Here is a 288,358-nt window from a genome sequence, read left to right as displayed (position 1 = left end):
TGTCAGAATCACCAAATTCTGCACAAAAAATAAATTTTTTTAAAGATTCAAATTGGATCACCTTATTAATGTGACACGTTTCTATGAACATACAGTACTATTTATTTTTCTTATTTTCATCTTCTTTTGTTGAATTTTCAACGTAATGTTGGCCCACTCCTGATTGGTTGAGAGCCTATTTTCTCTCTCTTCTAAAATGCCCCAAAATGAGCTTCCTTTTTTCCTAATGTATTGTATTTAGTTGTAAAGACAGAGAAATCACTGTAGGAATGTACCAACATGTTACTTCAAGTATTTGCAGGAAAACGTGAGAGTGAGCTATTAGGAATTTCAAACTGTCAAAATCGCGTTTTGTTGCAAATTTATAAATGTTGCATCATCCACCCCTATCATTGCCTTTTTGTATCATTCCATGTTCTCCATGGCTGTAATCTCTTTCCATTGCTTTGTGTGCAGCTTGTCAGAGTGATGGCTAGAACCAAGTCAATTGCAAGGAGTGCTGGCAAGGGGCTAGGGCTTGCAGCAGCAGCAGCAGCTGGGGTAGGTATCAAGGAATTTAGTGTGCCTCCAAAGGGAAGAGTTGCACATGGCAGGAAAGGGGAAGCCAATGAGCCTGCTCCAGCAAAAGGTCAAGAGATTGAAACATGGTGCAGGTGTGCTACAGGAGATCAGGAAGCAATAGAAAGCTATAGGCTTTGCAATCCCCAAGGCACCTTTTTAGAGACTAGTGAAAGACATATGTGATAGTTGGCACTTTGGTTTCAGGTGGAACAGGACTGCCATTCTTTCCTTACAGGAAATGGCAGAGGATTACTTGGAGAAATATTTTGAAGATGCAATGTATGGCAGGACATCAAGATGAGAGACACAATGTATGGCAGGACATCAAGATGAGAGACATATTAATTCCACCTACAAGAAAGTTGAAGGTAGATGAGGTTAAGGTTGTTGAAGTAACCCACTCAAATAGAGGGAAAGCTACTTATGAGGAGTCACTGTCAACTGAAGCAGCAAATAAAAGAATCCAAATCTATTATAGATGTGGAGACTGTACAGAGGGAGCTGCAGATACAGAGAAGGTTGCAGGAGCTGGGGCCCTAACATAGCTGTACATATTGAGGATGAAACTTCAGTGAATAATTTTGACTTGACAAAACCATGCTTGGCAGCATTGGCTCATAAGAATGAGTATTGCTCAGATATTATCATTCTTGCAATGCTCTAGTAAGTGTCTTTTATTTTACATTTGTTTGCAAAACAATCCTTCTTGTACCTCCTTTACACCCTACCCTAATTATTGTTTGGTTCAATGCAGCATGATGAGAAGCTGGCTTAACCACGCTGTACAACATACAGTTCATATTATTGATCCTGCCATTTCCTCCAAGTTAAGAGATGCAAAGGAAACTCCCATGGATATTTTCAATTGGTTCAGACACTGCAATTTTGATGTTATCGATGTTTTTCTACTTCCATACCATAACAGGTATGTGGGTGACTGCTTCTTTTGGGATTCTTCTTTAAGATTGAGAACTCTTGTAGCCTTTGATTTCTTAATGCTTTTTTCCTTACACAGTGACCACTGGAGCTTTGCTTCTATTGATATCCAACAGAAGTAATGCTTTATATTCAACTCTCTTAAAAACACACACAGAGAGCTGAAATTATAAGTGGTGTGTGTGCTATTTTTAACTTTAAACTTTATTATTTTGTTTTAATGCACACTAACTGAATTATATGTATTACAGTTGTATTAGAAGGTTTCTAGATGCATTGGATCACTGTCCTCCTAATGTCAATCTTTTGGATTCAATAGAGTCAATAAATTTAGAGGTAGAAAGTCGTTTCCCCTACTGATGTCTATTTCATGCTATGCCTTTGAACCTATTGAATAATTTTGTTTTGTTCAGATGTTAACAGTTTCTAACATATCTTTCCAACTATACAGACACCACAACAAGATGATTCAAGTAGCTGCTGCGGGGCTGCTGGAGAGTGCTGATCAGTGCCAAATATATACTTTCAAGCTATTTTGAGATAGGACAGCCAGACCTTGTAAGAAAAAATAATTTTCATTTAGCTTCAAAATAATTGATATTGGTACAAAGTGTTCTAAATCATCATATGCCATTGTAGATGAGAGGATAGCTTCAGCTCGAACTATATATATAGTTTTAGAGCTGATATAATTTGGAAGTTTTTGAAGTATGCCTCTCCCAAACCTATTGTACCAGCTACTGTCGAGTTGGGTGAGAGATCTAAAGTCCGAGAAGGTGTCATACACCTTGATGACATAGATGATGTTGATGCGGTGCCACAGGAACAAGGACCTAGTGATGATGAGGAGAAGCCACGGGAACAAGGACCTGCTGTCTGCTGATGTTATTGAGGAGAAGATGGAGTAGCACAGCAAACAGATTCTCCAGGGGTAGTAGAGGAGATAATGGAGCAGCACCAAGAGATTGTACAGGACAGGATGGAGTAGCAGAAAACAGATTCTCCAAAAAAAGATGATACTACGGAGAGCTTGGACCATGTAGAGCAACCTCTGGATCAGGCTGTAGATAAATAGAAAATGGTTGTCAAGAATATGTTCTACATATACAATTAAACACTTCTGTACAAAATTTTACTTTATTGAATATAATACCTTTGTTTATGGAGTCTGTGTTATCTCAATTTTTAATTTTTCAATGTCTTTGCATTTTATTGAACTCTCTCTTCTTTTGAGCACCTGCAAAAAAGCAATATGAATCAATAGGGTAAAGTAAACTAATAGCAGTGCTTAATGAGACTAGGATAAGTCAGATGATCTTGTTTTCTTAACACACCATGTGTGTTAGCATTGTAAAAATGATCAGTAAAAAATATACCCGATTGAGCTAGCTCTGTTGCACATCGACCTTGGTATTGTTGTTCTCCTATCGATCCATGCAAAACATCTATAAATCCCAGAATACAATCGATGTTTTGCCATGTCTCATACGATGAAGGGTATAAATCTGAAATAAAATAACACAAGAATGTCAATAAGCAAACAAAGAAAGCTTCATCTTAAAAATCCATACACCTCATAAAGAACAAAACCACAATAGAAAAATATACAATTAGGCCTGTGTTGCGGAAGATCATTTGGATAGTCTCGCAAGACAAGTTCTTTATGCATGTACACATGCTTAATCAAAACTTCTTTCACCGATATCTTCCCTCTGGTGATTTTAAAATCTCGTACTCTTCCCTTCCATGACGCCAAGAAAATGTTTTTTGTTTGGGGTCTCTTTCTTTTGCTAGGTTGCATGAGCACCCATGCTCCTTTCGAAACACTAAACCTTTCCCAAGTTCCTTCCGTTTTGACTGTACTTGAATTCTCTACCGAAGAAATAGAAGAAGCAGGTCGACGGGGTAATGATGTGTGGTATAATTCTGCCGTCATAGCATTATCATCCACAGAGCGTCTTCCACAAGAACGGCCATAGTTTTTATTCACCATGGAGACCTTGTGAATCTGTAACAACAGCAAAGTAATGTAAACAAGATAACAAAGTGAAGTTTCAAGAAAGAGAAAGTGGGCAGACATATAGTTGACAAGAAACATCTTACTCTAAGCCAAACAGGATCAAGGGAGCAGTTTTGGAAAAGAAGAGGCTGTTGCACAATGAGGCAGTGGTGTAGAATGGTAGACCTTTCGAAGGAAAGGCAGCACAACATTTCAAAGTTCAAAGGAAGGTGGAAGCAGGAAGGCCCTTGTCAGAGAAAATGTCAGACTAGATTCTATCTTCATGTCCAAAGATCTTGTGAGAATAAAAAACCAATCTCCACATTAATGTAGCACGCTTGTACCTACATAAAGTATTGTTTCTTTTATCTATTTTCTCTTATTTTTGTGAATTTCCAACGTTACGTTAGCCCTCTGTTGATTGGTTGAGAGCTTATTTTTCCAAACCGTAAAAGGCCCCAAAATGAGCTCCCTTTTTTCCTAATGACACTGGGGAATAGCCCCATGCATAGGCATTGTGCATTTTTGAATGTGTATGGTTAATTTTTGTTATGTTTCTATTTTTTATTTTTTTCAAGAATGAAAGAAATGAGAAAGGGAAAAAGGAAAAGGTTCACGGGCAATATATATATATATTTTTGGAAAAGCATGTACACAAGTTGACCCAAAACATGTTTTGGGGCGTTACGATCATTCTGACACAACTTGTGTAACACCCCAAAAATTGTGTTTTCCCATAGTTAAGGAGCTTAACTATGGGAGCCAGCACACCTGTAGTGTGCTTGACTGACCCAAAAAAGTACAATATTTTTTTTTGTTAGATAAACACCAAAAACATGTTTTGGAAAACTTTGGATAATTTAAAAAAATAAAAATAAAAAATTCTCAAACTTGTCCGGGGCATCTGTGGGACAACCAAACACCCCATACTCACATGCACCTATAATCTGGGGGGTTTTAGAGGCTAGTTTAGAGAAAAGTGGGTCCATAGAGCTAGGGAGTTACCAGCCCACACTCGACTCTATGCCTTTGATTGGAACCCAATTTAGCATAGTGCAAGGACCCAAGATTGCTGCAAGTGACTCGTCGTCAGAGTACGGTGCAATGGAGGGATTTCAGGACTTAGGGAGAGAACTCCCCACCTCATGTGTTGGGTTTGCTATACAGGTGGGAAAAGGCTACTAAAGTTAGAGGTTAACTCTAAATTAGTGGTTTTTAACTAATTTAGAGGCACTCTAACTTAACTAACACCTATCCAGATGCCCTTGGGGCAACTGTTACACAATTCACCCACCTTATGGACAGATGTAAAAGAATGGGTTGAGGGAGGACTAAGGCTAGCTGATAATATTGATGAGGTTCTGCCACCCTTGGTAGAAAGACCCTTGAAGCATACAAAGGAAACGTGAGTTGTTAAAATACCAGTTAACCAACTGGGTGCTGTTGAGATATCAAGCTCATCTAGTGAGGCGATGGACACTGATGACCTGCCTGGGGGATAGGCCCCACACTTACACCACTGGCATGGTTGGCGAGATCATGGGTGATATGCAGCCAGTGGGATGACAAGCTCTGTGACAGCCATTCTAGAGACTGGCATAGTTATAGCGCCAGCTCATTTAGTTGGGTTCACACTATAGAGAACCCTAGTATGTATTTGGTTGAGTACCTTTTCATATGTGTGTACTCAAGCTCTTTGTATATGGTGTTTTGAGTGTTGAGTGAAGAAGAAGAAGATTTTCAGCCTCTCACCTTATGTGTTCTCTTTTAGGGTTTTGTGAGTGTGTGTGTGCTTGCAAGAGCTCAAGCTCTCTTCTCCCCTACATCTTTTCATGGTATCAGAGCCTGGTTCATGCTAAGGGCTGAGCTGCAAGCAAGAGAAGCATAGGAAGCGGTATGAGGGTAAGAGCTTCATCTACTCTTCCCTATTTCTGTTGGAGACTACACCCTTGTCGGGAGCTCTACGGGAGGCACCAACAAACGATCTCTGATTGAGGATCTTTCTTTGCGGGAGTAAAGCTATAGGGCAACTATCGATCAGAATTTTTCGAGCCGAAAATGCGTTTCAAGCGCGTTAGGACCTCCGTTTTTCATAAAGCAGGCAATTTTGAGCACTGCTGGGTAAGTCATCGATTCTCTACAGAACTCTGTTTTAAGAACTACAGGAAGACAGATTGGTTGTGCAGACATTGTGTGTGCTACAAGGAGGTCAACAGTTGCCATTGGGTGTATGTATGCACATTGAGGACACTGGGTTGTGACATTTGAGTGTAGTACAGTACCGCTACACAGAAAATTCAGCAATTTGTGCAAGAACAAACCAAGAACAAACCAGAGTGCTGTTTCTAGTAAATTTGTGTGTCTGGCAAGATGTCAAATGATGGCATAAACCAGATTGTTTGCTGAGAAGCTTGAAAAGAACAAATTCCATGCTTGGAGGTTTAGGTTGACAAACTTCCTGCTGATGGGAAAGGGTTACTACCTACTAGGACTACATAGAAGGTGAGCGCATGAAGGGGCACCGGAGATACCGGAGATCAATCCAACTGCTTTGCAGATGTGAAAGAGTTCAAGGATTGGAACCAAGGAGCTAGAAAAGTTATGTATTGGCTCTCTATCAATATACAATAGGACACCATGATTGGGCACATATACAGGATGCCAAGTCCCCCAAGGAGGCATGGGACACCTTGGTAAAATTCTATGAAACGAATACCAAGGCACGAAAGATACAGTTAAAGAATGAACTTCATACTGTGGAGAAAAAGAGTATGTCTGTGAATGACTATGCATTGAAGATCAAGGGTATTGTGGAATCCTACTATTGGTATTTCAATAGATGATGATGATAAGGTGGAAGTCTGTCTACATGGTCTTGGGCCACAATACAAGGCGTTCAAGATGTCTATTCAAACTCGGGAAAACATTCCCAATTTCACAGATTTGGTGTCTATTTGATTATAGAAGAGAAGAGCTTGGGTGAAGACCAACAGCCTTCACAAAACAAAAACAATTCAGAGCAACATGCCTTCTACACAAGTTCAATAAAAGGACGAGGTAGAGGAGGCCGTGGACACGGCCAAGGAGGTGGCCAAACAAGTAATCAAAATTATGGCCAATAGCAACAACAACAACAATCTCTCTCAGAATTCACAACAACAACAACATGCAGGTGGAAGAGGCCAATTCAGAGGCAGGGGGAGTCAAAGAGGTCGTGGAAATTGGCAAAGGCAGTATAAGGATACACTTGGATGTTTTTATTGTGGTAAGCCTGGACATGTGCAGGCAGATTGTTTTATAAGAAGCAAGCTGACATGCAAAATGGGAAATTGTAGCAAAACAACTATGCATCCTCGAGCAGAAACAATGAGGATAATGAAAGGTTGTTTGTTATGCAGCATGTCGTTAATGCCATGTCTGAAAATATTGAAGCAGCACATAAAGATGATATATGGTACGTTAATTCAGGTGCTTCTTCGAACCACATGACAAGTCATGGGGGAGTGGTTCAAGGAGGTGAAAAACCTTGAAAGACCAGGTTTTGTGGAAACAAGGGATGACACTGCTCATCCAATTGCCCATGTTGGAGATGTGCCATTCTCTATGCAGGATGGCAACGTGAAGTACCTTGTAGATGTACTTCATGTTCCAAACATAACAAAGAACTACTTTCAATTGGCCAGATGATTGAGCAGGGTTTGCAGGTTCGGTTTAACCCTGATGGTTGTTATGTTGAAGACTTTAAAGACAAGTGCAGGTTGGTTGCAAAAGACAACATAGTGGGCATAATGTTTACATTGAATGTAAACATGCCTGAAGTGAGTGATGTGATGTTTGCAAATGGTTCAGGAATTGTTGCAGACACAGATATTTGGCATAAAAGAATTGGACATGTGAATGTGCAGAGAATGAAGTCTATGCAAAAACTAAAGGAATTGTGACAGGGCTGCCAAAGTTTAAAGTTGAAGGTATGCAGAAAATATGTGAAGCATGCCAATTTGGAAAGCAAACAAAGCATGTATTTTCACGTAACAAAAATGTGAGCAGAAATGCACTAGATGTTGTGCATTCAGATGTATGGGGTCCTACGAAGACCATGTCTATGGGAGGCTGCAGGTATTATGTGACATTTATTGATGACCACACAAGGAAAGTGTGGGTATACTTCATCATAAAGGAGAAGAGTGAGGTGTTCACTCATTTTCAGAATTTCAGAGTTATGGTTAAAAAGCAAACAGGGAAATATGTAAAGTGCCTAAGGTTAGATGGAGGGGGAGAGTGCCTAAGGTTAGATGGAGGGGGAGAGTACTTCTCCAATGAGTTCTCTGAATTTTTGAAGAAGAATGGTATTCGAAGAAAGTTTACATGCAGATACACTCCGCAGCAAAATGGACATTGCAGAGATTGTGCGAGCATTGATGGGAGAGAAGAATATGTCGCATAGCTATTGGGCTGAGGCTGTTTCTATAGCAGTTTTACATCATGACAGGACTCCAACTACAGCCATACATATGTAACTCCAGAGGAGAGGTTTACTAGAAGAAAACCTGATTTGTCTCATCTAAAAGTCTTTGGATGCATTGCATATGTGCATGTGCCAGAGCTGAGAACTAAGCTGGATCCAAAAGCTGAAAAATGTGTGTTTACTGGGTATTCCCTCGAGCGAAAGGGATACAGGTGTTATAACCCTGCTACACGTGAGTTGAGGGTAAGCAGGGATGTTGTTTTTTATGAGACGAGCAGCTGGTATGCTGCTGAAAAAGAAGGTGTAGGAGCTGATGTGAGTGGAAATGTGGTTGCACAGAATGCAAGTCAGCAATCACAGTCTTTGAGTGGACCAGGAGAGTCCTCATCTAGTGGTTTAGTTGATAGACCATGGAGTGGCAGGCTGCGTCATAATACCAGTCCTGCAAATGTGATTAGTACATCACATAAAGGCAAAGAGAAAGAGATTAAGCCCCTTAGTATGCCTGACATTTTTGTAGGGCATTCTCATGTTGATGGAGAGTCTAGTGGCTAAGAGATGAGCCTTGATGAGGATCTTGGGATATCAGCTATGAGAACACCTAGTGTAAAGAAGGCTATGAAATCCATGAATGCAAAGCTGCGAAGATCTGGGAGAGTGAAGAATCCTGTGCAGAGGTTTACCTATGATGATTACGTGGCACATCACTATGCATGCATCACTATGATGGTTATGTGGCACATCACTATGAATACATGGCAAAAGTTGTACAGGTTGTAGAGCCCACATGCATTAATGAGGCTGTTGGAAATGTGTGTTGGGAGAAAGCTATGGATGAGGAGATGGATGTACTATATGGAAATGAAACTTGGGATTTAGTGCAATTACCTAAAGGCACAAGAAAGCCATTGGATGCAAGTGGGTGTACAAAGTAAAACATAACAGTGATGGAAGCATAAGTAGGTACAAGGCTAGATTGGTAGCCAAAGGATATGCAAGACATATGGCATTGATTATGAGGAAACTTTCAGCCTAGTCACACTGTTGCCAAAATGGCAACAGTGAGAGTTGTGATAGCAGTGGCTGCGTCAAAGCAATGGTCTTTACATCAGATGGATGTAAAGAATGCATTCTTGCATGGGGATTTGCAGGAAGAGGTGTATATGTTGCAGCCACTTGGTTATGAGGATGTGAGTCACCCCTCGAGCATGTTTGTAGGTTGAAGAAGGCCTTGTATGGCTTAAACAAGCACCAAGAGCATGGTCTGACAAGATTTCTGAATATCTTGTTACTATTGGCTTTCATGTAGCCAATGCAAATTTCTTGCTGTATGTGAGACGACACAGTGTGATAGAGGGGTTATGCTTGTTGTCATCTATGTAGATGACCTGATCAGCAGGGGACCATGATGCAGAGATCTTTGATGTAAAGATCTTGCTTTTAGACAGAAGTTTGAGAGATGAAGGATCTAGGGGAGCTCAGATATTTCTTGGGCATTGAGGTGATTAGGTCACCACATGGTATTGGATTACTGCAGAGACAGTATGGCTTGGACATGTTGTCCAAGTATGGTATGACAAGCTGTAAGCCTATCTCAGTGCCATTGGATCAAAATGGCAAGCTGAGTGCAGATTCACGAGAGATTTTGGGGAGGATCCTACTATGTATAGGCGTATAGTAGGAAGCTTGATCTACATGATAATCACCAAGCCAGATTTGAGCTATGCTGTTGGGTTGGTGAGTCAGTTTATGCAGGTTCCTCGGAAGCCGCATTTGGATGCATTGAGATGCATACTGAGGTATGTGAGGTCTACTTTGCACCATGGACTATTTTATGAAACTGGGAGACAGAGATATGTGTACATGGATACATAGATGCTGATTGGGCTGGTAGTATTTGAGATAGAAGATCTACTAGCGACTTCATGTTTTCTTTGGGGAGTGCTGCTGTGACTTGGAGCAGCAAAAGAAGCAGCCTACGGTTGCTCTATCCAGTACTACAGAGGCCGAGTACAGAGGTGCTACTATGGCAGCATGTGAGGTAGCTTGGTTGAGAAAGCTACTTGTAGATTTGGGTCTATCAGTGAATAGACAAGTTGTCATTTTCTGTGACAACATTAGCAGTATTATATAGTTGGCCAGGAATCCAATTTTTCATGCTCGTACGAAGCATATAGAGGTCCACTACCATTTTGTCAGCAGAGAGAAGGTTTTGGCAGGAGACGTTGACCTTGTTTATGTCAGCACACAGGATCAGGTAGCTAACATCTTCACCAAAGCATTGGGTACAGAGAAGCTTCATAGATTCAGGGCTTTGCTTGGTGTACATGAGATGGAGTTGAGCTCGAGGGAGAGTGTTGAGATATCGAGCTCATCTAGTGAGGTGGTGGACACTGATGATCCACCTGGGGGGGGGATAGGCCCCACACTTACACCACTGGCATGGTTGGTGAGATCATGGGTGATATGCGGCCAATGGGATGACAGGCTGTGTGACAGCCATTCTAGAGACTGGCATAGTTATAGCGCCAGCTCATTTAGTTGGGTTCACACTATAGAGAACCCTAGTATGTATTTGGTTGAGTACCTTTTCATATGTGTGTACTCTTATCTTTGTATATGGTGTGTTGCGTGTTGAGTGAAGAAGAAGAAAATTTTACAGCCTCTCACCTTGTGTGTTCTCTTTTAGGGTTTTGTGAGTGTGTGTGTGCTTGCGAGAGCTCAAGCTCTCTTCTCCCCTCCTGCCTGCATCTTTTCAGGTGCTACTATGAGAGTGACGCCACGAATGCTACCATCCTGATTCATCATAAATGGATACCAAGCATTGGCTATACTGGATGGTGGGGCAGGTGTCAGCATCATTACCAAACGTTGCTGGAAAAACTAGGGGAAACTTGATTTAAAAAGAGCATATCTAATCGTTAAGATGGCTGATGGAACATCTTTGAGACCCATTAGGCTCTTGGAAAGTGTTAAGTTCAGACTTTTTACGTTTTGCTATTGTCATACATTTATGGTCATGGACTTCCTATGCCAACCTGATACATATGACATAATATTGGGATGACCCTTCATGAGAGAATCCAAATTGGTGCATGATTGGGCCTTGGACCATGTATATGTACGCACAGACTCACAAATCTTGAAGATTGATCTAAGAGCATGGAAAGCACACCCCATGGAAGGGCAATTGTTTGGTAATCACTCGGTCACAACGGAGTGAACCACATCCTTATTACAAATATGCCAACCTATAGATGACAAGACCAAGGATGAGGAGGAAACGAGAATGTATGCATCATTACCTCCCCTGATTTCAGCAAAAATTGGATGCATGTGTTGGCTACCATTGATGTAATGCAACCCAAGGGAACCCAGTATTTGGAATCTGGAATTGTCCCCATGACTTCTATCTGCATGGTTAATTTGCAAACCATGGATGAGGAATTAGGAGGGGAGACATCAAGTACAGAAGATACCATGGCATGAAGCCATACCAGTGCTTAACGCTTCAGATGATGGGCGGAGACAGAAACGATACTTAGCCCGACGAAATGCCCTGCTGCAAAGACCTACGGATCCCAATGGTTGAGATACCTTGAGGCTACAATGGTACATGATGAATTCTCAAAGGATTGGGGTGAAGAGTTGAGCAAAATATCAAAGGGAGGCACCAAGAGAAAATCACCCTTCAAGAAACTGATACACCCAAACTTACAAAAGTGGGATGCCGAAAACGCAACAAAGCCTTGGCAGAGGCAGAGCGTGAGGCCAAGAAAATCATGGCAAAGGCCAAAAAGGACAATGAGGATAAAACAGATGGGCTTTCAGTGCCCGACCATTTCAAGAACTTTACAATAGATGATCGGAGAGTGGCCTGGGTATAACAGCCACTAGGGTAAAAGAGGAAGGGCTATCGACATCATACGATGGCCCGACAGAAGTCAAGGAGGTTAATATTGCGGGACTAGGGGAAGAAGCAAGGCCCGTATACATTGCTAAAGATTTGACTTCTGCAGAGGAAGAAGAGCTCATTGCTCTCCTCAAGGAATATAAGGACTATTTTGCATGGAATTGCAAGGAAATGAAAGGGGTACCACTAGAGGTGGTACAACATACGATTCCAATTATGGAAGACTCACGGCTTGCCAGGCAAAAACCATACTAGATGAATCCTAATAAGTATGCAGCAATTGTAAAGGAGGAAATTGATAAGCTCATTGGTGCTACTAACTTTATCTATGAGATCGAACATATGGAGTGGTTTGTCACCTATTGTGATAGTACCTAAAAAGAATGGGATACTGAGAGTATGTGTCGATCTTTAAAAAAGTAAATGTGGCCACTCAAAAGGACCATTACCACCATTACCGTATACCAAACATGTCTTGGAAAGAGTGGCTGGGAGCGAAGCGTACAACTTCTTAGATGGGTTTCCCAGGTACAATTAGGTGTCCATAGCACTAGAAGACCAACTGCACCCATTTTGTGACCCCCCAATTGGGATCTCATACTGCACGTACACATCGATGCATCAAATTTTGCTATTGGTTGCATGCTAGCCCAACCTGGTGAGTTCAAATTGGACTTTCCAGTTTGCTTTGCTAGTCATCAGTTGAATGATGCTGCAGAGGTGAACTATACCACTACAGAAAGAGAAGGATTGCTACACAGTCAAGAAATATCGACGTTATCTCTTGGCAAACAAATTCACATTTTTTGTAGACCATCAAGCCTTGCTATATCTAGTGAATAAGCCTTGCACCACGGGAAGAATCACACGTTGGCTACTATTGTTATTGGAATTTGTCTTTACTTTCATGGTACGGAAGGGAACACAGCATGTGTTGGCCGACCACCTGTCCAGAGTTCCAAATGGAGAACCAACAAACTGGTGTCGATGATGACCTTTCTGATGCTTGTCTATTCAAATTGGATATGGTACCTGAGTGGAGCAAAGAGATCTCAGAGTATTTGGCTTATGGCTTTTCGTAGGATGTACCCTTGAACAAGGATAAGATGCGGAGGCTTATCAAGCTTGTGGCACCATATCAATTGATTGCCAGAGAATTGTATAGATTGAGCAAGGACAATGTGCTTAGACAGTGCATAAGAGAGGATGAATTTGTGACCATACTGGAAGAATCTCATTTGGGAATATCAGGCGGGCATTTTGCTGGAGAAATTATAGCTCGAAAAGTGCTCCAAGCTGGACTTTGGTGGCCTACATTATTCGGAGACACCATAGAGTTTGTCAAAAGATGCGAGGAATGCCAACGTTTCGTTGTTCCTCAATAGAAAGACAAAATGCCACTAACCCCCATCATCGTAAGGTAACCATTTGAAAACTGGGGGATAGATTTTGTGGGGCCAATCAGTCCAGCGGCACATCCATCCCAAGCCTGCTACATAATCGTAGGCACGGACTATTTCACGAAGTGGGCGAAAGCTAGACCTTCAAAGAAAGCAGATGCACGAACAACTGCAAAATTTGTACATGAGCAAATCATATCAAGATTCGGCTGCCCCCCTTAGAATTGGTGAGTGATTGCGACTCACATTTCATCAATGAGGTGATCCATCATTTGCTTGCAGGATTCTTGGGGTAATCCATTGGCGGAAATCATTACCTTACTACCCACAAGCCAATGGTCAAGCAAAAAGTACCAATAAGATTTTGTGTACCATCCTAACAAAAACATTGGGAAGCAAATCGAACAGATTGGGAGCATAAGCTGACAGCAGCTCTTTGGGCCATATAAGATAGTGACATGATATACTCCTTTTCGTATAGCTTTTCGTATAGCTTATGGTGTTGAAGCGGTTATGCCCATGGAATACCTAGTCCCAAGATTAAGGATTGATGTACAAGAGCGTTTGATTGAGAATGCATTAGCGGGGAAAGGCTAATAGACTTGGAAAAACTGGATGAGATCCGATTGATAGCATCATGTGGGCTCATGGTCGAAAAGTTACGCAAGGAACACTGGTTTGATAGAAGCCTCAAACAAAAAGAATTAAAAGCAGGAATGTATGGTGTGGGAAATGCCAGGAAAAAGAAACTTAAATACCGAGGTCTGGGACCATTTTGAGTATCGAAAATCACACCTCAAGGGTCTGTCCGAATAGAGACAATTGACGGCATCCAAATGGAAGGCTATGTTAATGGAAGTAAATTGAAAAAATATTTGAGAACAAACACCAAAGGACCATGCCTTGGAAGAACCAGTAATCAAAGAAGCACCAGTGGGCAACACAAGAATTGGAGGATCCAACAGAATCTAGTAAGTGCCCACACTCCCCAGATACTTCCAGTCCAAGCAAACGAAGAAGGTTGGATGATAATAAGCCACTGCTCAACTTGGATCTTTCAAGGATGTGGATTCTTAGCAATTCATCCAGGATACATTGAAAGGCTTACACTCACTACTCCATGATCCCCTTATAGAAATAGGAGCTGCCACTAGTACTAACTGTGAACATGAACAAAAGGTGTCGTTTTGCCATTTCTTGACAACACACATGCTACATGACAGGAACACCAACCTATGGAAGCAGCTGGAAGAGGCCAATGCATGAATACAAAGCGTAAAAGAAAAGAAGTAATCACGAAGAGTTTAAAGGTTATAGAAGAATAGGAAAATAGATATAGTGCCTTGGAAAGCAATAATTTAGTTTTAAGTCAAACCATTGTACAAAAAAATCAACGAAAATGCTGACTTGAATGCAAGAGCAAACAAAGGAGCAGCTACAAAAAGAGATAGCACAAACATAGGGCCTCACAACTAGGCATGCTAGGGAAATGCAGGAGTACCAAGATGGCGCAAAGCATAATGAGGATATGCTTCGACAACAAATAGAGCTCCTCACAGCCCACCTCAAGGAAGAACAAGAAAGAGTGCAAGGACCGCAATAGGAAAGAGAGCAAGCTAACAAAGTACATGCAAAAAAAATCAAGGCTCTCAATGAGACAATCGTCACCAAGCAGAGGCGCAAAGAAGACAAGAAACAATATCACAACTGGAAGCACAATTACATGATACACAAAGACTGGCATCGCAACAATTAAATCAAATTACTGAGGCCCATCAAAGAGAAGCTACTGCCATAAGAGCACAGGAGGTGGCAAACAAGAAGATTTGAGGAACTGGGATGTTGAGAGGATGGTCAAGGAGACAACCATTTCCAACCAGCTTAGCAACAATTGAAAGATCCCTGCCCCCTCCAGACAACCATTTCCAACCAGCTTAGCAACGAATTCGGGGGTGCTAGCAGTGGAAGCCTGCACTTCTTGTGCGGGGTAGGGTCCCTCACTCGGGCCCTCGCCCATGGATATCCGGACAAGAGACTAATCCCTCACTTCTTCCAAAACCGAACCCGGAAAAACTTTCATCGCCCGGAAAGCACGGGCGATTCCTCCAGGATATTTTTACTCTAACATAGTCAAGGTCATCACTAACCAAACTGATCCGACTAAACCTGTAAAGACACTCGATCACAACAAGGAAGAAACTTGCACTTGGATCATAGAGACCAATGCTTTTTTCCTCATTGAGAGGCACAGTCGTCGATTCTTTTCCATAGAACAAATTTTATCCGGGATTTACTTCATCTATCGTATCATAACAGAATTGAGTCTCATTTTAGGGATCCATCAGTCTAGCCTAACCCCATCCACAGTCCCATGGGTTAGCCAACCGCCCAACCACCGTAGTGATGGGATCCAATTAGGAATTTGGTTAGGTTTTGTCCCGGGTACCAGGGGAAAAGAGTTCCCAGGCCCCCTAGTCGGATATTCATGCAAACTTAAAACTAGTCACACCACTTACACACCCAATATGAAAATGCATTTTTCACAGATTCAACTGTCTTTAAAACAATCATTTAATGAAAACATAGTGTCACTGATCATAATCCTCCAAAATATCCGGTTGAATCCTAATTTCCAATCCTTCCTTTATCGGTGTACCTATGGCATCATTGGCAACAACCAGAACGCTCACCACCAGTCCACTTAGGGGCCTTTTTGATAGTTCCTAGCTCATAGTATCTGGCAATATATTCACTTATAAAAATCATAATGGAATCTCCATTGAAGATCAGTAAGATCAACCAATAGATCATAATGGAATATCCATTGAAGATCAGCAAGATCAACCAATAGATCCATATAAAAGAGTCATGGACTCATCCGTTGAGGACCAACAAGGTCAATCAACGAGATCCATGCCCGGTTTCAGAAAACAACTCTTACTCCTTGTTCCAATATCTTCCACGATGCACGTGTGGGTATCTTCGGGGACCCAGAGCCCGAGCACCATATGGTCAGCACCCTCTAGGATCCTTCACAGGTTACCTAGTGCTTCACTCATAGGCCGCTTCCTTGGTCCCTCATCCACAGTACCGGAAGCTCACCATTTAAATCGAACCGAGGCTGGTCAAGACCTCGGCCAACCTTGCTACGCGAGACGTCCTTCAGTTGTTGCAACTTTATCAGTTAGGTCTCCACGACCTCATTCACAAGACGGTCAAAATGCTTCCCCAGCATTCTTGACATAAAACAGTCATTTATACAGTTTCTATAACGAACTCTCGTCTTTCCACATCAATCCACATTACTTAATTCACATTCATCTCATATGTATTTCCATTCTCATCACATCTTTCTTCATTTATCCTCATCAGATCTCATCCACTTGTATCTATCCATATCCACATCTCATCACATCATATTCATTCACATCACATATCATCCATTCACATCTATCCCAATTTACATCACATTCATTTCACATCACATCTCATTCATTCACATCTATCCTGATTCACATCCCATCACATCTCATCCATTCACATCACATATAATCCATTCACATCTATCCCAATTTACATCACATCTCATCACATCCATTTCACATCACATATCATCCATTCACATCTATCCCGATTCACATCCCATCACATCTCATCCATTCACACACATCTATCCTGTTTTATATCACATCACATCACATTAATTCAAATCACATATCATCCATTCACATCTATCCCAATTTACATCACATCTCATCACATCCATTTCACATCACATCTCATTCATTCACATCCCGATTCACATCACATCACATCTCATCCATTCATATCCCATATCATTCATTCACATCCTGATTCACATGACATCACATCTCATTCATTCACATCCCGATTCACATCACATCTCATTCATTCACATCCCGATTCACATCACATCTCATTCACATCCCGATTCACATATCCATTTCACATCACATCACCTCCATCCGTTCACAGCCATCACATCACATTCATTTATATCCATCACATTCATTCTCATCACCATCCCATCACATACACTCTATCCACATTACATCACATCACATTCTTTCACACATACACATCCACATCCATTCTTTCACATACATCCACATCCATTCTTTCACATATACATCCATATCCATTCTTTCACATACACATACACATCCATTCTTTCACATACACATCCACATCCATTCTTCACATACACATCCACATTCATTCTTCACATACACATCCACATCCATTTACTTCCCATCTCATCCTTTCACATATCCTCTCTTCTCATTATCATCTCATCATTCACTTCCACATCCATTTACTTTACATCTCATCCACATTCATTTTCATTACACCACATCCTATCACATCCCATTTACATCTTATCACATCCATTCACATCCTATCGCATCCCGTTTACATTTTATCACATCCATTCCACATCCTATTCCCATTTAGTAGCTTTTTCTACTTTGATACCAATAATGGGACTTTTTCTAAATTTCTGCCAATTGCTTAGCTTAGATAAAGATTCTTTTTCTCGATGACTACTGTCATAACTCTTCTCCATCAATTCATTTGGAAGCTTAATCTACCTTTGAATAACCTCATCAAGAATGTAAAATCATCCTCTATTTCAGAAGCCATAATTATAGCTACAGACTATGATAAAGTTTTTTTTTTATAGAAATTGTCGAGGACATGAGTCCTTCCATGTTAATCGAGAAGAGGTCCCCTAATTCAAGAGGAATGTCAAGCCCACCCTTGGCTACAAGGAATCATGAGCTAGAGCAAAAATTAGGTCAAGAAATAGGGATAGCAGGGTTAAAGATAATCGAATTCAACAAGTATTTCTATTAGTAAATAGAAGATGATTGGTGCAAGATTCATGTGAAGTAATGTGCATGATGAATAGAGGTATTCTACAAGACGGTACTAAGATTATGAAATTGCTATCATACGTTACGTAAAGGATTGATTCCCTTACATTTTTCCATGATAATTTGTTAAGTACCATATTATATGTTGGTATAGAATAAGGAATTCTAAGGTTCATATCATATGAGAGGTATATGGATGTGTGAACTTAGGATAATAAGGCCAATTATCTTTAGAATAATAAAACTTTTGGAGGCACAACAAAACAAGCCAAACACATGAAATAAGGAACTCGAAATAATGTTTAGATAAAAGAAGATTTCTACCTAGTGGTGGGGACACCACTTTGAAAGAGACAGGAGGATTTACTTAGATACTACCCCAGCTCGCGAGATGAGGATATCTCGAATCTTTTAAGTGGGGGAGATTGTAAGGTCCCTCCCAAGCCATGTATGTATGTGTCTCTTTTAATATAGATTTCAATAAGGAAAGAGAGTGTACTTAGAGAAGAGTGAGACAATAAAGCTAGAAACATTAGGAAAGTGTTAGAATAAAAATATTAGCTCCAAAAATCCTAAAAGAAATAAGAAGACAAGAATAGTTCTATTAAGAGATAAGTATCTCAAAAAATAGAAATTCGAATTTAGGTGATAAGAGGGCATATTTAGAGTCCAGGCCCGAAGTTGGCCCATGGTATCCCTCATACCATTGGGAGAATGAGGTTCGCCAATTGAGGCGAGTGATTGTGATGCTGCCTAGTTCTGAGGGCCCAGGCTAGTGCGGTGAATTAGCCCACCCTAGTGCGCAGACATCCCTCTGAGGGGCAGGAGGATTGAGCGATGGAGCTTGAGAGGGCGACAGGCCGGCTTGAGTCCTCGCCAACGGCCAACGATGAGGTGTATGGTCCCGTAGGGTTTTGCCTAGCATGTAGAGGCTGGAAAGCCGAATTCTAGATCATCGGCGGTATAAAGAAAAAGAATAAGAGCCGGTTTGGCTTGTATGAAATTGATTCATGTATAATCTTTTTTTCATAAATCTTGTCTTTGGCATTATTGTACTGTGAAAAAAGGCTATTTTAAAGGACCTTAATTAAGGAACATGTTTGTTTATGTCAAACACTGTGGTAGGATTAATTAGAAAACAAATTGACGCGTGAGTAGGGTGGAAAGTGGGAGGATTAATTAGAAAACAAATTGACGCGTGAGTAGCGTGGAAAGTGGGAGGATGGAATGCCCCGACGGCACCATCCTACGGACGGGTGGACCCAATTAGTTGGATAGCTTTCCAACATATTAAGTGAAAGCCCTATGCTAGATAAATAGGTTCTCCGAAAATTCTATTCTAGAAGACTAGGCCAGCGGCTGTGCCTTGCATGGATGAGGAAAAAAGCGTTGTCTCTAGGAATCAAGACTAGTAGTTGCCCAAATTATGATCAATTACCCTATGGGTGATTTGATTTTTAGAAGACCATGCTCCCCTTTTGCGGGATAGAACTAGGTCTTACCTATGAATCGTATCCTTGAATCTCTGCATGGTCAAGGTGTCGATGAGTAGGAAATTTTCTCCAAGATAAGACTTAGTGGACTATCTTAAGTGTTTCCCCTATTTTGGAAGGGGGGAAACCTTACATCGTGGAGACCTAATTTGATAAAGTTACAACAACCGACGAAGGGTCAGTGGAGGACGTCTCGCATAGCAAGGTTGGCCCGAGGTCTTGACCAGCCTCGATTCGATTAAAATGGTGAGCTTTCGGTATAGTGGATGAGGGACCAAGGAAGCGGCCTATGAGTGAAGTGCTAGGTCACCTGCGAAGGATCCTAGAGGGTGCTGACCGTACGGATCGCCAAGACGATACCCACGCATACATCGGGGAAGATATTAGAACAAGGAGTAAGAGTTGTTTTTTGAATTCGGGCATGGATCTAGTTGATTGACCTTGCTGGTCCTCAACGGATGAGTCCATGGCTCTTTTATATGGATCCGTTGGTTGATCTTACTGATCTTCAACGGAGATTCCATTTTTGATATGTGAATATATTGCCAGTTACTATGAGCTAGGAACTATCAAAAAGGCCCGTGAGTGGACAGTTGCCATAGGTACACCGATGAAGGAATGATTGGAAATAAGGATTCAACCGAAGATTTTGAGGATTATGATCAGTGTGACATAATGGTTTCATTAAATGATTGTTTTAAAAGATAGCTGATTCTGTGAAAAAGGCAATTTTATATTGGGTGTGTAAGTGGTGTGACTAGTTTTAAGTTTGCATGAATATCCGACTAGGGTGCCTGGGAACTCTTTTCCCTGGTACCCGGGACAAAACCTAACCAAATTCTTAATTGGATCCCATCACTATAGTGGTTGGGCGGTTGGCTAACCCACGGGACTAGATGGGGCCCTAAATTGAGACTCAATTCTGTTATGGTACGATAGATGAAGTAAATCCCGGACAAAAATTATTCTATGGAAAAGAATTAATGGCTGTGCCTCTCAATGAGAAAAAAAGTGTTGGTCTTTATGATCCAAGTGCAATCTTTTCCCCCCCCTGATCTGACTATGGGACTTAAAGGTTTAAGGCTTTTGACTACGTTAGAGAAAACTTATCTTGGAGGAATCGCCCGTGCTTTCCGAGCAAGGGAAGTTTTTTCCGGCTCGTTGGTTTTGGAAGAACCAATGGATTAGTCTCTTGTCTCCGGATATTCGTGGTGGGGGCGAGGCCCCAAGTGAGGGACCCTGTCCCACATGCAAGAAGTGCTACTTCCACTGCTAGCACCCCTTGAATTTGTTACGCAGTGGGGACAAGGATCTCACAGCTGGTATCAGAGCAAATTGGCTAAAGTAGATCAACTGAGAAGCCAAAAATGTCAAATTGATGAAGTAGCAGTAAAAGGTTGAAATTGTGTGATAAAATTCATATAAATTGTTATTCATACTGAAATTCATAAATTGGTAATTGGGTCTTCAGATGGAAGTACTGCAATTATATGGAATCCCTGACTTGCTTGAGGCCTAGACATGATGGTATTTACCTTATAATTCCAAGGACCTGACTACCCGTATATACCGAGGGTATAACTGCAACTCTTTACTAGCAGTATATACGAGTAAATCTAAGACCTTGAAATTATAAGCATAAGATGATGAATTCGAATGTGGTTGATATGATTTTAAAATTCTGGTTGAGAACTGATGAGTTGATTTGGATTTTGATTGAAAAATGATGATTCTTGAATTTTGGTTGAAAAGCGATAAGCTAAGCAAAAACCACAATGAGGATGAATGGGATGAGTTCTTGTGATAATGTTCGTAACTGGAATGACATTAATGACTTCAGCAAATCACTATGAGATTAGTGGATTGTGCTGACAAATTGCTACTGTTAACACTTGACCCAGTGGATCAATTTAAGGGATGATAAATTAAAAATCTATATAATTGAAATTCCCATGGAGGACTGTTCAGATAAAAATTTTGGTCTAATGGACCATTATTGTGTTAAAGATATGAATGAGATGTTGTGAATGAATTGTTATATGATAATGAGTTCTATATGAATATCTTTATCCCATGATTCTATGAGGAACTGACCAATCTAAAGAACCCCAGAATCAGTTGAATCTAAAATCGGATTTGAATCATAAATAAAGGGACTTAACAAGAATTTTCGTATTGATAGGAGTATGGATCGAGGTCGACGTGGTAGAAATGATAACCCCCAACTCGATGAGGAAGAGCTTGACTTGGATGTTCATAAAACTCTTCATAGATCGCAGCCTGGACCTTTCAAGGGTGAAGGGAAAAACTTGGGTGAGGCTGTGGAAAAGTGGATCGAAGTAATGGAAGAGTACTTCAATGTCACTAAGTACAATAAGAAGAGCAAAATGGCTCTTGCAAGACTGAAGATAGTAGAAACAGCCAGAGTGGCATGGAGAAACCACTGCAAGACAAACCGTCTAGATCGGAATACCCAGACATGGAATGATCTCAAAATTTACCTAAGGACGAGGTTCTGTCCTCCTTGCTTTTTGGAAACAAAGATGAACGAATTCTTAGAGTTAACCCATGGGAGCAGAACTATTGAATTATATCACCAAGCGTTCGCTCTCCTCCTGAAATTCTCGCCACCGTTGGATGAAGAACAGCTGATGGACAGGTTCATTCGGGGATTGAACAAACCTTTGAATATCCTGGTGAAGAATGCCAAGCCAGTTTCCATGGCTGAAGCAATGCGGATGGCGAAGGATTTCACCAAGGCCTTTGATGTCAAAGTCCTGCTAAAGCCAGCACTATCACCTTTTAAAAGGTTTTTAATTCCAGAAGGTGATTCCAACCTTCCGTCGCCTAAAAGATATCAGGGTCAACAAGCCTAGGATATGGGAAGTTCCAGAATGGAAGAAATGTCCTTTTCCCGAAACTCAATCCCCTAGAATTCAACTTCAGAAGTTCCACCCTTGAACAAGGGAGTGAAATGCTATAACTGTCAAGGATTTGGACATCACAGTATGGATTGCCCAACTCCTTTTGGATCAAGGTTTTCGGGGCAAGGAAATCAGGCATCAAGATTCCAAACTCCAGCTCCTTCCTTCCAGAGTAATCAAGTTTCTTTCCACCAAAATCAAGGAAATCAAGGAAATCAAGTTTCTTTCCACCAAAATCAAGGAAATCCCAGAGGTAGACCCTCTAACCAATCCAAAGTAATGCAAGACCTCCGCCTCAGAATAGGGGAAGGCAAAGAGAGATATTTTCAAATCGGTCGTCCACTTCCAAGGCAGTAACGCTAGAAGTAATTGAAGAAGAAGAAGAAGATGAAAGAGATCAATACTCCATGTGCGAGATGAGGACATCTCACGTTTTTCAAGTGGGAGAGAATGTAAGATTCCTCCCCAGACCCTCAAGATGAGGACATCTCGCATTTTTCAAGTGGGAGAGAATGTAAGATTCCTCCCCAGCCCCTCAAGATGTAAGATTCCTCCCCATTCCCTCAAGATGTCCAGTTTCTTCCCCTGTAATCAATTCCCTTTTCAGAATAATAAAAGATCTTGTTTTTGCCTGTTTTGGCCTGGAGAGAGAAAAATGTTCTAGAGAGAGGTAACTCAGTTTTTTGATATCTTTAGATGGAAAAATATCCTTTCTTATTAAAATAAATTTTTCCAAAACAAAAGTTTAAAAAGAATTTCCTAAGGTGCATTAGAAATAAATTATAATCTGCTCAAAAGACCTTAGCCTAAGGGTCCAGATTTTTTAAAAATTTTGGATTAAGGTTTTGAGAGACCAATAAGATTAATCCAAATGTAAGGAGGAGATAAATTGAAGAAATAAAGAAAAATCCCTCAAAAATGAGTAAATACTCACCAAAGGAAACATTAAAAAAAATAAATTTTTGACACCTCAGAGTGGGGATTCCCCCTCATCAAGGAGGCGCCTATTTCACATGTGTGGAGGAGTTTTAAACTCATAAATATTGAGATATTTTTATCTCTCCTCTCTCTTATTTCAAACTAGATCCAAAAAGTAACTAAACTGACCAAAAAATGGTCAAAATTTGACCAAACTGATCTGGAAAATTCTAGAATCAGTTTGCTTGGTTAGAGTCTCATATTTCCTATCAATAGAAGCCTCCCCCTTTGTAAAAGGTTAATAGTGTTTATGCACTGTTACTCTACTCCTTCCCAGAGAGCCAAATACATTGATAATTCAATTATTTTTTACTAAATCCTCTCCAAAAGAATTGGTAGCCACTCTTGATCCAAACAAGAGTAGAACCCTCAATCCCCCAAGCCAAAGGAAAGCTCACAAAACTCCATGTAAGCTAAAAAATCTACTTTTTAAATTCTAATCTATGGTTTTCTGATTTTTTACTTTTTTAGTTGATTAAAGTGAATCTTGATGTTATGCCTTGATGAAAAGGCCAACCCCTTCTCTTCCTTAAGAATTCAGCCTTTCTTTATCCTAAACTGAGCAACAAATAAATTGATTTAAACTCTTCTTATTGTTTACTCACTTGAAAGTGAAAATTGAGTAGATTAGAGTGCTTTACTTCAACTTGGGATTAATTTTAAAGTGATATTAGAATATAAAAATTGAGAAATGGTCAGCCATACAAAGGAGGTTATGGCAAACTTTTCTTAAATTTTGTGAAAAAAAAGTATATCTTTATGTTATTCTAAAAGAGTAATCCCCACCGTTTGTGTATTCTAAAAGAAATATTTTTATTCATTCCATGTATATATTCACCTATGAATATGCATGGATATCATTGATATTAATTATTGAAATTAATTTCTATGCATATAGAAAGATGAATATTGAAAATCTTTTTATTATAAAAGTGTTGTTTTCATTGAATTTAAAGTCTATGCATAGAAAGATGTATATTCGAAATCTTTTTATTATAAAAGTGTTATTTTTATTGAATTTAATTTATATGCATAGAAAGATGCATAATGGAAAATTTTTTTATAAAAGTATTGTTTTCATTAAAATTGATTTATGTCTAGAAAAATGCATAAAAGATTTATTTCTATTTCAAAAGTGTTATTTTCATTAAAATTGATTTTATGCATAGAAAGATGCATAAAGGATTTATTTTTATTTCAAAAGTGTTATTCTCATTAAAATTGATTTTATGCCTAGAAATATGCATAAAAGATTTATTTTTATTTCAAAAGTGTTATTCTCATTAAAATTGATTTTATGCATAAAAAGATGCATAAAGGATTTATTTTTATTTCAAAAGTGTTATTTTCATTAAAATTGATTTTATGCCTAGAAAGATGCATAAAAGATTTATTTTTATTTCAAAAGTGTTATTCTCATTAAAATTGATTTTATGCATAGAAATATGCATAAAGGATTTATTTTTATTTTAAAAGTTTTATTTTTATTAAAATTAATTTTATGCCTAAAAAGATGCATAAAAGATTTATTTTTATTTCAAAAGTTTTATTCTCATTAAAATTGATTTTATGCATAGAAAGATGCATAAAGATTTTATTTTTATTTCAAAAGTGTTATTCTCATTAAAATTGAATTTATGCATAGAAAGATGCATAAAAGATTTATTTTTATTTCAAAAGTGTTATTCTCATTAAAATTGAATTTATGCATAGAAAGATGCATAAAGGATTTATTTTTATTTCAAAAGTGTTATTCTCATTCAATTTGAATTATGCATAAATAGATGCGTAAAGAATCTTTATATCAAAAATTAGAATTCTCTTAAATTCTATGAATAAATTGAATTTATGCATAGAAAGATGCATAAAAGATTTATTTTTATTTCAAACGTGTTATTCTCATTAAAATTGAATTTATGCATATAAAGATGCATAAAGGATTTATTTTTATTTCAAAAGTGTTATTCTCATTAAATTTGAATTATGCATAAATAGATGCGTAAAGAATCTTTATATCAAAAATTAGAATTCTCTTAAATTCTATGAATAGATGTAACGAGATGTGATGAGAATCAGATAGATGTGAATGGATGGGTGGTTGTGATGTGAATAGAGGTGAATAGATGTGAATAGAGGTGAATAGATGTGATGAGATGATGTGATGTGAATCAGATGTGATGCGAATAGATGTGAATAGATGTGAATAGATGTGATGAGATGATGTGATGTGAATCAGATAGATGCGAATGGATGGATGGATGTGATGTGAATAGAGGTGATGAAATGTGAGGTGAATAGATGTGATGAGATGTGATGTGAATCAGATAGATGTGAATGGATGGATGGATGTGATATGAATAGAGGTGACGAGATGTGAGGTGAATAGATGTGATGAGATGTGATGTGAATAGATGTGATGAGATGTGATGTGAATCAGATAGGTGTGAATGAATGGATGGGTGGTTGTGATGTGAATAGAGGTGATGAGATGTGAGGTGAGTAGATGTGATAAGATGTGATGTGAATCAGATAGATGTGAATGTATATGTGAAAGAATTGATGTGAATGAGAATGTGAAAGAATGAATATAGATGTGTATGTGAAAAGAATGTGATGTGATGGAAAGAAATGTGATGTGTCATAAATATATATGGATGTGAATGTGATGGATATAAATGAATGTGAATGTGATGGATATGAACGAATGTGATGAATGTGAATATGATGGATATGAATGAATGTGAATATGATGGATATGAATGAATGTGATGTGATGGGATATGAATATGATGGATATGAATGAATGTGATGTGATGGGATGTGAATCGGGATAGATGTGAATGAATGAGATGTGAGGTAAAATGAATGAGATGTGATGTGAGTGAATGTGATGTGATGGGAATCGGGATAGATGTGAATGAATGAGATGTGAGGTAAAATGAATGAGATGTGATGTGATTGAGTGAATGTGATGTGGTCTGAGTGGATGAGATGTGAGTGAATGTGATGTGGTCTGAGTGGATGAGATGTGAGTGAATGTGATGTGGTCTAAATGGATGAGATGTGAATGAATGTGATGTGATGAGATGTGGATATGGGTAGATGCGAGTGGATGAGATCTGATGAGGATAAATTGAGGAAAGATGTGATGAGATGAAAATGATGTGATTGGATGAGAATAGGAATACTTATGAAATGGTTGTGGAATTAAATATTCTGGGTTGATGTGGAGCAATGGGGAAAGAGGAGAGTTTGTTATAGAAACTATATTTTTGAACTGTTTTTAAATGACTATTTTATGTCAAGAATGCTGGAGAAGCATTTTGACTGTCTTGTGAATGAGGTCGTGGAGACCTAATCTGATAAAGTTGCAACAGCTGACGGAGAGTCAATGGAGGACGTCTCGCGTAGCAAGGTCGGTCGAGGTCTTGACCAGCCTCGGTTTGATTAAAATGGTGAGCTTTCGGTACGGTGGATGAGAGACCAAGGAAGAGGCCTATGAGGAGTGAAGCACTAGGTCACCTGCGAAGGATCCTAGAGGGTACTGACCATACAGTGCTCGGGCTCTGGGTCTCCGATGATACCCACACGTGCATCGGGGAAGATATTGGAACAAGGAGTAAGAGTTATTTTCTGAATTTGGGCATGGATCTGGTTGATTGACCTTGCTGGTCCTCCTCAACGGATGAGTCCATGGCTCTTTTATATGGATCCGTTGGTTGATCTTGCTGATCTTCAACGGAGATTCCATTTTTAATATGTGAATATATTGTCGGTTATCGAAAAGCCCCCTGAGTGGACAGGTGGTGAGCGTTCTAGTTGCCAATGATGCCATAGGTACATCGATGAAGGAATGATTGGAAATAAGGATTCAACCGGAGATTTTGAGGATTATGATCAGTGACACAATGGTTTCATTAAATGATTGTTTTAAAAGATAGCTGATTCTGTGAAAAAGGCAATTTTATATTGGGTGTGTAAGTGGTGTGACTAGTTTTAAGTTTGCATGAATATCCGGCTAGGGGACCTGGGAACTCTTTTCCCTAGTACCCGAGATAAAACCTAACCAAATTCTTAATTGGATCCCATCACTATAGTGGTTGGGCGGTTGGCTGACCCACCACGGGGCTGGATGGGGTTAGTAGGCTGGACTGATGGATCCCTAAATTGAGACTCAATTCTGTTATGGTACGATAGATGAAGTAAATCCCGGACAAAATTTGTTCTATGGAAAAGAATCAACATCTATGCCTCTCAATGAGGAAAAAAGTGTTGGTCTCTATGATCCAAGTACAATCTTTTCCCTGATCTGACTATGGGACTTACGGGTTCGGTTAGATCAGTTCAGTTAGTTAAGGCTTTTGACTACGTTAGAGAAAAATTATCCTGGAGGAATCGCCCGTGCTTTCCGGGTAAGGAAAGTTTTTCCGGCTCGATTTTGGAAGAACCGATGGATTAGTCTCTTGTTCGGATATCCATGGGCGAGGCCCGAGTAAGGGACCCTGTCCCATGCAAGAAGTGCTACTTCCGCTACTAGCACCCTTGAATTCGTTGCGTGGTGGGGACAGGGATCTCACAAATAGAGTATGAGGAGTGTAGAAGTCTTCATCGGATGTAGGAGACACAAGTAGGTGCTTAAACCTTGCTCTTGAGATTCATGCAATTTTTGGTTTTGTTCAACATTTGTCAAGTTTTACACAATTAGATTAATCCTATAATTAATCTTAGGTAATTAAGTTTTCTTAGGCATTCTAGGCATTATTGGGTAGCTAGAGACTAGCTCTAGCCTCTCACAAAAAGAAAAACACAAAAAAACATAAAGGAAGAGCTCAAATCATCATAAATCAGAGGAGGAGGAGAAGTAAATTTTTCACTCTGGATTGTTTTTTTAGAAGCGTACAACCATACCCTTCTCAGTGCCATGGCCGTGTCCTCTTTGCCACGCCTGCATCTTTCCCCAAAGCAAATCTTCCAGAATCTACTGCATTAAATTGAGCAGAAGGCAGTTAAAAGGAATAAACTTCTTTAACTAGGCATAAAGGGTGACAATCAACATTAACATTTAGCTTTACACTTTAGCTTATAAACCCATTTCTTATTACCGATGGCTTTTTTATCCACATAAGGCAAATCTGCTAAATACCAAGTGTGAGGATTGAGTTGTACTCATCCTGCATGGCCTACATCAAATGATCATTTTCATGTTCTTCCTCAAAGGAAATATGTTCCTCTTCATTTCATATATTGGCAATGGAGCATGATCCACAAAAGAATAAGATGCATGATGAGAACTTGCATGTGTCTTGCTAGGTAAAGAAGTAGCTAATTTGCTGACTCGCAATGTTTGCACCAGCCATTTTGTCATATTCTTGGATGCTTTTATGGCTACCCTTTCCCCATCTACTGCATCATCCATAATTATATCATCAATAGGCCGATCTATGGGTTGCAATTTAAGCTAATTTTTAGCTAGTATGGGCTGATTTGTAGCACCTTTTTAAGCATTCATTTGTTCCACATATGGCTTCCCGGTATTGTATAAAGGTAGGAGTGTATCAAAGATGTCTTGTGAGCATACATTTTGCTAATTTTTTACATAAAAGCATGGTATGAATTGAGTTCTCAACAAACTCTACTCACCAAAATCTGCTTTATGGCCACATGGTAGAGTCTTACTAACTTCTTTTACTAGATACGAGGGGTTGTTAATGTTCCTCCTTGAGGAGAAAACTTAAGTGAGGAAAAATAAATCACCTTCTTGAGAAGTAATGTGTTTGATAGCACCACTATCAAAGTACCAAACATGTTGATCTATCATTGAAATGCATATATCATGGATAAAGGATCATAAATGCAATGCATAATGAATTCATAATCATCCAATACACATTTCACTGACTCTTTCTTTTCAGCACTTGGTGCTAATGCATCAACCATACTTGACTTTTTCTTCTTTAGCACTTGGTGCTAATGCATCAACCATACTTGACTTTTTCTTCTTTAGCACTTGTTGGTGCTCATGCATCAACCATCTGACTCTTTCTTCTTTAGCACTTGGTGCTGATGCATCAACCATGCCATGCCTAATCATCTAATGCATAGTTCGCATTGACTCTTTCTTTTCAACACTTGGTGATGATGTATCAACCATGCCTGAATCTTTCTTTTTCTCCTTCTCCAACCTTTTTTTTTGCATTTATTGATGTAATGGTCTGCTCCAACCAATATTCCAGAAATGATGCCTATGAAGAAGGGGGGTAATAGCTACATTTGCCTTTCTTCATAGGCTTATTACCCCCCTTCTTGGCATCATTTCTAGAATATTGGTTTGTTCTTGCTTTGGCTTATAGCCACCCTAAGAAAAGACTTTGCCTTTACCTTTTTGTTGTAGTAAATGTCTGATCTCCCACATGCATACTAGTTTGGTTTTCTTGAGATAGCTCTTCTTGCAGCACTACAATTAACTCATCAAAAGTAAGGGCATTAAGATTACCCTTCATATGAGCCAAAGTGAGGATGTAAAACCCTAGTATGAATTTGATAGAGTTGTGAGAACAAAGAATTGTCTGGATTTCTCTCTAAGATCTTTAATCCTTGTGAGAAACCCATCCATTAAATCTCCCTTATTCATATACTTGGACTCTAAGTGCTTGCACAAGTAGGCCACTTGTGTCTCGTTACATACTTGGTAAAGCACAACAAGCATATCCCAAGCATGCTTTGTAGTTTTACATGAGCTAATATGAGAAATAATGCTCTTTTTCATTGAAAGTCCCACTAATGCATGTTCCTATGTATCCCTGCCATCCCACCTAGCTTTTTCTTCTATGGGAAGTGCGGAGGCAAATGCTATAGTTATATCATAACTTGTATCATAATGTAGTATATCATTATGCTAGTAAGATAGGACATGCCTTAATGCCAACAATAACATTCTAAAGCCCTTTGGTGACCAATATTTAGAACATAATATAGGAGCACAACAGGTAGTTGGTCCTATCAAGCTTATCCTCAGTGGTGGTAAATACATTTCTACCTACCATTTTGCCTATAAATAATTAATCAATGACACATAATGAAAATATCCTAACTACCTGCAAGTACTCTCAATGCCCACTAAATGCAATTGAAATGGCTTGCCAGTACATCACTAAGATGATGATGGAAACCTACAAAGTCTATGAAAAATTATAGAGCATAGAGTGTGGAAATGATACTTAGCAAGAACACAAAAATTGATAGTAATGTTGATGATACGTTTGAAGATGAACTCGAAGATGATGACGGCCTTGTCTGCACCATGTGGTGGAGCTAGAATTGCATTTGAGGTCTAGCTCTACCATGTGGTAGAGCTATATTCTACCTAGACCACATCGTAGAGCTAGAATGCTTTGAGGTCCAGCTCTACCATGTGGTGGAGCTAGAATTGCATTTGAGGTCTAGCTCTACCATGTGGTAGAGCTGTATTCTATCTCGTAGAGCTAGAATGCTTTGTGGTCCAGCTCTACCATGTGGTGGAGCTAGAATGCATTCTTCTAGCTCTACCATGTGGTAGAGCTAGACTTCAATGAATGTAACCGACTGAGGTTGAATGTAACTATGGTAGAGCTATATTCTACCTACACCACATCGTAGAGCTAGAATGCATTTGAGGTCCAGCTCTACCATGTGGTGGAGCTAGAATTGCATTTGAGGTCTAGCTCTACCATGTGATAGAGCAAGAATGCATCGATCTAGCTGTGTTTCATACACATCAACAAAACCAATTACTCCAAGAAGAGACCTACTTCACATGACAAGAACCAAGGAACTAGAATTGCATTTGATCTAGCTCTACCACGTGGTAGAGCTGCATTCTACCTAGACCGCATCGTAGAGCTAGAATGCTTTGAGGTCCAGCTCTACCATGTGGTGGAGCTAGAATTGCATTTGAGGTCTAGCTCTACCATGTGGTAGAGCTGTATTCTATCTCGTAGAGCTAGAATGCTTTGTGGCCCAGCTCTACCATGTGGTGGAGCTAGAATGCATTCTTCTAGCTCTACCATGTGGTAGAGCTAGACTGCAATGAATGTAACCGGCTGAGGTTGAATGTAACTGTGGTAGAGCTGTATTCTACCTACACCACATCGTAGAGCTAGAATGCATTTGAGGTCCAGCTCTACCATGTGGTGGAGCTAGAATTGCATTTGAGGTCTAGCTCTACCATATGGTAGAGCAAGAATGCATCGATCTAGCTATGTTCTATACACATCAACAAAACCAATTACTCCAAGAAGAGACCTACTTCACATGACAAGAACCAAGGAGCTAGAATTGTATTTAATCTAGCTCTACCATGTGGTAGAGCTGTATTCTACCTAGACCACATCGTGGAGCTAGAATGCTTTGAGGTCTATCTCTACCATGTGGTGGAGCTAGAATTGCATTTGAGGTCTAGCTCTACCATGTGGTAGAGCTGTATTCTATCTCGTAGAGCTAGAATGCTTTGTGGCCCAGCTCTACCATGTGGTGGAGCTAGAATGCATTCTTCTAGCTCTACCATGTGGTAGAGCTAGACTTCAATGAATGTAACCGGCTGAGGTTGAATGTAACTGTGGTAGAGCTGTATTCTACCTACACCACATCGTAGAGCTAGAATGCATTTGAGGTCTAGCTCTACCATGTGGTGGAGCTAGAATTGCATTTGAGGTCTAGCTCTACCATATGGTAGAGCAAGAATGCATCGATCTAGCTATGTTCTATACACATCAACAAAACCAATTACTCCAAGAAGAGACCTACTTCACATGACAAGAACCAAGGAGCTAGAATTGTATTTAATCTAGCTCTACCATGTGGTAGAGCTGTATTCTACCTAGACCACATCGTGGAGCTAGAATGCTTTGAGGTCTATCTCTACCATGTGGTGGAGCTAGAATTGCATTTGAGGTCTAGCTCTACCATGTGGTAGAGCTGTATTCTATCTAGACCACATCGTAGAGCTAGAATGCTTTGAGGTCCAGCTCTACCATGTGGTGGAGCTAGAATGCATTCTTCAAGCTCTACCATGTGGTAGAGCTAGACTTCAATGAATGCAACCGACTGAGGTTGAATGTAACTGTGGTAGAGCTATATTCTACCTAAACCACATTGTAGAGATAGAATGCTTTGAGGTCTAGCTCTACCATGTGGTGGAGCTAGAATTGCATTTGAGGTTTAGCTCTACCATGTGGTAGAGAAAGAATGCATCGATCTAACTGTGTTCCATACACATCAACAAAACCAATTACTCCAAGAAGAGACCTACTTCACATGACAAGAACCAAGGAGCTAGAATTGCATTTGATCTAGCTCTACCACGTGGTAGAGCTGTATTCTACCTAGACCACATCATGGAGCTAGAATGCTTTGAGGTCCAGCTCTACCATGTGGTGGACCTAGAATTGCATTTGAGGTCTAACTCTACCATGTGGTAGAGTTGTATTCTATCTAGACCACATCGTAGAGCTAGAATGCTTTGAGGTCTAGCTCTACCATGTGGTGGAGCTAGAATGCATTCTCCTAGCTCTACCATGTGGTAGAGCTAGACTTCAATGAATGTAACCGAATGTAACTGTGGTAGAGCTGTATTCTACCTAAACCACATTGTAGAGCTAGAATGCTTTGAGGTCCAGCTCTACCATGTGGTGGAGCTGGGAATTGCATTTAAGGTCTAGCTCTACCATGTGGTAGAGCTGTATTCTATCTAGACCACATCGTAGAGCTAGAATGCTTTGAGGTCCAGCTCTACCATGTGGTGGAGCTAGAATGCATTCTTCAAGCTCTACCATGTGGTAGAGCTAGACTTCAATGAATGCAACTGGCTGAGGTTGAATGTAACTGTGGTAGAGCTGTATTCTACCTAAACCACATTGTAGAGATAGAATGCTTTGAGGTCTAGCTCTACCATGTGGTGGAGCTAGAATTGCATTTGAGGTCTAGCTCTACCATGCGGTAGAGCAAGAATGCATCGATCTAACTGTGTTCCATACACATCAACAAAACCAATTACTCCAAGAAGAGACCTACTTCACATGACAAGAACCAAGGAGCTAGAATTGCATTTGATCTAGCTCTACCACGTGGTAGACCTGTATTCTACCTAGCTCTACCACGTGGTAGACCTGTATTCTACCTAGACCACATCGTGGAGCTAGAATGCTTTGAGGTCTAGCTCTACCATGTGGTGGAGCTAGAATTGCATTTGAGGTCTAGCTCTACCATGTGGTAGAGTTGTATTCTATCTAGACCACATCGTAGAGCTAGAATGCTTTGAGGTCCAGCTCTACCATGTGGTGGAGCTAGAATGCATTCTTCTAGCTCTACCATGTGGTAGAGCTAGACTTCAATGAATGTAACCGGCTGAGGTTGAATGTAACTGTGGTAGAGCTGTATTCTACCTAAACCACATTGTAGAGATAGAATGCTTTGAGGTCTCTTTTAGGTCTAGCTCTACCATGTGGTGGTGGAGCTAGAACTGCATTTGAGGTCTAGCTCTACCCATGTGGTAGAGCAAAGAATGCATCGATCTAGCTGTGTTCCATACACATCAACAATAAATTTGAACAAAAAATGGTTCAAATTGACACTCCTTGGGATGCCTACGAAAACCTTATAGCATGCGAACTAGCCCTGAAACATTTCTAAAATGCTCTGGAAATGCAAAAAAACTTTGGTAACATAGTTAACATCACACTATAAGGTATACCTTCTCACCTAAGAGGTTAGCTCAATCTAAGACAACCAAAAGGGTAACTCCAGGAGAAGATGACAAGGGGGTAAGAGCGAAGAGAACCTACTCTGATACCAATTATTAGAGTGGAGATCAATGTAGCAACACACACATAGATGCAACACAAGCAAAGAGAGATGGATGGAAGCACAACACTCAAAGTAGATTGATGAGAATAAATGAAGCACAAGTGAAGTGACATGATAAGATCACTTACACACTCATGAAAGTGTATACATATGCTTGAGGGAAAAGACCTCCTAAAGAGGGAAAAAGTGCTCTAGCCCATTAGCCTAATCCACATGTCACTACCATATGGATGCTACAATCTTTGGAGCTAAAGGTAATGTGAAGAGTCAGCGACATCAGGTAGGATTGAGAGAAGAGGTTTGTGAGGAGGATAAACTAGTATGTATACAACAGCTATCAATGTCAAGGGAGGGAGGTGGTACTATAGTGATTTGTGTTTATTAGTAGTGTTATTGCTGGTGTCTTATAAAAACTCCTATATGTGCAACCTCAAGAGGAAGAATTTGTGATCAGAGAGGCCTATTGCTAGTGTGAGTGCTTGAAAAGCCTATTGGTGGACACATTGTGAAGGCCATCCCTCTACAAAATCAAGAGTTTAAAGGTTTTGAGATTAAAGAGCTTCAATCGATGGAAGAGCATAAATGGGGCCACTAGCAAGGGGGTCTTCAACTATCAACCAAGGAAAGCCACCCAGCAACATGGAGAAAATGTTGTCATATTGCTAATTGCATGGATTTTTCCAGTGTTCTTATGACACAAGAGCCACTATCGGCGGGTGGGCAAGCGATGGGTAGAGCTCAAACGGAGGCACATCATGACCATATACATAAGTTCTAGAGATGATTGGAAAAAAACTTCTTGAAGGAAGGGCGACTAGTTGTAGTATAGAAGAGGTTTAAAGGGAAAGGGATGAATCTATGATAAACTACAAGGACTTGAAGATCAAAGAGAAGCACACTAAAGAATGCAAGAACAAACTACCTAAAGTAAGTCAAAGAAGGTGAACTATACTTGAAATGGTAACTCTAATGCTATATATATTTAATTATGGAATGAACTTCACTATCTTTATCTATTATTACATAATAGTTTCTTCTGTGTATATTTATTACATAATAGTTTCTTTTGTGTATATTTATGAAGGACTCTTTTACAAATTCCCATAGAGTGCAGTTCTTTTATGAGTCAAATATGAGCTTATCTTCATCAATATATTCTCATGATCATTGTATATATACTTCAATTTATGTGTGAAAGATTGGAGAAGTGAGAGTGAGTATATGCATAGCATGCCTCCTTCAAGGAAACTAAGAATGAGGGTAGTTTGAAATACAAAGAGGATCGAAGTTTACAATTCAAAAATGATCTACTACAAAACCTTAAATTAATCTAATACTACTCATTCTAAACCTATATACACCTCCAAAGAGGTAATCCCACTTTCTTCTTAGAAAAGTACTTAGGTGTCAATGCAAAAGTGAGAGGGTTTTTTGAGGATCGAGCAATCTGGAATGTTCTTTTTTCAATAAACAATGAGTTTAGTTTGATTTCTTTTGACGGTTCACTTAATAGAAATATTTGTTTGATATTACACTTCTTACATAACACAATGCTTGGACAAGACAATCAAGAGGGTTCAATGCCCCTTTTTTTTAATGGATGCAATGCTCTTCAAATAGTACACAAATTAATTATCTTCAAATGCTTGGACAAGAAAATCAAGGGGATTCAATGCCCCCTTTTTTTAAATAGATGCAATACTCTTCAAATTAATCCACACATCCATTTTTGGTGGAGATGCACAGTAAGTGCTGTCTTATATAGTCAACATGGCTTGTTCATTGTTTTCAAGATTTGAAACAAAGACTATATGTGACTTTCTGAAGCAGTTCAAGAGAGCTTATGCTAGAGATAAGAAGGAATGGGATGAGATATTGCCTCTCTATCTTGATGGTCCAGCCACTACATGGTTTGAAGCTCTTGTTTAAGAATTGAAAGAAGATTGGACTCTAATCAAGAGGGTTCTCTTAGACAAGTATGAGATACAAGAATCTATGGGGGGTTTGGCTTCAATGGGTGAAGGCTTGTAGTAAAGACCCAAAGTAGAAAATGGTTACCTTTTTGTACAAAGTTTGATACAATTTGGGCTAATTATGTGAAGGCGTGTTCAAGGAGGACTTGGGGAGGTCAAGAAGGAGCACAAGGTCCGAAGGAATCTATTAAGCATTTAAAGTTTTCAAGGTTTTTGCATTCCTTCGATCCTAATCTTTAAGTTATAGTGAAATCAAGGGATCCAGTTCCTATAAGTGTGCTATGGCTTTGGAAGAGGCTAAGCAAGAATAAGATTTTATTGGAAGCTTCAATGGGGATTGCTTCAAAGACTCTTTTAGAAGTCAGTAGGCCTCAAGCTTCTACATCTCAATATTATTTCTTAAACTTAGTAATGTCCGTATCTGACCATGACAGACCTTATAATATGCCAATGGCATATGCCAAGCATTCCCACCACTCAGCCTTTAGTGAACCTCAAGTGAGTTGTAGGTTTAGAAATAATTACTAAAAAAGAAAAAGAATAAAAAAAGGGGGAGCAGCAAGAAGATAGCTATCGCTATGTAGGATCATGGTCGGCGGACTCTTGGGTACTCCTGGTGGTACATTGAGGGGGGTGATGCCTTGATAGGACCTTGTGTCGCTAACAACTAATAAAAAGAAAAGTATATGCCATCACCGTAATCAAGAGATTCATGGTGATCCTTTGATACTCTTGCCGAAGTTCTCTGATCCTTGCTAATAAGTTTGTGCGTGGAGTGCACTATGGTTTTCACTACTATCTGTGCAGCCATATAAATTGATGTGAGTACTAAGATACACACACACACACACACACACACACACACACATATATATATATAAAAGTCTAATCACCTTCACGCTTACCCACTAAGAACACAAATGAAGGAGATAAGGCAAAGACTCTTAAGAGGGAGGGAAGGAGAGAGAGATTGCAATGTTGACGATGCCTCTCATAAAGGGAGAGGGAGAGGGTCTGTAAGAGGGGCATGGTGTGCACTCGTAAACTGAGAGAGAGGGGGGGTGGTAGCCTAGTAAACTGACTCTTTATTAAAATATACTAATTTGAAGAGGGCACATAAAGGTTTCAAATTTTAAATGCTATCACTATATAACAGTACATGTCCACAACAACTATTTAAGCCACCTTACATATGCTTTCACCCTAGGAGGGCACACTCTGAAAAACATATGGTTTTGGAGTCTTAGATATGTTTAGATTGTTGTTTTTTATTTTGATTTAAAAGTTACTTGCATTACGGCATTCTAGTTTCATCTCTTGGCTAGTTGAGCTTGGTATCTCAACACTCCCCCTTGAGCTCAACTCCATACCCTACACCCCAACTATGCTCTGAGTTTCTCTGTACCCAATGCCTTTGTGAAGATGTCAGATGCCTGATGCTCTATGTTGACATATACAAAATCCACATCACCTCGAACCTTCTCCCTCACAAAATGATAGTACACCTTAATGTGCTCCATCGTAGAATGCACCGTAGCATGATACACTGGGTTACTAGCCAAATGTGTATGCTACTCATGTTGTAATAATAAATGATAACATCCCTATCTATGGGCTTAGCCATATTTGCAAGTAGCTTATGTAACCAAGCGTTATTTACCTGAGTATCATCATAGTGTGGCTTCCTCAAGGCCTCTATAAATTGACTCAGCAATCCAACAACATAGCTGAAATATAGCCTAGTGATAGTCATGTAGATCAAACTCACTACAATGTGCATGTATATAGTAGGGTCCTCCAAAACATCACCTATATGTGTAGCCAATTTTGTGTTATGCTCCAATGGCACTAAGGTTGGCTTTATCATTCCATACTTGGACATGTCCAAAGTATAGTGCCTCTACAAAATCCAAATCCCTTCACGTAATCTAATCACCTCTATACCTAGGAAGTATCACAACTCACCCAAATTTTTCATTTCAAACTTCTTCTTAAGGAGAATCTTTCACCTCATGAATGTCAACGTCACTGTCCCCCCTATGATAATCAAATCGTCAACATAGTTACCTACTAGAACAATGCCCCTATCAGGCTTTTTCACATATATAGGGAAACATTTGTCATAGATTTATGAAATCCAATAGTGACAAGATACTCTCCTATCTTGTTTGACCATGCTCTAGGTGCCCGTTTTAAGCATTAGAATCATATTGATGACCATGATTTTTATTTCCAAAATGACTTGCACCTTGGCCTATAGATAAGCCTTTACCTCTACCTGTGTCCATGTAGAAGGCCTGCTCTTGAACAATTCTGGAAGATGATTTACTCCCAAAATTCATCTCCTCAATGATTAAAAAAGTTTTAAGGTCCTCAAAGTTTGGAAAGTCTTCCCGAGTTTGGATAGATGTCTAAAAAATTGATCATAACTGTCTTTACCAAGCCCATTCAATACCATCTTATTTATTTGCACATTATATAACTCTTGCTTTAAATGCATCTTTCTTGCATGCTATAGCACTTACTTCAAATGTCTCTCTCTTGCCTTAGTACTTGTGCTATATAGCTTAACCAAGGTATTCTATGCATCCATAGTAGGTGTCGCTACATCTTATATATGACTAACCAAGGTATTTCATGTATCCATAGGTGTCACTACATCTTATATATGACCAATCATAGCATCCAACACACTAAGAATAGACAACCAGTACATCACTTTACTGGCTTTCTCATGCCAAGCCTTAAAGGCATGTTTCTAGTGACATTTTCTTTTGGAAGGTTTGGCTCCTCCAAAATCCCAATACCCTTTTTCCATGAGGAAGTTTCTAATCTTGAAATTCCATACTTGGAAGTTTTTTCTTGTCCAGCTTTTCACTAACACATACACATCAGACATAATTACCTACAATGACTAACCAAAAAGTGCTTGCAAAAAACTTCTATACTTACAGCAAACCTGCAATCTCCAACATAAACACCTCATGCTATAGTGTAAACCTTATAAGAGGATACAACATGTGGTGTATACAAAAAAGCGCTTAAAAGAAGCAAGATTATTTTCACATCACAAAACTTTAAAACTCAAGTTATATAATATCAAAGGTAGAGAAGAATATTATATTACTTAAGTGATACATTAGATGACAAATCCGCACCACACCCATGTGCTGATCTAGACCTACTAAGATAGAGGTTGTATGCTAGTAGAAGGAAGTAAATTCATAGTGATAATTGATGAACTATGTGGAGAAGAGGTTGGTTGTGTATCTTTATAGGCTTGTATATGCAAGATGGCCACCATGACATGATTGTTGAAATATACAAGTGAATAGGGTGTGTGTGGGAACAAGCTCTTGGATAGAGGCTGTAAAAGAGGAGATGTAATTGTGAAAGAACCTGTAAAAAGGTGAGAAGAATCTACTGGGAGAGAATAATGGGTAGCATGAGAGAATTTAGGAGTGTGGAGATATTCTGGGAGATATTCTGGGAAAAGAGAAGAGGTGGAGAGAATCAGGCAAAAGGTGGAGATATTCTGGGAGTGAATCATGGAGAAATCAATGGGATTTGATGCTTGATGTAAACTCTATAAATTGAGGCATAGCCCTAATGAGAATTTGCTGGTTTTTGAGTATCCATGCCTACATTAATCTATTTGGTAATTATTCACTAATTATTTCTTAATTATTTCTTAATCACTTTGTTAATCATGTTGATTCTAGTGTTTGATCCACCATAGCTCATCATTTTGCTTAAATTTCAACATGGTATCAGAGCCATGCCTAGAATCACAACCAGATTTATGAGCCCATTAGTGAATTAATTAGGATTAGTAGGTAATTAGCAAAAAAATCAATTTTTAGTGAGTTTTTCATCTTCCCCTTCACCCCCAGCCAGTGGAGGGTCTCTAGCACCTTGCACACATAAAATTAGGGCACAAGATTTATACACAAGCTAGCTAACATCATTGGCTTCAAGCCCATCCAAAGGGAGCAGCAAACCGTCGGGGCGGATGCAGCCAATTTTTGCTAATTAGCAGCAGGCGCCGTTTTTCTGGAGGGAACTGCAGATCTTGAGCTCATCAGTTCAAATCTTTCTAATTCCTCCTAGACCAAGGTGTAATCAAGCATGCTCTACAAGCTGGTGAAGACAGAAATCAATTTCATCAAGTCTACATTGAGATCAAAGCTCTTCATCAAATCTGCAGGTGACTTTGGTAAAACAGAGATTAAGCTTTCATTATTTGGTCAAATCTTATGTTTCTTGGCTTAATCCTCTACTAGACTCATTGCTATTGATGCCTTTGAAAGCATTTGAGCTCATTTGAAGTGGAAGGCACCAGATCTGGGCTCCCCGCATACTCTGTTTTCTGCACACAAACCAGAGCATTAAAATGTAATTTCTGGGAAAATTGTGCTGATAAAATTGTGAAAATCATCATTTTGCATTTAACCTTTGGTTAATGCCTGTAAATCTCACTCAAATACAAGATTATTCATAGCCAGAGTTGCATTTGGAATGTGCATGAGAATGAATGCTATACGCATTATGTATTGGGCACATTGCATCAGTGTAAAATGGGAACAGACACTGCCCTTGTCCAGAATAAGGCAAGAGGTAAGACCTCCCGCATAAATTTGGGTTTGCATTGCATAATGATAAAAGATAAACATAAAAAGCCCAAAGGAACTGTCAGCAAAACATTGAAACATGTTGCTCACATAGAGCAAAATGACCTGACGGACGAGCTCATGGCCCCAGCCATGGAAGAAGAAGAATATCTCTTCCCAAGAAGAGGATCCACACCAAGAAGATCTGAAGGAAGACATGGACACGAGAAGAGAAGCTGCCCCGAGAAGACTGAAAGAAAAGATGGACGCGTGGAGAGAAGCTACTGACAAGAAGACTGAAGACAAGAGAAGATGTGAGGCTCCAAAGAGTGAGAAGCCATGTGAAAATCTCTGAGAGAGAGAAAGAGAGAGACCCCACAACCCAATGTAACCTGCCCCAATAAAGTAAAACCACCTCTGAGCCACCGCCGATGATGTAGGCCAAGTGGTAGATGTATGTGTGAGCACTTTAGTCAAGGTCGCGGGCACTTATAGTAGCCTTGGACACATAGAGAGAGAGAGTGTCAAGGACTATGGAGTTTAGGGACTTGAGGCACTGGTCGCGGGACTGTCAAGTAAGAAAGAAACTTGATACAGGGTCCAGGTGTGTTGAGATAACTTGAGGGGAGGAGTAGACACTGGTCGCGGACTTCCAAGTAAGGGGAGGCAAACTTGGTATAGGGTCTAGGTGTACTAGGATTATTCACTTGAGGGGAGGTGTTGAAATATACAAGTGAATAGGGTGTGTGTGGGAACAAGCTCTTGGATAGAGGCTGTAAAAGAGGAGATGTAATTGTGAAAGAACCTGTGAAAAGGTGAGAAGAATCTACTGGGAGAGAATAATGGGTAGCATGAGGGAATTTAGGAGTGTGGAGATATTCTGGGAGATATTCAGGGAAAAGAGAAGAGGTGGAGAGAATCAGGCAAAAGGTGGAGATATTCTGGGAGTGAATCATGGAGAAATCAATGGGATTTGATGCTTGATGTAAACTCTATAAATTGAGGCATAGCCCTAATGAGAATTTGCTGGTTTTTGAGTATCCATGCCTACATTAATCTATTTGGTAATTATTCACTAATTACGTCTTAATTATTTCTTAATCACTTTGTTAATCATGTTGATTCTAGTGTTTGATCCACCATAGCTCATCATTTTGCTTAAATTTCAACAATGATTGTGTAGGTTTGTGGTCATAGTGAGTGCCATCGTCTATGGGTGTACACTCGACCCATAAAGATGTTCTAGTAGCTACATAGTAGTTACCCCACCTCCCATGGCCATCTGGGCTCATCTTAGGCCATATTTGTGTCCCATGTTGAAAAGTGTGTACACCTACTAGCATGTTTGGCATTAGCTTGGGTGTGAACACCCCCTAGCATTAGCTTAGGCTAATGAGTTGTGGGATTTGGTTATTACAAGATGTCATATCAAGAAGTGGTTATACAAGAGGTCTAGTGTGGGGAGTTAGGATCTTGTGGAGGTTATGAGAGCCCAATAGTCACATGGGTAGCCCAAGAGTCATATAGTTGGATGGCTGTATAAAGCCACTCTTGTATGCAAATTGGACATGATATGATATGACATGACTATTGTATGGACATGATTATTGTACATGATTCTTGTACACACAATATGTGTACACGGATATGGAATACACTATGATGTTATGTTGTTATGCTTGTAAGTTTATCTTATATCTTTTATCTTATTCTTGATCCATGCCTCCTACTCCATGCTCATGTGTACATGTGTACTCCATGGCTATGTATGTAGGAGCATGTGTTTCCCCATGTTAGCAAAGGTGATGCTAACACTTGGCCATCATGATAGGATGAGAAGATTCAATCTTCTCCTTGCCCATAAGCTCTTGATTAAAAGTCTAATGCCTTAAGAATTTCTTACCGAAAGATAGATTAGTAGCGTGCATGATTCTTTTCTTGATTTTCTTGATTATAGATTACCCATAATGTTTAATTTTTCTCTCAAAACCCCATGGGAAGGGAGATTAGTATGATTATTGGTGATTTTTTAGATTATATTATAAATCATTGTGATTTTTGAGATTATATTATAAATCATTGTGATTTTTATTCGTAGTTAACTAAAAGCATTTACAAAGTGTGTTGATGAAATGTTGATGTTTGGCTTGAAGCTTAGTCGGGTGGGGCAAGATTTTCATAAGATTTTGACAATACCTTACCTTTACAGATTCGCCATAGCCATAGAAGCTCCTTGCACAGACACGAGATTCTCCATAGCCACAGAAGCTCTATGCCGCACAGCACCACGCTTCTGTTCATGTCGCAGTAGGCTTCAAAGGTTCACTCCCACATGAAGCAATCATGTCAGATGCCACAATGTTTCAAACATTTGGTGTCGATCTTGAGTTAATTTTGTCCCAAGCCAACCATGACCAGCAAAAGGAGCCCAACAACCGTGGGGCAACAAATAAAACATGTCTATTTTTCTATACCATCAAGGATAAGTGTTCCACAATACACCCAACAACAAGTGTACACAACATAAGTGTTCCACAATACACCCAACAACAAGTGTACACAACATAAGTATTCCACAATACACCCAATAGTAAAGCGCACACAGCATAAGAAGTAGGAGCCCACTATAGAAGTGTCTTTACCAACAGAACCAAGTTCTAATTCTTCTTTGTTTGGATAAGGAACAGGGGACATGGGGAGAGGTAAGGAGCCATTGTCAAGGATGTTAACCAAAACATACTACCTTGCACAAGAGAGGGGGAGAAGAAGAGAATGAGAACATGCAAGGGTCGATTCGGAGACTTGCATTTAGCCAACCCTAATGAGGGTTAACTCCCCAATGTGAGGCTGCTAGGGGCTCACTCCACCTCCACTTGTGTCACTAAAATAGAGATCCACAAGCTAGGTAGTGAGCAAGGAAGAAGGGAGCTATGGAAAGCTCTACCTTCACTCAATGCCAATGTGCATGCAAGAGGGATCTTGAGAGGGAGACTAGAGAAGGGAGAAGAGAAGACAAGATTAGACTAGCACCATCTACTCCATGCATACACCACAATCAAGCAAGCAAGCATTCAACACAAGCTTACAACCATAAACATAGCAGAGTGAGAGAGGGAGAGAAGACAAGACTCAATTGTGATAAATGGGATTGCGTCTTTTCATATTTCATAAATCACTTATATACATGAGCTCACTTTTTACAATGGCCGGCCGCCCATTTATAATTGGGGGCCCAAAATTGGCTTCTTAGCTCTATGTACATCTAGGCTCATTCCTACGACACCGACATTACACAAGTCGTAAGCTCGGTCATCCCATATGTCTTTTCTCATTAAGTGCTTAGCGTACGGTTACATAATGATGGATTACAAGAAGCGTAACCATGCTTGAAAAATGATGTTAACTAGTGTGGTTAACATACCCCCCTCCCTAATTCAGATCCATCCTTGGAGCTGGCAACAAGGGATCTAGTAGTATTAGATCGAATAGGTGCGGATGAAGTCTTGCCACCGCCGTGATGTGGGATGTGGGTTGGCTCGATGGAAGACTTTGTAACTTGTCCAAAAGGTGATCTCTATCATGTCTTCAAACATTTGTAAGCACCAAGAAGGCATCCATTGGATGCGCTCGTAGTAGCCCCAAAAAGCTACTACGAGCTAGCAAGGGATCTAGTAGTATTAGATCGAATAGGTGCGGATGAAGTCTTGCCACCGCCGTGATGTGGGATGTGGGTTGGCTCGATGGAAGACTTTGTAACTTGTCCAAAAGGTGATCTCTATCATGTCTTCAAACGTTTGTAAGCACTAAGAAGGCATCCATTGGATGCGCTCGTAGTAGCCAAAAAGCTACTTTAGAGTGGGGCCTTTGTTGAGGTCAATGTCCATGCCTTGACTGCCCTCGTGGTAGTGGTGCCAGTCTGGGAATGTTTCCAAGAGGGTGATAATGAGGTTAAAAAACCGGATGGTGGCCACCACTACAGGATGTGGCACTTGCTCGTACCTATCGATGAAGGCGTGTATTCGCTTGAGCATAATGTCCTCACTGCAAGGTTTCTTGGTCATTGGAGCAACAAACCAAGGGAAGTTGTAGTGAAGCTTAGGGTTCTTTTCTTGCTCCTGATGAAAAAGGTCCTAGGCCCAGCATGGCGACGCGGCAGGCAGATGGGAAAATAGGCTAGATCGATGCGTAGTTGGCGTGGCACTTTGCAGTACTTTTCCCAAATGAAGGGTTTGAGGAGGAAGGGCTCTGATGCCAGCAGGCCGGTTGCTCTCCCATGAGTTCGAACGTGATGGGGCAAGCAGCCAGCGAGGGAGCCTGTGGTGGCAGCCTCCGCATTGATGAGGGGGGTGCTCGCACTTCCACCTGCGATGTTTGGCATCGAGGTATGGCCGCAGGACATGGATGTCCATGCAATCGATCACCATAGCTATGGGGGCTTCCTGGAGTTGTCGAGACCGAGTAGGATGTTTATTGCCCGCTCGAACTCTGTGCGATATAATGGATCGCATGCCAATTGAGGGGGTTCAGGGGGGATCCACCTCATCTTGCTCTCTTACGGTGGGAGTGGCTGGGGGGATTTCTCCTTCCTCCAAAGGTGTGGGGGAAGGGATGTCAGGGGATGGATATGATGAAGGCAAAGGGGTGGCCGATGATGACAAGGCAAGCGTGGTGAGGGTTGCACTAAATCGAGGGGGAGGCCTTGTTGATATGTTGAGGGTGTGTCTTTGAGGGGTATGGGAACGCCTAAATGGAGATTTAAAAAGGGGGGTGAGGGAGGAGTTGGTGATGGAGGCAGAGTGGGGAGGTGAGGGGGTGTAGAGGATTATGAGGGGAATAGAGAAAGTGTGGTGGTGTTGGGTGGGGGTTGGTGGGTGCTTGTGCTCAAGTGAGATGGGCTGGGAGGAGGAGGTTGATGCAGGGGAGATGAGGGTGGGGGTTGCTGATGGGGGTGGTTGCCTGGGGCTCCTCCGCCGTGCCCGGCCATTGTCATCATTGTCATTGTCATCGTCTTTGGAGGAGGTGTTGTCGAGGCTTTTGGAGTGGAAGAAGGTATGGGCATCGGCACCTCTTGGGGGGGGAACTCCGTTGGGAAGGCCACGTGGGAGTCATCGAATTGCATGGTCCCTGTGGCCTGTATGATCTCCAGCTAAAGATGGCACCATTTAGTAAAGAATAAGGAGACCCTCAGCTGTATATGGTAAAAGCTCGTAGTAGCAGCGGAGGGATTTGTATGCAGTGTATACAATATCCCAGCCAGTTGTGCGATGGTGGGAGTTGGTGGGTGCTTGTGCTGGGTGAGATGGGCTGGGAGGAGGGGGTTATTAGGGGGAGATTAGAGTGGGGTTTGTTGATGGGGTTGGTTGCTCGAGGCTCCTCCGCCAGCCGCTGTCGTCATTGTCATTTTCATCATCTCTAGAGGAGGTGTTGTCGGGGCTTTTGTAGTGGAAGAAGGTGCTGGTGTCAGCGGTTTCTTGGGGGGTGAACTCCATTGGGAACGCCACATGGGACTCATTGAACTGCATGATCCTCGTGGCCTGTATGATCTCCAACTGAAGATGGCACTATTGGTAAAGAATAAGGATACCCTCGGCTATATATGGCAGAAACTCATAGTAGTAGTGGAGGGATTTGTATGCAGCATATACATAATCCCAGCCGGTGTGGTGGAGGTAGAAAAGGGCATGAGTGGTGTGGGAGAGGAGTATGGATAAGGGCATAGGCCATCTAGAACTGCAAGGTCGATGAGGTCAGTTTGCTCTATTGGGTTTCCCGAAAAGCGAAGGAGATGGGCCCAGCTCATGAGATCTGCTTGGAGGGGATGCTAGGTTCTCGGGAGGAATGGCGAGGATTGGGAGTTCGGTGGCGGTGTCCATCAGTGCATCGACCTTTCTTTCAACGGCACTGGGGATAGGGCCAAATGGGGTGGGGGTTGGGTGGCCCGAGCTTCTACGACTTTGAGTTGAGAGGCTTTGTGGTGGAGGGCTTCCTCGACGACCTTGCAGTACTGTTGGAAGGCAAGGGTGGTGGTGGTGGTGAGGTTCTCTTCAGCTTGTTTTGCTCTTTGTCAGAGGTCCTGGGCTTCAAGCTTGGGCAAGAGAGAGGGTGTGTAGTGCACGTTGTTCTACTTCTTGGGCCACCTAGAGCTGTCATTGAAGCTTTGAGAGCGAGGAGAGGGTGTTTGCAATTGTTTTCTCTGCCCGTTGGAGGTTAATGTTGGCGACGGTGGCATCATAAAGGGCTTCATGGCTCTATTGCTCCTGGGATTTTGCTAGCAACATTTGTTGTTGCACCACAGACACTTGCTCTTACTGCCTGTACGTGCAGTCTGTCATTCGGGTAATGAGATCGCGGACCAAGTTTGAGAAGCCTTGGGCAAAAGCTGGCACTATGCCATGTGTGGTGGGTATGCCCTCTAAGTAAGCCTCCTAGGATCTAAAATTACATGCGCGCACCCATTAGAGGGTTTCTAGGGTGTTTTGTTGGGAGGAGGTGGGGGAAGAGGGGCCAGCTTCTAAGAAGTGAAGAGGGAATGGAGAGGAGCCCGAGGGTGGTGGCATCTCGTCGTTCTGATCAAAGAATGCTTTGTGCTACGCCTCCTCCTCCCCGTGGCCTTGCGGCGGCGGGCTTCAACATCCTGTGCCTCAATATGTGGGCGAGGGCTGGAGTGGGGGGAGCATGCTCTTGTGGGGCTGAGGGTCGGGTTGGCGGCGCTTGGGGGGTGGAGAAGTGGGAGAGGAGCAAGGGGGAGGGAGAGAAGCTAGAACCGCACTGTGGCCCTCCAACTAGATGGCTTTGGGGATTTCATCCCACCCTGCAGCATGATATAGCACTTTTATGAGCAGTGATGTGATCGCGAGCTTTCCCTGTGGATTTGCACATACAGAGTGCAACTCCTTGTGGAGGTACTCCGCCCAGTTGACAGGTGCACTTTGGTTGATTTGATCAAGTGTAGACAGGCTACACTGACTAAAATGATCAGCCCATCTGGTGGACTAAAACGATCAGTCCATCTAGTGAGGAGAAATGACAAGACCCTAGCCAGCATCATGAGATCCTACTTGGTGATGTTGGACCACTCCACCCCATGGCTGGTCTGTCCTTGGGAGATGCAAGGCTTTGCGGACAACATCGAGACTAAATGGACGGTCTAGGCTTGGCCTGTATTATCCAACACCTGTCATGTGGTAGCATTGGCATTGTACATCTTGGTAAAATAGAGGCATCTGAAAAAATCTAGGCCCCATGGTTCCAGTGTGGGCAGACCGCTGAGCCCAATCTACTCCAGGCGGGAGACACTGGTCGGGTTTGTGAAGACGGCTCTGTAACAAGGCCGTGTATGGTATAGGAGCTTGTGCTCCACCTTAAAAATTGTTTTTCATAAGGCTATGGACCGGGTGTGTCCACTGATTTGGCACATCAAGGTCTCCCCAAGGGGGATACCTGGGTGGAGTGCTTTGCATATTCCTCAAAGTCGCCCCCTGCTACCAGGGACGCTTCTTCTTTTGTGGGGTATGGGTGAGGACCTCAAGGGAGGAGTCTAATGCATGGCCATTGTGTGGAGGATAGGATGCAGGAAGGGGAGAGCTTAAGAAAAATAATTGGCAAGAGTTTGGCTAGATAGAAGGCAAAGAGTGAAGAAAATGAAGTGGTGGGCCCCTTTTTATAGATTTGCAGGAAGGAAACGGGCGTGGCACAGAAAGGTATGGCCATGGGGCAACCAGAAAGGTACGAGCATGTCTTCTCTAGGGTACGGCCATGGCTTGTGGTTGGAACGGCCATGTGGCAGGTTGGTATGACCGTGGCTTATAGTTAGAATGACCGTGCAGTAGGTTGGAACGGCCGTGGCTTATGGTTGGTATGTCCGTGGGGCTTGAGCTATTGAGAAGGGTACAACCATGTCATCCTCACAAATGTACGACCGTGGCTTATGGTTGGTACTACCCTAGCTTGAGCTATTGTTAATCCAATTCTAGGATTAACAAGAGCTACTGCCATTATCTTACATCAAGGAGTCACGGTAGATACACCAAAGGGTTATACATTCAAGATATGAAGCAATAGTGTCCAAAGCTACAACTTGGACGGGCGCCCGTAATGGTGTAACGGAGTATTCATGGTAATTTTCACTTCAAGAGCATGTGGTAGCAAGTTAGGATGAAGTCCTAAGTGATGTACTGCATGGATATATTATGAGAGTAGTCAAAATAGCATTAGGCCTCGTATGAACCTAAAGTGCCTGACCAACCATAGTTTAAGTGAGTGTGAACACTTATGGCCATGTATATAAGTGAATTTCTCTTATAATACAACATACTCTCCCATTGTGCAATTGAGTCTTACTCTTGCTAATCTCTCTCCCTAATGCATGCTAGTGAGTGTGTGTGAGTGAAGTGAGATGAGAGGAGGGACGAGGACCCATGGTACAACGTGGCGGTGTGACAATGCTCAGAGACGCGGTGGAATTGCTTCTCAAGGAGTTGTAGAGCTTGGAGACCTCAAGGGTTACGAGCTCGGCCATTGGAAAGATCCTCTCACGATAGTTGCGGTTCACTAAGTAATCTCTTTTTGGATGTGTTTCAAAAGGAGAGTTAGGGTGAGCCATTACATTTTTAGTGCCGCTGTTGGGGAGCCATCTCTTGGCTTTTTCCATCGTTTTACCTCTAATCTACGCATAACCCATTTCCCATTGTCTTGATTAATGGTTTCCCATGAAAAAGATGTGGAATTGATGATGATTTGTGTGAGATTGGGTGTAGAATAGCTCTCTTTTTTGTTTTTGAAAAGAATGCTTTTTGCTTAAATTTTAGATTAATTTGTTGTTTTTGTTGTTATTTTTGTGGGTTTTCATGTTCTTAGGGCTTGCACATAGTTTTTATTAGGCTTAGTTTGCATCCATTTCATCAAGAATGCAAGAGAATGCAATTCTTAGTGAATGTTAGCTCTCTTTAGTTTAAACATAGATCTAAGATCATTAATTCTAGTTTAGTTGTGTGTTTTTTGTTGAAATTTTTTGGATTAGAGTGTTAGCAAGCATTAGGAGTAGCTTAATCTTTTAAAAAATTTCCTTAAAACCATCAAAAAACCCTTGAATTTGACTAATTTCTCTTAATGGACTAGTTTTTGTCATTGAGGATGATTAATCTCGTTCAAGAGGCTAAAAATTTAGAAAATTGTTAATTGGGGTCTAAATTGATCATATGGGTAGTCAAAATTGAGGTTTTTGAATGTTTTGAGAGCATATAGATGCATCAAAACACCTAATCACATCAATTTCTTGATCAATTGGAGAAATTTGACTCTCTTTGCTTAATTTTACCTTAAAAAGGAGACTATAATTAAGAGTCTAATTAATCTCCTAATTTAGATTAATTTACACAATTGTTGATGCACAAAGGTTAGTTTTTTCTTGCTCTATCCAATGATGTGCTCAATTGTGTGAATTAATTAGGGATTAGTGATTAATTAGAGTCCTTGATTAGTATAAAAGAGGAAAAGATTAATCTTGGATTAATTTTTAATCACTATTTTACATAACTCATTAAGGTTACTCAGCATTCAATGAGTAGATACTCATGAGTTGTCAATTTGTCCATTTTGGGAGTCATTTATGAAGGGTGTAAGGGGTGTCATTAAAAGGTTGACTTTTTTTATTCCCACTTACATTTTTGAAAAAATGCCCATATCCCTTTCATTTTAAATTCAAAAAATATTCCCCCCCCCAAAAGGGAAATTCGTATTTCCCACTAGACTACAAAAAAAAACGTGAAACTGTAGCAAAAAATGGTTTCACACTGTGAAAAGTTCCGACCGTGAAAGTGCAGGCCGTGGAAAAAACAAACTGCAAAAAATGGTTTTACGCCATGAAAAGGTTCAGTCTTGAAAGTGCAGGCCGTGGAAAAAAAACGTGAAATTGTAAAAAATGGTTTCAGGTCGTGAAACGGTCTGCCATGAAACTGCAAAAAATGGTTTCATGCCGTGAAAAGGTCCGCCGACCGTGAAAGTGCAGGCCGTAAAAAAAAATGTGAAACTGCAAAAAATGGTTTCACGTCGTGAAAAGGTCCAGCCGTGAAAGTGCAAGCAATGGAAAAAATTCCGTCTGTAAAATGGAAATCCGGGCCGCGAACGAAAAAAAGTCCGAGCCGGCCATGAAACGGTCCGTCCATGAAATGGCATCCATGAAACGGTCCGTCCTCGTGAAAGTGCACGCCGTGAAAAACGGCAAAAAATGGTTTCACGCAGTGCAAATGTCCGGCCATGAAAGTGCAGTCGTGAAAGTGCAAGCCGTGAAAAAAAAAACTTTGGAAACCACCTCTGTTTGGAGGCTCGTAACTCCTACGTAGTCGTCCAAAGTCAAAATCGGCCATTTTGGCCTCCAACCAGCAGCCTTAAAATTCAACCCGAAAATTGAGGCAAAAAACAGCCCAAACATCACAAAAAATTAGCCCGAAAACGACGACGAGCCATAATCGGGCAACTTTTAGAGGGTCTAAATGACAAAATCACGGATGACTCAGGGAAACAAAGTTGTAGTACTCCAAAAATACTACAACTCCCCATACATAATTTTTCAAAATTCCTTTTGGAACACCCTCAAAAACGTGCTGCGAAACAGGACAAAAATTCTCAAAAAAAAATTCGTCTTGAGACAGTGATGGAAAATAGGTTTTAGGACCTCCTCATCCATCTGGGAATTTCCTAGCATACGCTTTTCCAGAAAAATATCTCGATCGTTCACGTGCGTATAGCACCTAAACTAATTAGAGCAAACGGACACCCGTTTGATCCAACGAAGAGTACGCCAAGCCTCTTGAGGCTGTAATGGGCTATGGGAAAGTTTTTAAAAAAATAAAAAATAAAATACAAAAATAAAATTATAAAAAATAAAAATACCAAAAAATGTAATTGCTCATTAAGAAGCATTTAGGCACTCCGACATGGCCACGATAGAGGGAGTGCCAGGGATCACACAACGACTAAACCCAATGGCTGTCATCTTCGAGCCATTGAGATCTATGCCGCCAATTCACCTCCCCATGCCATTGGCCATGCCTATAACAAGCGTGTCATCGGGTTTTACACCCCCTATGACTTTTATACCCACCGGCAGGCTTTGGTCCCTTGCCTAACATTCCTGCCGCCGCAAGTCCTATAAGTACCAACCCTTTCCTGGATGCCCACACCTTGGACATACTGACTAGTCTAGGAAGGGGGGTGACCCAAGGACTCACTGAGTCTCTTCACTCACATACGGCCTCAGTGATTCATACAAAAATACGGCCATACAAATTTTCAAAATTATGGGCAAATATGACGGAACAATAGACTATGTTCAATTCATTCAAATGTTTGAACAAAGATGTGAAGCCTTTGGAAATCCCAACTGTCCCACTAAGGTACATGCATTGAACTTATGCTTACAGGAAAAAGCTAGTCGATGGTTCATCACATTGATACCGGTGATCAAGACCAACTTCAAAACCTTGAAATCAGCCTTTATATGTGGCTTTTCCAGACAAGGTGATCGGTGGAGTGCAACAACACAACTCTATTCAATTGAGCGTCAACCAATGAATCCATTAGAGATTTTATCCTTCAAATAAAACTCTTAGACTCATGTTGTGAGTCATGGGAAAAATTAAACGATGTTCAATTAAGGAGATGTTTCATGATGGGCTTGAAAAATAGCAGCTTACACAACTTGATCATTGCATCCAATCCGGAAACATTCGATCAATGTTGCAAAGAAGCAATACGTTTAGATGACAACATGCTAGAAGATGATCATGCTACGAGGTGTTCCTCATCTAAACCAAGTGAAGCAATGGCAAAAGAAAGATCGATCTCGGAATTAACATTCCCTGAATTTTTATGCAGCCTGCTTAAAACATTACAGCAAACATCTATAAGATAGGGTGAAAACCTTCAAAACACCAGACATCCTTAATGCCTCTAAAAGTGAGAAGCGAAATGCTTTGTGTTGAATACAATCACTATGACCATCCCAATCCTCATTGTGCATACAAGGCACCTGTTCTTCTATACTGCATATATTGTAAAACCTTTGATCATGATACTAAAAAATGTCCCGCTTCATCCACAAAATGTACTCAAAACCTCCATCTCCCATGCACCAAACAGAAACAATCCAAAGGGTAGAAACTGCTCAGTAAGTAATTAATTGAACACTTCAATGTTTCTATTATTGTGGACCTCACAAGGTGGTAGACTGCACAGTTTGGAATACTTCCATGCCCATAGTCATTGACACCTTGTGAGACCAATGTGTGAACAATGTGGCATTGATCACATGTTCCAAGATTGCCCAAGACGAGTTGCTTCAATCAACTTGTCTCACAAAATACAACTTTTAACATCTTAAGTGTACAAAACGGGTAATTGTCCACAGTGCCCTTGAATGTGCTTACATGGCTTACAAGCTAAGGCACGAGAAACAGTCAAAAGGAACACAAAAGACAATATCTCAACATGGGTAGAAGAACATGCTTTAAAATAGAACTCAAAAGAGAAAACAAAACCTTCTAAACCCAAGAAAAATAAAAGACAATAAACTGTCAGAACCAAGGTCGAGTTAAAAGATGGAGAAAAGGAGCCTGTAGAGGACATAAACCCAAACAGGGACAAACACGAAAGAGCCAAAAGCTATACATGATGCAGAAGCATCCACCTCAAAGACCACCACGCAAACAACAACACCCATACGTGCGACACCGAATACAAAGACCTAAAAGAAAATTCGATCTCGTTGCATGGGTACACATAATGAAAAACTAACAAACCAAAAAACGTCAGAGAATGAAACAAGTTCTAGTACATCACTAAGTGAGGATGAAAGAAGTTCTTACTCTTCGTTCAGTGCACCACATAGACCAATCAAGAAACTAGAACCCGCCCAACCACCCCAAATAGATAATAATGATCACATGACATATGCGGAACGCAAAAAGCAAGCTCATGAGAGCATGCTTAGCTTGGTTGAATGTCTTACAGGGTCATCGGTTGTGATTGAACCTCATAATGCCAATCCTAAAAGAGCAACTAAGATACAAAGCCTAGATGAGTACCACTTCCTCTTTCAAGAGAAAGACATACTCTCTACAGAAGAGTCATTTGAAATAGACTGTACAAACTATAGGCTTGAGAAAGCACGTAAGGAATTCGATACTTCCCTTTCAAGATTAAAACACTCTCTCAAAACCTCATTCAAAGGAATGCTCTTCTCTCATAATAAAAAAATGAAAAAAGAGGAGGCTCTCACAAATGTAAAAATGCAAATCATTCGCAAAAAACCCCCCACCCCATTAGGAATTCCCAATACACCACTAACCTCTTCATGCATTAACTAGATTTTCTTATTCCTTCCTGATGAACAAAGACCATTGAACGTCATTCAACATCGAAGCCATCGAGCCATCGACAAAGCTTGTTCATTCTCCCCACACAAAGATCTTCAACACGATCACGAGGACGCGATCGCCACAAGAAGGGGAGAATGTTAATCCAATTCTAGGATTAACAAGACCTACCGCCATTATCTTACATCAAGGAGTCATGGTAGATACACCAAAGGGTTATACATTCAAGATATAAAGCAAGAGTGTCCAAAGCTACAACTTGGACAAGCGCCCGTAATGGTGTGACGGAGTATTCATCATGGTGATTTCCACTTCAAGAGCATGCGGTAACAAGTTAGGATGAAGTCCTAAGTGATGTACTTCATGGATATATTATGAGAGTAGTCATTGTAATAGCATTAGGCCTCATATGAGCCTAAAGTGCCCAGCCAGCCAGCCAGCCAGCCACAGTTTGAGTGTAAACACTTATGGCCATGTATATAAGTGAATTTCTCTCATAATACAACATACTCTCCCATTGTGCAATTGAGTCTTGCTCTTACTAATCCTCTTGCTAATCTCTCTCCCTAATGCATGCTAGTGAGTGTGTGAGTGAAGTGAGGTGAGAGGAGGGATGAGGACCCGTAGTACAACGCGGCGGTGTGACAACGCTCACGGGGGAGATGCGGTGGAATTGCTTCTCAAGGAGTTGTAGAGCTTAGAGACCTCAAGGGTTATGAGCTCGGCCATTGGAAAGATCCTCACATGACAATTTCGGTTCACTAGGTAATCTCTTTTTGGATGTGTTTCAAGGAGGGTTAGGGTGAGCCATAACAGCTATTGAGAAGGGTACGGTCATGTCATCACAAGGGTATGGCCCTGGCTTCCGACAGATGGTACAACTGTTTCAAGGAGGGTTAGGGTGAGCCATAACAGCTATTGAGAAGGGTAGGGCCCTGGCTTCCGACAGATGGTACAACTGTGTCTTCTTCTTGGGGGAGGCACCCTACAAATAGGTTTTGTACCCCTGGGCTATGTAGTCAGCACCTCAGTGGGGGTTTTGTACTGACTATGTGTCCAATTTGTCAAAGTGAGATGATGGCTCCAATTTGGTTGTGGCATGGCTAGTATCACTTGTGGAAGTGTGGAGGCTTGGAGGGGCGAAGTAGAGCTAAGGCTAGAGAGGCCAAGGTTTGAGTGGGAATATAGTGAGGGAGCCGGATAATGAGTGGTGGGGGAGTAACTGAAGTTGAGGGTATATCACAATTAGGGACCATGGGTTGTAGTTGGAGGGCCAAGGTTGCGTCGTGAAGTTTTTGTTTCCCTTTGCCCGGTGTGCGGTAGTAACAAAGGCCACTTTGGGCTTCCATTGGAATGTTGGTAACTGCGAGATGACAGGGGTAGGAAGGGTGTACCTTGGTTGTTTGGGGACCCAAATTTGGTGCTTGCCTTGATAGTAGTTTTGAGCTTGAAGCAAAGGCTTAGGGATCCACCGGTAATTTGTTGTTGGGCAAGGTTTGAGGATGAGGGTGTGGGTGAGGATGGTTTGGCTTTGGGGAGCATTTGGGCTAGCGATTGTCCTATACCCTGTGGGCTTGGGGTTGCCAAATGGGTTGCCGTCTCAAGAGGGACGAGGAGCTCATTTTACTGGTGTGTGTGTGGGAAGTGGATCAGTGGTGGGGGATCCACAAAGTAGTGGTACCTTCATAATATCCTTGGGTGTAGAGAGTAGCACAAAAACATAATGAAATGGCAAGGTTGCTCTTGATTACATTCCAGAAGTATTGTAGACTAATAAAGAGCAATTTCCCAACATAGACTATCACTTCTTGAGTACCATCTCTATAACAAACTTCATTACACAGACTGTCAACTATCAATTGAGAGCATAAAATAACTACACCCTTCATACATTCATCCTATATCTGAGTGTCTTTCTGTCTATCTCTGTATCTCCATGTGTCTCTATTTGTAGTAATCAGTTGCCCTTTTAATCTAAGACTTCTTGTTCTTGGCAACGGTTCTCTAGTGGTTACAATTCGCCACCTCCACACATGCAATACCAAGGTGGTGCTCACGACGTGTGGAGTGGGTTGATTGTGCCTTCTGCTGCCCCACTGAACTGCTGGGAGCAACATCTAACATGCCTGGTGCTTGAGCTTCTACTCTGAAACCAATTTCCCTAATAAATGTTTCTTTGAATCTTATTAACATTTTTGGTGGAGTATGGTTCAGGTGTTATGGCTCACCCTAACCCCCGTTGAAACACATCCAACAAGAGATTACCTGGTGAACCGCAACTATCGTAAGAATCTTTCCAATAGTTAAGCTCGTAACCCTTGAGGTCTCCAAGCTCTATAACTCCTTGAGAAGTAATTCCACCGCGCCTCCTGCGAGCGTTGTCACACCACTGCGTTGCACTACGAGTACTCGTCCCTCCTTTCACCTCACTTCACTCACACACACTCACTAGCATGCATTAGGGAGAGAGATTAGCAAGAGGATTAGCAAGAGCAAGACTCAATTGCACAATGGGAAAGTATGTTGTATTATGAGAGATATTCACTTATATACATGGCCATAAGTGTTCACACTCACTTAAACTATGGCCGACCGAGCACTCTAGGCTTGAGGCCTAATGCTATTACAATGACTACTCTCATAATATATCCATGAAGTACATCACTTAGGACTTCATCCTAACTTGCTACCACACGCTCTTGAAGCGGGAATTTCCATAAATACTCCGTCACACCATTACGGACGCCCGTCCAAGTTGTAGCTTTGGACACTATTGCTTCCTATCTTGAATGTATGACCCTTTGGTGTATCTATCGTGACTCCTTGATGTAAGATAATAGCAATAGATCTTGTTAACCCTAGGAATGGGTTAATATCCCTCCCTTCCTGATGGCGATCGCATCCTCGTGTGATCGTGTTGAAGACATTTGTGTGGGGAGAATGGACAAGCTTTATCGATGGCTTTGATGTTGAGTGATGTTCAATGGTCTTTGTTTCTCCGAAAGGAATAAGAAAAGCTAGTTAATGAATGAAAAGGTTAGTGGTTTATTGGGAATTTCTAACGGGGTGGGGGTGGGGTGTTTTTTGTGCGAAGTGATTGCATTTTTATATTTTTATGAGCTCCTTTTTTTTGCTCACTTTGTTTTTGGCAATCATAAGCAAGGTTACATGTGATTTGTATTAGTGGGGAAACTAAGAGATGTTAATTAATGGAAGAGAAGAGAGGGAAGGAATCGGAGGAACGTAGACATTATCATCAAAAAGAGATGGTGATTCATTCTCAGTTTCTCATTTGATTCATTGAAGCGACATTCATTATTTTTGAAGAAATTGGCCTTCGATGATGTCCCTTTGTGTGGCAAGATTCTTGTCAAATGTTGAGGAGGACCTGTTCCTCCATGCTTCTTCCCATGTGCTATTTATGTTTTTATATATATTTAAGTGCTCTTATGAAATAGATATACATAAATTACAAGAAGTGAGTCATATAGACTCTTATTGAGCTACTCTCTGTGTTGAAGTAGCCACTGGCTGGTGAGGATTGAAAGAATTACGTCAACTTGTGAGGCTAATATAGATATCTTCTCTAATGATTGAAGATCATTCATTTGTGAAGATGGTAACGTCGTTTGGAGAGGTTTGTAATTTGAAAGAAAATTCTAGGCAATGGTTTGTACCATTGACCAAGCTTTCACTCACCATGGGCGACCCCATCCAGAGATATACCTGGAAGTTGCCGATAGTGAGATTTTGGTGCAAATGTTCTCCTATGCATGAATATGGGTATGTACTCATGAAGCAGCTGCTACATTAATATAGCCAAAAGAATAGTAAGCTATAAGCTTAACAATATATAATGGCTACTGAAGATTCTTGGGAGTTGCTTGTGATTTTTATCACTTCTAGGTAGGTCAAATGTGTGACTCCCTTGTATTTGTATGTGTGCTTGTGTGGCTACTCTCCTTTTTGAGAGAATAGGTTCTTATGTCTGCCGCCGCGTAGCTTCTACACTTATGCTTCACATCCAGAGGGGTAAAAAGATCATTTTGTGAGTTTGTCTTTGATGCGCTCATAAGTCTCCATTGTAGACGTGATAATTGATTCTTGAATTTTTGGCTCAAATGTTGTCAAGGTGGTAGGTAAGACTGTTGATTGGTTACCATTGGGGTTGCTTGAACACACAAGCTCTTGTGTAGGTGCTGAATGTATGAGAGTGTTTGAGTGACTTGCTTGGTGTTGCTTGGGCCTCCATTCATGTCGAACTCTAAGTGAAGCTATTGGGGTTGAAGTCGGTGGTGAGGCTTTCTTCACGTTGTTCGATTTTGGCAACCATATGATGACATTACCATCATAGTATCCTTGTTATTAAAGCACATGCATAGGCACCCATCTTTGATTAACATTATAAACTGGTGTGCTGATGCCTTTGGGGCTCAGGTTTGTTTCTTTGAACAGGCTTAGGGCACTTTGTGATGCACTGGGAATCCAAGCTTTGTTATTACTCTTTGGTAGTACCCTTGTGCTTGCAGTAGTCTTTTTGGTACCCGAAGTGGTACTCCTCTGGGTTTTGTGTTTTGGTTGCTTTTTTAGGTTTGGCATTATTAGGCTTAATCAAAACCGGTGATCCTGTAAGACACTCAACCATGCTAGGCATGCTCTCTTGAGCTTACTTTTTGCGTTCCGCATATGTCATGTGATCATGATTTTCAATTTGGGGTGGTTGGGTGGTTTCTAGTTTCTTGATTGTTGGTATGTGAGGTGCATTGAGTGAAGAATCAAAACTTGTTTCATCCTCAGTAAGTGATGTACTAAAATTTGTTTCATCTTCTGACTTTCTTTGGACTTTCTTTGGATCATCAAGTTTTCATTATGTTTGCCCATTCGACGAGATTGAATTTTCTTTTGGGCTTTTGTACCATGTGTTGCACATATGGGTTTTATGGTTTGTGTGTTAGGTGGATGCTTCTGCATCATGTGTAGGTTTTAGTTCCTTTGGGTTTATGTCCCCTTTTAAGTTTATGTCCTCCCCATAGGCTCCTTTTCCCTGTCCTTTATAATTCAACCTTGGTTTCGATAGTTTATTGTCCCTTGTTTTTCTTGGGCTTAGAAGGTTTTGCTTTTTCTTTTGGGTTCTACTTTAAAGCATGTTCTTCTACTCATGTTGAGGTATTGTCTTTTGCATTCTTTTTTACCATTTCTTGTGCCTTGGCTTGTAAGTGTAAGTACAATTGCCTTGGCTTGTAAGTGTAAGTACATTCAAGGGTACCACGAACAATTGCCCGTTTTGTACACTTAAGATGTTAAGAGTTGTATTTTGTGAGATCAGTTGCATCGAAGCAACTCGTCTTGGGCAATCTTGGAACATGTGATCAATGCCACATCGTTCACACATGGGTTGCAAAGTGTCAGTGACTATGGGCATGGAAGTATTCCAAACTGTGCAGTCTACCACTTTGTGAGGTCCACGACAATAGAAACATTGAAGTGTTCGTTTAATTACTTCCTGAGCAGTTTCTACCCTTTAGATTGTTTCTGTTTGGTGCATGGGAGATGGAGGTTTTGAGTCAATTATTGATAAATTGGGATGCTTTGTAGTATCATGATCAAAGGATTTACAATATATGCAGTACAAAAAATAGGTGCCTTGTATGCACAATGGGGATTGGGATGGTCGTAGTAGTGAGTGCACTTAACACAAGGCATTTCGCTCCTCACTTGTAGAGGCATTAAGGATGGTTGGTTTTAAAGGATCTCATCTTCTCTTAGAGATGTTCGATTGAAAGCTTTTAAGCAAGGTTGCATAGAATTCAGAGAATGACAATTCCGAGATCAATCGTTCTATTGCAATTGCTTCACTTGGTTTACATGAGGAACAACTCGTAGCATAATCATCTTCCAACATGTTGTCATCTAAACGTACTGCTTCTTTACAACATTGATCAAATGTTTCTGGGTTGGATACAATCATCAAGTTGTGTAAGCTGTTTTTCTTTAAGCCCATCATCTAAACGTACTACTTCTTTACAACATTGATCAAATGTTTATGGGTTGGATACAATCATCAAGTTGTGTAAGCTGTTTTTCTTTAAGCCCATCATGAAACATCTCTTTAATTGAGAATCATTTAATTTCTCCCGTGACTCACATCGTGAGTCCAAGAGTTTTATCCGAAGGATAAAATCTCTAATGGTTTCGTTTAGTTTACGCTCAATTGAATAGAGTTCTTTTGTTGCACTCCACCGATCACCTTGTCTAGAAAAGCCGTGGATAAAGATTGTTTTCAAGGTTCTGAAGTTGGTCTTGATTACGGGCATCAATGTGATGAACCATCGACTAGCCTTTCCCTCTAAGTATAAGTTTAATGCATGTACCTTGGTGGGGCATTTGGGATTTCCAAAGGCTTCACATCTATGTTCAAACATTTATAAGACTTGAATAGGATCTATTGTTCCATCATATTTGCCCATGATTTTGGAGATCTATATACAATCGTATTCTTGTATGTCACTGAGGTCATATGTGAGTGCGGGAGGGACTCACTCAATCCTTGGGCTACCCCTTTTCCTAGACTAGTCAGTATATCCAAGGTGTGGGCATCCAGGAAAGGGTTGGTACCTATAAGATTTGTGGAGATGTTAGGTAAAGGACCAAAGCCCAGTGGGATTGAAGAGGCAGGTGGTGTAAAACCCGATGACACGCTTGTTATATAGGCATGGCCAATGGTATCGGGAGGTGCATTTGCGGCATAGATCTCAATGGCTCGAAGATGTCAACCATTGGGTTAAGTCCTTGTGTGATCCCTGACAATCCCTCTATCGTTGCCATGTCTAATTACCTAATTGCTCCTTAATGAGCAAGCACACGTGTGTTTTTTTTTTTTGCTTTGTATATTTTCTCACAGCTCGTTTACAGCCTCAAGAGGCCTAGCATTCTCTTCGTTGGGTCAAACGAGTGTCCATTCGCCCTAATTAGCTTAGGTGCTATACGCACGTGAACAACCCCTTAGAGATAATTTTTCAGAAAAAGTGCATGCTAGTAACTTCCCAAATGGAAGAGGAAGTCCTAAAACCTATTTTCCATCACTGTCTCGACGAAAAAAATTTCTAGAAATTTTTTCCCTCTTTCACAGCACGTTTTTTAGGGTGCTCCAAAAGAAATTTTGAAAAACTCTATATGAGAGAGTTGTAGTATTTTTAGAGTACTACAACTTTGTCTCCCTGAGTCATTCGTGATTTTGTCGTTAGACCTTCAAAAAGTAGCCTGAATATGGTTCGAAGTCGTTTTCGTGCTGTTTTTTCCGATTTTTCGTGCAGTTCGAGTTGTTTTTTGCCTCAATTTTTGGGTTGAATTTTGAGGCTACTGGTTGGAGGCCAAAACGATTGATTTTAACTTCGGACAGCCTAGACCAAAGTTGAAGAGCTCGATGTCAGCTTTCCGATGAGCCCTAGAGCGCCTTCATCGAATTTATGGTTTAGGAGATACGAGCCTCCAAACAGGGGTTTTTTTTTGGGCCAACGGACCCCCTTTCATATCGTGAACTAGCAGGGTGCCGCTCACGGCATGAAGCGCGGACTTCACGAATTTTATTTTTATTTTTATTTTATTAATTTTATTTTTACGTCATGAAATGCTAATGTTTCACGCCATGAACTGGGCCCGCTTTACGAAAAATTAAATTTGAAATTTTTTTTGGGCGTGAACCTTGTTTCACGCCGTGAATTGGACTTCACAAAAAAAATTAAGCGCCGTGAAATACATAAGGTTTCACGCCATGAAACGGACTTCAAAAAAAATTTAAATTTGAAATTTTTTTAGCGTGAACCTTGTTTCACGCCGTAAAACCTTAGGGTTTCACGTCCTGAACCGGACTTCATGGGAAAATTAAATTCTTTTTTCTTTTGGCATGAACCTTGTTTCGCACCATGAAACCTTAAGGTGTGAAAGTGCAAAAAATGGTTCCTTTGTTTGGAGTCTAGTGGAAAACATGAATTTCCTTGTTTGGGAAAAAAATGAATTTAAAATTAAGGAGATATGGGCATTTTTCCAAAAAGGTAAGTGGGAATCAAAAAAGTCAACCTTTTTATAACACCCCTTACACCCTTCATAAATGACCCCCAAAATGGACAATTTGATAACTCATGAGCATCTACTCATTGAATGCTCATTTAGCCTTAATGAGTTATGTAAAAAAAGTGATTAAAAATTAATCAAAGATTAATCTTTTTACTAATCTTTTCCTTTGTTACACTAATCAAGGACTCTAATTAACCACTAATCCTTGATTAATTCACACAATTGAGCATATCATTAGATAGAGCAAGGGAACGCTAATCTATGTGTATCAACAAATGTGTAAATTAATCTAAAATAGGATATTAATTAGACTCTTAATTGTGGTCTCCTCTTTTAAGATAAAATTAAGCAAAGAGAGTCAAATTCCTCCAATTGATGAAGAAATTGATGTAATTAGGTATTTTGATGCATCTAGATGCTCTTAAAACACTAATTTCAACTACTCACATGATCAATTTAGACCCTAATTAACACATTTTCTAAATTTTTTACCTCTTGAACAAGATTAATCACCCTTAATGATAAAAACTAGTCCATTAAAAGAAATTAGTCGAATTCAAAGATTTTTTTATGGTTTTAAATTTTTTTTTGAAGGATTAAAATACTCCTAATGCTTGCTAACACTCTAATGCAAACAATTTCAACAACAAATACACAGTTAAGCTAAAATTAATGATTTTAGTTCGATGTTTAACACTAAAGAGAGCTAACATTCACTAAAAATTACATTCTATTACATTATTTGATGCACTGGGGATGAAAACTAAGCCTAATACAAACTATGTAGAAGCCTTAAGAACATGAAAAACCATAATAACAATAACAAAACAACAAATTAAGCAAAAAGCATTCTTTACAAAAACAAAAAAGAGAGCTATTCCACACCAAATCACCATCAAATCCACATCTTTTTCATGGAAAATCATTAATCAAGACATTGGGCAATGCGTAATGCATATATTAGAGGAAAAACGATGCAAAAAGCCAAGTGATAGCTCCTCGACAGTGGCGCCAAAAATGTTATAGCTCACCCTAACCCTCTTTGGAACACATCCAACAAAAGATTACCTCGTGAACCGCAACTGTCTCATGAGGATCTTTCCAATGGCCGAGCTCCTAACCCTTGAGGTCTCCAAGCTCTACAACACCTTGAGAAGCAATTCCACCGCGCCTCTTGTGAGCGTTGTCACACCGCTGCATTGCACTATGGGTACTTGTCCCTTCTCTCACCTCACTTCACTTACACACACTCACTAGCATGCATTAGGGAGAGAGATTAGTAAGAGTAAGACTCAATTGCACAATGGGAGAGTATGTTGTATTATAAGAGATATTCACTTATATACATGGCCATAAGTGTTCACACTCACTTAAATTTAGGCCGCGCGCCGGGCACTTTAGGCTCATAAGAGGCCTAACCTATTACAATGACTATTCGCATGATATATCCATAAAGTACATCACTTAGGACTTCATCCTAACTTGCTACCACACGCTCTTAAAGTAGGAATCGCCATAAATACTCCATCACACCATTACGAGCGCCCGTCCAAGCTGTAGCTTTGGACACTATTGCTTCCTATCTTGAATGTATGACCCTTTGGTGTATCTATCGTGACTCCTTGATGTAAGATAATGGTAGTAGATCTTGTTAACCCTAGGAATGGATTAACACCAAGATGTATATATCATCACAGTAGGTGGCATGCTTCTGCATCCGCTTCAATTTTTTTGCTTGTTCTTTTGAGCAACCCAGACCCCTATTGTCGGTCTGTAGTGTCTTCTGATCAAAAACTTTAACCACCAGTCTGAGTGGGGTCTTCCCTAGAATCTTCTTTTCTGCCATTGGTATGGGCCTCCACTCGACCTGTACAGCTTCTTCATAATCTGTTGGATCATTTGAGGGTGAGCTTTGTACCTTTTTTGCTTCCGGGTCTCCGGTGCCTACTTCTAGATAGTGGCACTTTTAGGTGGTTGCATTCTAGGCGAAAGCAATCTCCTTCCTTCTAGCATTTGTGAGAACAATAATTGTGTGCATGGGTGTTCTGGAGGAAGAGGTTTCCTAGTAAGTATGGATCTTATTCTATCTGCATTGAGAAAATATTATGGTAGCTCTTATTAGCCCTCAGCAGCTCAGAGAATATTACATGTGAAGCCTCAAAGAATGGATTGTCCAAGCTAGTCCACGGAGCAGTTAAGTTGTTGACCAAGCGGTCTTTCAAGTGCTCATTTTCCTTGTGCAGAGCTTGGTTGGCGTTATGCAACTTTCGAACCTCCACTAGTAGCTCTCCACGCTCCTTTCTGGATATTCCATGCGACAGCATTTTCATGCTTTCTATGGCTAGCTCTGCATCAGCCTTTACCTTTGCAAGTTCTGCTGGGAGTCTGGCCATTTCTTCCTTTACTTCCCTTAGCTCTAGCTTCCACTATATCCTTGTCTTCTGGGTCTGCTGTACCCTTTCTCCCATTGTCGTGCCTCCTCTTGGAGAGCAGTTTTGTAATTTTCCCAGTCTTCGGGCCCTTCTTTTCTGAGTTGATTTTCATTCTCCATGCAGTGCTGCATTTCCAACTCCAGTGCGTTCAGCTCATTGATGGTGTCTATTTCAAGTTTTGTGATCCTTTCAAGCTTCTGTTTGTATTCTTATGCCTACTCTTTGGCCTTGTCTCTGTGGTCTTAGAGAGCTTCTCTCAATATATTTGCATATTCCTTGGAGGGTGTGGCATCCTGCAATGCCTTATTTCTTTCTACTAACTTCTTCGCCTCCTTTTCCCGGTGTTCTGCTTTCCAAGTAGTAGCCTTAAGTGCTTTTACCAGACTTTGGTCTTCATTTTCTACTTGTTTTCCCTTTCTGGAAACACTTGTTTTGGGGGACTCCTAGCCTATTAAAAACTGTTGTTGTTGTTGTTACTGTTGGGGGTGGCTATTGTTGTTGATGTGGCTGCTTGTCTACATCGTCATCTTCCTCTAAACCATGAATGATCTATTGTGGTTTGCAAGACATCTGCTCTTGAATTTTTGTTAGGGCTTGTAGCATTTGATCCCAAACCTTGTTGAGTTTGGCCTTCACAATTTTTATTACTGTGGCTTTGGCATCTAGCGAAAGGTACATAACTTATTCTTCTTCCTGGTTCTTCAAGGCTTGGTCTTCTGACTGGGCGACCACCAACACCGTTGTGCTATCCCCAACACTTCATCCTTTAGCACTTGGATGGCATTAGCCCAAGCCTTTGTTGGCTCTTTTGCTTTTGCTAATCTCGCTCGAAGCCCTTCCACCTGATCTTGGAGCAAAAGCTTCTTATTACTGAGATGAGGGTTATGATCTTCCCCTCCCTCAGCTCTTTTTGCTTTACTAGGGCCATTTCCACCGTGGCAATCTTTTTTTGCATCTCCTCATTTTGTTGTGTCATCATCTATGATTTTCTCTCTGAATCTTTGGCTTTAGCTGTGGCATTCATTAGCGTTCCATGTTGTGTATGGTTCAGGGCACACATCTGATTGATGGTGCTCCAGCCCTTTGTGTCATAATCTTCCATCGAAGAGAGAGCCTGTGAGAGGATGTTCTAGGCTACAGACATCAGGCCTCTGTTCATGTGCAACTGCTGGCTGGGGATTTCTACCTCCAGCTCTCCGGGTAGCTTGAGGTTGTGGCTTAGGCCTTCCTGCACCTTCTGTGCCAAAGTTGCCATCCAAGGCCACAGTTCCGCTGGTACGACAACTTCTGTTCTTCCTCTCTCTTTTTCTGTTGTTCTCCTTCTCTCCTCTTTTTCTCTTCTTCCTCCTTCCTTCTCTTTTCTTCTTCCTCCTTTTTCTTTTCTTCTTCCTCCTTCCTTCTCTTTTCTTCTTCCTCCTTCCTTCTCTTCTCTTCTTCCTCCTTTTTCTTTTCCTCTTCCTCAAGCTTCTTCTCCTTTTCAGCTTTCGCAGTGCCTTCCTGCTTCTGTCTCTCCTCCAGCTCCCTTTTCCTTTCTTCTTCTGCTTTTGTTTCTTGACCTCGACCCCATGAGCTTTGAGCAAGCTAAGCTCAGCCAAGACATAAGCTTAAGAAAGTCAAGGATAAGGTAGAGAAAGAAGCCAAACTCAAGGAGCTCATCGAGCATCAAAAGAAAGATATGAGGCAAGTGTCATCTCAATTCTTTAAGTTATGTAATATTAGGGACAAAGTGATACACACAGCAAGAAAGCTCAAAGAAGCCCGGGCGAAGAGCCACATGCTTCATATAATGGCCCAGCCAAGGTTAAAGAAGTAAATCTCATTGGCCGAGGTGAAGAACCTGATCCAATGTTTATTACCAAAGTCCTCACCCATGAGCAAGAAGGAGAATTGATAGTCTTGCTCAACAAATTTTATGATGTTTTCGTCTAAAAATACACTCACATGAAGGAAAATTTTATGAAAGTAGCAAAACACGCCATCCATCTCCATGAAGGCACAAAACCATCCAAATATAGAGCCTATCACATGAATCCCAAGTATATGGAGAGATGGTCAAAGACGAGCCTATCACATGAATCCCAAGTATATAGAGAAATGGTCAAAGAAGAGCTAGAAAAGCTCATTAACGTAGGATTTATATATGAAATCAAGCACACCAAATGGGTGTCACCCATAGTGATCGTTCCCAAACAAGAAGAATGGAAAGCTTAGAGTGTGTGTTAACCTCAAAAAGATTAATAGTGTCCCACAATTTGTGAATTACTATCCCTTGCCTTACATCGACCACATGTTGGAAAGAGTCTCTAAAGCAAAATCTTACAGCTTCTTGGATGGCTTCTCATCTACAGCTAAGTGCTACAACTAAGTGCCAATTGACCTAGCTGATCGATATAAGACAACATTTGCTACAGAATGGGGAACAAACATGTATCACATCATGCCATTCGGCTTGACCAATGCCCTCACCACCTTTCAACGCTTGATATGTATAGTCTTCAAGGATCTCCTTCGAAAGATCCCAAAGATATTCATTGATGACCTATGCATGCACTCAAAGTGGAAGGAGCATCTTGCTCATATAAGGCTAGTTTTTTAGAGATGCAAACTCTGATATATCTCATTGAATCTACTCATATGTCAATTTTGGGTCAAACACGTTGTCATACTTAGACACATTATCTTCAAGAATGACATCTTCAAGATGAAAATAAGATCCGTGTGATCTTGGACCCGTCAACTATAAGGAGGTGCAGAGACTCATGGGGCAGATATTAAAGAAGATTCATCTTCTTATATGACATATATGCCAAATCCTTATATAGGCTGCTGGTATACGAAAATTTGAAGAAGACATTAGTAAGCACACCCATCTTGAGATCCCCAATTGGGATCTAATTTTCCACATGCATATCGATACTTCAACATTTGCTATTGATGCATGCTAACACATCCAGGGGAGCATAACATGGACTTCCCTATGGTAGACTCAATGGCACTGAACGTAGTTAGCAACTGACAGAGGGGTGTTGGCTATGGTATATGTTGCAAAGAAGTATAGGCATTACATCCTAGCTACCAAGTTTATTTTCTTTATCGACCATCAAGCACTACTTTACCTGGAGAATAATCCCCCACATGGTTACTCATTCTTTTGGACTTTGATTTCACCACCATCACTGTGTGAAAAGGGATATTTGCATGTCTACGCTGACCACCTTTCTAGAATTCCAAATAGAGAACCCCCTTTGCACAGGTGGAAAATGATATTCTTGATGCTCCACAGGTTCACATTGACCATGCATCATAATGGAGTGAAGATATTGCCTACTTCTTAGTCAATGGATTTCTAATTAGTCATCCCATCAAGAAGGATATAGCTACATGCCTCATTATAGGAAGGCAGTCCCCTATCAATTGATAACAGTAATACAAGAAAGGTAAAGATAACATCACAGATTTTTTGTTTGAAAATAAGCAAAAGCAAGCGTGCAGAGCAACTTAATGAGGAATGCTTGGATGGAAGCCAAATAAATGGCTGGTTTGCAAACCAATGTAGTGTCAATATTGCTCGATAAACAGGTCTGGCTGAGACAAGTTGCTGGACTTATGTCCGAGATTCAAGGCCAAGATCCTGATGGTAGGCATTGAAGGACTAAGCAAGGAATTGAAGCACTCAATGGAAGAAGAAACCCCAGAATGTAGCAATATGCAAGCCGAAGAACCCTTAGCATTCAGAGATGAAGTGGCCAAAGTCATAATTCAACGGAATAGTGTACTCATCAATGATGCAGTGCTGGATGGAGGATCCAGAGTGAATGTCATCACACTAAGGAAACTACATTAGGATTGGGTCTCAAGTGGGAGCCCATTCCATTCAACATAAAAATGGCAGATAATAGGATAGTAGTACCTTAAGGAATCATAAAAATGTCCCAATGAAAATCAAACAAGTTGACTTCAAGGTCAACTTAGTGATTATTACCATAGAAAACCACATCAGGTCTTACCAGGCGTTATTGGGAAGACCCTAGTTGAGACATGGCAAGGTAAAGTAGGACTGGGGCAGGAACAAAGTCACCATCAGAAAGGGAAAGTGGAAAGTTTATGTTGATCTTTCCAATGCAAGGGGATCAGTGAAACCTGCTTAGAGGCAAGTCCATGCTGAAACATTCAACATGTCAGAAGGCTTTGAAGACGATGAAGAGAACAAAATACTCTGTGAACACCTAGACCTGGTGCCCTTATACATGTTAAATGTGGATGAAGTAATAAGGCATTATACGGAAGCAAAGGGTGAAAACATGAAAGTAGCAAACAACCAAATGAATAAAAAAGAAGCAAATTCTGAAAAAACAGAGGGCTCAAAACTGAGCAAAACCTTGTAGGAGAAAGCCTTAAAAGAAATTAAATGGACTCGAAATCTGGAGCAAGAAGAAGAGATCTAGGAGATTCGAGATTGGGTGTAAAAGTAAAAGGAGAGCCAGGAAAACTATGCTGCAAAAGTAAGCCCCGATAAACTATAGGAGATAAATCTAGGGGATGGAAAAGAAGAAAAGCATGTAAAGATCAGTCTAGAACTGGAAGAAGAATTCAAACAGGAGTTGGTGTCCTTGCTAAAGGAATACCAAGATGTCTTTGCCTGGTCATATGAAGACATGGAGGGCAACATCGACCCTAAATTCTTCCAGCAGCAGCACAGCATCAACTTAAAAGAGGGAGTGATACATGTCATAATGAACCCCAATTATGCAAAGAAAGTTAAAGAGGAAATTGACAGACTACTGAGGGTGGATTTCATCGTGCCACTAGAAAAAGTTACCTAGATATCCCCGATTATAGTGGTCCCCGAAAAGAACAAAAAAATCAGAATCTGTGTGGACTATCGCAAGTTGAACGCCACAACTAACTCAGATCCTTTTCCACTTCCATTCACGGACTCCTTGTTGGATGAGGTAGCCAAAAAGGAGATGTACTCCTTTTTAGATGGTTTTAGAGCGGGTACACTCAGGTGAAGATAGGGAGAAGACCGCCTTCAACACTAAATGGGGTGTCTGTGTGGTAACTGTCATGATGTTTGGCTTAAAAAATGCACCTGCTACCTTCCAGAGAATGGTGCAGGAGATTTTCTATGACTACCTGATAGATTGAAATTGATTGATCAACTTTCCCCCATCCTCGCTGTCCTGCAGCTCCTCCCATTGGTGCTTCAATAGTTTTTCGAACCCGCACTTCCTTGCCCACTCCTGATATTCTTTCTTCCTTATGTCAGGGATCATCATGGGCATGCAGAGACTTTTCTTAGGCCTTTTATCTGGCCTTAGAGGCTTGTTGATCTTCGGCATTGGCACTTTCTTCTGAGAGAGTGTTGCAGATAGGTGAGAGAGTTGTGAGCAAGAGGGCAAATTGTGAATGTACATGTTTAGACTCCTTGTGTTCTTTTTTGCGATGTTTTCTCCTTTTCGCTTCCTTTTTTGGGGCGTTGTCATTTTTGACTTCCCAGTTTTCGATGTGATGTGACCCTTGATTCATTCATGCCCGCCGTCTCGATTTAATGTCATTAAAGCATGCTTGCCGTCTTCCCGTCTTATCGCGCAAGTGATGTTGCGACACTTGTCCTCCATGCAGTTGTCCTCCATACATTTGCTTATGCTGACATCGTGGCCTTTTGTGTTGTTGACGTGGATCGGGATGGCGCACACTTAGTCACTTGCTTTTTTACTATCCTAGATTTGATTGGTTACAAAGATCTAAGCTTTTGCAGTCTAGCCACCCTTTCGTAGTTTTGTGGCTTTTTGAATTTTTTGCATCCACCTCCATTAGTGAGATCATGCCACAACATATGCTCCGGACCGGCTCCAAGTCCTCGGCTTGTCCTTCTTTCAGTGTAATTACCACCGGTTGGCCCTTGTATTTTCTCATCCTAAAGCCATTTACTATCTTTGGAAAACGTGTACCATCCAAGTTTTCTAAGGTAAAGGCATTTTGGTTGACCAAGTCTTTTAGTATGAATGGTCCCATCCAACTTTCCGGGGTGAGATGCCAGCTTGGAATTGTAAATCAATACAAGGTCTCCTTTCTTGAAAATCCTGTGCTTGAGATGCTTGTCAGTCCAAGCCTTTCTTCTCCGCTGCACTATTTCCGCCTTTAGAGAGCTAATTTGCCTTCCTTCCTCTCTAAGTCTAGGATTTCTTGTATTCTATGCTCGCGAGATTCTTCCATTTCTTGCATGGCCACTCTCAGACTGGGAACCACGAATTCCATAGGCATAACTGCTTCCAGCCCATAAACCACCTTGAATGGTGTTTACCTAGTTTTGAGACTTTGTAGGATGTGTGGAATGTCTATAAGGCAGCATCTAACTTCTGGTCCCAATAATTTTTGTTAGCATTTATAATTTTCTTTAGAAGTCAAAACATTGTTGGTCGATTTCGCCTGGCCGTTGCACTGTGTGGGTAGTAAGGTGAGGACTTCTTGTGATTAATTAGGTCTCTCTCCATCAAACCTTTCATTACTTTGTTCATGAAATGCGTGCCTTGGTCGCTAACTATTTCATCAACAACCCATGCCTAGTAATGATGCCCTTAAAGAGGAACTTCACCACCTTCTCTACAGAGTTGCTCTTTACAGCTTTAGCTTCCAGCCATTGGTGAAATAGTCAGTTAGCCACAATGATGTACTCACATTTGCTACCTTTTATGGGTGGCTTGATTGGTCCAACAAAATCCAATCCCCACTTCATTAACGAAGATAGCGATAGTATAGGTGAAATGGGCAATCTATCAAAATTTCGAGGTTGACCCATCCGGCTGATAGATATCACACTACTTTGCTTCACTGTTGGCATTCCTCATGACAGCAGTTGGCCACCACAAGCCTGCTTGTAATATTTTTTGGGCTGTTATTTCTCCGCTCATGTGTCCTCTAGTGATAGCACAACATGCTTCTCTTAACATTGCTTGTTGCTCATGATCCGGGACACATCTACGTAAGATCTAGTATATGCCTCTTTTATAGAGTTGCCCACTAATCATGGTGAAATTTTTGCTTCTTAGGACAATTATCTTCTTCCTATCAGCATTGTACCCTTCCAGAAAGGTCCCATCTTCCAGAAACTGCATCGTATCATAATACTAGTTTTCTTCTACTTCAGCAACAGCTCTGCTACTATGAATAAGTTGGTATCTGGGAGTTGATCATCTACTCCATCCAGAGAAAGTTCTCTAAAATCCAGTCTAGACAAAAATTCCACCACTGCATTTTCTTTTCTAGGTGTGTATTGGATGGTGAACTCGAATTCTTGAAGTAGAAGCATCCATTTTGCCATTTTTCCCACCAGAAAAGCTTTGTTCATCACCAGATAAATGAGGGCTTGATCGTCCACATGGAAAATAAATTTGTTTCCCAAGAGATAGTGTCGGAACTTGTTCACGACATAGATCATTGCAAGGGCTTCACACTCTATTGTGCTATAGTTTCTTTCCGCCCTTGTGAGAGGGCTTTGCTGGCATAATGGATGGGTTGCATATAACTTTCTTGCTTTTCCTGCATCAGTGCATTGCCCATTGCTTTATTTGACGCATCTAAATACACATAGAACATTAGATTCCATTCCGGATTGATCATTCTCACTGGTGCAGATGACACCAAACTCTTCAGCCATTGGAATGCCTTCTGACACTCTAGACTCCATTCATACCTTACATCCTTCTTGGTAAGTGCATATAATGGGTAAGCTACATGTGCTAGATATTTCAAAAATCGAGCATGCCACTTAACCTTACTAAGGAGATATTATGAGGAGTAGACATTTCGGATATGGCCACCATCGGATCTATAGCCAATCCTTGGGCTAACACAATGTGTCCTAACAGTGTTCCGAATTTTACTGTAAAAGCACACTTCAGCCTCATATCTCTGCATCTCCTGGAGACCATCATTGTGCACATAGAGGGGAAGGAGCCCATAAAACTTTTAGCGCTCGTAGTGCATCATGCACTGGATTGTCAATGGTTGGAGAGATGGACACAAACATGAAGCCAAGGGTGGAAGAAGAAATTCCAAAGATTGGAAACATGCACCAGGTGAAGGATGTGGCGGATGAAACCTGGCGGGAAGAAGAGTTCATTTTTTTCTTGCAGAATGTCATGTTTATGAGCAAGACGGAGGATATGTCCAATAAAAATTACAGACTTCTTAGAGCAGCAGAAGCAAGAGAAAAAATAAAATGGGCCACCATTTACAAATAAAATATGGCAAAGAGGGCATCAGACACCTGGGCTAAGGAGAAACAGCCAATAGTAGTGCTGCACACCTAAGGGGCGATTGCTCAGGTTGCCAGGTTGGTGGATCTTTGGATATGAGACATCTATGTCAAAGAGCAACATAGGGAACCTAGAGGATCCTTGAAAGATGCCAAGGTGACTTTCAGTTTGTTTGAGGATGACACAGATGAGGAGGAATGGCAGAAGATTGCCCAGAAAGCCGTTAAAAAGAGAAGACACAGAATAGATGAAGAGATGTTGCCTGACTTGGAACTCCTCACCTTTATTGGCCACTGTCTTGGCTTGGAGGGTGATCTTGTTTACATCAGCTTCCCATTGTCTAGAGTAGGTGTCATGTGAACTCAGGGCCTCAACGTAGCAAAGCCAATGTGGAGCCAATGAAGATCCATATACACGGGGAGAAGATAATCCTTACACTTTCTATGCAGGTTTCTCTTTCTTGGTCGGGTAACTGTGGGCAATGTAGAGGTTAATTCTTCTATGGAGGAATTCTTGCTAGATGGATCACTAGCTATTCCTAGTTTTTGGAGTTTTTAAAGGTTTTTTGACTTGATGGGAGGTGATTAAGGTTCCTCATCACAATAAATAGTGATTATACAAGTAATTAGGTATTTTTAATTTTAACCATCCAAAGCTCCAAAACCATATATTTTTTAAGAATGTAACCTCCTAATTTTGGGTAATCCCAATAGCTTGGAATGGATGAACGGAGCTAAGCCCTAGGCTAGTTCCCATGAGGCGACACCAAATATGTTCAAGTCAAGAGCCTTAATCTTATTGAATCATGTGTCATTTTGGTCCTTACCTTAGAGTTGGAATAATGCAACTCCTTGGTGTAGGTTGCTAGCTCGTCCATTTCTCACTCCATTATCACACGGAATGCTCGTTTGCCAATGGGTTGAAGGTAGAGCACTCTATGCCTAGATGGAGGCAAAAGAGATAGCCTTCACGATGGTTCTCTCCACAAAAGGCGAGGGGGAAGAAGAAGAACCAATGCAAGAGGGAAACCTACAAATAAACATATCTAGCAAGAATCCATCGAGCATGCAAGATTCAATAGAGCACACAAGCAAGCAAGAGTAGGAAAGAAGTGGAGGTCACACTGCAAGGCAATGATTGTGTATTGTTTAGTGTCAAAAATGACTTATACTACATAAGTGACTAGTTTTCACACTAGGCCGGCTAAATTTAAAAATGGTACAACCTCTATTTCTAGTCTTAAAGCAAGCATGTATACGAAGTCCTTAGATTTTCCCTATTTGACATTAAGCTAAAAGTAACGCCGCTTCTAGCACTATATTGCAAAAGATAAGTGCTTGTTTGAGCGAGTAAGATGGCAAAAAACCTTACGGTAGGTCGGGCGTGTGAAACCATGCTAATCTACAAAGTGGTTAATAGAAACCCAAGTTGGTTTAATGGCCCCAACTACTAAATATGCACTATTAATGCTACATGTATATAGTGTGTCCTTTATGTGATTAGATTGTAGTGAGTTGAAATCTTCACATGTTCTACACAAAGGGGATAAATACATGTAATGCTTGAAGAGGTGACGTTGACATAAACATTTTAATTATTAGGGGATTTGAAATGATGTGAAAAAGAGAAAGTCCTTTTGGCATGTGCTATATTCCTCCTTAAACTGAAATACAAGCATGTTATGCTAAGAAAGAAAGAGAAGGCAAGCTCCCTTCTCATGAGGCTTACTTGCATTTCATCAATGACCAAAGTTAAAACTTTTGATTTCATCACCAAAGTGGTTCTATCTCTATGCTTCTTGGCATAGGAAGATGCCTAGCATTTATTGATTATTTTGAACTTCTTAGACCACCAAAGAGCACAAGAAAACTATTTGTTGCACTAAGTGTGCCGTTGAGGGATGGGATGGACAGGTAAGTCTTACATAGGTGTTTTATTGCCCTTCTCTATTTGGTGAAGTGGACTCCTTTTGTAAAGCATAGTTGAGCCTTAATGTTCATATGCATGTGCATATGTGTGTCATCATCGGTAAGATAAATGAGAAAAAAATAATTTGATTAAAATGATATTTATGGTACGATACAAAGAACTGGAGGTTGTCCTTGGTTTGAGTTTCATGAAGCTAAATCTATGTTACCTATATGCATCCAAAAAGCAAGACAATTAGTGGTGCACCCTAGTGCACCTCGGTTTCAATAAATCGGCCCACTCAACTTGGCCACACACTTGCTTGGTATGAACTTCAAAGTGAACCCCGTTATGAGAATCAAGTCATAAAAATGGAGACAATTCATGATTGTCCTATCCACAAAGAAAATTAGAGACAATTTTATGATTATCTCCTATGCCAAGAGCTTTGTAAATAGTATGTAATTGACAACACAATTGCTAACTATAATTTTAGAGATAGTTTAAGTCAAGGGTTGCTTTACTTATTAGGATGATTTATAAGAGATATTGCCCATTGGAGAGAATCACCACAAAAACAAGTTTGTCATTGCCCTTCCCAACTATGCTCTAAACCAAGAAGAGAACATACACCATGTAAAGGGGAGAAAGCTACTCTATTTTCCTTCCCCTAGTGGAAGAACCTAGAAGTCTTTGTGAGGTAACTATACCAATCTCAATATCACCATCTGATTTGTAATCAAGTTTTACATAATAACATCCACTTTGTTGTTTAATTTTGTCATGGAGGCTATTGATTCCCGCCTCATCTGCATGCATCCTTCCGTGTATCCTCTTCTTGTTCCCTCTCGTGTCTCTTGTACCTTCTCCTCTGATTAATTACTTCCTACATAACCTCCTTATAGCCACTAGACTTGGGTACTCACAAGCCGTCTTGCAAGAATGAAAGCTCCCCCATCACAACATTAGCTGCAAGCACATGTGTCCTTGTCTCAAGCCAACGTATCTCTGTTCATGGGGAAGATGAACACACACAACCATTGAACCAAGTGTACTTTACACGGTTCCAATCTCAAGCTAGATGAATTCAAAACATAGGCTAATGATTCATTTTAATAATACGTATAAACCCTTAGATATGAATGAACTCAAAACACAGGCTAGCTATTAATTTTAATAGTATGTATACACCCTTATATATGAAAGACCAACACACCATAGCCCATTCTCTTGCTTAGATTCCCCCAATACAATATGTGAGTAACCTGTACACAAAGGAACCCAAAGCACAACCTCACCTCTACTGTAGAGTGCTAGTAATAGCTGGCTAGCTCAAGAGGAAGACAACTTGTCCAACATCACCAACCAACTTGGATCACACATGCCATTTGCCTTAATAATCAACATTTCACAATTCACTTTACATCTTACTTTAATCTGTACCAACATCAAGGCATTGACTACCTAACTTAGGGAGATGGACTATGAATGATGGTCTTGGGGAGGAATAAGATGGACTACGAATGAAGAGTCGAACAAGATAAAATGCACCGTGCACCGCAATACAAATGCACTTCTTCACTTGTTATGGGAAGACTCCAAGGAGATCGCCCGAGGGGGCATTGTGGGGGGGTTGTTGGCTAGGGGAAGTCGGCGGCCTCGATCAAGGAGTCTTGTGTTCTACTCTGGCCTGGGTCACCCGGTAGGTGCCTGTCCCTCACAAAAAGAGGGACAAATTAGTACCCACTCCTCGCCCCACCACCACAAGAAGAAGAAGAAGAAGAAGAAGAAGAAGAAGACTCTTAACTAATAAAACAAACCCTCTTTCTGAATGTCTTAATTAAAGTTTAAAATGTTTAAATTTTGACTTTAAACCCTTGTTACACTTGTTGTTTTTGCTCGGACAGGGAGCTCCACCATCATGAGCTACGCTGCGTACAAGCTCTCGCATGCCCCGACGGGCGTGGAGAATAGCTGCTCTGCGTTTCTCACCCACAGTCCAGGCCCCTCGTTACCTTCTCCCGTCATCGCCATTGCCAGCGTTGACGATGGCGTCCTGCTGCACAACGGTGGCAGCAAGGGCCCATCCCTCCCCACCCTCCCCAACCTCATCATCAGCAAAGCCAACGTCCTGGAGGTCTACCGTGTGCGAGTCGAAGAAGGAGACGAGAAGAGCAGCAAAGCTCCGCCCTCCAGTGGTGGCTCTGCCCCCCCATCTGCTGCCAGGCGCGGTGGCGCCATGGCCGGTGTCTCTTCGGCTTGGCTCGAGCTCGTCTGCCATCATAGGTAAGAAATTCTGACCATGAAAAGCTAGGGAGACCATCTTGTGCAGGAGCGCCATTTTTCAGAATGCTGTAAAGATTTCTTTTCATATCTTTGAATGCCTCTGATAGACATGGAAACAAAGTACGCAGGAGTGCATCCTGTGCATTGACACGTTCGGAACTTTCTTCTTTTGAATTATAATTGGGAATACAATTTTGATACCCGGGGATATGTGAAGACTTTGATCCAGTTTTTGTTTTCTTACAAGGCCTCTATGAACTCGTTTGATATTTCAATCATGTTTGGCAAAAAGTTCACGTTTGGGCATGCCCGGATGAACCTAGTGGTTCATATTTTGTGGGAATAGAAATTAGAGATCAATATCCTATTCGAAATGTATGCTTGTTCTGAATGCTAAAAGTCTACATGCTAGATGTTAAACAGAAAGGGATCCTTTTCGAGTGTCATGACATTGCGTGTGTTAGACAGCGTGGTGTGTCTAATGAACATTGGCTTTGGTCAAGCTGGTTTTGTATTGACCGAAGATGTGGAATAGTGTAGAACAATTTGTTGGAAAGTGTCAACACTGTTAAGTTATTGGGGCTTGTTGAACAGTTGGACTGGTGGACCATCGTGGTATGGGATAGAGGGGCTATGGCATGTATAGGATGGCTTGTTCCATCCATTATTTCCAAGATAAAAAGGGGAAAGCATTTCTAGAGATTTTATTGTTGGATTGCCACAGATCAGTTGTGCGCATGATACCTTTTATGTTATCATAGTTAGAACAATCAAAACAGCTAAAGTCTATAATTATACTCTATGGACCATAACTAGCACAGTTGTTCGTGGAATTGTTTACTTAGTCTTCAAGGTTTTTTTGACAAAATCGTTAGTGATCATCACTCCAAGGTTATGAGACATTTCTGATATGAAGTGTTTAAAAAATTGGACATGAGGCTGAGCTTGAGTTCATCTGAACATCCTGAGTTGAATGGGTAGTGTGAAAGATCAGTCCTTGGAGATATGCTATAAGCTTTTGTTACATGGAGGGAGTCTGATCGTCAAAGAGTCAGGTCTCTAAGGACTGTGACTTTGGTGCTTGACTTGCCATTTCAGTCAAAGGCCTCATGGCCAGGCCATTACTGATTTCTTGTAATTGCAGACGGGTATGTTGCAATTTGCAAAGGTGAGTCTTCGCATAACTCATAATATAGCAAGTGCTCCAGGCTGGCAATGAGTTTAAAGTGCCCAAAAACTTTTAGTCTTTATTTACCTTGTGATTATAAGGCTTATTATGGATGTCTAATCATATTGTGAAATACAGAACGGGAATAAGTCAGATTGCAGCTGTGTCATTGCTCCTTAAAAAGGTTACAATGTTATGTGCAGAAGATGTGACTTGTTTGACAAGCAAATTTATTTTCATGTTCGTAACTTAATGGAACTATGCCTGTTTTTCAACTACTGATTTTCTCCATTGCATTGATGTAGGTTGCATGGAAATGTTGAGAGCATGGCAGTTTTATCCCATGGTAGGGATGATGGGCGCAAGCGCAGAGATGCCATCATTTTGGCCTTTCGTGAAGCAAAAATCAGTGTGCTGGAGTTTGATGATTCAACTCATAGTTTGCGCACAAGGTGAGGTCTGATGTATTTGATCAACCATGTAGACGTGTACTTTGTATCAATGCTTTAAAGTGGACTTAATGACAGCTTTTTGGGGAATGTTGTCATCTTTTGTAGCTCCATGCATTATTTTGAGGGTCCGGATCGGCAATACCTGAAGAGAGGGGCAGAGAAGTATCCAAAGGGCCCTCTCTTACGTGCTGATCCTCAAGGAAGATGCGGCAGTGCACTTGTTTATGATTCTCAAATAATCATGTTGAAAGCAGGACAGGTATTTCTATGTGATCTAAACTTGCTATTTGATGAACTTGCCAGACCACATGCTGGAAATGAGCCATAGGGCACATGCAGATCTAGCTTTACTAGGAGATATTGCTCTCTGATAGAGGATTGATTGTCCTAGACACTCACACAGATTAAGTCATGTCCTCTTTGCTCTATAAGAGTTTCAACGCTGTTTGAGGCTCCCCACCTACTGCAAGCACAGGGGAAGAGCTAGCACGATAAGTAGTTGTTAAGTGTCAAGTTGTGTGTGTGTGCTCCCCCCCCCCCCCCCACCGGGACATCCGACAGAGATCCTTCTATTAGTTACTGAACAAAACAGCCATACTAGCTAAGTACAAACCATAGAGGAGAGTGATCATCAAGAAAACTGAAAAAAGGGGGGAAGGGTGCTCTTCTCCCGTGGGTGGCCGCTTTGGGAGGAGAAGGCTACCTCATACAATTTTTCTGTGTTTGGGGGGGGGGGGGGGAAGGGGACAACCACATAGGTGGTCTATAATGTCAAGTGGGCTCACCACCATTGTCAGTAAGAAAAGGACCCTGGTGCCAAATCCATAGGAAGGCCTCGTGGCGCTTATGCATGCAATCGGAGCCACCCTGAAGCTTCCCTCTGATGTCCACGCAGGGTATGAATGATATCGAGCTAGATGCTCTAGATGGACCCTATTGTGAGTGCACAGAGTGGAAGCAAGATGAGCACTAGAGTGTGCTGATCTGAGAAGTGCAAGAGAGAGAGAAAGAAAGAAAGAAAGAAAGAAAGTTATATTAACGTCCACGGGAGGCCGAATCCGACCTATGGGACAGATCAGGTACATCCATTTACATTCCACTCTGGGTATCAATGCCAAAGAGGCATAAAACTGAAAAAAAAATAACTCAAAATGAACTCTTAAGACTCTTAAGAGTTTAAATTACAATGGGTTCTATTGCATCTAGTTCGAAATTGAGGTTTAAAATAAAAATAGCTATATTTCATCCATGGATGGATTTGCTCTTGAGGGGGGTGGGGTACGGAATTCTTTAATGATTGCTTGTCCTCTGTATATTGCCCATTTGCCATTCTTTCTTGCTTCTTTAACTTTATTCAGCTCTGCCGATTTGTTCTTGAGTTGTAGCGGGGTGAGTTCATCAGCTATCCATACCTTTGTCCCTTGAAGAGACCTTGTTTGCTTCATCACTGCTATTTTCTCATTGTTGTCCATATAGGAGACTTTTGCATGTGTACCCTTTACTATAATAGAGATAGGGTCTCCTAAGTCCACGAAGGGGACTACTTTGCTGCTCAGTTGTGCTGTAAGTACATCTGTATCTAATATGTAGTCTTCTCGAAGCTCTTGAGCTATGTCTGCCCTATCCCAGCCTTGAGGAAGACCACCGACTCTGATTACCTTTTTGTTACTTTCCATTCGTTCCTTTTCTTTGACTGCTGATATGACTTCTTTAACAAAATCTTGTGAGTTAACTGAATTTACCTTTGAAACATGGTTTGTCGTTTCTGTTTGTAGTGTTGTAGGTATGGGTCCTTCTCGTGCTTCCTCTTGCTTCGTCTTCATGGCTTGCACTTGCACTTTCAGTTCGTTGATTTGTTCATCTTTCTTGATAGTCTCGTGTTTTAGTGCTGCTAATTCTCCCTGGAGTTTCTTCAGTTCTTGCATGAGGTAGGCTTCCCATGGTGTCGGCTTGCTCACGGGTGGAGGAATGGGCGGTAATCGTGAAGCGGTGACTGAGGCAAAAGACTTCTTACTTTCCATGTGTTGCTGCTGATAAAGGAGAGGGCTGTTGGTGGAACGAGTCCCCCCTCAAGGGCACCCTCTCCCCTTTGGGGGAGACTCAAAAAATGCGACCTACAAGATGCTCAGCTACAGGTGCAGGGGAGAGTTATGTTGCTGCCTTGGGGGCCTGAGCAAGGGTGGGTGGGTAAAAACGGAAGCGAAGAGAGGGAAGGCGAACTGGGCGAACCTGCAGAGGCAGAGAGAAAAGGGAAGCGAAGAGAGAGAAGGCGAACTGGGCGAACCTGCAGGCAGAAAGAAAAGGGAAGCGAAGAGAGAGAAGGGTGGGTGGGGAAAAGGGAAGCGAAGAGAGAGAAGGCGAACTGGGCGAACCTGCTGGCAGAGAGAGAGAGAGATTTTATTAACGTCTTCCAAAAGACCGAACTCGGCCTATGAGAGAAATCAGTGTACCAGATTTTGCGGTGGCCTTGCAAGCGGAGGAGTACGACCTTCCAACAGTTGATGTTGCTTGGAGCATGGAGAGCGATCGAAATTCCGGCCACCGGCAGGGTCAAATGCCATGGCAGGAGAAGGGATCAGGACCCTAACAAGCACTCAAATGGGGACAGCAGACAGCATGATGAAAGGGTTTGGCTACCTCAATGAAGCCCATGTATGAGAGAGAGAGAGAGAGAGAGAGAGAGAGAGAGAGAGAGAGAGAGAGAGATGAAATGATATATTAACGTCTCTAAGAGGCCATAATGGCTACCTCAATGAAGCCCATGTATGAGAGAGAGAGAGAGAGAGAGAGAGAGAGAGATGAGTGATATATTAACGTCTCTAAGAGGCCATAATGGCCTATGAGACCAAAACTGAGAGTACATTTGAAGTTGGTGTCTCATCAAAGAGAACAACTAAATGAGACTAAAAAGTACAATAAACTGATTGTCTTACAGCTATAAGAACATAATTGTAAGACTCCGAGATGATACTGAGTAGAAAATATTGGAAAATGTATATAAGGTAGATCCATATATGCTGATCAGTTGAAGTGTTGCCCTCCCCTTAGATCAAATATCTCTGCCATGGGGCTGGGGCTGTCTAGAATGGAGAGGTCGTAAAAGCGAGGTAGGCGCCTTCGATGCCGAGCAATAATGGCTCTGATCTGGTGATGGTGAGGATGCCGTGGTCAGGATCCTGGTGGGCGTGGCCGACGAGCACAACATAAGATGAGTGCTCTATTAGTGGTGACTCCTTGGGAGCGTGGTCGGTGCCTTGATGGCCCAATGGAGGAGGTATCAGGAGGTGTGTGGGCTGGGTTGCCGGTGCCGGTGCCGGTGCCGAAGAAATCTGTCAGGGTTCTCTGTCTATGAAGCAACTAAGCTGAATATACTGCAATGAAAGCAATCCCGAGCAAGAGTTTCATAAGTGAGGGATACAAAAGATGACCAAGCTATCAAAAGTGAAGAGGCTAGCCCACCTATATATAGGTCATGAGGGGTTGGCTGACTGGAGAAAAAGGAGCTGGCTGACAGGAGGACCATCACCCGACCTGAGAAAAATACTAGGAAAATGGAAAAAAATAGGGTGAAAATAGGGGTTACCAGTCCACAACCAAGGGCCATAAAAGGGATTAAATATGGGCACAATACGTGGGCAGAATATGGGGATGAATATGCTAACACCCCCTCTGAGTAGTAGATGCTGAAAACTCCGAGAAGCTGAAGAAGTCCTCTATCAAAGACAAAAGAATGCAGCAACAATAGGTACCAGGAAAGCTCCACAAGCAATCTCCTCAGCAACTCAGCTACAAAAGCAAAAGAACAAGCTGCCAGGTACACCGCTGCTATGGAAGAAAACAACCATGTAGGCTGCGTCGTGTTGCTCCGAATAATGGTACCAAACCCAAATGTAAACACAGTGCCACAGTCAAAGAAATCCCTAGAAGCTTGTAGCTCCAAGAAGAAAATACCCTTAGAAGAAATAGAGTCTATCTGCTCCAACTCTGCACCTACAGTAGCCCAATGGTGTACAAAAGCACTCTCCTCAAAGGTCGGCATCACTAGATGTAAGAACTCAACTGCCCCCTTTGAAAATTGATGTCGGGACTCCACAAGTCCAAACAAATCCAAATCCTAATCCTTCAAGCCTTGGAAGTACCACTGTGCCATAGGCACGGTCACGGACACACCTGACCACAATCTAAAATCCCACCAAGTCCGTAAGCACCACCTCCAAACCAATCCAACATCCTACAACATCGAAGAAGCAGATCTATGGAGCCGAGTGGTCTCATCAATAGCATCACTCAGAGCTAAAGTAGTCTCCTCACATAGAGAAAGGGAAACATGTACATTCATTGTAATGGTAATTGTAATAGTAGCCTCCTCAATAGCATCACTCAGAGCTAAAGTAGTCTCCTCACATAGAGAAAGGGAAACATGTACATTCATTGTAATGGTAACTTTAATAGTAGCCTCCTCAATAGCATCACACAGCGTAGAAGCAAGCTCCTCCATAGAAGGCAAAGGGACCATCAACTCATCCTGGTCACTGGTTGTTGAAGAAAGAGCCGGAGGCGAAGCAACATGAGACAAATTCCCCTCAAAAGCTGTGGGCAAAGCTAGCCCACTGTCCTCCACTGTAGGAACATGGCCTTGGTATTTATACCCCTCAGGATGACCAGTCGGCCAGTCTTACTGCAGTCGGCTGTCACAAATTCAGCCCACGACTGAATAATACAGCAAATAATGCCATTAAATGCTGTGCATACTTTCCTTCTTGGCTGGGCATTAGGCGCATGGGCACATGAGGGCTGGGCACTGATTACCTGCTGTTCTGGAGGCTGGGCAGCCTGTATGGGCTGCCCCATACTTGCCCTACACCCATTTCATGGCTGGATAGCCTGTCGGCTACCCCTGGTATGCCCCTAGGGCTGTCCTACAGCCCTCCCATGGCCTACCCATGGCTGGTGGGTACCGCCAGGGCCTTCCTGGCCCTTATGGGGGTGGTTTTACATTGTCCCCATGCCCACACAAGTACTTGGGGTAGCCCTATGGGCTGGCCCCTTTGCTATATGCAAACCCTAACAGTCTACACAATGATCTGGCATCTAGTACCATACCAGATACATAGGATCACTGACATTGTCACCAATTGGCCGACCATTTGGTCCATCTCCAGTTTTTTGCGTCTCGTTCACTTGAGGCCAGGCCGGTGTCTCATGTGAAGAGGCCAGTATTTTGCTGACATGGACGGGAGCCAGACTGGTGCCACCCGTGTGTTAGCAGGATGGTGTCGTATGGACGGGAGCCAGATCAGTGCCACCGTGTATGACCTGGACTGTGTTCGATCCATGGGACTGTCACGCCATGGAAGAGCCAGTATTCGTGCCGTGTTTTGCCTATGGGACTGTCACACCATAGGGAGACTCGTGCCTGGAACTGTGTCTTACCTATGGGACTGTCACTCCATAGGAAGACCAGGTTTTTATGTTTTTATGTCGTGCCAGTTTTGTGCCGACAGATATTTTGTACATGTTCCATGAACGGGAGATATGTCCATGTTACTATTTGCACATGCACACATATTTTGCATGTTTGAAACTGTTTTCGCATGACATGTATTTGTGTGTTTGCCTGCTTGACGTGTTACTTACTGAGCGGGGACGCCTGCCAGTGAGTCGTGAAGTCTGCTCTGTATTCTGACAAGTTTTGGTGCATGTGAACAGGTGGTAAGTATGTCGCACATGTTTTAATATTTTTTATTCTAACCCTTTATTTTATAAGGTTAGGTGTTCACACTTATTTAAAAAGTGGGCACCCCCTTTGGGCACCCACTTTGGGGCCAAGGTGGGGAGCCCCACTTTTAAGTGAGTGTGGGGGTGGGCATGGTCACCTACCCCCACTAATCCCCCACATGCATGCGTGGGTATCACCAAAGTTAACTCCACTATAATTTTATTAAAAAAGATTTCCTCCTTCAAGCGTGAGGATCCATCGCATCTTTTTGGCGTTGATTTCATCACCCGGTGATCACCTACGTTTGCTGTCGAATCAGCTGCTCCACTACCCATATCCTCCAGCCGGCTGCTCCTCCAATAGGCGGCTGCCTTCCCTGCACAACGATTGCTGAGTGCTCTTTGCTGCTGGCTGCGCCTACCTCTCTACAGGTGGCTGAGTGCTTTTTGCTGTTGGCTGCGCCTGCTTCTTTACAGGTGGCTGAGCATCGATACAGGCGGCTGTCACCTCCACAAGCACTGCTGCGGCTCTCTCTCTTGGCGGCTGGCTGCAACTACAGGCGGTTGCCCCACTTCAGGTTACATCTCTGTTCCCCCCCTAGGTGGCTGCGTATCTGCACTACAGGCAGCAACTGTGTGCTGCGCATACTGCCTTTACTGCAGGCTGCTGCATACAACCAGGCGACCACATGGGTTGTGTATGCACCTCCAGTCAGGCAGCCTTACAAACTATACGGCCACCCACAGAAGGCATCTGAGTGTTCACTCTCCAACTGTTGTGTTCCTACACCTAGGCGGCTGGTGGTTATACTCTACAAACTGATAGCTACCTTTCCATCTCACCAATATAAGCTGGTGCTGTGAATCCTCTCCATACAGCATCTACCTCTCTCTACATGATGTGCCTCTGAGTCTCTCTCAAGTAACTGCACACATGGGCATTGGATCTTTCTATCAACCATCTACAAGTAAGTGAATTTCAGATTTCAATAAAGTATTTTTATGTTTAAATCTGATAAAGGATTCATCCCGCTCGGCCAACACCCGTTCGGTGCCGGGTTGTCCAAGCTGTATTGGCGAACCTCGGTCCAAAGGTGCTGAGATCGGGAGAGCCAGGCGTTAGTACGAGAGCGCCTGTTTGTGCGTGGTCTCGGAACACCAGTGAGGCGCTCTCCGCGGAGTCCAGTGAAAGCATAGGACCGTAGCGATTGGACCACACTAGTGGTCGTTCTGCTTCGAGCTTCTACATCGAACTTCGAGCCTACTTGTTTGGTACTGTTTTCATATGTACATGGACATTATCTGGTTCTTGGAACCCATGGAGCATTGTATTCATTAAATACTCCCAATAAATATATCATATATTGAGGGGGGGGTCGGCCCGTTCCGGCCCCAGTGCTGGTGTCCATCTTTCCATTTCATTTCATTTAAATTTCAAGTTGTTTTAAGTTGTCCATTTCAAATTTGTGGTTTTAAAGTTGTGCTATTAAGCGTGTGGGTGTCCAACGGAGTCTTTCCCACTTGACGGGATCGGTTTCAGACATCATTCTAGAGGGAGACTCACAGCGTGGATTGGCACTGTTTCATGTGTAGGACAATGCACACCTGACCTCGGACGATTGGGATGGAACCCTGGTTGACTCGTCCCGGACTGGGCTCACATGGGACCAGTTTACCATCCCAGGTCCTGCACCTTCTGTACAGATATGTCTACGTGGCATCCAAGTGCGGGATGCATGTGACAAGAACAATCAAAGCTAGAGAGAACTAGATAGTTACATGACTCAATGATTTGGTTTGATTGATGTGGCATTAAAGCCTTTGATCTTTTTACATAACCGCATACTAAGGTGGTGACACATGGCTATACTAATGACATCATTGCTTATTTCTTTCACACATAATAACGGCCACAAGAGGCCGTTCACTGCCTAAGCACACCATACGAGGCTCCAAATTGCCTAAGAGTTAGACTCACCATCTACACCTCGTCATGGTCACAGAGTCTCTTCTATCAGGGTAAGATTGAGTGTAGGGAGGCCAGCACTTAGCCACCCCCCTAGCTCCTATCAGGGATAGAAGATAACACGGAGCCTTTTATAACATTAAGGCCCTTTAACACATAGAGGAAAGACACACAAGATTATTACATCTCATTTAGGGGGACATCCCGAGCAGAGAACCCAACAAAATTCACACGACATAAAAACATCTAGAAGGCCCAGTCATAGTCTTCCTCACTGAGGGAGACTTGGGTGGTGGTTGCGTTGATTTCTTCGATTGGCTCCTCTTTTCAGCTATCAAATTTGCATGGTGGTTCTCCTTCTCTTTCTCCATCTTCTTGAAACATTCGGTTTCTTTATGTCCGAGCTGATTGTAGTATATGCACCTCAGCTTCTTATTGTTTACCTTCCAATTTTGAACTCCTGAAAAAACCTTATCATACTCAAGGTTGCTACTGGATGTCTCTCTTTCTTTAATCCTTCGATCTTTTTCGGTCAGCAAAGCCACCATGTCTTCTAATGTTGTTTATATATATATATATATATATATATATATATATATGTATGTATGTATGTATGTATGTATGTATGTACGTACGGACGGAAGACCCCAAGGGCCTATGAGAGAGAGAGAGAGTTACACGACTCAATGATTTGGTTTGATTGATTTACCTTTGATGAGTACAACGTTTTTATAGGCATTAAAGCCTTTGATCGTTTGACATAAGCGCATACTAAGGCCACCGGTGACACATGGCTATACTATTGGCATCATTGCTTATTTCTTTCACACATTATAACGGCCACAAGAGGTCGTTCACACGCCTAAGCACACCAACACACTCTAAGAGGTGGTTCACACATACGAGGCTTTGAATACCCAATATCTATCAGAGGGATCTTGCCATGTCCACTGCCTCGGATCCCAATAAAGTCGTGTGAGAGGGCAACCCTCCCATAGCCATATTCGCTAGAATCCCTCTATGGCCACCTTGGCCGATGGAGGGTCTATGTGCAACCTATGCTCATGGAAACCAATCACCCTCACCATCTGCAAGGTGCATCCACAAAAATCCTCCAAAGGGGGCTTTTCTGTGTCGAGTCTGCCGGCAGAAGATCATCGCACCATGCTCTGGGGTGGAAGGCCTAGAGTGATGCAAAACCATGCAGACACGGATGTGGGCCACCGTCTCCTTGAAGATGTCCACTCCATAGTAACATGGGACGGGGAACGGGGACGGGGTCAGGGATTCTTGGGAATCGGGACGGGGAACGGGGGACGGCATACAAAATATGCAATTTTAAGTAAGCACTCATTTAAGAAACTTAACAATACTAAAACAAAGTCACTTTACACTTTCAAAGCATCAATATTAAGTCATACTAGCAAAAAAATGGGTGTTACAAAAAAGGAGATCGGGCACCCAGGACCGAGTCGCCAAAGGCTAAAGCAAAAGACAAGGGCAAAGACCTAGGCCCTAACCACGTAAGTGGCATACAAAAAAGAGACTATCACTAGAGTAGTACATATGTCAAAAAGCCTCAAGGGGCATGTGAAGTGCTGGCCTCACGATCATGGGTCCCTGCAATGCGTGCAGGCTCCATAGAGATGTCCTCCATTTGCTCCTCCAACTCCTCATCATTTTGAGACATCTCCCACTCGGTAAATGCATCAGCCTTTGCAGTTGCACTCTTGCAAAGCATTCGCAAGTTTGCACTCACAAAGACTAGATCATTTGCCCGTTCCACCCCAAGACGGTTCCTCTTCTTCGTTGCAATGTGACTGTATGAGCTCCAGAGTTGCTCTAGGCAAGAGGAACTCACTGCCTGGCTGAGAATGCGGATGGCTAGATGTTGAAGCTCAGGTCCATCCGAACCAAAATCTTCCCACCACAAAGCAGCCCCAACTTTGAAGCGATCATCCTGTGCATCCATGTCTCCATAAGAGCCCTGAAAGCTCCTATACCTGGACAACTGGTCACGGATCTTCCGACTAACATTTGGGTCAGGCACAAGTCGAGTCAAGACAAGTCTCCATAGCTTGCTCACCTCTGCGTCACTTTCTTGCCCTTTACCCTGAAACTCAGGGTCCACCACATAGGCTGTTGCATGCAAAGCAGAGGAGTAGGAGTTCCACCTACGCACACATAGGGCACGGATCTCCTCGTACTTGTCCTCATCTGGCTCCAAATCCCTCAGCTTCTCTATCATGCTGTCCATAGCCTCATATACCTTGCCGATGCATGGCTTCATACCATCCACAAGCCTCATCAAGTGGACAATAGGTTGAACCATAGCATCAATGCACTTCACTTTTTCCCAAAAATCAGGGCTCTCTGCTTTTTCCTTGCATAGAGCTCCTGTCTCAGTGGAAGCCAATGGTGAAGAAGTGAATTCTTCACTAATGAACAACTGTCTCAATGCACCACTACACTCTTTCAATCGGTGGAGCATCAAGAAGTTGTAGGCAAACCTCGTATTTGTGTATTTGAGGACCTGACGGCTAGATTTTTCGGAGAATTCATGGCGTAGGAACTGATGGTTTGTGACAAATGTCACTATTTGGCTGCCCACTTGGATGATAGGCCGGATCCATGGCAAGTCCCCAATATCCTTCAAGAGATTATTTAAGCAATGTGCCATGCAAAATGACACGGTGATGTTGGGGTACATGCTCTCAATGATCGATCCGGCTGCCATGTTTGAAGCCTCCCCATTAGCAACAAAGCCTACAACTAGGTCTGGGCCAATGATCTCTATGCCACTAGCCCACTCTGTTGCTAGCACATCAGCACTCTTCCCGGTCCCAGAAGCATCACGTGAGGCGATGAAGTACATCTCACCGCGGGAATATGCAACAAGGCCATGGATGGACCTCTTCCGCGCATCACTCCATCCATCGGCTATCAAGGACAATCCCATTGTCGCTTTGTGTTTTGTGTTGCTTGCTCCACAAGCCTCTTTTCCTTCTCTAGCAATGTGGTGCGCAAGGACTCCGATGATGGGGGCGTATAGTTTGGACCATACTCCCCTATCTTCTTCACCATGACCTTGAAGTAGTTCGATCTATCCACAAAAAATGAATAATTTAATAACCGATCAACTTCAAAGTTCAAAGTTCAAGTAACTTGTAAGAGGAACATTGTAAAATGATAGATCTTACGCTAGACATCTTAATTCTTGATTACCTGGCAGCATGGAAAGCAATGTGGTCATGAATGATGAAAGAAGAAGCGGGCTATGGCCGTATCCACCTCTTTCTTCTTCTTGGGGTCCCAACTACCCTCAAGAGTACTTTGCCGGCGTGAGTGTGTGGATGTGGTTGGCATGGAGAAGGATGGTGTTGGGGCCTGTTCTTGTGGGGCGGGTGATGCGTCCGCGGGTGCCGATGAAGTGGATGCACATGGGGATGCCGAACCTTGGGATGGCCTCACTAGTGTTGCGGGATCCATGGCCACATGCGGCACTCTCCTCCTTGAAAGCAAGGCCTCATGTGCGGCAACACATTCAAGAAGCCTCCTTCTCGTCTCCGGTGTGACCTGATCACAAAATCGGACCTCATGACCGGGCTCATGCAAGAGGTGAGCTCTCTTTATCCGCCCCACCCGTTCGCCTATATGGACATAGCTTGCAGGACCATGGGCGAGAGCCTCCTCCACTTCCGGGACGATCGGAGTTGACCTCTTCCCACCATGACCAACCTTCGGTCCTCCTTCCTCTATTCGTATTGACGCTGTCGGAACGAGGTGTGGGGGATGGTCGCGATGAAGATGCCATGGAGGCAAGTGCCAAGGAGGCTTGAGCAATGGAGGTGAGTGTAGGAGAGAGATGTAGGAGAGGCTAAAGCAAGAGGAGGTGAGACCGTGAGTGTAGGAGAGAGATGTAGGAGAGGCTTGAGCAATGGAGGTGAGAGTAGGAGAGAGATGTAGGAGAGGCTTGCCAATGGAGAGGCTAGAGCAAGAGGTGAGTGTAGGAGAGCAACAAGACTACAAGTGACAACTTGCAATTACAACTTACCCAAGGTCCCAATGCCACTTGAGCCTTGAGGCTTGAGGAGAGCTAGAGCCTTGCCGGGTTGCCCAATGCCCACTTGAGTCTTGAGCCTTGAAAGTTGAGGAGTGTTGAGCCAATGTGTGATATGCAGCGGAAGTCTTTGTATTGGTTGATCCTGTCACACAAATGCTCACATCGTCTTCTGTATCCTGAGTTTCGTGAGTTTAGCAATCCATTTCATTACTTCAAACTTTAAAGAGATGAGAGAGAGAGATATGAGAACTGTACACCAGATTGGGTCCCGAATTACCCACTGAAGGGCCCCCTATCCCGATAACGAGATAGTATTTGCTTTATTACTTTAGAGAGAATGACTTTGGACTGTAGATAAGCCAAACGCAAGATCTCGGAGGATCGGAGAGCGGCTGATCTGTACACTGCTGTAGAAACACCTCGATGACTTGATCTCGAGCCTATGCACTCTTCCCAAGGGTATGAGGAAGGGCTGCACACCTGAGGCTCAAAGAAGAAGAAGGTGGACTGTTCTACACGCTGTTAGAATGCTGAAAACACATATGAATGCTGTGTTACCTTCACCAGATGACTGCTGAATGAGTGGATGATGCACAGTAGGCTGGACACTGATGCAAACAACTGTTTCAGGGCTGGAAACTGCTGTAGACTGAACCTTCAGGGCTGGAATCTGCTGTGGACAGAAACGCTGAGGTGAAGAGAGGGCTGTGGACTGAAACGCATGAGCAAACAGATGACTGCAGGGCTGCTGTACGGCTGGAACAGAAACGCTGAAGACCTGCTGTACGGCTGTGCAAAAACGCAGAGATGATGGCTGATTGCTGGCGTTAATCTATGCTGAACTGTGGGCTGAACTGTGGGCCTGAACTGATGCTGAATTCAGGGCTGAAAGAGGCTGAAGGCAGGCACCTAGGGCTGGGCTGAAGCTATGGATCTCAAGGGGCTGGAGAAGAAAGCTTATGGGCACTAGGGCTGGATTAGTCTTGGGCTGAAAGCAAGAGAGAGGAGAGCTCTTAGCACAATGAAGACTGAATGAGAAAATAGGCCCTATGCAAGCCTATTTATACTAACTGGAGGTTGGTCATTTAATAAAGTTAATATTTATAAATGCCCAATAATGCAAATAATGCTAAATAAATACTATTAAATATGGGAAAAATACCAGATAAATCCCAGTAAATTCCCTAAGGCTTCGGGGATGTTCTAAATGATGCACAGGCATATGAATGCATATTATGCAGGATACAGAGTGCTTTCTGATGCAAACCCTAAGGCTTCTACTGACTCTACATGCATGAATGATTCTCTCCAAGTGGGTTAAGGGACTTGACTGACTGACTGACCCACTAAGGCTGAGGAAAGACCTACGTAGCTCGTGCCTGACTTATCCTGGACTGAGGATGTACAATGGGGTCACGGCGTATGACAATTATCATCCTATTGGGTTCTAAAACTGTACAACTGCTGCACTTCTGATGATGAGCCATCTTGTCACCATGCACTGAGTGCAGAGTGCATGTGATAGAATGAGCTTTCCACTTGAGCCTTGAAAGTTGAGGAGCGTTGAGGCTTGAGCTTGAGCCTTGCTTGAGCCTTGAGGAGTGTTGCAAGTGCCAAGAGGCAAGAGCAAGTGCCAAGGAGGCCCGAGGTGAGTCTTGAAGACTTGAAGACTTGAAAGTTTCCTATAGCACGTGCCAGTGGGGACTCTTCTTATAGCCATGGGCCAAGTGGGGAGGGCTGCTCAACGGCTACGCGCCCAACGGCTACAGGGTGCCCAACGGTTACAGGGTGCAACGGCAGACTGGTCAACGCTGCGCAACGGTCAGCTGACCGTCCCGTCCCGTTCCGTCCCACACGAATCGCCGTCAGCGTGGGCTCACACGTCCCCTGGCCGTACCCTGTTCGTTTTCGTTCCCGCACGTTATGGGACGGCGTTCCCCCGTCCCAGGGGTCCGTCCCCCACGTCCCTTGTGACTATGGCCCACTCCCTCGTCGATGGGGAGCCAGCGGAAGAAGCTGTAGTCTGCTGGCTGCTTTAGAAATCGTCGGGGGGCAGGGGTGGCGGCGACTCTGGAGAGAGAGGAGAGTACGCACTAGAGTGGCAGCGATGGTCATTGCTACTGGCTCTGAGAAACGGTGTATCAAGCGGCGAACCAAATTAGTCTACTGCCTCCTCTCCGGGTCAGGCTTCACCAACAGGCGGTAAAAATGCTCTGGTAAGGCGGATGGGGGAGAGGAGGTTCCGAGGAAGCCGCCCAGGGGGGGTGGTGTGTGAAGGAGCTGAAGGGAGGGAAGCCGGGGTAGGAGGGGAGGCGGGATGACGGGGGGGAGACTGTGGAGGGAGAAAGGTTCACCTGTGAGGGAGGGGGGCTGAGGTTGAGAGGTCATGCGTGCTAGGGAATGTGATGGGTAGAGGGCCTCGTGGGAACCTAGAAGCTTGGAGAGGGATCACGACAAGGTAACAATCTCTAGAAAGGAGGGGTGGGCACTGAATTCCGCGATGTGATCGAGGGGCTTGCCGCGGGGGGGGGGGGGGGGGGGGGGATCACCATCGGGGGGTTGCTGTGATAGTGCTCATTAACGGTTCTGTGACATAACCGTATCCTCCTGAGGCCTGCTTGATTGGTGCGCCCGACAACGCCGCTCTGCCCTGGAGGCTCCTTGGCAATTCTGCCTTGAACCGGCGGCTTGCCACTCTCCTGCACCGGGATCCTCGGGGGCCGGAGCGTGGTGCTTAGAATCTTGGGGGCGGGGACCCCCCGTGACGAGGAGCAGTGCTGGGAACCACGGGGGGGTGTGTGGGGCACTGCGGAGGCGCTCGACGGCGGCAGGGACAAGCTCTAGCAAGGTGTCCCATTTGATGGCAAATAAAGCATTGTCCGGGGAGGCCAGAGTTCTCAACTCTTGGCAAAATAGGAGCTCCATGGAGGCATGGAAGGGATATGACATGAGGAACTGTCTCTAGAGAGGCTATGTAGATGCGAAGAGAGGGAATCCTTGCCGTTTGACGTAGAACCGAAGCGGCGGTGGGAGGGAATTCCATCATGCTCTCAATAACACCACTTATCACTGGGAGGAGAAGGGGAATATATTCCTTCTTGGGGCTGGGAAAGGAAATTGTAATAACAAGAAAGCCTGAGACGCTAGCTAGAGGGTCGGCGCTAGGTTGAATCCGTGCTGCCACCTTGCAAAGAAGGTTTGGGCTGTACATAGTTGGATGGGGCTCAGCTGCATGACTCTATTTGATGCTGCAAGCGAATTAAATTGGACCTGCTAGTATCCACGCCCCAAAGGATGAATATCAGTGATCTTTCTAGACTCGCTGATGAGGCTAGCCTGCAAAAGATCCCTAAGTTGTCCGCACGCTGGGTGGCTACCCACAATCTTGCAAACCAAGGTGGAGGCCTCCAGGGAGGTGATTGTCGATGCGAGGAGCTGAAGATTCGCTTCAGAAAAGGATAGGCAAGGGATGGTGGCCTCTGTCGGGAACGACGGAGCGGTTTCCATCCTGGAGGTGGTGTGAAGACCAGAAGACGCCGATGCTCATCTACGAAAACATCTGCCTGAAAGCTGAAAACACCTGTTGAAGGAGAGGCTGAAGAGGATAAGCGGAAGAGGCGCAGGCGGGGAAGAGGCTACAGGCAGGCGAAAAAGGGGGGAAGATGCGAGGAGGGCAGAAGGATGGACCAGGCTAGACAAGGTGCAGGTAGGGGAGTGTAGAGGGTTGGAAGGGGGCGCAGGGCCTCCATTATACCTCGCACTACCCTCCGCCTCCCTCTTCCTGCGCACATCCCCCCTCATCGCCCACCACCTCCTCGCTCCCCCCCACACCCATCTCCTCCTTCGTGTCTTCGTGCTCCTCCTTTGCCCTACTTCTCCACCTCCTCACTCACCAATGCACCCCCCCCCCCCCCCCCCCCCCCGCGGCGGCAGAGGAGAGGAGGGAGATGGCAAGGGAGGGAAGGTGCACAGATGACGGGGGGAGCTCCAGCTGCGTTCGCGAGTAGAATTTCTAGAAAAGAAAAAAGAAAAAGAAAAAAGTGTGTGCGCGTGTGTGTTCTATATGTGCTAGACACAAACGAACCCCAAACTCTCCTCGTCTTTCCCTGTTTTAAAGCTTGATCACTCCTTTTGCTTGACAGCATTATCTTTTCCTCAAGCAACTTCTGTGTGTAGGGAATATCTGTTCTGTAGCTTGCTTGTGCAACAAAGCTAGGTTTTAAACTTTTATGCCAGTTATTTTTGAGCCCCAAAATGACAAAACGTTCTACTGAATGTTGCAGGAAGGTTATGCTTTTGGGGAAGAAGAAGAGGGATTCGAACCAAGTGGTACATTATGTGCGCATGTGAAGTCCTCATACGTGGTGAGCATGCGAGAATTGGATGTGATACACATAAAGGATTTTACGTTCCTACACGGCAAGTTTATGACACGAAAGAGGCTGCTTTCAGTTTTTTTATGCTGCAATAAGCTACCTGATTATCAATGTTTTCTAGCTAGATGCTTTGAGCATAAAGTAGACATTATTATAGCAAGTTTAAGAGGATTTTAACAAGCCTCATTTGGTGTATTGTTTTCTACAATTTATCATAACTGTCTTATTTTTAAATCAACAATTTTGATAGGGTTTATATGGCTAGATTGCCATTGCTTAGGCTCAATAGTGATATTTTTTTCTCTTGTATTTGTTTTTTCGCAGGGTACATTGAGCCCGTTTTACTTGTCCTTCATGAAAAGGAGCCCACCTGGGCTGGGCGAGCAGCAGTAAAGAGGCACACTTGTATGGTCACTGCTTTAAGCATCAACACAACTTTGAAACAACACCCTTTGATTTGGTCTGCTGCTGTAGGTTTTCCATGAATTGCCCTCTCCTCTAAGCTTCCATGCTATTAGTCTAGCCAGTTTGTTCCAGAATGGGGATTATGATTTTTTTATTGTGCAGAATCTTCCTTACGATTCATACATGCTCCTAGCAGTTCCCTCTCCCATTGGTGGGGTCATTGTTGTTGCTGCAAACAGCATTCACTATCACAGTCAGGTGACTTTGCATTGAATGCACGAGTTTTATCCTTGTCATTTGTGTCATGCTCTTTTTTTGGGGGATACACAGACACACACACATATTAGTCAAATCGATATATATATCAATTTGTGTGTCATGCTCTAAAGGAATTGTGATCCGTTTCAGTCCACGACTTGTTCACTTGGTTTGAATGATTTCGCCACATCGCCTGAAGGCAGGTGAGGGTTTTCTTTCGGTTTTCGGCTATCAAAATTTGGTCTGCTGTGTAATGTGTTCACTGAAGAAAATAGATGATTGATGTTGGCAGCAGCATAGTTGCATTTCAACCAGGTTTATGTGGCCACAAACAGGTTTTCACATTTTTAGTGATATTTTCCAGTTTTGAGGAGGTTTGGTGTTGTAAATCATGACTGCGTCAAAACCATTTATCAACTTACTTAATGTGTTGTAACACCGGTTGGCATGCCATTTTCACACTATCAGAGAATTACTCACCAAATTAAGTAGTAGCTCCACATTGCCACTTTCAACTTGCTCTTTTTGCGCTACACTTGCAAAGAATGTGAGCCACTATGATTGCACCCTTGTCATGCTCCATCAACCCCCCTAGGGCTTCTGATGCTTTCATTTAGGATTACCTTTCTATTCCTTTCCGCAATGCATAACACACAGACTATGGGACTGGATGGAGTTAGGAGTAGATAACATATCATACTTGTATCACCCCTTCAGCATATAGAGATGCATTAGTAGCCCTAGTACTCCATCCACACCCTCTTGTTTGTACACCACCATTGAGTCCCCTATGGTCGTGTTGTCATACTTGTACATTTTATTCTCACTCCACATTTTCCTCTTGATGACTGGAGGAACATCATTGTACTACTTGTTTGTCTCATAGGCCAATTTTGGCCTTTTGCAAACGTTAATATATCTTTCTTTCTTTCTTTCTTTCTCTCTCAAATACCTTGGCATCGACATACCTGCCAAGTATAGATGGAGGCAATGCATACAGCGGAGAATTGATACAGGGTGGAGCAAATATTACCAATTTGAAAATGATTGTAGCCACAGTGATACAAGAAGATGGCACGTACGCCGAATGTTATTCGAAGCATATGTGCTGCAAACAGTATTGTACGGAGTCGAAGTATGGGGCGGAAGCATCTCACAATCAACTTGGGATGATATTGAGAAAATGCAAAAGTCCTTCCTAAGAAGACATCTGGGTGTCAAAGCTACAACGCCTTACTCAATACTACTCCTAGAGACAAGCTGTCAACCAATTGAATGTCACGCAATGAAGAGGGTTTTCCGATACATAATCAAGATCAAACGTATGAATGATGATAGATTACCCAAGAAGGCTTGGGAGACAAGCAAGAGGCCACAAAAGAATCATAAAAGTAAGATGCTATCTTCCGGATGGATGCAAGATTTGCAAGGCTGGTTCAAACGATGGAAGGTAGACAAATACCTAGAACTGCCACATGGAAATATGGATATGGAAGTTTTCCATTACGCCCTCCTAGAGACACTCTGTATATTCGCGGCGGTTTCAGCAAACTCCTTGAAGGCCATATATAGCCACAAGTATTGCTTACAGCCACACCCACTGTTTTGGGGGCACTCATCACTCGACTCTTTAAACATAGAGAGGAGCTTGAGTCACATTATGCCACACACTAGCCTGCTAGTTTTACCCTTCATAGTAATAGAAGGAGACTTTTTTTTTGGGGGGTCTTGTACTAGTTTGTTGGTCCCATGGGTCATATTTGGCCTCTACTACATACGGCCGCCACCCATAGCTTCCCCCATCATACACACATTGCACACACAGATAGATCTGGGAGCATGCCCCAGAATCGGTGGTATGATGATGAGTGTAGGGAGCTATATAGACACCTCCATGCCCAGAGAGCACTGGGGACCATTACACTGAGACAGGCGAGCCGACAGATGAGGAACCTCACACGCCGTAAGAGGCGTGCATATGAGGAGGCACAGTACTGGGATATATACCACCTACTCATGAGCAGAGATGCAGCCACTGCATGGCGCAGGATGAGAGAGCCTCGCCCTCGTACCCCGATTGAGGATCCACACACATGGCACACATATGCAAAGAGCCTCTACCATATCCCTTAGCAGCCGCCCATACCACAGCCAAAGGAGTCCCGCCCTACCACCTCTACTTTCTTTACCGCCTCGATGGTAGAGAGAGCTATCCGCCGGTTACAGCATGGGAGATCGAGTGACCACACAGGTATACAGAGTGAGCATCTTATCTATGCAGCTAACACACTGGGACCCTTTGTTGCTCACCTCTTTAATAGGGCACTAGTGGAGGGCCTCCTAGCTGAGTGGACTATGCACACCATCGTGCCTCTCCACAAAGCGGGACACATGCTAGACCCCAGCAACTACAGGACTCTCATGATTGGTCATACATTGGCCAAACTTTATGGCGCAGTGCTCGAGGCAGAGTTGAGCTCATATGTAGAGAAGGAGGGATTGTGAGCACTAGGGCAGGCTGGATTCTGACGAGCTTTCTCCACTATTGACCATATATTCACTATGAGATGTCTGATTGACCAGGCTAGGACGCGAGAGAAGAGATTATACTGCTGCTTTGTGGATTTCCGCAAAGCATTTGACACAGTGCCAGAGACTCTTCCAACGCCTACAGTCATTGGGGATCTTATCAGAGATGGTTTGGGGCATCTATGCTTTATATGAGCAGGTCCTCGGGCGCATACGATGCCCCGGGGGGCTATTTGATGTTATTTCTAGCACCATAGGTGTGAAGCAAGGATGCCCACTTTCTCCTACACTATTTGGGCTATACATCGATGAGGTGGTTGACTTCATTGGTCACGGTGGTGGGGACGAGGTAGACATCTCAGGTACCACAGTCCACACTATGCTATATGCATATGATATTATTTTGGTCTCTGAGTCGCAGATGGGACTACATCACCATCTCCATGCACTTGACGACTTCAGCACACAGAGGGGGCTTACAGTGAACCTTGGGAAAACCAAGGCCATGATTTTCCACACCTCAGGGCCGGTTCGACGACAGGCCATCTTCACACTAGCAGGAGGACAGGTAGAGGTGGTAGACTCATATGTGTACCTGGGGATTACATTTACGACTCTGCCAGGAAGATTTACTATGGCACAGGCAGCCAGGGATAGACTCACACGAGGGTATGCAGCTCTGGCCATGCTAGAGAGACAGTGTCACCAGGCACACTTCCAGGAGCTCTGCACGAAAGGGGTGGTTGTTTGACACACTAGTCACCCCTGCTTTGATGTATGCTGCAGTAGTATGGGCACTTGGGCTCGCCACCTCCACATGGTCGCAGATAGAGAGGCCTCAGATTCTCATGCTGTCACGGATGATCTGCAGCAAACCCTCTGTCCCACATGACATTGTCCGGACGGAGTTTGCTGCACCTCCTATGCTAGTAGAGGCCCTCTTCCAGACGATCTGCTTCATATAGAGGATCAGAGATATGCCATCAGATCGACTCTCACATAGAGCTTTTGAGGCGTCTAGGCAGCTCGCAGAGTGGAGATAGGAGATCATGGTATTCACAGATGATACAGTGGCTCACTCAGCATGGTCTTGACATAGATCACCTACCACCTTTCCAGTATGATATACATGCACCACACATCCAGCTCTCTCACAATGAGAGGAACAGAGTCCTTCGGCAGGATTTATGGCAGCGATACACTCAAGAGACTTGGATTACACCCAGTTAGCCTCTACCGCCGAAGATGCTATACTACAGAGATCAGTTTATGTGTATCTCAGCGGGTGGATTCATACAAAGACCTGGATACATGGATGTGTACATGCCTCACAGTGCCTGAGTGGCGATTGGCCAGCTCAGAGTGTCATCACACCAGGTTGAGATTGAGGCAGGTAGGGCAACACGGATCCCCAAAGCAGAGAGGATATGCAGACTTTGCCAGGAGGAGGTTGAGAGTGAGGAACATTATGTATGCAGATGTAGAGTAAATAGTGTCATTAGAGAGAGATACACCACCATATTCAGTGGACATTCCTCACTCCGCCAGATCATGAAGTCCGCAGACCAGCGCAGATTTGGCCAGTTCTTGCTAGAGACACAGTGCCACAGAGAGACATTGCTACGGACTCATACCACAGGGAGAGGTGGGCGACAGCTCCAGCTCACTGATTTCTTCCAGAGATCTATCCCAATGCCTACCCTAACACAAGAGGGGGTTACACTTCAGCGCGCTGCGGACCTCTGGGCTAGACGGAGACCGAGAGCACCGGGCTACCAGACTCCCAGACTACATCAGAGGGAGATCACAGAGATACGGGCTCGGCATCAGCACCATATCCAGGAGCGGCTAGCTCACTTACACTCACACCGGGAGATCATGCTCCGAGGTATTTTTGCCTCGCCATCGCCTATGTATCACATATTATACCCCCATTATGGTACTGGTTGGAGCTAGACAGATCTGCATTGCATTCTTGTATACCCTACGCATATAGGTTGCATACTGAGCCTCTAGCAATAGTGCTCCATCCATCACACCTCCCCCTCCCCACTAGCTCAGTACTTTCATAGTTTATTTCATGTTCATTTTGTCCTTTTTTTTTTTTCTGGACATCCAGAAGACATTGATAGTTGTACATTGATTTGTCTCATAGGTCGAGTTCGGCCTCTAGTAGACGTTAATACAGCTTTCTTTCTCTCTCTCTCTCTCTCTCTCTCTCTCTCTCTCTCTCTCTCTCTCTCTCTCTCCACCGACGGAGACTACAACAGAGGATGAGGACCATACTAGCACGGCATGGGAGACGTCCCGTCAGAGTACTCACCATGGAGGACATTGAGGATATCTGCCATCGACCGATGAGAGACATCTTTCGATAGTGATGTATATGATGCTTACCTTTGTTGCTGGAGTTTTCCTTCCCAGATGTTATCCATTAGGAGCTCCTAGTACCTTACTTTTCCTCATAGTTATTGTTTCAGTTTCAGTTAGTTGTTTAGTTGTTTTAGCTTTTCTTACACAGACATTGTATCAGATCCACCAATTGTTGTAACCTTTTTGGTCTCATAGGTCATTTTGGCCTTTTGAGGACGTTAATATATCATTTCATTTCATTTCATTTTCTCTCTCTCTCGCAGCGCTCACTTACATCACATGTGCCATAGATGCCACCTCGCCTAAAAGGCATCTCGCTAGACAAAGCAATTCAGGTGCAGCAAGTTGATGGCCGAGACTTGCTGGTCCAAGGAGATGCTCCACTCAACAGCTTTAGATTCAGGAGATCCTCCAAAGATACAAGAGTGCCCCTCCACATGGATGTGGAGAGCCTCTATACAATCATAGACGTTGAGGACCTACTTGGATACCCTCACATTGTATCATTGTAGCACTATACCAATGATACTTACAAGGATATTGTTTCTTCTCTCAGATTTTTTAATCATGTTTTTTTCCATGATTTTGTCAGTTCATGGCAAAAAATGAAAATGGAAATGAATCCCAACGCCATATCATCATGTCATGTCATAGGGTTAGTTGTATTCCATTGAGAGGCTTACATGCACAAGTAGGATTCTGAGCGAGACTACGACACCAAAAAAAGTTATTTGAAGGTGCACCACAATGGCAACGACACAACTACACTTGGGATAGCACTTACAAATTTCCATTCACAACTATGTAGGACATTATTTTCATAAAATGATAAATGCAAACTTAATAATATAACTTTTCCCAACTTGCCAACCAATGCTTCCAATATTGTTGTCAACGGGGTTGGAAAAGATTGGCAAGCAAGTTGGGATGCAATCGTCTCAACGGTGTTGGCAACGGCTTCTCCTGGGCAAAAACGTGAGAATAGGATTGGGTCCTTGCCAACGCCAAGTTTTGACAACTATGGTGGGGATTGATGGCACTATATGAGTCTGTGATTGGTCGGATTCAGGCGTCACGGGTATGTTAGGTGCATTTACTGAACTATCGGGGTCAAGCTAGCTGAGATAGTTGTAATGCCTCCATTTTGGATTTGAAATAAAAATTTGGAACTTCATATTTTTAAAGTTTAGAATGTATTTGTAGAGTCTAGGACCTTATCTGTAATCAGGGTAAAAGAAACTATTTCCAAAAATGAACTTGAATTTTTGATTGATTTTGGCAGTATTCATTCTTTTGTATCTCCTATAATAGTTGAGAATCTGAAATTGGAGCCAAATGAGAAAACTTGTTGAGATGGCTAGTTGGAGAAAGAGCTTTACTAGTGGAGTAATAGAGTCTCTAGATTTCGGATTGGGAGATGTCCAATCCAAGCCAACTTTCCATATTTTGAATCTGGGAAAATATGATGGAATCCTGTTAGCAGTCATCTCCTGTCTGTATAGTATACACTAGGGCCTCTGTTGTGGGTGTGTCCGCCCATTTTAGGTGTTCCCCCATTTTTCCTCACTTTCCATAGTATTTTCCCATTTTTGCTAGCTGTGGGAGGGCTGTCGGCTGTGTCTACTGCTGGTCGACTGCCTTTCTCCTGGCCGACTGATGTGGTTTCTGGTTGTGAGCATCTCTGGTTGGTGTCGGCTGTTTTTGGGCTGGCCGACCAGCAGCCTCGGGCCATATATATTGGCCTTGTCCGCCACACTTCTCTTGTATCATTCCGGGATTTTCTATTGTATATGGCAGAGTTTATACAGCTTCTCTCTCTCTCTCTCTCTCTCTCTCTTTTCTGCGTTTTGCTCTCTACAACAGTTGTCTTCATCTCCGCTGTGCATTCTGACAAATCCTTGGTATTGATTGGCTACATAACCAGCATGCTCTTATAGATTGTCAATCTAGATCCATGACTCTTAGATCCGAGGGTAGAGAAGATTTAGTAAGTGGAAAAATGATAGAATGTTATGCTATGTAAATTTTGGCCATGAAACTAAATCGAGAAATTAGGCAAGGTTGTTAAATCTTTCAAATCGTAGTGAAGAGAACAAAGGCAATGATAAAGAAGAGGAAGAACATCCGTTGTATATGAAGAAACTCTTAGAGGAGTATGCAGATGTATTTTCGGATGACCTTCTAGGACTTTCTGCCCCTTAGATCATTGGATCATGCCTCATTCTTGGAGCTGTACCTCATGTGAAGGCCTCTTATCAATTCAGCGTGAGGAGTATGCAGAATTGAAAGTACAATTAGACGATTTGATTATAAAGGGCTTTATTAGACCAAGTTTGTCTCCAAGGGGAGTACCTCTTCTCTTTCAAAAGAAGAAAGATGGTACTTATCATCTTTGTGTGGATTATAGAGGACTTAATAAGAATAAATGTCCTTTTCTATATTGATGATTTGAGCCGGAGTGAATGTCATGTGCATCCCGCACTTGGATGCCACGTAGACATATCTGTACAGAAGGTGCAGGTTCTGGGATGGTAAACTGGTCCCATGTGAGTCCAGTCCGGGACGAGTCAGCCAGGGATCCATCCTAGTCGTCCGAGGTTAGGTGTGCATTGTCCTGCACAAGAGTCCAAGGTCAGGTGTGCACAGTCCTGCACATGAAACAGTGCCAGTCCGTGCTGTGAGTCTCCCTTTGGAATGATGTTAGTGATTCTGTGTATCTGGTATGGTACTGGATGCCAGATCATTGAGTAGACAATTAGGGTTTGCATTTAGGAAAAGGGGCCAGCCCATAGGGCTACCCCAAGTCCTTGTGTGGGCATGGGGACAGGGTAAACCACCCCCATGAGGGCCAGGAAGGCCCTGGCTGAACCCACCAGCCAAGGAGGGGCTGTAGGACAGCCCTAAGGGGAAGCTAGGGGAAGCCTACAGGCTGTACAGCCTAATCATGGCTGTAAGAGCAAGTTTGGGGCAGCCCATACAGGCTGCCCAGTCCCCATACAGCCTAAGACAGTGCCCAGCCCCTAGAGAACCATGCACCTGATGCCCAGGAAGCCATGAAATGATGCGCAGCAATTTTATGGATTTTTCCAGCATTATATGCTCATTTTTCCAGTCGTGGGCTGATTTATGACAGCCGACTGTAGTGTAGCTGGCTGACTGGTCATCCTGGAGTAGTATAAATAGGAGAGCCACAATTCATTTGTGTTATCTCATCATTCACCAAGTGCCCAAGCAAACCAGGGCTAGGACAGCCAAGAAGTTGCTAAAGCAAAGGGGTGGAGGACTGCAGGTCAAGGGCAGAGATTTCTCAGCCAAGAAAGGTCAAGATTTCTGTATTTTCTTTTCAGATTTACATCATTCTAATAAAGCAAATACACCATCCGTGGTGAGGGCCCTACAGAGGGTATTCACGACCCAAAACTATGTCCTCTCCATCTCTCTCTCTGTCTCTCTATTTTTTGCACAGCTTCATTCAGTTTTGTGCGTTAATTCCGTCGTGAAAAGAGTGCTGATTTCTGAGCATTGAAGTTACCGATCTCCCCTAAAGCTTCCGCATGTTACAGTGGTATCAGAGCCTACTTCAAGTGCAAAGATTCAGCAAAGAAACCAGAATTTTTTCTCCCTCGTGTGGTTGGTTTTCAGACGCCGATGGACTACCCCTTTCGGAATGACTCCTGTCCCTCGAAGGACGGTTGGTTTTCAGCCTCCGGAAGTCTCCCACACACATAGTGGATGGTCAGATTGCGCTCTGGAAAGGAAGTGCGTTTTTCTACTATGGCGAACTTCGACGATGAGAGAGACCAAGAACCATGGGACTAGAGTGCACCAGGTAGCCCAGCTAGGGCACCAGGCTTGAGTGTTGTAGAGATGTTCCAGCAGATGATGTGAGCAATCCTAGACCAGACGACCAAGTTGGAAGAGCAGAAGGCGCAGATTGAGGCTTTGGAAGAACGTACCCGTTCTCCAGCGTCACGTTTTCCATCTCCTCCTCCCTCTCCTTCCGTATCCTAGATTCTAGATCCTCAACACTGTAGGGTCATGACCGTAGCCGAGCTCTTTGCTTGAGTTGCAGATGCATGCATTGGAAATCCGACAACATGAAGACGAAGCCATGCGACGCGTGGAACACGAGCGTTACCTTAAAGATTTGGACACCAGATTGACACTAGCGGCGCCCTCAAATCATTTTCTTGAGAAAATGAACTTCAGTAAGTATAATGGTAAACTCGACCCCACAACTCTCTATTCATGGTTGCATCAGTTTGAAGCTTACTTTGCCGCAGTTAGAAAAACAGATACTGACAGAGTGATCTTAGCCAGTTGGTACTTGGAAGGTGAGGCCATTCCTTGGTGGACTCAGTGGGCTCATGCCCACACCAGATTAGGTATGGCAGCTTATGTGTGGGACGAGTTTGTCTGCGACCTTAAGCAACGGTTTCTACCGCCCCACTACCTTGAGCGACTCGAAGACGAGTTCAGGGGAGCGCGTCAGAACGCGCAACGAGTCCTTCAGTTTGCCAATAGAATTTCGACCTTATGTTTGCAATTAGGCTTATCTGATTCGGACAAGAAAGGACAGTTTTTGTATGGCCTTGACACGCAAATCCAATGGGAGGTGCGTATATTTAGGCCAACCACCTTTGAAGACGCACTCTCGCTTGTGCAGAGTGCAGAAATGAAGCATAATGGTGGCAAGCCCAAGACTTCCCAGCCGGCTTCTCCCAAGGCTATCGCCTCGGGGGGCAAAGGCTCTTCCTCAGGACAGAGCCCGGGAGCCTCTGGCTCCAAGAACTCGAACAATTGGTCTAAGCTTACTCCATACCAAAAAGCGGAGGCAGGCAAGATAGGTGGCAAGTTGAGTGCTAAGGAGCTTTCTCAGTACAAGAAAGAGGGTAGGTGTTTCTTTTGTCATACAAAAGGACATACTTCTCGGGAATGTTCTAAGAAGCCTCCAAAGCCCGCTACCGTTGTCTCCACAACTTCCGTGGTGAGCTCAGCTCCCACACAAACCCCAATGGTTGCCCCTAGTTCTTCAAATCGCGGTGCTTCAGTTGGAGCAATTATTAGCCGGGAGCTTGAAGATAAGCAGAAGGGCATCCATGACCAAGAGTATGAGCGCAACGAACTGCTCAAGTCCTTTGGCTACATAGGTGGCCAGAGAGTTGTCTTGTTTGAGAGCGGCAGCTTGGAGGATGTGGTCACGAAACAGGCCACTAGGCGTGCCCATTTCGACTGTGTGTCCATTTCGACCTGACTTCGGTGGACAAACAAGTTGAGGGTTTTAGCACAGGCATGACAACGAGCGTCAAGTATGAAGCTCTAGGTGCTAAGTTGTTATTCAGGGCATAGAATTTGTGCATGATTTTATGGTTGCCCCTCTTGTAGGAGCAGACATAATTTTGGGTATTCAGTGGTTTCACAAGTTTCTTCCAGATGTCAAGTGGGACAAGCACACGTTACAGATCAATCGGAATGTGTCAAATGCCCCAGTGACCATTAAGTGTGAGCTAGGAATTCCGAACTTTCCGCTCATAAGCCACTTGCAGGCTAAGCGAGCAATCAGGAAAGGGCGCACAGTGTGCGATTATATACATCTAGACAGCCCAGACGGTGGCCAGTGCTTCCGAGAAGTACTCGGCTCTCCATGAAGAGTTCCAGAAGATTTTTCTTCGGGACAGTCTCCCTTCCCAGCTCCCCTCATCTAGACCGGAGGACCACAAGATTGACCTTCTCCCAAGCTCGGAACCCCCGAGCAAGTTTCCGTATCGCCTTTCCAAGGCAATGGAATCGGAGTTGGACCGCCAACGCCAAGAATTGTTGCAATGTGGCTTATCCGCCCGAGTGTGTCGCCATTTGCAGCACCGATCTTATTTGTCAAGAAGAAAGATGGGTCTTCCCGTTTGTGTGTCGATTATCGTGCACTCAATAAGCTGACTATCAAGATTAGATTCCCGATGCCTCGAATTGATTATATTCTCGAGAGGCTGAATGGAGCAAAGGTGTTCTCGAAACTTGATTTAAAGAGTGGGTACCACCAGGTGAGGATTGTGGAGGGGGACATCCCCAAGGTAGCCTTCCGTACGGAACGGGCCTACTATGAATTTGTGGTCATGCCATTTGGCTTGACGAATGTCCCAGCTACATTTAACCGCATGATGATGCGTGTTTTTCGGGATTTGATTGGAAAGTGTGTTCATATTTTTGGACGACATACTGGTATTTTCAGTTACGGTTGAGCAGCATGACATTGATGTGGAGAAAGTTCTTAAGTTGCTGGAAAGCAACGAGCTCTATGTCAATGAGAAGTCGGAATTTTGTCTGTTCCAGGTGCATTACTTGGGATATATAATTAGTGCCGAAGGCATTCGACTTAATCCGGCTAAAGTGGCCGAGATTGTCAATTGGGAAGTACCTCAGACAGCCTATGACATTAGATTCTTTGTGGGTATATGCCAGGCATACTCCACCCACATCGACAAGTTTTTTGACCTCTCGGCAGATCTCACCGATCTGCTAAAGGGTGTGAAGACAAGAAGGCAAAAGATTCGAATGACTCCACGAGCATTGGAGGCGTTCAAGAACCTCAAGGTGGCTTTATCAAAAGCACCTTGTTTAGCACTTGCCTCGTGGGACGAACCATTTTAGGTGATCACCGATGCGAGTAACATCGCAATTGGAGGTGTTTTACAACAGAATGGTCATCCAGTAGCTTACGTGTCTTGTAAGTTACTGCTCGTAGAGAAAAATTACTCAGTCCACGATCGTGAACTCCTAGCAGTTATACAAGCCTTGAAACATTGGAAACATTTTCTTTATGGCCGTGACTTTGAGGTTCGCACTGACCATCAGGCATTACGCTAGATTCAGAGAATGCCAAGTGCACAGTGGAGTGATCGACAACACCGTTGGAGTCATATATTCCAGCAATTCGGTGGTATGATTGAGTACCTTCCAGGAAAGGCCAATCCAGCGGCCGATGATTTGAGCAGGAAGGGACAAGTGACTTCGATTCAGACCACTAGACTCGATCTTGTTGGTACAGGACTAGATGACATGAAGCACATGTACGCGGATTCCGAGGAATTCGGTACACAGTGGGAACATGCATTGGATGCCACAGGACCATGCCACTTTCTGATACGCGATGGTTGGCTTTTCTACAAAGGCCGACTGTGTGTCATGAAGTCGTTCAGGGCAGCTCTTCTCCATGATGCCCATGACGCCATTACTGGTGGTCATAGGGCATGAATTCGACTCTAGAGAAATTGGAATGGCAATATTATTGGCCAAAGATGAGGCGAGATGTGTTTACATATGTACAACGCTGTGATATTTGTCAAAAGGTGAAAGCTCCTCGTGGAAAGAAGATAGGGTTGTTATAGTCCTGGCCGATTCCTGAGGGTCCTTTCCAAGATATTTCAACGGACTTTGTCACAAATCTGCCTCCCAGTCCGAGTAAGCGTAATACACAGTGCTTAACTATTGTTGATAGATTTAGCAAATTTGTTATGCTTATTCCTTGCAGGGCCAATGTGACCGCCGAGGATGTTGCCTAGTTGTTCATTCGGCATTGGTACCCGATTGGCGGGATTCCTAGGACTATAGTGTCAGATCGAGATGCCAAGTTTACCAGTCATTTTTGGAGGGCATTCCTTGATAACTTTGGTACTAAATTGAATTTTTCCAGTGCATTCCACCCACAAACGGACAGCCAGACAGAGATTTATAACCAGTTGGCCTTTGATGTGCTGAAGTGTTATGTCGACGATCAGCAAGGTAAGTGGGAATCTTATTTGCCTTTAGTTCAAGCTGTTTTGAATGATTCTTTTTCTTCAGCTATTGGCAGGACTCTATATGAGGCAGCGTTTGGAAGACCTTTCCAGTCGTTTTTGACCAGGACCTCGTCTTCAGTACCTGAAGCGAACAGAGTGACGGAGTCTTACTAGGAGATTTTAGAGTCAGTGAAAGACAGATTGGCTAAAGCGCAAGAGGCCTACACTCGACATGCCAATAAAGACCGAAGGGATATGAAGTTTTCGGAAGGGGATTGGGTTTATCTTCGGATTATGAAGCAAAGGTTGAAACAGGTGGACAAGCGATGCCCAAAGTTGTCTTTCAGAAGCTTCGGACCTTTTCCCATTCGAAAGAAGATTAATGAGGTGTCTATGCAGTTAAAGCTACCTCCGAGCTGGACTATGCACGATGTGTTTCACGTCAGTTGGTTAAAGCCATATGCAGGTCCAATCCCTTGAGAAGTCAAAGACGAAGCGGAACCAGATATTGTTGATGAAGCAAAAGTTATGGTTCCAGAACAGATCCTTTTGCACCGTTTCAAGCATGGCTCAGGCCGAAGACAAAGACAGTTCCTCACGAAGTTTCAGGACCGAGGGACCCACGAAGCGGTATGGCTCGACAAAGAGTTTTTCGAAGACTATCCGACGTTATTGATGGATTATTTGGAGGCTATGCAGCTTTCGTCAAGTTAAGCAGAAGGGGATGTCACGTGCATCCCGCACTTGGATGCCACGTAGACACATCTGTACAGAAGGTGCAGGACCTGGGATGGTAAACTGGTCCCATGTGAGTCCAGTCCGAGACGAGTCAGCGAGGGATCCATCCCAGTCGTCCGAGGTCAGGTGTGCATTGTCGTGCACAGGAGTCCAAGGTCAGGTGTGCACAGCCCTGCACATGAAACAGTGCCAGTCCGCGCTGTGAGTCTCCCTCTGGAATGATGTCAGTGATTCTGTGTATTTGGTATGGTACTGGATGCCAGATCATTGAGTAGACAATTAGGGTTTGCATTTAGGAAAAGGGGCCAGCCCATAGGGCTCCCCAAGTCCTTGTGTGGGCATGGGGATAGGGTAAACCACCCCCATGAGGGCCAAGAAGGCCCTGGCTGAACCCACCAGCCAAGGAGGGGCTGTAGGACAGCCCTAAGGGCAAGCTAGGGGAAGCCTACAGGCTGTACAGCCTAATCATGGCTGTAAGAGCAAGTTTGGTGCAGCCCATACAGGCTGCCCAGTCCCCATACAGCCTAAGACAGTGCCCAGCCCCTAGAGAACCATGCACCTGATGCCCAGGAAGCCATGAAATGATGCGCAGCAATTTTATGGATTTTTCCAGCATTATATGCTCATTTTTCCAGTCGTGGGCTGATTTATGACAGCCGACTGTAGTGTAGCTGGCTGACTGGTCATCCTGGAGTAGTATAAATAGGAGAGCCACAATTCATTTGTGTTATCTCATCATTTACCAAGTGCCCAAGCAAACCAGGGCTAGGACAGCCAAGAAGTTGCTAAATGAAAGGGGTGGAGGACTGCAGGTCAAGGGTCTGCACAGATTTCTCAGCCAAGAAAGGTCAAGATTACTGTATTTTCTTTTCAGATTTACATCATTCTAATAAAGCAAATACACCATCCGTGGTGGGGGCCCTACAGAGGGTATTTGGGACCCAATATTGTGTCCTTGCCGCCCTTGCTCGCCGCCTGTTCGCTTCGCTGCGCTACTATCCGCCACCCTTGCTCGCCGCTGTTCGCTTCGCTGCGCTATTGTCCGCGCCCCTGCTCGCTTCGCTATTTTTCACTGCCCGCAACTCTCTCGCCTCCCTGCTCACCGCCCTCTCTCCCGCCTGGACTGGCTTGCTAGCTCGCTATGCTGGCCCGTTTGGGAGCCCTTCTGCCTCCCTTTTCCCACCCACCCTTGCTCAGGCCCCCAAGGGAGCAACAAAAGTGTTAGGTCTCTCCGAGGTACATTGACATGGCCAAGGGTGCAAGCAAAGAGGAGATAGTCAAAATGGAGGATAAGCTGAACATCTCCATCAGAGAAAACAAGAAGACGGCGGACTCCGCCATCAACAACATCATCAACTGACTTTCCAAAGTCGAGAAGGAGATCGAAGCTTTACAAAAAGAGAAGGAAGCTTTGAAAAGGGAGAAGGAGACTTGGGACAAGGAGAGGGAGAAAGAGAAGGAAGGAGGGAAGAAGGAACAGGACACTATGAAGGAGGAAATCGACATACTCAAAGCGGAGGTGATCTCTCTATGGGACCGACCACCACGGGAGGAGGGGGAGATTGTGGAAGTTGACAAAGAAGCCATCAAAGAGGAACTCACCAAGGCAATCACCAAGAGCCTAGAAGGTAAGATGGAGGCAACAAGGGAGGGTTGGGTAGAAGTGGTGAAGAGGAACATCAAAAAGGAAGTGAAAGAGGATGCCCAAAAAGAAGGGCTCCAAATCGTCAACACCACCATTGAGGAGAAGCGGATGCGACATGCTTGTAGACTCAATGTGAGAGTCACAGGGATTCCCGAGGTAGCTGACTCTACCCCCGAGGGGGATGGGCGGACACTATGCACACGACTTGGATACTCACATGAGGGACCCCCCCCCCCCCCCCCCCCCCCTTCAAGCTTGGAGGGCCGAGTAAGACATGATTCCTCCTTGGTCAAAGGGGAAGATGATTCCTTGAAAGAGGAATTACATAAAGGGTAAAGCAGTGAGCGTTATCGGCTTGGAAGAAGAACCAGAAGTGATGCCTGTAGCAAAGAAAACCAGAGATTTTGTCAGTGGAGAGGTTGGACCCAGCTCAAAGAAAGGAAAGCAAGTGGCATTAGAATTGACAAAACAGTCAAAGAAGAAAGCAAGGAAACCAAGGAGACGTTCAATGTAGTAGACCTGCCTTTAGGGAAGGAACAGGAGCAATACGACCTAGTGAAAGACCTGGCTCAACGAAAAGATGATATCACTTTTGGTTAGATAATGGGTATGTGCCCAAAGCTGAAGAGGGAGTGGAAACGAGCAGTGAATCCCAACAAAAAAGTTTCTTCAGAACCACTCAGGGGAGTGATGTTTGTTGAGGAACTACCTAATAGATGTCCATCTTTTGAAGCTTGGCACCAAGGTGTGGGCTTGGGTGAAGCCTATATTGATGGGGGAGCACAAATTTGTGAATTACCTAGTCTTGTATGGAAAAACTTGGTTTGAAGATTGTCTCTTAATTTGGTTTTAGGATCAGACTGGCAAATCATGCTAAAGTGAAATGTTTGGGCATTGTGACTAACTTAGATGTGGAAGTTTTTAATGTGCATTAGATACAGCATTTGTGATGGATATTATGGGTACTTTGAGATAGCCATTGCACTTGAAGATAAAGAGAAGACAACCTTCATCACACCTTTGGGTTATTTTTGTTATAGGGTTATGTCGTTTGGTTTAACAAATACTCCTTCTTGGTACCAGCAAAGATCAGATGAAGTACTTGCACCATTCTTAGATCACTTTGTCAAAGTTTTCTTAGATGACATTTGTATTTTCAGTTTAAGGAGTGAACATTGCAATAACCTGGAGCAAGTATTCTACAGGTTGGATTCAAGGGGTGGGTAGTTGAATCCCAAAAAGTGCTTTATTGAACAGCCAAGGATTAAGCTTCTCGGGCATATGGTGTCCCAAAATGGGATAGAACCAGATCCAGATAAGGTCAAGTCTCTCATTTTGTTATCTTCTCCTACTTCTACAAAGCAATTACACACTTTCATTCAAAAAGTGAAATATATGTCAAGGTTCATTCCTTTGCTGTCTCAATTGCTATATCCACATCAGTAAGCAATAAAAAAGGATTCTTTTCAGTGGGGTGAGGAATGTGAAGAAGTGTTTGGCAAGGTCAAAGAAGTGTTGGGGGAGCTTTCAAATGTAAAATCTTCTGAGTTTGACAAGCCATTTTATGTGAATCCTTCCATTGGGACAGATGCAATAGGGGCTATTCTCTTGCAAACAAGGGAATGAGTCCAGGTATATGAGACCGGTTTATTATGCAAGTAGAGTGAAGAATGAAGTGGAGAGGAGGTATACAGAGGCAGAGCTTGTGTCGTCAAGCTTAGTTTATGCTTGTAGGAGAGTCAGAATATACTTGGTACCCAAACCCTTTGTAGTGTTAACTAGTTCTACTCTCTTGCCACAGCTTATCAACAATACTAACTTGTCAAGAAGTATGATGAAATGGATAGTTGAGTTGCAAGAATTTGAGTTCACATTCTTGGTTGAGGAGTCTGCACGAGCTCCTTTAGTTGATCTACTCACATACAAAGAGGGGCCAATCTTGGTAAAAGAGGTAGAGAAGCAAAGAAAAAGAATGGAAGACCAGTAGCTTGTTAATGCTCATATACTTTTTGTTGATGGCTCTTTCAAGAAGAGCTTAAATCAAGCCACTAGAGGGATGATGATTTTTGATCCGCAAGGGAAGGAAGTGCAAAGAGAAGGGCTTTAGCTGGAGGCCAAAAGCAACAATGAAGTGGAATATTCAGCCCTATGTCAGAGCTTAAAGGTCTGCCTTAGCCTTGGAATCAAAAGGATTGTAATAAAAGGAGATGCTTTGTTGATAGTTAAGCAGGTGTTGGGAGTGTGGAGGACCAAGCATGTTCATCTCAAGGCTTGGTACAAAAAGTGAAGAGGTTACTTGGACGTTTTGAAGCTTGGAGCATCCAACATATAGACAAGGAACATAATCACGAAGCACATGAAGCTGCTCAAAATGCAATTGTGTCCTCGGTATTTGTAGCTAAGGTGGATGGATCTTTATATCAAGGAAGAGAATATCTTCATAAAACAGAAGCATTCCTCATGACAGGGAAAGTGTCTCAGGATGTGCCAAAAACAAAGAGGTTGTTGGAGGTGGCAATTCTTGTAGCTACTCTCGGGTTATCGCATGACTAGAAGTTGTGGTGGATTATTCCATATGCAAGAGCATGGGAAGTTGAAGAGCCATATATAGGGTGTGGTGGCACCTTGTCATAGATATCTCCTCCGGCCGGTTTTTTTTGGGGGGGAGAAACGGCTAGGAGATGGGAGCCTAGCCACCGACGTTGCTCAGTGCCCTAGGGTGGTGTGTGTGACTTTGACATGGTATCAGAGTTTGGCTTGTGTGGCCCCCTGGGCGGTCCTAACCTCTGTTTGATCGAGGTGCTCGAATTGAAGGAGGGTGTTGGAGGTGGCAATTCTCGTAGTAGCTACTCTCGGGTTATCGCATGACTAGAAGTTGTGGTGGATTATCCCATATGCAAGAGCATGGGAAGTTGAAGAGCCATATATAGGGTGTGGTGGCACCTTGTGATAGATATATCCTCCGGCCGGTTTTTTTTTTTTTGGGGGGGGGGGAGCAACGGCTAGGAGATGGGAGCCTAGCCACCAATGTGGCTCGGTGTGGTGTGCGTGCTGCTGCTGCGTGACTTTGACAGAGGTATCATTTTGTTAAGAGGTGTCAAAAGTTTTGTCTTATTAATGATGCTTTGTTTATGAAAGGGCGAGATTTAGTGCTGAGAAGAATCCCATGGAGAGAAGAAATCTATTGTATCTTGGAAATGAATCATGAAGGAGACTGTGGAGGGCATTTCGCGTTCAAGATCACATTGTAGAAGATACTATTAGAAGATTATGTATGACCCTCTATTCAAAGGGATGTACATCACTGGTGCAAATCATGTTTCTAATGCCAGAGGATGGGAAGAAGAGTACCGAAGTTTGAACCCAGAAATATCATGCTTGCTTTTAACATCTTTGAGAAGCGGGGGATTGATGCAATTGGACCATTGCCCATGACTGCACGTGGAAAATGTTACATACTCAAGGCCATAGATTACCTATCGAGGTGGGCAAAAGCCAAAGCTACAAGAACAGTCAATGCAAAAGAGGTATCCAAGTTTGTATATGAAGGGATTTGCTGCTGTTTCCGAATACCATTAGAGCTCCTCTCGGATAGGGGACCTGGTTTCAGAAGTGAGTTGATGGATCATTTATGTGAGAAGCTAAAAAACCAGCATAGGTATGCCACTCCATACTATCCTCAATTTAACGGGATGAATGAAAGATTTAATGGGAAATTGATACTCATGTTAAGCAAAATGACACATTCTCATGAAAGGACTTGGGACTTAAAGCTCCCTTGTGCACTCTAGGCTTATAGAATTGCAGTCAAGGAGGGTACTCGCTTCTCTCCTTTCCATCTTTATGGTGCTGAAGCATTGTTGCCTATTGAGGCGGAAGTAGCAGCTTTGAAGTTCTTGTTAAAAGAAAATGAGGAACCACAACACTGTTTCAGGAACAGGCTCCTTGCACTACAAGTAGCAGAGTTGGACAAGATGCATGCTTTGGAACACTATCAAAAGACTAAGAGCAAAATCAAGGTACTACAGGCTGCAGATTTACAGCCAAGATGTGCCTACAGAATTCAGTCTTCTCTCATCATTCAATAAAGAAAATACACTGATCCTTGGTGGGGGCCCTTCACAGGGTATTTGGGACCCAATTAAGTGTACCTTGTCTTTGTTATACTTCTTCTCTTTCTCTCCCCCTCTCTCTTGCACTCTTATCTCCGCTACATTGCGCAATCATCAAGAACCAAGGTGTTGAATATTCATTATCAAAGTATAATCCTGTCCGTAAGCTTCCGCATGTTACAGTGGTATCAGAGCTTTGCCTTTTGGTAAAGAGATTCAGTAAGAAAAAAAGAATATTTTTTTTTCGCTTGTGTGGTTGGTTTTCAACACTGGTTGCACCCCCATTCCGGTGTGACTCCTCTCCCTCGAAGGACGGTTGGTCTACAGTCTTTGGCTTGCTTTTTTTGGAAGCCTATAAATGCTTGGCCTTTGGCCATTGTAAAAGGATATGAAATAATTGGGAGATGAAAGTGTGGACTTCATGGAATATAATAGAGTTTTTTTAATAAGCTTTTGAGGCTTTGCTTTGAAGGTCTACGCGTAAGTTCATGAAAGAGTGAGCATTGTGTGCCGACTTCTTCTATGGGCTATGAGAAAGAGAGAGAACCTTGAGTTGCTGTGCTTAACCAGGCCACCATCACGGTCATCATAATCATCATTGAGGTTGTCATCTGGATGGATGAGTCGGCGCACGGCTGCGAGCAAAGAAGGAATAGCACGGGAAGCGCTGCTTTAGCTTGGCAAAAGGCTTTGCAAGCACGTGAAGACGAGTCGCTTGCTTGGCTAGTGGAGGTTGCTTTTAAGCCCTTCACTCGTTGGCAAGGTTTCGAAGCTCTTGTGCGCCGCGCCTTACACCTTTGGCCTTTGTGGTGTGTGTGGTATCCACACCTTTTGGTGTGGTTGGCGCCTGTCTCTCAGGTTTGGTCACTTGGTGGGCCACTTGACTGGTTTCCGTGGGGTTGGCAGGGGTGGTTTCTGTGCAGCCGGGTATGTGGGGCTTGGCCGGGCCCAAGGGAAGCTTCCCACCACGGCTGTTTTGTGAATCTAAATTTTCTTTTAAAAAAAAATATAAACAGGGTTGAGAAGTCAGAAAACAGCCCGTGAAGGGGATTATTTTTGGAAGGAATCAACGGTGCTTTAAAGTACATGACGGTGAGTCTTTATTTGAAAAGCGTTCATGCATGCTTGACACTGATGTTTGTGGGCTTCTAGACTTTGGTTTTTGGGGACATTTGAAGGATAGGACATTACTAGTGGGTGTGACAGTGCGGACTAGTCGGGGCAATATCCTCTTGACGGTTCCAATGAACACATTGATGCATTATATACAGATCCTTATACGCGTCACAGTGTTTTTTTTCCATTTTTTAAATTTCCTTTTCAGTTCTTCCATGGCTCGGTATATCCATGGTACCATTGTACTACTTATGGTCTCATAGACCCTTGGGGTCCCATTGACGTTACTATAACTTTTTCTCTTTCTCTCCTTCCCTGAGATGGCAGCTCTCAAAAGTTGCATTTTTTAAGATAACGTGTTTACATGGCATTTTTGGACTCTTAAAAAAAGATGGGTTGGATGTCTAGGATAGAGTGGTCTTTTAGGCTTTCTTTAGTTAATGCAGCCCACAGATCAGAAACTGGAAAAGGAAAGCTTGTTTGGAAGTACAAATTTAAATCTCTATTGGTTATGTATCACTGCACATGTGGAGGTCAGCAAAAACTGCGCATGTGGAGGTCTAGGATAGAGTGGTCTTTTAGGCTTTCTTTAGTTAATGCAGCCCACAGATCAGAAACTGGAAAAGGAAAGCTTGTTTGGAAGTACAAATTTAAATCTCTATTGGTTATGTATCACTGCACATGTGGAGGTCAGCAAAAACTGCGTGCAAAGTATGATAGATGAAGGTTGCTCAGGGAAAGGAGGTTGTGCTGGTGATCATCCCATAAAGACAGGCCCTTGCTGGGAATGGAATATACTTACAATTAGTACAGTGAAAGGGATCTTTACTTCATTTTCTTCTCTTACAACCTATATTTAAATTTTGTGTCTTTTCAAGAGTGGTGCTTTCGCTTTGCATGTGGATGTGAAACACCATCGATGTGAGTTTGTGAGAAGGCTTCATACACATGCTTACAGATTTCTTTTACATAATGTTTCAGTGGAGAAATGCCTAAATCCAGAATCACAGTCGAGCTAGATTCAGCACGAGCAACATGGATATCACATGATGTTGCATTGTTCTCAACAAAAACAGGAACTTTGCTTCTTCTCTCTCTGATATATGATGGCAGGTAAGGTTTTCTATTAATTATTTGAAGCTAGTAGTGCAATAAATAATTGGATCATCCCTTTTCATTTTAGAGGTTGCAATGCACCCATGGCATTTCACTAGGGGGGAAATTTATTGCTTGAAGGCGTCAAGTTGCTCATGACTTCCTTACAGGAAAACCAATTCGGTCATCTCACTGTATATATGGTTAGCGATGATGTGTTAAGGGTTCTTATCCCTTAGGCTGTTTTGAGCTTGTTGTTTGAGAGCTTTGTTAGTTACTACTTTTGCAGACAGCAGCTCGTAGACATTTATCTAGCTCTGTTGTTATTTACAAGTAAATTTTAACCTCTTCAAGCTATTTAGGGCAGTGTAGAGTTCTCTCCTCCTTCACATGATCGTCTTTAAAAAAGAGTTATACTTCACAGGGCTGTGCAAAAGCTTGAACTTCTGAAGTCAAGAGCCTCAGTGCTTACCTCGGTAAGTGGTCATGTCATTAGCTTGGTAAATTAAGTGGTGTTTTTTTTTCCATAGCCTGACTTTATGCGTTTATTTGTGAAGTGCATCAGCATGCTTGGAGACATGTTCTTTTTCTTGGGTAGCCGGCTTGGGGATAGCTTATTTGTTCAGTTTACTTGTGGCTCGGATGCCGAGGTGGGTTTCTAAATGACCTTATCCTATGTAATTGGTTTTGACTATGTTCTTAATGTTCTTATATTGACGTACCTTCAGATTGCAAAATTACATATTTACTCTACAGAGAATACATTGAGTTTCATATTATGGACATGATTTAGATGACCCAATGGATGGTAACTGTGTTTTAATGGCTCCTCACAGCAAGAGGATGCTGATGGGGATGCAGCAATGCCCCCAGCAAAGAGACTGCACCGTTCATCATTGGAGGATACACAAGATGGTGTTGGCGTGGAAGAGTTATCACTATACCATTCTTCTTCAGCGAACACAGACTTACTGGTATGCATATTTTGGAATTTTAAATGATCTGAACTTGCCAAAATTTGTGCCATTGCACACAGACATGGCTGAGGACCTGCAGTCTTATACATATCTGCAGCAAAAGAATTTCAACTTTTTGGTACGAGACTCGTTCATAAACATTGGTCCTTTACGGGATTTTGCGCATGGCTTGCGGATGAATGCAGACCCTAATGCTTCAGGTGCTGCAAAGCAGAGCAACTATGAGCTGGTAAGATCTACATTCAATGTATCATTGGGATATAGACAAACCCCTTGCAGTTTTTGGACATAATTTAGGGTTGTTTTTCTTTCTTTCTTTTCCCATCCCCCATTGCCTTGTATGATTGGTCTTGGGGTCCTACAGTCTACTTATCCAATGTGCTTTAAGAAACTCACCATTGTAAGCTATTGGTCCTTCAATCTTTTCCTAATTTTTAAGCTTGGATATATTCCATTCTTATGAAGGCATAGGCAAACATGCAAAGCCTTTGAGAATTTTATTGAAGTGGTGGTATTTTGTGATCTGATTGTGCAAAGGGTGCATATGAATAGCCATCAATCTTTAAATATCCCTCAATTTATCAGCTTGAATATGTTCTAATTTTGTTATGAGTGCACGAAAGTTTTCCAATATAAGCTTGGAAAGTGGCTCTTTTTGTGACAAATGTTGCTTTTGTTGCAATGCCTCTCCTACAGCAATTAGCCAGACGATTTTATGGCATATCGAGATATTTGGACACAATTCAATTTCACTTCCTGTTGTAACTTTCAAACTCGACGCCATGGTTGTTATGATCTGATAATAGTTGTTTAGACTTGTTTACAAGCATAAAACTGTTGAAACCGTAGGGTGTTATCCAATTTTGAGGAGATAGCATGCACTTTGGTTATCAGGCTAGTCATCATTTGTAACATCATTTAACGACTTCCCTTTTTTTTTTTTTCCAAGAAAGGCTTCTGCTATCTCTTAAGGAAAGGCGTGTGCTCGATGCAGATTACAACTCTCAAAAGATGTACAATTGCAAGAAAACCCTCATATAAAGTCAAAAAACCAAAATTGTTGTGCTGTATCTAGCCCAAATATGCTAGTTGATGATGCTGTTTTTAAGCTCTATCCCTGGTCCACGGAGTCCAAAGTGGCACTGTGATTGAAGAGGCTAGAATTGTCACAATCTGAAAATGAGTGAGCTGGAGTGGTAGGCCAGTGCCATCCTCGTAGTGTAAAACTGGCCCCACCAAGCGATCGACCCCCAAGGTAATGGCCCAGAATATTCTGGGCTCGGAGGTGAACCTTTTTGTTGGTGTTGTTCTCTAGAGTGGCCTTCTTGGTATGCACTTGTATTTTCTTGGATGAAGGTGGTTTATTATAATTGTAAAAACACTAAGCTTTTTAAATTCATATGAATTAGACTAATGACTTGAGTCCTTTCCCATATCTCTATTCCTTTTGCCTATTTGTTGGTGTTGTCCTTCGAGCCCAGTTCAATGGCTCATCCTAGAGAAAAGGACATTTGTCCTATCACAATGCCATCTCAAAACACATCATATGAATTGAGTAGCTAATGCTGGTTGATTCTTTGCTTTCTCTTCAAGTTCTTTGTAAATAATGTTTGCATCGCTAGCTTCCACATACCAATTTGGTTATTTCCGGAAAGTTGGATGGTATCCTGTTACTTGTCTAAGAGTTCAATTTTAGTAGCATTAATGTGCATGGATAGGAATGCCTTACAAGCTATTGCAAATAAAGTGCATGGAAAATGTGAATGAAACTATGTGTGAGAACTATATCAGGTAAACTTATTATGTGAAAGCATGTGTGTGTACCATATGTAGTTGGGATAGTATTTTGACTGCCAGCACCATGTTGGAAATATCTTTTTTTTTCCTTCATCCAAAAGTGGCTATGTAACAAGCTTGGCCCTTAAGATCTTAATAGTTCACTTAATTAAAACAATGATGCAAGTATAATGTGTTCACAGCTTGCTACATACATGCCAGAGTAGGAGAGTGAGAAGTCAAGCCTTGGACTGATTTGTGTTTATTGCTTTTGTTTGGGCTGAATCTACTACTCTTTTTGACTTGATCTTCTATCTCTTGACTGCTCCCAAAAAGCTTGTAGAAGATGTGTAGAATGAGGAGAGAGAGATTCCGTTTATTTGTAAAGGTAGGCCATCTAAGGTGGCTAACTTTGTATTAGTTGCGTTTATTACTTACATTAACTTGGGCTTGGCATTAAATGCATCCACTTAGTCTCTTTTGTCCCTTTTTAGAGTAGGACTGAAAACACGGGCTGATTCTCTGCAAAACTGGAACCCTAACCCTGACCTTCACCCCAACTAGTGGTCTAACCCTAATCGTAATTTGTAGCTGCATGACATGCATCCAATGATTGAGAATGATGCATGTGAGTAACCCTCTTGTGTAACTATGACTAGTTGGAAGTGCAATCATTTCCAAATCTTTGCTTTTGAATCTGGATTTGGATGAATTGGACTTAGTGCTACTCTAACAATTGGAGGGTTTGAATTGGGATCTTGATCTAGGTCTGGCTTTAGTGTGTTGTACTTCTCTCTCAGACATTGCAAGGCATCAGTAAAACCCATGATTCATTGTACAAAGTAACACATCCAATGAATGATAGAGAACGAGAAGTGTGGAGGAAAGTTCAATAAAGAGTGCATCAGGTGGATGTCATTATGGGTGTTGTATGATCATACGGGTGTGGTCTACAATAAGGAGAAGAGGCTGCTGTCCAAGATAGTTCCTCGACACTTGGAGCTTCAAATGAAACCTGTGATATGCAAAGGTGGTTGTGCGTGTATGTTGTATGTTTGGGCTTATGGAGTGGGACGAATTGGAGAATTCGAAGTAATATCTATATCTTTGACTATTGCCTTTGAGGTTGATTGCAAATATAAGTTTTCACAAAATAATGAAAACAGTTCTGTGGTTGAAAATTGGATATACCTTCTCTTGTGCTTTTGTTAGATGGTATGAACATTCCATGCTCTGATACCAATGTGACACACCTACGTGTCTGTAGGAGACACATGCGGGTAACACAGCCGGGTGATGGACTCAATAATCTGAGGCAGCCAAGCAGCGATTCTGGCCAGCGGACCAGGTCTGGGCTGGTCATGGGCGTGTCCTCTACAGCCTGACAGCTGTAAGAAATTATAAGCATGTGTGGGTGTTCACTATTTTCCATCTGCATTTCTCAAGCGTTCAAGTCTATAGTGTGATTCTCCGGGGCAAGGACTGGCCAAGGAGAAACTATAGTAGAGTATTGGGCTGAGTATCGTGGTCAACATTTTCACTCATCTTTTGTACTTGAAAAATTCAGTTATAACATTTCTCTTGTACATAATACAATACAATAATTTAGCGCCATTGTGTGTGCTTTGCATTTGAATTCCATTGCTCTCTTCTTTCTATCTCTGAGAACCCTAGCAGATAGGCACAATTGCTCTACAGTTGGTATCAAATTCTAGGGAACATGTTTTTTTTTTTTGGGGCACCTGGGTGTGTTGAGTGCGTGGATAGGTTAGGGTCCCTAGCTTCCACGAGTGCACAAGGTCGGGTTTGGGAGAGAAGTCTCTATGTGGGTACTCTTCTCAGTGCTTTATATCTACTCGTCATGAATTCACAGATTCTCCTTAGCGTGAAGGCAACCATGGAGGCACATGCGGCTTGTATAGAGACACAAGTGGCTTGTTTGGATGAGATGTCCATCCGACTCAATATGGATCGCACACTTTGAGATCCTGTTGTTTCAGATCTGGCGTCTACCAAGGCTCACACTTCTCAAGAAGGGTAGGGCGATTCCGAGGATGAAGAAGTGGCACAACACCTCCGCGGAGTCGGGTTTCCAAAGTAGGGCTCTTTACTCCCTTGGAGGCAGGTATGAATGAACCAGAAAGCATCCCTCCCGGTTTGACAATCATCATTCTGAGCTTGCAGTTGGTTGTCAGCAGGAGAGACATCATTCGCATCGCTAACAGTCTCCTTCCTGGAGTCCCTTTCCACTAGATTCTTCGGATAGTTCCCGTTCACCTTCATTGGCTCAATGACGAGGCATTTTTGGTTTGCCTTGTTCTTTCTCCATGCATCGTGAGGAGCGAACTTTGTTACTGAAGCTTTTAAAGCCTCTGAAGCTCAATAGAAAGATGGACAAGAAGTCGTCACCAAATGGACCCATGAGATGGCTGCCACATTGGTAATAGCAAGTCGGAAGGATCACAAGAACCTACAGGCGGGTGGTTCCAATGTATTTCAGCTTTATTTGGTATGCACATGACGTTGACATGTGCCACCCTTTTGTGGTGGGAAGACCACCTAACGCACCACTGTGTCACTTGCTGGGATGATTGCCACAAGGTAGTCTTGAAGGTGTCCGTTCCCGTGGAATATCAACGCAATTTGAAGGGGCTATGGGAGCGCTTTTCACAAAATTGGGCGAATTGACAATGGACTATCATGTTCGATTGGAAAGCTTCAGCTCTTGCTCTCGAGGATTGTCTTGGAGTCCCAACAGGTCGTAAATGGTGTGAAACTGTCCTTGCACGTAAGTGTATGTTATATTCACCACATTGTGGACCAAGGATGGAGAAGAAGATAATTGTTAATTATTGGGTTAATCATTACATAGATGTGCATGCACATCGGCCATGTGATCTTTCGGACGTAGTTTGTCTTGCCATGACCCTCAAGACACTGGATAATTGCAATTTTTAAGTTTGGGACTCAGTAGCAGGGTCATAGGAAGGAAAAAAACAAGGGTAGCTAGTCCAAGGCCAAGGATGGTAAGGACAAGGCAAGTCGGGGAACATCTTTGCTCCCACTAGTACCACAATTGCTCTTGGCTTGACCCAATTTGGTGGGACCTAAGTGCTACTGGGCTGGTATGATACGGTAATGTGTGGAGGAACGATTCATGGACATCCGGTGTCCATACTTTTTGATGGAGGAGCCTCGGAGGACATTAATGGGAGCGGTTGAAGCCACCTACGATGGTGGACATTAGTGGCATAATCCTAGCCATCGCCACGAGAGGCAAGCAGAAGCTGAGACATTTGAGGACGCCCCATTGGCTCTAGGGGATTTTTGAGGTCGTCGTTCATTCAAGGTGGCCATGCAGCCGAGGAGAGCTGCGATGCAAGTGGGGGAGAATGTGACACGCCTATGTGTCTATAGGACACACACATGGGGGCAGCACAGCTGGGTGATAGGTGCAAGTGTATGAGGAAGTATGGTTGGCCATGTGTATATCTCCTGGCAACGTCGCATGCATGACACCGAAGATGATCAACGTGGGGAAAGGAGTAGCCGGCAAGTGCTCGATTCTGTCTCTCTCTCTCGCCCGTCAAAACTGAAGGAAGTCGTGGACTCTCTCCCTCTCTCGGCTGGCAGAAACGAAAGCCTTCACTTTTTCTGTTTCTTGCTGACAGAACTGAACAAAGGCCTGGATTCTCTCTATCATGATAGTAGTATACCAGCTATCATGATTGTACATCTATAGCATTCTAGACAGTGATTTCATAGTGAGCTGCATATGACTAGGATTAGCTTTTCATTTCAGTTTTTCTTTCCATGATACTCAAGACATGGACTTGTTGTTTACGGATTTGTCTCATAGGCCAATCTGGCCTTCCGTAGACGTTAATATATCTTTTTGTGCGGGCAGAGATGGGGGCTGCACCAATAGTGACAGAGGCTCTATTCCAGACAGTGACATACTGGCACAAGCTATGGGAGCTTCCACTTGATAGATACCCCTGGCTAGCCCTGAAGTCCTTGAGACAGCTGACACTTGAGGGAGATACAGAGTGCTGGTATGCATAGGTAGGCACTTGGTTTGGCATGCACAGTATGCAGATGGAGGCACTCCCCCCCGTTCCAGTACATCATAGAGGCCCCGTCATTTGCTCTCAGCGGCACAGAGCGGAACATGGTTATCAGGAAGGACATTGTCAGACTGGATACTCAAAGGACATGGGAGTTCACCTAGTCGTCCAATGGGGACGAAGATGGCCTTCTACAAAGATCACCTCCTATGCCTGACAGAGGATGGTTTCATCATCCGCCCACACTACATGGACACACCTATCCTTTGGGGTGAGATGTGCGATCGGCCAGATCCGCACCTCGTCCCACCAATTGAGAGTGGAGATTGCCAGATATGGGCCCAAGGCGGCCGCACCACAGGACAGGATATGCGAGCTGTGCCACACAGAGCCCGAGACAGAGGATCATTACATATGCCGATGCCCTGCATACTATGAGATTCGGGGGAGGTTCCACTACCTCTTCCGAGCTGGGTTCGGACCATTTTTCAAGATCATGGGCTTCCCGGATCAGAGATGCCTGGGACTTTTTCTTCTAGAGCTCCGTAGACACAGGGAGTCCTTAGTGAGATCCAGATCAGTTGTACTTGCTCAAGGACTAGCACAGAGAGCTCTCATCGACTTCTTCCATACTGCCGATCCACCCATCATACTCGGACCACAGGCTAGTGCAGGAGCTCGGTTGAGAGGTGTGACACTCGACAGAGCCACTGAGTTATGCAGAGCTCGATGCCCCAGACCCCATGGCCTTCGCCCATGGCCACGCCACCGCACGAGGATCCGGGCCATCATCTCCCATCATCGTAGGACCTTCTCATGCCAGCTCAATTTTACCACCTTGAGCAAAGTTGCCCATGAGGGATGTATTAGGGTGATATGAGAGCTCTCTGGTCATGTACCTAGATCAGATTTTATAGTTCCAGATTTTTGTTATCTTTCTTTATTACTATTTTGTACCTAGGATGATGTACGTCATGGATATGATGTAACCTTTTGGTCTCATAGGTCATTTTGACCTTTTGAAGACGTTAATACAACTTTCTTTCTTCTCTCTCTCTCTCTCTCTCTCTCAGGTCGCCGTCTGAGGTCGCTCTCTGGCCATTCCATCGCTGCGCTGCTGCCATCGACTTCTTCATTTCATCGTTGTCGCAGCCGTTGTCCCGTCGACGTGCGCTTGTGTCATCGTTCTGTCCTTCTCTCCGTCGTGTTGTGCCGTGTACCTGCTGTGTTGTGCTGTCATTGACGAGACTATACCGACCAGCTACGAATGTTCTATTGAAGCATGTCTCTATCTCGGGAGGGAGAGTAGATGGTGAAACCATCTTTCACACCCCCACGAAGGCACCAAATGCCTACCGTAGAAGACTGAGGGAAGGGATCATGTCCCCTGGCTCACGAAGGCTTGCGAAGATGGCCCGATGTGATGAGGCCCTTTACAAGGAAATACAGCGGCACATAAGGACAGAGATGAGCACCATGCGACAGGAGCTTGAAAAGGAATGGACTGAGAAGATGCATGCCCAAAAGAAAGTGATATACGAAATGCTGAAGGAAGAGATATATGCCCAATTGAAGGGAGAAATGCAAGCCCAAGTACGGGTTGAGATGGAATTAGCCTGAGCTTTGATGTACACGGAAATGAAAAAAGAGATGCAGGAATGGAAGGATGACATGCTCTGGGAGATCGGCACAACGGTTGCATCGTACGAAGGCACCTTGAAGACATGTATGGCTGACCGCGAAAAAGACATCACAGAAATGCAACACACTTTGGAATCATGTAAGGCAAAAGTGGTTGCGGGTGAGAAGGAAATGTATTCATAGGCTGAAATTGCCAGCGCCACAAAGAACAAATTGAGGAAGTAAGCCCATAGATTGAAGTAGTAAAGAAGCAAAAGGATACACTAGTCGATAAAGTAGAGGTGATGAATGCTACATCGGAAGAGGAAGCCAAGAGACATGCACGTGTCTTACATGTATGCATAGTTGGTTGGGAAGATAAGGGGAATCCCCAAGAGGATGCAAAAGCTCTTGCAACAAAAATTAGAGCCACTAATGTACCCATTGCTGGAGCATGGTGAGTAGGCAGAGATGAAACCAAGGTGAAGATATTGATCATCAGGTTTGGTGACTTGGAGCAGAAGAAGGCCTTCCTCTCCAAAAGGATGGCCCTTAAGGGGGAAAAGATTTATTTGGATGAGGACCTTACACCGGCATAGATAGCACACCGGAAGGAACACATGCCACGTGTGCTTGAGGCAAGGAAAGAGGGGAAATGGACGGTATACAGGGATGGCCGAGTCATCATTACGGAGAGAAGGCCCGCCTGACGGTGCGCAGCCTATGAGACCTTGCGATTCACGGTGTGGAATTGCAATGGAACCCTTAGAACATATGCAGGATACTTTGAGGATACTTTCAGACACAGATCTGATGGCTTGTTTGCTTTAGACCCGCATAGCCCTCTGGACGAGATTACGAGAGGATTGGCAGGTGTACTACATTCATCCGCCTCATATGCATTTCCGTGCACTATGATCCCTTCCACCCCTCCCCGCAGCATTGCCCCACAGAACAGTTGGTACGATGATGAGTGTTGTGAGACACGGGCAGAGTAACAGCGTGAGATTGCCATTGGGACTCACACACATAGACAGGCCATAATGATCTTTAGATGCCTTGTGCAGAGGAAGAAACGAGCCTACCTGGCTAAGTTAGAGGAGGAGATCTACCAACTCTTCTTGGGGAAGGACAACAAGAGGTCATGGAAGATGTTTCAGGACAGACAGCCTGGTACTCCGATTACTACACTTGAGGCATGTCATGCTTATGCTAGAGAGCTATATGATGCACTAGGACAGCCCCCCACCCCCCCCTCCACTAGGAGCTAGACCGGCTAGCAGTACCTTTTTTACTATGCGGATGGTGCTAGATGCGATAGACAAGTTACAAAATGGAAAGGCACAGGATCATGATGGACTAGTTGGAGAGCACTTCTCTTATGCGCGAGATACTTTGGGTCCGCTGATTGTACATGTGTTTAATTGTGCCATTTGTGAGGGTTTCTCGGCAAGCTGGACAGAGCATACCATTGTACCACTCTCTAAGAGTAGGGACCCCATGGTACTAGGCAACGCATGGTCATCGAGCACAGTGACAGGCCGGCTTCAGGAGAGGATTTACTACCTTGGATCACATACTGACACTTCAGGCACTTATTGAAGTGGGCAGGGCACAAAAGTGAAGGATATACTGCTGCTTTGTGTACTTAACGCAAAGCCTTCGATATCGTACCACGTGCCAGGCTTATGCACAGATTGCATGACATTGAGGTACCTGAGGATATGTAGTGGGGGATATATGCTTTGTATGAGTGTGTGATAGGTAGAGTCTGAGCTCCAGGCGGACTATCCGATATGGTGACTAGCACGATAGGGGTGAAGCAGGGATGCCCGCTATCACCCACCCTCTTTGGACTGTATATGGATCTGGTCTCCGATTATGTAGACAGATTGGGAGGCCGAGGGGCATGCCTGGCAGGGGTGTTGATACCCATCTTGTTATATGCAGATGATATTGTTCTAATCTCAGACTCTCTGCAATTTTGCCTCAATGTGAGATTGCTCACATCATACAGCATGTATGAATGCTCAATGGCACAATTACATCAAAAGCCCCAAATTTTGACATCCAATTTCCTGCACATTGACGCGGAATGTGACCAATGTCACCTAATTGTTGCCAATTTTGCTCAAAATCTGAGCAATTTGGACCTGTACCTGCTCAATTGATGATTGTACTTGCTCAATTGATGATTGTACCAAAAAAAATGAAGCAAATACCTCTGGAATTTTCGATTTCTGAGGCAGAAAAAAAAACAAGGGGGGGGGGGCGTCGTAATGTTGACTCGTGTGAGATGCTGCTGCTGCTGCTGCTGTGCGGCTGATTTACCTGCGCTTCACGGCCTGCCAAGACACCTACAGTAGCCCACAAATCAGTTGCTCCCTGTGCTTTACGTTGGCCAGCAACCTTCTTGCTCACTGCCTGTAGTCAGACCTACACACAACTGTTTTTGCTACTGACCATAGTCGACCTGGCAGCATACCTACCAACGTCGCTTACAGCTGGCCAAGCTTGCAAACGCCTGCAAACCACCATTAAACCTGTGTTGACCAAACAGATCTGGCTCACGGTCACGCACCTGTACTGCCCAGCGATGACACACATGCGCTCCCTGCACCTACGATGCTATTGCGCTGCTAATGGCTTCCCTTGTTGTCGACCCTACTCACGCTTCCAGGCTTGTATTTTGCACCCAGGCGACCAGTTCTGCACACGCAGCACACCCAGGCGACCAGTTCTGAACACGCAGCACACCCAGGCGACCAGTTCTGAAGCAGCACGCAGGTCTGTACAGCACACGCAGGTTCTGATACCAGTTGATGGGAGAGAATTAGGAAGCTAAGCTGTCTGGACAGTTAGGGTTTCATGTGGGAGAGAAAACACAGAGAAGAAGGGAGAGAGAGAGAGATATATATGGGGATAAGTCAACTCAAAGTATGAGTGTGTGACTCCCCTATCACACATGTATATTTGCTCTAGTACACATAGTGCACTTAGTACATTAAAAGTACTAAGTGTACTATGTACTATAAAACTTATGGGCTAGTACACACTATAAGGGTGGGCATAATGCCTTTACCCCAACAACAGAGGGGTCTTACTGTGAACCTTGGGAAAACCAAGGTTATGGTCTTTCATACATCGAGACAGGGCAGGAGTCAGCTGACATTCACTCTCGCAGGACGCCAGGTGGAGGTGGTGACATCATACGTGTACCTAGGGGTTACCTTCTCTGCAGCAGCCACACGCTTCACCATGGGTTCAGTAGCCAGAGCTAGATTGACACGGGGATATGCAGCATTGGCTATGCTAGAGAGACAGTGCCACCAGGCGCATTTTTAGGAGCCCCAGACGAAGGGGTGGCTATTTGACACATTAGTCACACCGGCATTGATGTATGGAGCAGCGGTATGGGCGCCAGGCCTTGCTACCCATTGGTGGACACAGATAGAGAGACCACAGGCCCTCATGATGGCACGCATGATACGCAGCAAACCGTCAGTACCTCATGACATTATCCGAGCAGAGTTTGCTGCGCCTCCTATGATGGTAGAGGCCATATTTCAAACTATATTCCTGCTAGACAGATTTGGAGAGATGCCATAGGACAGATTGTCATACAGAGCTTTTGAGGCATCTAGACAGCTAGCTGAGGCAAGAGACAGAGGATCATGGTATGCACAGGTCACACATTGGTTCTCACATTATGGCCTAGACATGGATCATCTACCACCATTCCAGTATGACAGGGATGCACCACATATCCGTCTCTCTCATAGTGAGAGGAACAGAGTATTGAGACAGGATCTATGGCAGCTCTATACAACACGAGAGACATGGATATCGCTTACACAACCTCTTCCACCGAAGATGCTATACTACAGAGATCACTTCATGAGTATCACTGATGATGGATTTATAGAGAGGCCTAGATACATGGAGGGCTTTTTACCACACGGCTCCCGAGTGGCTATTGGTCAGCTTAGAGTTTCATCACACCGATTGGAGATTGAGACTGGCAGAGCAGCACGGATCCCCCGAGAGAAGAGGGTATGCAGATTGTGCAGAGAGGAGGTGGAGAGTGAGGAGCATTATGTATGCAGATGCAGAGCATATACAGCCATGAGAGAGAGATATCCCATTTTATTCAGAGAGCCACATTCCCTACGCCAGATCTTTGAGGTAGCAGACCAGCGCATACTGGGGAGATTCATTCTAGACATACAGCGCCACAGAGAGACATCATTCTCCCAGCCCCTACACGGGGCAGGGAATTACTCTCCAGAGAGCAGAGACACTTAGAGCCCGCAGGAGACAGAGGACACCTGGCTTTCGGACACCACGCCTATACCAGAGAGAGATGACAGAGATCAGAGCTCAGTTTCACAGAGAGGGTGCGGAGCGACTGTCTCGCTTCAGAGCACACCCAGGCATGTTCTTCAGGGAGCTGTGGACACCCCCTTCATTGGTGTATACCATTTTATACCCCCAGTATGGTACAGGATGGAGCTAGCTAGGTTGCTTATCATGATTGTATACTAGTAGTAGAGCTCCATCCCCTTCACCACTCATTGTACTTATTGCACACCCAGATTCAGCTTTTTAGTTCAGTACTTTTTCATTTTGTTGGGATGACAGAGGATACCCCATACAGGTACTCCGATTTGTCTCATAGGCCGAGTTTGGTCTTTTGGAAGACGTTAATAAAATCTTTCTTTCTTTCTTTCTTTCTCTCTCTCTCTCTCTTGTTTGGCATTCTTGAAGAAGAGGGCCACCCTCCGAACCACCAAAATATACCTTGGAGATGAGCTCACCCTCCTACAGGTGGAACATAGGAATGCCGGGATGGTTCAGGTTAGGGAAGCCCGCAAGGCAAGAAAATAGGCCGTTTATCGTGATGACCGAGTCATCATCACGGATAAACACCCCACATGACGGTGTGGGGTGTATGAGATCTATGCATTGAGGATGGGAGTATGGAATTGCAATGGAACTCTATGGTCAAACATAGGAGGCTTCACAGAGACTTACACAGATAGGGATATTATCTTCTACATAGAAACACATCAAAGCCTTGAGAGAGGGCTACCCAAACTGGAGGGTTACAAATGGGAGTCAGCTTTTAGAGGACAAACACGCACCACCGGGAGTGGCAAGCTGCATAATGGGAGAGCAAAAGATCACGAGGGAAACGGATAGCGCTCGCTGAAGCTCCCGTCGCCCCTGCCCGTGGTTCTGCATTGCGCTTGTTGCCCCCGCCTACCTGCTCGCCCTCCCGCCTGCCCATCGTTCCTTCCCCCCCTCCGCCTTCATTGCCCGCCGCGGGGTTTTCTCTAGCCCCCCTCGCCTGCTTCCGCTGTTGCGCCCCCCCCCCCCGTTTTTTTTCTGATCCGCTTCGCTTCATCTCCTCGCGCCTCCCCCTTGCCTTCGCGCCCCCGCTCTGCTGCGCCTCATCCTCCCCCATCCGCTCGCTTCCTCCATTTCCCAGTTGCGCGCAGCACCCGCCTTCCCCTTTTTTGGGGTTTTTTTTTCTTTTTTATCATTCGCCTTCTCCTTCTAGCGTTTCCGCCTTCGCCTCGCCTTCGCCGCAGCTTTAGACTCTGATGAAGGCTCCTCCCGCCCCGCCTCAGAGGGACTCGTCCGCAGCCCCCTCGCCCGCCCCCGAGGTCACCCCCATCAGGCTTTCTCTTTCGCCGGAAGAGGAAGCGAGCCTCACCGCAGAGGTGGAACGCCTCCAGGCGCATTCCACCATCTGCCGTATAGTCGGCACTCGCCCCAGCAGAGGGGAGATCAGGGATCTTCTTCAGGCCCGCCTTCTTGCAGATGTGGGCAAGATCCTGGATGTACAGCTTCTGGGCCGGGGACATTATCAGATCGAGTTCGAGGCCGCCCAGAGCGTTGCCAAGGTCCTTGCCATGAGTCCCCTTGACATCAGGGGTGCTCGGGCTTTCTTCAGACCTTGGCAGCATGGATTTGACCCAGCAGCGGCGGAGCAGGGAGAGCGCCTCTTCCATGTTACAGTTTGTTTCCCTGGTCTCCGTCGGGAGTATCTTCCGCTCCTCTCCAGGCTCGGAGCATTGGTGGGCTCGGTACTAGAGACGGGCCCCTCAGCTGCTTCAGTGGTGGCCAGAGCAGCGGGGCTACCTTCGGTCAGAGTGTTGGTGTCTGACATCTCCTCCCTTCCTAAGGTCATTCAGCTACCTAGGATAGGGGGGGGGTGGATAGATCAGAGAGTGGAGTTCTCGGGGCTCCCGAACCAGTGCTTCATTTGCAGGCAGGTCGGTCATCTGGCCAAGGCCTGCCCTCGCAGGAGACCTCGACCCGCACCACAGCAGCAGGCCACTGATGGCCCGCCCACAGATTCGGCTCGGCAGGCTGCCTCCGGGACACCTGCTCAGGCCACAGAGACCTCGGAGTGGCAGCCTGGACAGGGGCGCCGCCGAGGGAGACAGCCACAGCAGCACGCCCAGAGACCGCTGCAGCAGCAGCCACAGTCTCAGCCTCACTGGGTTCCCGTGAGGAACAGCTTTGCTCCCCTACAGGAGGAGACCCCTGCAGCGAGCGACTGAGGACCAGGAGATGCCAGCTCCCCCTCCTTCACCCCCCCCACCCCCGTCCCCTCCCTCCGCCTCGCTTCCACCATCGCCTCCTCCCGCCTCCGCTCCGGCTTCGGCAGCGGCTCCCTCTCCACCTCCCTCGCCTCCCCCTCCTCCCCCTCCGCCCGCCTCACCTTCCCGGGAGGCCCTGGCAGTTCCCTGGCGCTCACCTGCAGTCCGGAGAGCGCTGAGCACTGACCTCGCTCGAGCATCACAGAGGAGACCTATGCCGATTAGGGCCTCACGGATTTCATCTATCCGCAGTCGGCTGAGTCGCCTTGGCATTAGATAGCGCTCGGAGGCTTTTGATTATACTTTCACACGGCTTTTTGGAGCAGAGGGCCCCCATGAGCCAGCACCCATTCGCGTTCATGTAGTGATACCTCCGGCCCGCGGGGAGGAGGCACTAGACTCAGCGGTGGCCTTCTCGTTCCCTCTTTGTGGACCTTGTGACCGGGAGTGGACTCTAGAGCTCGCTCTCAGCACTTTGAAGACTCAGGCAGTTGAGTTTTCACACCACATGAGCGATCTGGAGGTGACAGATGTGATAGGCCGACTTTGGGAGTTGGCTCATTTTTTCTTGGATCCCGGGAGTGTGGATACCTCAGGGATTCGTCATTTGGTCGTGTGCATAGTGGCAGGCTTGGCACGCGACCCTGGATATGTTAGTATACACGAGGTTGCTCTGTCAGAGCAGGAGGCAGTCGCCATGGGCCACAGCCACTGGCGCCTGATCCGGGATTCTTGCAGTACATCGGGTGGGCAGATTCGCAGCCGTTCGGATGGGGACTACTCTCCATCCAAGCCGCTTGCGAAGGCCCGCCGTACGGCTGAGACAGCATTCACCTCAGCAGGGCATCCATGAGGATCATCTCATGGAATGTACAGGGCCTTGGCGGAGCACACTTTATACGCTATCGAGGCTGCTTGAGGCAGGAGCTTCAGAGATGCCTGGTTGGTGGCAGCATTGATATTTTGATGATGCAGGAGCACCACTTGGGTGAGAGCAGGATCCGGAGACATGGTTCGGTGATGCCTGGTAGATGGGACACTTTTTGGTCTGCAGGGTTTGGTCCTTTGGGTGGACAGGGAGGAGTATGCATGGTTATTGCAGATGTATGGCGGCAGGCCATTGTGGATCGAGGGATCATTGTGCCTGGTAGAGCACAGTATGTTATTCTGAGGATGCATGATGAGCTATTGGGTGTGCTCAACATCTATGCGCCCAATCATGCTAGTGCCAGAGCAGAGTTCTGGACTCAGGTTACAGATGCATTGCCAGAGGCCGCACATTGGTGTGTTGGGGGAGACTTGAACATGCTTGAGGACCCGGCAGATAGGGTGGGAGGCAGTCATGTTACAGTGCATGGCACGGAGCTTGCAGCTTGGGACCGGTTTTGCATGTCACTGAGGATCACTGATGCATGGCAGCATGGGGCTTTCTCCCGGTCTCAGGACAGTCTTAGTTTCTCTCGGTCGGATCGCCGGCAGGGAGGGACTAATCTATCACGGATTGATCTCTTTTATGTGGGCGACTGGTTAGGGGAGCGAGGGGGCTCCGTCGGCATTCTCGCTGGCACCTCATTTTCAGATCATGCGCCAGTTCTAATGGCATTGGAGGAGGGGATCCGGGAGCCCAGCTTGCAGTTGAGGATCCCAGAGAGGGTACTTACAGATCCCAGTCTCACTGAGGACATTGAGAGGATCTGGCATGATAGTCAGTGCTCTGACCAGGATGCAGCGGGCCAGTGTGCCCAGGGACTCATTGATCTTAGCTCTTTTCTACACGCTGCAGCTTTGACACGACTGGGAGAGATTCGCGAGCGGGAGCAACGGCTGAGACGCAGCCTTGCTTCGCTACAGCGCCTTCAGGAGCAGCAGCCTGCATGTGAGTGGGTGGCGTCCCAGCTGAGCCAGGCACGCCAGGAGGTTAGAGAGGTAGAGGAGCAGAGACATGAGTTTTACTATCGTCGTCAGGCCTCTCAGTGGACGCAGCTTGGTGATAGAGTGACTGGAGAGTTTTTTGAGATCACTGGACCCCGACATGCGCGAGCAGGAGTCCGCTAGCTGGGTAGACCGGACGGATCGGTAGCTACTGAGCTCGGGGAGATCAGAGCCATTGCTACTGCATTTTATAGTGACCTGCTTTCAGCGGAGCCAGCCACTGAGGATCGAGATGTTTGCAGACAGACTGTGTGGGCCCATGTGCAGAGGAGGGTCACAGACCATATGCGTACAGTTTTAGGTGCGCCTCTGTCAGAGATTGAGCTTGCCGAGGCCTTGAGGGTCTTGCCGCGACATAGTTGCCCAGGGGAGGACGGACTGACGCCGGCCTTTTTTATGCGCTATTGGGACCTTTTGGGGCCAGGCCTCCGCAGGGGCTTTCAACATGTTTTGGACACTGGGGTGATGCCGCAGAGCTTTTCAGAGGGCTTGATCTATCTTATCCCCAAGGGGGAGGGAGTATCAGATGACATTCGGCATTGGAGGCCTATTACGATCCTCAACACTGTCTACAAGGTCTTGGCAAAGGCCTTGAGTTTGAGGATCCAGCCCTTCTTGGGGGAGTTGATTCATGCTACTTAGACAGGATTTGTCAAGGAGCGCAGTATCCTTGACAACATCTTTACTTTCTGGGAGGCGACAGCCCGAGCTAGATTTCTTGGCGAGGACTTGGTCGTGATGCTTCTCGATTTTGAGAAGGCATACGATAGAGTTGATTGGGGGTTCTTAGAGGGCACTATGCTTCGCCTGGGCTTTGAGCCAGGATGGATCAGAGGGGTGGCAGCTCTGTATTCCACAGCTCGCAGCCAAGTGCTGATTGCAGGAGGACGGGGGCCGAGTTTTGAGCTGACCAGATCAGTCCGTCAGGGGTGTCCTCTCGCCCCTTTCCTTTTTCTCTTCTTTGCGGAGGCTATGAGTATGTATTTGACGGCAGAAGAGGTTGGTTTGAGAGGACTGCAGCTCCCAGTCCGGGGGGAGGACCTGCTTGATGCTGAGTTTGCAGACGACACGGGCTTATTTTTGCATGGCCATGAGGCCAGTCTTATTCGGGCTGAGCAGTCTCTCCAGGTTTTTAGTGCAGCTTCGGGAGCACTGATCAATTGGCGCAAGACAGTGGCCTTTTGGATCAGTAGTGCTCCCACTCCGGCATGGAGCCCGGACCCCGGTTTTAGATGGATTCCTCGAGGCACAGCAGTGCGGTATTTGGGATGCTAGATTGGCCTTGATTTGTCACCTGAGCAGCAGATTGCCCCGCTTCTTCTGAGCATTCGGAAGAAGCTATTGTATTGGAGTACAGCTCGACTATCCTTGGCTGGGAGGGTGGTGGTGGCAAATCAGGTGCTATTAGCGACCATGTGGTACATTACGTCTTGCTGGATTTTCTCGAGCTCTTGCATCAGCCAGGTACAGAGGCTGATCAAGAACTTTCTGTGGTCCGGGAGGGACGGTCAGCCAGCTCGGGCAAAGGTTGCATGGGCAGTTATTACACTTCCGCTGGCTCAGGGCGGTTTAGGCATTATAGATCCAGTCGATCAGAGTAGAGCCTTATTGGGGAAGCTTATTGTTCGGGGGTTGCTTCCAGGCGCTGAGCCTTGGAAAGAGCTTCTCTTGCAGCGACTACAGGCTCGGGCGCCCCCAGCAGGGGGTACTTGGGCACCAGAGATTCGCTGGATCTTCATAGAGATGAGGAGGACAGGCCTCAGTAGAGGATGGGAGGACAGATTTGCTTTGAGCATCCTGAGAGCTTGGGAGCTGCTGAGACCGGGGCTCTCTCAGCGGCCTCCTTCTTGTGTTGAGGAGCGGGCCCGACAGCCGCTCATCTGGAGCCCAGTGGTTCGCACGGAGCAGGGTCATATGCTGGGTTCTCGGCCTCGTCTAGCCTGGGGACCTTTAGCGGTAGGCCCAGCTCGTAGTTTTGGAGACTGGCAGGCTTTCTGCAGTCTACCAGAGGAGATCCAGGTGGAGAGGCTGAGTCACTTCAGAGGGGGTTTGATTATGAGGAATGATATACAGGAGGCACTCACAGAGGAGTGGTTCATGCCTCTCGAGCCAGTGGCCCCACGGTGGATGGGAGCCTTTACACAGTTGGAGATCCTGATTGCTGTCAGAACTAGCACTGAGGATGGCAGATGCCTCTACTATGAGATCCAGGATGAGGGCAGACTCCAGAGAGTGGAGGTGGAGTCGCCTTTGGTTGCAGAGTGCACCTTTCAGAGGATTCGGGTAGTGGCCGCCGCTTCTCGGAAGTGGCATATTGACCCCGACCCTGCTGATGTGCTCCCGGATTGGCGCATATGGGCATATGCAGCGCGTCCCTTGGCCCGGCTATAGTGGGACCCCGGGGAGTACGAGTGGCATGATCCTTATGCATCCCTTGAGGCCACAGAGATCACCTTTTTCCAGTATACTGTTCGGCTGGGGCGGCATATTTTGACGGCGAGGAGGACGGTTTCTCCAGCGGCAGCGGGGCATTGGCAACCACAGGGACTCTCACAGGAGTTCCTTGAGGATTTCTGGGCTCGGCTCTGGGCTAGTCGGCAGGCCCGCAGGATCTCGGCTTTTCAGTGGCTGGTCGCCCACAGGGGCTCAGCAGTTGGCACTTGGCTTGTTTACAGCGGTCTTCCGGCGGCCTGCGTCCGATGCGGCCACCCTATGGAGACACAGAGACATTGCCTTTGGGACTGCCCTCAGGCACAACAGATTTGGCTGCGGATGCTGCGTATTCTGGCTCCCCTCTCTCCAGAGGGTATGTTTACGTGGGGTCTCGTCCGCCAGCTGGACTCAGGAGAGGGATTTACGATGGGAGCTCCTCAGCAGCCTCACCATCTGGTTCACCTGGAGGGCCAGGTGCTTTACGGCCTTTGAGGGGAGATTGGAGCCACCAGCAGAGACTGTACGGGGGATTTGGCAGGAGTTGATTCACACCCTGCGAGGACAGTACGACCGCATCCGGGGCGACTCGGATGAGGCGATCTTACGGCGCCAGGCCTTTCACACCACTTGGCGCTGTGGCCCTTTCTACACCTTACACACGGGATCCCCCCGCTGGCACTACAGGCCACCTGTGTGGCTTCCCCCCCCCCCTATTGTATGATTTAGCCGCTCAGTTCTTTGTACTGATGTTTGTATTCTGCAGCACCTAGGGAGAGTCTCCCAGGCTGCCATGATGTATTCGCTGCTCTATCTCTCTTAGGAGCAGGAGAGATCTTTTGTAGCCCTACGGGCGTTTTTATATAACTAATGAAAGGATCTTTTCTCGGAAAAAAAAAAAAGATCACGAGGATCTACGTGCAGAACATTTTGCCCACAGGCATCACGTATTGGCTCCCATTCTCGCTAGTCTTTTAACAGAGCACTCTGTGAAGGCTTCCCACCCTCTTGGACTACCAACACCATTGTCCCCATCCACAAAGCAGGAGACCCCATGGACCCAGGTAACTACAGGACTATCACAATGGTCAAAATCTATGGGGCAGTACTGGACATGATGAGCTCTATGGCAAAGAGGATGGGAAACATAGCATTAGGCTAGGCAAGCTTCAAGAGAAACTTCTCCACGCTGGACCATATCTTTACTTTACAGGCTATCATAGAGGAGGCGAGGTCTATGGGGCAGTACTGGACATGATGAGCTCTATGGCAAAGAGGATGGGAAACATAGCATTAGGCTAGGCAAGCTTCAAGAGAAACTTCTCCACGCTGGACCATATCTTTACTTTACAGGCTATCATAGAGGAGGCGAGGTCTTCAAAGAGACGTGTGTATTGCTGCATTGTGGATTTCCGCAAAGCCTTTGACTCCGTCCCTCGATCCTGTCATATAGGACGTTTGCAGGAGCTCCAGTTCTCACAGAAGATGATATGGGGTGTGATGGCACTATATGAGGTAGTACTCGGCCAAGTACGTGCACCCAGTGGGACCTCGGGAGATATATGTAGCACTATTGGGGTTAAGCAAGGCTGCCCACTCTCACCTACAGTCTTTGGCCTATACATTGATGAGATCGCAGTATTTGTGGATAGTTTCGGACGGAGAGGTTCACCATTGGCTTAGACAGTAGTGCCCATATTGCTATATGCTGACGACATTGTCTTGATCTCAGATTCAGCCGAGGGTTTACAGAAACACTTAAATGCATTGGAAAGATTTCGTAGGGAGAGAGACCTTACGGTCAATTTGGGCAAAACCAAGGTAATGGTCTTCAACACATCTTATGTAGTCGCCTCACGATTTTCTTTCATACATAGAGATGCCCCAATGGAGATTGTGCAAAAGTATGTGTATCTAGGAGTCACTTTTACAAGCCCTTTGTTTTGCATGACCACAACTGCCATTGACCGACTTGCGAGGGGGCATGCCTCCCTAGCCTATATGGAGAGATAGTGTTTCCAGGAACCTCGCACTAAGTGCTGGCTCTTTGATACTCTAGTACGACTAGTGGCTAAGTATGGTGCAGCCTTTTGGGGGCCAGGCCTAGGGAAGGATCATTGGAGGAGCATAGAGAGGCTAGTGGTAATAATGTTGTCACGCATGATCAGGAGTAAGCCATTTGTACCACATGACATTCTACATGTAGAGTTTGGGGTGGCCCCATTGGTTTATGGTTGACCTACTCCCGATTGGACATATGCTTCGCAGTCAGTTTATTGAGTTCCTTCTCATCCAAACCCCGTCAGCAGCATTGGCGGTGTGCTCTTAGAGTTCTTCGGTACTTGCGTGGCACTCTGGATTTTGGCATCTTTTATGGCCAAGGACGCACTCTTGTTGGATGGTCTGACTCAGACTGGGCTGGAGATCCAGATACACGGCGTTCGACCACTGGTTGTGTTTTTTCACTTGGGTCTGGAGCCATTTCTTGGAGCAGTAAAAAGCAGCCTAATGTGGCGCTTTCCTCTACCGAGGCGGAGTACCGTGCAGTTTGTTATGCTGCATGTGAGGCGATATGGTTGCGGAGATTATTGGAGGAGCTCGGCTGTCCTCCCACCTGATCTACTCTTCTTTGGTGTGACAATCAGAGTTGCATCGCCATCGCCAAGTAATGCGCGCCAAGTAATGCGAGAGGCAGAGGGAGAGATTGAGACAAGTTGGACCGCCGTCCTCCTCAGCGACATGGCCACCACCATTACCGACACATGCATGGTACTCTGAGGTAGTCTAGTGGTTTCATGCACATGGCATACAGATGGATCGTCTCCCCCCGTTTCAGTATAGCGTAGATTCCACCTACCTTGATCTCTCACGACAGGAGATCAACCGGATCATCCGGTTAGATCTACTCGGGTTACACATACACCATACATGGGTGTCTCCGTCAGAGATTGGTAAGAAGTGTGAGCTCTACAGAGATCACTTCTTGAGACTCTCCGAGGATGGATTCTTTGAGATACCGGGTTACATACACATACACATACACATACACATGTCACATGCTATGCGTATCACGATCGGCCAGCTCAGGGTATCCTCCCACCGCCTCAGAGTAGAGACTGGCAGAGCTGAGGATATCCCACATGAGGAGAGGACATGCACAATATGCATCATAGGAACAGTAGAGGATGAGGCCCATTATATGTTCAGTCGCCCGGCTTACTATGAGATACGAGGGAGATTCCAATGCCTCTTCTGAGAGGGATTCAGACCACTCACATGGGTGATACAGTTTGAGGATCAGAGGTGCTTGGGCATGTACTTGATGGAGCTCAAACGACACAGTGATGTAGTGTTGAGGCAACATGCTGAGAGACAGCCTGCTCCGACATGACACCTCACAGAGAGCCATCATAGATTTCTGTGGTACACATCCACATCGGAATCCTCTGCCCACAACAGTTCCTCTACTACGACATCAGAGCCCACCACCCGTACCCACGCTACAGCTCCACGCCCCCCAGAGGAGTTCTTAGCAAGAGAACTCAATCCATTCTATGAGCCAGACGTCCCTGACCCAGAGCATCAGGACCCTCCACCACACAGAGACAGATTCGTGAGGTTCTCCGCCGATATGACACGCTCCAATCACATAGGCCTGACATTCACTCCACCATCAGATCGGTTTTGGCCAAGGCGGGTATCGTCATTAGCTGATCACAACATATCTCACTCTACACAGGAGCATCTGTTGACCACATGTACTGTCAGATGTTTTCATTTTACTTTTTCTTTCAGTTTTCCATGGCTCAGTATATCCATGGTGCCATTGTATTACTTTTGGTCTCATAGACTCTTGGGGTCTTGCGTAGACGTTGATATAACTTTCTTTCTTTCTTTCTTTCTCTGTGTGCACAGGGCTGCTTACAGGGCGGTACTTTGCAGGCCAATGTCTTCATTGGCTCTTTCACCCACACTGAGGTTGCATACAGGGAAGGGCAGCTGTTAGTCATCATTGTCTTATCTCACACACACTTTTTTTTTGTAAAACCAGTTGAAATTGCATTATATCATAAATGTACAAAAGGGTTTGACATCAGGAAGATGTCCAAACCCTAGAACTTAAAAACAGCAGTAAAAAAGTTCTATGCAAGATCAGGGCAGTGCTCAAGAAAAGAGCCTATGCCCTATCCATCAGAAACAGTAAAAGAAAAGCTGAACACAAGAAACATCCAAATCTCCCTCATGCACTGCATCATATAAGGACTGCCGCAACGAGGCTCGGAAGAACTCATAAGGGTGCTGAAGGGGTGAATTCAGATATGTATGATTTCGCTGTAGCCAGAGGGTCCATAAGGCCCAGTATCTGATCCAATGGAAGAAAAGAGAATATTGTGACAAAGAAACTGATAAGGTGCCAAACATCCAGAAAGACTTTTAGAACCTGTGTGCAGGAAATCTGAGAGATAAAAAATAGGAGATCTTGTCCAGAAGGTTTCTGGAATATGAACAAGACCACAATAAATGCGGAACACTCTCAGTAGTATGATGACATCTTGGACAAATAGGAGAGGCAATCCTTCTTTGAGCCAATTTCACTCCCACTGGAAAAATACCGACAATGCATCTCCAGAGAAAGAGTCTCTGTTTCAATGGCATTTTCAACTTCCATATCAATGTCAGTTTTGCTTTCCACCAAGCTAAAGACTTATCCAGATGCCAAAGAGAATTAGCATGTTGAGCAATCCATGGAGGAGGTAATATCAATCGATAAGCCTGTATAGAAGTCAATAGATGCAAAGATTGAGAGGATAATCTTGAACCTGAAGACTGAAGATGCCAATCTTGAAGCCTGTCTCTTACATCCAATGTTGGAATCGGTGTGGCCCTAGCGACCGGGAGTGGACTCTGGATCTCGCTCTTAGCATTTTGAAGACTCGGGCAATTGAGTTTTCTCACCATGTGAGCGATCTGGAGGTGACAGACGTGATAGGCCAACTCTGGGAGTTGGCTCATTTTTTCTTTGATACCGGGAGTGTGGATGCCTCCGGGATTCGACATTTGGTGGTTCGCATATAGTGGCAGACCTAGCACGCGACCCTGATTATGTATGCATACACGAGGTTGCTCTCTCTGAGCGGGAGGCAGTCGCCATGGGACACAACCATTGGCGCCTGATCCGAGATTCTTGCAGTACACCGGGTGGGCAGATTCGTAGCCGCTCGGATGGGGACTATTCTCCATCCAAGCCGCTTTGCGAAGGCCCGCCGTACGGCTGAGACAGCCTCCACCTCAGCAGGTCATCCATGAGGATCATCTCATGGAATGTACAGGGCCTTGGCGGCGCACACTATGTACGTTATCGTGTGGTTGCTTGAGGCAGGAGCTTCAGAGATGCCTGGTTGGGGGCAGTATTGATATTCTGATGATGCAGGAGCACCATTTGAGTGAGAGCAAGATCCGGAGATACGGTTCGGTGATGCCTGGTATATGGGACACATTTTTGTCTGTCGGGTTTGGCCCCTTGGGTGGGCAGGGAGGAGTATGTATGGTCATTGCGGATGTATGGTGGTAGGCCATTGTGGATCGCGGGGTCATTGTGCCTATTTAGAGCACAATATGTCATTCTGAGGATGCATGATGAGCTCTTTGGCGTGCTCAATGTCTATGCGCCCAACCATGCTAGTGCTAGAGCAGAGTTCTTGACCCAGGTTACGGATGCATTGCTAGAGGCCGCACACTAGTGTGTCGGGGGAGACTTCAACATGCTTGAGGACCCGGCCGATAGGGTGGGAGGCAGTCATGTTACAGTGCATGGCACGGAGCTTGCAGCTTGGGAGTGATTTTGCATGACACTGCGGATCACTGATGCATGGCAGCATGAGGCTTTCTCCCGCTCTCCGGACAGTCTTAGTTTTTCTCGGTTGGATCACCGGCAGGGAGGGACTAATCTATCACGGATTGATCGCTTCTATGTGGGCGACAGGTTCGGGGAGCGTGGGGGCTCCGTTGGCATTCTCGCTGGCACCTCTTTTTTAGACCATGCGTCAGTTATTTTGACCCTTGAGGAGAGGACAGGGGAGACCAGCTTGTAGTTGAGGATCCCAGAGAGGGTACTTATAGATCCTAGTCTTTCTGAATACATTGAGAGGATATGGCATGATAGCCAGAGCTCTGACCAGGATGCAGCAGGCCAGTGTGCCCAGGGACTCATCGAGCTCCGCTCTTTTTTGCACGCTGTAGCCTTGACACGGCTAGGAGAGACACGAGAGCGGGAGCGTCGTTTGAGACGTAGCCTTGCTTCGCTCCAGCGCCTTTAGGAGCAGCAGCCTACATGTGAGTGGGTGGCGTCCCAGCTGAGCCAGGCATGCTAGGAGGTTAGAGAGGCAGAGGAGCAGAGACATGAGTTCTACTATCATCGCCAGGCCTCTCAGTGGACGCAGCTTGGTGATAGAGTGACTGGGGAGTTCTTTGAGATTACTGGACCCCGCCATGCTCGAGCAGGAGTACGCCAGCTCAGGAGGTTAGAGAGGCAGAGGAGCAGAGACATGAGTTCTACTATCATCGCCAGGCCTCTCAGTGGACGCAGCTTGGTGATAGAGTGACTGGGGAGTTCTTTGAGATTACTGGACCCCGCCATGCTCGAGCAGGAGTACGCCAGCTCAGGAGGCAGGACGGATCGGTAGCCACTAAGCGCGGGGAGATCAGAGCCATTGCCACTGAGTTCTATAGAGACATGCTTTCAGCGGAGCCAGCCACGGAGGCATGGGATGCTCGTTGACAGACTGTGTGGGCCCATGTGCAGAGGAGGGTCACAGTCTACAGATCGTATGCGCACAGTTCTGGGTGAGCCTCTCTCAGAGGTTTCCACGCCATAGTTGCCCTGGGGAGGACGGATTGACGCCTGCCTTTTTTATGCGTTATTGGGACCTTTTGGGGCCAGGCCTCCGTAGGGGCTTTCACTATGTTTTGGACACTGGGGTGATGCCACACAGCTTTTCAGAGGGCTTGATCTTTCTTATCCCCAAGGGGGAGGGAGTGTCAGATGATATTCGGCATTGGAGACCTATTACGATCCTCAATACTGTCTACAAGGTCTTAGCAAAGGCCTTGAGTTTGAGGATCCAGGCCTTCCTTGGGGAGTTGATTCATGCTACCCAGACAGGATTCGTCAAGGAGCGCAGTATCGTTGACAACATTTTCACCTTCTGGGAGGCGACAGCCCGAGCTAGATTTCTCGGTGAGGACCTAGTCGTGATGCTTCTTGATTTTGAGAAGGCATACGATAGAGTCGATTGGGGTTTCTTAGAGGGCACCATGCTTCGCCTGGGCTTTGAGCCAGTTTGGATTCGAGGAGTGGCGGCTCTATATTCCACAGCTCGTGGCCAGGTGCTGATGGCAGGAGGACGGGGGCCGAGTTTTGAGTTGACCAGATCAGTCCATCAGGGGTGTCCTCTCGCCCCGTTTCTTTTTCTCTTCTTTGCTAAGGCTATGAGCATGTATCTGACGGCAGAGGAGGTTGGTTTAAGAGGACCCCAGCTCCCAGTCCGGGGTGAGGACCTGCTCGATGCTGAGTTTGCTGATGACACGGGATTGTTTTTGCATGGCCAGGAGGCCAATCTTCAGAGGGCAGAGCAGTCGCTACAGGTTTTTAGTGCAGCTTCGGGAGCATTGATCAATTGGCACAAGACAGTGGCCTTTTGAATCAGTAGCGCTCCCACTCCGGCATGGAGCCCAGACCCGGGTTTTAGATGGATTCCTTCTGGCACAGCAAGGCGGTATTTGGGATGCCAGATTGGACTGGATTTGTCACCTGAGCAGCAGATCGCCCCGCTTCTTCTGAGCATTCGGAAGAAGCTTTTGTATTGGAGTACAACTCGGCTATCCTTGGCTGGGAGAGTGGTGGTGACAAATCAGGTGCTTTTAGCGACCATGTGATACATGACGTCTTGCTGGATCTTCTCGAGCTCTTGCATCAGCCAGGTACAGAGGCTGATCAGGAACTTTCTTTGGTCTGGGAGGGATGGTCAGCCAGCCCGGGCTAAGGTTGCTTGGGCAGTTATTACTCTTCCGCTGGCCCAAGGGGGCTTGGGCATTATAGATCCAGTTGATCAGAGTAGAGCCTTATTAGGGAAACTTATTGTTCGGGGGCTGCTTCCAGGTGCTGAGCCTTGGAAGGAGCTTCTTGTTCAGTGACTGCAGGCTAGGGCTCCCCCAGTAGGGGGCACTTGGGCACCAAAGATACGATGGATCTTCATAGAGATGAGGAGGACAGGCCTCAGTAGAGGATGGGAGGATAGATTTCCCTTGAGCATCCTGCGAGCTTGGGAGTTGCTGAGACCGGAGCTTTCTCAAAGACCTCCTACTTGTGATGAGGAGCGGGCCAAACAGCCGCTCATCTGGAGCCCAGCGGTACGCACAGAGCAGGGTCTATGTTGGGTTCTCGACCTCGTCTAGCCTGGGGACCATTGGCGGCAGGCCCAGCACGTAGTTTTGGAGATTGGCAGGCCTTTTGCAGTCTCCCAGAGGAGATCCATGTGGAGAGGCTGAGTCACTTCAGAGGGGGGCTGATTATGAGGGATGACATTCAGGAGGCAGTCATAGAGGAGTGGTTCACGCCTCTCGAGCCAGTGGCCCCACGGTGGATGGGAGCCTTTACACAGTTGGAGATCCTGATTGCTGTCAGAGCTTGCACTGAGGATGGTAGATGCCTCTACTATGAGATCCAGGATGAGGGCAGACTTCAGAGAGTGGAGGCGGAGTCGCCTTTGGTTGCAGAGTGCATCTTTCAAAGGATACGGTTAGTGGCCGCTGCTTCCCGGAAGTGGCATATTGATCCAGACCCTGCAGATGTGGACTCTGATTGGCGCATATGGGCATATGCTGCGCGTCCCTTGGCCCGGCTCCAGTGGGACCCTAGCGAGTACGAGTGGCATGATCCTTATGCATCCCTCGAGGCCACAGAGATCGCCTTTTTACAGTACACTGTTCGGTTGGGGAGACATATTTTGACTGCGAGGAGGATGGTCTCTCCAGTTGCATCGGAGCATTGGCGGCTACAGGGACTCTCACAGGAGTTCCTGGAGGATTTTTGGACCAGGCTCTGGGCTAGTCGACAGGCACGCAGGATCTCGACTTTCCAGTGGCTGGTCGCCCACAGGGGCTCTGCAGTTGGCACCTGGCTTGTCTATAGTGGTCTTTCGGCGGCCTGCGTCCAATGCGGCCACCCTTTGGAGACACAGAGACACTGCCTATGGGACTGTCCATAGGCGCAACAGACTTGGCTGCGGATGCTGCGCATTCTGGCCCCCCTCTCTCCTGAGGCCATGTATACGTGGGGTGCCGCTGCTTGGTCGACTTCGTCAGGGCTTGCTCTGGGATATGAGATGGAGCAGGACAGCCAGGCCATCAGATTCATTAGGGGCCAGCCTCGCCTTGTTCCTTCTCCGGATTTCTCGTCCGCCGGCTGGACACAGGAGAGGGATCTACGATGGGAGCTCCTCAGCAGCCTCACCATCTGGTTCACCTGGAGAGCCCGGTGTTTCAGGGCTTTTGAGGGGAGACTGGAGCCACCAGCAGAGACTGTTCGGGGTATTTGGCAGGAGTTGATCCACACCCTGCGAGGACAGTATGACCGCATCCGGGGCGACTCGGATGAGGCGATCTTGTGGCGCCAGGCCTTTCACACCACTTGGCGCAGCGGCCCCTTCTATACCCTACACGCGGGTACCCCCCGGCTGGCACTACAGGCCACCTGTTTGGCTTTTCCCCCCTCCTATTGTATGATATAGCCTCTCAGTTCTTTGTACTGATATTTGTACTCTTTTGCACCTAGGGAGAGTCTCCCTAGCTGCCTTGATTGGATCTCTGCTCTGCTTTCTTACGAGCAGAGGAGGGTTTTTTGTAGCCCAACGGGCGTTTTTTTATATAACTAATGAAAGGATCTTTTCTCGGAAAAAAAAAAAGGGTTGCTCAGATAGCTCAGACACATGCAGAAGGGGACACTCACACTCTATCAGTGCATTCACACGCACCACGGGTGGTACCTTTGCCTAGATCCCTTTTTGGTGGACCTAGTGGAGGCATGCAAATGCAGGAAGAGAGCCATGGTGACTCGTAGCCCAAAACCTATGTAGGAAAGCCTTTGCATGGATGAACAATTGCCGCCACCTGCGCCTTCTATTCAACACCTCCTGAGCCGCCAGTTGACAGCACCACCAAGCGCCAGCCAGCACCGCTGCCAGCGCTAGCCGACAGTTGCCTGGCTGCCGCCAACAGAACCGCTGCCTGTGCCTGCTGATATCAGCGCCGCCGCGACCAAGTATTGTTGCTGTTGATTTTAGTGTTGCCTGCCTGTAGTGTCTGCTGCCGTACATTTGCTGTACGATTGCTCTATTGATTTGAGCCGTACACTTGCTGCCATAGACTATTGTTGATCTGTGCTATCTATCGATTGTCGTATTGCCTTGCAGCCGTGGTCTTGGTCTGGTATATACTCCTTCGTGCGGCCTGTCTTTGTGGACTACTTCTACACCGCATTGGGCATTGAGTTTACTACTGAATTACATAAACTTCGTCATCTACATGAATCTCCAGTGTATCTTGCTTACAAGCTTGGGGATTCCTTGGACTTGGATTTGGTTTTGGATTTGGATTTGGACTTGGATCTGGTACTAGCCCAATGAGAGATCTTGTGGGTCATCCCCGTGGTGTGCTCGGCATCAGGATCTCTTGCCTCGACATCGACTTCGACTTGGGTTTGTACAGGCATATTTGTTTGCTTTTGGATTCACTGATGTATTGATCCAGGCTCGTGAGCTGTGGATTGTTCTTGAATAAATTCTTAAAAGGGGGTGGGGCGTGTTCCCCGCTCAGTGTGTGTGTACTGTGCAAAGTTCCCTAAACCCTTCACTCTCTCTCTCTCTCTCCTCTCTCTATTTTATATCTCTTAGCTACGTAGTGGAATTTATCACGGCATGCCCCACTGGGCTTGCAATATGTATTATGGAAGATGCCATATCAGAGGATTCCACCCCTTAGCATCAAGGGAGTGTAGAGTTTAAAACATAATAAACATGTAAATTTGATGATTGTCAAGGGGATTTGAATGTAGATAAGGCATTGGCCTTTATATCTCAATTGGAGATAGCCTATTTGGAAGAAGATTATACAGAGAAATCAAAGCTTCGACAAGTGGGCCATCTTCTTAAGGGTACTGCTAGCTCTTGGTGGTTAGCCGAAAGGCTTTTGGGCATTGCACCAAAGACTTGGAAAGATTTTAAAGAGACATTCCACAAGCAGTTTCTACCTCCCCATTTCGAGAGAGAGATCATTAAGGAGTGGGATTCTCTTGGGTAAGGACCATAAAGCTGGTCTGAAATTGCCGAAATCGGGATAGCAAGAGACGCCCGAATCACGTGATGCAAAGTGGAAAAAAGAGGGCTGCAAATCTTGAATCAAATCAGCCCCCCTAAAAAGAAAGAAAAAAAGGACAATCTGGGCCTCTCTAGGCAAGATAAAGTTGAATATATGAAGGAATGCAAATGTTTCTAGTGTGGCAGTAAAGAGCATGTGCTTAGACATTGCCTGAAGTGGTTAAGCGGGAAGGATAAGAAGCCGCAAGTTAATACTATACCAGATGTACAAGGAAAGACTTCCCATGCTCTAGTTCAGAGACTTGGGAGGAAGCAGAGTCCAATGCTTTCACAACACTTAAGAATGCCATTGCAACAAGACTCGTGCTTATTGTGCTTGATTTTACATAAGCCTTTTTTAGTTGAATGTGATGCATCAGGAGAATGTATTGGAGCTGCCCTCAATAATCAAGAGGGACATGCAGTAGCCTATGAAAGCAGATGTTTGCAGAAACATATGGGTGTCTATGAGTAAGAACTCATTGCTGTAATTCATGCTCTAAAGGTTTGGAAACACTACCTTATGCGGAGGTGTTTCCATCTGCTTTTTCAAGCGTTCAAGTCAACATAGCAATTTTACGGTGCAAGGGCTGGCAAAGGAGAAACTACAACACAGTATTGAGATGAGTATTGTGGTCAACATTTTCAGTCATCTTTTGTTGGAAAATTCTGTTGTAACATTTTTCTTGTTTAGAATACAAATACAATAGTTTAGGGCTATTTTGTGTGTTGTGGTTTGAATTTCGTTGCTCTCTTCTTTCTATCTCTGAAAACTCTTACCACATAGGTACAAGAGCTTTACAACGAATGTCAGAATAGCACTAATGGAAGCATGGTTTTTGGAAGCACAAAATAAATTTTGTGAAAATTAAATTCTTCGAGCAAGAAACCAAGCCTTGGACTGAGGTCTTAACTTGGAACCTCCTGTGCTGCACTTGAGTGATGTCATGAAGATGATGTGAGGGAGTGTGGTTCACAAAAATTGAGTTCTTCTCCGAATAGAGCAAGAAACCAGGCCTTGGATGGAGGTCCCAACTTGGATCCCTCCTGTGCTGCACTTGAATATGTGAGGGGGGCATGGTAGGCCTCGCTTGTGTGTGGTGCCCAAAATATCTCTGTAATCCACTACTCTTCTTGACTTGATTTTCTCTCTCTTGGTTGCTCCTAAAAGGCTTGGCTTGTAAAAGATGCACAGAATAGGGGGGGGAGTGCTCCTATTTATAAAAAAAGTAGGCCACTTAAGTTGGCTAATTGTGTTAACTTGCCTTAACTTGTGTTTTGGAGGCTTTTTTTGTCCTTTTTTAGGGAAGACCTACCATATGGGCCAATTCTCTACAAAATCTCCAACTTTAACCTAAACCTTGTGTGCTTGTGTGTGCGCGCGCGTGCGCTTTGTACACTGCATTGGGGACCGAAGATGACCTGGTTCCCTACTTTGGTATTCTTTTATTATCAAACTCTGATGCAATGCTTTGTGGAAGCCTATTGAAACTTATCACTCAGTAATTCAGATTTTCATGAACAAAAGCATACAAAAAGCAGAAACTTTAGTGCTGATGCAGACATCACTTTTGTTGTTGATGAAGCTTGAAACTTGATCTCAAATCTCTTCCTATGCAAAAGCAAGGGCCTTCTGCACATGCTCGGTCTGGAGCACCACGTGTTGTCTGCATATGCAACTTAGCCGCTGATACAGCCTCCTTTAGGCTTTCATACATACAAATGAAGCTCACAATGTTTAAAGAACAGCCTGCGCATGTGCCAACACCTCCTTCTAGCTATGTTGTTTTTATGCTTGCTGCACATACAACACATCACAATGTCATTTGTAACAGTTTCAACCCCTCTTCAGAGCTGCCCATACGGCCCCAACTCAATGCATGCTCCCTTGTAACAAGCGGCCTTGTGCACATGTATACATACATTGGTATGTGTTGGGATTTGGAGCCTCATGTGTGTCCACGTCGTGTGTGAATCCTTGTTTGTGTGTGTGTGGACAGCCTTTAAAAGGGTTGTGATTGTTCTAGTAGTGTGAGCACACCATTAACAAATGGATAAGATAAGTGTGCCATGTGGCATCCACTTATTAGAGTGTGATATTTGTATGGGTCAAAAGATAAGGGTTCGATATAGTTTCACTAAGTTGTTTTTTGGGCAGTAATTTCAGCAAACCTTCTTTCCAAGAGTATGGCAAGTGTCCAACATTCCAACGGTGATTTACCATAAGCGAAATTGCCGATTTCAAAATATTCCAAAACGTTTGAAAGAACTCTACAGTCAAGCCAATATGGGTACTAAACTTGAGTTTTCATATACACAATCTGCATTCGCTCGCTGAAGCTCCGGCCATCCCCCTGCTCGCACTACCTGCACGCCATTCACCCTCGCGTCCTCTCCCTCCCGCCTGCCCTTGTTTATGCGCCCCCCATCCGCCTTGCTCTCCTGCGCTGAAGCGCCCCCATCTCCTCGCCTTCGCCCCCCCATTTCAGCGCCCCCATCTTCTCGCCTTCGCGCCCCCCCACTTCAGCGCCCCGTCCCCCCCCCTTCGCCTCTTTTCCCCCCGCCCCTCTTTCGCGCTGCTTCCGCCCCCCCTCCCCCTAGGGTTTGCTTCGCCGCCTGTCCGCCTCCCCTCCCTCCCTAGGGTTTGCTTCGCCGCCTTTCCCTTCCCTCCCCGTTTAAAAAAAAAAAATAATAATAAAAATCCTTCCGTCTTCTCCCTCCGCCCTCCGTGTGCAGCTCGGCTTCCTGTAGGTCTCTCCGTTTTTGCTCCGCCTTCGCCATAGCTTCAGACTCTGATGGAGGCTCCTCCCGCCCCATCTCAGAGGGACTCTTCTGCAGCCCCCTTGCCCGCCCCTGAGGATACCCCCATCAGGCTTTCTCTTTCGCCAGAAGAGGAAGCGAGCCTCGCCGCAGAGGTGGAACGCCTCCAGGCACATTCCACCATCTGCCGTATAGTCGGCACTCGCCCCAGCAGAGGGGAGATCCGGGATCTTCTTCAGGCCCGCTTGCTTGCAGATGTGGGCAAGATCCTGGACGTCCAGCTACTGGGCCGTGGACACTATCAGATCGAGTTCGAGACAGCCCAGAGCGTGGCCCAGGTCCTTGCCATGAGCCCCCTCGACATCAGGGACGCTCGAGCATTCTTCAGACCTTGGTAGCATGGCTTTGACCCAGCAGCGGCCGAGCAGGGAGAGCGCCTTTTCCATGTTACAGTTTGCTTCCCTGGACTCCGCCGCGAGTACCTGCTGCCGCTCCTCTCCAGGCTAGGAGCACTGGTGGGCTCGGTGCTCGAGACTGGCCCCACAGCGGCTTCAGTGGTGGCTAGAGCAGCAGGGCTACCTTCAGTCAGAGTTTTGGTTTCTGACATCTCCTCCCTTCCGAAGGTCATTCAGCTACCTAGGATAGGGGGGGGATGGATTGATCAGAGAGTGGAGTTCTCGGGGCTCCCGAATTAGTGCTTTATTTGTAGGCAGGTCGGCCACCTGGCCAAGGCCTGCCCTCGCAGGAGACCCCGACCTTTACCGCCGCAGCAGGCCCCTGATGGCCCGTCCATAGACGCGGCTCGGCAGGCAGCCTCCGGGACACCTGCTCAGCCCACAGAGACCTCCGAGTGGCAGCCTGGGCAGGGGCGCCGTCGAGGAAGACAGTCATAGCAGCATGCCCAGGGACCGATGCAGCGGCCCCACAGTCTCAGCACCACTGGGTTCCCGTGAGGAACAGCTTTGCTCCCCTCCAGGAGGAGACCCCAGCGCCGACTGAGGACCAGGAGATGCCAGCACCCCCTCCTTCGCCCCCACCCCCTCCTCCCTCGTCCTCCCCTCCCGCCTCGCTTCCATCTTCTCCTCCTCCCGTCCCCGCTCCGGTTTCGGCAGCGGCTCCTCCTCCTCCCTCCCCCCCCCCCCCCCCCCCGCCTCAGCTCCCTGGGAGGCCCTGGCAGTCCCCTGGCGTTCACCTGCAGTCCGGAGGGCTCTGAGCACCGACCTTGCACGAGCACCGCAGAGGAGACTCACCATGCCGATTCGGGCTTCACGGATATCATCTATCCGTAGTCGGCTGAGTCGTCTCAGCACTAGACAGCGCTCGGAGGCTTTTGATTACTCCTTCACACGGCTTTTTGGAGCAGAGGGCCCCTATGAGCCAGCACCCATCAGAGTGCATGTAGTGATACCTCCGGCCCGCGGGGAGGAGGCACTTGATTCAGCAGTGGCCTTCTCTTTCCCTCTCTGTGGCCCATGCGATCGGGAGTGGACTCAGGAGCTCGCTCTTAGTACTTTGAAGACTCAAGCAATTGAGTTTTCTCACCATGTGAGCGATCTGGAGGTGACAGATGTGATAGGCCGACTATGGGAGTTGGCTCATTTTTTCTTGGATCCCGGGAGTGTGGACGCCTCAGGGATTCGTCATTTGGTCGTTCGCATAGTGGCAGACTTAGCGCGCGACCCTGGATATGTATGCATTCATGAGGTTGCTCTGGCTGAGCGGGAGGCAGTCGCCATGGGACACAGCCCCACTGGCGCCTGATCCGTGATTCTTGCAGCACACCGGGTGGGCAGATTCGTAGCCGCTCGGATGGGGACTATTCTCCATCCAAGCCGCTAGCGAAGGCCCGCCGCACGGCTGAGAGAGCATCCACATTAGCAGGTCATCCATGAGGATCATCTCATGGAATGTACAGGGCCTTGGCGGAGCACATTATATACGTTATCGTGGTTGCTTGAGGCAGGAGCTTGAGAGATGCCTGGTTGGGGCCAGCATTGATATTTTGATGATGCACGAGCACCACTTGGGTGAGAGCAGGATCCGGAGATATGGTTCGGTGATGCCTGGTAGATTGGACACCTTTTGGTCTGCAGGGTTTGGCCCTTTGGGTGGGCAGGGAGGAGTATGTATGGTCATTGCGGATGTATGGCGGCGGCAGGCCATTGTGGATCGCGGGATCATTGTGCCTCGTAGAGCACAGTATGTCATTCTGAGGACGCATGATGAGCTCTTTGGCGTGCTCAATGTCTATGCGCCCAACCATGCTAGTGCCAGAGCAGAGTTCTTGACCCAGGTTACGGATGCATTGCCAGAGGCCGCACATTGGTGTGTCGGGGGAGACTTCAACATGCTTGAGGACCCGGCCGATAGGGTGGGAGGCAGTCATGTTACAGTGCACGGCACGGAGCTTGCAGCTTGGGAGCGATTTTGCATGTCACACTGAGGATCACTGATGCATGGCAGCATGGGGCCTTCTCCCGCTCTCAGGACAGTCTTAGTTTCTCTCGGTCGGATCGCCGGTAGGGAGGGACTAATCTATCACGGATTGATCTCTTCTATGTGGGCGACTGGATAGGGGAGCGAGGGGGCTCCGTTGGCATTCTCGCTGGCACCTCTTTTTCACACCATGCACCAGTTATTTTGACACTTGAGGAGAGGACACGGGAGACCAGCTTGCAGTTGAGGATCCCAGAGAGGGTTCTTACAGATCCTAGTCTCGCTGAGGACATTGAGAGGATATGGCATGATAGTCAGAGCTCTGACCAGGATGCAGCAGGCCAGTGTGCCTAGGGAGTCATCGAGCTTAGCTCTTTTCTGCACGCAGCAGCCTTGACACGGCTGGGAGAGACTCGCAAGCGGGAGCATCGGCTGAGACGTAGCCTTGCTTCGCTTCAGCGCCTCCAGGAGCAACAGCCTGCATGTGAGTGGGTGGCGTCCCAGCTGAGCCAGGCACGCCAGGAGGTTAGAGAGGCAGAGGAGCAGAGACATGAGTTCTACTATCGTCGCCAGGCCTCTCAGTGGACGCAGCTTGGTGATAGAGTGACTGGGGAGTTTTTCGAGATTACTGGACCCCGCCATGCTCGAGCAGGAGTCCGCCAGCTCGGGAGGCCGGACGGATCGGTAGCTACTGAGCCCGAGGAGATCAGAGCCATTGCCACTGAGTTCTATAGAGACCTGCTTTCAGCGGAGCCAGCCATTGAGGCTCGGAATGCTTGCAGACAGACTGTGTGGGCCCATGTGCAAAGGAGGGTCACAGATCGTATGCGTACAGTTCTGGGAGGGCCTCTTTCAGAGGTCGAGCTTGCTGAGGCCTTGAGGGTCCTTCCGCGTCATAGTTGCCCAGGAGAGGACGGATTGACGCCTGCCTTTTTTATGCGCTATTGGGACCTTTTGGGGCTAGGCCTCCCGCAGGGGTTTCCAGTATGTTTTGGACACTGGGGTGATGCCACAGAGCTTTTCAGAGGGCTTGATCTTTCTTATCCCCAAGGGGGAGGGAGTATCAGATGATATTCGGCATTGGAGACCTATTACGATCCTCAATACTGTCTACAAGGTCTTAGCAAAGGCCTTGAGTTTGAGGATCCAGCCCTTCCTGGGGGAGTTGATTCATGCTACCCAGACAAGATTCGTCAAGGAGCGTAGTATCCTTGACAACATCTTCACCTTCTGGGAGGCGACGTCCCGAGCTAGATTTCTTGGTGAGGACTTGGTCGTGATGCTTCTCGATTTTGAGAAGGCATACGATAGAGTCGATTGGGGATTCTTAGAGGGCACTATGCTTCGCCTGGGCTTTGAGCCAGGTTGGATTCGAGGGGTGGCGGCTCTGTATTCCATAGCTCGGAGCCAGGTGCTGATTGCAGGAGGACGGGGGCCGAGTTTTGAGCTGACCAGATCAGTCTGTCAAGGGTGTCCTCTCGCCCCGTTTCTTTTTCTCTTCTTTGCTGAGGCTATGAGCATGTATCTGACGGCAAAGGAGGTTGGTTTGAGAGGACTCCAACTCCCAGTCCGGGGGGAGGACCTGCTCGATGCTGAGTTTGATGATGACACGGGCTTATTTTTGCATGGCCAGGAGGCCAATCTTCATCGGGCAAAGCAGCCGCTTCAGGTTTTTAGTGCAGCTTCGGGAGCATTGATCAATTGGCGCAAGACAGTGGCCTTTTGAATCAGTAGCGCTCCCACTCCGGCATGGAGCCCAGACCTGGGATTTAGATGGATTCCTCCTGGCACAACAGTGCGATATTTGGGATGCCAGATTGGACTAGATTTGTCACCTGAGCAGTAGATCGCCCCGCTTCTTCTGAGCATTCGGAAGAAGCTTTTGTATTGGAGTACAGCTCGGCTATCCTTGGCGGGGAGGGTAGTTGTGGCAAATCAGGTGCTTTTAGCGACCATGTGGTATATTACGTCTTGCTGGATCTTCTCGAGCTCTTGCATCAGCCAGGTTTAGAAGCTGATCAGGAACTTTCTTTGGTCTGGACGCGATGGTCAGCCAGCCCGGGCAAAGGTTGCTTGGGCAGTCATTTGGGCATTATAGATCCAGTTGATCAGAGTAGAGCCTTATTGGGGAAGCTTATTGTTCGGGGGCTGCTTCAGGCGCTGAGCCTTGGAAAGAGCTTCTTTTGTAGCGGCTGCAGGCTCCGGCTCCCCCAGCAGGGGGCACTTGGGCAGCAGAGATATGATGGATCTTCATAGAGATGAGGAGGACAGGCCTCAGTAGAGGATGGGAGGACAGATTTGCCTTGAGCATCCTGAGAGCTTGGGAGTTGCTGAGACCGGGGCTCTCTCAGAGACCTCCTGCTTGTGTTGAGGAGCGGGCCAGACAGCCGCTCATCTGGAGCCCAGCGGTTTGTACAGAGCAGGGTCATATGCTGGGTTCTCGGCCTCGTCTTGCCTGGGGACCATTGGCGGCAAGCCCAGCACGTAGTTTTTGCCTGTCTCTTACATCCAATGTTGGAATCGAAATGAAAGGGTGTAAGAGATCTGCAATAGCTTTCCATATAAATCTATGATGCATCCCAAGATTGTATTGTTGGCATGCTGCCGGAAAAGAAAGAATTTGCCCTCTAGTATCTACCACGTCATCAATGAACCGGATGCCCAACTTCATAAGATTGTAAGCTCTGATTGGTTGTTGTACAGCAAGGGGAGAGTAAAAAACAGCACTCCAATGTATGCTTTCCATTCGAAGCGAGGAAGCTATAGAGGCAGAATGGGGAGACCATTTGATGCGAGAGAGCACTTTCTTCCAATCCTAAATCAAGGAAGTAGAAAATGGACAACCAGGGATTTTACCTTGAAATTTGCCAAGTACTACTTCCGATGGATCAACTAACCAACGACCATAAGCATTTGTGCGCATCTGACCACACAAAATTGCCAACATGATAGACCAAGGCTGCTCTTGTTGAAAAAAGGTTTTGAGCGTAGTGATCTTTCTTGCCAGCACATGAAATTTGATGTTTATAATATTCAAACCACCATGCATTCTTGGTGAGCAAAGCAGGTCCATTTTGAGCAACCTTAAAGCTTTTTTATGAAGCTTAGTTTTCCAAAAAATCTCCATGGCTTGGGACATAAAAGAAGAAAGATCTCGAGATGACCAATGTAAGAGAGGAAGGTAGAACTGGACATAAGCCAGAACAATGGACTGAACAATTCGAAGCCGTACGTGCAATGGCCAAGTGGAGATCTTCCAATATTCTAATTTGTCCTGAATATTGTTTAGCACCCAAGATATTTGTTGCTTATTTCTGATTTTCCAGCCAATGGGATAACCCAAATGTCTTACTATGCTTTCCGGATAAATAATCTGGCCGGGCCACAGGATAGCATGCCAGTCACAATGCTTGAGAGGTAAGAGTTTTGATTTCTGAAAATTAATTTTTAGACCAGCTGCCAAACCGAAATCTGAAAGAGTATCCATCAATAGGCGAAGCTCCAGAGGACTGTTCTTTGGCATGAAGAATGAATCATCTGCATAAGCCTGTGCAATGAAAGGCCGTGAACCAAAAATCTGAAGCCCCTCTAACTGTCTAGTATCAACGAGATGATCCATATAAAGAAGCAAAGGATGTGAAGCAATAGCATAGAACAAAGCACTGAGAGGGCATCCCTGTCGAGCTGATCGTTCTAGAGTCCAAGACTCAGACAAATGTTTCCCTATAAAGCATTGAGCAGTGGAATCTGAGTAAAGCCAATATATGACATTAACTAGCTTTGGCCCAAAACCAAGTTTAGACATGATTTGAGAAACATAATCCCACTGCACCGTATCAAATGTCTTTGCCACATCCACCTGCATGACCAAGACATCCTGAGCAGAGTATTTTGCATATTCCATTGCAATGAGAGTATTGGAGATATTATCATGTATATGCCTTCTTGGAACAAAACCATATTGCCTGGGATGAAGTCCATCATGAAGGATATCCTTTATCCGATGTACTAACATTTTAGCAATAAGTTTATATATAACAGGCATCAAAGTGATAGGCCTCCAGTCATCCATTGTCTCACACAAAGGTTTTTTGGGCAGAAGCTTAACCAGACCATGCTTCCAAGCTGAGGGAAGATGTTGATGCTGCCAGGCTACATTAATGAGCTTCAAGATTGGACCCTTCAATTCAGCCCAGAAGGCTACAAAAAATTCAACCGTCAAACCATCCCAGCCTGGGGATTTATGTTTACCCAAATGCTTGAGGGCTTCATCCAATTCAGTATTTGAAAAGGACATTTCCAGCATTGAATTTTTTTGCAAAGAAACAATAGGAGAAACAAGCTCAATAAATCTACTCCGAGCCAATGCAGCCTGAGGTGTAGAAGAAGATGGTAGAGAAAAAAGAAGCTGAAAATGATCCAGACATTGTTTTTCTAGCTACGATAAAGTCTGGGTCCAAAGACCATCGGGTTTCCTGACTCTCATGATAGATTGACTTTGTCTGTACGTGTGTAAATTTTGAAAGAAAGATTTCGAGGAGCAACCCTTATCTAGCATAGGTTTAACTCTAGCCCTTGTTTGCCATTTGGAAAGCTTGCGTTTATCATTAGCATCAATTATGGAAGAAGCACAAGACAATGAATTTTGTTCAGAAGCAGAAAGTGACCTTTGATGGCTAATCTGTACCAAGGACTGCTTGTATGATTTTGCCCACTGGATATGCTGTCTGGTTTCTGCCATGTACCATCTTCCATATTCCTTAACGACATTTTGAATACGATGTACAAAAGAGTTCCAAGCAAAATCCAGATCCTCCTAAGCATGGGATAACAATGGCTTACAAGCCAATCTGATCATTTGTTGGAATTTTTCATGAGAAAGATATAATTGATTAACCTGCAAATGTCTGACTAAAGAGAGCTGAATATCATCCAGAGGCATACCAAATGAAAGGTTGAGCCAAAGTGGAGTGTGATCAGATAGTTGTTGAGAATAATCAGTCCACATTTGACATGTATAATCATCATATTGCTGAGCATGAATAAGATACCATCTATCAAGCCTGGCCCAATATTCTGTAAAAGCATTATGATGATATGTGAATCCCAAAACCGAAGGGTGAGTTGCTGTCCATAAATCTGCAGTATGAAGTGATGAAGTCATATGTTCCCATTGCTGGATTTCAGAGGGAAGCATATGGGATTTATGTGTGGTATTGTCCTTCCAGTGAGGAGAATTATTAAAGTCCCCACAAAGAAGAGCATTTGAGGACCAAGGATATTGGTTTATGGAGTCCCACATTTGAGCTCTGGAAGCTGGCATACAAGGAGCCTATTTCAAAAATCTCTCCATTGATCATACATTGGATAATCATCCATCGGCCACAAAAATCATTATATGCTACACAGGGCTGCAGATCATGTCTGGCTAAAATACACAACCCAGTGAATTGTCCAGATCCTGCATAAAATATATCATATCCTGAAAAGAACCCATGCTGGCCAGCAAAAGAATGCTGATTATGCTCTTGCAGACACAACATTTGGATGAGTATTATTTATATAATGCCATAGGAGCCTCCATTTATGCTGATTGCAGAGACCCTGTAAGTTATAAGAAAAACATTTAAGAGAAGTACGCATGAAAATATGTACAAGAGATGAGCAGTCCTCAAAGAGAAAGGGAGGCATCAGGCCTCTGCCATTGCCACAGGGTCTTGCTGACCCTCAGAATCCAATTCCCTGACTAGATCATCTTCTTCACAAAGTGGAATACCCTTCTTAACTGCATTGACCCATGCCTTTGAGATGGGGCTGTCCGAAGAGGTAGAAGGTTGACCAGGAGATGGAGCAGAAGCATCCCAATTACGAGATTGGAGAGGTCTTTGTTTGAGAGGCACCGTCTTCTTTGCATTCTGCCAACCCTCGTGAGAAGATGAATTATTTTCCACTAGCTTGCTTTTTCCTTTATCCTTGTTTTGAGCTGAATTGGCTTGGTTCCCTGTATGAACTGAAGGCTTTGCTCCTTTAGCTTCAATCTTTTCCACATAAGTCTTTTGACCTCCTTTATTAGATGACTGAGGAATGGCAGCTGGAGGAGGCGGATGAAGGATTGAGGGACACTCAGAAGCTAGATGCCCAAACTTGTGACAAGAGAAACAAGTTCCAGCAAAAATGCCCCATTTCAAAGTAAAATATTTCTTTCCCAAATTAACACCCTCAATCTCAACTGCAATAGAAGAGGGGGTTGGTCTATCAGTATCCCATAAGATGCAAAAACGATTTTTATTACCTGTGGGATGAGGGGGACAGATCACTTGTCCCAATGTCATCGCTAAGCCTGGAAGCTCTGTTCTCATGTAATCTGGAAAATCAACAACTTCAACCCATACAGGGCAGTGGTGTTTAATGAGACTCTGATAATCCTTATTAGGAGACCAAGGCATGATGTGCACCATTTGACGACCAAAAAATAAAGGGGACATTTCCAGCATCTTTTGTTTTGTCAATGCATCCAAGAGATGAACCTCATAAAATCCTCTGGAGGCAAAATAGACTCCTTCTACATAGCATCCACCTAGGAGAGAATTCACCCATTGTCCCACATCATTAGCCGAGGGTATTTTACCTGGAAAAAAGATGATGACTGCAGTTTGAGAGAGCTTCTTCAGAGGATGCACAAGAGAAGGCAACTTCATCTTGTAGGTGAGTTCCGGAGCAGGTAGTATCCATTCTCTTCTACTTTGTTGAAAATCCTCATTCAACATATCAAACACATAGGAAGCATCTTCAGATGAAGGAGCTATGGGGGGCAGAATTTCCCTTGATTGTCTTTTAGGTTCAGGGGAAAGAGCTCTCTTGACATAAAACTTGCTTGTTTCTGCCATCGAGACTATTCGATTCAGCAGAAAGACACAGATTAGAAAAAAGGGAACAGCTCTATTGGAAAAGTATCTTACACAGAAGGGAAAAACAGTGACCTGTAGGAGGCGCGCGCGCGCGCGCGCACACACACACACACAGTCCTATACACGCACACAGGTCGCAGAAGACAGGAAGAAGAGCAGATTGACGATGAGAAAAAATAGCGCAACTGGGAACAAGAGAAGGGAGCGAAGAGAGCTGCAGGGCCGACACAGTCCAGGAAGGAGCCCGACACAGTCCAGGAACAGGCGCGTCACCACATGAGCTCACCCAGAGGGGGCGAGCGGATCGTCTAGGGAGCAGGCGAGCAGGTCGAGACCGCCACCACACACACACACACACACACACACACACACACACACTCATCTTGTGTAAGAAGCTGTTCATTCTACAGGAGCATTGAACAGATCTATTAGCTGCGTACTGTTTAACCAGCTGCAAAAACAAGTCTTAAGAGTTGGAGAACACTCCAACCTTGGATAAGGTGGTGGGGCGGCCCTTCATAAACCATTAGAAGGTTTGGTCTCCACAGGTCCAAGCAAGTCAATGCTCTATGAGCAAGTCAAATCAGTTAGCAAGTCAAATCATCTGAAACGCAAAAGGTAGCAAAGGAAGTCAACCTAGAGCAGCAAGCTTAGGGAAAAACAACAAAGAGAAAAATTAGCAATAGATGTGTCGATTGGGGGCTTGCCAAAGTCAGCAAAGGAGGCTCAAACCTTTGAGGAGGAAAATATGCGAGTTATCGGGAAGTGCTGGCTACTATTTGAGACTTTCATCCACAAGCATTTGATTGATGTACCAAAAAGGGCCTTTTTTTATTTTTCTTTGTTTGCTCACTTTGTTGGCCTTTTGGTCCAAAGCAGCCCAAAACCAGTCGAAACTAATAAAAAACTTAGGTAGGATCATCCTACGGTCCAAGGCATCAATCGACATTGAGAGATGCGGTTTCAACAACAGATGCCAATTATCTAATGCTGAAAATAATGAGCTAGATGCTTCTTCAACAATTTCTTTTCTTTTTCCTGCTTTTCACTTGTGGGATTTTGGAAATGAGTATAAATAAACAGAAGCCCTTGTTGCGTTTTGGGTCTACACTTATCAGAACCAGGCAGACTCAAAATGATCCTATGTGAGCTCTTTCCTTTGACCCATTTACTCTGTTTCCATTTATGTAACTTCATATGTTACCTTGGTCATATCTGGTGACACGCTAGAAGACTGTCATGGGCTTAGTTAGGCAATGAATTCATGTCCAAGGTTTTTAAAATCTGTTTTCTTTTTGGTGTGGTTGACGGTATATGAGGAATCAAAAAGGTAGTCTATTACCTTACACCCTAGGTTTGCTCACAGTAGTTTTTGTTGGTATGACACAGGTATGCTGCTCTGGGCATGGGAAAAATGGGGCTCTCTCAATTTTGCATCAGTCATTGCGCCCGGATCTTATAACAGAGGTACGAGTCATCAACTACTCACCTTTTTTGCTTTCTTCACACACACACACACATGCATATACACATATGTGTATGTATATGCTTAGGTATGTGTGTGTTTATGTACATGTACACACACACACACACACACACACACACATATACATTTACATTTACATATGTAATACATATACATATATATGTATGTATGTATGTATGTACACACACACACACACACACACACACACACACACACACACACTTTTTTTTTTTGTGGAATCATTTGTATATTAGATTTACAAGACGACTATCCAAAGTAGATAGTCTCAAAGTACATCAACTGAAGATGTCAATATAAGACAAATATACATCATGATCTATTTGGTCAACCTGCATGCAATCGAGGAAAGATTGATGCAGGGAGTACCGAAAGAAAGAAAAAGCAGAAAAAGCCGCATCACCGAAAACTCCATGGTTGCGAACTTTCCATAGTGTCCATAAAGCCCAGTAGCGCACCCATGAGAAGAAAAGAGTGAATTCTGGTCTGGGTAAATGAAGACCAAATAGCCAGAAAAACTTTCCAAATTTCATACACACACACACACACACACACACACACACATACATAACATTATATACATATACATAATGTATATGTACATGTTTACATATATATGTATATGAATACAATGTGTATCATATGCATATAGGTATATGTATATACTATGCATAATGGAGTTGATAGTTATATAGTCTTGAGGGTTGACTACCATGAGTATATAACATGTACGTTCCTAAAAGGTGAATTTGGGCATGTTCTTGGATTCATCTAGGTATATATATATATATATATATATGTTTATGTACATGTATACAATATGTATATACATGTACTTACATACTTTTTTTTTTTTTGGTAATGTCTAGTACAGTATATTTATATGTTCACAAATTTACAAAGATGTGTGTTCCCCAAAGATGCATGGTGGACTCAATATTCTCAATATAAGATATCATGTACTTGCAAGGAAGGCTACTATGTTGCACACTTTCTTCTGCCAACAACAGCCATGGACTTGTATGTTAGCGTCCATGTGTGTCAACATGAGGACTTTAGCTTATGGTCATTGGATTACGGATCATTGGGAGGTTGTTATTGGGAGATTTCAAGGCAGGATACCTGGCTGTCCTTTTTCCACTGCCTTAATACTTGACTGGAAACAAGTTCTCTCTAAGGTCAAATGGGCTCCTCGTAATTGCTTGGGGATGAACTCCATGAGGAAGGAAAGTATTCATTGGAGTGCCATTTTTGACACTCCACTTGCCTTGCAGGAACCTGTTCGGGCATACAATCTTATGAAACTGGGAATTAGGTACATACATGATGTGGTGGATGATCGAGGATATGTCTTATCCTTTCCTCGGGCCACTGCTACCTATGCATTGGGAATGCATCATAGGCCAATATGGAAGAAAATTGCTGAAATATTGCTTCCTTTTTTACCTATTCCAACTATGGCTGACACAGACAGGCTCATGGATTGGCAATTGTGCTCATCTACTGCAAGCACTCATCCTGTTCCCCTTCCAGCCTTGACCTCCATCAAAGCTTACATGTACTTACATACACACACACACACACACACACACATAATATATATATATATATATATATATGTTATACATATACAATATGTGTATACATATAACATATATCTATATGTATATGTTTACATATTATGAATACAATACGTATACATATTACATATGCATATATATGCATATACACATACATATTACATTTGCATATATGCATATTGGTATATGTATATGTACACGTATACACATACATATACATATATGTATATGTATACACACATATATATATGTGTGTGTGTGTACAGTATTTTGGAAAAAATAGAATAAGAAAATCACCTTGTTTGTCTAGTTAGAAGCTAGAGAGAGAAGATAATTCTAGAGAGATAACATTACACCTCAAAAATATGCATGAATATAAAAAATTTACGTAGTGCTTGGAGGTCATATGTGAAAACAGAACTCAGTTTAGACTTCATATGAGCGAGATTTATATTTAAAAAAACAAGTTAGTTATGACTGTAAAGTAAACTCGATAATGGAAGTTTAGAAAAATGGTCATCCAGAACCCAAAATGGGTCATGTAACATATCAAAATTTCCCTCACAATTTTTAGGAATATTGAACAAACAAATTGAACCTTGAATAACCTAGAAATATTATTGGCCATGGCATGAATGTGAAATAGGAGAGTAATCATAGGTTAAATGACTGTTTTATGTCAAGAATGCTGGGCAAGCATTTTGACCGTCTTGTGAATGAGGTCGAGAGACCTAATCTGATAAAGTTGCAAGAGCTGATGGAGAGTCAATGGAGGATGTCTCGTAGCAAGGTCGTACAGTTTGCCTGCGTAAGCTTCCCGTGTGTGTGTCCTGATTTCAACGTGCGACCTGATTGCCTCTTCATCTACGACTTGCGACCTGCTCTCTGCATCTTCCATCTTCTTCCTTGCGGCCCGTTTCTTAGCTTCCTGTGCTTTGCGTCTGCTTATTGTAACCAGTCGATTTCTGCCTTTTGTTTCTCCTCTCTGTACATCACCTTCTCAGTCTGTGTGTGTGTGTGTGTGTGTGTGTGTGTGTGTGTGTGAGAGAGAGAGAGAGAGAGAGAGAGAACATCATGGCTTCTCCTACAAAATATTATGCTCATAAAAAACAAAAGCAGGGTGTGGATCAGAATGACCCTGTGCATGACACGCCCGAGGCTGGGCTGATTTATGAGGTAATGCATGAAGGATTTCAGGATACACGCAAGAATTGGAAAGATCCTGTTCCTATGGTGGGGCTTGCAGTGGATGTGGATGAAATCATAGATCCCATTCGAGAATATGCAAAGCATGCTGTGATTATCTTTTTTCCAGGCAGGATGCCCGTTGCTGCTGATGTCGGGAATTGGTTAACACGGACATTGGGTGGTTGTTTTGTTCGCAAAGTCCACTATGTGGCAAGAGGTTTCTTTGAGGTCATTATGGTGGATGAGCACCATAAACAAACGCTTTTAGAGCACTCCCCTCTCTTCTATGGACAACAGATGGTTCATGTATTGCCATGGTCCCCCACCAGAGACTATCAGGCTTTGATTAAGCATCGCTGTCCTGTTTGGGTAGAAGTGGTGGACTTCCCCCAATGTTTGGCCTCCTTGTTACCTAAAATTGCAGCATCTCTAGGAAAGGTTGTATGCCCTCCTAGACCAAATGGCAACTCAAATCGATTCTGTATTTTATGGGACACAGATCAGCCCACTCCGGAATCTTATGCTGTTACCATAAATAACGTTTCCATGGGGAGTGCATTTTTCAGACTTAAATGGGGTCTTTTTGCAGGTGCATGCTTTGAGTGCAAAAAGTTTGGACATATGGCATCTCAATGTCCTCTGGTCCTCCATAAGATGCCGCCTGATGCCTTGCCCATCCCAATGCAAAATAAGGACACTCCTGGTCCTTCAGGGATTAAAAACAAAAGTATGAAGACTCCTATTATTCCTCAAGAAAAAGGCAAAGTGCCAGTCTCTTCTGATATGAATGTAGCTGTGGCTAATCCCTCTACTTCTTCACCAAAAGGAAAAGAAAAGATACTTCAAGAAACCTCTCAGCCACCACGCAGGACAATTATCCCCAGGCGTCCTTTACCTTCTAGAACTTGGAATGGAGCCTCCTCCAGTGGGCATACCCCGGAAGAAAATTCTGGAATTGGCATCACCTGGGCTACAGTAACTGCAGGTCGTACTCTGTTTCCTGAAGAAGAGGCTGCTAGCTTGCTAGCCACCCGTCTCATAGATATTCCTCCTCCTGATCGAGGTGCAGACCCTGTGGAGGAAATGCAAGCTTGAGCTACTTTTTTTGTTCATGCTGTACATACACTATAAATATGATGTCATATATCACAGTTTTGACTCTCAATGTACAGGGTTTGTGTGACCCTAAAAAGTGGAAGATGGTTTGGGCATATTTGAAGCATATGCAGCCAGATATCGTTGCTCTTCAGGAACACAATCAACATCACTATGCTGGACAGCAAGGCCATTATGCTGGTTATGATATTTTTTATGCAGGCCACCATGCCTTTTCGGGTGTACTTTTTCTTGTGAAACATCATTTGCAGCCAGTCATGGCATTTAATGACTTCCAAGGCAGATGGATGGTTATGCAGTGCTTTATTCAGGGTGAAATCTTTGAATTTGCATCGATATATGCACCTCAATCCTAAAATGCATGGAGGCTTGAATATCCTTAATTTACAGGTGCATATTCTTGCCCACAGAGGTAAACTGATGCTTCAATTTCTGGAAGGCACTCAACCTTGGACAGCGATGATCCGTCATTTATTACTTCATCTGACGACTTCGGCTTTTGGCCATTGGCAACCTACTCATTGGGAATTTATTCTTGGTTACATTACTGGCAAAATTAAGGGCTGTCCTCTCATTTCTGGCTTACTTGCTGATTGGAAGCTTGTCCTTTCAAATTTAAAATGGAATGGTCGTGACTCCTTACAAGGCAACTCTCTCCGCGCTGAGAGCATCCATTGGTCCAAAGCATTTTCAGTTCCCGTGGCGGTGCAAGAACCCCGGCGGTTCGCTGCTTTTGCCGGGGGTTTTGACATGTCACGTCTCTCCTCTATTGAGTCTTCCTGCACCTTCACGTCTTCATGCTTCCTTGTTGTTGTTTTATCGTCTGCCCATCTACTGTCTTTCGTTGCTCTTCTCTGTACAACCCTGTGTGTTGTGTGTTGTGTGTGTGTGTGTGTGTGTGTGTGTGTGTGAGGGTCTGTGTATAGTGAACAATTTTGTATCTCTTCAGTGCGTGGTTCAGCATGGCTTCTTCTCCAGACTAGTTGGCTTCGGATCAGATGTGAATATCATGGTTTATCATCATGCTCATAAGAATGATGAGCATAGGAACAAGGTTCTTTGTATTGAGCTTGGCAAATCTCCGTAAGAGCGATCTTCTGATGAACGCTTTGTTCATGATATGCTGATTGATGATTTTGTGGACAGTAAAAAAGAGTGGCAATTGCAGAATCCTGATTTCGGGTTTGATATTCCTCTCCCTTTGGTGGTCTTACCATTGAAGAAGTTCTCGGAAAAAGCTGCAGTGGTATTCTTTCCGGGCAAGATGCGTCTCTCGCGATTGAGGTGGCGCAATGGATAAAATCAGAATTGCAGGGAAATGTAGTTGATGGTGTGTATTGGGCTGCTAAAGGATTTTATGAGGTTCTTTTTAAAGAACGTAAACCTAGAGTAGCTTTGCTGGAAAAGTCGCCTCTCATGTTTGGCACTCAGTTGGTTCATGTATTGCCATGGTCGGCGAACAAGGATTATGAAAGTGTTATTAAGCATAAATGTCCAATGTGGGTCACAGTGAAGCATTTTCCATAACATTTTCGTGAACATTTGCCTATGTTGGCTGCTTCATTGGGTAAGGTCATTTGTCCTCCTCGAGCTGTTGAAGATGGAAATCGTTTTATGATTCTTCGGAATACAACTAGTCCTGTTGTTCCCTCGGTCTCTATAAGAATAAAGTACTGATGATAGACAACTTGGGATTGGCTATTGGAACTATGAGCTTATTTGGGGCACTTTTGCTGGTGCATGCTTTAAATGTAAACTGTTTGGGCATATCTCCAATAAATGTCCTACTGTCATTCATAAACCACTAGTTGTGGCCTAGCCCCCAATGGCATTGCCTTCACCTTCTAATTCTCCTGCAAATGCCATTCTTGCGTCGCCCTCTGCTACTTTGGCTAAGTAGCAAGAAAAACTAAAAAGGCTCATTTCCTGTAGTTAATTAGCAAGCTTCCACTAGTAAGACTATGCCATTTGTCAAGTGTAAAGGGAAAAGTATAATGAATGAGGATGGTTTTATTGCCCCGAAAAAGACTTTCAAGGTGCCTTTGTACAAAACCCGTAATTGGATCCAGACTCAAGAGAATGTAGCTCACGATGTGGATCCTTTGGTAGCTAATGTTCTCAATGCAAAAGCTAATTCCATTGCTAATCCGATGGTTCAAGTTTGTACTAGAAGTACTTAGCTCTTTCATAAGCTTGATTTTATTTGGAATGTAGATGTTGTCACAAATGATGGATTTGTGATGACTTTGCCACAAGCTTGTTTGAAACATAACTTGGGTTTGCATCACATGCGAGTGTGATGTTGTTGCGGTCTTTTGAACCCATCCCACCCTTGGACCTATTCGATTGAATGTGCTTTCGGCAAGTAATGTGTACAAAGTGTTGCTTCCTTCACCTTGGATTCAAACTAAGACTACTAAATGATGGAAACAAAGACTTTGAATAATTTGGGGTTGTAAGTTGCCTCTCAAACGTCTATTCTTATGGAGATGCCTTGTGGGAATCATAGTAGGTAGGGGATTGTTTGAAACGGGTTTCCTAAAAGTTTCACATGTATTTCAAACGGGCTTCGTAAAATCAGTCCAAAGTTTCTTACAAGTTTCCTACCTATAGGTTTTTGCATGTACAAAATTTCAAATATATATTGTATAAAATATGTAAAAATAACCTAAATGCATAGAATACATCGAAACATCAATTTGAAGCCTATAGTCTTTGAATTACAAATAACAAAACCATATAATCATCCATCATCAATGTCAAATGATCATGATTCATAGACCATGGTCCACTATCCATGATCCATGATCCAATCATCCATCATTCCATGCCACAAAAAAAAACCATACATGACACTACATAAAAAACTTTATCAAAAGAGTCGCATAGATTTCAACATTAGATTTGGGACAAAAAAAAGGCCAAAAAATTTGCTTGAAAAAAGGTGTTTCCTACAAGGAAACGTTTCCAAGTTTCCTTCCATGTAGGAAACACGTTTCCTAACTACTATGGTGGGAATACTTCTAGTTTCTACTTTTCTGGCAAAACGACATATCTCCGATGATAGATGTTGTAGATGTGGACGACATTTAGAGTCTCTTCCTTGTCTTCTTTGGCATTGCACAGAGTCCAGAAATTTCTTGCAAGCACTGACTCACAACCTCCGAGGACGTTTTCCATCGTTCAAAGGAGGAGAACTCTTCTGGATTTTTGGTGTTCTAACTTCTGCCATCTTGCATGGTTGGATTTGACACTTTCATCATTTGGATGAGATATTGGGCACTCTAGACTATTTGAAAGGCTAGGAACCATATTATGTTTCGACAACCTTCTCTTGATGCTTATGCTTTCTTTCGTGCCAATCTTCTCCAGTCCCTACATGATTGTCAACAGCTGGAGGCTATTGACATCTCATAGTTTGAAGTCTTTTTCTATTGTTTTTAGCCTTCTTCCTTGGATGACTTCTCTCTGAAGTACATCCTCCCCATGTATATTGTTTTTGGTAATAGAGGACTGGTTTTTACCAAAAGTGTGTGTGTATACACACACACACACACACACACACACACACACATATATATATATATGTAGTATACATATACATATACATATACATATGTATATGTATACATATACATATACATATACATATGTATACATATACATATACATATATATATGTAGACAATGTGTATACAGATGTATACATATATGCATATGCATATGCATATACATATACGTATATGTACATGTACATGTTATGACCCTACTTTCTGTGAAGTAGACATCAGTGATTTAAATGAATATTTTGAATTGCAGAGCCTTGACTTTCATCATCTTCTGGGATTGTGATGATGCAGTTTCTGTTGTGTTACCTTATGAGACAGTAGAGGATGGAAGCATTGGTTGGGTATAAGCTACAAGGCAGGCTTCAAAGTGATTGGTTCAAGTCCATTATCTGTTTCATAGTCCATTCCACAGGGTAATAAGGAAGAGCGCATTTTAACTATGATTAGACGCCTTCTCTTTAGTGACACTTTGTTATTGGCCCTTCTGAGAACAAAATGTCGATAAAAAGTATCACTAAAGGAAAGGCGTTTACATTCACAATTTTATTTTCAAAGAGCCCGGAGATCCCATCCCCTCACCTACTCCTCCTAGGACACCAACAAGGCACAGACTGGGCCATACCCTGTCAAGCTGCCCCCCCACAGAGGATCCCCCTATTCCCTTGGAAGAAAACCCTCATTCTTGGAGGGAAGGTGCGAAACTGGGCTTCCAATTTTCCACGCTTGGTTCTAGGAGGGGGGCTAGGGATTTTGTGAAGTTCCTTCCTCTATGACAGGCTCCCCCAGGTGCACTGCTGTATAGTGGTCAGTTGGTGGGGTGTCAACTTCGGGGTTAGCTCAGTGATGTCCACCATGTATGAAGTCAGGCCCTCTGTAGCTTGGAGCCAATCAAGTAACTCTGAGTCATCACTATAAGGGACAATGCCTTCTTTTGATGTGGACCAAGATGGTGGGGGCTACAGTGGCATCCTGTATGCTTTGACCAAGCCTTCTTCCAGTTGCAGTTCTTGTGGAGCACGTTCCCTGGAAATCCACAACTGGTCAGATCCCCAATCATGGAGGACTTCTATGTTCCTGAGCTATGGTCACCCAATCAGTAGTGAGTAGGCTCCCTTGACCTCAGGCAAAAGGATTACCACAAAATCTAGCAAGAAGGTGGTGCCACTCCTTCAACTAGCCCATGGGGTCACCTCCCGTTGCTCTACCATCCTCACGGAGAAATTGGCTGGTCTGGTGACTACCCAAAGGGTGAATTCTGCCATGAGGTTCACTCGGCCATCAATGATAACCCGAGAGGGGTGTACCGTTGATCTGTACATTTAGGCAGGGCCTCCGGTAATCAGTGAGAAAGGGTTTGGTATGGCCTGCAGTTTGGGTTCTGACGACCCACCACTATGATTGTGTGACCCATGATCTAATTGTTCCAACCGTGCATTGAGTTGTTGGACACTGGGTATCAGTTGCAGCAACTCATAGAGAGTCACTCCAGTGTTGGTTACCAGCAACAGGTCCTGTGCAGAGAAGGCTGGGAACTTGGGAGTGGTCGAGGTCACTGGTGTGTCCAGTGTCAGTGTCATTTCTTGGAGATCTTTGAAGGCTTGTAAAAAGGAGTGAGCTATGATGCGTGAGGTACAGGGAAAGGGTTATCACCTTGTTTGTTAGGGTGGCCGCTTCCATCGTGGTCTTCTTTTGAGCACGGGTGACCATTGCAGCTGCAGTTGGGAGCTCCGCCTGGGTGGAAGATATAGATTTAGGTGAAACACTCAAGGTGGAAGAAGGTTGAGTGCAGGTAGGAGAGGGTTGTGGAGCACCACTAGTGGCACACTCCATAACTCTCACTGAGACCAAATGGGTAGCTGGTTTTGTTTGGAATGTGAAGTCAATAGAAGTGGATGCCCTTTGTTTAGGACAGACCCAGGTATGATGATCTTTGGCTTCTGGGTAATGCTGACATGGTGGTGTCCCCTTCGGAAGAGGGCACCAGCTTTGGTAATGGCCGTACTCTCCACACCGGCCCACCTTTCTCACAGAATGAGCATTATGGTTGTCTAGGGCACTCATGGGTGGTGTGCCTGGGAGACTGGCACAGGGCACACCGCTTGGCCTCTTGCTGGGTCTTCAGTTCTTCAATCTCCTCCTTCAATTGGGTGAGGGTACTCTCCTCATTTTGGGACTTTTGGTGCAGCTTCAGAGCTTCCAACTCACTGTTCATCTGGGCCATTGGATCATCTGCAGTGGTGGTGAAGTGTGTGGAGCGTCGGTCAATCTCAAACATGTGACATGCGTTTGCGAGTTGGGATGCCGGTTCTTGGAACTCCAGCAAGGTAGTGGTCGGCTTGTTCTCTTGGATCTTTTGTTGAGTGTGGTCATGATGGCGGAGCTCTTCGTCTTGTTCTGTTGCATCAGTATACCACCCCATTTGGGGTGGGTGCCTTTGCTGTGATGTGGAGAAAACAGAAGAGAGGAAATAATTTTTATGAATGCCCAATAAGAAATCACGACAGTTTATGAGACCATGGATGATGGTATCACCTCTGTAGTGAAGGAAAGCTAGGAACAGATGGTGCAACTACAATGTGTGCATAAAGTAATGTATCTCCAGTAGATTAATTGTGCATCTCCTTGTATCAGATGTCCTATCCTCCACTTATTGTTTGTGAATGGAGTCTAATCATTTAGGTCTACTATACGTAGTATGATATGTTTTTGGGATATATACCTTTCTTTTGATGGAATTTAATTATGTAATGGTGTAAGTTTGACGTGTTTATAGCCTTGCGTTTTTGCAGGTTGAACTTCCAGGCTGCAAGGGAATTTGGACAGTCTACTACAAAGGATCTAGAAGCCAGATGCCAGATACAACCGGATCCGGATTAAATGCAGATGAAGAATTTCATGCTTATCTTATCATTAGCTTGGAAACTAGGACAATGGTAAGTCCAGTAATTTTCCTTATTGCAGAACACCAATTACTAGAATTTTTGTGAAGGATTGGATTTTGTTGCTGTATTTTTAATGATGGGTAGTTTTGCGTCTTGCTTTGCTCATTATTTCCCTGTGGGAGGTATCTTTTTGCCATTGTGGATTTATTTTGAAGTCTTTGTCCGAGTTTGGGCTAGCTGGTTTGTATTAAAGTTTTCTACCAAAGCGGTGCTCAGCCAACTATGGTGCGTGCGTGCGTGTGTGTTTTCTCTTTAGTACAAGGAGCTAACCCAAGATGGGATTAACTCAGAAGCATTGGAAAAATAACTCAAACAGGGCAAGAGAAAAAAAGTGTGTTTTCTCGTTAGTGCTAGCCTTCATCATGGCTGAGTATCGAATGGTGGTGGGCGGGGTCTTGTGGAAGATGCCATTTCTATAAGGGACTGCTAGACATCAATTAGCAAATAAGTTTTGTACCGAGCCGGAGCTCTGATACCATGTATGATACCATGTAAAAGGATACAACCTGCGGTATATACAGGAGAATACTCACAAGAAGTAGGATCTTTCATAGCACAAACTTTAAAACTCAAGTTGGACAATAACAAAGATAGACAAGAATATTGTATTACTGAAGTGGCAAAGCCCCTCACCCATGTGCTCGTGTGAACTTTGAAGGAAGCTTCGATGGCTGATCTGGAACTGCTAACACAAAGGCTGTATGCTAGTAGAAGTTAGGGAGTAAACTCGCAGTGATGACTGATGAACTGTGTGGAGAAGGGGCTGGTCGTGTATCTTTATAGGCCTGTATACATGGGGCAGCCATGGCATGACTGCGGAGGTCTGCGGTCGTAGTCGGTGCCACCGTCCACAGTGTAGACTCGGTCCATAAAGATGTATTAAAGGCTACGTAGTAGTTTCCCCACCTCCCATGGCCATCCGGGCTCATCCCGGGTCCCGTTCGGGCCTTGCAATGCTAGGACAGGGTGCCCAAGAGGAAAGTATACCTACTTCATGTGTGGACCGTTATAATGGTCCAATGTAGCATGTAGCTTATTTGGCAGTGTGCCAAATCTAATCCAAGCCGTTTCTGAATCATCTGGCCTTCTAGGCTACCTTCGCGTGTGAATATGGGGATGGTGGGCGCCAAGGCTGCCCAACCATGGCTACTCCTCATAATGGGGGCCGTACAAACATGAGCTAGCCAGTGCTTGGACAATACAATATGAGGGTGAAGCATTGATATTATCCAACAAGACGGCCGAGACCCATTGGTCCGAGGAGATGCTCCACCCCACAACTTGAGATCCGTGAGATCCTTCAGAGATAGAGGAATGCCCCTCCATAGGTAGTGGATGTGGAGAGCCTCTATACAATAATAGATGTCGAGGACCCACTTGGATCCCCTCACATTGTACCATTGTAGCAGTGGCACTTATAGGGCTGTTGTTTCCTCTTTCAGCCCTAGTTTAATCATGTTTTTTGTCCATGATTTTGTCAGTTCATGGACACATTGTAACATTTTTGGTCCCATAGACCCTTTGTCTTTTATAGACATTAATAGAACTTTCTTTCTTTCTGTTTTTTCTCTCTCCCTCCCTCCACCCGACAACTAAAGATCCAGGATTGCCTTTGATGACATGCGAGCTCCCATCACATTGGGCAGATGTTATGGCGGCTTTGCGTTCTAGTCTGGAGGAGGATGGCATTGCTAGATGACCACACAGTGTCACCATGTAAATCACATGGATACTTTTGCTTATGTAGCTAGTTTCACACAATTTTGTCTTATCCATGGTTCAATATTCATCATGCATAAGTTGTACTACCTTTTTGGTCTCGTTGGGTCTTTTGAAGACAGTAATCTCTCTCTCTCTCAGGTTTTGTTAGTTGGAGACTTAAATGCCAGGACAGCCAATCGACAGCCACTCTTTTTTGATAGCACAGATGACATGTTCAGAGAGATGGAGGTGGACCATCTCGACATCGAGAGAATCTCACAGGACACGGCCGCATGTACGGAATATGGAGAGTACCTTCTGGCTTTAGGGGAGGAGTGCATGGCTTGGCTATACTTAATGGTCTTTCCAGATGGCCTCTTTCAGGAGATTTCACGTGCTATCCTATGCGACATGGTGCCAGCACAGTAGACTATGTTCTAGCTCCTCTATCTCTGATACCTCATGTACAGCATCTTACAGTCTCGGCCCGCCCTATTAGAGTAGTTGCAGATCATGCGTACCTCTTTCTCCCTGGACTGTCACTACTCCACGCAGCCTATCAGACATCAGAGATCGAGGCATCCTAGATACCACTTCACTAGGGAGACTGCCCATGACTATACTTCCCAGGTATTTCTTGCTACAACTGATTTAGACCCGCATGTGCTCATGGAGGAGCTCACTATGCGGATTGCAGTTGCCTTGGACTCATCCGCCAATACATCCTTTCTTCATTCTAGTACCAGATCCAGGGCTACATTGGGGACCACTCCACAGAGAATAGATGGTATGATGAGGAGTGCCGCGAGGTGAGAGCCCGCTTACAGAGGGAAGTTGTCACGACCCTGTGTTTTTCTTTGGACAGTATGCAGGTGTGCACGGGGACATGGTGGACAGTGTGAATGGCACCAGTTCAAGGTTGATGTGTACGTACTGTACGTAATGTATGGTACGTATTTGTACGTTGTTCCGTACAGATAAAATTTTTGTGTATGTAAAAATACGTACCATTGTAAAAAATATCAATCTATATGGCATTTCATATCAAAATAAACATAAAAAGATCCAAATACATTTTAAATTGTGAGAGAGACCTACAAGACAATCTAATAAGGTCTTTGCTAATAATAATAATATGCATTTGATTAGTAATCACAAAACCCTTGCCGCACGTTGTAAAACTTGTTACTTCATAAATCAAACATCAGATACCAAAACCAGTTTTCAATCAGATGACCGAGATCAATCTTCAATCACCAATCACCACTCTTAGCTCTATATAAATTGATGAATCAGTGTTTACACAACAAAAGAGAGATGCAAAGCTATATGCATGGAGTATACAATCATGATATGCAACCTAGCTAGCTCCATCCTGTACCATACTGGGGGTATAAAATGGTATACATCAGTGTGCAGAGACGGAGCGAAACAAAGCACTGCAGGCGAAACAAGCGAAATTCCCAAATAAGGCCAAATTTGCACGTTGAAGGTCAAAAAGGGTTTTTTTTTTTAAAATAAACGTACGGATCGATCCGTACGCGCACTCGTCCGTACAGCACGATCCGTACGGTACGATCCGTACGGTACGTACGTACGGCTGCAACCTTGCACCAGTTTGGGGCCAAGTGATTAAAGTCTCTTCACATAACCCAAGGGGACAAAGGGTTGGTGGGGACAAAGGTTTAAAAACCTTTAAAAACAATAGAGCGCTTTTTTTTAAAGGGATCGTGGCCCAAAAGCTATTATTGGGGGCCTACGCTTCTTTTGGGGAGAGGGGCTGGCGGGCTGCAGCTAGGCGCTCTTCTATTGGTGAAAAAGTAGAGACACGCTTTCCTTTTCTGGTGGAAAAACAGTGGGGACTGCACATGCGCCTTGGCTCTCTCTCTCTCTCTCTCTCTCTCTCTCTCTCTCTCTCATGTTTTTATGTTCTTAGTATTCCATGACGAGTTTCCATGGACAGTTTTGTATCACCCCAGTGAGATAGCTATATTTATGTTTTCTTTCTGTTTTATTTTCCATTCCATGATGAGATATGCCATGGACATTATTGTATCACTTTGGTCTCATAGGCCCATTGGGTCTTTAGTAGACGCTTAATATATCTTTCTTTCTTTCTTTCTTTCTCCCTCTCTCACTCTTGCTTTTTGGAAAGGCTGCTGGTGGGCTGCACTGGATTACTCAGAGGCGTAGCTGAATATCACGGATAGACTTGCTTTTTGGAGAGACAGGGGCTGGTTGGCTGCTGTATTACAGACCACGCACACACGCAGCCAGGGGGCTGTTTTCTCTAGACACACAGGCGGCCAGAGGCTGGTTGCTCTGGACACACAGGCAGCCAAGGGGTTGGTTTCTTTGGACTCTCAGGTGGCCAAGACTGCAGAGATGGTCATAGGGTTGGTCCGCAGGAGGATAACACTACAGAAGACCATGCGGGCCTTTGGCAGCACATAGGAGACTCCAGTTGGACTGTAGTGTACAGCTCCCTTCACCCATAGGTGGCTGCTGGACAGAGGTGCACAAGTGTGTTGGTCCTCCTTGCAATAGGGATGTTTTGAGATTGTTTATGGGCTGTTTTGCTTGGCTGCAAGTACAAGGTCACCTGGTTATGTTTCTTGGCATGGGAGCGACACAAGCTCTCATGGGTGCATACCCATGGAGCAGATTGCTTTCTTCCTGCTTGGAAGGAACAGAGGGACCTGCAGTTTTGGGCATACCTATGTAACATAGTTGTGGGGCAGAAATACAGCCAGACATATTCAGTAAGAGTTCTCTCTCTCTGCTCTGCCTTCTTATGAGCAGGAGAGTTTTTGTAGCCCAGCGGGCGTTTTTTTTATAACTAATGAAAGGATCTTTTCTCGGAAAAGAAAAAAGTAAGAGTTCTCTCTTTTGTTTGTGTGTTGTGTTTGCACTACATTTGAGTATGTGCCGAGAATGTTTTCACGTGGAAACAGGACATGGGTTTCATGTTGGGCCAGACCAAATGTTTAATGGGGAAATAGGTCACCTGATGTTTGCTGAAAAAGGTCTTTGTTTCATGTGGAAACATGTTTTTGGGTTTCTCCAAGAGATAGGTCACATGCAGGCAGAGGGTATAGGAATGGACACATGTTTGGTACAGCCTTGCTGCTGATTGGAGAGGGGTTAGGGAATCCATGACAGATGGATAGTACTCGTGGAAGGCAGAGAGGGTTGGTGCAGGTGTGTCGACTGTATGGTATGCTCTGCTGTGATGCGAGTTCTCTTTTGGGAAACATTTTGGAGTCGTCGTCGTGATGCAGGAGCACTGGATGTGTCAGGGTGTGATGATGTTCATAGGGTTAGAGGCTATGGATGGTTGTGGCAGCCCTGATCATGGGAGAAAGCTTCTGTATGCAGGACTCATGTGAAAGAGTCTTTTGATGTGAACAATGGCTAGACTTGTGTGGATGCCGAGTGGATATGAAGCCATGATGCAGGGTCTTTGCAGGCTTCAGGAAATCTACTGCGACGGCTGAGTTTCCAGCCTCATTGTGATCAAAGCTCTTATAATCAATTAAAGAAATACCGCAAGGGGCGCCACTGCGTTTTGAGGCCAATCGGTGTTTGTGTATTGTTTGCAGGAGCACTCTAGCTCTCCCTGTTTGTTTTCCTTTTCTAGGTCCTCGAAGGTGTTGAAGTGTTTTGTGTGCAAGTTTGTTTTTGCACCGCCCTTTGGTTTCGTATGAAGTTCGAGGCCGGTTTACAGAAGTGGCTTCGGGAGTCACTACTCATAGGTAGTTGCGCATTGTCTTTCGTTGACTCATACGGCGAAAGAAGAGAGCATACTTAGCTCAACTTGAGCAGGACTTGTATCAACTATTCCTGAGGTAGGATTCTAGAGATGCATGGAGACTTTTTCGAGAGCAACGCCCACCTATGCCCATTACCTCGCCAGCCATTTGGGGTCAATATGCCACTACTCTTTACCGGGTACCTGACCAGCCTGACCCCCCAGATCCACTGGAGCCTCGGCCGTAGGCCTCCACTTTCTTTCGGTTGAGCATGGTATATGATGCTATTGACAGGATGAAATCAGGGAAAGCTCAGGACCATGATGGCCTAGTTGCAGGGCATTTTATATAGGCGAGAGATTTGTTGGCACCCTTTTTGACTCATATGTTCAACAAGGTTTTGTGTGAGGGCTTTCCGGCTAGTTGGAGAGAGAACACCATTGTGCCCATATTGAAGTTTGGAGATCCCACAAATCCCAGCAACTACTGTACCATTATAGTCGGGCACACCTTGGCCAAACTACATGCATCTATTATTGAGCATGAGTTTAGGGTTTAGGCCCAGCTTTTTCCATGCGAGCAGCCGCTGAGTCGAGATTGACATGAGGATATGCTACCCTAGGGATGCTAGAGAAGATGTGCTGACAGGTACAGTTTCAGGAGCCTAAGACCAAACTATGGCTCTTTGATACTTTGGTCTCCCCTACTCTACTATATGGTTCCCCCATTTGGGGATTGAGCCTAGATCATCGCCACCGCCGCACGGGGGGGACCTACGATGGGTGGGGGTCTATGGAGAGACCTCTTATTACGATGATTGCTAGGATGATACGCAGTAAGCCATCAGTCCCACATGAGATCATTCGAGCAGAGATGGCTGCTGCACCACTCGTAGTAGAGGCTCTTACCAGGTCAGTATCTTTCCTCCACAGGTTATTGGAGCGCTTTCTTGACACAGAGATGCTAGGCTCACTTTGGAGTCATCACGACAGCTTGCAGAAAGGGGAGATGAGACATGCTGGTATGCACAGATGACTACATGGTTTGGTCCACATGGGATCTCGATGGATAGATTGCCACCTTTTCAGTACTCTTTAGACGCCCCTTCTCTGCCTTTGCACCACTCAGAGGTGAACAGAATCATCAGGCAAGATATTATCAGATTAGACACTGAGAGGACGGGTATCACCAACGGGCCCTCTAGGGACGAAGATGAGTTTTTACAGAGATCACCTACTTCGCCTAACAGAGGATGGTTTCATCACTCGTCCAAGATACATGGACATACATTTGTCACATGACATCAGATGCACTATTGGTCAGATCCACACTGCCTCTCATCAGTTGAGGATTGAGAAAGGTAGATATGGACCACAGAGTATACCGGCAGAGCAGCGTATATGTCAGCTAGAGTCAGAGATGGAGGAGCACTACATGCTGATGCCCTGTGCACTATGAGATTAGAGGGGGGTTCCATTGGCTTTTCAGAGAGGGGTTCGGCCCTCTTGCCAGAGTGATGGACTACAATGACCAAAGATGCCTAGGACTTTTTCTACTAGAGATACGCCGGCATAGAGAGACTCATACGTGGGGGAGTAGTACACACAGGTCCTGTGTAGAGACACCTTACTGATTTCTTTGGGAGAACCACTTCAGCACAACAGAGGCAGGGTCAGCCGCATTCACATCAGAGGGGTCACTTTTGAGCGTGCCTCTCAGCTATGTTGGGACAGACGCACTAGATCTCGGGGTATCCGTAGCAGATCCAGATGGCATGGGAGGATTAGAGAGATCATCACAAATCACCGACAGATAGCCTCCAGGCAGTTCACCCTGGAGGAGCTTGTCTTCATGCTTCAGCAACCTATGAGGGATTTCATCCACCGAGGGCCCATCTATACCCTCACACATTCATGAGCCACACGCGCCCAGAGATGTCTCTGTGTGGACGCTTCTGTCCCCTCTTAGTAGCTTCCTAGGTTTCCCATTTTCCCATGTTACTCTTGATCTCTAGATCTAGAGATCTTTAGATCTTTTTTCACTTTTTTCTGTTACACACCACTGACATTTGTACTTCATTTGATCAGATTATTGTAACTTTTAGTCTCATAGGTCATTTTGGCCTTTCGAAGACGTTAATACAGATTTCATTTCATTTCACTCTCTCTCTCTCTCTCTCTCTCTCTCTCTCTCTCTCTCTCTCTCTCGCTCGCTCTCGCCAGCACCCCCCCCTCTGCGCCAGCCCCCCCCCCCTCTCTCTCTCTCTCTCTCTCTCTCTCTCTCTTTCTCTGCCCTGCTTCTGCGCTGCCCTGCCCCCCTTGGCCTCTACGCCGCCCTGCCCTGCTTTGTTTTTGCCGCCCTGCCCCCTTCGCCTCTGCGCCGCCCTGCCCTGCTTCGCTTTTGCCACCCTGCCCTGCCTCTCTCTCTTCGTTTTTCGCCCGCTCAACCCGCTTCCCCTCCCCCCCTTAGCTTTCTGCGCCGCCCTGCCCTGCCCTACCTTGCTCTCTCTATCTCTCCCCCTCTCCCTCTTCGCTGTTCGCCCGCTCAACCCGCTTCCCCTCCCGCCCTCCGCTTCTGCGCCGCCCTGCCCTGCCCTGCTCTCTCTCTCTCTCTCTCTCTCTCTCCCCCTCTCCCTCCTCGCTGTTCGCCCGCCTCTCTTTCTGCCTGGGCTGGCCCGTCCCTCCGCCTCCCTCTTCCCACCCACCCTCTCTCAGGCCCCCAAGGCAGCAACATAACTCTCTCTCTCTCTCTCTGCTTAATCTCCTCTCTTTCTCTTTCCCCTACATAACTTGACCCTCCCCCTCCCTCCCTGTTGCTGCTGTTTCGCGCTGGTGTCATGGATTAATTTTCAGTCCATTGGCTGTGGGAAGTTCTGCAAAAAGTCATGGCCAAGACCGGGTTTAAAGAGGAGCTCGTGAAGGTGGAGGACAAGCTCGGCACAATTATCAAAGAAAACAAGAAGATGGTCGACTCTTCCGTTACCGCAATCATAAACCGCCTCTCCAAACTCGAGAAGGGATTTGACAAAATCCAAGAGCTCGAAGAGAGATCTTCCAAGCAAGAGGCTGAGATTTCAGCCTTAAAGGAGGAACTAGCGGAGGCCAAATTGCATGCTAAAAGTCAAGCGGCTGAAATCTCAGCCCTCAAAAAGGAGTTGGAAGCCACTTCAAAAAGCAAGCTTGAGGATGGAAAATTTCAGCCCTCCTTTATTGAAGAGCTGAATACCATCAAGGAACAAATGAGGATCATTCGAGAGGAGGAGGAGCAACATAAAGAGAAGACATCTTCATGGGTGGAGGTGATCACAAAAACACAAAAGAAGATGGACGAGGCGGAGAAATGGATCGAGGTCGCCAAGAAAGGGAAAGGTAAAGAATCGCCACCCATCCCCACTCCCACCATATCAACATGACCCTTGAAGAGGAGCAAAGGAGGAAGACCCGGGCCTTACATGTACGAGTGTCCGGTCTAAAAGACCGTGATGATGCGGAAAGGGAAACCAAGGAGCTCTTCTCTATGATGGGCATTGAAGCCACGCACACAAAGGCATGGAGAGTGGGAAAGAAGAGAGAAGGTAGTGGCGAATCTTCTAAGGAGAGAGCACTGATCATTCGTTTCCCCTCCATGGAAGTGAAGAAGGACTTCTTGAAGAGACGTCCTACACTCAAGAAGACGGGAATATTTCTTGGAGATGACCTCACACTCTCGCAACTTGCCCACATGAAAGAAGTTATGCTAGAGATAAGGGCAGCCCAAGAGAAAGGGAAAGTGGCCTTCTATAGAGATGGTAGAGTGGTGATTATGGAGAGGCGCTCTTCATGACGGCGCAAGACCTATGGGACTATACTCAAAGTTGCTACTTGGAATTGTAATGGATCTCTACGCCTTGATGTAGGGGCTTTTGAGGATAGTTTCACTGGGAGGGACATCATCTTCTACTGTGAGACGCATCAAGCTCCTGGACAATCCATGCCACATGTTAGTGGATACCGATGGGAGACAGCTTGTAGACAGGGGACTCGTTCAGAGCATAGAGGACGGGGCTCAGGAGGAGTGGCAGTATTGTTTAGAGAGGAGCTACAGCCACTGATACATATAGTCCGCAGAGATGAGCAGGCTAGGTACATGTGGGTTAGACTGAGGGCAGAGACGGGCAGATATCTCTACATTGCTATATGCTATTTTGCTCCTAGTACATCAGTGTATGCATCACCTAGCGGGCACTCTCCCTTTTCTATTTTGGATGATGACATTTGGGAGTTCTCCAGGGATGGTGACATCATTCTCCCGGGGGACTTCAATGCCAGGACCGCCCATAACCAGACAGTATTTTATGATACCTCAGAGGAGATGTTGAGGGAGCTTGATGTTAGGGATATGGGCCTATCTAGACTCTCACAGGATGAGGAACATACAGTGTATGGGCGGTATTTGATAGACATGGGGACTGCACATGGATTGGCCATTCTGAATGGCCTACAGAGATTCCCGACATCGGGCGGTTTCACTAGCTTTCCACATAGGCATGGTGCTAGTACAGTGGACTATGTTATGGCTCAGCCCAGTCTCATTCCCTCTTTTCAGGATTTTATGGTAGGCACTAGGCCGGTTGGAATAGCAGTGGATCATGCTATCTTGTCCTTCACTCTCACATTTCAGTTCAGCACCGCTCCATTGGGAAAGGTCTCCACACACACTCGTTATACCTTTACGAGGGAGACTGACACCGTGTACACGGATGAGATATACAGACGCTTATGTGCCAAGGAGCCGCGACGCCCATTAGATGAGCTCACTCAGATATTGATAGAGACGCTTCATGCTGCAGCATCAGAGGCATATCCCCATAGTCAGCCTACACGGAGACAATCTGGGAACATGCCCCAGAACAGTTGGTATGATGAGGAGTGCAGAGAGATGAGGATCAGATTACAGAGAGAGGTGCTCATGGGTGTTACCACTCACAGACAGTCACGGATTACCTTCCGGCACCTAGTGCGACGGAAGAAGAGGGCTTATCTTGCTCAGTTAGAGAGGGATTTGTATCAGTTATTTATGAGTCAGGACTCAGGCGAGGCATGGAGACTAGTCCATGAGCATTCACCATCACCAGCCATTACCTCCACAGAGATTTGGGGTGAGTATGCAGCATCCCTGTACACAGCAGAGAAGGACAGCTGCCCCTGCCAGACCCATTGGAGCCATGCCCAGAGACATGTGCTTTCTTTACTGCTGAGATGGTAAGGAAAGCTATTGACAGGATGAGGACTGGGAGAGCATATGATCATGATGGTTTGGTAGCAGAACACTTTATTCATGCCAGAGATATGCTTGCAGAGCTTATTGCTATGATGTTTAACCGAGCCATGTGTGAGGGTTTTCCTGAGACTTGGAATATGTCCACGATTGTGCCTATCTTCAAGTCAGGGGATCCCATGCTTCTTGGGAATTATCGTACCATCATGATTGGTCACACATTGGCTAGATTATATGCATCTATTCTTGAGCGGGAGTTGAGTAGATGGGCAGAGAGAGAGGGCATACGTGCATCAGGGCAGGCAGGGTTCAGGAGAGGTTTCTCCACTCTTGACCATATCTTGACACTCAGAGCTATATTGAGGAGGGCAGATTATATGGCAGGAGGATTTATTGTTGCTTTGTGGATTTCCGCAAAGCTTTTCACCAGTACCGAGAGCCAGACTGATGCGCAGACTACAGGAGATGGGAGTGCCCACAGAGCTGATTTGGGGAATCATGGCTTTATACAGGACAGTTGTCGGGCAGGTACGTACTACTCAGGGTATATCTGAGATGGTTCACTCCACTATTGGGGTGAAACAGGGCTGCCCCCTTTCTCCCACCTTATTTGGGATGTACATGGATGAGTTTTCAGACTATGTAGAGCGGGAGGGTGACAGAGGAGCACAGCTAGCAGGGACATGGATTTCGCTGTTATTGTATGCCGATGATACTGTGCTGATCTCAGATTCTCCAGAGGGGATGCAGCATCTTTTGAATGCATTGCACACGTTTGCACAGGACAGTGGATTGTCTGTTAACCTTGGTAAAACCAAGGTGATGGTGTTTAACACCATAGCACAGTGGGTTAGGAGGTCAGTACCCACCTTTACATATGGTCAGGAGGACAGTGGAGTATACAGATGCATATACTTACCTTGGTGTGGTTTTTAGTGGCCCACTATTTTCCTTGACGAGAACAGCGGAGACCAGATTGACCAGAGCTTATGTAGCATTGGGGAGACTAGAGAGGATGTGTTCGTAGGTTCAGTTTCAGGAACCTCGAACAAAGCTCTGGCTCTTTGACACTTTGGTCACTTCAGCCATGCTGTATGGAGTGGAGATATGGGGACCCTCAGTGGATCACCACAGCCGAGCTGGTAGCACTGATGGATGGAGGCGTATGGAGAGGCCCTTGGTTTCTATGATTTTCCGGATGATTAGGGCCAAGGCCTCCGTACCAGGATTTGTCAGCTGTGCCAGATGGAGCCAGAGACAGAGTTACATTACATGTGTCACTGTCCAGTATATTATGAGATACGAGGCCGTTTTCATTGCCTGTTCAGAGAGGGTTTCGGACCACTTTCTAGAGTCATGAGATACCAGGATCAGAGATGCCTCGGATTACACTTGCTGGAGATGTGTAGACATAGAGAGAGTCTCTTGAGAGGGAGGGGATCAAAGAGGGAGAGACACCTACAGAGGCAGATTATAGACTTCTTTCGACCAGAGATTGAGTAGTTAGGCCAGCAGGCATTGCAGCTAGCCCCAGAGTATAGCCGCACTAGAGGTACACTGATTGATCGGGCTATAGAGCTGGGGCGGTCCAGGCGCCCCAAGATGAGAGGCCCATCCCAACACCGACGGAGACTACAACAGAGGATCAGGACCATACTAGCACGGCATGGGAGACGTCCAGTCAGAGTACTCACCATGGAGGACATTCAGGACATCCGCCATCGACCGATGAGAGACATCTTTGGATAGTGATGTATATGATGCTTACCTTTGTTGCTGGAGTTTTCCTTCCTAGATGTTATCCATTAGGAGCTCCTAGTACCTTACTTTTCCTCATAGTTGTTGTTTCAGTTTCAGTTAGTTGTTTAGTTGTTTTAGCTTTTCTTACACAGACATTGTATCAGATCCACCAATTGTTGTAACCTTTTTGGTCTCATAGGTCATTTTGGCCTTTTGAGGATGTTAATATATCATTTCATTTACTTTCATTTCTCTCTCTCTCTCTCTCTCTCTCTCTCTCTCTCTCTCTCTCTCTCGGAGCCATGCCCAGAGACGTGTGCTTTCTTTACTGCTGAGATGGTAAGGAAAGCTATTGACAGGATGAGGACTGGGAGAGCATATGATCATGATGGTTTGGTAGCAGAGCACTTTATTCATGCCAGAGATATGCTTGCAGAGCTTATTGCTATGATGTTTAACCGAGCCATGTGTGAGGGTTTTCCTGAGACTTGGAATATGTCCACGATTGTGCCTATCTTCAAGTCAGGGGATCCCATGCTTCCTGGGAATTATCGTACCATCATGATTGGTCACACATTGACTAGATTATATGCATCTATTCTTGAGCAGGAGTTGAGTAGATGGGCAGAGAGAGAGGGCATACGTGCATCATGGCAGGTAGGGTTCAGGAGAGGTTTCTCCACTCTTGACCATATCTTGACACTCAGAGCTATTATTGAGGAGGGCAGATTATATGGCAGGAGGATTTATTGTTGCTTTGTGGATTTCCGCAAAGCTTTTGACACAGTACCGAGAGCCAGACTGATGCGCAGACTACAGGAGATGGGAGTGCCCACAGAGCTGATTTGGGGAATCATGGCTTTATACAGGACAGTTGTGGGGCAGGTACGTACTACCTAGGGTATATCTGAGATGGTTCACTCCACTATTGGGGTGAAACAGGGCTGCCCCCTTTCCCCCACCTTATTTGGGATCTATGTGGATGAGGTTTCGGACTATGTAGAGCGGGAGGGTGACAGAGGAGCACAGCTAGCAGGGACATGGATTCCGCTGTTATTGTATGCTGATGCTATTGTGCTGATCTCAGATTCTCCAGAGGGGATGCAGCGTCATTTGGATGCATTGCACATGTTTGCAGAGGACAGTGGATTGTCTGTTAACCTTGGTAAAACCAAGGTGATGGTGTTTAACACCACAGCACAGTGGGTTAGGAGGTCAATGCCCACCTTTACATATGGTCAGGAGACAGTGGAGTATACAGATGCATATACTTACCTTGGTGTGGTTTTTAGTGGCCCACTATTTTCCTTGAGGAGAGCAGCGGAGACGAGATTGACCTGAGCTTATGTAGCATTGGGGAGACTAGAGAGGATGTGTTCGCAGGTTCAGTTTCAGGAACCTCGAACAAAACTCTTGTTGGGGTAAAGGCATTATGCCCACCCTTGTAGTGTGTACAAGCCCATAAGTTATAGTACATAGTACACTTAGTACTTTTAATGTACTAAGTGCACTATGTGTACTAGTGCAATATACATGTGTGATAGGGGAGTCACACACTCATATCATGAGTTGACTTATCCCCACAACTCTCTCTCTCTCTCTCTCTCTCTCTCCCTTGTTTCTCTGTGTATGTCTCCCACATGAACTCTAACCCTAATTATCTCTCCCATTCAACTGGTATCAGAGCCTTAAGCTTAACTCAGCAGTGGAGCAGTCGTACCGTTATGCTGAATTCTGATCTGAGCTGAATTCTGGTCGTGCTGAATTCTTATCTGAGAATCGCCTTGCCTTTTTTGGTCGCCTTTCTCTGCCCAGCCAACAGGCGTGGGCTGCTCAACTGCTGCCCAGCAGCTGGGTGTAGGCAGCCCAGCCAGCCCCAGCCAGTAGCGTGGGCTGCCCAGCAGCCACGAGGCAATACGGTGGAGGATACCATCCATTCGTTGACACCTTGGTGTGGTGCAACTTGCAGTCACTTGCACAGGTTTCAGGGATAAAGTGCTGTAGAGTGAAGCGGCCGATTCTTGCTACAGGCAGCCAAGCATTGTACGTAGTGTCACGCGGGCAGGTTACAGTAGCAACAGCGTACCACAAAGGGGGCTGCAAGGAAGGGAATCGCTTCACACAGTCGTACGCTAAGCCACGTAAGTGTATGGGCAGCCACGTAAGTGTATGGGCAGCCAACGAATTGGGCTAGTAATTTGCTGAAGGCAGCGTAGAGGTTATGTGGGCAGATTCCCTACAAGCTGTGCATCGTTTTTTTTCTTAAAAGCGATCCTCCTTTGTGTAGCGTAACAAGGAGACTGAAGCAGCTCCTTCAATTGCCCACCTGCACAGCAGCAGCAGCATCATCACCCCCTTTTCCTGCAACAAAAACAAAAAATCAGAAAATTACCTGAGGTATTTGCTTCAATTTTTTTGGAATTTGCATGTCCAATTCGCAATTGAGCAGGTACAATCATCAATTGAGCAGGTACAGGTGCCAAATTGCTCAAATTTTGAGAAAAATTGGCAAAATTGGGTGACATTGGTCACAATCAGGATCAATTTGCAGGAAATTGGATGTCGAAATTTGGGGCTTTTGATGTAATTGTGCAATTAAGCATTCATACATGCTGTATGATGTGAGAAATCGCACATTCGGGCAAAATTGCAGCAGATTGCATTGCAAATCAAGGGGCTTTTGTGCCGATTAAGTTGATTTGCATGCAGGCACTCGTATTTGATGCTTTGGGCAACGTGTTGATGCGTGTCAAGCACTCAATGTGCCTGTAAATCAAGGGGCTTTCATGTATTAGATGTATATGTGGCCAGGGGGAAGCATCGTGAAGACTCTGGATGCCTTCATGTGCGTCAATGTACCATGTATGATGAGCAGTTGATCTTAAATCAAGGGGCTTTTCAAGATCGTATGCTTGTTGAGCTTGGCAAAGCAGCAGGCAAGACATTTATGCCTTGAATCCTTAGAAATCAGCTTGCAGTCAAGGGGCTTTTGCCCAATTTCTGTTCGGAACTGTTGTATGCAGTGTTCGGGACTGTAAAAGTCTGATTTTCACTCATTTGGACAGCCAGGAGAGCATTTATTGCTACTGTACTTGCTGGTACAGATTTGGCACAGCTTTGTGCAAGTTTTGGCATGGCTGTACACTGATTTGAGTGAGGAAAAGGTTCAATTTCAGTTGCTGTACTTGCCGGTACAGGTTTGGTACATCATTGGTGAGCACTTAGTACTGCTGTATAGTACTTTGGAAGGGCAACAGAGCACATTAAAGGTGCTGTCCTAAATCTGCAGCAACCAGATTTTGGTGATTTCATCACATAAATGGGAGTAGAGTTGCATTTGTGCTTCCGCATTGGGAGATAAAGCTTGGGAGAACAACTGTGAGCACTTTGCGTGCTTTTGGTGCAGTGTTTGCACACTTGCAGGGAGTCAGGCATTGACAGGTTGCATATTGCTATGGCAACCACAGGTGAGAGCTCTTCATTGCTTCACATCAAGAAGCTTGAAGGCTCACATAACTATGATATTTGGCAAACCCAGTGCTATAATGTGTTGCTCCAGAAAAAGCAGCACAAGCCTATCAAAGAAAGGGGTGTAATGCCCGCTTCTCTTACTGCTGAAGAGTGGGAAGATATGGATGAGCTGGCAAGATCTACTATCATGTTGTCTGTGTCACACTCTTTACTTTTCAGCATTCATGAAGAGAAGACAGCTTGGGGAATGTGGCAGAGATTGCAGGACTTGTATGCCCAGCAAAGTGCCTCAAGCAAAGTGTATTGGTTGAAGAAACTCATAGGTCTTCAGATGAGGGAAGGGGCATCTATGGCAGTCCATCTAAATGAGTTTAATGGTATTGTCAGCCAAGTTATAAATCAAAAGTTGGCAATGGACGATGAGTTCAAAGCCACTTTTCTCTTATGCACTTTGCCAGAGAGTTGGGACACATTCAGGACAGCCACTAGCAATTCGAATGCTATGCTGTCATATGCAGATGTTGAGGGTGCTCTTCTTCAAGAAGAGATGAACAGGAAGAACAATTCTGTTGGAAAGTCCAATGCAATGAATGCACGTGGGAGATCCCAGCAAAGGGGTAAAAGCCAAGAACGGGGAAGGAGCAAGTCCCGCTCCAAAAAGGACTTGGAATGCCATTATTGTGGCAAGAAGGGACACATCAAAAAGCAATGCTACAAATGGAAAAATGATCAAAAGGAAAAGGGAAAAGGCAAAGACAAAGACAAAGATGAAGCCAAAGATGTAAAGCCCAAGGGCAAAAGTGGAGTCAAGATTGAAGAAATCAATGTGTCACATGCAGGTGACAGTGAGAATGAGGTCCTATTCACGTCTTCACTTGATGCCCATTCACTTCTTACAGGAGATGGTCATGGTATGCACTCATGGATCATTGATTCAGGTGCCTCCTTTCATGTCACAGGTTGCAAAGACTTGTTTTTCAGGTATACTGCTGGCAATGAAGGAGTAGTTTATTTGGGTGATAACCATGCATGCAAGATTCTTGGCAGAGGTGATGTGAGGCTTGTGTTTTCAGATGGCTCACAGCTTATGCTCCATGATGTCAGGCATGTGCCTGAGATCAAGAAGAACCTGCTTTCTACTGGACAGCTTGATGATGCTGATTATGTTACCACATTTGGTCGTGGAAAGTGGAAGATTAGTAAGGGCTCACTGGTTGTTGCCAGAGGCTCTAAGGTGGACACTCTTTACTTCATGCATGCAGGTGTTTGTCACCATGCTAATGTAAATGCAACCGAGCTGCCGGAAATCTCTATGTGGCATAGCCGGTTGGGACACATGAGTGTCAAGGGAATGGAGCAATTGTCTCGTTTGGGTTACTTGCCTTCTCTAAAGTTTTCAAGTTTTCAGTTTTGTGAGCATTGTATATATGGCAGGCAACTCCAGTGCCCCCACAAGAAAGCTCTTGGACAGAAAGATGCTCAGTTAGAGCTTGTGCATACAGATGTATGTGAGATGCCTCAGCTTTCTTTGGGAGGGGCTAAATACTTTGTGTCTTTTATTGATGATGCCACACGCAAGGTGTGGGTTTATCTTTATCCTCTTCGTTTGAAGAGTGATACATTCTCAGTGTTTCAGAAGTTTGTTGCTCTTGTTGAGAATCAAACTGGCAAAACACTGAAGGCTTTGCGTTCCGACAATGGGGGAGAGTATATGTCCAAACAGTTTCAGGACTTTTGTGATGCTAAAGGCATCAAGAGGGAGCTCTCTACTCCTTATGATCCTCCACAAAACGGGACAGCAGAGAGGATGAACAGGACCATTCAGGAGAAGGTCCGTTCTATGTTGTCACATGCTGCATTACCTCATGGTTTTTCGGCTGAAGCTGTTATGACAGCCGTTCACCTTATAAACAGGTCACCTAACACGAGGCTTGGTGGGAAAGTGCCAGAAGAAGTATGGACAGGGAAGCCTCCGTCATACAAGCACTTGAGAGTGTTTGGTTGCGTTGCGTACGTGCACATACGCAGGGAAATGCGCACCAAACTTGATCCTAAGTCTCACAAATGCATATTCCTAGGATATGGTGACAGAGGTGAAATGGGGTATAGACTTTGGGATCCCGTGAATAGAAAGATTATACGCAGCAATGATGTCATTTTTGATGAAACATGCATGTATAAGGAGCCTGCAAGGCAACAGGAGCCTGGCAGAGTCATCTTTGATGATGATGGACATCATGGACAACAACCAAGGGCTGTAAATCAGCCATTACAGCAGCAAAACCAGCCCTTAAATGGTGCTGAAAATGGTCCAAATGGACAGCCAGAGATGGCAGAAGATATCCCCATGGATATACCACAGTTAGAGGAGAGATACCGGGCATGATATTTCAGCCTTATGGCATGGAACATGAGCCACCAATAGGTGATATGCAGGCTGGACAGCAACCTGCAAATGATGGTCATTGGGTACGGAGGTCCACAAGACCCTCCAGAGCCCCTGACAGGTTTGTTCCAGGGGTTGACTACTTGATGCTTACTGACTGTGGGGAGCCCTCATGTTATAAGGAGGCTTTACAGAGGGCAGACAAGGCTCTTTGGGAGCGTGCCATGAAGTCAGAGATGGATTCTCTGCACAAAAATGGAACATGGAAGTTGGTGCATTTGCCTGCAGGCAAGAAGGTTTTGCCATGCAAGTGGGTATACAGGCTCAAAGTTGCACCTGATGCAAAGCCAAGATACAAAGCCAGGTTGGTGGCTAAGGGCTTCAAGCAGGAATATGGTGTGGACTTTGATGAGATCTTCTCTCCAGTGGTCAAAATGACCACACTTAGAGCTGTGCTAGCTTTGGTTGCGCATGATGATCTGGACTTGATTCAGATGGATGTGAAGATTGCTTTTCTTCACGGTGATCTCCATGAAGAGATATATATGCAACAGCCAGAGGGTTATGAAGTGAGTGGAAAGGAGAAGCTTGTATACAAGCTGAAAAAGAGTCTTTATGGGCTCAAACAGGCACCAAGGGAATGGTATCATAAATTTGATACATTCAAGAAATCCCAGAATTTCAGGAGAAGTGACATAGATCACTGCTTGTACACCAAAAAAGCTTTGGATGGCAGTCTATTGATCCTCATCTTGTATGTTGATGATATGTTGATTGCCGGGAAATCTCGTAAAGAGATGGATGCCTTGAAGAAGAGGCTGCATCAAACCTTTGATATGAAGGATTTGGGTGATGCAAATCACATTTTGGGTATGCGGATACTTCGGGACAGAAATCAGCATGTGTTGTATTTGTCTCAGAAGGAATACATTGGCAAAGTTTTGCAGAGGTTCAATATGGATGGGGGGAAAGAAGACTAGTACTCCTTTGCCTCCATATGTGAAACTCAGTGCTATGGACAGCCCACAGTCGGATAGTGGCAGGGCTAATATGGCCAAGATTCCGTATGCTTCAGCTTGTGGCAGTCTCATGTATGCCATGGTTGCTAGGCCGGACATTGCATTTGCAGTGGGAGTGGTTTCTAGATACATGGCCAACCCTGGCAAGAAGCATTGGGAAGCAGTAAAAGGTGTCATGAGATACCTGAAGGGCACACAGGATATGTGCATATGCTTTGGCAAACAGGATGCATTAGTGCATGGTTACACGGATTCGGATTATGCCGGTCATCCAGATAACCGGAAGTCTACTACCGGTTATGTGTTTACATTCACAGGAGGTGCTGTGTCATGGATATCCAGGATGCAGAAATGCACTGCCTTATCTACTACAGAGGCCGAGTATATTGCAGCCAGAGAGGCTTGCAAGGAGGCATTATGGCTATCTCGGTTAGTGGTTGATTTGGGTTATACAGGGGATATTCCATTGTTGCATTGTGATAGTCAGAGTGCCATCCAGTTGGCAAAGAACCCTGTCTTTCATGCAAAGACGAAGCATGTGGATGTGAAGTATCACTTCATCAGAGAGGTGATAGAGAACAAGCAAATTCAGCTTGTTAAGATTCATACGGATGACAACCCGGCTGATCTGTTGACAAAGAGTTTGCCTCCGGAGCGGTTTGCTCATTGCAGACACTTGATGGGCATTGGATGAGGCCAGTTTCAGCCTTGATATGGCCTTGTATATTATCATGTACATGCTGATTTTTCTTTTCCTTTACTTAAGGGCACTTTGCCTTTAAGTGGGAGGTTGTTGGGGTAAAGGCATTATGCCCACCCTTGTAGTGTGTACAAGCCCATAAGTTATAGTACATAGTACACTTAGTACTTTTAATGTACTAAGTGCACTATGTGTACTAGTGCAATATACATGTGTGATAGGGGAGTCACACACTCATATCATGAGTTGACTTATCCCCACAACTCTCTCTCTCTCTCTCTCTCCCTTGTTTCTCTGTGTATGTCTCCCACATGAACTCTAACCCTAATTATCTCTCCCATTCAGCTCTGGCTCTTTGACACTTTGGTCACTTCAGCCATGCTATATGGAGTGGAGATATGGGGACCCTCAGTGGATCACCACAACCGAGCTGGTAGCACTGATGGATGGAGACGTATGGAGAGGTCCTTGGTTTCTGTGATTTCCCGGATGATTAGGGCCAAGGCCTCCGTACCACATGATATTATCCGTGCACAGATAGCTGCCCCCCCATTGGTAGTAGAGGCACTCACTCGATCAGTCTCCTTTATACATAGCACTTGGGCTCTCCCTAGAGACAGATATGCTCGCTTAGCCCTGGAGTCTTCACGACAGTTGGCATCACAGGGATACTGATCATGTTGGTATGCACAGATGACAGCTTGGTTCCAACTGCATGGCTTTAGTATGGACAGGCTACCTCCATTTCAGTACTCCTTGGATGTACCCTCCCTCTCTCTCACACGGGCAGAGATTACCAGACTTATCAGGCAAGACTTGACTCAGCTGGACACTAGGAGGACATGGATACAGCCGACACACGAGCTTGGTACGAAGATGGCTTTCTATAGAGATCATCTTCTCCAGCTCACGGAGGATGGGTTTGTGATTAGACCCAGCTACATGGATACTCATCTTTCTCATGGGGTACGGTGTGCTATTGGTCAGATGCGCACATCCTCACACCAGCTAGAGATTGAGACTGGCAGATTCAGAGGAGTACCAGCTGAGCCCAGGATTTGTCAGCTGTGCCAGATGGAGCCAGAGACAGAGTTACATTACATATGTCACTGTCCAGTATATTATGAGATACGAGGCCGTTTTCACTGCCTGTTCAGAGAGGGTTTCGGACCACTTTCTAGAGTCATGAGATACCAGGATCAGAGATGCCTCGGATTGTACTTGCTGGAGCTGCGTAGACATAGAGAGGGTCTCCTGAGAGGGAGGGGATCAGAGAGGGAGAGACACCTACAGAGGCAGATTACAGACTTCTTTCGACCAGAGATTGAGCAGTCAGGTCAGCAGGCATTGCAGCTAGCCCCAGAGTATAGCCGCACCAGAGGTACACTGATTGATCGGGCTATAGAGCTGGGACGGTCCAGGCACCCCAAGATGAGAGGCCCATCTCGACACCGGCGGAGACTACAACAGAGGATCAGGACCATACTAGCACGGCATGGGAGACGTCTAGTCAGAGTACTCACCATGGAGGACATTGAGGATATCCGCCATCGACCGATGAGAGACATCTTTGGATAGTGATGTGTATGATGCTTACCTTTGTTGCTGGAGTTTTCCTTCCCAAATGTTATCCATTAGGAGCTCCTAGTACCGTACTTTTCCTCATAGTTGTTTCAGTTTCAGTTAGTTGTTTAGTTGTTTTTAGCTTTGCTTACACAGACATTGTATCAGATCCACCAATTGTTGTAACTTTTTTGGTCTCATAGGTCATTTTGGCCTTTTGAAGACGTTAATATATCATTTCATTTCATTTTCATTTCTCTCTCTCTCTCTTTGTCTGGATTAATACGAGATACATGGGAGATTCCACTGCCTTTTCCGAGAGGGATGTGGGCCACTCGCACGGGTGATACAATATGAGGATTAGAGATGCAGGGGCATGTACTTGATGGAGCTCAGACGATCCATGGATGTAGTGTCGAGGCAGCATGCTGAGAGACATGCCTAGCCCTGCCGATAGGACACCTCCTGGAGAGCCATCACAGATTTCTTTTTGATACGGTAGCATCCACATTAGAGTCCACCACCTATACTACTGCTTGTGCCCCAACTTCAGAGTCCACCACCCATACCCATGCTTCGGCTCCGGTGCCCCATAAGAGTTCTTAAAGAGAGAGCCCAATCCATTCTACAATCTAGATGCCCCCGACCCAAAGTATGAGGAGCCTACACCACACAGAGACAGATTGGGGAGGTTCTCTGCTGACATGACATGCTCCCACCATAGAGGCATGACCCATTTTCTGCCCCCTGAGATTGGTACTGCCTGGGGAGGGATCATAGGATAGCCATCTACTATTTGGATGTATACACATTGGTGTTTTTTTGCATTTTGTCATTTCCTTTCAGTTCTTCCATGGCTCAGTATATCCATGGTAATATTGTTTTACTTATGATCTCATAAACCCTTGGGTCTTCCGTAGAGGCTAATATAACTTTCTTTCTTTCTTTCTCTTGGTGCAGATAGTCAGATATTTTACTTTGCTCTCGCAAGTTGGAGACTTGTGCCTTGTTCAACTGCATAGCGTTTGAGTCCATCTTGTCCGGCTGGCCGTCACATTCACTCTCTGGGTGCCTAGGTCACTAGTGCATGGCTGGTTTCTCCGTGTGCCCATGGCTGGTTGGGGTTTTGTGGCCCTTCTCTTTTCTCAAGTTTAAGGTTTAAAGCTTTAACTCTAGACACCTAAACAAACGCTGGAGCCCTTTCTCTTTGAAGGGCAAACAGACTTAGCCCATCTGTCTGATGCAATGCGCTTCCTCTTCCTTTAGCTTGTAGGCAGTGCTAGCACTAGGCAATTGCTTACCTAAGCTAAGCTTTTACAAGGTCTTCCCTAGGGCTTGGGCCTTAGAGCCTTCACACACACACACACACACCATGATATCAAGTTTCCTTCATCTCTCCCTCCTTGACAAAAAAGCACTTGCTATTGGAGGTAGGGTATTTCCAAACAAATCTCACTTTAACAGAAAGAAGATCTTGAACATAAAAAAAATCATCTGGATATACGCACAAAAGCTTGTGTTGGTGATGTTGTTCTCCAAATCTTCCATCGCCTTCTGCGCGCCAAATTGGCTCTATACCAAATGAGATGTGTCCCAATACTAGGAAGTGTTTTCGGCACCTTGGGCCAAGGCATGGGTCGTGTTCTGGTCAGAGAACCCCAAACAGTCGACACCATAGCTCACCTCCCAACCGTATAGCCAAACAGCTCACTCCCGAGCTTTTGGGTTAGAGGACATCATATGACCCGCTATCCAAAAGCAAAGAATCTTCTGCATCCCAGACTATGTATGATCCCACCCAAGGGCCGCGTTGGCATTGTTGATAGCTACAAAGAACTCATGAACAGCGTCTTCGACATTTTAATAGCTCCCATGTGCACCTATTCCATGCCAATAATATCGATTTTTTGCTATACTTAGTTTCCTAGCAAATAATAGCTGTCCCTCTAACCTTCATTAAACCTAACCCCCTTGGGTTCATGTGCACCCTAGGCACTAGATCTCCATCCATAGGACTTCCATGTCCCACTTACCTTAGTTGACCACCACTAACTATGATTAGTACAGGGATGTAACATCTCAATGGCCTCAAGAGTGGTACAGGCGGCTACTGCCATTTGATGAGCACCGACGTAGGCTTTGTTTGGAGTCTGCTCTTGGAGACGATGGAGGCAAGGCTACAGCACATGCTCCTCTCGTGCTCTTGACAGGTCTCTAGTCAATGTTAAGCTATGGACTCAAGAAGAAGATGATCTCCTTGAGTGCATCATCCAACATTGTGGTGGGTGCTCCAAGCCGGAAAGAGAGTCTTCCATATGTCTATGCAAGTGCACACCTCTAGGTGCTTGATAAGGGAGTCCGGGTTCGGAGACAGAAAGTGAGGGGGCTATGTGCAAGAGGGGGAGGGAAACGGGATTTACACAGCCTATAAGGGGGCTCCCGGTTGATAGTAGGGCGAAAGCCAAGGTGGGGGATGCTGGGGCTCACACCAAGGAAAATGAAGTCTGCCTGGTGAAGGTTTTGTAAGCTATCTAAATTGTGAGGTTATGTAAGCTATCTAAAGTCCCTTAAGCATGAGTGTAACTTTGTGTCCCAGTATGCCCACTTCTCATCTACCATCTTCTTCAGCCTTCGCATATGGCTTTCATATCTAATTACTACATATAATGACCATAACTAAAGTTCTAAAGATAATTTATATCCCTTTGATGTCGACGATTCCTTTCTTTTGGGTTACACTTAGCTTGTCCACTGAGATTTCAAGTCAACAAAATAGTTGTGTGTATTGACTCTATGTTGAGGGGTTGTGTTTTTTAAAAATTGCCTTGGTACACAGTGCCATTATGTACCCCTCATTGTGACAAATGATGTTATATTGATTATTTCAGGGCTTAGTGTAACTGTGTAATTGCATTCGTAGGAGAAATAATCTGGATCAGACCTATATTGAACCATCTCATGCCATCAAATGTTTAACTTTTGTAGCTTCATGCTTTATTCAAGGAAGCTTCTAGCATAAACCTAGATAATTGTAAATGTGTGTGAAATGCCTTTCTTGCCTGATTTATGGTGTTCTCAAAATCTAAACCATGTGTGGAGGCTCATTGATGATTGGAATGGAAGTGACATGATTGGCCGTTGGAACTGCTTCTTGCTTTCTCATTCCCTCTTTTTGATGCTTGCATTTGAAGTCTCTTGTCTTTTTATCATAGTAAAGGGATCAAGAAACAAGGCTATAATGTTGTGCAGTGGGTTGAGATTGAAAGTGAAAGGTAACTTCTTTCTGTTTAAAATGTGCATTCTATGTAGGTTTTGGAGACAGGAGAGACCCTTGGGGAAGTAACTGAGACTGTTGATTACTACACAGAGGGAGCAACAATCGTGGCAGGCAACCTGTTTAGCAGGTCTTCACTACTCTTCTTGAGTTTATGGAATTGCTTTGGTTTCTTGTAAATAAGCTGCTCTTTGTATTCATAAAATATTATCCTCTGTAAAAATCTAAATGGTAATGATATAAGTGTATACAATTGATTGGGTGTACGTGTAATGACCCCTTGGTATTGGGTGTACGTGTAATGACCCCTTGGTATTGGGTTGCGGACACAACAAATTGTTTAGAAAGCAGGAACTTTTAAAGCTAGTTGAAAAAAGATTTGCATACACATTTATAATGCTTGCAAATTTTTTGGATGACAGTGTATACAATGGCTTGATAAGATTAGTGGTATGTGATGAGTGGTGTTCATGGAAGACTTTCTGCACAATAGCTTGCAAAGAGGCTTCAAGTATCATATTGTGAAGCTCTTTATGGCAAGATGCCAAGTTGATTGTGAAGCTTTTTGCCCCAATCTTGAAGATTCTTCGCTTGGCTGATAGGGAGGGAGCAACAATGGGGTTGCATGGTAGAGAAGATACAAAATATGGATGGTGTAGGCTTGGGGAAATAAAGGATTTGTGTTGAATGCTGGGACATGTTGTGCTCTCCCTTGCATGTTGCAGGTTTTGTATTGCATCATATTTGGAGAGGAAGGAGTAAGAGTTAGATTGAGAAGTTCATAATGGATGGATGAGCAAGGAGTCCTAACAGATGAGTTGAATGTGTACAGATTAGAGGTTCCTTCTCTCGTGCACTTGCAAAAGATGAGAAAAGAATGCATGAGGCAATCATATGGTGGGAGGCATTCGGTGCAAGTACTCCCAAATTGCAGCAACTTGCAATTCGTGTGCTTTCTCAAGGAAGTACAGCTTCTCCATGTGAGAGAGATTGGAGCACTTTCTCTGCACTTTCTCTCTCATACGTACAAAAAGAGGAATAAGTTGAAGACATCAAACACTGAGAAGCTGGTTTATATACACACAAATCTTCGACTAATATCTAAAATCAAGGCTAGAGGATACTGGAAGATAGAGGTGACTTTGGAGACGATCAATAAATAGAAAGATGATGAAAGATTGATTGCCTTGTAAGAAATTCAAGAGCTTGAGGAGGATGAGAGACTGGGAGGCAAAAATGCAAAAGTGAGAGTTGCCACTACAAAGCAAGGTGATGACGAGACAGATGATGATGAGGATGCTTCGTCTCCCTCTCATGTGGAGGAATAAAATGATGAGAAAGCAGAATGATAACAAAGGAATGCATCTTTAGTCATTGGATTTGCTTCTTGAGGCTTGAGCATTTCAATATTTGAAGCTTGAAGTTTGTGGTGTGAATTTTGTCTTTTGGTTTATGATGTGCAATTATCTATGTGAACATTGAAGTTTAATGAATTTTCCTCTCGTGTTTCAAGTATTTACTTTCAAAGTTTCAAGTTTTTAATCTTTAAAGTTTAGAGCCAACCTCCAGGGGCAAGTGCCCAGGCTTCTACTTTCAAGTTTCAAGTTTTCAGCCTTCAATTATCTACAGAATACTATCAAGTGTCAATTTTGAAATTGTCCAAGATTTTAATGTGAATGGTTAAGTGTTATTAAGTCCCAGCTCCCACAGGCATATATGGCCCCAAATTTAAGGCCACGTATGAAAGTCCACCAGGGTCGAATCATACCTTTTCATACCTATCATTCTGCCTGAAGAATGGCAATATGAAACGTATGATATGAACTATGATTTGGGCCAAAATTTTATGCAAAATTTGGGGCTTTTTTGTTTGGAGCATGTATTAGGGTTACAAGCAGAGATTTGAAACATACGTACACACATTGAGTGTTTTCCTAGACACTACAGAGAATCTAGTGCAAGAATACTCTTGCTTGAGGTTGCATTTTTGGAGGCATAAAGTATGCATAGGAACATTGGGTTGCTTGGCAGTGCATGTAAGTGCTTCTTGGTTTGCCTGCAGGTAATGAATTGTGGATTCTGATACGAGGGCTCAAAATGCTACAGATGTATTTGGTGTGCTATCGCAAGAGGATAAGCTAGATGGATTAAAATACTCCTTGTGGAGTTTCATGATTCGGAATCTGTTGGTAGCCAAAGGGCTTGCCCACTTCGTACCAATGGCCTTTTTACCATGAGGCAAATCTGTTAAATACAAAGTGTCATTTTTGAAGATTGAGTCGTACATCTTGCATGGCTTGTATCCATTTCTTGTGCTTCCTTATAAGCTTAAGTGTAAAGCTGAGGGTAGCACTGATCGCTACAAGGCAAGGCTTGTTGCAAAGGGTTATGTTCAAGAGAAGGATATATATTATGATGAGACCTTTGCCTCCACATCTCGTATGATTACTATCAAGTGTATTATTCCATTGGCAGCGCATCATGATGAGATGTGCATCAATTGGATATCAAGATTGCCTTCTTGAATGGTGATTTTCATGGGCATTGTGTGTGGTGATGACACGCCCACTTACCTTGTAGCCAACAACACCTCAGAGGGGAGCTGCCCAAAGAGCTCCAAGATCTGAGGTAAGAGCAGGGATGCACATGCCATGTCGTTGATAGCTCTTTGTGTCAAAAGGTCTATCATTCCGCACATTCGGTGCTACAAGACAGCAAAGCTTGCATGGGACACTTTGGAAGCAATGTATGAGATACACAACGAGGTAATGGTTGCCTACTTGAAGAGGCAATTGGATACTCTTTCTATGGATGAGGGTGACTCCATGACAAATCACCTCGCCAAAGTGTGAGATTTTCATGAACAATTGCCTTTGCAACAGCATCATATGGTTGACAATATCCCGCCTCTTGAGTCTCCAACAAGACATGTATGTGGGGTGTATATTGGGGAAGCTGCACCACAAACCATTTCCCAAGGATAGAGCTGAAAATAAATTACAGCTCATACATAGTGATGTATGTGGTCGATGCTTACACCATCCATGGGGTGGCATCTTTACTTTGTCACATTCATTGATGACTACTCAAGGTTTGCTTGGGTATATCCTTTGAAGGCGAAAGCAGACATGTTTACATGCTTTCAACACTTCGTGGCAATGGCTGAAAGTATGCTTGGATGTAAAGTACAAACACTCCGCTCAGATAGAGGGGGAGAATACATGTCTAATGCATTCAAGAATTATTTGCTTAAGAAGGGCATCAAACATGAGTGCGCTATGCCTTATACACCACAACAGAATGGCGTAGCTGAGAGAAAGGACATGTCTCTTATGGAGATAGCAAGATGTATGGTGAAAGGACATAAGTTGCCTCACTTTTTGGATGGAAGCCATCATGTGTGCAACCCTTGTGTTGAACAGGTGCCCAACACAAGCTTTGAAGACCATATCAAATAAGAGGGAAACTTGGTATAGGGTCCAGGTGTGCTAGGAGTATTCACTTGAGGAGAGGTGTTGAAATATACAAGTGAATAGGGTGTGTGCAGGAACAAGCCCTTAGCAAGAGGCTGTAAAAGAGAATCTGTAAATGTGAGAGAACCTGTGAAAAGGTGAGAGATCTACTGGGAGAGAATAAAGGGTAGCATGAGGAGATTTAGGAGGTGTGGAGATATTTTGGGAGACGTGGAGAGAATCAAGCAAAAGAGGTGGAGTGAATCAAGGAGAAATCAGTGGGATTTGATGCTTGGATGTAAACTCTATAAATTGAGGCATTGGCCTAATGAGAATTTGCTGGTTTTTGATTATCCATGTCTGCATTAAGCTATCAGTTAATTTCTCACTAATCACGTCTTAATTATCGTCGTCTAATCTCTTTGTTAATGATGTTGATTCTAGCATTTGATCCACCATAGCTCATCACATTGTTGTAATTTTAACAGTGGAGAGAATCAAGCAAAAGAGGTAGAGTGAATCATGGAGAAATCAGTGGGATTGGATGCTTGGATGTAAACTCTATAAATTGAGGCATTGGCTTAATGAGAATTTGCTGGTTTTTGATTATCCATGCCTACATTAAGCTATCAATTAATTTCTTACTAATCACGTCTTAATTATCGTCTAATCTCTTTGTTAATGATGTTGATTCTAGCATTTGATCCACCATAGCTCATGACATTGCTGTAATTTTAACAGTTCAGCCAGCCTCTATTCAGGGTATGCCTCAAGTTAAACAAGATGCAAGACATATATAACTGATAGCTAATGCCTAGAGTGCTGCTACACAATAGTGAGGAGAAGAGGGAGAGATGATAATGAACAAGAGAATCAGCACAAGATAATGGGGATTTGTGGGAGTACAAGATATAGTGGAAAGCCTAAATTCATTATACAAGTAGGTTTTTTTATAGGAGAGACCTCATTACATATTCTAAGCATATGCTTGATTTGATGCCACCACATGTGCTAACTAAGATTCCACCAAATATTCTAGTATGATGCCACCACATGCCAAATATGATGCCACCACATATGCCTTTTAAGAGGCTGCTCCTACACAAGAGACTTACACATACTAGCAGTTGTTCACACACATTGGAACCGCTTTATTTAAGGCTTACATTCAGTGCTAGTTTACTCAACCACCTAGCACTTGTTTATTTCCACATTAATCACTATTAATATTTAACATTCTTCCCCATAGTGATAATGTGGCTAGAAAGCCCAGTTATCTTGATCACTATTAATATTTAACATTCTTGATCACTATTAATATCTTGATCACTATTTAATATTAATCACTATTAATATTTAACATTCTTCCCCATAGTGATAATGTGGCTAGAAAGCCCAGTTATCTTGAACTAGGTTTACTTTATCTTCTAGCTGCTACTTCTTGTTGTCGGAGGTAGAAGAAGCAAAATTTGTGGAGTCTTCATTAGCCTTCAGCTTTGCAAGCCTCTTCCAACACTCTTCGTTGTAGTGTCCTGGCTTGTGGCAATAGTGACACTTTCCTTTCTTCTTGGTGTCACCCTGTGACGAGTCCACTTTGCCTTTGTCCCTGGATAAATAGGCTCCGTCTCCTTTGCTTGCATCACCTCCGGATCTATTCTTCCTTGTCTGCTCCTCTTGGAGAAGTAATTCAACCAACTCCTTGAAGGATATAGGATTGTCTCCTCCTCTCATAGAGAGATTCAGAGAAGTATGGAAACTCTGATAGGACTTAAGGTAAGGACTTAAGAACGGTGGTGATTAATTTCCTATTATCAACTACCTTATCTATATTCAGCAGGTGTTCTTTAAGGTGTGTTACCTTGGTAAGATGATCTGAAATGGAATCATCTTCGTTCATGGTCCAAGTCATCCAGCTCCCGCATCAGGTACATGACTCATGCTTCATTACGGGACTGGAACATGGTCTCGAGGACCACCTAGACAGCCCTTACAAAGCTGCAGGATCGAATGTGAGGTACAATCAAGCGCTTGGCTGAGAGAGTCATGGCCATTGCTTGAGCATCACAGGCATCCCACCGTCTTTGGTCTTCAGAGGCGGTGCTCTAATGCCTGACACAACTTGTGCCACGGTTTGAGTCGCCCTTGATGTTGAGGCGCCAGGAGTTGGTGCAACAAGACGAGGCTCTTGCCCCATGACAATCTCACATAGCCTCTTGGCAATTAAGAGATTCTTGAGCATGAAACTCCATAACGAGTACTTGGGACCATCAAGTCGATCTTCGTTGTCATGAAGGCACCGAATCCAGAAAGCTCATTGGAAGTGGCTCTTTGCGACATCGTCACATAAGTACGAGATTTTCCAAAGTTGGAGAGAGAACTAGGAACAGGAAGCCCCACCCCTTGATGTGAGGTCTTGGGAAAATACGAGAAACAAAGAGTTACGGGAGTGTGCACACAAGGCACTAGGATATGACGAGATTGAAGGTGCGATTGCTAAAGTATACCAAAAACAGGATGTATACTTGAATGAGTAAACACAAGACTCCAAGAGTAGTGCACAAGAACAAGAGTGCCTATGGATGCTTCCACCTTAGAAAACCTCCCCTAATGAACAAGAATCCTCAAATATATAGCACAAAGGCTTTGTATTTGACAAAAAAGAAGGTATGAAAAGAAAGCCCCAAACCTCTATGAGAAAGATGTTACTGATTGCTATCTTCCCTCTTTTCCTCAACCAGAGTAGGCGGAGCTTGTGTGGGCGGATAGCGAGCTAAGACCCTTGCAGGTCTAAGCAGCACCAATTGAGCAACCGGCTGAGGAAGTGGGAGTGGGCGGTGGCGGCAGGCCTGAGTGCAGCATGACCTGAGTCGGCGAAACTGGGTGCGAACGTAGGCAAGGGTTGGGCGGGAGGTGTGCGCAGCTAGGTGGAGACATGCGCAGGTGGACTGGCGGCGACATAGACAGAAATGCCACTTGAACCTCCGGCCGCGAGTAGCACCACCCAGATTCTGGCGGCGACTGGCTCTAGATCTGGGCGCAAAGCTCCACAGGCTATACAACACTGGCTCTGATACCAATTGATAGCTAATTCCTAGAGTGTTGCCACACAATAGTGAGGAGAAGAGGGAGAGATGATAATGAACAAGAGAATCAACACAAGATTATGGAGATTTGTGGGAGTACAAGATATAGTGGAAAGCATAAATTCATTATACAAGTCCTTTTTTTATAGGACATACCTCATTACATATTCTAAGCATATGCTTGATTGATGCCACCACATATGCTAAATAAGATTCCACCAAATATTTTAAGTATGATGCCACCATATATGCCAAATATGAGGCCACCACATATACCTTTTAAGAGGTTGCTCCTACACAAGAGACTTGTACATACTAGCAGTTGTTTGCACACATTGGAACCGCTTTATTTAAGGCTTACATTCAGTGCTAGTTTAATCAACCACCTAGCACTTGTTTATTCCGACATTAATTACGATTAATATTTAATAGGAACAGCCAGCAATTAGCCCCAATCTATGTAAGAGGTTGAAGATGATGTTAGGGGAGCGCAAACAGCCATATAGGGAGCTAAATGTGTGCCTAGATGGTTGTTGAAGACCTTGCAAGATAGCAAAATTTCAGCTCCACTAATAGGAAGAAGAAGGGCTAGTTCGAGCCATGCATTGAATGTATAGCATGGGGAGTTGCATTTGCCATGGGGGTGTCTTTGATTTAGAAGAGCCTTCTTCTTATGAGGAAGCACAAGAGAAGGAGCACTGGGTGCAAGCCATGCCGGATGAGATTTCTTCTATCATGAAGCATAATACATGGGATCTTGTGGACTTGCTAGAGGGCAAGAATGTCATTGGAACAAAGTGAGTGTATAAAGTCAATAGAAAGTTTGATGGTACCATTGACAAGTACAAGGCAAGACTTGTGGCTAAAGGCTATTCTTAGAAAAAGAAATAGACTATGAGGAGAATTTTACTCCCACTTCCAGGATGACTACGATCTCTTCAGTGATTACATTGGTTGCACAAAGGATGGAAAGTGTATCATCTGGACATCAAGATTGTGGGGATTTGCAAGAGGAAGCATATGTAAACATTGGCTTACCCGGCAACAATATTCAGCTTGTGAGGGTGGACCCTGGACAGTAGTTGTGACTCGTGACCAATCGGCCAATTTTACACAGGCGACAACAGCAGGGGCAACGGCAGTTGAACGGGAGTCAGGACAGATGCGCAAACAACAGCCACGAAACGTGTGCCACAAACTGAAAGTCAACGCAAGCGATAATGTTTTTTTTTTGGGAAAACCAATGAGATAAAAAACGTGTTTCGTTAAATGAAACGTTTGAATCTGTTTCATATCAGTTGAAACGCGTTTTGTTACTACACTGGATAAGATACATGCTCATTTGACCAGCTAGGGTTATGTGAAGAAAATTGGTGCCAATATTCTCATAGTCATCTTTTATGTAGATGACATGCTCAGAACAAGGACTTGTGAAGACGAAATTTCAGATTTTAAGGCTGATTCGAGTGCTGAATTTGATATGTTAGCTTTGGGGCCTTTACATTACTATCTTGGCATTCAGTTTATGGACAGAGATGATGGCATTGTTATGCAGCAAACTAAGTACATAAAGAGTTTGTTGAAAAGGTTACACATGGAACAGTGCATGCGGCTTTCTACTCCAGTAGAACTAGGTTTATGGCTTAGCATGCACAACATTGGTGAATCTTTTGAAGCCGACATTTACAGCCAAGTAGTGGGATGCCTCATTTACCTGTGTAACACGAGGCCTAACTTAGCTTTTGGGATGTCTTTGTTGAGCAAATTCATGCACAGCCTAGGCAGAAAGCTATGAAACACATTTTCTGTTATCTATAGGGTACCCTGGATCTTGGTTTGTTCCATTCCGTGGCCACGGGCAGGGGGTGGAAGCTTTATGCATAGAGTGATTGATATTGGGCTAGTGATTACGATACTAGGCAATCGACCAGTGGGAATTCTTGTTAGTTCGTGCATATCTTGGTTGAGTAAAAAGCAGCCCGTTGTTGCCACATCTATCTACGAGGTTGAGTTCAGGGCAGCCTTCATTACTACGGTAGATTGTGTATGGTTGAGGAGATTATTAGCTGATGTTCATGAGTGTCATTAGACACCCACTACTATTCTCACTGATTTTTATCTTTTTACTTATGAGTTTGATTTTATGGAACGCCTTATTTCTGCTAATACTAGTCCAGTCTTTCTTCACAAACTTTGTAATGTGAGACGTTTTGTAGATGACCTCTTTGTTCCCGACATTCCTTCCTTTCAAGAGTTTTTGTATATCAGTCTCGAAATTCCTTAGGTGGAGGGATCTATGCCAAGGAATTTTGCGAACTTAACCGCACCTCGAATAGCGAGAGTTGTGCTTTTTTAGACCTTAAGATCTCTCAATCATCTTCGGGCTTCATAGTAGATATTTATGACAAACGCTTACAACCTGAATATGCTAACTTAAAGATCATTTTGATGCCACATTGTTCTTCCAATATTTTTGATTCAGCTAAGTATGGTGTTATTTGCTCTCAACTTTTTAGATTCTTTCGTCTTTGCTCTACTAAATTTGCCTTTATCTCTCAATCATGCCATCTTATTTTACTGCTTATCGAAAAAGGTTATAGTTTCAATAAGATTTTGAAAAAGGTTCGTTCTTTCATGAATCGTAGTAAGTTTATCTTTGGTATTTCAGCTTTTGGAATGTTTAAAATGATAAGGAGTAAGTTTTATAGAAGTCGGGAGCTGAAAAGCCCACTTAATTCATAATTCAATGCTCTTTTTTGTAAAAGTGGCTTGTTCTAGCTTAGAGTAGGGTTTGTTGTTTTAACTTAGAGTAGGCCTTGTTTAGTCTTTTCTTTCTCGCTCTAGCTTAATATAGACTTAGCTTGGTTCTTTCCTATTTTTTGTGTTTCTTTGTTGTTATACCTAAGAGCAGGCTTTGAGGGCTAGTCTCTATCATGGTTGAGTATGCCCATCACCTCCGGAGAGTGATAGAAACTCAGTTCGTTGGTTTTATAAAGCTTGTTCTTTTGGACTAACCTTATACAAACCTGCACCTACTCTTGGGCACTGATGACGGGAGTAGGGATGTCATAGCTTATTGTCCACACTATGCATGATAGAGTTGATGAACCTACACTTCATGTTCGGACAGACATTGAAGTTAATGGTTGCACTTTTGAGTCGAAGTCTTTTTTAAAGTTTAGCTTAATGTTTGGTTTTGGCTTTTAAGTGCTTTAGATCTAGAGTTTACAGTTCTTTGTTTTGCTATTTTATGTTGTTGTTTAGTATCTCAACTCAAAAGGTTTAAGTTCTTATTAAGAAGAAGTGTGTATGCTTTTGTGTGTCTGTGTTTTGTTTTATTTTTTTGTTTTTTGTCTTTTTGTTTTTTTGTTTTTTGTTTTTTGTTTTTTTTGTTAATGTCTTAACTAAAAGTCTTCGTTTGATGTTATCTTTTGATTTCCTCTCCTTAGTAGCTAGGTTTGTTAGTTTATTTATTTTTGATCTTCAAATGCTTTGGTTTTGTCTTTGTCCTTCTTTACTATTATTTCTTTCTCAAATCTCTCAATTCGTAAGTTCAGATTCTTCTGACCTTGTGAAGGTATATACTATTCTCACTGATAGCTAGAGTGCTATGGCCAGAGTGATTGAGACTGGGCTAGTGATTACGATACTAGGCAATTGATTAGTGGGAATTCTTGGTAATTCATGCATATCTTGGTTGAGTAAAAGCAACCCATTGTTGCCACATCTACCTACGAGGCTGAGTTCAAGGTAGCCTTCACTGCTATGGTAGATTGTGTATGACTAAGGGGATTATTGGCTGATGTTCATGAGTGTCATTAGACACCCACTACTATTCACACTGATAGCCAGAGTGCTATGGCTGTGGCACAAAATCCCGTATTTCATGCACGTACCAAGCACATTGAGATCCATTATCATTATATCAGAGATAGATTACATGCAAGGGAGATCAGTTTATATTATTGCCCTACACAAGATAATGTTGCAGATCTATTTACAAAGGCTTTGCCTAGAGAGAAGATTGAAGCGTTTCGAAAAGCTTTAGGCTTGCTCTCATATACAGAGTGATTTGCTACCTTGGACAGGTTCATACTTACACTACAAGCGGGATTTGACGGCAAATGCACACTTATGGTGGTGCTACGTGTGAACAGGACCTAACCAAGGGTACTTTTTTCCATGTGGTTTTTTCCCTTGGATATCCAATGTGAAAGGACACTCTATCTATTCCTTTGTATTTTCATATTATTATTATGGATGGATATATAGCTCTACCACCTGCATTGATTCTCACTCTCAACATCTGTGTATTGTGTCTATCTCCATCTCCGTGCTGCTGTCAGATGAAACCCTAACTCTCTCTCTCTCTCTCTCTCTCTCTCTCTCTCTCTCTCTTTTATTCAGTACTTTTTCATTTTGTTGGGATGACAGAGGATACCCCATACAGGTACTCCGATTTGTCTCATAGGCCGAGTTCGGTCTTTTGGAAGACGTTAATAAAATCTTTCTTTCTTTCTTTCTTTCTCTCTCTCTCTCTCTGGCTGGAAGGAGGGCTGACGGCGGGGGGGTATTGGAAGAATAGCGGGCAGGAGGCGGCAAGAAAACGCTCAGGGGGGGCAGCACGCAGGAGAAGGGGAGGGGGGGGGAGAGGGCGAAGGCGGGGGGAAGTGAAGGGAGGAGGGAGGCGGGGGCATTGTGAAGCAAGGCAGGGGGAGAGGTGGCACAGTTTCCAGGGGGGGTGTGTGAGGGAGCATACATGTAAATAGGAAATTCAAAACTGCATTCTTTTAAGAAGCTGCAAAGAGTTGAGCCAATAAATTATTGAAACATATTGTCAACTTAACCAGCAAAAGGTAGATCCTTGTTATTTCTTTCCGTCTAAGACAAGACCTGTTTCAATGGCTACTCCAATTTATCCTGGCACATTGCATATGCAGGCGGCGGGTTGTGCAGGTGTATTCACGAGGTGTACGGCTACTTGATGGAGCATACATGACTCAAGAGCTTCGTATTGAAGCACCTTCTTCAAAAGCGGATGCAGATTCAAAATCAGAGAGTGTTTCTGTTTCTTATGCTTCAATTGTAGATCCTTATGTTCTGCTAAAAATGACAGATGGGTCAGTGCAGCTGGTAACTGGAGGTAAGTGTGGGCCCTCTGCTGATCCTAATGGAAGAAGTTAGTATCATCATAAAGCATATTGCTCTTATTTTTGAAAAGACCTTTGTGCTACATAAGTTTGGTTGAATATTGAGGTATTGTCTTGTGGTTTAGTGAAACAAATTGTTTTGATTGCTCCTGGCAGATCCCACAAGCTGCATCATCTCTGTCTCTGCCCCTCCCATGTTTCAGAGCTCAGGAGACCCAATTACTGCATGTTCTCTATACCAAGATAGAGGACCTTCTCCTTGGCTTCGAAGGACGAGCATGGATGCATGGCTAGCGCCATCTTTTGATCCGGTAGACATTAGTGATGGCTCTGATACTAATCAAGGTGATATCTTTTGTGTGGTTTGCAAACAAAATGGAAGGCTGGAGCTGTATGAGCTTCCAAATTTGATATGCGTGTTTTCTGTAAACGACTTTGCACATGGAAATAGATTCCTATTTGACTCTAGAGCACCACCCAAAGCTTCTGCAACGCGGGGGTCCCTGAAGGAAGGGATGGAGGCACAAAGTCAGGATGTGGCAAAGCAAGATCCAAATGCTGCTCTTTATGTTATTGAAGTATGCCTGGAGAAGTGGAGTGATAAGTTTGGGCGACCATTTCTCTTGGCTATATTAAGTGATGGAACATTTCTTTGCTATCATGCATATTTGTACGAGGGGGCAGATAATAGCTCCTTGACTGAGGAGGGTTACGTGCCAGAAACAGGTGTCTTAGGCACCATAACATCTCGATTGAAGAACTTACGTTTTGTAAGACTACCATTAGATCATGCCTCTGGAGAAGAGGATATTGCAACACTCCGTCCAAGTATTGTTCCATTCAGAAATGTTGGTGGGCTTAGAGGTGCATATGTAACAGGCTCTAGGCCTGTATGGCTGATGAATTTCAGGGAGAGATTGCAAGTGCACCCACAGGTATTGCCAGCAGACAGTGGCACCGTCTGTTTTATAGAACTAGATATGGTTATGGTAAGCTAAGCATCTTTTTGTTGTGTTTTGCAGCTGTGTGATGGTTCAATAGTTGCATTTACTCCCCTACACAATATCAACTGCAACCATGGCCTGATCTATGTGACATCGCAGGTTCTATGAGTTTTGTTAATGGCCATTGTGGTATTTTAATCAGGTGTCCTCTTATTAAACGCATGTTTGAAATGTATTTTTAAATTCTTATTCTTTAATATATACTTGCAGGGATTATTGAAAATTTGTCAGCTGCCGTCTTTGAACTATGACAATGATTGGGCAGCTTATAAGGTATCTTTTGAGGCTTTTCATGAGTTTGTAGCCTGTACACTCTTCTGTCTTGGAAGCCATGACAAAATGCCATTGATTGTTTCAAAACTTTTCAGATTCCTTTGAAAGGGACTCCTCATCAGATAACGTATCATGCTGATGCCAATCTATATGCTCTTATTGTTTCTTCCACGGTGAGTTTTTCATCAACCTGTATGCTACATCATTTGTGATATGTCGGACTTTCTCTTTCTTGAGAGTATTGTATTTTTTGTTATAGGGGTGCTCATGGCTCTAGACTAGTGAGGGTTCAAACTTGGGTCCATTCATTGGAAACCCTAATCCCTCATGGGTAGTCTTTTTGCCCGTGGGTGCACTCCACAGTTTTTAAAGCTTAATACTGATGGAACATGATAACCTCCTGATGTGGTATGGTTGTTAAAGAAAATCATGTACATGTCTAGAATGATGGAGCTCTGTGCCTGGTGCATAAAGGCAAAACTACACAAACACGTTTTTTGAAATTTACAATGAAAGCGTATTTGTGTACAACTCACAGAGGGGTATGCTTATGTTTCCCAGGTCCAAATACCTGCTGCACAAATCATAGAATCTGCTGACCAAGGAACTGCGTTTATCTCTGAGCTAGAGAACGAAGATGGGCAGCGGATGGTTAGCTTGGAAGAGTTTGAAGTACGCATAATGGAAGCGGGAAAAGCAGGAGCTGTTTGGGACACTAGGAGTGTATTACCTATGCAAATGACTGAGCATGCCTTGACCGTCCGTATTGTCAATGTGAAGGTTAGCCTCTATCTGCAACTCCCACTAGCAGTTTGCCTTGCCGACAGCCTTGATTACTATCTCAGTAATATATTTAAATTTCCATCGTTTTATCAGATTGTCTGTCTTGCTGCTGTTATTGATATCTAATTTATATGATATAATGTCCTAGAAGGGGCCAGAGCAGATGCAAACATTACTTGCTATAGGGACGGCATACGTGCAAGGGGAAGATGTTCCTGCCAGGGGCCGCATCATTCTAGTGGCACTTGGGCAAGATCCAAACGATGCTACTCGCTGGGTAATGGCTGATCTCCCTTGCAAATCTTACACACAGGAGACCTTTGCAAGTGTTGGGCTTGAGCAAGAAAGTTCTTGTTTTGCAGGCAACGGAAGTTTTTTCAAAGGAATTCAAGGGAGCAATTTCAGCTATTGCTTCCCTTCAAGGTCAACTTCTTGTAGCTATCGGAACAAAAATAATTCTCCACAGTTGGACTGGCACGGAGCTTGTTGGAGCAGCTTTTTACGATGCACCCCTATATGTCGTGAGCCTGAACATAGTATACCATCTTCCTTTGTTAGTTTTGTGCTTCTAAGAGCTTAATTTAGATTTTATCTCATTACAATCTGGAAAAGAAAAGAAAGTAGTGTGCACTAAAAGGCTGCTACTCCTACAAAGAGCAAACATGTTTTCTGATTCGATTTGCAGGTGAAGAATTTTGTACTTTTTGGTGATATACACAAGAGCATTTATTTCTTATGCTGGAAAGAGGAAGGTGCACAGTTAGCCCTTCTAGCAAAGGATTTTGGGTCTTTGGACTGCTGTGCCACTGAGTTTCTGATTGATGGGAGCACTCTAAGTCTCCTTGTTTCGGATAGTCGGAAAAATATACAGGTAATGATATGCTTTGAGTCCATGTAAGTTTGGCTTCTTTTTCTGCACGAGGTGAAGCACTTGATGCTGAGCCATGTCATCCCCACTCCCCCCTCTTTTCTTTTCTTTTTTGTAGATATTCTCTTACTCCCCAAAGAGCGTGGAGAGTTGGAAAGGGCAAAAATTGCTACCGAGAGCAGAGTTCCATGTTGGCGCTCACATTTCAAAGTTTATTCGTCTACCAATGCTACCAACCACCAGTTCCAGTCGTACAAACCGATATGCTCTTCTTTTTGGAAGCCTTGATGGAAGCATCGGCTGTATTGCTCCCCTTGATGAAGTAACGTTTCGCCGATTACAGTCCCTCCAGAGGAAATTGGTTAATGCTGTATCGCATGTTGCTGGTTTGAACCCTAGATCATTCCGGCAATTCAAAGCATGTGGGCAAACACACCGGCCAGGCCCAGATAATATTGTGGATTGTGAACTTCTATTCCAGTTAAGTCTGTCTTCTTTTGTTGGGACTCAATTTGAATGGGTTTTATGTGGTGTGTGTGTGTGTGTGTGTTTTAAAAAAACTCGATTTCATTGCCATTGCAGCTACGAAATGTTGCCACTGAAAGAGCAACTCGAGATAGCTCATCAGATTGGAACCACCCGCTCTCAAATCCTCTCGAATCTCAGTGACCTAGTTGTTGGCACTAGTTTTTTGTAGTTTCTTGTGCTAGTAACCTCAGTTGAGCACTACAACTTGTAAACTAATCTGGGTGGTGCTAATGGGCACGCTCGAATTAAGAGAGTGTTGGCTCTGCCTTGGAAAAACATTCAGGTCTTGAACAAGACATCACAAGCATCTAAAGCAGTCTTTTCAAGTCCAATAGTGAGAATATGCTCTCCAGAATGCCATCTTTTTCCACCTTTCAGCATGTTAACTGCTTGTAACCAGTAGGAAAATCGAAAGATGTTCTTAGATAGAATGTTTCCCCTTATCCTGAGGACCGGATGATCCTTTTTTACTGTCCTCATGTGGTGTTGGAATTAGCTTGATGTGGGCTAACAATTTCCTAAAATTTTTATCGTGACAAAAGATTCATTAAAGTTCCATGGTTTAAAACTTGGATTATGTTTTAAAACGTAGATTGTTGTTTAAATACGTTGTTATAAATGAGAAAACATGTACAAATAGTTGGGTTTTAACTTTTTCCTCTGCAGTTTTGCAAATCAACATGTACATTTTGGATATGCAATCTCTCTCTCTCTCTCTCTCTAAGTTGGAAAGTGGGCTGTCTACCGTGAAGGAAGAGCATTAATTGAAGACTTCTGGAAGCCTAAACCCCACTAACTGGCTCTCTCCTACGTACCACAAGCATTTCATATTACACATGGTAGTTGACCCTTAGCTTTTTATTTTTATTTTCAATGTTCGCGTTTATATGCACTTGTGCCTAAGTGCACCCTGAAGTGGATTGTAATGATTGTGATGTCATGTCTTTTGGTCCCATATACCTTAAAGGCATTCCGTGGACGTTAATGACTTTCTTTCTTCTCTCTCTATTCCCCCCTCTCCCCTTCCTCTGCATATCTCATTTCATATAACATACTTGGATAGGGTTTAGTTAGAAGTACGGTATGATTGAGGTGGGGGCATAGAGATAGCCATGAAAGGCCCTCCCATCCTCCTTGCAGCTTACAAGTGGGGGGACATGAGATGGATGTTCTTGTTCATGTGCCACAGGATGGTTTTATACAAGGGATGTCCGTTGATCATCTCCCCCCATATCAATACTTTGTGGATGCACCTTGCCCTATGCTTGATATCTTACATCCACTATCACTCTCTTGGATTAAGATAATGGATTCATGCAAATGCTAGGTCATCTAGGAACACATAGGTCACATGCACGAAGGATCTCAATGGGGCAGCGAAGGATTTCATCCCACAAGCTTCACATTGAGACAAGGAGCAAGGTAGATGAAATACCAAAAAACCATGAGCTTTCCATACGTCTAGTATATTAATATGCATTGTGATACAGGAACATGATGTTATTCTATGATGTGTAGATTACTTTGAGATCATAGGGAGATGCTACCACTTGTTTCAAGTGGGGTTTGATTCATTAAAATATTGAGTGATTGTTAATAACTTATTTAATGCTAGGCATGTTGCCAAGGACCTTTTTTTTAAGTTTTGGTTGACCAAGTGTGAGCATTGGAAGTTTGTTTTTAAGTCAATTTTGACATTATGAAAGACACAATCATTTCCTTGCAGTAGAATAGTTGTGAGATCTTCCTCTTCTCCTTACTATTGTGCTTGCTTGTATTTTATTGAATCCTTGCATAGATTGATGAATGCTTGTGTAGGGATAGGTTTGGTTCTCGGCTTCTTTCTCTCATGAGCTTCTTGTCTATACATCTCTTGTGAGATTGAAACACCATAAGGGAACTCTTTTCTTGCCTTCATCTAGGTGGATAGAGCTCTTGCTCCACGTCCATCTCTTGTGAGATTGAACTACCATGAAGGGAACTCTCTTCTTGCCTTCATCTAGGTGGATAGAGCTCTTGCGCCACACCCATGGCGATGGAGTATTCCGATGTGAAAACGGAATGACGATACAAAGGATGGGATAGCGCACTCACAACCGGAAGTTGTATTTCTTAGCTGTTATGGCGAAACTTTCAACTATATATGTTTTAGCGCAGGCAAGGTAAGCTCTTGACTTGAACATACTTGGTGCCACTCTCTGGGGAGTAACCTAAAGGCTTAGCTTCAATTTCCATCCATTCCAAGCTATTGGATTTACCCAGTATCACTTGATGTTCATTAGGAATTTCCGCTCCAAAAGACATACGGTTTTAGAGTCTTGAATGTGTTGGATTTGTTTTTTTAGTCTTGTTTTAATACATCACCTACTTTTCTTGGCATTCGCATGAGATCTAAATTCAAGAGGCTTGGATAGGGAAAGGTAAAGAACAAGTTGGAGGAGACTACTCCAACCTCGGTGTTTCACAAGAGTGAGCACTTAATGTGTCACAGGATCACAACCTCAGTCTAGAGGTAGAAGGTTTTGTGCAATCATTCCTTTAGGTTCCATCCTTCCATCACCACGTGAATATGTAGAAGACATACTAAGGATGACATTTGAAATGAGGAGGGTTACTATGAATATAGTACCCACAAGCTCAATTTGTGCAAAACTAAGCCAATGTGCATCTCAAGGTTGATGAGCAAAGTTGATGAAATTGGGGATTCCATTCAATATCTAGAGAAGTTCAATCAAGTTTGCAAAGCCATGGGAAGGATTGATATCGCTTCCCATGATTGCTAAGACCAAATTTGATGGAACTAGAGATGTAATTCAATACCTAGAGAAGTTCAACCAAGTTCGTAAAGCCATGGTAAAGATTGATGATCCCATCGAGATCTACTCATTTGGGATTTGTCTTGAAGGCAAAGCAGGCCAATGGTTCAAGTCACTAAACTCGTTTGCAAAGGTCAAATTTGAGATACATTTTCATTGTGGGATTCTCACCCACCAGTGGAGTTAGATAGAGCCCCATTGCTCAAATCTATAAGGTCAAGCAAGAGGATGGGGAAATCATGTAGGACTAGATTTTGCCACATCCAAGTATTTCTATATAAGATGTAGTCCCACGAAAAGGTTGGATGACCTATTGAGTCATCATTACTCTCAACAGAGAGAGACTTCATGACCATCTCTACAAGTGTAACACTACATCTTTAATGAGTGTTGCCTTGTGAGGTAGTGGGGTTGTTAGAAAACACATTTTCAATGGAAGAGGAGGAGAGAGAAATACTTGATTACATGAACACAGGCACTCTTGCATGAGAGAGAGAGAGAGAGAGAGAGAGAGAGGGAGCACAAGGGAACTTAATTCAGACTACTTGCACTTTACATGAGGGTCTTGTATATAGGCACTGGACCTAGCCTCAAAGTGTGTGCACTAAAGTATATTCACACTAACCTTACACTTAATTAAGAGATTGTTCACATGCCTATAATATAACAATTATGTTTGCACTTAGATGTTCCTTCGAGGAAGCTCACAAGTGGAGATGCATCGTTAACCCTACATCCAACACTCTCTCTTAGCTCCACAACCAATGATGTTGTTTACACTTAGATGTTCCCTCAAAGAGGCTCACAAGTGAAGATAAACCGTAAACCGTACATCCAGCACTCCCTCTTAGGTCCATAACTACCAATGTCGCAGAAGTGAAAAAACTTTTCTCTTTGCTTTGGAGTTCATGCCTCATTGCACTACATCTCTTGGATTAGCTATGCGCATCTAACCTACTACCTTAGATCATGATGAACAGTTCCAGTCCTCTAAAGAACACAATGGCTAGTACTTTGGAAGCGACCCATGACCAATCCAAGTGTTTCCACCCTAAATCTCCTCAGCACCAGTGTGCACTTTGATGTTGCTGATGAAGACTCCATCCAGACAACATGGGAGAATCAATCTCTCTCTTCCTTCCACGTCTCTCTCTAGATCCAAAGAGATGTAAAAGGCTACTCAAGACTGGAAGGACTAGTCAACATTGACATATGCTATTGCATTTGCAGAAGTCATCACAGTAGTTGCACCGCACTAAAATCCACCTCTGAAGCTTGGTGTCGTCAGTTTGATGAAAAACTAGATGCTGTCTTCTTTGCTTTATGTTGGGCCTTGTCCTTCTTCTTGACCTCACAGATCTTCATGAGGTCGCCCTTCTTATCATAATACCAACACTTCACCTTTGATTTTGACTTACCCTTCTCTTGATTCTTTGTGCCGAATGGTACAACGAAAGCCTTGTCCTTTTTCTTGTCCTCACAGACCTTCATGGGGTCACCCTTCTTATCATAATACCAACACTTCACCTTTGATTTTGACTTACCCTTCTCTTCATTATTTGTGCCGAATGGTACAACGAAAGCCTAGCTTTACTTGCTTGCTCAACCATTTGTTCTTCATCTCCTCTTCAAGTAACAATGGTGAGACCTCCTCAAAATCAAGAGGCTTATTCCTATGCCCAACTGTCAAAGAATTGACAAAACTATGATAAGGACGCAACTTAGCCAAGAGCGTATGTGCCAACTATATACTGTCAATTTTGGAGTCAATGGCCACCAAGCCACATGTAAGAAATTGATCACTTTGGTAAGGCTCTACATCACAAACTATCCTTGCAAAATTCTTGACGCCTCAACGAATGACTTCATCGTTTGAATCCGGTATCACGGAATCCGACGTGGTCATGATAATGAAGGAAAATGCTTGAGCATCACACTCCTAATCTGCAATCAATTGTGGGTCAACAACTTCTTCTTCATCATCAATAGCACCTTTGTCATCCTCAATGATATGTCTCCTTCTCAACCTAGATGTGGCCTCTTCTCTAGCCCTCTTGGTGTCAACTTCTTACCTTCAACAATTTTCCACATCTTGTTGGCAATAAGATGACTCTAGATCTTTACTTTCCATAGTGGATGGTTAGATCCATTCAACTTGCTTGGCTTTAAGAACCCAATAGGTAGTAGAGATGCCATGCCTCAACCCTACTGCCAAAAACCTTAACCAGCAGTATAAGAATCCTTGTATTTGTAACCAAAAGACATCCACCCAAACAAAGAGATAGAGAACACAACATCCAAAGCCTTGGCTAAAGAGTCCCAACCACCACCAAAAAGGGTCACGGTCAAGGACATGAGTATTGGTGAGTTCGCAAACAATCTGCTCAATCGATTAGGTCAGTATCAAGTCTTGCAAGCTAGACACCCACATCTATTCCATTGAGAGATAGGAAGGCCCTACAAGAAATAATAACGCACCAAATGGGTCAAGGCATTCTTATGAATGAGTTTGATAGAATCGTCCAGATCGCTTTTATCAACATCAGTAAATGTTGCAGCAAGTTACTACATAGTCAAGATGAGAACCGAGACTATGAGAGCTGCTCTCGAAGCTCGATGAGTGAGGATTGCCTAGAAACCATGGAAACTCTCCCACATAAGCTTAGAACAAGGTTTGCAAGATTGGGTGAGATTAGGATAACATCCTTGTTCATGCTTATTATAGTGAATCCCTTTTAGGAGCTAACAGTGACTTTGAATTGGGGATAGCTAGTGACTTATCTAGCAAAGGTTCTTTCGTAGAAGAAGGAACTTCTACATTACCCATTGTTAATCCCATTTTGGATTAACAAACATAATCCTCCAATTGAGGACATTAATAAGTGTCATGAAAAAGCACTATAAAAGTTGTACATTATGAGATATTGGCCACCGAAGGCCTAGTAAGTAAGTTTTGGACGTCTAAGTGTGAATAAGAGCCAAATGTATATAAGGCATTTTCTCATAATGAAAAGACACAATCCCCTTTGTGCTATAGAGAGCTCTTCCTTGTGTCTTGATGAGAGAGATTGAGAGAGAGAGAGAGAGAGAGAGAGAGAGAGAGAACATTCTAGCATTGTTCTTGTGTGCTTCATGCTTGTGTGGAAGAGTGAGAGAGAGAGAGTGATCGCCTTATGTGACAGTGCGAACGACTCTACGACCGGTGACGTGGAGGTGGAGCTTGGAGGATTGGAGCTTAACAAGCGAGCTTGGAGGCCTCAAGGGACTCAAGTTCGAAGCATTGGTAAGTACCCTACGATAGTTGTGATCTATTGCTCATCCTTTAGGTGAATGTGTTGAGTTCCCTCTTGGAGGTGTGGTAGCCCATAACATTTTTGGCACCATTGTCGGGGAAACACCTTTGTTTCTTCCATCCTCTTGGAGTTTCATCTCCCATTGCATAAGATTCATGATTGGTTGTGATGTTATGTATGTGTGTGGTGGAGTGGTCTTAGGATAGAGGTTCACTATTTTTTCTTGTTAATTTTGATATTTGCATCATTGAAAGCACCAACGTGAATGAACATGTTGGTATTTTTTTTTTCTTTTTTAAAAATTCACAAAAATAAAAAACATAAGGAGCCATTGACTGTGCCAAGAACTTGCATTCCATTCCTTAGGCATGGCACAATCGATTTGGGATCAATTGGATAAGTATTTCACACCCAAAAACATAACTTTCGATGTGGGACGTTCCACGTGAAACTTTAGAAAAACGTTCACGCCGTGAACTTTTTGTGCAACTTCACACCGTTGCTGCGAATCGCTCTCGAAATTAGCATCGTAATTAATGCCGCAAATCACGGGATTGCCTTGCCAAAAATAGGCAACCTTAACTTGACACCTCTGACGCCACGAAGTCTGTCAAAATTTTGGATCACTTGAAAGTTCAGAAAAATGTTCACGCCGTGAACATTTCTAGAAAATCTTCACGACGTGAACCCCTTAGAAAATCTTCACGACATGAATCCCTTAGAAAATCTTCACGGCGTGAACCCCTTTGTGTTCAATGATGTGAACTTTTTCTGCAGACTCACGATTTAGTCTAAGCCAACGAAAAATCTTCATGGCGTGAACCCCTTTGTGTTCACGACGTGAACTTTTCCTGTAGACTCACGGTTTAGTCCAATCCAACAAATAGTCAGTGAACCTTTTCTATAGACTCACGGTTTAGTCCAATCCAACGAATAATTAAGCCAAGGCCACGAAGGTTGGTAAGGGATGGCAACCTATAGCAAAAAGAGGGGGTCTAACCCTAAAAGCAAAAATCTTTGAGCACGTGAAAGTGTAGAATAACGTTCACGCCGTGAACCATTCTCTGCAGTTTCACGGCTTCAAAAACAGAGCGATAGAATCGGAAGCAAAATCAAATTGGGTCGACAAAGTAGCTTATCAAATCGTATATACATGCACTTAAGATCTGGAAAACTCATCGGAGACGATCTTACACCTGACGATAGTGCATCGAATCACCCAGGATCTTTCTATTAAAGAAGTGTGGGATCAGGACATTCCGTAAGCACACACCTGAGTGTCTTAAGAAACCTGATCACCACTAAAGCTAGTAGATCGAAGAGTCCATGAAAGAAGGGCTAAGATACGTTGGGTTTGGGCAGTCATAACGAAGAAGTGCAATCTGCGGGCATGGATCCGTCAACCAGTCGTGGACTCGGTCCACGACAAGAAGTGCCCATCCAAACGTCAAATTCTAGGCTGTCGAATACTAGCACCCCTCGAATAAGAGGAGACATGAAAAGTGCGGCTAGGATGGGTCAAATATTCTTTCCCACCTCTGAGGAAGTAGAGTTAGATCTCAGACGGAGCCAGGTGGAACGACAGCTCTACAAGAATTGAGCTTAAGGAAACAAGAGCTCGATACACTCGAAGGGCGAGAGCTAAGCAAAAGGAAACGGGAAGTTAAACCCACTCCAATCATGAGGTAAGGAACCAGAATTGGTTATGGGAAGAAGTGAGGGATAAATTTCAAACTTGGAACCCATAAATGAGGAATCTAGAGTGGAGGAAGGTTTTACAACCATAGAAGAGGAGGATAACCTAGCAAGAGTGGCGGGTGAAGTAGAGAACCATCTGTACACCAAAAAGGATATTGAGCAGATGATCAATCACCTTAAGTTCCTATAAGACATGGAACTTTTGATTTTGCAAAGACGTACATAGGAGGCGACTAATGATGAGCCACTCCAAGGTATAGCGGCTGGACCATCCCATGGACCAAAAATACCTAGAAGAGCCAATATAGGAAGGGGACGAGGTTTAGGAAGGGGGGGAAGCAATTCCTCAAAGGCCAAGGATGGATCCAACCATGGACCTTAATGTAGCCACAAGGATAGACATGCTAAATATGGCAGTAGAGATGGGCCAAGGGATGGTCAGAGAACTAGGCACTGCTCTAGAATCTCGACCCTCCCAGATGAAACCACATGTCATTCCAAACTTGTCCAAAACTTCTCTGGGGAGACAGAGATCCTATCCAACATATAGAGATTTTTGAATCCACATGTGAAACCTGCGGGCATGTCAGTGATGCGACAATGATTCATGCCTTTTCACTGACCTTGGAAGGAAAAGCTCATCAGCGGTTCCGAATCCTCAAGCATGAGGATAAGGTTAACTTCACATGGTGATTCCATGTTTCAGTCTCTCTTCCTCCAGCATAGCATGAATACAATCCACAACCATCCAAATATACTCTTCCTCGTCCATGGCCGTAGAGGCAACGTAGAGGCAACTTGCTTACTTTCATCCCAATTGATAGCATGTTGAGAAGTGTGGTGCCATAGAGCACATGTAGAGGCAGGGAGTGAGTAGGTGAGGATGAAGCCATATGGAAAAAGTGGAATATCCCACATGCATGGACCAAGCAAAGATGTACTCTACCCATATAAAAAGGGTCATTTGCAAACAATGAAAGTACAAGCACATCTCAAGCTTCTCTATGAGTGTAAGTTAATCTATCTTGAAACCTAATTAGCTTGTGATCATCACTTTGTTTCACATACTCTAATCATGATCATGCTTATGCATCATCCACCATAGGTTTAAGTTAATCATGTATCATTAGTGTGTCAATAGACTAATTAGCTTCTTGTAGGATGTACCATAAATCTTAACATGGTATCAAAGCCTCCCTCTCTCCCTTGAGCTTTGTCTAATCACTCTATTTGGTCTCCCTTAGCTCATTAATGTGATTAAGTTACTAATCACTCACTAATCTTGATCTTATCTTCTCCCTCCCTTTGTGGTAAAAAATTCATTAGCTTCCCAATGCCTATTCTCTCAGCCATTTTCTCTCAAAATTTATGGGCATGTTTAGCAACCAAGGGCTATTCATTAGCTAGGAGGAATCGCATTAATTCAGCCCATGCTGCGCGCAATTTGCATCTGCAGAGGCCAACTGGAAAAATACGTCATTCTCCATGCTTGCTTAAAATTAGCTCAAGCCCTCTTAGGGCTAGCTTAGCAATAGTATAAGGCGCCTACAAACCATATCATCCACTAGAATGAGCACAGCAAGCATAAAACTAGTCTCTTTTCTATCGTTTTGGGGATTCTTTTGTGCTTTTGAGCTGGTTTTTTATACTTGATTTCTATCGTTTGGGGGATTCTTTTGTGCTTTTGAGTTGGTTTTTGATTTCTATCATTTTGGGGATTCTTTTGTGCTTTTGAGCTGGTTTTTTATACTTGGGCCACTCGATCTAATCAAGGGCAAGATGTGTATGTAAAAATCCCCATGAAATTTGGATTCCCCAAGCTCAATTGAGCCCTCCAAGTCTTCAGCTCTGCTAATCACTATATTAAGTACTAATCACTATAATTAACAAATAATTAGCAATAATAACTGGGTAAAATTGGGGATACAATTGAGCAAGTAGGGTTTCATTTAATGTGTTTACACATCAAAATCACTAATTTTGCATTGGAGCTACCAGTAGGAACCTCTAAAAGCAAAAATTAGAATTTGGAAGCACACACACTACTTGCATTTCATCTTTTTTAAAGCATTGGGGCTACCAATAGAAACCTCTAAAAGCAAAAATTAGTACACACACTACTTGCATTTCATCTTTTTTACAGCATTCACATTTGCCAAGTTGTACAAGAATAGAAATTGCCAATTGAAGCATCATAAGCTCATTGGTAAGACCTTCTCATTATGGCAGCATCAATAAGCATCACTTCGCATGTAGAGAAGTTCAATGGGGAAGCGTTTCACACCTGGGCTACAAAGATAAAGTACCTTTTCTAATGCATAAGAAATTGTGGAAAATCACTAAGGAAAATGTGCCGGATAAACCAACAAAAGCATGGGTTGAAAAAGATGAGCAAGCATTGTCACTTATTGGTTTACACCTGGGCACTAGTCTTATTCATCACATTGACTCTCTAAGGAATATACAAAAGTTGCATGGGATACATTGAATCTCGTGTTTGGAGCTAAGGCAAAGAACCAGGAAATTCACTTAAAGATTGAGTTCTATGGTCTAGAAATGAACTTCAATGAATCTTTGGCTTAGTTTGTTAGTAAAATGAAAAGCGTCATGATCCAGTTAGATAGCATAGACGCTAAGATTGGAGATAAAGATGCAGTTGCAATAATCTTAAAAATCATGCCAAAGGAATACAATGCACTTGTCACAACCTTGAAGAATCTACCATGGCCAACATTTGATGGATGTGTCTCCTCCCTTTTGGAGAAGGAGAGAGAATTAAAAGGAAGCAATCCCAACACTATTAAGCATGCATTATTCAACAAAAGCAATTTAAAGTGTCACAATTGTGGCAGGAAAGGGCACTTTCAAAATGAATGTAGGTTTAAAGACAAGCTAAAGTGTAACTAATGCAACAAGTTCGGGCACAAAGAAGAAGATTGCAAATTGAAGAAAAGCGAAGGCAACTTTATGGGGATTACTTCAACCACCAAGTACAAAGAGACCCCTAGAGATAACCAAGGAGACAGACACCAGCACTACCCTAGCTATCTGTTGTAAAAGAGGGGTCACCATATGAGTAGACACCCATCTTATCATTTCATCTTGCTTGTTGTGTGTATCTACCTGACCACCTGAGAGTAGCCATTTGAGCACCCAAGGGAGGTAATGATTATTATAACTCACATCCGACCACCTTAAGTAGCCCAAAGATATGGCACCAAGGGGGGGTGTTGAGAAGTGTGGTGCCATAGAGGACATGTAGAGGCAGGGAGTGAGTAGGTGAGGATGAAGCCATATGGCAAAAGTGGTATATCCCACATGCATGGACCAAGCAAAGATGTACTCTACCCACATAAAAGGGATCATTATCGAGCAATAAAAGTGTAAGCACATCTCAAACTTCTTTGTGAGTGAAGTTAATCTATCTTGAAACCTAATTAGCTTGTGATCATCACTTTGTTTCACATACTCTCATCATGATCATGCTTAGGCATCATCCACCACATAGGTTTAAGTTAATCATGTGTCATTAGTGTGTCATTAGACTAAATTAGCTTCTTGTAGGAGGTACCATAAATCTTAACAAGCATAGAAGAGGGCCATAGCTTGGTCTATTAGGGTTTTACGAGTTGCATCAATTGCCAATTCTCATTCTATAATAGTGTATTTAAGAATCTTATGCCTAGATCCATTTTGGATTTGAATTCACTGTGTCTGGTACCCCTGTAGACTATTAGGAACTTGGAATAGATGTTCAGTTTGGGTAGCTTGGGTAGCTGGGTGCAGTTTGGGTTGCTAATCACTGTTGTGATGGGCTTGATGTAGAGTTTCTTCCTCTTTCTCCCTAGTAGCTTGAATCGAGCTCTTATGTCGTGCCATTTGGCAATAAGATTTAGTTCAATAAGCGCTAGGTTGCTGGTCATGATAGGTTTTATGTGAACAAGAATCTCTATGTGCATAGGGTTTGTATGTGACAAGGCTACATTGGGTGTGGCCTTGGATTTGACCTTAACTCCTTTATCACCAGCTTGATACACTATATGCGTATGTCTAGAGGCTGTAGGCTAAAGCTAAACCACCTGAAGTAATTGGTTATATGGTCAATCAGGCTAGTGGCTGTTCTTGCATTCATTGTTTGAGCGAGTTTTTCTCTCCCTAGGTCTTGCAGTCCTTCCATTGATCCAAGATCAAAGGAAGTCACTATTTAAGAGTATTGGGCCTTGCACCATGCTGAATTAAGTCTTTGAAGAAGGTGCCGAGCCAATGGTGGGCTAGTAGGAGCCTAGTTGGGTGGAAGCGCTTTCCTCTCTCGATCCATCTCTAAAATGCACCCAGATCATAATTGCATGTCATTTCATGTTATTTTAGGGTTAGGGGGATATCCCTTATACTTTTTGATTTTTTAAAGTGTTACTAAGTTTGTCCAAAATGGGTTTTAGGTGTCTAAAATATACTACGACGCAAAAAATGGTTCACTTTTTTCAAGTCAACCAAGTGTTAGTTCCTATAGTTAAGGAGGGCCCCCTTAACTATGGAAATTCACAAATTTTTGGGGTTATATACAAGTTGTGTCAAAATGATGGCCTAAAATTGATATCTGACAAGTTTATGCATGCACTTATATATATATATATAATTTTTTAGGAGTGCCAAGCAGTAACTATTTCTTTTTATTTTTTAATATTATTTTTATTAGTTTTATAATCCAAGTATCGTTTCTATTTTCGATGTTCGCTTTCAGACTTTGGGTCTAGATAGTTTGACTATTTCTAGGATGTGGAGCCCGTCTCCTAAGTTTTCGCCATGTTTGGTGGGAGTACAGCTAGGTGTATTTACTACAGTACCCAACCCAAGAGACACCTGGCATAACCAATGGACCAAATTCAATGGGATTTGTTGTTGGATTAAGCCTAATGGCCAAAACCAAGTATAAGTACAAGTTAATTTCTCTCTAATCCACCCACTCAAATTTGAATAATGGTAAGAGAGCAACATTGGCCATATAACATGTTTAAATCAAGGGTTACTTGTGCCCAGATTTCGATTTTGAGGTCTAAATTACCCAAATTAAATCAATTTCAAGACCTAATTACCGTTTTTCGAAAACAAAAAATGTAAAAAAACTTCACAAAAAAACCAAAAAATGTAAAAATGATAGAAATTACATAAATGGTGAAAGAATTAGACTAAGCAAAATAACAATAGCAAGAATCATACATAATGCAAAAACGAGCATAAAATGCATCAAGCAAGTTACCCCATCATTGTAAAGGCCGACTGGCTCAACTCCAACAGAGGAACCGAAGCCCCAGCAAAACCCCATAGGTGAACATGAGCCTTGTTAGAAAAGAGAACACGATGACACACAAGATTCAAAAAGGCCAAAGAAAAAAAGAAGAAAGTTATTTGTCATATGAGCAGGGCCAAATGATGGAACAATCACGCTCAAATATTGATACGAAAGAGGCCAAGAAGGAGCATAACCAATAAGCCACCAACGAAGAGGCAATTCCATTGCAACCCACATATATTATATAAGAGTCCAAGGAGCTAAACCAAGAAGGGAACAAAGTTAGGATCCCACTGGTCTAGCCAATTCAAAACGTTTTCCAAAGAGGTAAAACAAGTCTTAATAGACTCCACTTTAGAGCCAAAGGTGCCAAGGCCTATGCGGAATCAATCATCTTTAGCACTCGCATCAAAACAATATGAAGCACAGCTTCAGGAAGCCCAAACAACAGTAGGCAAGTTGCCTCCTAGAGCTAGACAAGCATAATGACCTTGATGACTTGTTGATCGAGATTAAAAAATGGGCCACCGAGGAAGGACAAAAGTTCAAAAGGGGGTGATAAATGCCACCATATACATAATACTATTCCAACAAGGAACACAACGGAAGATTACTCTCCCACTACCTTTGGAACTTGGGTTCAATCCTTGCCCACCACACATGCTAGGTGTAAAGCGTATATGACATTTCTTTTAGTACCCTGTGCAGACCCCCCAAACACAATCACCGGGTAGTACCCTTTGCAAACCCCCCAAACACTTATTGGCTTCCCGTCCGCCCAATTGCAGTCCGGGACCAAAGGGTGTGAAAAGGGCTATAGTGCCCAAACGAGTGGTTTACGGTTTTGTGGAAAAACAGGTAGCGGGTTAGGGTTTAGGGTCTCTTCTTCATGTTCACCACCCACTCCTAACGTCCTTTCCTTCCCAGCGTCTCCCGCGAGCTTGCCTTCGCCGTTGTCAACGGTTTCTCTTTCGTCATCTCTCTCGACGGAGCCATGGCAGCCGTGGAGTCTGTGCAGTGCTTCGGACGCAAGAAGACAGCGGTGGCAGTGTGCCACTGTAAGCGAGGGCGGGGTTTGATCAAGATCAATGGGTGCCCGATCGAGCTTGTGGAGCCCGAGATCCTGCGCTACAAGGCGTTTGAGCCTGTGCTGCTGCTGGGGCGCAGTCGCTTCGCGGGCGTGGACATGCGCATCAGAGTTCGCGGGGGAGGCCACACCTCGCAGATCTATGCCATCCGCCAGGCCATCGCCAAGGCCCTGGTCGCCTTCTACCAGAAGTTCGTTGACGAGCAGTCCAAGAAAGAGATCCGCGATGTACTCGTCAGGTACGACAGAACCCTACTCGTCGCCGATCCCCGCCGCTGTGAGCCTAAGAAGTTCGGAGGAAGAGGTGCACGTGCTCGCTTCCAGAAGTCCTACCGTTAGAAATGTAAAACGCAGAAATTTTCTGCTTGTTTTTGGTTCTTGGACACTAATTCTAGTTTGCCTGCTTAATTTTCTTTTGGATGTAGCAACCTTAAAACAGTAATCTTTTGTTAGGATTTCTATCTCATTAGCAAGATAAATGCGCCATTAAAGCTGCCAGATTTCGGGAACTTCTGTTAAATCTGAGTGTTGAACTTCTGTTAAATCTGTTTCGGGAACCAAGCCTGCTGCTTGGTGTGTTTGAATGTACATATGTGCAAATCATTTCATTGCTTTTAGATGTGTCTGCTAACAGTTTTCCCCGAAACTTGGTGTGTTCCCAATGTTCAAGTTTCAGAGCATATTTTATGAAGGAAAAAGCCCTGTGCGTTGTAGCGTATGGGTTAAATGAAGGCGCCGGTTGTCTACTTGCTGTATTGGTGATATATGCAGAGCCTTATCTAATGTAAACATTACTGAAGAGTTTTCTTATGTGCTTGGTGTACATGTGAGGGTCTTCCAACATTATTCAAGAGTTTTTTCCTGCTGTACATGGATTGATGCTGTAAGATGTGCATGTATGAGCCTTTGTCTGTCCATTATGCATGGCGCGTGCTCTTGGGCTTGCTCATGAGCGAGTGAACATGGAAGGGAATTGTGACGCTTGTCCACCATTGAATTGTGCTTATGGGTGTATGTACTTGTTAACAAATCTGGCATTCTAAGTTGCCTTAAGGTTGATGCTTCTGTGGTATGAAGGTGCTTGTTGAAACTTTTAGTGCATCAACTAATGTCATTCTGTCAATGGACCCACTCATGGGGATTTCTTAATTGATGAACTTGGGGCATCCACTGTTCGGTTTGTGGGTGATGCATATTAGTGTGTGTAGGTTTTTTGTACTTCTTAGCTCTATCAATGATGCTCAGCTTTTATGGATTCATGTTGGTTATGAGCAGGTGAGTCTTTTCGGTTAGCACATGCAGAGCAGATTTGTTATGGTCTTCACCAAAATTATCTAGTTGCAGCCCTACTTGTTGGTGTCTCTTGAATGCCTTGCCTGCCTGGCCTGTGCTTTTGCGGTGAGCACCAGGTGTTGCACCTGCATAATGGGTTTGGCCTAGTTATTTCTTTAGTACGTGTAATTTGTGTTATTACACTGGGTGTTGCTTCTCAAGTTCTTGCTGGCATTGCATTTGCCATGCTCGCTTTCACCCAATGTAGTTTTAGTACATGTAACTTGGTGGTGCATATCAGGCAGGGTTTGCCTGTACATGTATCTCTTTATCACTCTCTTTCCTTCTGATTTGAGAGGAGTGTGGTGAAGAGGCACATTTGGTATAAAATGCCCTTTTCAGTCTCTGGGAACTCTATTTTTCCAGTCATTTGGATAGGCTGCAGTTCTGTCAAAGATGGACATGAATATCTTTTGAAGCTTGGTTTCGGCAAAATTTAGTTCCAGTAGTCATACTGGTTGTCTGTAATCCTCTTTTCCTAGGTGTCAACCATGTTTTTTGCCTACCTTGGCAGTAGTCCAGGGGTGATAAAAAAACTCACTACGTTCTGCTGGTCCCATGCCACATCAATCATGATGTCAAAGTTTTGGTTTGGGAAAAGCTCTGTATTACCCTTTTGAGTGTAGAGGCCTCTTTAGGCTGTTTCCTGCCCATGCTTAAAACCTAGTATGTTCTGTTCTTCCTTGTTGTAGAAGTATTTACGAATATGGAGTCAATGTTCTATTTGAAGACCAGTAGCTTAGTTGATTTCTATCATTTTCCTTTTAGCTGGTAAAATGCTTTAAGTCTGACAGCCTTGTATGTGTTAGAAGTCATCTCCTGTCTATTTTCATACACCAAGGCCTCTGTTGTGGGTGTGCCCGCCCTGTATAAGGTGTTTTATCATTTTTCCACACTCCCCGTATTTTTCCCTATTTTTTCCCTATTTTTTTCCATTTTTTCCTAGTGGTGGGAGGGCTGCCAGAGGATGCCAGGAGCACCCCAGTGCTGGCCGACTCCATGTTGATCAGTCGTGGGCCACTGGGCTGCTGGCCGACTGCATTTCATCAGTCGTGGGCATTCATGTGCTGGCCGACTGCATAAATGCAGTCGTGGGACTTTTTCCAGCAATCGTGGGCACTTTATCTGCTGGTCGATTGCCCTCTCTGGGATGTATATATAGCCCCTTTGCCCCCACCCCTTCCTCATTCAGTTTTCTCGGGATCTTGTGTATAGAGAAGAGTTTACACACCTATCTCTTTGTGTTTCTTGTGCTGTTTATTTTCTGCAGTCTACTTGCTCTTGTCTACCCAAGTTTGGTTATCATTTTCGTTGCATATTCTGACATGGTATCAGAGCCCTAGGCTCTAGACAGATCTTGGGCGTTTTTCTGAGCAAGAGGGGGAGTGTTAGGCTGCTGATTGGTGGACTGTTTTGGGCTGAACGGGAAAGAGAAGATGCAAGAGGAAGGTGGGCCAAGGTGCTGGACAGCCACTTGCAAGTTTACATATTTTTTTCCCACCCACCCACCCTTTCAGGTTACTCTTCGCGATGGCAGATTTACTAGAGATGGCTGAGAAGCACATGAAGAGGTGGACGGATCCAATTACGGCATCTGGAAGGTCATGATGGAGTCGATTCTGGAGTCATATGACTTTGCTAATTTTATCATCATTGGGGTGCCACGGCCGGAAGCTGAGGAAGGGGAGTTACTCTCGACGAGGAAGGACCGAGAGGCACAGGCACATATGTGGGACCGTGTCAACGCCAGGGGCCGGTCGTTTATTTTCCTCAATTGCACACCACAAGTGATCAATCATGTGAAGCACATGACACTGGCGAGAGGTATATGGGAGAGCACTTGGCTTCTTTGTATAACAGGGTGTCACCCATGAAACGGATCTCCTTGGAAGTGCAGATGCACATTAACAAGCTGCAGGCCCTTCAACAGGAAGTCCTACAAGCTGGGACAGAGATATCATCTGAAGATATGGCCATCACTTTGCTTTCCCACTTGCCTGGTCAGTATTTTGCTTTCTATTCCTCGTTGATCACGAGTGGCAGGCTCAGCACCATTACTTGGGAGGAGCTTGTGCCAATGGTCTTGGACCGGAGGAACGTTTCATGAACCCTCCTCACGGCGGAGGTTCGGAGGCCTTAAGTGGCCAACGGTCGAAAGGCCGGAATTCCAACAAGGGCAAAGGGAAGGCTTCACCGGAGAAGTCTTCTGAGAAGAAGCCTGATCCAGAACGAGAGAAGCTGAAGGCCGAAAGATCTTGTAATGATTGTGGCGAGAAAGGCCACTACTGGAGGAAGTGTCCTAAGTGGACAAGGAAGAGTGCTGATTCCTCAGCCTCAGCTGCGAAGACTCCGGCATTTGTGCACTTAGAGATGGTGGACTCCAATGCTTCATCATCTTCAAGCGAGGAGGCAGTTGGCTTCACCGCGAAGGATACCCGGGAATGGATTCTCGACAGTGGTGCTTCCAGGCACATGACTCCATCCCGTGACTTCTTTCTGGATCTGAAACGGCAGTCAGGTCGTATCTTTATTGGCGATAACTCCACTATTCCGATACATAGTGAGGGTCGGATGGAGATTATTCCGGACGGCAAGGGAGGCAAGCATGCTTCCCGTGTTCTTAGTGACTACTCATGGCAGGAACATGTGTAGGGTTGCTCGGATGGTTAACGTGTTGAATTGGTTTTGAGAGCCAATGAGCTGACCCAAAGCTTGTTAGCATTCTTTCAAGGGTAGTGAGATGATTGGTCATGGTGGTGATAGTAGCTTTACAGTACTAGACTTCCCTTCGTCCGGTGTCCGACTGTAAAAGGAATCTGCATGGGATCATTACCTTGACTATTAACTCGTGGGCTCTTGATGGTGGTAGTGGCTAGTTGGTCCTCTATGGGAGCGAAGTGAAAGAGTAAAGAGAAGATAGAAGGATGGATGGTAGTGTTGAGGCTAGCATGCAGCTTTGGGAGACCTAGGGTATAGAGACCATGCACGTCTAGCAGCAAAGCTTGCAAGTATGAGCAAATAATAAGAAAATTGAATTTGTAGTGTATGGAGTTAAAAGCTTGCTTTAATTTTGTAATGTGAAAGATCTTGATCTGGATATATGGCCAAAGGGCCTCTCTGGATGATGAATTTATTGTATCCTAGAAAAGTGAATTTTTGTAAAGGTTTACCTTTGTTAATACTATACATATTCACTTCCCAAAAAAAAAGCTTGCTTTAATTTTGTGCTTTCCTAAAAGCTTGTTGAAAATAGACGGGCTCAAGTAGAAAATATCGTATGTAGCATGTGAACAAACTCTTTTTAAGTTAAATAGTTTTTTTTTGGGGGGGTTAGTTAAAGAGCAGTTGGTCCATGGGCACACAACACCCACGTGGCACACCACCCACGTCAGAGGTGCATCGGCATGCTAGTGCTCAGTGCAGGCCGACAAAGAGCAGTTGGACCATGGCACACACGACACCCGCATTAGAGGTGCACGACCAAAGCACACACATACAAGGATAGGACTTAGCGACTTCAACTCGTTCTGCATCTCGCTTTTTCTTTTTCTACGTCTAGTTCGCGCGAAGCGAACAATTTGTAAACTTGAACAACGTCACATGTGGGATTTCTCTAGGCCACGTGGTAGAATGTCCAGAGTTTGTTTTTTTGGTTGTCCTAAAAAGCTTCTAAAGCTTTTTTGTCAGCACTTCCAAGGTTTAAAAGTTATTACACAAAGCTTTTTTGTTTTTAAAAAGGGTTTAAAAAAAACAAAACAAAACAAAAGAGAGGCTTCACTCTAAAGCCTTAAAAATGCAAAAGCAGAGCCATTTGACTTTAAGGAGTTCGTTGTGATTATTTTGAAGCTGTCTCTTCAACACAAGCCATTTGCAAATGACTTTCACAGAGCAAGGTAATTTTTTAAGTTTTGTTTTACAAGTAAAATTTTATACAAGTGTGCGTACAAGGATATACTCCAACAATACTTTTCAAACGTCTCTCGTCTACCCTAAAAGCTTCTTCTTTAACCATTCGCCGTCTATATCGACACTCTATATCATCATGGCGAAAATTAACACCATTGAAAAAAGAACAACTATGAGGTTTGGAGATTCAAAATCAAAATATTTCTCCAATCTTATGATCTATATAATGCCAAACATGCCTCTTGAGCTGCTCAAAGATAGTAGATGAGAGGCCGAAGATAGTAGATGAGAGGCTGTAGAAAGAGATGATCAATCTTGTGAGACTCCACAAAATCTACAAAGGCAGTTTCAAATTGATGCCAAACCATGGCAATTAAAGGAGAAGAAGATGATGAGCATTATTGTAAAGATAGTGAGTTAAGCAATAATTCCACACATTGAACATTGTAAATCAGCTACTAAGATGCGGGAGACACTTTCAAGTACGTTGAATGTGTATCAAAACCTTGCAAGATACCAGACGAGCCTCTTGCGTCCGGTCGAGAAGAAGAACACATCAATGTTTGACTATGTTGCAAAGATTAGAGGTATATGTGATTAACTAGCCATGATAGGTGAGTCAATTTATGACGAAGAGATGGTAGATTTGCATTGGAGGTCTTGGAAGAGACTTCAAGATGTTCAAAACATCTATATTGTCTCGAGATTGGTTGCCAAACTTTGAGGAACTTGTGGCAAAGATGATCCTTGAGGAAAAAAATCTTGGGGGAAGCTCATCAAAAGTAGATTGGAGTGATAAAAGTGCTCTATATACTAGTGATGGGAAAGCTAGAGAAAGAGGCCGAGGATAAGGACGTCAAGGCCAAAGAGGTGGCAACTTTGAAAGAGGCCGAGGTAACAATAGCCATGAAAACTCCACCGACGATAGGGGGAGTCAAAGAAACACTCAGAGAGGACGAGGCAGACAACAATCCTCAAATCAAGGAGGCTATAATTGGCGGAAGAGGACAAGATAACAAAGATGCTTGTAACTATTGTGGCAAGATAGGACATTCGGCTCGGGCTATTCGAATTACAGAGACATTAGGAATGGCACTTTGTGTTGAGATTTGTGGTGCCTTGTGCACTAGAAGAGGTAGGGAGTGAGTATGCCTAGCATTGAGCCACACATCAAAGCTATTATCCCATAAAGCAAAGCAAGCCCGTGTTGTACTCGCCTCATATAAAATGGGCTCTTTCCAAGCAATGAATCAATCAATCAAATCTCAAGTTTCTTATCAGTACAAGTCTCAATCTTATAATCTAATTAACTTAAGTGCATTTCTAATCATCAGCAGAGACACACTCATGATGAGTTTCCTTCATTTCTATCCACCTTAGCTCACCTTCTTCATCATCACCTCTATGGCTATGGAGGGCTCTAGATCCATGTTTTCTAACATAGTATCAGAGCCAACTAAAGCTCTCTCATAGCTACATTAACTTGGATCAGCTCATTAGCCAATTAGTACTAATCACTCATTAAGCTCATTTAAATTAGTACTAATCACTCATTAATTTCACTAATCCCACCCTTATCCACATTCTTCTCTTGTGGCCTCATTGCTTACAAGAGGTAGGGAATGAGTATGCCTAGCATTGAGTCACATCATCAAAGCTATTATCCCATAAAGCAGAGCAAGCCCATGTTGTACTCGCCACATATAAAATGGGGTCTTTCCAAGCAATGAATCAATCAATCACATCTCAAGTTTCTTTATGAGATCGTCAAAGCTATCTCCTATGTGCTAGTGAAACAGTGGCTTATTGACTTATCCTCTCCACATGTCGAGATGTGGGGAAGTGATGCCTTGATAAAGCGATCGATGGAGATGCGAATTTAATGGTTGGGAAAAATGTTATGGAGACAAAGTCAGATGTTACACAATATTATGGAGACAGAGTCAGATGTTACACAACGAATAAAGATGGTGAAGATGAACTTGCATGTTTGAGTACAAATCTCAATCTTATAATCTAATTAACTTGAGTGCATTTTTAATCATCACAGAAACACTAATGATGAGTTTCCTTCATTTCTATCCACCTTAGCTCACCTTCTTCATCATCACCTCTATGGCTATGGAGGGCTCTAGATCCATGTTTTCTAACATAGTATCAGAGCCAACTAAAGCTCTCTCATAGCTACATTAACTTGGATAACCTCATTAGCTATTTAAATTAGTACTAATCACTCATTAAGCTCATTTAAATTAGTACTAATCACTCATTAAGTTCACTAATCCCACCCTTATCCACATTCTTCTCTTGTGGCCTGATTTTCCTGAGCTTGCCATTGCAACTCTTGCACCCATTTGCAAAATCTTTTCTGGAGGCACCTTCAACTCATCAAGGTGTAGCTACACACCGAAGGAGACCCATAATGTTGTTAAAATCACCCGAATTTCATGTTTCTGTCTCACTACCTACTACAAATCTACTTGTTCTCCATTTATGCTTCAAATTGGGAGCAACTCTCATAGGAGTTGATTGCCCATAGTACAAGGAGTCTACAATTTGAATCTCAGCCCGTTTGGCATAGTATTGAAGCTAGGAGAGGCAAAAAACTAGTCAAAATCTTTAGCTATATTTCAGGTTTTTCGACATCAAACTTGGCGATTTTTGGGGCTCGAGACTTTCAATCATCCAAGGGCTTCGATTCTAGCACAAAAAAACCATCAAATTTCACTTTGGTGAGCTCAATTTAACTCTCCAAGTTTTTGCTACACTAATCTCCACTTTTAGTGCTTAATCACTTCACCAGTTGGTTAGCAAAAATTAAGATAAGTTGAGTTCAAATCTATGAAATATGGGTTGCATCAACCTTGTGTAACTTTCAAACATATTCACTTTGCATTTAAAGTGCTATCAGGAAGTGTATTTAAACAATTTCACCACATTAGTATCACCACATTATAAGCAACTAGACATTGCCTACGTACAAAATTGGGTAAGAACTTTGCAAATGGCATTAAGCATAATGAGTCAAGCTAAGAGAGATTCACTAGGGAAGGGTTCCATACTTGGGCTACACAAATAAAGTATCTTCTCATGCACAAAAAAACTATGGAAACTCATTAAACAAAATGCACCTGCTTATCCTAATGATAAGTGGGTAGTAAGAGATGAGCAAGAATTGTCATTCATCAGGTTGCATTTGGGCCCTAATATCTTTCACCACATTGATCACAATGATAAGGGCCAAAGATGCATAGGAGGAGTTAAACGCTATGTTTGGGGCTAAAGCAAAAAATCAAGAAATTCATCTCATCATTGAGTTTTATGGGTTAGAAATGAAGTTCAATGAGTCACTAGCACAACATGTGAGCAAAATGAAGAGCATCATAACCTAATTGGAAGGCATACATGCAAAGGTAGGAGAGAAGGATGGATTAATGATTCTCTTAAAGAGCATGCCACCGAAATATGATGCATTAGTGACCACATTAAAAAATCTTCCATCACCCACATTTGAAGGATGCATCTCATCACTCCTTGAACAAGAAAGGAAGCTAAAAAATCAGCCTACTATATAAGGAAGCACAAATGATAGTAACCAAGCATTCTTCACCAACAAGACAACCAAGAAGTGTTCCCAACATGGAATTATGGGTCACTACCAAAGCGAATGCAGACTCAAGCACAAGACAAAGTGCAACCATTGGCAAAGACTAGGACGTATAGTCACATAATCAAGAGTAAAAACGTCAACTACATAGAACCTTCATCGATCAAAGAGAAGATCTCTAATGATAGGTTCTTCTAAGAGCTACATCACAAAACCTCACTACCCAAGCCATTCTTAAAAAAAAGGTCACCAAATGAGTAAACCTAAATTTTTTTGTTTCCACCACACTTCACCACCTTAAGTAGCTATACTGGCACTAAGGGAGGGTGATAACATGTAACACCTCACGTACAACCACCTTGTAGTCGCCTACTATCCATCAAGGCACCAAGGAGGGGTGTTGAGATTTGTGGACCCTGTGCACTAGAAGAGGTAGGGAGTGAGTATGCCTCACGTACAACCACCTTGTAGTCGCCTACTATCCATCAAGGCACCAAGGGGGGGTGTTGAGATTTGTGGTACCCTGTGCACTAGAAGAGGTAGGGAGTGAGTATGCCTAGCATTGAGCCACATCATCAAAGATATTATCCCATAAAGCAAAGCAATCCCATGTTGTACTCGCCTCATATAAAATGGGGTCTTTCCAAAAGCAATGAATCAATCAATCACATCTCAAGTTTCTTTATGAGTACAAGTCTCAATCTTATAATCTAATTAACTTGAGTGCATTTCTAATCATCACAGACACACTCATGATGAGTTTCCTTCATTTCTATCCACCTTAGCTCACCTTCTTCATCATCACCTCTATGGCCATGTTTTCTAACATAGTATCAGAGCCAACTGAAGCTCTCTCATAGCTTCATTAACTTGGATCAGCTCATTAGTCGTTAGAATTAGTACTAATCACTCATTAAACTCATTTAAATGAGTACGAATCACTCATTAAGTTCACTAATCCCACCCTTATCCACATTCTTCTCTTGTGGCTTGATTTTCCTGAGCTTGCCATTGCCAACTCTTGGACCCATTTGCAAATACTTTTTTGGAGACACCTTCAACTCATCCAGGTGCAGCTACACACACCGGAGGAGACCCATAATGTTATTAAAATCACCCGAATTTCACATTTCTATCTCTGCCTATACAGATCTATTTGTTCTCCATTTATGCTTCAAATTGGGAGTGACTCTCATAGGAGTTGATTTCCCAAAGTACAAGGAGTCTACAATTTGAAATTCAATCCGTTTGGCATAGTATTGAAGCTGAGAGAGGGAAAAAACTAGTCGAAATCTTTAGCTATATTTTTTGTTTTTCGACATCAAACTTTGCAATTTTTGGGGCTCAAGAGTTTCAATCATCCAAGGGCCTCAACTCTAGCACAAAAACCCCATCAAATTTACCTTTGGTGAGCTCAATTGAACTCTCCAAGTTTTTGCTACACTAATCTCCACTTTTAGTGCTTAATCACTTCACTAGCAGTTGTTTAGCAAAAATTAAGATAAGATGAGTTCAGATCTATAAAATATGGGTTGCATCACCCTTGTGTAACTTTCAAACATATTCACTTTGCATTTGAGTTGCTATCAAGAAGTGTATTTAAACAATTTCACCACATTAGTATCGCCAAATTATAAGCAACTAGACACTGCCCAAGTGCAAAATTGGGTAAGAACTTTGCAAACGGCATTAAGCATAATGAGTCAAGATAAGAGAGATTCACTAGGAAGGGTTCCAAACTTGGGCTACACAAATAAAGTATCTTCTCATGCACAAAACAACTATAAAAACTCATTATTAAAGAGAATGCACCTGCTTATCCTAATGATAAGTGGGTAGTGAGAGATGAGCAAGCATTGTCATTCATTAGGTGCATTTGGGGCCTGATATCTTTCACCACATTGATCACAATGATAAGGGCCAAAGATGCATAGGAGGAGTTAAACGCTATGTTTCGGGCTAAAGCAAAAAATCAAGAAATTCATCTCATCATTGAGTTTTATGGGTTAGAAATGAAGTTCAATGAGTCACTAGCACAACATGTGAGCAAAATGAAGAGCATAACATCCTAATTGGAAGGCATACATGCAAAGGTAGGAGAGAAGGATGGATTAGTGATTCTCTTAAAGAGCATGCCACCGGAATATGATGCATTAGTGACCACATTAAAAAATCTTCCATCACCCACATTTGAAGGATGCATCTCATCACTCGAACAAGAAAGGAAGCTAAAAATTAGCCTACTACAAGGAAGCACAAATGATAGTAACGAAGCATTCTTTACCATAACAAGATAACCAAGAAGTGTTACCAACGTGGAAGTATGGGTCACTACCAAAGCGAATGCAGACTCAAGCACAAGACAAAGTGCAACCATTGCAACAAACTGGGACACAAAGTTACAGAATCAAGAGTAAAAAAATCAACTACATTGAACCTAGATCGATCAAAGAGAAGATCTCCAATGATAGGTTCTTCTAAGAGCTACATCACAAAACCTCACTACCCAAGCCATTGTAAAAAAAAGGTCACCAAATGAGTAAACCTAAATTTTGTTGTTTCCACCACACTTCACCACCTTAAGTAGCCATGTTGGTACTAAGGGAGGTGTAGGCAATCACACCTTACCACCTTAAGTAGCTATATTGGCACTAAGGGAGGGTGATAACATGTTGTAACACCTCACGTACAACCACCTTGTAGTGGCCGACTATCCATCAAGGCACCAAGGGGGGGTGTTGAGATTTGTGGTACCCTGAGCACTAGAAGAAGTAGGGAGTGAGTATGCCTAGCATTGAGCCACATCATCAAAGCTATTATCCCATAAAGCAAAGCAGGCCCATGTTGTACTCGCCTCATATAAAATGGGGTCTTTCCAAAAGCAATGAATCAATCAATCACATCGCAAGTTTCTTTATCAGTACAAGTCTCAATCTTATAATCTAATTAACTTGAGTGGATTTCTAATCATCACAGACACACTCATGATGAGTTTCCTTCATTTCTATCCACCTTAGCTCACCTTCTTCATCATCACCTCTATGGCTATGGAGGGCTCTAGATCCATGTTTTCTAACATGTTTTCATCATCACCTCTATGGCTATGGAGGACTCTAGATCCATGTTTTCTAACATGTTTTCATCATCACCTCTATGGCTATGGAGGGCTCTAGATCCATGTTTTCTAACATAGTATCAGAGTCAACTGAAGCTCTTTCATAGCTCCATTAACTTGGATCGGCTCATTAGCCGTTAGAATTAGTACTAATCACTCATTAAGCTCATTTAAATTAGTACTAATCACTCATTAAGTTCATTAATCCCACCCTTATCCACATTCTTCTATTGTGGCCTGATTTTCCTAAGCTTGCCATTGCATACTCTTGCACCCATTTGCAAAATCATTTTTGGAGGCACCTTCAACTCATCAAGGTGCAGCTACACACTGGAGGAGACCCACAATGTTGATAAAATCACTCGAATTTCACATTTCTATCACTGCCTCTACAGATCTACTTGCTCTCCATTTATGCTTCAAATTGGGAGCAACTCTCATAGGAGTTGATTGCCCATAGTTTAAGGAGTCTACAATTTGAATCTCAGCCCGTTTGGCATAATATTGAAGCTAGGAGAAGAAAAAAAAGTAGTCGAAATCTTTAGCTATATTTCAGGAGTTTCGACATCAAACTTGGCGATTTTTGAGGCTCAAGACTTTCAATCATCCAAGGGCGTTGACTCTAGCAAAAAAAAACCCCATCAAATTTCCCTTTGGTGAGCTCAATTGAACTCTTTAAGTTTTTGCTACACTAATCTCCACTTTTAGTGCTTAATCACTTCACTAGCAGTTGTTTAGCAAAAATTAAGATAAGTTGAGTTCAAATTATAAAATATGGGTTGCATCAGCCTTGTGTAACTTTCAAACATATTCACTTTGCATTTGAGTTGCTATTAGGAAGTGTATTTAAACAATTTCACCACATTAGTATCGCCACATTATAAGCAACTAGGCATTGCCAAAGTGCAAAATTGGGCAAGAACTTTTTAAATGGCATTAAGCATAATGAGTCAAGATAAAAGAGATTCACTAAGGAAGGGTTCCATACTTGGGCTACACAAATAAAGTATCGTCTCATGCACAAAACAACTATGGAAACTCATTGAAGAGAATGCACCTGCTTATCCTAATGATAAGTGGGTAGTGAGAGATGAGCAAGCATTGTGATCGATTAGGTTGCATTTCACTAGGGCAGGGTTCCATACTTGGGCTACACAAATAAAGTATCTTCTCATGCACAAAACAACTATGGAAACTCATTAAAGAGAATGCACCTGCTTATCCTAATGATAAGTGGGTAGTGAGAGATGAGCAAGCATTGTCATTGATTAGGTTGCATTTGGGGCCTAATATCTTTCACCACATTGATCACAATGATAAGGGCCAAAGATGCATAGGAGGAGTTAATCGCTATGTTTGGGGCTAAAGCAAAAAATCAAGCAATTCATCTCATCATTGAGTTTTATGGGTTGGAAATGAAGTTCAATGAGTCGCTAGCACATGTGAACAAAATGAAGAGCATCATAACCTAATTGGAAGGCATACATGCAAAGGTAGGAGAGAAGGATGTATTAGTGATTCTCTTAAAGAGCATGCCACCGGAATATGATGCATTAGTGACCACATTAAAAAATCTTCCATCACCCACATTTGAAGGATGCATCTCATCACTCCTCGAACAAGAAAGGAAGCTAAAAAATCAGCCTACTACAAGGAAGCACAAATGATAGTAACCAAGCATTCTTCCCCACAACAAGACAACCAAGAAGTGTTACCAACCTAAATTTTGTTGTTTCCACCACATCAAACTAGGCGATTTTTGTTGGGGCTCAAGACTTTCAATCATCCAAGGGCTTCGACTCTAGCAAAAAAAACCCCATCAAATTTCCCTTTGGTGTGAGCTCAATTGAACTCTCCAAGTTTTTGCTACACTAATCTCCACTTTTAGTGCTTAATCACTTCACTAGCATTTGTTTAGCAAAAATTAAGATAAGTTGAGATCAAATAAAATATGGGTTACATTAGCCTTGTGTAACTTTCAAACATATTCACTTTATATTTGAGTTGCTATCAGAAAGTGTATTTAAACAATTTCACCACATTAGTATCACCACATTATAAGCAACTAGACACGTCCTAAGTGCAAAATTGGGTAAGAACTTTGCAAATGGCATTAAAAGCATAATGAGTCAAGCTAAGAGAGATTCACGAAGGGTTCCATACTTGGGCTACACAAATAAAGTATCTTCTCATGCACAAAACAACTATGGAAACTCATTAAAGAGAATGCACCTGCTTATCCTAATGATAAGTGGGTAGTGAGAGATGAGCAAGCATTGTCATTGATTAGGTTGCATTTGGGGCCTAATATCTTTCACCACATTGATCACAATGATAAGGGCCAAAGATGCATAGGAGGAGTTAAACGCTATGTTTGGGGCTAAAGCAAAAAATCAAGAAATTCATCTCATCATTGAGTTTTATGGGTTAGAAATGAAGTTCAATGAGTCACTAGCACAACATGTGAGCAAAATGAAGAGCATCATAACCTAATTGGAAGGCATACATACAAAGGTAGGAGAGAAGGATGGATTAGTGATTCTCTTAAAGAGCATGCCACTGGAATATGATGCATTAGTGACCACATTAAAAAATCCTCCATCACCCACATTTGAAGGATGCATCTCATCACTCCTTGAACAAGAAAGGAAGCTAAAAAATCAGCCTACTACAAGGAAGCACAAATGATAGTAACCAAGCATTCTTCACCACAACAAGACAACCAAGAAGTGTTACCAACGTGGCCCAGTATGGGTCACTACCAAAGCGAATGCAGACTCAAGCACAAGACAAAGTGCAACCATTGCAACAAACTGGGACACAAAGTTACAAAATCAAGAGTAAAAAAGTCTACATAGAACCTTCATCGATCAAAGAGAAGATCTCCAATGACAAGTTCTTCTAAGAGCTACATCACAAAACCTCACTACCCAAGCCACTGTAAAAGAAAGGTCACCAAATGAGTAAACCTAAATTTTTTTGTTTCCACCACACTTCACCACCTTAAGTAGCCATGTTGGCACTAAAAGGGGAGGTGTAGGCAATCACACCTTACCAACTTAAGTAGCTATATTGGCACGAAGGGAGGGTGATAACATGTTGTAACACCTCACGTACAACCACCTTGTAGTCACCTACTATCCCATCACCATCAAGGCACCAAGGGGGCGTGTTGAAATTTGTGGTACCCTGTGCACTAGAAGAGATAGGGAGTGAGTATGCCTAGCATTGAGCCACATCATCAAAGCTACTATTCCATAAAACGAAGCAAGCCCATGTTGTACCCGCCTCATATAAAATGGGTCTTTCCAAAAGCAATGAATCAATCAATCACATCTCAAGTTTTTTTATGAGTACAAGTCTCAATCTTATAATCTAATTAACTTGAGTGCATTTCTAATCATCACAGACACACTCATGATGAGTTTCCTTCATTTCTATCCATCTTAGCTCACCTTCTTCATCATCACCTCTATGGCTATGGAGGGCTCTATATCCATGTTTTCTAATATAGTATCAGAGCCAATGAAGCTCTCTCATAGCTACATTAACTTGGATCGGCTCATTGGCCAGTAGAATTAGTACTAATCACTCATTAAGCTCATTTAAATTAGTACTAATCACTCATTAAGCTCATTTAAATTAGTACTAATCACTCATTAAGTTCACTAATCCCACTTTTATCCAACTTCTTCTCTTGTTGCCTAATTTTCCTAAGCTTGCCATTGCCAACTCTTGCACCCATTTGCAAAATCATTTTTGGAGGCACCTTCAACTCATCAAGGTGCAGCTACACACACCGGAGTAGACCCATAATGTTGTTAAAATCATCCGAATTTCATGTTTCTGTCATTGCGCCTTTACAGATCTCCTTGTTCTCCATTTATGCTTCAAATTGGGATAAAATATCATAGGAGTTGATTGCCCATAGTACAAGGAGTATACAATTTGAATCTCAACCCGTTTGGCATAGTATTGAAGCTGGGAGAGGCAAAAAACTAGTCGAAATCTTTAGCTATATTTCAGGTGTTTCGACATCAAACTTGGCGATTTTTAGGGCTCAAGACTTTCAATCATCCAAGGGCTCAAGACTTTCAAATTTCCCTTTGGTGAGCTCAATTGAACTCTCCAAGTTTTTGGTACACTAATCTCCACTTTTAGTGCTTAATCACTTCACTAGCAGTTGTTTAGTGCTTAATCACTTCACTAGCAGTTGTTTAGCAAAAACTAAGGTAAGTTGAGTTCAAATCTATAAAATATGGGTTGTATCATCCGTGTGTAACTTTCAAACATATTCACTTTGCATTTAAAGTGCTATCAAGAAGTGTATTTAAACAATTTGACCATATTAGTATCGCCACATTATAAGCAACTAGACACTGCCTAAGTGCAAAATTGGGTAAGAACTTTGCAAATGGCATTAAGCATAATGAGTCATGCTAAGAGAGATTCACTAGGGAAGGGTTCCATACTTGGGCTACACAAATAAAGAATCTTCTCATGCACAAAAAAAACTATGGAAACTCATTAAAGAGAATGCACCTACTTATCCTAATGATAAGTGGGTAGTGAGAGATGAGCAAGCATTGTCATTCATCAGGTTGCATTTGCGCCCTAATATCTTTCACCACATTGATCACAATAATAAGGGCCAAAGATGCATAGGAGGAGTTAAACGCTATGTTTGGGGCTAAAGCAAAAAATCAAGAAATTCATCTCATCATTGAGTTTTATGGGTTAGAAATGAAGTTCAATGAGTCACTAGCACAACATGTGAGCAAAATGAAGAGCATCGTAACCTAATTGGAAGGCATACATGCAAAGGTAGGAGAGAAGGATGGATTAGTGATTCTCTTAAAGAGCATGCCACCGAAATATGATGCATTAGTGACCACATTAAAAAATCTTCCATCACCCACATTTGAAGGATGCATCTCATCACTCCTCCTTGAACAAGAAAGGAAGCTAAAAAATCAGCCTACTACAAGGAAGCACAAATGATAGTAACCAAGCATTCTTCACCACAACAAGACAACCAAGAAGTGTTACCAACGTGGAAGTATGGGTCACTACCAAAGCGAATGCAGACTCAAGCACAAGACAAAGTGCAACCATTGCAACAACCTGGGACACAAAGTTACAGAATCAAGAGTAAAAAGGTCAACTACATAGAACCTTCATCGATCAAAGAGAAGATCTCCAATGATAGGTTCTTCTAAGAGCTACATCACAAAACCTCACTACCCAAGCCATTGTATAAAAAAGGTCACCAAATGAGTAAACCTAAATTTTGTTGTTTCCACCACACTTCACCACCTTAAGTAGCCATGTTGGCACTAAGGGGAGGTGTAGGCAATCACACCTTACCACCTTAAGTAGCTATATTGGCACTAAGGGAGGGTGATAACATGTTGTAACACCTCACATACAACCACCTTATAGTCACCTACTATCCATGAAGGCACCAAGGGGGGGTGTTGAGATTTGTGGTACCCACATTTGAAGGATGCATCTCATCACTCCTTGAACAAGAAAGGAAGCTAAAAAATAAGCCTACTACAAGGAAGCACAAATGATAGTAACCAAGCATTCTTCACCAACAAGACAACCAAGAAGTGTTCCCAACATGGAATTATGGGTCACTACCAAAGCGAATGCAGACTCAAGCACAAGACAAAGTGCAACCATTGGCAAAGACTGGGACATATAGTCACATAATCAAGAGTAAAAACGTCAACTACATAGGACCTTCATCGATCAAAGAGAAGATCTCTAATGATAGGTTCTTCTAGGAGCTACATCACAAAACCTCACTACCCAAGCCATTCCAAAAAAAAAGGTCACCAAATGAGTAAACCAAAATTTTTTTGTTTCCACCACACTTCACCACCTTAAATAGCTATATTGGCACTAAGGGAGGGTGATAACATATTGTAACACCTCACGTACAACCACCTTGTAGTCGCCTACTATCCATCAAGGCACCAAAAGGAGGGGTGTTGAGATTTGTGGTACCCTGTGCACTAGAAGAGGTAGGGAGTGAGTATGCCTCACGTACAACCACCTTGTAGTCGCCTACTATCCATCAAGGCACCAAGGGGGGGTGTTGAGATTTGTGGTACCCTGTGCACTAGAAGAGGTAGGGAGTGAGTATGCCTAGCATTGAGCCACATCATCAAAGCTATTATCCCATAAAGCAAAGCAAGCCCATGTTGTACTCGCCTCATATAAAATGGGGTTTTTCTAAAAGCAATGAATCAATCAATTACATCACAAGTTTCTTTATGAGTACAAGTCTCAATCTTATAATCTAATTAATTTGAGTGCATTTCTAATCATCACAGACACACTCATGATGAGTTTCCTTCATTTCTATCCACCTTAGCTCACCTTCTTCATCATCACCTCTATGGCTATGGAGGGCTCTAGATCCATGTTTTCTAACATAATATCATAGCCAACTGAAGCTCTCTCATAGCTACATTAACTTGGATCGGATCATTAGCCATTAGAATTAGTATTAATCACTCATTAAGCTCATTTAAATTAGTACTAATCACTCATTAAGTTCACTAATCCCACCCTTATCCAATTCTTTTCTTGTGGCTTGATTTTCCTGAGCTTGCCATTGCATACTCTTGCACCCATTTTCAAAAAAAAAATTGGAGGCACCTTCAACTCATCAAGGTGCACGGAGGAGACCCATAATGTTGTTAAAATCACTCGAATTTCATGTTTCTATCTCACTGCCTATACAGATCTACTTGTTCTCCATTTATGCTTTAAATTGGGAGCAACTCTCATAGGTGTTGATTGCCCATAGTAAAAGGAGTCTACAATTTGAATCTCAGCCCATTTGGCATAGTATTGAAGCTAGGAGAGGCAAAAAAACTAGTCGAAATATTTAGCTATATTTCAGGTGTTTCGACATCAAACTTGGCGATTTTTGGGGTGGCTCAAGACTTTCAATCATCAAGGGGCTTCGACTCTAGCAAAAAAAAACCCATCAAATTTCCCTTTGGTGAGCTCAATTGAACTCTCCAAGTTTTTGCTACACTAACCTCAACTTTTAGTGCTTAATCACTTCACTAGCAGTTGTTTAGCAAAAATTAAGATAAGTTGAGTTCAAATCTATAAAATATGGGTTGCATCAGCGGTGTGTAACTTTCAAACATATTCACTTTGCATTTGAGTTGCTATCAGGAAGTGTATTTAAACAATTTCACCACATTAATATCGCCACACTATAAGCAACTAGACATTTTGCCTAAGTGCAAAATTGGGTAAGAACTTTGCAAATGGCATTAAGCATGATGAGTCAAGCTTAGAGAGATTCACTAGTTAGGGAAGGGTTCCATACTTGGGCTACACAAATAAAGTATCTTCTCATGCACAAAACAACTATATAGAAACTCATTAAAGAGAATGCACCTGCTTATCCTAATGAGAAGCGGGTAGTGAGAGATGAGCAAGCATTGTCATTCATTAGGTTGCATTTGGGGCCTAATATCTTTCACCACATTGATCACAATGATAAGGGCCAAAGATGCATAGGAGGAGTTAAACGCTATGTTTGGGGCTAAAGAAAAAAATTAAGAAATTCATCTCATCATTGAGTTTTATGGGTTAGAAATGAAGTTCAATGAGTCACTAGTACAACATGTGAGCAAAATAAAGAGCATCATAACCTAATTGGAAGGCATACATGCAAAGGTAGGAGAGAAGGATGGATTCGTGATTCTCGTAAAGAGCATGCCACTGGAATATGATGCATTAGTGACCACATTAAAAAATCTTCCATCACCCACATTTGAAGGATGCATCTCATCACTCCTTGAACAAGAAAGGACACTAAAAAATCAGCCTACTACAAGGAAGCACAAATGATAGTAACCAAGCATTCTTCACCACAACAAGACAACCAAGAAGTGTTACCAACGTGGAAGTATGGGTCACTACCAAAGCGAATGCAGACTCAAGCACAAGACAAAGTGTAACCATTGCAACAAATTGGGACACAAAGTTACAAAATCAAGAGTAAAAAAGTCAACTACATAGAACCTTCATCGATCAAAGAGAAGATCTCCAATGATAGGTTCTTCTAAGAGCTACATCACAAAACCTCACTACCCAAGCCACTATAAAAGAAAGGTCACCAAATGAGTAAACCTAAATTTTGTTGTTTCCACCACACTTCACCACCTTAAGTAGCCATGTTGGCACTAAGGGGAGGTGTAGGCAATCACACCTTGCCACCTTAAGTAGCTATATTGGCACTAAGGGAGGGTGATAACATGTTGTAACACCTCATGTACAACCACCTTGTAGTAGTCGCCTACTATCCATCAAGGCACCAAGGGGGGGTGTTGAGATTTGTGGTACCCTATGCCACTAGAAGATGTAGGGAGTGAGTATGCCTAGCATTGAGCCACATCATCGAAGCTATTATCCCATAAAGCAAAGCAAGCCCATGTTGTACTCGCCTCATATAAAATGGGGTCTTTCCAAAAGCAATGAATCAATCAATCACATCTCAAGTTTCTTTATGAGTACAAGTCTCAATCTTATAATCTAATTAACTTGAGTGCATTTCTAATCATCACAGACACACTCATGATGAGTTTCCTTCATTTCTATCCACCTTAGCTCACCTTCTTCATCATCACCTCTATGGCTATTCTAGATCCATGTTTTCTTACATAGTATCAGAGCCAACTGAAGCTCTCTCATAGCTACATTAACTTGGATCGGCTCATTAGCCATTAGAATTAGTACTAATCACTCATTAAGCTCATTTAAATTAGTACTAGATCCATGGCTATGGGGCTCTAGATCCATGGCTATGGAGGGATCTAGATCCATGGCTATGGAGGGCTCTAGATCCATGGCTATGGAGGGCTTTAGATCCATGGCTAGGCTCTAGATCCATGGCTATGGAGGGCTCTAGATCCATGTTTTCTTACATAGTATCAGAGCCAACTGAAGCTCTCTCATAGCTACATTAACTTGGATCAGCTCATTAGCCATTAGAATTAGTACTAATCACTCATTAAGCTCATTTAAATTAGTACTAATCACTCATTAAGTTCACTAATCCCACCGTTATCCACGTTCTTCTCTTTTGTGGCTTGATTTTCCTGAGCTTGCCATTGCCAACTCTTGCACCCATTTGCAAAATCTTTTTTAGAGGCACCTTCAACTCATCAAGGTGCAGCTACACACAGCGGAGTAGATCCATAATGTTGTAAAATCATCCGAATTTCATGTTTCTGTCACTGCCTACTACAGATCTCCTTGTCCTCCATTTATGCTTCCAATTGGGAGCAACTCTCATAGGAGTTGATTGTCCATAGTACAAGGAGTCTACAATTTGAATCTCAACCCGTTCGGCATAGTATTGAAAGTGGGAGAGGCAAAAAACTAGTCAAAATCTTTAGCTATATTTCAGGTGTTTCGACACCAAACTTGGCGATTTTTGGGGCTCGAGACTTTCAAACATCCAAGGGCTTCGACTCTAGCAAAGAAAACCCCATCAAATTTCCCTTTGGTGAGCTCAATTGAACTCTCCAAGTTTTTGCTACACTAATCTCCACTTTATCACATCACTAGCAGTTGTTTAGCAAAAATTAAGATAAGTTGAGTTCAAATCTATAAAATATGGGTTGCATCAGCCTTGTGTAACTTTCAAACATATTCACTTTGCATTTGAGTTGCTATCAGGAAGTGTATTCAAACAATTTCACCACAATGGTATTGCCACATTATAAGCAACTAGACACTGCCTAAGTGCAAAATTGGGTAAGAACTTTGCAAATGGCATTAAGCATAATGAGTAAAGCTAAGAGAGATTCACTAGGGAAGGGTTCCATACTTGGGCTACATCTCTCACTACCCACTTCTCATTAGGATAAGCAGGTGCATTCTCTTTAATGAGTTTCCATAGTCGTTTTGTGCATGAGAAGATACTTTATTTGAGCATTGTCATTCATTAGGTTGCATTTGGGACCTAATATCTTTCACCACATTGATCACAATGATAAGGGCCAAAGATGCATAAGAGGAGTTAAACGCTATGTTTGGGGTTAAAGCAAAAAATCAAGAAATTCATCTCATCATTGAGTTTTATGGATTAGAAATGAATTTCAATGAGTCACTAGCACAACATGTGAGCAAAATGAAGAGCATCATAACCTAATTGGAAGGCATACATGCAAAGGTAGGAGAGAAGAATGGATTAGTGGTTCTTGTAAAGAGCATGCCACCGGAATATGATGCATTAGTGACCACATTAAAAAATCTTCCATCACCCACATTTGAAGGATGCATCTCATCACTCCTTGAACAAGAAAGGAAGCTAAAAAATCAGCCTACTACAAGGAAGCACAAATGATAGTAACCAAGCATTCTTCACCACAACAAGACAACCAAGAAGTGTTACCAACGTGGAAGTATGGGTCACTACTACCAAAGTGAATGCAGACTCAAGCACAAGACAAAGTGCAACCATTGTTTGCAACAAACTGGGACACAAAGTTATAGAATCAAGAGTAAAAAAGTCAACTACATAGAACCTTCATCGATCAAAGAGAAGATCTCAAATGATAGGTTCTTCTAAGAGCTACATCACAAAACCTCACTACCCAAGCCATTCTATAAAAAAAGTCACCAAATGAGTAAACCTAAATTTTGTTGTTTCCACCACACCACCACCTTAAGTAGCCATGTTGGCACTAAGGGGAGGTGTAGGCAATCACACCTTACCACCTTAAGAAGCCATGTTGGCACTAAGGGGAGGTGTAGGCAATCACACCTTACCACCTTAAGTAGCTATATTGGCACTAAGGGAGGAGGGTGATAACATGTTGTAACACCTCACGTACAACCACCTTGTAGTTGCCTACTATCCATCAAGGCACCAAGGGGGGGTGTTGAGATTTGTGGTACCCTGTGCACTAGAAGAGGTAGGGAGTGAGTATGCCTAGCATTGAACCACATCATCAAAGCTATTATCCCATAAAGCAAAGCAATCCCATGTTGTACTCGCCTCATATAAAATGGGGTCTTTCCAAAAGCAATGAATCAATCAATCACATCTCAAGTTTCTTTATGAGTACAAGTCTCAATCTTATAATCTAATTAACTTGAGTAATCATCACAAACACACTCATGATGAGTTTCCTTCATTTCTATCCACCTTAGCTCACCTTCTTCATCATCACCTCTATGGCTATGTGGAGGGCTCTAGATCCATGTTTTCTAACATAGTATCAGAGCCAATGAAGCTCTCTCGTAGCTATATTAACATGGATTGGCTCATAAGCCATTAGAATTAGTACTAATCACTCATTAAGTTCAGTTAAATTAGTACTAATCACTCATTAAGTTCACTAATCCCACCCTTATTCATGTTCTTCTCTTGTGGCCTGATTTTCCTGAGCTTGACATTGCCAACTCTTGCACCCATTTGCAAAATCTTTTTTGGAGGCACCTTCAAGTCATCAAGGTGCAGCTACACACACCGAAGTAGACCCAAAATGTTGTTAAAATCACTCGAATTTCACGTTTCTGTCATTGCCTATAGATCTACTTGTTCTCCATTTATGCGTCAAATTGCAATAAACTCTTATAGGAATTGATTGCCCATAGTACAAGGAGTCTACAATTTGAATCTCGCTCGTTTGGCATAGTATTGAAGTTGGGAGAGGCAAAAAACTAGACGAAATTTTTAGCTATATTTCAGGTGTTTCGACACACATCAAACTTGGCAATTTTTGGGGCTCAAGACTTTCAATCATCCAAGGGCTTCGACTCTAGGAAAAAAAACCCATCAAATTTCCCTTTGGTGAGCTTAATTGAACTCTCCAAGTTTTTGCTACACTAATCTCCACTTTTAGTGCTTAATCACTTCTCTAGCAATTGTTTAGCAAAAATTAAGATAAGTTGAAATCTTTAAGATATGGGTTGCATCAGCCTTGTGTAACTTTCAAACATATTCACTTTGCATTTGAGTTGCTATCAGGAAGTGTATTTAAACAATTTCACCACATTAGTATTGCCACATTATAAGCAAAAATTAAGATGAGTTGAAATCTATAGAATATGGGTTGCATCAACCTTGTGTAACTTTCAAACATATTCACTTTGCATTTGAGTTGCTATCAGGAAGTGTATTTAAACAATTTCACCACATTAGTATTGCCACATTATAAGCAACTAGACACTGCCTAAGTGCAAAATTGAGTAAGAACTTTGCAAATGGCATCAAGCATAATGAGTCAAGCTAAGAGAGATTCACTAGGGAAGGGTTCCATACTTGGGCTACTACACAAATAAAGTATCTTCTCATGCACAAAACAACTATGGAAACTCATTAAAGAGAATGCACCTACTTATCCTAATGATAAGTGGGTAGTGAGAGATGAGCAAGCTTTGTCATTCATTAGGTTGCATTTGGGGCCTAATATCTTTCATCACATTGATCACAATGATAAGGGCCAAAGATGCATAGGAGTTAAACGCTATGTTTGGGGCTAAAGCTTCAACTCATCAAGGTGCAGCTACACACACCAGAGTAGACCCATAATGTTGTTTATATCACCCGACTACAAGGTGGTTGAGATTTGTGTGGTACCTTGTGCACTAGAAGAGGTAGGGAGTGAGTATGCCTAGCATTGAGCCACATCATGAAAGCTACTACCCAATAAAATCCAAGCAAGCTCATGTTCTGCTCACCTCATATAAAAGGGGCTCTTTCCATGCAATAAATCAATCAATCACATCTCAAGTTTCTTTATGAGTACAAGTCTCAATCTTGTAACTCAATTAACTTGAGTTCATTTTCAATCACACACACACACACACACACACACACACACACTAATGATGAGTTCCATCCATTTCTATCCACCTTAACTTACCTTCTTCATTATCACCTCCATGGATATGGAGAGCTCTAGATCTATGTTTTCTAACACTTGAAGTAAGGGAATTATGCCTCAATAGAAGGAGAGAGAAAAGAAGAAAATAAACATTACTTGTTTGCCATGCATCATCAATAGTCAAGTAGTCAGTGGTAGAGTCTTTGGAAAAAGAGAAATGGTACATAGATTCGTACAAATCACATGTCTAGAAGAGAAGACTTGTTTGCATCAAAACAAGAGGTCACTAAGAAGACGAGTGTATCCACTGAAGACGATACACCACATCCTACTACTCATATTGATAGTATACCTTTGGATATTCGCAAGGAAAGAGTTCAATATTTAAGCAATATTCTTTATGTTCCAGGAATGACAAAGAACTTGGTTAGTTGGACGGATTGTAGAGCAAAATATGTAAGTAACAATGAATCCAAGGATGCCATGTCTGCATCAAAGGCATGTGCATATACAAGAAGCTCATTGTCAGGATCTTTAAGACCTTTGGAAAAGAAATTTGAATTTCTCCACAAAAATTAGAGCATAACATATATTTGCAAAAATTAAAACATAAACTTTAATAAACCAAATTAAAAAAACAAGAGAGATATGGAGAATAGAGTAGTCACCATCAACCCAAGGTTGCGTTAAATCTCCCCTGGGTAGAGTGTGGCCCTTGTACCACTCACCCATATTTATATGCATTAGAAAAAGAGATATGGAGAATAGAGTAGTCACCATCAACCCAAGATTGGGTTAAATCACCCCTAGGTAGAGTGTGGCCCTTATACCACTCACCCATATTTATATGCATTAGAAAAAGTGCTTGCTTTTCGAAAAGATAATTCAAAAAACAAAGCACAAGTGCTTTTGAGTTTATGAGTGTGCAAGCTCTACAAAAATATAGCAAGCATTAATATAAAGTCTTGGGCTTTCCAAAAGTATAAAACACTATTTGGTATGTACAAAGGTATGAGGCCTTAGCCTTACAAAAATATATATGCCTGAATAAAAGGTGCTCACATGTCTTCCAAAATATCTCATAGTGGTCCAGCACATGTTTCACCCAAGATTAACACATAATCCGCCACTCAATCATTGCCTTCATCCAAAATAATATTAGTCAGTGCACACAGCTGATCAAACACATTAATCCTGACCATATCATACCAGCACACATAGCTGATTAAACACATTAATCTTGGTAGACATCATACCTGTGCACACAACTTGATTAAACACATTAATCTTGGTAGACATCATACCTGTGCACACAACTTGATTAAACACATTAATCCTAGTCGATGATATAAATAAAAGACGCATCCAAAACAAAATATCCCCAAATAAAATAATGGGCATCCGCATAGAGGTTACACTCATCTATGTCAGAGATTAAGCTTTGGCACAAGAGACTTGGTCACATAAGTATCTCTTGATTAAAGGATATAGCTTATAAAGGTTTGGTAAAGGGATTGCCAAGTTACTGTCAAAGGACAATCATTGTCTGGATTATGTGAACCATGTGAAAACGCAAATTCATCAACCTTTCAATAAAGAAGGTCAAAAGACTTTAAAGTTTATACACATGGATCTATGGGATCCAATATAAACACAAAGCATGGAGGAGCAAGGTTTTACATAAATTTCATTGATGACTATTCAAGGAAGGTATGGATATATTTTTTGAAAGCTAAAAGCAAAGCTTTTGATAAGTTTCAACAGTTCAAAGAAAAAATAAAAAAGAAAGGCGGTCTCAATGTAAAAATCTTAAGAAGTGATAGTGGAGAAGAGTATGTCATGGAAATTCGACAAATACATAAAGCAATAAAGTATCAAAAGACAGTAGACTTAAAGATACAAGGCACAAAGGAATGGAGTGGCAGAAAGAAAGAATTACAGAGATGGCAAGAGCCATGTTATATGAGAAAAACATGCTAGATTACTATTGGGCCGAGGCATGTAATTATGCAGTTTTCTTGATCAATCGATCTATATGATCCAAACATAACTCCTTTGAGCCAAAAGCTTTGAGATGTGTGTTCATTGGAATTAAATAAAGATCACATTTTCTAAGACCCTCACTTGATCCACACAGGCTGTGTAGATTAAAAACACAACACACACATTGTGAAAGTTGCTCACCATTAACTAAATTACTAAGAAGATTCCAATGGTCTAATTTTTGACAAACAAACAAAAATGTTATAACAAGTGCTTGGTGAAGTTAGCCTCAAGTTTGTTGGCCATAGTTTTCCCATTGTCTTTGTCTTTGGCTTTGCCTTCCTCTTCATCCTTCTTCCTTTTGAAGCAATCTTTGATCACATGATCCTTTTTTTATAAGATCTAGGGTTTTTGGTCTTCTTCTTGTCCATGATAAGAGCTTATTCACCAAGAACCTATGGAACATGTGGAGAAACAGAAGTTGAAGCCTTGCTAGTTTCCATCCTCGTCTCCTTCAAGATGAGAGAAGGGGCCATTGATGTAAGGGATAGGTTACGCTAATTTACAATGATTGAGACACATTGCTCATTGGCAAGAGGCATGCTGGCTAGCAACACAAATACTGCCTAATGGTGATCTCGGCACCACTAAATTAGACATCTAATGTCATTGATATGAAAAACCACACTTGTTGTCATCTTTTGTCATTCTTTCTTAGAAAAAACCTAGTTGCAAAATTGGTTCGGCCAAATATGGATTTAAGCCTTAACCATGCTTCAACTCTCTTTGGTTGTCACCTAGACCATTTATGAAGACCACTTATGAAATGCCTTAATGTATTGTAGCTTGTTACTTGCTCAAGATCACAAGCACTGGTTTTTTCCTTTAGCCCCATTCACTACTCATCCTTATCAATTAATGTCATTTGCATCTTGATGCTCCAAGCATGTTACCTAGAGGCATGAAATCTTTCGCTTTTATCAAAATAAGACCCAATGCTGTTTGTCGTACTTCCCACTTAGGATGAACATACACAAGTGTTGCACAAGGTTGAGAAACCCTTTACAGATTGAGAGTTGTACGGAGCTTCACACAAAGTGATAACCAACACCCCAACACACACCAAGTGATTTTGCCTTTTATCAATCAAGGCACACAAAAAATTACATTAACTAACTACGTTTTCACAAAGAAAAACGCCAAGGATCTCTTATTTATGAGCCCACTGATGTCAGCTCCAAATGACTTTGCACTAAAGGACAAATGCCAAAAATGGCTCTCTTTACTTGCCAAAAGCTGAGAAGGTGGCTTGCAGTAGATAGCCAAATTCTTCTCCAATTCGAGATCAAACCTGGAGCTTCTTCTTGTGCTGATGTTCTCGTACGATGCCCACCGCTCATGAGCCTAATCTCTCCCAAAATGAGACTCTCTAGCATCTATATTGCCACTCCCAAGAGAGAGTTGTTCTCTGTGTAGTACAAAAATAAACAGTGATTTCGATCAGCTCATAGACTGAGCGACACCCCACCATTAAGGTCACCATTTAGATTACGGTTTCAAATCTCTCCCACTTGGAGAGAATGTTTTTCTCTGTCACTCAAGAATACTCAATCTCACCTCTCTTGCGCCACTCGAAAGATGATGGAAAAAAATATACCTTCCTCCAAGTGCCTTTCCCTATCTCCTCCTATGCTTGCCACACGTAGACTTGAAAATGTTTGTAATAATCACAAGATAACCACACATAGACGATGAAACCCACTCTCGCACTGAGATTTGGGACTTGAATGCTCACTCTCTCTCACTTCATCTTTTGCCACTAAGTGAAATAATTCATGAGAATCAATGGTCATCTTCACTAGACACCCCTCACATAGAATAACCCACAAGCACAAACATACATACACACAAAATGAGGATCACTAGGCACCCACTCACATAGAATAACCCACAAGCACAAAGATACATACACACAATATGAGGAGAGCACGCCCAAGAAGGGAACTCTGATACCAAAGTGAAATAATAAAAGAAAGAAATGATTAACACAAAGCTAATCAATAAATAACGACTCAATCAAGGTTAGTGATAAATCACAAACCTACATAGAGTGACTACCACAAAGAGTGCTTAACCAAATGATTAGAGTGCTACCCAAGCTAGAACAACCCACATGAAGTGATGAGTAGCATAATCTTAGCCTATACCCAAATGTAATTCATTACCAAGGATTTATGTAACCATACACTACAACCAATGTCTGTAGATCACATTTTCTAGCACCCCCTTCCTTATGTTTTAGAGGCTTTCCTTTGGGTGCATCCCCTCCACCCAAAAAAAAAACTTTGCATCTAGAAGTAGCGCTAGCTCGATAGCACCTGCAGCCTGCTCAACACTTTCCTCCTAGTAGCCCTTTGCTTAACTCAAAGCTCAATAGTCACCTAGTTTAAGTCCAAGGTCATGCACAACTCAATGCACGTCATCTCGACTAATCAATCGCCAAAGTCTTCACGGCCATCATACTGGAAATGCAATGGCCTCCCGACTTCTATTTGAAGAGAAATAATAATATTGGTAAGTTACAATCTAAGGAGGGGATATTAGCACGTCATGAGATTTTATCAAATTGAAAGCAAGATGGCAATGGTCCACACCCGGCATGAGCAAGAGCACGCACAAAATTAGACATCAAAATTTAAGGAAAGGGGGCCAAAGATGTAATCCACAATGCTGCTCTCACCACATTCATGTGGATGGAAAGTAGGATGAGCCACCATTTCAAAAGGGTAAACCATGTGTTGTGCCCATCTCAAAAGCAAGTGTTTGTGCGCCATAATTTGGCATGCTTCCCTAGGTGTATACCTACCTTGTGTGTGCACATGCACGTGCGCATGCGCATGCAGGTGCGTGTGTGTGTGTGTGTGTGTGTGTGTGTGTGTGAGAGAGAGAGAGAGAGAGAGAGAGAGAGAGATCAAAAAGTGAGAATGATTGCTTAAACGTGCCTCTTATAAAAATCAGGCTTCTGTCTTTGAAAGCGAACATTTCATGACATGTTGAAATTCATCATTCACCATGTATATTGATGCGCAAGATGGTAGGTCTGACTAAATTCCATTGTCTTGTTTTTATCACAAACCCACAGTTTTTTTTTCTTAAGTGTTTCTGTGAACTGCAGGTATTATATCACCAAGGACATACATATACAATGTGAATAATTATGGAAGGGGACAGAAACTCTACCCATCATCAAAAAACACCACTTTGTTTTCTCACCATGCACAAAGGTATAAGAGGAGGCAAAACAACTGCTTCCACTAACCAATAACTTCTCTTGCAATAGAGATATAGATGACATCTAAAGAAGCAGTGATTCATAAGGGATATGGTCAATTACAGCGACTTCACTGAATGGCACAAGTGCAGGAAGCAAACAAATCTTCATGCTCGTTATCTGAATCCTCTGAATCACTGCAAACCCAAAGATCAAAGAATTAGATCCACAAACAACACTTGAAAACAATTTAAAAAACATGGCTTTGCAAGTCACAAAATACTAAAACTCATCCAATTGTGAGTCAGGAAGACTTGCATGACATGCATGGATTTCTTTTCCCCAGACTAAATTGGTGGCAAAACATTTTATAAAAATTTTGTACAGTTGGAGCACATCAGAACACACGTATGATTTTCTTGTACAACAAGGTACAAGATATTTCAGAAGTAAAGTGACTACAGCAAAATTACAGAAGGCTGAACTCTCCTGTCAGTGCACAGTGCACTGTAGGTGGCAGCTCCCTCCCAAAAGAGCAACGAAGGGCTCTTTAGAAGTGCACAAAAGGACCTAGCTGGTCGGAATTGATTGGCACGCAAGGGAGTCAAGAGGCAGCCTGGGAGTCCAGTTAGGCCGAATGCAAGCTGTGGTCAGACATTACTTCGAACTTTTGTGGGGGACTTAATTAATGTATTCCCCTTTCAATCCAAGGAGCCAACGTGCAAAAGAACCTATCATGGATACCCTTTTAATAATACCCAACTAACTAATACATCCTCATGAAGCAATGCAACAGGGATGGAATGTCTGCTCCATGCACCAAAACGCATAAGCCATGTCTACATGCAAAGAGTAGGCTTAGGATTAAGGAGAGTTACAGCTCATTCAGGGTCCTATTTGACAAAGGAACAAGTGGCTGTAAGAGAGAGGGATAGTTTAAGCCTATGAGAATGGGGTCCATGAACCAAAGGAGCAAACATGAGAGGACCAGCCAAGAAGGATGGGAAAACAATGACCAGTTTCAGTCTTTTTTTTAGGCCTCCAAACTGCCCATACAGGTCGCCCCTAATGCTCTTGCAGCCAATTGTTGCACCCACCCCCCCACGGGAGAGAAAAAGACTGCTGACCAGCATATTAGGGGGCATACTTGGCCTATAAAAGTACAATCCCTTCCCATGCTCAGCATTCACCTATTCCAGTCTTCTTCAGCCTTGCACTCAGTTTGCAATCATCATGGACAATTCTCTGCAAGTGAGCCTGAGTCTCTTCTGCCTGCTTCTGGTCTACTTCCCTCTCAGCAGATGGTCCTAAGCTGCCGCTTCTCTCTGCACATGTGACACACCCATACTGCGCATGGGCTGTTTCCCAGAAATGGCTGCCACGTGTCAGTCGGCCAGCCCTGGAGGGCAGACGACAAAGTGTTTGTCTGTGCATTTCAAAGAGAAGATGGCAGGGGTCTCCTGGGGGTTGCCTTCAACAAAAAGCTCATGGGGGTTGCAACTTGCTACAGATGCCCTAAGAACAAACATCTGTACCCTCCACCCTCTCATCCTACCCAGCAGATCCTGTTTGTTTTCAGCCGACTCTGAGCAAATCGGCCAGAAGGAGCAGGTGCACAATAAGGTCAGCTAGGCATCCAGGCAGCCTCACGTGTGAAATATGGCCATTTATTGCTAGTCATGGACATTTTATGCTAGTCATGGGCTGTTATATGCAATCGTGGGTCCCTTCAGCAGGCTGACAACAGGCAAGAGATTGCTTTGAGAGTCAAGACCTCCCTGCGGTAGCCATCCCAACAAGTAACAGAGCGGTGCTTGAGGTGGTCTTCCCATCACAAGAGGGCGGCACCTATTAATGCCACACACACCAAATGGAGCTGAAAAATATCTCAACCACCTACTGCTGCCATCTCACGATTCCAGTTGGTGACGACTTCTCTGTCCATCTTCCCATTGAACTTGGGAGGTTTTTGAAGCTTCAATAACTGAGTTCGTTCCTCACAACTCACAAGGCATGGAGGAAGAGCTCGGCGAACCGGTAGAGTTGCCCCAATGTTGAGCCGGTGAAGGTGATGGGAACTATCCAGGGAGTCCAGTTGAGAAGACTCCAAGGAGACCATCGGCGACACGAACAACATCACCCCTATCGACCTCTTGTAGGCAAAGAATGACAACTGTCAGACCAGAAGCGAAGTTCTTTCGGTTCATCCACATCCGCATCTAAAGGGGTGAAAACCCCTCCTTGGGGGAGATTTGCCACTTCGTGCTCGGAATCCTCGTGGCCTTGAGGAGAAGCACGAGCCTCGGTAGGTGATAAATCTGGAACAATAGGTGGGTGGGGGGTCATCTCTAGCCTATCAAGAGGATTAGACATCGCCTCCATATTTGCGCTGAAGCAACGCTGCAAGATGTTCAGAATCCATGACAAAGCAGTGAGAAGAGAACCCAAATAGAGACTTTCCCCAAACCCGACTTGGGCAAGCTAGGGGCTCTACCCTATCCAACCAATCAACGCAGACGGGTGCCATAAAGGAAAAAAATTCCCTACTCTAATACCAACTATAAAGCAACTCTTGTGGTATGTGCTAGGGTTTGAGAAGAGATGAGAGAGAACAGTGCAGTGGAATTAACATACAACACACACAATAGCCCTAATCTACTGAATTATATTATGTACAAGAAAAGGTAGTATAACTAAATTCCGAGTACAAGGGGTCATTAAGAATGTTGTCCACAGTTTGCAGCCTAATGCTCTGCTGAAGTTTCCCCTTGGACAGCCCGTACCGCAGAGATTATCACCGTGAGTTAAGGCAGCAATGGGAGTGCTTTTCTTAGAAGTAAGATGAGCAGGTAACCGGACGACCTGGCACACTTCTGGAAGCTTCTGATGGGGAGAAACCTGTCAATTAGGGTTTAGAGATCATTCATGGGAGACATACACAGAGAAGCAAGGGAGAGAGAGAGAGAGAGTTGTGGGGATAAGTCAACTCATCAAAAGCATGAGTGTGTGACTCCCCTATCACACATGTATATTGCACTTAGTACACATAGTGCACTTAGTACATTAAAAGTACTAAGTGTACTATGTACTATAACTTATGGGCTTGTACACACTATAAGGGTGGGCATAACGCCTTTACCCCAACAACCTCCCACTTAAAGGCAAAGTGCCCTTAAGTAAAGGAAAAGAAAAAATCAGCATGTACATAATAATATACAAGGCCATATCAAGGCTGAAAGTGGCCTCATCCAATGCCCATCAAGTGTCTGCAATGAGCAAACCGCTCCGGAGGCAAACTCTTCGTCAACAGATCAGCCGGGTTGTCATCCGTATGAATCTTAACAAGCTGAATTTGCTTGTTCTCTATCACCTCTCTGATGAAGTGATACTTCACATCCACATGCTTCGTCTTTGCATGAAAGACAGGGTTCTTTGCCAACTGGATGGCACTCTGACTGTCACAATGCAACAATGGAATATCCCCTGTATAGCCCAAATCAACCACTAACCGAGATAGCCATAATGCCTCCTTGCAAGCCTCTGTGGCTGCAATATACTCGGCCTCTGTAGTAGATAAGGCAATGCACTTCTGCATCCTGGATATCCATGACACAGCACCTCCTGTGAATGTAAATACATAACCGGTAGTAGACTTCCGGTTATCTGGATGACCGGCATAATCCGAATCCGTGTAACCATGCACTAATGCATCCTGTTTGCCAAAGCAAATGCACAAATCCTGTGTGCCCTTCAGGTATCTCATGACACCTTTCACTGCTTCCCAATGCTTCTTGCCAGGGTTGGCCATGTATCTAGAAACCACTCCCACTGCAAATGCAATGTCCGGCCTAGTAGCAACCATGGCATACATGAGACTGCCACAAGCTGAAGCATACGGAATCTTGGCCATATCAGCCCTGTCACTATCCGACTGTGGGCTGTCCATAGCACTGAGTTTCACATATGGAGGCAAAGGAGTACTAGCTTTCTTCCCCCCGTCCATATTGAACCTCTGCAAGACTTTGCCAATGTATTCCTTCTGAGACAAATACAACACATGCTGATTTCTGTCCCGAAGTATCCGCATACCCAAGATGTGATTTGCATCACCCAAATCCTTCATATCAAAGGTTTCATGCAGCCTCTTCTTCAAAGCATCCATCTCTTTACGAGATTTCCCGGCAATCAACATATCATCAACATACAAAATGAGAATCAATAGACTGCCATCCAAAGCTTTCTTGGTGTACAAGCAGTGATCTATGTCACTTCTCCTGAATTTCTGAGATTTCATGAATGTATCAAATTTATGATACCATTCTCTTGGTGCCTGTTTGAGCCCATAAAGACTCTTTTTCAGCTTGCATACAAGCTTCTCCTTTCCACTAACTGCATAACCCTCTGGCTGCTGCATATATATCTCCTCATGGAGATCACCGTGAAGAAAAGCAGTCTTCACATCCATCTGAATCAAGTCCAGATCATCATGCGCAACCAAAGCCAACACAGCTCTAAGTGTGGTCATTTTGACCACTGGAGAGAAGATCTCATCAAAGTCCACACCATATTCCTGCTTGAAGCCCTTAGCCACTAATCTGGCTTTGTATCTTGGCTTTGCATCTGGTGCAACTTTGAGCCTGTATACCCACTTGCATGGCAAAACTTTCTTGCCTGCAGGCAAAGGCACCAACTTCCAAGTTCCATTTTTATGCAGAGAATCCATCTCTGACTTCATGGCACGCTCCCAAAGAGCCTTGTCTGCCCTCTGTAAAGCCTCTTTATAACATGAGGGCTCCCCACAGTCAGTAAGCATCAAGTAGTCAACCCCTGGAACAAACCTGTCAGGGGCTCTGGAGGGTCTTGTGGACCTCCGTACCCAATGACCATCATTTGCAGGTTGCTGTCCAGCCTGCATATCACCCATTGGTGGCTCCTGTTCCATGCCATAAGGCTGAAAAATCATGCCCGGTATCTCCTCCAACTGTGGTATATCCATAGGGATATCTTCTGCCATGTCTGGCTGTCCATTTGGACCATTTTCAGCACCATTTAAGGGCTGGTTTTCCTGCTGTAATGGCTGATTTACAGCCCTTTGTTGTTGTCCATGATGTCCATCGTCATCAAAGATGACTCTGCCAGGCTCCTGTTGCCTTGCAGGCTCCTTATACATGCATGTTTCATCAAAAATGACATCATTGCTGCGTATGATCTTTCTATTCATGGGATCCCAAAGTCTATACCCCATTTCACCTGTGTCACCATATCCTAGGAATATGCATTTGTGAGACTTAGGATCAAGTTTGGTGCGCATTTCCCTGCGTATGTGCACGTACGCAACGCAACCAAACACTCTCAAGTGCTTGTATGACGGAGGCTTCCCTGTCCATACTTCTTCTGGCACTTTCCCACCAAGCCTCGTGTTAGGTGACCTATTTATAAGGTGAACGGCTGTCATAACAGCTTCAGCCCAAAAACCATGAGGTAATGCAGCATGTGACAACATAGAACGGACCTTCTCCTGTATGGTCCTGTTCATCCTCTCTGCTGTCCCGTTTTGTGGAGGATCATAAGGAGTAGAGAGCTCCCTCTTGATGCCTTTAGCATCACAAAAGTCCTGAAACTGTTTGGACATGTACTCTCCACCATTGTCGGAACGCAAAGCCTTCAGTGTTTTGCCAGTTTGATTCTCAACAAGAGCAACAAACTTCTGAAACACTGAGAATGTATCACTCTTCAAACGAAGAGGATAGACCCACACCTTGCGTGTGGCATCATCAATAAAAGACACAAAGTACTTTGCCCCTCCCAAAGAAAGCTGAGGCATCTCACATACATCTGTATGCACAAGCTCTAACTGAGCATCTTTCTGTCCAAGAGCTTTCTTGTGGGGGCACTGTAGTTGCCTACCATATATACAATAATCACAAAACTGAAAACTTGAAAACTTTAGAGAAGGCAAGTAACCCAAACGAGACAATTGCTCCATTCCTTTGACACTCATGTGTCCCAACCGGCTATGCCACATAGAGATTTCCGGCAGCTCGGTTGCATTTACATTAGCATGGTGACAAACACCTGCATGCATAAAATAAAAAGTGTCCACCTTAGAGCCTCTGGCAACAACCAGTGAGCCCTTACTAATCTTCCACTTTCCACTACCAAATGTGGTAACATAATCAGCATCATCAAGCTGTCCAGTAGAAAGCAGATTCTTTTTGATCTCAGGCACATGCCTGACATCATGGAGCATAAGCTGTGAGCCATCTGAAAATACAAGCCTCACATCACCTCTGCCAAGTATCTTGCATGCATGGTTATCACCCAAATAAACAACTCCTTCATTGCCAGCAGTGTACCTGACAAACAAGTCTCTGCAACCTGTGACATGAAAGGAGGCACCTGAATCAATGATCCATGAGTGCATACCATGACCACCTGTAAGAAGTGAATGGGCATCAAGTGAAGAAGTAAATAGGACCTCATCCTCACTGCCACCTGCATGTGACACATTGATTTCTTCGATCTTGACTCCACTTTTGCCCTTTGGCTTTACATCTTTGGCTTCATCCTTCTCTTTGTCTTTGCCTTTTCCTTTTTCCTTTTGATCATTTTTCCATTTGTAGCATTGCTTTTTGATGTGTCCCTTCTTGCCACAATAATGGCATTCCAAATCCTTTTTGGAGCGAGACTTGCTCCTTCCCCTTTCTTGGCTTTTCCCCCTTTGCTGGGATCTCCCACGTGCATTCATTGCATTTGACTTGCCAACAGAGTTGTTCTTCCTGTTCATCTCTTCTTGAAGAAGAGCACCCTCAACATCTGCATATGACAGCATAGCATGCGAATTGCTAGTGGCTGTCCTGAATGTGTCCCAACTCTCTGGCAAAGTGCATAACAAAAAAGTGGCTTTGAACTCATCGTCCATTGCCAACTTTTGATTAATGACCTGGCTGACAATACCATTAAACTCATTGAGATGGGCTGTCATAGAAGCCCCTTCCTTCATCTGAAGGCCTATGAGTTTCTTCAACCAATACACTTTGCTTGAGGCACTTTGTTGGGCATACAAGTCCTGCAATCTCTGCCACATTCCCCAAGCTGTCTTCTCTTCACGAATGCTGAAAAGTAATGAGTCTGACACAGACAGCATGATAGTAGATCTTGCCAGCTCATCCATATCTTCCCACTCTTCAGCAGTAAGAGAAGCGGGCATCACACCCCTTTCTTTGATAGGCTTGTGCTGCTTTTTCTGAAGCAACACATTGTAGCACTGGGTTTGCCAAATGTCATAGTTATGCGAGCCTTCAAGCTTCTTAATGTGAAGCAATGAAGAGCTCTCACCTGTGGTTGCCATAGCAAAATACAACCTGTAATGCCTGACTCCCTGCAAATGTGCAAACACTGCACCAAAAGATGTGCAAACACTGCACCCAAAGCACACAAAGTGCTCACAAATGTTCTCCCAAGCTTTATCTCCCACTGCGGAAGCAAGAATGCAACTTTTCTCCCACTTTTTGTGATGAAAACACCAAAATCTGGTTGCTGCAGATTTTGGACAGCACCTTAAATGTGCTCTTTTGCCCTTCCAAAGTACTGTACAGCAGTACTAAGCGCTCACCAATGATGTACCAAACCTGTACCGGCAATTTCAGCAGCTGAATTTGAACCTTTTGATCACTCAAAACAATGTACAGCCATGCCAAAACATGCACAAAGCTGTGCCAAATCTGTACCAGCAGGTACAGTAGCAATAAATGCTCTCCTGGCTGTCCAAATGAGTAAAAATCAGATTTTTACAGTCCCGTACACTGCATACAACAGTCCCGAACAGAAATTGGGCAAAAGCCCCTTGACTGCAAGCTGATTTTTAAGGATTCAAGGCATAAATGTCTTGCCTGCTGCTTTGCCAAGATCAACAAGCATACAAACTTGAAAAGCCCCTTGATTTGAGATCAATTTCTGATCATGCATGGTACATTGACGCACATGAAGGCATCCAGAGTGTTCAAGATGCTTCCCCCTGGCCACATATACATCAAATACATGAAAGCCCCTTGATTTACAGGCACATTGAGTGCTTGTAAGGCATCAACACATTATCCACAGCATCAAATGCGATTGCCTGCATGCAAATCAACCAAATCGGCACAAAAGCCCCTTGATTTGCACTGCAATTTGCTGCAATTTTGCTGCAATTTTGCCCAAATGTGCGATTTCTCACATCATACAGCATGTATGAGTGCTTAATTGCACAATTACATCAAAAGCCCCAAATTTCGACATCCAATTTCCTGCAAATTGATCCTGATTTGACCAATTTCCTGCAAATTTATCCTGATTGTGACCAATGTCACCCAATTTTGCCAATTTTGCTCAAAAATTGAGCAATTGGGCACCTGTACCTGCTCAATTGATTGAATTGATAAGAAATTCGCAAAATTGAAGCAAAAATACCTCTGAAATTACTGATTTTTCTTGCAGGAAAGGAGAGCGTCGATTTTGGTGTTGATGCTGCTGCTGATTAGTAGTTGGGGGCTTGGGCTGGCTTTCTTCGTTTTCAGACGAGGAGGTGCTGCTGCTGCCGCCACCAGGACTGCTGCTATTTTGCTCTCTTGGTTGTGTTCAACACAGTCCCTCCGCAACACTGCAGCGGACACCACGAAGCTGTGACTTGCGAACCAGTAGTCCAAGCTGCGAAGAAGAGCAGCTAAGGGAGACGACCACAAGCTGTGACACGCGTAGCTCTCCAAGTGGGCGACTGGACTCCACGGGCGCAGAAGACGTTGGGTGACGAGTTGTGGGTTGCTCGCCAGAGAACGTGTCCTGCCTTTCGCTCTTCACAATAGCTCGTAGGCGTGTTCGTCGATGGACGCCCGACTGCTGTGCGCTTCTTCGATCACGTCGGATCCAGCGCTAGCCTCCTCGCTCGTGTTTGCCTGTGCGTTTGCCTGCGCCGTGTGCTGACTTCTCGCTCGTGTCTGCTGGGCAGCACGCCTGGCTGCTGTCCTCGCTTGGCTGCTGGGCAGCTGGGGCAGCCCACGCTGCAGGCTGGACAGCAGTTGAGCCAGCCCACGCCTACTAGCTGGGCAGAGACCAGGCGACCAAAAAAAAAGGACAAGGCAATCTTCAGATCAGAATTCAGCACGACCAAAATTCAGCATAACAGTACAACTGCTCCAGGGCTCTGATACCAGTTGATGGGGAGAAACCTGTCAATTAGGGTTTAGAGATCATTCATGGGAGACATACACAGAGAAGCAAGGGAGAGAGAGAGAGAGAGTTGTGGGGATAAGTCAACTCATCAAAAGCATGAGTGTGTGACTCCCCTATCACACATGTATATTGCACTTAGTACACATAGTGCACTTAGTACATTAAAAGTACTAAGTGTACTATGTACTATAACTTATGGGCTTGTACACACTATAAGGGTGGGCATAACGCCTTTACCCCAACAGCTTCTACCCATGCTCTTGAAATCTGTCCAACGGTTGGAGAAAATTGAGCGTTTTGTGGATGGTTTGAAACCGTCCTTGCATGTGATGTTCGTGCGCATTGACCCCATGATCTCTCGGACACAATTCATCTTGCTACTCCCCTCGAGACAAGAGGGTGTAACATGTAGCAAAATTATGCGTAGATGTAGAACCCTGTCACAGTCTCACAACGCCTTCTTTATCCTGAGTTTCACGAGTCTTTAGCAATCCACTTTATCACTTCACAATTTAAGAGAGGAGAGAGAGAGAGAGAGAGAGAGAGATCTGTACACCTTATTGGGTCCCAAATTACTCACTAAAGGGCCCCCTCCTATTGCTAGGAGTATTGCGTTATTATCTTTGAAGAGAATGAATGTATGACCGACTTTGAACTGTAGATAAGCCAAACACAAGACCTTTGAAAGACCAAGAGTCAGGCTGAATTGTACCCAGATGTAGAAGCACCAATGATGACCAATCTCAATGCCAATGCACTCTTCCAAGGGAATGGAGGAAGGTTGCGAACTGAGGCTGAGAGATGGGCTGCTTTGGGACTGTTCTAGGCTGAAAATCGAGATTATGCACTATAAATGAATGAACAAACTGCGTTTACCTTCACCTTGAGGGCTAGAGCAAACGATGTGATGTATGAATGCTTAAAACTGCATGAAGGCTGAAAACACAAGGACCAAAGCGCCTCCTTCCTTGGCTGAATTCTGGATGCTGCGTTTTGATGATGTATGCTCAAGATGCTCAGGCGATGATGTTCCAATAGGCTGAATGCTAAATCGATTGTGCTTGAATGATGAGATGCTAAGAATGATGCAAACGATGGCTATTTATATGAGCATGTGGCTGGTCGGCTAGCTGTAAAGCTGACCGATTGTAGGGCATATTATGCTACATGACTTGCTCAAGGTGATAAATGCTGAAATAATGTTAATAATGCTGAAATAATGCTCTTGAACCTTTGAGGGGTCCAATAAAATCCTGGCGGAAATAATGATGTAGCCCAAGTATTGAAAGTAACGCCGAAGATAGACTTTTTGGCATTTATGTAGAGCCCATTATCTCGCAAAAGTTGCAAGACTTTCTCCACATCTTTCTCATGCTGCTCCGCAATGGCTGAGAATATAAGTATGTCATCAAGAAATATGAAAACACACTTACCAACGAGGTGTTGGACATCATCTCCTTGTTGCTAGCTTCATGTTTGGTGTCCTGTTTTAGCCTCTAGGGCTGACCATGTTAGCTTGAGGGGCTGGTCACCCCTCACTTATTTTTCCCATATTTTATCCCCACTTTATGGAGTCTTGGGCACTTTTTCCCTAGTTGTGAGCTGGTCGGCTGCCTACATCTGGGCATAAATATAGCCGGCCATACCCTCACTCTTATTCACTGCTTAGCATTGTTTGCTGCAGTCCCTCGCATGCGAGGTCTTCTCCCCTCTTGCTCGGGACATGTATTCTTGGTTGATGATATTGAGAGCAGGTCTATACCTGTGTTTCCTCTCCATCTCTCTCTCTCTCACTCTCCCGTGTTTCCACTTTCCCTTCTTCCATTGTGCATTCTATCATGGTATCAGAGCGCCGGTTTCTACAGTGTTGGATGCTCCCTCCTCAGGTGGTCAGATCTGCGTTTTTCAGCAAGTGGACAGATCTTGATTTTTTTCCTCTTAGGTTGCTGCTTGTCGTTTGCCTCTTCCACGCACTTCTCCATTGCAGCCCCATGTTCTTCCTTCATCGGTTTGGCCTCTGAGAACCCCTTTCACAACTATTTCTGCTCTGTTTTCAAGGCTGGGCACCTAGAGTGCTGCGTTTTTCTACAGGTGGTTGTCATCAGCAAATTGCAGTGTTTTTCAGCATCTTCCCCCTTGTAGTGTGAGCTGCATGTTCTGTGCAGGATAGCAATAGCATCTTTGCTGCGTTTTTTTCCTCCTCCAAGTTTTCTGATGCTGTTTGCTGCTCTGGGACTTGATGATACCATATATCTTCTGCTTTTCCAGAATTTGCCCCATCTCCTGTCCCAAACACTTCTGCGTTTTCATATTTGCAACCATGGTGGTTGCGTTTTTCTGAGTTGTTTCTGCTGGTAGCTCTACCTTCACGTGGGCTCCTCCCGTCGAACCCAATGGTACCTTCTCTTCAGCGTTTTTCCTCATGAGGTGTGGAACCTGGTTGGCTTGAATTTTCAAGTTTGCAGCCCTCTGGTTGGCTGCGTTTTCTTGGACACAGATCACTTGCAAAGGAGGTTTTGTTTGGATTGTGGCTTTGGAAGCAGTTTGGTACTTGAGGAGGATACTGAATTTCTGATTTCAATCAGCGGTTTGCTGATTTTGGAGCATCTATACCTGTGTTTTGTTCTTGGCCTACCCAGTTACCCAGTTTCTTCATGTTCCTTGCCTTCTGTTGGCGGTGGAGTGCTGTTTTTTGTTAGACAGCAGTGTTTTGGCTGCATTTTGCTTCCCACAGGACTTTTCTATACTTAGAGGGGACCCTACTCCACCTACTTCACTTGAGGATCAGTTTCGGGAGCTGTTGCTGTAGCATATTACACCACACAACTTGCTCAAGGTGATAAATGCTGAAATAATGTTAATAATGCTTTATAAATATGCTAAAAATGCTGAATAATATTCTCAAGCTTCTACAATGGTCTATGTGCATATGGGATGACTGATATGCAAATGCAACCATGATCTAATGCAAACCCTAAGGCTTCTACTTAGTACTGACTCTACATGCATGAATGATTCTCTCTAAGTGGATCAAAGGACTTGACTAACTGACTGACACTCTAAGGCTGAGGAATGACCTACATAGCTCGTGCCTGACTGAGGAGTACAATGGGACTACAGCCATAGTTGCCAGGCATTTCATGAAACATGTTTCATAAACGTTTCATTCATTTTCCAGAAGTTTCAAAAACGTTTCATACAAAAAGGGGGGGTACATGCCTCAAAATTTATATACAGGTTTATGATATGTTAAAAATATGTTGCCTTCCCTGCAAAACAATATTAAACATGCATCATTTACACATTAAAACATGTTTACAAGCTAAAGCTAAAGCTAAAGAATCTGGGTGACCCAATTACAGTGGGCACACAACTGAGTCACTGACCAATTGGCATAAATAAATTGGCAACATCAAGAATCAAGATCTGGATTTCATCATTAGTAATGGCACTCAAAGTGATCACAAAAAGTTTGAATCCTCAGCTGATACAAAAAAAAAGTAAACTGCAGTCTGAAATACACAAAGTAAAGCATGTTGAAGCTTGAAAGATGCAATCATGCATGAATGATGACAAATAGTAAACTAGAGGAGCTTGATAGTCCCAAAGACTAGAGTCCTCAATATGGAGTGTGGACACTGCCAACTAGGCACTCAATCCTCAACATCCTCGATGTCCTCATCAGTACTCTCCTCGGTAGACTCAATGTCACTCTCAAAAGACGATGATGCTGGCTCAGCTGCCCCACTCATCTTAGCTGCTGCACTAGTACTAGCACCTCCTAATAATGCCACTATAGATGCTCGTGTGCCATGAGTAGGTGCCATCAACTCCTCATACAACATGGCATATATGACGCGCTCCTCGTGCGGAATCTCTAGGACATCTTTCATCTTCTCAATGTCGATTTTATCGACATTGACCTGACGAGGCTCTATCGGATTGCCCGATTGCTCAATTAGGCGGAGATTGCAATGGCAATACACCAACTGCTCCAACTGAGCAGTAGACAACCTGTTCCTCTTCTTTGTATGGAAGAGGGTCCATGTGCTCTAGTTCCTCTCAGCAGGACCCAAACTGCAATCCTGTGAGAGGACTCGAATGGCGAGGCGTTTCTGCCATTAAAATACAAAAACTTTGTGAGTACAGGATACTAAAGTCTAAGTATAATCATCATTAATCAATGTATTATGTAAATTACAGACTTGTCTTTTAGAGTTGTACTCACCAAGTGAGGGCTACTCATCCCATACTTCTCCCACCATGAGACAGGCTGAAGCTGTGTCTCTCGCATGCATGCAGTCTGTCTACCAAATGCGTGGCTGGCATTCCGATACACTAGCCGCTCATCCTCCAAGCGTCTCATGAGCTCCACGTCTCCTCCTGTCCATTTATGAATGTAATCTTGCCATCCATCTTCCAACTCTTCATTAATATACTGGGCCTCACTATGCCAGAGAGGGTGCAATATGTGGGCAACCGCGTGGATTGGTCTATGGAACCAATCCCAACGGTCATTCCAAACCCGTCGAATGTCCTCAACCCTGAAAATTAGCCATGAATGATCAAAGCTATCAGCTCACTCCTACAGGCTACAATAGATCATAGTATGACACAACTTACAAGTTACAACAAGAAGGCAACTAGTTGGAAGTTCAGTACCTCTCGTCTGTCAAGACTCAAGAGAGTGCATGTCATGTGCATCAGCAATGCCATGGACATTTCTAGGGCTAGATCCAGAAGAGGCAAGCAGATAAAGACTAGGAACCAGATAGAGTCAGACTATGGAGCATGTGGCCAGTTTGGATGTGGAGAAGAACCAGGGTACAGTCGGCTGTACCAGAAAACAGGTCGGCTGACGTGGCAGCAGCAGGCGCATGAAGACAAGGCCAAGATCACCCAGTCGGCTGAATTAAAGCCATTTAATAAATTCAGAACTGGCCGACCAGCAGTCGGCCAGTTTTCAGCAGCTCCAAAGAGCCTATAAAAGGCAACAAGGACTCATCATTGAAAGCATTCCACCCACTAGGGGTGTGAGTCAGTAGGAGGGTCCCATAGGGGGCCAGAATTAGGGTTTATCACCTTTTCAAGTGGGCAGCCAAGTGCTGTACAGAATTGTACCTTTTTTGTACATAGTATATACTGAAATTCCAGCACTTCTCACTCTCTCTCTCTACTCTCTCTCTACCTGCGTTTTTGCATCATGGTGCGTTTTTGTATCAGGAGGTCTTCAAGAGTGTTTAGGGCTGAAAGACGACTACCCAGAGCTTCCGCGCGTTACATTGGTATCAGAGCATCAGGCTCAGCTACGCTAAACGCTGATTCAGTCCCAGATGATGGTGTACAGGTCCAAGGTACAGGAAAGTACACGGATTCGAAGCCCAAGGCGGGAACACAGATCGGGAAGAACTCCCAGGAGGTTTGTTGGTGGTGTTCCACAGTGCCAGATGGGGATGTCAGTTCCGTGAGCCAGATGGGTTCTAAGGGAACGGTCCCAAGGGAGGTTGATCCTCCAAGGGTGATGTGAGAGTGCCAGACTCAGTTCCAGGAAAGAAGACCAAGACGGTGTTCAGAGTCAGGGCAGGAATGGATTGTGGACTAGAGGAAGACCAGATGCATAGATCTTCATCAGAGACAGAGTGGTTTGGAGAATAGAATGGAGTTTCAGAGAAAAAGGTTTGCCAGGGATGGATGATGACCGAGGGACTTCGGGACAGGATTGGGATGATGACAGTCATCCAAGAGCAGGTTGGATTCCCGTCATCAAGTTTAGCAGAGGGGGATGTCATGTGCATCAGCAATGCCATGGACATTTCTAGGGCTAGATCCAGAAGAGGCAAGCAGATAAAGACTAGGAACCAGATAGAGTCAGACTATGGAGCATGTGGCCAGTTTGGATGTGGAGAAGAACCAGGGTACAGTCGGCTGTACCAGAAAACAGGTCGGCTGACGTGGCAGCAGCAGGCGCATGAAGACAAGGCCAAGATCACCCAGTCGGCTGAATTAAAGCCATTTAATAAATTCAGAACTGGCCGACCAGCAGTCGGCCAGTTTTCAGCAGCTCCAAAGAGCCTATAAAAGGCAACAAGGACTCATCATTGAAAGCATTCCACCCACTAGGGGTGTGAGTCAGTAGGAGGGTCCCATAGGGGGCCAGAATTAGGGTTTATCACCTTTTCAAGTGGGCAGCCAAGTGCTGTACAGAATTGTACCTTTTTTGTACATAGTATATACTGAAATTCCAGCACTTCTCACTCTCTCTCTCTACTCTCTCTCTACCTGCGTTTTTGCATCATGGTGCGTTTTTGTATCAGGAGGTCTTCAAGAGTGTTTAGGGCTGAAAGACGACTACCCAGAGCTTCCGCGCGTTACAGTGCATCGGTTAAGAGCCTCTCCAATCCGGTCCATGAACTCGTACAAGAGTCCAAGAGTGCTGCCCTCCGTGGCAGTGATGCGAAGAACACTATAGATTGGTTGAAGAGCTCTCAATAAAGCCTCTACCTCCTTCCACCAATCTTCTTGCATCACAGTCCCTATTGGACTCTCACTACCCTCTCAACCACAATGAACATATATGCAAACCTGGTTTGTGAGGGCTTCAAAAGCTCAAGGTCACTATTTGGCACGAAACATTGCCAAGACCTTGAACCTCTTGGTAACAAACTTCACCAAGCTCGACTCCCTCTAAAGGAAGCATAAAGGCCACGATTATCCCCTAAAAGGGGTCCTTTTATAAAGGCTTTTAAACCTTTGTCCCCTCCAAAACCCTTTGTCCCCATGGGTTATGAGAAAAGACTTTAATCACTTGGCCCCCTTCACACTTGGGGTTGTCCACACATGGGTTTACTTTTTGACTCCAATCTGATGCCATTCACACTGTCCTCCATGTCCCCGTGCACACCTGCATACTGTCCAGAGAAAAACACAGGGTCGTGACAAGAGGTGACTATCACCTCTTCCTTTTGCATAAATGACCTCAACCTTTGAGATGCGGGATCTCCATGCTTCAAGCGAGGTGGATTTTTGAATTTCAGCTCTCCATCTTCCCCCTCTTTGATGTCACCTTTGCGGAGGAGGTAGGAAAGTGCCAACTCCCTTGGCTTCTTGCCCACTTCCCGTGCCATGGACTCAAAAATCACATCTACCATTGCATCGGCTTTCCTTGCTTCAATGGCACTTTGCACATGGGGATCTTCATGCAAAAATTTCAGCTCTTGCTCTTGTGCCTGCAAAAGCTTTCTCATATGCTCCATTTCAGCCCTCATTGCATCAGGCTCTTCTTCTAGCATGACTGTCTTTCCTCGAGACAGTTGTCCCTTTGAATCACTATCATTTACCCTTTCAAGGGGCTTGTGCCTTCCTCGTAAAGCATCAGAACCACGTGAAGCACTTGATGGGCCCCTCGAATTAGGCACTTCAAAAGGGTTGCCTTTGCTGTTCATTGTGTTAAGTGTGCTAGAAGCGGGGTGTCCAATACACAGGTTCGTTTCCCCACTAAGAAGAGGGAAACAACCGTGCTCTGATACCAATGAAACCGATCCCGTCAAGTGGGAATAGACTCCGTTGGACACCCACACGCGTAATAGCACAACTTAATATCACTATTTGAAATGGACAACTTAATAACAATTGAAAATTGAAATGAAATAGATGGAGACCACCACTGGGGCCGGAACGGGCCGACACCCCCCTCAATATATGATATATTATTGGGAGTATTTAACAAATACAATGCTCCATGGGTTCAATGAACCAGATGATGTCCATGTACAAATGAATACAGTACCAAACAAAAGGCTCGAAGTAGATGTTCAAAGGAGAGCGACCACTTGAGTGGTCCAGTCTCTGCGGTCCTGTGCCTTCACTGGACTCCGCGGAGAGCACCACACTTGTGTTTCAGGACTACGCACAAACAGGCGCTCCCGTACTAACGCCTGGCTCTCCCGATCTCGACACCTTTGGACTGTGGTTCTCCAAAAGCTTGGACTACCCGGCACCGAACGGGTGTTAGCCGTAGAGAGAATCCTTCATCAGATTTACAACAAAGTTCTTTACTTAAATCTGAATTCACTTACTTGTAGCTCGCAGATGGAAGACCAATACCCGAGGTGTCTGTGTGCAGCTACTAGTGAAGGACACCAAGACACAGCAGCGTGTCGAGGAGAAGAGGAGTAGCTGCCTGTGGAGAAGGTGTAGCCACCTAGGAGGTGCAAAGCCACCTGTAACCGCCTATGGAGGGAAGGTGTAACCGCCTGCAGAGGAGCATAGCCGCCTGCTGTGCAGGACACAGCCACCTGCTGTGGAAGAGGAGGCGTAGCCACCTATGGAGAGGATGAGGAGACGCAGCTTGCTGTGGGAGGTGCACAATCGCCTGCAGTACACAGGCGCAGCCGCCTGTATGGGAGGCATGTATCCTCACTAACCCCAATATCCTCAAGCACAGGCCCACAACTGCGTCCTACCATAAAGGGTCCAACTGCTGTACAATGGAGCACTGATAATGAGCCATCTTGTCACCATGCACTACAGTGTAGAGTGCATGTGACAAAGAGAGTTCCAAGTCTAGGACTCAACAGAAAGTCCAATAGCAAAAGGGCAAGAAGATTGCTATAGATGGAGCTCTTACGGCCATGGAGGACAACAAACAATTCTAATGGGAGTGTGTCGCAAACATGACTCTCCGAGGGAGTTCCGAGCCAAGTGACTGGTCGATCAATGTTTCAAGTGTGGCTACACTGAGCACATCATAAAGGATTTTCCAAGGACCTTTGAGGAGAAATCTGAGGCGGCAGCTTCTTCATAACCAGAGAATGAGTGTGAAGGAGATTTGTGTGTGTCAGCTTCTTTCACTTCCCAGGTTGAGCACACATCAAGGGTGCAGCATTGCTTGGCACACTAGGAGGAAGTTGTCACATGCGGAAGCTATGGGTAGTCTTCTTTCAGCCCTAAGCACTGCATAAGAATACCTAATGCAAGAACGATCAGCTTAGACAAAGAAGAAAGAGAGAGAGAGATGGCTATATTTTCAATATATTCATAAAAGTACAAAAGAGTACAATGACTATGGCTTTAGGCCTCAGGTCTCTGAATCCACTCCAAACTTGATGTAGAGATCTATGCATCTATTCCACTTTGTCCCCTTGCCTTCTTGCCGTGTCCTTGAACACAAACATGAATCCTTCTTCTTGAAACTGATCTTGAATGAACTTCATCCCTTGGTGCTGCATGTGCGGGAGCCTTGTTGTACTGATCCACAACCCTAATCCTGATTAGAAACAAGATGCAAATTTAAACACGATTAAGGAGAGAGAAGAAGAGAAAGATAGTTGGTGTCAAGGTTTTCTTGAATTTTATATGGTGTAAAAGGTTGTTGAATGCTTGTACATAACTTAGGCCCTTGGTGACCGCTGGCCCCTACATGACTTCTACTGACTTTCTATAATTGATGAATGATGAATGACTTCAATGACTTGCTGAAAATGCTGAAGTATGCTTATATATATCCTGAGGTGCTAATCGGCCAGCAGGACTGCTATTGGCCATATCTGGACATGAATATTCTTGAAAAAATATATAGCTGCGCTGACTTTCCTGCTGTCCCATGTGATTGGTCTTCAACCTGGTTGCTACGGACTACTGCCTAGACTTCCGCTGGCTGCCAACACCGGTCCCATGCCCCTGATGCTGATGCTGATGCTGATGCCCTAAATGCTGTCCTAATCAGGGATTGATGATGTTCATGTGGAGGTGTAGCCATGGCACGAGCGTGCACGTGACACTCCGAGTGCTCCATAAAAGCTTCTAGGGCAGTCTCAACTGGCTACCAACGCTCATGCAACTCTCCCCTTGGGTTTGTGTCACAAACCGGTGCATGGTTATACAAAATTTAGCACTGAATTCACAAGATTACCATCCTTTGATCACTACCATATCCCACATACACAGCCATACATCTTGTCAAAAGTACATAGCAATTGAATATACAATTTGGAAATACTGAAAAAAAATGACACTACACTAGGGACCAAAAGATGGGCTAGTTCCCCCCCTCCCTTCCCCCTTGAAGGATTTGTATTGATTTCACAAGTACATAAAACCGGTGGCCTCGCCCAGCCATACACCACCATTTTCTTCCAAAATAATTGAGCATGAAAACAATTCACAAATGCTGTACTTGCCCATAAGTAGCCCAGCTACAAGCTAGCAATATGCTGCCAAGCACCCTTCGCCAAGGTGGTTCCAAACGTAGTGAACAATACGTTTAGTACGTTTGGAAAACGTGCTAAAAAGATTCCAAACGTAGTGAACGCTGCCCCCGATTTATATATACACAAAATTTATAGTTTACTTATAAAATTTTGAAATATGAAGTTTGAAGATTCATCAATGAACATTAAAGCACTTACTAATACTATACAACCTTTAGTTTTAATTTTGCGAGAGGGCGAGGGAGAGAGAGAGAGAGAGAGAGAGAGAGAGAGTTGAGCGCCGCATAGAGATGCCCGCAAGAGAAGACTTGAGCGCCGCATAGAGACACCACACAAAGGACGCCACACGCATGTAAGAAAAAGTGAAAAAAAATGACGTTGACTTGTCTCCGTTTTTTTAACCTATAAAATCAAAAGTGCACGTTCACTAACGTTTCCAAACGTTAGTGCACGTTCACTAACGTTTCCAAACATCAGTGAACGTTCCAAACGTTTGGAACGTTTGGATTACATCCAAACGTAGTTTGGATGCAACTATGCCCTTCGCCAGGATTGCCCAGCAATCCCGAATAAAATGGAAGCCCAGCTTTCTGCAAATGTAGCTTAGCTTCAATAAAACCAACCACCTAGTGGCTGGAAATCAGTCTCAAGACAATGCCCAGCACTTCCCAAGGGTTCTCCCGCATAGAAGTAGTAGCAACCGGAACAAAAATGATTCTTCCACAGCTTCAATATTTGGGAAAAGTCTTCTTCTTTTTCAAGCTTGAATGGAGAATCTCAATTCTGAAAATCAGAATCATAGTCACATTGAGGTGGGAGGGATCTCATCCTTCAATGTAGACCATGTTTGATGTCCTTGTTGGTAGTTTTCCAATGTCCTTAAGTTACATGTCCTAGTGGATATCTCATCCTTCAAAACTCAATCCCAATTGAGGTGGGAGGGATCCCATCCTTCAATATAGACCATGTCTTGGTTGTTTTCCAATGTCCTTAAGTTACATGGCCTAGTGGATATCTCCTATTCAAAACTCAATCCCAATTGAGTGAACTTTCTAGATATAAAATATCATTTCTTCATTGAGCATGATTATTGTGAACATTTTTTGTTGAAAACATAAAATAATGGGCAGATGAAGGGACCTTGTTACCATTCTATCACCCACATGTTAATTGTCCTTACAGCTTAAGGTATTGTTTTGTAACTTAAGCATTCACACAATGAACAATTATAAGTCTTCTTTAAAATATATACTTTTAATATTCAATGGTTGAAATGTCTCACACATTGATGAGTGTCATGTAAAGAGTGGTGTAGGTGTATAGTTTTCCTTGGGCAACATGTTAAAACAAGAAGATAAACCTAAGTTAGAATTTATTATAGTTTCTCTTCTAATTTGTTTGTAATGCCATCTCTCTCTCTCTCTCTCTCTCTCTCTCTCTCTCTCTCTCTCTCTCTCACACACACACACACACGCGGGCACGCGCTCCAGCAAGTCAATGCTTTTAGTCTATTTTAATGTATACTTTACTATTATTCAACTGATATGATTTATGATTGGTAAACTATTTAGTAGCTAGTTCACAAGACAATACTCATTCAAACTTCAATTGAAAAGTATAGCTACTTTATATGCCTTTAAGTTAACAAAAGTCTCGATAAAATACTCTCATATGTCTATGTTTAAAAAATACTCTGCTAGGACACCCATGCATATGTCGAGGAAGATATTCATGGATTGGTGAGAAATTATCGAAGTGAACTGGAATTGAAATTGGATCTCGTTGGTTGACTAGCTAGTCTTCAACTACGGAGAGTCCGGATGACATTTTGATTGTAAAATAATGGAACTGGAACATTGAGAATCATGATGGAAACACTATGGTTTTATTGCTCGCCACACATTCGCTTGCCTCACCCACGATTTGCTCGCCACGTGCTCGCCTGATCGCCTGCTCACGATCGCCGCCCAAGTGCCCTTGGGTCACATGCACTCTGCACTGTAGTGCATGGTGACAAGATGGCTCATCATCACATCAATGCAACATTGTACATTATTAGTACCTTTTAGGATGATAATTGTCGTACGCCGTGACCCCATTGTAATCCTCAGTCCAAGATAAGTCAGGCACGAGCTACGTATGTCATTCTCAGCCTTAGACAGTCAGTCAGTCAGTCAGTCAGTCAGTCCAAGTGCCTTAACCCACTTGAAGAGATGCATTCATGCATGTAGAGTCAGTAGAAGCCTTAGAGTTTGCATCAAGACATGTGTGCATTTATGCATAGCATCCATTCCATATGCATGTAGGCCATCTAGACCATTGCAGAAGCCTTCAGATATCATCTAGCAGTCATCAATATTTCTCCAGTATTATTCCCATATTTTTCAGCATTTATTGGGCATTTTTTACATCATTTATATATTTTTCTTGGACAAGTGCAGTCGGCCAGCCCTATAGCCAGCCGACCAGCACCCCATGTCCATATAAAGAGCTCATCATATCATCCATTTATTCATTCATATCATAATCAGCATTGAAGACCTCATCGCCTAGAGCCTTCGGCACAAGGCAGGTTGTAGGGCCAAAGCACAAACTGTAGAAGGCTGGAAACAGTTGATCATTGCTGAAAATGAGCACGAGGGAAGCCGGTAGGGTGAGAACCCTTATATATCCCTCCAGAGAGCTAGTCGACCAACGCCGAAGCAAACCGACAACTATCCAGTAGCATAAAATGCTATAAAATACCTAAATAATATCTACTAAATATGCCAATGCAGGGTCTCATAAAATGACTAGTACAAGCATGAAAAAAGGTGATGTAGATCCTCCAGAGATGATATATTCCAACATTCTCGTATAACTCTTCAAAGCTGCAATCCTCTCCATTGGAGTGACGATCTTGTAGAAGGACTATTTGAAAGAAGCTATTTCCTACCCAGGTTAGACCTAGGCTAAGACTTTTGTTGATCCTATAGGCCCCTTTGAGTGTGGTACTCTTTGGTCATCACCCAAGAGTTTGGAGGGCCATGGCATCAAAGCTTTTGTCCTCATCCCTTAATCCCTATTCTGAGTTTTCTTGGGTTGTGGAATGAATTGGTTCTTTGCCCAATCTTCTCTTGAGCAAGGTAAAACTAGTCTCTGCACTGGCATCCTCTCCACCCGGGGGCTACAGGAGGTTCAACATCCATTCATGCTTGGCATGCCCTTACCAATTCTTGGGCTAGTTCTAGCCTGCTTGTTTCTTCAATAGGATTGGGATATTCTGTCAACTTCTTAGGCAGGTTGCTAGGGTCTATGACTAGTTCTTCCGGATCTCTGACCTATGCTACATGCCAAAATGGGCTGAAAACGCAAAAACATCAACTCTAATTTGGTTTTCAGACTTTGCACATTGAAGCTAGGGCTGAAAACATTATTGCAAGGACTGATCTAATGCAAAACAAGGAAGCCCTAATTTTGGCTGCAAACCCTAATTCACCATGCACAAATTCTACCTAGGGTGAACCTATGTTTTGCTACCAATGTCACGTAAGTGACATAGTAGAAAGACTAAAACATAGATTAACGTCAAGCACACCAAAGAATAACGCTTATCAAACTTATCTTGCAAACGCCTTGATAGACCTAATCTCCTGAATATTGCAAAACATGAATATTTACAATGATAAACTTGGATCTTGGATGCAATCCTCGTTATGCATACCAATCTACTCACGCATAGATAACTTGCTGATTCCCAGCTTTGCGATGATCTTCAGATGTTGCTCGCGTGGGCTGAAGACTGCAACAAATAGTTGTATTCACCTTGGGGCCTGGGCTTGTATGTGTGCAAGAACTAATGATATGAGATGCCTAAAATCTAAACTACCCTTTGATGGGGTAGTCGGGTTCAAGTTGACCAGCCCTTTTATGAGTCATTTCTTGTGTTCATAGTGCCCAACTTGTGTCCCAACTTTTTGTGCAAGTCCTAGGCACCTCCAAGCACCTATCACGCTGCCAAAACAGCCCCAAACAGGCCATACTCTGCCACGTACTTTGCCTAGAAAAGCGATTGCAAGTAGAAAGCATGTCCACATGGCAATCACATGGGTGATGCACGTGACATGTAGACAAGTAGAAACATTGATGCTTAGCATCAAATCCCATGGGCTGTGATTAGTTTCCATGGTTTGCTACAGCCCTTGGGCTGACTCAGGCTCACTGCATCAACTCTAAGGAGTAGATGAACAGAAGGAGCTCACAAAATGCCAACACTAGGAAGTACCTAAACAGTTGAAGAGAAGAGTTACAAAGTTGAGCAGTATTCGTGCAAAACTGTTGAGTCTACAACATGAAGTTGCATTCAAACCCTGACACGTACCTCAAGATGGGAAACTATTGAAGGGCCTGCGCGCACACACACACACACATGCACGCGCGAGCACACACACAGATTATATTATCGCCTCTAGAGACCAAAATAAAAACTCGGCGACAGGTAATGCAAGTAGAAAATCATAATAGAAGTATGGTACATATAGAGTGGAGTGTGCACAAACCATGCATACTCCATGTGTGTGGATGTGTGCTGGAAAAAACAGAAAAACTGATTTAGTGCTACAACTGATCTAGCTGGGTCTCAATGATTGTGCACTTGTGCAAAGCATAGTCACATGGGACGCAAAATGGGGACAAGGAACGGGGAAAAGATTGAGAATGGCCATTCCCTATGACTATGACATGGGACAGGAATGGGAACGGGAAGATGCTGCCCTCCCCAACATTCCCGAGTCTAAAAATGCCCATTTCCTGTGACCATGGTGCAAAGTACCTGCCATTGTCCACAAAATGTCATTGGCTGCCAATAAAATCTGGAAAAAATGGATAAATGTGTGTGTGTGTGTGTGTGTGTGTGTGTGAGAGAGAGAGAGAAAGAGAGAGAGAAAGAGAGAGATCAAACTACTCATGTGGTGATGGAGATGGCAGAGAACACTTCCATGTGCATATGAAACACTCAACCCCATAAGTTCACAGAAAAATTAGAGCATAAAAAGAAGCTTTGAATGTGCACATAGGAGGAATCCAACCACACAACTTATGGAGCATCAAATCAAAAAATACAAGAGTACCTTGGTTCAAATTCCTTCACTTGAGTAAGTTGTTTACCATGGTTGTCCAACCATTTTATAGACCTTTTCTCAGGACACTGGGCAGCAGCAGTGGCATTATCTTTATCATTTTCTGACTTTGTGTCCTGTGGGGTACATGTGCGGTTCCGAGACCATTTCAGATTACTCTTCAGTGGGGGCCCAAGCTTCACTGCTGTGAAATCATTAGGAGGCTCTGAAGTGTCATCTGCCAGGAACGCATCTCGAGGGGGCGGAGGCGGAAGGGCCTCCGAAACCATGGGTGTCACTGAAGCATCCCCTTGCCAGCTAGAGGGATGGACAGGTTCCACCTTGAAAGAGGTGGCTTCCTGACCCACAGGTGCGCAGCAGCAGCACAAGTAGGGGGCATACCTATGCGGGATGTGCTTTGCAGACGCCAGCGGAACAAACAGGGAGGAGCACTTATGTTCAGCCAATTCTTTGCTTACAGATGATGCCCTGCTTTCTACTTCAACCATGCAACCCCGATCATGAGAAGAAGATAAACAGATGCTTTAAAATGCCCTGCTCTGTGCTTCAACAATCATATTGTTATCGTTTTTGTGACCCTCATCATAATTGCCCTTGTTATTATCAGCATCACATCATATCTCTAAAGAAGGCAATCCTCTGATATCATCATCGCATCATCTCTCTGAGAAGGTGATCCTTTAACATCATCATCATCACACCATCTCTCTAAATAAGACTATCCTTGTCTTCTGACTGCTCTGCTTTCTGCTTAGACTACAGATCTCTCCTTATAATCGGCATTGTCATCGACGAGACCATCTCTGTACAGAACGCAATCCTTTAATTAGATCTTTTCTTCAGCCATGGATCCCTTATCAGCATCCTTTCTCAAACAAGATCTGTGTCTCTCTTCTCAGAAAGCGCCACAGAGAGCATCACACACTGAAATTTTCAATCCCCGTTATGCACGCGATAGCTTGTGAGAAATATTGAAAAGAAAAGCATTAAGAGGCAAAGTATTCGCTCTCTGTAGAAAACCTTGCTGCTTTCCTGAAGGAGTGGGGAAAGATGTGAAGAGAAATGTGCACCGTGTCAACCTTCTTCTGAAGCGCTTCAAATCCGGAAAAAAAACGCAGGAAAAAGCAAGGCTACCTGTGCAGATAATGGATGCAGCGACCGTCGCCGTTTTGGCGTCTGCGCTCCAGGCCCCTGCTTGCTTCAATGTGAGAAAAATGATGAGAATGAAGAAGGCCATGCCATTGCTGAGGCCATTCTGACTGACAAGCACAATGCGCCAACAAAAGCACGTGCGAGAAACCAAAATGGGTTATGGCTATGGCGAGAGGCAGAGGGTACTATGAAGATAACCCCAAATTTGCCCCCTTAATCTAGTCTAATCACGGTTGTTTACATGTACATATCTCGATGTATCTCATCCTTGATTTGGTTTAATCATATTTGCTTGTGGCTCTCCTTAACATCTTAATCATATTAATTATCTACTATCCTTCCTCTTTTGCCTCTTAATCTCACCTTATGCCCCTTAACATCGTCCTTAACCCACTTACTTTGTCATGTTTACTTGGCCAACACAACTCAGGAAAAAAACCTTTCATTAACTTCAAGTTCTTAATTGAATTTTCAAGTGTGGCACACTCTCTCTATGCAAGCAAGACTCAAATTCCTTATTATGAGACCCTTACAGGGCCCTTACAAGATAGGTACCAAACAAGTGGGTGAGTGTGCCTTTTTTCATAAAGAGGAGGATCCCACCTTCTAGCACCAACCTCATGAAAGTTTTCTTGTAGGCCCCCCCTCCTAGTGCCTCTTACTTCTCGCATGCAATCTAACTCTCCAGTAAAACTACTCCACTATCCCTTTCATGCACATCTATACACAAACATTCATTTTGGATCCTTGTCTTATATGTATATAAAGGATTTTATTAACTCTCTCTCTCTCTCTCTCTCTCTCTCTCTCTCTCTCTCTCTCTCTCTCTCTCTCACACACACACACACACACACAAAGATGATGTGTAATGTAATACATGATTATATTGCATGCAGGACACACGATAGTATCATGTATACCATAACACATCATCCATGTCAAAGTAGGTTTGTTAAATATGTCAACATTGAATTGATAGAGAATGTATTTAAGAAGAGTTTGAGCTCCCATGCTACATATGTAAACATGTAAAGTATTGAAGTCCTCAAGAAGCATAGAGCATTATTCTTGCATTATATATAGATGAGTGGTTTTATACAATTTTTGGGTTGAAATGGTATGACATTTGATGATTAAAATAGCATAGGAAAGCTTTTTGCATATGTTATCATGGAAAACATGTCATTTTTTATACAAGGTTTTGAGATACCGTCTTTGATGTTGAGAACAAGGATATTTATTTCTTAAACATGTGTTATAATTTTAGAGAAAGGTTTTCCTATTTACACATCAAACAAAGAAATGTAGTTATAACTTTACCATCGAGTTGCATGACGTGGGTGCTTTGTGAGCTAATGGAAATACTCCACCCTCCCACAAAGAAATGTAGTTATAACTTTACCACAATGAGTGGCTGCATTATGAAAGCACATCATTTTAACGTGCTATAAGATCATGAAAGTTCACTAAGCAATCTTCCTCGTGTTAGTTGCATATTCCAAGGGGAGTGCAAGAAACATGATGGCTTCTGCAACCATTAATGATTGACTCAATGACTTTAGGGAATCAAAATAGTTAAGCTATAAGTATAATGGTTATAATTGAGATATTTAAATCATGAGCATATATTCTCTCAAAGAGATGCTACAAGTTTGAATGCATGCAAACTCAAACTTAACAAAAATAAAATTATAAAAAGTATAAGTTACATGCTAAAATGAACTCAAACTTAACCAAAAAAAAAAGCACAAGTTGCAATCAATTCATCAAACAATGATAGGGAAATGACTCAATATATATTATACTATATTGTTTTAATTAATTTGATGGTTGGGATCACTTATATATTATGTAGTGCACTCTTTTCCTTTAAGATTTTAATGTTTGGAGGTCAAATTTTCCATGCTATGTTTTGTCTTTATCATTTGCATGGGTGTTCAAGATTGTTTGTGTGCACACACTCTTACATCTGGAGTCACTGCTCTTTCCACTTTCTCAATGCTCTTTCCACTTTCTCAATGCTTGAACCTTATCAAATATAGCGTCAAAAAAGCATTTCAAGTTTTTATTCGAAGAGGGTACAAAGGAGCTTTCTTATATTGTTACTTTTAATAATATTTTCAACACACACAAAATCATGAAGAACTAATATAACCAATAAAAGAGACGAGTCAAAAGAAAATAATATTTTCATTTATATGGTATTCGACATGTGCAAAGTTACAAACTCTATCTCATAGGGTGGAAATGAACTTTGTCCCCCACATCAAAATGGTGCATTATTGTGTCTTTTGATAATAATATTTAAAATTTTAGCATTTATTAACTAAAAGCTACAATAGATTATGAAAAGGATTAATTATGGAAAATAACACATAGTTTCACTCCAATAAAAAATACCCTAGTGATAAAGTGGGTTACTTTAATAAATAAAGAAACGAATTTTTTTTCTACATTGTTTAACAGAAAATTTTGTGTGAAAAGATTAATTATGGAAAAAATAACACATAGTTTCACTCCAACAAAAAATACCCTAGTGATGAAGTGGGTTGTTTTATTAAATAAACAAAAGAAAATTTTGTTTTACATTTTCTTTTAAAATATGGCTATGAGAGAAAGGTTGGGAAAGTAGCCTAGAAACAAATCTCGAATGGGGATATGCATTAGGTGATCCTCCCCATCCTCATCTCTCTCTCTCTCTCTCTCTCTCTCTCTCTCTCTCTCTCTCTCTCTCTCTCTCTCTCTCTCTCTCTCTCTCTATATATATATATATATATATATATATATATATAACCAACTAAATGGGAATGTCAGGGAGGCTTCTAGATATGTTTGTTACCATCATGCACATAGAAAGGGGGGGTGGGGGTGGGGGTGTAGGTGTAGGTGTAGGTGTAGGTAACAAGGATATAAGGCACGATGGATTACTTTCTCATTATAAGCCTTGGCTATCACTAGCCGTATATGTTATCTTGTCTTGTCATTCATTCAATAGGATCTTATGTTGCTTTTCTTTGTACAGCCTTGTATTCTCATCAATTGAGTGCATTTTAATAAATTGCGTGTATAGTTCATGCATGAAATTGCATTATGTAATTACAAGGGAAAGAATGTAATTATAATGGCATAGGACCTACAAATCAAGTATCATTACTTTAATATCACGCTCAACATATCATGAAACATCTCTAACCACTTGTAACATCTAGAGTTTTGTTTTTATCTTGTTAAAAAGTTCCCCAAGAAAATACACTTCTCAAAATTTATGTATGTCCAGATAAGCAAAGGCATAAGATTATGTAGTTAGCAATAACAAAGAGATCATGTAACCTTGATAGTATTGAAGTGAAAACTTACCACTCAATGACCATAGTTATGAATTATTTAAATTCTCTCATCACAATCACACTATTAGCTATTAGTGCCGCCGTCTCACAAGACTTGAAAATGGCTTTCTTTGAAGTCACAAAAATACTTTTCTTGAAAGGTTTGTTATTTGGAGATAAGCATATGGGTCCTTCAAATAAAAAAGCTCCACTCACAATATGTAGTACAATATGTTATTTTGAGATAAAGTTGTACGTAAACTTCAACCTTACATTCCATAAAAAATATTTATGTTATAGGACTAGGGAAAGGGAACGTATACTTGATATAAAAGTAAAACACATTTTTTCCTTCTTTCTACATAAAAACAGATTATTTGTGCTTATCCAAACCTAATTTATATTTCTTTCACCACCTTCTCAAGAATTCAAACCACTTATATGTATATATATGAATGCTATTTTTTGGGTAAAATACTAGTATAAAAAAACAATTTTTAATTGTGAATAATGGGTGGCTTCCATTTGCTTTTTTTCAAGTTTTCTTTAATAAAAAGCACATCTACACCTCTGATAATCAATCATGAGTCCATATGAAGCTAAAGAAAGGGCAATAAAATGCATGTAATTGCACGAATGAATATGAAGCAAAAGAAAGGATAATAAAATGCATGTAGTTACATAAGCAAAATAATTTTTTTAATCTCTTAATAGTAGAGATGACATCATGTGCACATTGAGTGCATATGAAGCTACAAAAAGCTAAAGAGATATGCATTTAGTCTGTTTGTGTAAGTGGGCTTACAATGGCATGAAGTTCAATAGCATCGATTCAATGTTTTTTGCTTTTGTATTGGAATAGATAGCCTCATTCCTCCTCATTCAATGCACACAAAAAATACTATTTATTCTAATATGTGCACCATATTTTATATATATATATATATATATATATATATATATAGTTTGAGCATTCTAAGGGACAAATTCATTAGATGTGCATGTTTGAAAGGGTTAATGAGTCAAAAAACAGCAATAATTGAGTCAAAATCTCAAACAGTTGAATACATAAAAATGTGATGCTCACCATTATACCTTGTGTTATAAATCAACAAGAAATATAGAGTACATGTCAAGTTCCCTTTGTATCATGATCAATAATGGAATGTAATAGTTTGCAACAAATTTTATTACTAAATTGTACATTTATAAAAATGTAAAACTCAATGGTTCACTCATTAGTGATAGGTTTATACAAAGTAGGCCCTATATGATGTCTTGTTTTTTCAAAATTCCAAAGGATGGAATAAGCCAAAATTCATGTTTAGAAGGATATACTTTCTTTTTATTAAAGATGGGCTCTTTCTTCTAATCCTCCTTAAATAGATAATTTCCTAAACAAACATGGGGTCACTAGACAAATCCACTTGGTGGTATGTGATAAAGAGCTTCCATCATCAATGTGGATGGATAATATTTTTTTGTGGCTATTGGGGAATGGGCATGAAGCTAGCTTCTCTACGAGGGAACTCTCTCTCTCTCTCTCTCTCTCTCTCTCTCTCTCTCTCTCTCTCTCTCTCTCTCTCTCTCTCTCTCTCTCTCTCTCTCCATCTCTATCTCTAATATCTCTCCTCCCCCCTCTCTCTCTCTCATACCTCTCTCCTATTTCTCCTCCGGGCATAACCCACTCTGAGCCGAACATGCATAGGCTAACCTTGAGATTTCCAAAACACAAACTTATCATTTATCCTTGTAAAAATTCATGCCAGCAAAGCCTGTGAATCAACATCAACTCCAATCAGATGATCCAAGTGGTGTGTGATGCATCCCCTTTGTATGACATGTCCATTCCATCCCAAACCAATCAAATCGCTCTTGGTACAACTTATCAGAGTAGATTTCTGCATATTAATGTATAACCCTGAAGCAAGACTATTTAAAACAACCAAAGCCTTTTGAACATAATCTCTTTGAGCCTTAAGGAACATGAAAGAATCATCCGCCAAATGCCTGGCTGACCATCTGCTCTCTACGTGGAAGAGTAAGGCCTACAACTTCACCGTCTTCCACTAGCTTATCCAATTGAGATAAGATTGGATGTGTAATAATTGCAAACAAGAGAGGGCTAAGTGGGCATCCCTACCTGACCGATCTCGTCAAATGAATTGGCTCAGTCACCCCACCATTAATCATAAGCCTAGCCACTGCATGTTGGCTAATAGTATAAATCAAAGAAGACATGCGAGGGCCAAATCCCATAGCCTGCATAAGCTGTGAAAGAAAATACCAACTAACATGATCATCATAAGCCTTTTCAATATCCAATTGAATCGTAACCACCTCTTTCCTCGAAGCCCTTGCATAATCAATTACAATTTATACATTCAGTATATTATGCAAAATATTCTAACCTTTAATAAATCCATATTGCCTTGGATGAATCAAAGTAGGAAGAAATCGTTGCAACCTGTTGGCCAAGACCTTTGCAAATATCTTATACATGGTCCACATTAATATGAGTGGTCTCCATTGACATAGATTAATGGGGATGGAACTTTAGGCGATAAATGTACAAGCCCAATCTTCCAACTCGTAGGCATGATACCTGTATTCCACACCTCTTGAAAAAAATAAGCGAGAGGGACCTTCAACTCATCAACATACTTCATGGAAAAGCTCATTGGGGAGCCCATCCCATCCTATAATTTTCCCTTTAGGCAAATGCTTCAACACATCTTCCACCTCATATGTAGAAATATCTCTTTCCATTTCATTTGCAGAAACATCTGTGAACGAACCAAGTGAAACAAAGACTCTCTAGTTGCAATGACATCAGGAGATATAACCTCGTGTGCGAACCCAACAAATGGTGATAAAAGTCCATACACATATCTAGAACACAAGTAGGATCAGTAATCAATTCTCTTTACGTATCTTGCATCCGGACAATATTCTCACATGCATGCTTTTATTGTAAACAAGCAAAGAACGTATGTGACTATGACAATTAGAATCCATTAGGGCATCCATTCAAGCCATAAGCTTATATCTCACATATTGAACCACCTAGTTCAAATCAACCAACCAACGATTCTAGGTTCCGTAACTTATCCCTAAAATATGATGCATTA

The 288,358-nt window shown here is 43.6% G+C and overlaps 4 protein-coding genes across 12 annotated transcripts; 2 read left to right on the top strand and 2 right to left on the bottom strand.

The window, feature by feature from the left end:
- Positions 1 to 76,800: 76,800 nt before the first annotated feature.
- Positions 76,801 to 212,490, top strand: CPSF160 (cleavage and polyadenylation specificity factor 160). 7 transcript variants are annotated; one of them, XM_086795164.1, is made up of 26 exons: positions 76,801 to 77,322; positions 78,796 to 78,942; positions 79,048 to 79,201; positions 94,973 to 95,053; positions 95,390 to 95,535; positions 95,633 to 95,728; positions 95,879 to 95,931; positions 116,995 to 117,126; positions 117,533 to 117,584; positions 117,666 to 117,758; positions 117,945 to 118,082; positions 118,183 to 118,314; positions 161,426 to 161,503; positions 171,783 to 171,926; positions 196,833 to 196,927; positions 208,273 to 208,475; positions 208,639 to 209,417; positions 209,505 to 209,585; positions 209,697 to 209,759; positions 209,855 to 209,932; positions 210,321 to 210,539; positions 210,694 to 210,819; positions 210,905 to 211,078; positions 211,228 to 211,413; positions 211,529 to 211,890; positions 211,993 to 212,490. In XM_086795164.1, the coding sequence occupies exons 4-26, from the start codon at positions 95,026 to 95,028 to the stop codon at positions 212,105 to 212,107; spliced, it is 3,573 nt and encodes a 1,190-aa protein (XP_086651290.1). In that variant the 5' UTR covers positions 76,801 to 77,322; positions 78,796 to 78,942; positions 79,048 to 79,201; positions 94,973 to 95,025; the 3' UTR covers positions 212,108 to 212,490. The 7 variants fall into 7 exon arrangements, with proteins under 7 accessions (XP_086651290.1, XP_086651289.1, XP_086651288.1 ...); XM_086795163.1 differs by having other exon boundaries at positions 210,691 to 210,819; XM_086795162.1 differs by having other exon boundaries at positions 118,165 to 118,314; positions 210,691 to 210,819.
- Positions 212,491 to 225,868: 13,378 nt separating this feature from the next.
- LOC147604116 (small ribosomal subunit protein uS9) lies at positions 225,869 to 226,666 on the top strand. The gene has a single exon (XM_086795245.1). The coding sequence runs from the start codon at positions 226,030 to 226,032 to the stop codon at positions 226,459 to 226,461; it is 432 nt and encodes a 143-aa protein (XP_086651371.1). The 5' UTR covers positions 225,869 to 226,029; the 3' UTR covers positions 226,462 to 226,666.
- Positions 226,667 to 255,922: 29,256 nt separating this feature from the next.
- On the bottom strand, positions 255,923 to 282,408 carry LOC147604114 (uncharacterized). Of its 3 annotated transcripts, none has more exons than XM_086795346.1 (3): positions 281,884 to 282,408; positions 280,741 to 281,781; positions 255,923 to 256,411 (listed from the first exon to the last, which is right to left on the bottom strand). In XM_086795346.1, exons 2-3 carry the CDS (start codon positions 281,235 to 281,237, stop codon positions 256,345 to 256,347), a joined length of 564 nt encoding a protein of 187 aa, XP_086651472.1. In that variant the 5' UTR covers positions 281,238 to 281,781; positions 281,884 to 282,408; the 3' UTR covers positions 255,923 to 256,344. The 3 variants fall into 3 exon arrangements, with proteins under 3 accessions (XP_086651472.1, XP_086651473.1, XP_086651471.1); XM_086795347.1 differs by having other exon boundaries at positions 280,741 to 281,552; XM_086795345.1 differs by having other exon boundaries at positions 280,741 to 282,408.
- LOC147604115 (uncharacterized) lies at positions 268,973 to 271,949 on the bottom strand. Its single transcript, XM_086795276.1, has 4 exons — positions 271,797 to 271,949; positions 270,087 to 270,093; positions 269,653 to 270,002; positions 268,973 to 269,539 (listed from the first exon to the last, which is right to left on the bottom strand). The coding sequence occupies exons 1-4, from the start codon at positions 271,947 to 271,949 to the stop codon at positions 269,477 to 269,479; spliced, it is 573 nt and encodes a 190-aa protein (XP_086651402.1). The 3' UTR covers positions 268,973 to 269,476.
- Positions 282,409 to 288,358: the final 5,950 nt, after the last annotated feature.

This window comes from Cibotium barometz, chromosome 62 (assembly GCF_041138505.1).
Source record: "Cibotium barometz isolate CiBa-2024 chromosome 62, ASM4113850v1, whole genome shotgun sequence".
NCBI classification, from domain to species: Eukaryota; Viridiplantae; Streptophyta; class Polypodiopsida; order Cyatheales; family Cibotiaceae; genus Cibotium; species Cibotium barometz.
Note: the sequence above shows the minus strand (reverse complement) of the source record. Positions and strands in the feature narration are given on the sequence as shown.

What these genes read in the sequence shown, in the direction of transcription:
- CPSF160 (XM_086795158.1), top strand. Translation starts at nt 76,958, where the DNA reads ATGAGCTACGCTGCGTACAAGCTCTCGCATGCCCCGACGGGCGTGGAG. An exon ending in AGCAGAGCAACTATGAGCTG is followed by an intron (nt 118,315 to 161,425) that starts GTAAGATCTACA and finishes GGTATGACACAG; the next exon opens with GTATGCTGCTCTGGGCATGG. An exon ending in TGATCTATGTGACATCGCAG is followed by an intron (nt 209,586 to 209,696) that starts GTTCTATGAGTT and finishes ATATACTTGCAG; the next exon opens with GGATTATTGAAAATTTGTCA.
- LOC147604116 (XM_086795245.1), top strand. Translation starts at nt 226,030, where the DNA reads ATGGCAGCCGTGGAGTCTGTGCAGTGCTTCGGACGCAAGAAGACAGCG.
- LOC147604115 (XM_086795276.1), bottom strand. Translation starts at nt 271,949, where the DNA reads ATGCAAGAAGATTGGTGGAAGGAGGTAGAGGCTTTATTGAGAGCTCTT. An exon ending in GGATGAGTAGCCCTCACTTG is followed by an intron (nt 269,540 to 269,652) that starts GTGAGTACAACT and finishes TTTTAATGGCAG; the next exon opens with AAACGCCTCGCCATTCGAGT.
- LOC147604114 (XM_086795345.1), bottom strand. Translation starts at nt 281,237, where the DNA reads ATGGTTGAAGTAGAAAGCAGGGCATCATCTGTAAGCAAAGAATTGGCT. An exon ending in GTGAAGGAATTTGAACCAAG is followed by an intron (nt 256,412 to 280,740) that starts GTACTCTTGTAT and finishes TTGGGTTTGCAG; the next exon opens with TGATTCAGAGGATTCAGATA.